The sequence below is a fragment of the Phyllostomus discolor genome, chromosome 6 (assembly GCF_004126475.2).
Source record: "Phyllostomus discolor isolate MPI-MPIP mPhyDis1 chromosome 6, mPhyDis1.pri.v3, whole genome shotgun sequence".
NCBI lineage: Eukaryota > Metazoa > Chordata > Mammalia > Chiroptera > Phyllostomidae > Phyllostomus > Phyllostomus discolor.
The window spans coordinates 154,193,916-154,475,505 of NC_040908.2; the positions used below are offsets into that span (position 1 = coordinate 154,193,916).

Consider the following 281,590-nt stretch of genomic DNA (forward strand, 5'->3'; position numbering starts at 1 on the left):
AGCCAGTCACATAGTCATGTTTGATCATTAGCATTCTTGAATATTATGCGCATAACTTCATGTGCTTTACTTTTACACGACTGGCTGTGTGGCAGATTTGTTTACAACGGCGGTGCCATGAACGCGTGTGTAATGCACTGTGACACCATGACCATGACAATGACATTGTCTCAGCTCCATTAAAATCTTATGGGACCACTGTCACATACGCGGTCCCTCATTGAATAAACTGTCATGAGGCAGCTTGTGAATATACAAGTTTTTGTGTAGGTATCTGTCTTCTAGGACCAGAACTGCTGAGTAATATGGTAAAGTCTATGTCTAATCTTTTGAGGAACTGACAGATTTTTCCGAAGTGGCTGCTCCCTTTTCTATGCCTGTCAGCAACAGGGGAGGGATCTAACTGCTCTGCACCTTCTCCAGCACCTGCTATTGTGTGACTTTTTTATTATAGCCGTTAAATTGATCACGTATCACGACCAAGTAGGGTTTTATTACAGACCATAAGTTTAGCTTAACATTCAAAAATCCATCCGTATAATTGATCATTTTAAAAGACTAAAATATAAAAGCCAGTTGATCACCTGAATGGAAGCAGTAAAAGCATTTGTCAAATCCAACGTCCATTCCTAACAAAAACTCTCAGCAGTAGAAGAGAAGAGAAGGGAACTTCCTCGATGTGGTAAAAGGTAACTATAAAAACCTACAGCTAACATCATACTTAATGATGAAAGACTGAATGTTCCCCCTAAAATTGGGAACAAGTCAAGGGTGTCCCCTGCCACCCCTTCAATTCAACATTGTACTGGAGGTTTCTGGCCAGTGCATTTAGGCAAGAAAGAGAAAAAAAAAAACCCTCATAAGAAAGGGAGAAGTAAAACTGTCTTTATTTTGCAGATGACATAAGATCTATGAACAAACACTCTGGAATCTACAAAAATCCTGTTATAACTAATAAGCGAGTTGAGAAAGGTGACAGGATGCAAGATCCATTTACAAAAACCGAGGGTATTTCTATAGACTCATCACAATAGGAGGCTGAAACAAAAATTAGCATCTACAACCGTATCTAAAAATATGCAATACTTAAGGATAAATGGGAGAAAAGCTGTGAAGAACCTGCGTGCTGAAACTCTAAGACAGGGCTGAGAGGAATTAAAAAGACCTGTGTAAACGGAGAGACACACTGCGCTCGGGGATTGGAAGGCTCAGCATTGCGAAAATGTCAGCTCTCCCCAGATGGAGCTACAGATTCCACTCAATCCCCGTAGAAATCCTGGCAAGCTATTCTTTGTAGAAATTGACAAGTTAATTCCAAAATGTAATTGGACATGCAAAGAACCTAGAACAGCTAAAACCATTTTGAAAAAAGAAGAACAAAGTTGGAGGACTTACACTACCTCATTTAGCATAAAGCTAGAGTAATCGAAAGGGCGTGATCCTAGCAACAGAAGAGACAAATAGATCGATGGAAAAAATGAAGATACTGTCACTAGACCCACATACATCTGGTTAATTGATTCTGAGCAAAGGCAATTCAGTGGAGAAAGAATAGTTACTGAGAACTTAAGGTCCTCCATGATATTAGCACACTGGCATCCATTTGGTTTAGCCAAGTGGCCTTCCAGGGGCCTTCAATGGACACAAGTCCCCTCACGCAAGAGCATGCCCCAGGGTCACAGGCAGGTGCAAGTTCCTCATGTGACTTCCTCAACAGCGCTGGTGATGGACAGACAGTCTTCCCCACTTCCCAGGGCCTTTCCTGGCGCGCCCCCTTAGAGAAGGTCCACATAGCATTTGTCAAAATCCTGCTCTTTTGACGTTTGAATTGGCGATCCAGCCCTAGCCCAGGAACCCCAAAGCACACCCGTGGACCCTATCTTTTTTAAATTTTTTAAAAGATTTTATTTATTTATTTTTAGAGAGGGAAGGGAAGGAGATAGAGAGAGAGAGAAACATCAATGTGCGGTTGCTGGGGGCCATGGCCTGCAACCCAGGAATGTGCCCTGGCTGGGAATCGAACCTGGGACACTTTGGTTCCCAGCCCGCACTCAGTCCACTGAGCTATGCCAGCCAGGGCTTCCGTGGACCCTATTAAATGCATGTGCTCCAGTTCCTGCCCTCTTCTCTGCACTCTGCATGGACCTCGCACGGGGCCCCTCGAGGCTTGGGCGAACTTCCTCCACGACCCGTACATAATAGACTCCTCTATTTCAACTTCCCTCGCGGTGTGCTGTTGAACCCTGACTTACCCTGCAAGCCAGTTAGCAAATGTTAATTTAATGAAGCTAGAACAATAGTCTCATTGACACCTGGTGCCAAAACAATTGGATGTCCCTATTTTAAAAATAGCTTTGATCCACACCTCACACCGTGCACAAAAATGAACTCACAATGGATAAGAGACCTAAATGTAAAACACAAAATTATAAAACTGTGGAAGAAAACATAACAGAAGATATGTGTGACCTCGGGCCATTAAAGAAAAAACTGGAAATCTGGACTTCGTCAAAGTTAAGAACTTTCGCTGTTTGAAAGACTTCATAAGAGAACAAAGAGATGAGTCGCAAGCAGGGAGACAATGTTTGCCGATCACATGTCTGATCAGGAACTTCGACCCAGAATACACAAAGAACACTTAAAACTCAGCACCTAAAAATTAGAAAAGGGCAAAAAATTTGTGCAGGCACTCCACCAAGAATGACACGCAGAGGTCAAATAGCCCAGGATAAGTTGCTCACTATCGTTAGCCAGACAGGGAAGAGCTGATTAAAACCACCACAAGGCACCATTCCACACCGTTAAGAGCGTCCACTGTGGAAAAGACAGGTCGGACTGAGCGCTGCGAGAGCATGTCGGGACCCTCAGACACTGCCGGTGCGAATGCAGAACGGTGCACCCCCTCTGGAGAAGTTTGGCAGGCTCTTGAAAAGTTAATTGCACACCAATGATACCACCTAGCCATTCCAGCTCTATTTACCCAGAAGTAAAAGCATGTGTCTCATTTGAAGATTTGCCCACTGGTATTCACGGCAGCTTTATTTACAGCAGCCCGAACTGGAAACAACCCGAATGGCCCCCAAAAGAGGAAACGATAGAGATGGGGTGGTATATTACTCGGGAATATTACTCAGCAGGAGAAGGAGTGAACTACTCCTCCTACACATGGCAACTGAAATGAACTTCAGGATAATTATACTGAGTGTAAGAAGCCAGACAAAACAGCGTGTGTATTGCACAGGTCCATTTTATAAAACTCTAAAAAAATGCAATCAAGTGCTGGGGGGAAGGCGAAGGAAGGGGCAGGAGGAAACTTTTGAAGGGTGATAGGTCTGTTCTGTCGTTAAAGCAGCTGTGGTTTCACAAGTGTATACGGAACTCTAAACGCCGGCGTCGCACTGCCCGTCACCACCAGGACCAATAAGGGGAGACAAGGGTTAAATCTTTACGGGCACTTTATTCAGACAGCCGGCAATCTGAGAAGGTGATGGGTTAGGAACCCTCACAGACCACCTTACCTTCCGTTTCAAACCAGCCCTTTTTTAGAAGGAGAAGGAACGTGTAGGTAAGGGGTTTGGAATTCAAGGAAAAGGTTAATCAGATAAAAAGCAGCAGCATTCTTTCATCTGTGGACCAGTGGTTATCTGTGCAGGAGTCTCGCCCTGGAGCACGACGGCTCAGACTGTCCTCATCGCTTGCCTCCTGCTGGGGCACACAGGTGGAGCTGCTCGTGGTCTCCTGGAGTCAGGGTGGGTCGTACCTCCCGCTCCTGAAGCAATAGCTTTTTACATGCATTGACCACAAAGCGTATTGACTATGACCCCAAACTGAAATTGTCCAACTCTTGGGTCCCCCATCATCTACACACGTCAAAGTCACTAAATTGTACGCTCTGTATATGCAAAGTTAATTTGTCAATTATACGTCGACTCAGCCGCTAAAACACTCAGAAGACTTTATGAGCTTTCTCCAGATACCTATTAAAAATGATGGGGCATAAATAAATTCTTAGGGAGATCAAACTTAAAAACCGGCACAAGAAGACTACGCTGCAATTTGCCGCCCTCTAAAGCTGGGCATGCGGGCGGGTCCCGCAAGGGGCACTGAGTCCAGAGTCTCAGAGTTCCTGCAGCCGAAACATCAGGCTCAGGCGGCTTGACCGACCCAGTGCTGCCGAGCAGTCTGGTCTCGGATCGTCCCAGTCTCACGCAAGATGCTCCAGAGACCAGAACAAAGAAGATAATCCCCAGCTCATTTTTATGAGACGCGTGAAACCCTCGCAGCCAAAGCCACACACACAGCACGGTGGAGCAGGAAACGAACTCACTCGTGAACACAGAGGCTGAGCGCTGCACAACGTGGTAGCACACGGGACCTCCCCATGCGTGAAAACGACCACGCATCAGGACACGTTCGGCTTGCCCCAGGAAGGCACCGTCCCTCTGACTTTGGAGAGCGGGGTGGTGTGATTCCCCACGTCAGACGAGTCATAGGACAGGAGGTGTGCGACAGTCTCATCAGACGCAGAGAAGGAGTGCAACACCTTCCAACATCCACTCATGACAAAGCCTTAGAAACCCAGGGAGAGGAGACATTTGTTTTTTAGCCTCATAAGTAGTATTTTTTCAGAGCACACGTTACAAAGCCTGAGGAATGCTTGAAAACTTTAAAATCAGGCATAAGGCAAAGATACCACTTCTAGTCGGTATTGTATTCGAAGATCCAGCCAACAGAGTACGAGGGAAATAAAAATAAATTAAAAATGTTAAAGCTTAAAGGATATACATATTGGAAAGAAAGAAAAATAAGGATAACTATTTGTCCATGGTGAGGGACCCCCCAAAGGAATTCACAGCCACAATAACAGGGCTAACAACGAATTTAGAAAGGGTGCTGGGCACAAAGCTGACACAGAAAAACCCACTATGTCTCTATGTCCCAGTGTAAATAACTAGCAAATGGGAAGAGTAAAAACGACCGTGTGCACAGCAGTGGCCCCATCTGTGAAGTGTGCGGGGCAGTGCCTGCCTCCCTGCACGTGTGTGAGGATTAATGAGGCGGGTACGAACCGGCAGGGACGAAGCTACTCAGTACAGGTCAGCTCCTCTTGCTCCTCCCCAAGGCGCTGGCTCAGGCACCTTCTGGGGACCACACCGTGGGACTCAAGTCACACCTAGGCCTCAAGAGCTGCAGGAAGGCGGCCGTGACCCTCACCCAAATATCTGTCGCACAAGGCAGAGAATGACCAGCGGTGCAGGAGACGAGGCACCGCGGTGTCCAAGGGTAGAGGGAGAGGTGCTCCATCTGGAAACATTTTGCTGGGGGCCTCGGAGGCAGGCAGAAGTCAGATACTCAGAGAGAAGCGACAGAAGCAGAGGCCAGCGTGGACAGCGGCTGGAGGTGGGAATGGGGGAGAGGGAGAGGGCTTGTGCCGGCCGCAGCCAGCACCTGGGGTCGTCTCCTCCTCCCCTGCTCTTCCCTGTGCACGCCTCTGAGCTCCGCCCAGCCCCAGTGGCGCCCCCAGAGCTGGCGGCCCTCTGGCCTCCGAGGTTTGCAGAGAGGTCTCCTGTCTGCGGGAAGGAGATCTCTGCAAGGTGTTTACTGCAGGGACCCAGGTGGCCTCGTGCCAGGCCTGAGTGCTGACGGGGGACTTGGGAAGGAAGAGGGAAGACGGCCTGGATGTTTGAACAGCTGGGCTGGATTGGGGGCTGCCATCCCCACCCCTGCTTCCGGTTTGGAAACCCCTTCCCACCTGGGGGTCGGCCTGTGGATCAGGCAGGTCCTGGAGCTCTGTGATGGAGCTCTGAGGGCAGAAAATGCCCTCAGACAGACAGATTGTTGGGAGGCAGTGTGTGTGTGTGCTCCCCTGAGTGGGTTCGTGGGTAGAACGTGCAGGCGCACCAGTAGAATTCTGCCCATAGGCTCCACCGATGCCTGGGCTGGAGACCCAGCCCCCACCAAACACAGAGGCACAGAAACTGTCACAAGTTATAGCTAACTTGGATTCGTTCAAAGGATAGCTTCTGGGCGAAGGACACAGGAGATACTGTGTTTTCTCTAGGAGACTGGCCAGGGGGGTGGCGCTTGGGCCTGGAGGTTGTGGGGATCCCTCAGTCCCGAACTCCAATCATCTCGCCCGGAGACACCAGCCTGAATCCTTCGTATGGCTGAACGGCCTTTTACCAGCCGCATCTCCTGGACCCAGGCCTGAAACGCTTCTTTGAACAGTGCCACTGTCACCTTGCTCGTCCTCCAAGAAGTGAGTGTATCCTGAGGACCAGGCGTCTTCGTGGACGGCCACTCGGCAGCCACCTGCCACAGAAATGTGCCCTGAGCTCTCTCCCGTGTGACCAGGGCTGGGAGGTGCTGACCCCTGCCGAGGTCCAGCCGCAGCTGGGTCCAGGGGTTCCTGAAAGGTGGGTAAGGCGTTGGCGATGGGAGACAGACAACAACACGCCTCAGAGGACAGTGATGCTCTCTTCCATTTATTGCAAGTACAAGCAGGCTTTTATACTTTCATTTTTAGCAGTGATTGACATTTGCGATTAGGTAAAGCAGAAAAAAATTAATACAAAGGTAACCAGGAAAAATACAAAAATTCCCATAGATTCAGTTATATTAAATAAAGATTATTTTAATCAGGAGAGCCATAAATCAGACAATTAGAAATAGCTGTATGTACAGAATTTGAATGTCTTATTGTTTATTAAAGTTCTCAGAATTTGTCATGAGGCAAAAGGATATGCTAGATTGAATAGAGGCTATAGGAAATTTATTATAAGGCCTTTGTGATGTCTAACTTACCTATTTACCTTTTCTGTCTAAAATATTTCTCTATGTACCATGGACTCTAACTCCCTGGTAACTGTTTCTATGTGCTTAATTTATAATAGTTAACCAGCTTTTCTTATTTCTTTGCCTGTCTAATTCTATTTGATATACACTCCTATTCAGGGTAAAGGCGGGGCTGTTACTCCAACAACTTTTAGACATTCAGGGGCTATTTCATTAGAGGGGATTTTATTCTTTGGTCAAGAAATTATTTTATACAACTTCATTGGAATTATGTGAATCAATAAACCTGAGATACAGGTATCTAACAATCCCGCCACCTTTTAATCACTGAAACAAACATGTAAGGAGAGATAAACAGGAAATTCAGCTACAAAAAACCCTTTTTATTCCTTAGTTAATAAACACCAGGGAGGTCTGCTTTGAGCTAGCCTTTCCATGAAATTTAGACTATTATGAGGCACTTGGACTTCATCCTTATTGACCATTCTAATGCCACCCTCATTATATGCTCCTGTATAAGGCAATGGGAGATCTGGAACCCTCTGGGACTATTAGCTCCTTTTGGGGGATACCATAATTTGTCAATAATCTAATATGCTACCCAGGGGTATCCCTGGGCTGTGGGTAAGGGTCGATATAATTTTTTTCTTGTTTTCTAGAAAGACTCTTTGTATCTATGGGTAAGGAACAGGCATGGGAAAGTCCGCCAATAATTCAACCTATTGTAACTGATTTATGAATTCTTTTATGGGAACAATCGGGGATAGCTTCTTACTCAGGTTTATAAACACCTTATTTAAAACAATCTGGGCATGATTCAATAGTCCAGGGAGAACTAGTTGTCCCTTCAGAATTTCCCTCAAAATCAATCATTGACTCTTTTCGAGCCTCTTTCTTCTCATGGCCTGTTCTTATGGGAATTAGGGTACAAAGTAAGACCATGATTAATATTAGCAAGGAAATTATTAAATGCAATCCCCAGGAAAATTACCGCCCCCCTTTGAAGCCATGCTCTCTTCCAGGAAGATGGATTCCTTGAATGCCCTCTTTCCATGTTCAGACCTTGTCAAAAAACATGGTTGGAAGAGGGCGTGGCAGGCCCTGAGTTTTGTTCCGGACATCCGCGTTGCCCACACAAACCCCCCAGTCGGAGCATCTCCTGCAGTGACCAGAGTGGCTTCTGGTGAGAAACTTCAGAGGACATGAGTCGAAACTCCTCAGGAAACTTCAGAGATGGTCCAGCAGATCCACGCAGACCCCCTGGGCCCAGGACAAGCCTCAGGGTCTTAAGAAGTTTGTGACGGAGAGTGACTCACACCCACCCCCACTGGGGGGGGCAGGGTCTGAAGAAACACACATGAAAGCTCAGGTCCCAACCACCCCACTCCCCTGCTGTGTCATCTCGCTGAGCCTCAGTTTCTCCATCTGTAAAAGGGACATAGTGACTCCTCCCCTCAGGGCTTTTGTGAAGATCAGTGAGACAGAAAGGGCTTATTACGTGAGAGGTTTGCTGAACATTCTTTCCTTTGGGTGCCTCCACCTTGCCCCAGCTCAGTGGTGGGCGAGGGGCAGCTTTGGAAATCCCCATGGTAGGCCCTGGTCTGAGAGCCGGGTTTCCCAGCCTCGGGCAGGTGGCATTCCTGACACTAGTTTTCCAGGGCTCTCCAGTTCCATAGCTGCATGCAGCCCCTGGGCTGGGGGAGGAGTGGCTGCAGGGCTGGGGGCAGAGTCTGCTGACCTTGCCTTTCTCCTCCCCCAGACAAAGTGGGAGACGCTCCCCAGGAAGGAAGCCAGCCGGGCTCTGGCTGTGCACCTGCCGGAGGGACAAGAGCCCTGGGTGGAAAACTGCGTGGAGTGAAGGCTGTGGAAGAGGAGAGGCACATGGGCATTTCCTGCTCCAGTCAGGTTTGGTCAAGTTTCTGGATCCCCCCACCCCGTGCCCCCCTCCCCGCCTGCAAAGAAACTTAAACACCGGGCTCTCCTCACTCTTCTCCTCCTCCTCGCCCTCCCTCCTGCAGACAGGCACAGCGCCACACTCTCCTCTGCCCACTCTGGGCAGGCCCTGGGCCCCCGACTTGGCTAAGCTGGGGGTGTCTGACTCCTTCCTGCCCTCCCTGGGAGGAAGGCCACAGAAGCGTGTCACTCTCATCGAGGGCCCTGGAGCCTAAAGCCTCTGAGATGAAGCTTCCTGCCTGGGGCGCTGGGTGAGCAGTGACGGGCAGGGGCTTCTGGCTAGGCTGGGGCCTCCCCCAGGGGCCTTTAAGGAGCGGGAGTGGGCCATCCTCTCTCCTCCGGAAGCTCTCATTTCTCTTCCTTCCTGCTGACCCAGGAGGGCCCTCCTGGCCAGACCCTGCTGCTCACACCTCCCTCTGTCGCTGCCAGCCTGTGCTTGCGTGGCGCTGGGCACAGTCATTCATGCATCAGCATCGGGCAGCACGGGGTAAAGGCGAGAGCCACACCGCTGGAGTTGGGTCTCAGCTTGGCCTGCGTCCCAGGCTGTGCAACTCGGGACCTGTGAGTTAGCCTCTCTGAGACTCTGTTGTCTCATCTGCCACGCAGCCCTGGAAGTATTCAGCTTGTAAACTGAGAGCTAAGGGGTAGAGGGATCCTGGCCCAGAAGAGCACTGAGAAAACCGGCCCCATTGTCATTGTCATCTTCTCAGCTGTCATCCTGGGTGTCACAGTCCCTGGGACCCGAGGAGCACTGCATTGCGATTGCCAAGGGCAAGTGTCCTGGGCTGGCAGTGACTGTCCTGGGCTGGCCGTGCTGTGGTCCAGGGGACGTCGGGCAGACTGCGGTTCCCTTGGCCCACCTCCTGGCCAGCGAGGGACCTTGCAGATTCCCCCGCCCTTGGCCGAGGTTCCTGTCCTGCTGGGCCAGCTGGGTGGAAAAGGGGACCTCAGAAACCCACCCACTCTCCCACCCCCCCATGCCCAGCCTGGTTGCCCAGGTATAGTGCAGGGGACAGAGGGACAAAGGGTCTAATGTCACTGCAAGCCTTCCATAGACCAGACAGGTGCTTTATGACATGTCCCCCCATGAAGCCGGTGATGTGACTATTATCACACCTGTTTCACAGATAAAAACTAAGGCTCAGGTTGTTCGGCGACCCTCCTCAGCCTCACAGACAGCCCTGCCCTGTCAGTGGCAGAGCCAGGCTCTCGGCAGAGCTGGCACAGCAGACCCCGCAGGCACTCAGGGCCTTTCTCCCATCCTCAGAGGGCCGAACCACCGCCGCTTCCCTCTCAGTACCTCCAAAGCCGGGGCAGGGGCGTGGGCTGTCTCCGCAGCTCTGGGTCCCGGGGGTCCCACGGCTTGTCCAGCCCTGACCATGGGCTCATTAGTTGGGAAGTTTTGGGAAATTGTCTCATCTTCCTGAGCTTCATTCTTCTACCTGCAGATAGGGACAACAACAGCACTCACCCCTGAGGGGGTGTGGGTTCAATGAGACGGAGCCTGTCAAGTCTCAGCCCCCAGGGCAGGAGCAGCAACTTGCTCTTACTATGTGACTCCCAGATTCCCTTCCTCCCTTCCCAGGCTCCTCTGTGGCCTGGGCAGGGCTAGTCCAGGACAGGGAAGGCAAGAGAAGGAGGTGTTGGGTGCAGTCTGACCAAACCTGGGCTCCCCAAGTTCGGTCAGTACCCACCCCACCCCCAACCTCCACAGAGACTAGACCCCTTCTCGCCTGCCTCTTTCCCATGTGGAGGGAGAGGTCGGGTCAGCAGGGCCTGGGCGAAAGCGGAAGCTCTTAGGCAATTACAGAGGTGATGCCCGGTGGGTCCTCAGCTTTCCAACAATAGGTGTCCCTCCTCTGCTGATGATGAATAATTTCGATAGTATCGTGGTTATGAAGCTGGTTTAACATTTATTGCTTGCCCATTGTGCATGTGCTGGTGTTGGGTTTTGTGTGGGGGTGGGGCGCTGAGGGAGGGACCGAGGGGACTCCGACTGTACGTCCCTGCTTAAGGGGCTCAGAGGAAGGACACAAGCAACTCCTTCACTCAGCATATCTTCAAGTAAGGCAGAGAATGCGGTATGTGTAAAGGGGGTGTAAATACAGCATTGTGGGAAATGATTAACTCTTGCCGAAGTTGGCAAAGGTGAGGGCAATCTTGGAAGACCTCCGGAGGGAGGCGTTTTTGGAAATGCAGGTTGGCAAGTGGATAGGATTTCTTCTGGTGGAGAAGACTGGGGGACTCTGGGTGGGGGGCAGAAGTGACAGCAAACAAATCAGCTTAGAAGTGTGGACTGCGTGTGGTGGAATACAGGACCCACTGGAGGAGGGGCACACAGTGAAACCAGAGAAGACACAGCAGAGCTGATCCCCGAAGTGGAGCTGATGGGAGGGCCAAGGGGCATTCAGATCTCCTTCCTGTGCCAGGGCCTCTGAGCCCAGTTCCTTGGTCATCCCACAGGGGTAAGTCACTTCTTCCTGAGAGCACCGCTAGGAGGAAAAAAGAGAGTGGCCCCCAGCTCCTCATTAGTAATCATGAGAGTGGGGTCCTTCTCATTTTTCCTTTCTGTCCACCTGCTTCCCAAGCACAGGCTCAGTTTCCACTGCAGACCCAGCAGAACTGGAGTTTGTTGTTGGCTTACCCCTGGCTATGGTGAAAGCTCTGGAAGGCAGAGTGCCATTAGGTCTGGTCAGCAAACATTTATCGAGATATCACGGCGTGCAGCACATGGGCCCCCTGAGGAGATACACTGGTAGCGCCTGGGTCATCGAGAGTTCTCAGTAAGTGGATGGAAGGATGGAGGGGGAAGATGTAGGGACGGAAGGAGGGATGAAGGGGGATGGAGACAGATGGAGGGGGGATGTAGGGACAGCTGGTTGACTGGATGAAGGATAAAAGGGTGGCGGAATGTAGAGGGAGAGGGAGGGAGGGGTGGAGGGAGGGAGAGATGGGCAGAGGAATGGAGAGATCAATGGACAGATGAAGGGATGGAAGGGTAGGAAGTGGATGGAGGAATGGAAGGGTGAAGAGACTGAAAGAAGAATAGAGATGGGTGGACAGATGGATGGACGGATGGATGGATGGATGGGGCGATGGGACAGAAGGAGAAAGAGAAAGATGAATGATTGGCTGGATGAAGGGATAAAGGGTGGAGGGTAGGGTGGAGGGAAGAAGGGAAAGATGGAGGGATAAAGAAATGGATGGATCAAAGATGGAAATGTAGAGAGGGAATGGAGGAGTGAGGAGGTCGAAAGACAGAGGAAGGAATGGAGGGATAGGAAGAGAGATGAGTGGGGGAAGGATAGAAGGAGAGGGAGGAAGAGAGGAATAAATGGAAAGATGTATGGGTGGATAGGTGGATGGACGGATGGGTGGACAGATGGATGGATGGATGGACAATGGAGTGGAGAAATGGGTGAAAAGACAGAGGTCTGGTCATCCTCTAAGGAGCCCACCTTTACCTGTCCCCACGGCTCCTGGCAGGGTGTATGTGTGTGATACCTGGCAGCAATGCATATGGACATTCCTTGGAAAGTTTGGGGGCCCTGCAAATGCTAAACCGTCCTGTTTTAATTCCTCCTGGGTCAGGAGGGGAGGTCCTTTGAGGAAGACAAATAGAAGAGAGGCAGGGGACTCTGCAGGGGGAAGAGGAGGAGGAGAGGCCAGTTCCACGGTTCAGTGTAAACTTCCCACCCTGGTGGCATATGGGGAACATGTGGCGCCCCCTCCTGGCAGCAGAGCATCACGGTGCCAAGAATGCTGGCAGCCACGGGCACAGAGCGTTTGCAGAGTGAACTGCTAGCAGTGGGCAGGAGGGCTTTGGGGTGGGCCCCGAGGGCCAGTGGAAAGCTGAGAGTATGTGGGTTCTGTGCTTCGGTCCCCCTGGGCTCAAGGGGCAGTCCTGCCACCAAGTCTCCAGCAGGGGCCCAAGGGACCAGGCCCCCACTTGTCCAGGCCCCCGAGCCCACCTAGCTCTGAGAAATCCGTGTTGTGGAAAGAGCCCCTGGGCTTGGAGATCACTCTGCCATTCACTTACCATGGCCTTGGAACACATGACGCCTTTCTGGGCCTCAGTTTCCACATTGTTCCAAAAACCATCCTGCCCACTACAGCGAGTCAGTGATGAGGAGCTGTTACCACCAAGTAGGAAAAACCAGCCCCCGCACCTGGTGCCAGTCCTCCCAGCCTGGAAACTTGCAAAAGAGACATCAGGACCAGCTGAGACCTGCCTGCCAGCTCAGCAGTTTCTCTCTGCCCCGCTCCCCAGCCCTGCGAGGTCTCTCCCTCCCAGCGGCTTGGGAGACGGGGAAGCTGCAGACAGGCAGGGCCCAGCCGGGCTCCCTGGTTTCCTGGATCTGAGAGTCTGCACTCATTTATTATTTAGCAAATATGTCTTACTTGCGGACTAAGGGATGTATGTGTAAAGGACCCCAGAGGGTGCAGTGGGGAGGGTGTCTGTGTGCGTGTCTGCGTGGGTGGGGAGGGGGTTCTGAGAGGAATCAAGCAGGGCCCCTGTGCTCCAAGGGGCCTGGCTCCAGCAGGTGTGTATGAGGGGGAGGCCGGTGCATTCACGGTCACGGTCACAGGACCGGATGTCGAGGGTGTTGGTGGAAGCTCCTGCTATGTACCAGGCCGAGATATTGCCACCTGGCCTTGTTTTTCTCCACAGTACTTGTCAATATCTGACACTCTATATATTTTTCTTATTTTTTTATTATCTTTATCTATCAGATCCTCCATGAGGATGGGGATTCTTCTTTTTTTATTATTTATTTTATTTTATTTTAATCATTGTTCAAGTACAGTTTTCTGCCTTTTACTCCCATTCCAGCCCGCCCACCCATCCCTCCCCACTTCCCTCCCATTACCACCTGCTCCTAGTTTTTGTCCATGTGTCCTTTAAATTTGTTCCTGTAAACCCTTCCCGTTCTCCCCTGAAATTCCCTCTTCTCTCCCCTCTGGTCACTGTCAGCCTGTCCTCTATTTCAGTGTCTTTGACTATATTTTGCTTGTTTGTTTGCTTTGTTGTTTAGGTTCCTGTTAAAGGTGAAGGACAGGGATTTTTCATTGTTTTCATTTGCTACAAATCCCCGGTACCCAGGACGGTGCCTGGCACACAGGAGATGCTCCATGAAGATTTGTTGAATGAATAGATGAATGAGCAAATAAATGTAGCATTTCAGCTTTGAACTTGAATACCCCATAGTGTGTCTGGAAAGAGCTGCGTCCTGAATGAGGGAGTGAGGGGAAGGCTTGGGAGGGAGCCTGGCCCTGAAGAATGTCATCAGGAAGGCCCGCAGCTCCATCAGGGATGACAGGGGCCCACACGGGCAGCACAGCTGGGGGTGAGACTCCCAGGCTCTGGCTAGGTTTCCAGACACTCAGGATGTGGCTACCCTCTAGCCTATTGCCTGGGGGTGAGAACAGGCCTCAGAGTACCCCTTGCCTGGGATTGTGGGTCCCAAAAGGTGGGACAACCTGGGAAGGCTATCTGCCCTGTGCCCTTGACCTCCCTGTGCTTCCATAGCCCCTGTGCTTCTGGCTGTCCAGCGCTTGCCCCACCCCCTTTCCCACAGACTGCCTAGCTGTGGGTCTCTTCATTTTGTGAGGGCAGGGACCAGGGCTGACTGCTCGTCTCTTGCCCAGGCCCTAGCATATGGTCCTGTCATAGGGACCCAGGGGATGCTGGAGGTGTACGTGCAGGAAGAAAAGTGTTCCCCCCATCCCCGCCCCCCACTAGAATGGCAGCCTCGCACCAGCCACCTCGTCTGGTCTCGCTGTCTGCCTCCTGCATCTTGGCCACTTACCCACTCGATGGGCAGCCTCCAGGAAGCTCACAAAGGCCCATCTGTGAGCGCAGACCCTGCATCTCCTCCCCTCGCTGTCGCCTCCCCATCCCCAGGCTTGCTCTCAGGCCCTGGCCCTTTTCCTCCCATTAAACTAAACATTCACTTACCGGGATTTCCTCACGGAGCCTCCCCCTCCCAGGGCAGCCTCAACCCTGGCTTCCTGCCTCTGGGTTTCCTCTTAATTGTCCTTTTCCTTTTCCTTACTCAGGAGGGGGTTGGGGCGAGGGGGGAAAATACAGCTGGGCTAGTCCAGCTGTTTCCCCAGCGGCCTGGAGCTGCTTCAGAAACTAGGTGACAGCTAGTACCCCGCCCTCCCCCCTCAGCTCCCCGCAGCTGGGTGAGGATTAAGTTAACAGGCTGCCAAATGTTCCTGGGCCCTGGGCCGCCTTCCTCCCTGCAGCCGGTAGATGGTGAGAACAGGAGAACAGGGGCCTCCGCCCAGCCCAGCGAGGGCCTGACACATTGCAGAGCAGGGTTCCCTGGGATGCCTTCCAGCTGTGCCCATATGGCCATCCTGTCCTGCCCTTGACCTTGTTTCTGCTGCAGCCTCAGTCTCCATCGCGGCTCTGCTCTGTGACCTGAGCAGACCTTCTAACCTCTCTGGTCTCCCGTTACACCTTCTGGAAGTGGGGGAGATAGTGAGGCTGAGAGCGTGTGGGATCTCCACCACTAGTAACGTCCCTTTGGACTCTGGTCCATCCATCAGCCCCTGCGTTCCGCATTGGTTCATTTAGCAAATGTTTTCTGGCCTCAGACTGGGCCAGACCAGGTGTTGGGGACCCAGGGGTGCACTGAGCACAGAAATACACACAGGGATGAAGAGACAAAGAGAGATCAGTGTGATCGGGGCTCCTGGCAGAGGGGATGCAATGGGCTGCAGGCACAGAGGGGGGCGTCTGCTCCTGGTGTCGGGAGATCGGGGAGAGACAGTCAGCAGCGGCCAGGAGGAGAAAGTCCTCCCCAGACCTAAAACCGCCCTGTCCTGTGGGCAGAGTTGCTCACCGCGCTCACTCACGCAGCTTTTCCCTGGAGGCCCGGGCTTTCTGGTCTGCATCTGGCCTGATGAGCTGCCCCTGTCAACAACCGTCCATCAGCTTCATGGGGGTCCTGATCCCTTGTATTAGGGTTCCCTTCAGAAACAGAACCAATAGGAGATAACTTTGTAAAAATAACGTACATGCTTATTATAAATATTAATTACACAATATGGGCCTGTAAATATGTAAAAAAACACATTACCCAGAAACACTGCTATTACCATTTGATTGATGCACTTCCCAGTGCTGCTTCATGTGTATACATGTATGGATAAAAGGGTGGATAGAGGGGTAATAGAAAAAACAGAGCAGCATGCTGTAATCATGTGGGATAGCAAATATCCTATTTTAAAATAAAAAGCACTGCATTTAATTCTGCCTGACTTTCACAATGAAAGAAGAACAATTCAGTGGGGGAAAAGGAGCCAACCTAAGTAACTTTAAAAAGCTGTTTTGACTGGATACCTTAAGCTGAGGCAGGGGCACGGCACGCAGACCCCGTGGACTCAGGGGGCCAGCTCAGCCACCCTAAAAGTGCTTCACAGGAACGCTGGGGCGGAACAAATAAGTAGATCTATTCTAGACTGTTAGAGCCACATTTTTCCCTGACTGAGAAAGAAGTTACAGAGACATAAGGGGGGAGGCTAGAATGAATGCAGTAACAAAGGATCGCAGCCAGAATGCCAGTATGAAATCATTTATTAGAATATATACACAGGTAGATGCAGAAATAAATAGAGTTATGTGCATACGCATGCATTTCCTGGTTCTGTCTGCTGAGGAGACCTAGGGACAGTGACACCCCAGGAACAGCAAGCACCCCCAGCAGCCAGATTTTGATCTCTACACACCATTCTCCGATAAGAAACAAACAACCAGAACCAGGACTCCCTGGAGAAATGGCTGGTTCAAGGGCTGAGGACTGGAAACAGAGAAACTGTGAGTCTGGAGCCTGCGGTGCCAGAAAGGAAGGAGGTGCTGACAAAAGCAAAGGGTGTCAAAGGAAACAGAAGTTCCGCAGCATCACAAGTTATCAGGGAATCACAGATGAAAACAACACTGTGCTATCACGGCACACCAATTGGAGAGGCTAAAGTCTAGAACACTTACAACACCAGACTGAGAGGGTGTGGCGCAGGGGAACTCTCATGCATTGCTGGTGGGGATACAACCCATGGCCACCACTCTGGAAGGCAATCTGGCAGTTTCTTACCAAGCTCAGCATTGTCTTACCACGGGACCCAGCAACTGTATTCTTCGGCATTCGCCCAGTTTATCTGAAAACTACATCCGCACCATAACCTGCGCACACATGTTGAGGGCAGCCTTATTCACCATTGCCAAAATGTGGAAACCACTGAGATGTTCTGATAGGTACACAGGTGAGTGGATGGGTAAACCAACAGGGGCATATCATTCGGCAGCTAAAGGAAATGAGCGATCCAGCCTGGGGGAGACATTCAGAAACTTTAAATGCACGTTGCTTCGTCAAAGAAGCCAATCTGAAAAGGCTACATACTATACGATTCCAATTACATGTCATTCAGGGAGAGGCAAATGATGGAGACGGTAAAAATATCAGTGGCTGCGGGAGCTCCGTGGGAGAAAGGGGTGAATAGCTGGGGCCCAGGGGCGTTTCGGGGCAGGGAAACTATTCCGTATGAAACAGTAATGATGGACACGTGCCATTGTACACTTGTCAGAGCCCATAGAATACACAACGCCAAGAGTGAACTCTAATGTCAACTATTGTCTTCAGCTAATGATAAATAATGTGTCAATATTGTCTCATCAGCTGTGATGAATGTACCACACTAATGCAAATATTAATAATAAAAGAAACTCTGTGTGTGGGGGGGGGTGACAGAGTATATGGGAACTCTCTGTACTTTCTGCTCAGTTTTTCTGTCAACCTAAAACTGCTCTAAAATATGAAGTTTATTAAGTTAAAGAGAGAGAGAGACACTCTCTCTGGACCAACCTGATACAGCTCCCAATGGCCAAGGCTAGAATAATTTGAGCAATAAAATAGATGATAGAGTTGGTTATAACCCAAAGAATAAATATTCATGAGTCCATATTGAAATAAACAAATAATCGACTAAACAAATACATGGAGGAGAAGGGAAGAATCTTCCTTATGGAAAATTCCAATAAAAAATGTAGAAGGAATGAGGCCAATAGAAAAATCACCATGAGAACATGAGAGTAATAAGCACGGCAGGCAAGATCTCCTGATGAATGTCCCCAGAGGGTCTCTCCTAAAATATTTATTAATTAATTACTGTGGTGGTTTTAATATATGTCCACAAATTCTTTCATTCTCCTCCCACTGGGAGGGGGCAATGAATTCCTCCCCCATCGAGTAAGGGCTGGACTAAGTGACTCAGTTTTGTCAAACAGAGGACGGAAGGGGAAACACAATTTGTCCTCACAGAGAAACCTGGCAGACCCCTCTCAACCAAGCGGTCAAGGTCAATATCATCAGCAATACATCATGGTGATAGCATATATGCCCTGACATGATCTGAGGAGGGCATTTTTACTTCTTTGTCATTCTGCCCCAAAATCTATGTGTAGTGTCAGTCTAGTCGCGAGGAAACACCAGGGAAACTGAAATTGAAGGGCATTCCACAAACCACCTGACCACCTGACCAGCGCTCCTCAAAACTGTCAAGGCCATGGAAGACAAGGCAAGACTGAGAAACTGTCACAGACCGGAGGACACCAAGGGGAACTGGCAACTAACTGTAATGTGCCGTCCTGGGTTAGATCATGAAACAGAAAAGGAGAAGAGTGGGGAGACCAGTGAAATCCTAATGTCGTTAATAGAACTGTCCCAATGTTAGTGTTTTAGTTGAGACAACTGTGAGATGTTGGTTATGTGAGATGGTAACCTTGGGAAACATTAGGGACAGGGTACATGGGGGACGTTTTGCCACTATTTTTGTAAATCTAAAATTATTTCAAAATAAATAGCTTAAAAATAAGTTGGCAAGTTGATGCCCTGGCCGGTGTGGCTCGGTTGGTTGGGCGCCATCCTGCAAGGCAGAGGGTCACCAGTTTGGTCCCCAGTGGGGGTGCACCCCTGGGTTGGGGGTTCAGTCCCCACTCGGACCACATTTGAGGGGCAACATATCAGTGTTTCTGTCTTGCATTGACATCTCTCCCTCTCTCTCTCCCTCTCTTCTCTCTCTAAAATAAAATCTTAAAATAAATAAATAGGAAAATTTAAGCAGAAAAAAATGTCTAAATTTTAGATAAAATGCTTTTTTTTACCACAATTGATATTAGTTCCCATCAGCCCCTTTAAAGTTAAGAAACATAATTGTGTAAAATATTAATTAGGAGATTGGAATCATTGTTATTTTTAAAATGATGTATTCCAAATATGACCCAAATGTCTAATATTTGCTCTGAAAAATGAAAATATTAACATATTTACATTTCTTGCCACCTCCTTGCCTACATCTTCTAATTCTTGTTAGACAATATAACCAATATTATTGCATTAATAATATTATTCACTAATTATATTATATAATATGTCAATCAGTATATATTAATTAACATATAATTGCAATGTATGTTATTAATATATCACTACAATGTATTATTGTTAATTAATGTGCAATTGATGATATACAAATATATTGATAATCAGTCTGTTATAATTAATATTATTATTTTATTGTTGATGTTTACAACATTTACACTGTGTTGTACCCTTTAGAGGGATTTTTACTTCTTTATTTAAATGGATTTGTTATTACCAATATGCTTACCCTGGATTCTCCATTCTGAGCTATGCATTTTGATAAATCCCTTTGTTGACTAGAGTTCATTGCCCAGTAGTTTACATGTTTCAAAGAAAGACTAAGAGGTACTCATTCCCTAAATTCTTGGATGCTTGGAGATGTCTGTGGCCTTTCTATCTGAAGGAAACGTACTGGGTTTAAACTCCTGGGGCCACAATTTCCATCCTTCAGGGCCTCATAGAGTTGCCCGAGGACCCTGGCACAGCACAGTCTGGAGGGAGGTGTGCAGCCAGCCCGGTTCCCCCGCTCACGTGACTCTACATTTTTGCCTGGAAGCACATGCGATTCTGTCTTTATCCTCAGAGCTCACTAGCTTCATCAGCACATCACACTTGATGCTCATGGCCCTGAATCAGTTTTGTATCCCCACATTCAAATCTTTATTTGGGGGAAGTTTTCCCCCATTGTGTCTAAATATTTTTCATCATCGTTCCATTCATTTTATTTTTCTCCTCAGGAACACTAATTGTGAAGCTGTTGTAGCTCTTTGTTCTGTCTCCCATACCATGTAGCCTTCCCTATAGCTGTTCGCTGTGGGCTGAGTTGTGACTCCCCAAAAGCTATATGGAAGTCCATACCTCACAGTGTGACTTTACTGGGAAATAGGGTTGTTGCAGATGTAATTAGTTAAGATGAGGTTATGCTGGATTAAAATGAACACTTTATCCTATAAGAAGAAGAGAGACCCAGAAACACAGAGGGGAGAATGGCCTGCGACAATGAAGGCAGACGTCAGAGGGTTACAGCTGCAAGCCAAGGACCGCAGCCCTCGCCAGGAGCTAGGAGTGAGCACGGGACAGGTTCTCGCTTGCAGCCCTCAGGAGGAGCTCGCACGGCTAACACCTGGATTTCAGACTCCCGGTCTCCAGAACTTTAGGAGAATAAAATTCTGTTGTGTTCAGCCGCCTGGCCCATGGTACTGTGTGACAGCAGCCCTAGGAAACTAATACACGATTTTTATACGTTTGTTTTATGAAAATTGATAGAGAAGTCTCAACTACAGTTGGAGTTGGGAAGGCCTGTACAGGAAGCTCCCATGCCCCACCAGTCCATGTCAATGACACTAAAGGAAGACATTAACACTGACCCCAAAAGGAAGAGGCTCGATAAAAGACCCCAGCAGGAAGAGGTGCACTTTGTACCCCCAAAAGCAAGGTGCAGCTACTTACTACTGCAGTGGGAGAAAGATTTTTCTTTTGCCCAGCAACAAGCCCAGCCAGTCAAAACTCCACAGCTCAGCCAATGAGAAGCTACCGTCACCTGATCTCTTACTTTCCTCCAATGAGCTTTCATTTCCTCTGGCTAATTACTTGCTTGTCTCCTGCTTCTTTCTAGAAAAGCCTTCCTTTGTGTATAACCCCTCAGAGTACCCCTCTGAGTGCTAGGTGAGATGCAGACCAATTATGAATTGTTTAATAAAGCCAATTAGATCTTCAAATTCACTCAGTTAAATTTTATTAACAGTTTCTTCCTTTCCATTTATTTGTGTGTGTCTTTCTCCAGGTGTTTGCTATGCACCCTTCTCTGTTTTGTGTCTCTGTTTATGGAGGTTTTCTTCTCTTCAATGTGTCTTTTAATTTCTAAAAGTCTTTATCTGTTGCTTTCATTTCTTTCCTGAGTGCTGCCAATTCTCTCCCGGCTGTTACTGTACAGCCTCTTTAAGGAACACTTGATGTCTCTTAGCTCATCCAGAGAGGTCAGACTGCCTGCAATTTCTGAGTCCACAGAGAGCTGTGCTCTTGAACTCGCCTTCCGTTTTTGTTTCTTAATAATTCCTCTTGTGATGGAAGCTCTTTTGCCTTTTACCTATGTCTCTCACCTTCATTTCCTCTTGTTTTCCTTTTTGTATTTTCAGTTCCGTGATGTTCCTTGGTGATTATCAATCACCTTGGAAAAGGCCAGCCATTTCTCGAAAGCTGACGTTGAAAGGAGCAGCATAGGTAATCTGCAGGAGTGCTTAGGGTTTGTGCCTCTGAGCTCTCCAGCAGTCTTGCTGAATCCCTCCTTTGCTTCCCTTATCTCCCCCGCTCCTTCTAGTCTCAGCCCTAAGGCCTGAGGCTTCTGAGACTCTCCAAAGACCTCTAGGCTGTAGGGCTCCAGTGTTGCAATTTGCAACTTCTCCACCTCATCTATCTCCACCCCATCTACCAGGGTCCCCCAGTGCTGGGAGGTGCTGGGTGCTGGGCAGAGAGAGAGCTTGTCCAGCGAGCTCCCTCCCCACCCCCATACTGCCCTGTGGCATTGGACTGGGTCATGGTCTACACTCAGCCCAGACTCTGGAGTTCCCTGGGCAGGGCTCTCAGATGTGCTTTCTGGAGGGACACCCACTTCCTCTTCAGGGCTCTGTCTTGTCTCTTGTTTGAGATCATATATTATAGCATTTAGCAGGTATATTTTCTGGTTTAATAGAAGATGGAAATCTTGCTCTTTTTTTTCCTCTCTCCTCCAAATTCATTGTTGTTTTCAGTGGGCTTTGGGTTCAAGGAGCAGAGTAAATAGAACTTTAATCTGCCATTTTAAACTCCTGCCTTCCTGGAAAACCGTTGGCTTCTAGGACCTGAAATATACGCCTAATTTTTCTTTTCTTGCAGGTGACCCCCTGGCCTCCCTTGCTGTGTCTCTCTCTATGAGGCCATGCATTGTACACAGAGCGGGGGTGACTTTCAGAAGCCACACAGATGATAAGAGGAGGAGCCGGGATTACAACCTCAGGTGCTGTGGCTCCACCCCTAAGAGTGGGCGTGTTTGGGGCACAAGCAAAGGTGTGCACTACCTCACCTACAGCTCCCAAGGAACCTATGCCATCCTTGCTCACCTCTCAGGACAGAGCCCCAGGGGTAGTAACCAGGGGCTTGCCTGATAGAAAGGGACTCATCCCACTTCCTTCTGTTAGCTTCAGGGCCTGGGGGAGGTGGTCTGTCAGCCTCCAGGAATCCTAGATATTAACTCCCCTGGAGAATTACAGGGTTCGCTGTGAAAGGAACAGCCCTTTCCCAAAATGTCTAGGACAGGTTTCCCACACTGTCCCTAGCCAGGATCCCTCTAAGAGGTGTCAGAGTGTCCTGACCTTCCTATCTGGGGCCAGTACTCAGCCAAGGAATCGAAAACAGGGCCCAGGGGCAGGGAGGATGGGGACAAACCCCGGAGCCTGGGCCCTGCATCTAAAGCCCATCTCTGCCACTGATGGTCATGGGGCATCTTGGAAACCACTGCCTTCTCTGGCCTCTGTTTCCCCATCTGTCCAATGGGTGGTGTGGCCTGAAGGATCCCCGAGTTTCTGCCAAGGTAGATGCTCCAGGATTCTGGGCCCTCCTCAAAGGGCTCTCCTGGGGGCTCATTCCTCCTGTATCTAGCTTGAGCAGCTGGGTGGGGATTATTCCCAGACTTCTCTAGGGTGTTTCTGAGAACAGCTTTCAGGACCTGAGGGTGGGGCCACCTGGGCATTTGTTTCTGACACCCCCGGGTCACCATGGCCAGTCACTCTTCCTTGCCAGTGGAGGAGACATTCAGGGCTTTTTTTCCTCCCGAAGAGTAACTTTAGGGCCAGGAAACAGGGAGGTCCAAACACTCTGAGAGAGACTCTTTGGGTGCCATCTCTTTTCTGGCCCAGCAGTTGGCCCTCAGATGGTCCAAAGGAAGTCTCTACTTACTCCAGGGATGTAACCTCAACATGGCCTGGGGCAGCCAGGGGGAGGCCAAGTTGAGGCTTGTGCTGCGGTCAAAGGCTTGGGTGCCAAGCAGACCTTGAGTTTTATCTCCAGCCGCTAAAGCTTTTTGAACTTGTTGTCATTCTCTTGCCTCCCTTCTTCTGTCCTTACTTATGAAAGGAGAGGATAGCTTTCCATCCATCTATCCATCCACCCATCATCTGTTTACTCAGTCATCCCTCCCTTACTCTGTACATCCCTCATTCAAAGAGCCATAGGCTTAACGATAACAACAGTACTACTATGAACAATAGTGGCCACTATTTACTGAGGCTGACTATGTGTCGGGGCTGTGCTAATTGTTTTATTTGCATTATCCCATTTACTCTGCCTCTTTCTATCATGGACCCTTCTCATGGAGCATTTGGGTTTTTATTTTTTAGTAATACAGGCAAATAATAATAATAATAATAATCTACCTCTATCCAGTGGGTCCAATGTTGTAGTTGGGGAAACTGAGATAAACAGTCACCGAAGCACTTCCCTGGCTGTGCAAATCTGAAGAAGACACAATTGCTCTAGCTTCCTGTGCTCACTGTGGAGCGAAGGAGGCTGGTCTTTGAAAATAGAGGGTATCCTGCCCTGGCTGGTATAGCTCAGTGGATTGAGCACGGGCTGCGAACCAAAGTGTCGCAGTTTCGATTCCCAGTCAGGGCCCATGCCTGGGTTGCAGGCCATGGCCCCTAGCAACCGCACATTGATGTTTCTCTCTCTCTCTCTCTCTTTCTCTCTCTCTCTCTCTTTCGCCCTCCCTTCCCTCTCTAAAAATAAATAAATAAAATCTTTTAAAAAAAGAAAATAGAGGGTATCCTCAAAGTCTAGAAGCATAGTTTACACTCATTTATCTATTTCACAGGTTGAAGATGTCCTTGACAGCATTGTATGTCTATATATGTACGTTAGAAATGCAAAGTTGTAGCTGTTCCACCGGGATTTAAGTGAGAGTCTGCACAGGCATTACAGGAAGAGAAGGGTGTGGGGAGCGGAGGGGGAGATCAGGGGAGGCTTCACGGCAGAGGCAATGTCTGACTCAAGTATGGTGTTGCTAGGCAGAGGGTGGCTGCACAAGTAGAAGGCACATCGAGTGTCAGGACATGGAGGCATGAATTGAGAAGACCTGGCGGTTTTCGGTGTTTGGAGCTGAGGAACCGTGTGAGAGCCTGGACAGGGCGAGGCCCTCAGGAGAGGCCACCCTACGCTGTGGCGTCATTAGAACGGCAGGGTCTCAGCAGTAAAGGCCACAGTGCTGCCTGGCTGACGTGCTGCATTTACGGAAGTCTGTTCATTAGCATCCTGTTTTATGCTATTAAGTGCATATATGTTTATAGAAAAAAAACTAGAGAGATATTTTAGAATCTTAGCCATGGAGACTGCTGGGTGGTGGAATCTGGGATGGTTTTTCTTTTCCTCTGCACTTTCTTTCCAATGAGCATGGTGGAAGGGATCTGGGCTGCGGGTCAGGACACCTGGGTTCCGGTCACCTCTTGGCCCCTGAGGTGCTAGGAGACCTTGGGCAAGCCCCTCCCCCCTCTGGCTCTCTGCTTCCCCGCGTGCAGAAGGAAAATTACCCCAGTGCACTTCCAGACCCCACCTGGACTGGCTACTCTCAGACTGGGGACAGGAAATGTGTTCCTGGAGATCCCTGCATCCTTTGGAATTTTTCAAAAAACATTTGCCTGCTTTCATTAAAATGGAAAACTCTCTCAAGAAATGAGCTTATACCCCTGCAATACTAAGAACTGTGTCTGGTACACAGGAGCCCCTCCTTGTCCGTGAGCTGTTCTCACGAAGGCAAACGCTGTTGCCGTTTCCCGAGACGCCGCCTCTCTTCCGCAGTGACCGTTTACCACCAAGAGGCATGTTCCTAGACTAACACCTTGGGTCTCAGGCCAGCGTTTCCCAAATCAGGGCCTGTGGGCCTCCGAATTCCCCCCGACACGTTTTCTCTCCGAACAAGGGGTTACCCGTGAGTCAAGGCTGAACAAGAAACACAGGTTCCGAGGCCCCTGAGGAACAGCAGATGTGGGCTCTGGACACCCCTCACCTCTGCTTTCACAGCTTCCCCTCGGCCGGGTGACTTGCTTTTTCCCCGAGGCTGGCAGAGCCCGTGGAAACACACGTACCTTTCCCGGGAAAACGAGGCCCTGGGGAGGTCTCCCGGCCCACAGGCTCACTCCAGCACCTGTGTTCTGTAACGTAGCCCTAATTGAAATCACATTAACATTATGATTCCATTACGGGGAACAAGAGGCTGGCTGCAGGAACGCGCCCCATGGGGCCTAATCAGCTGGACTGGATCATTTATAAAGGACTGTGCATCTGCTTGGAGCTCAGTGTTAAGTAAGGCAGACAGGGGCCTATTCATTATTAACAAGGCTTTATGCGTTTGGCCAGGCGAGAGCACAAAGCTGGCCGCAAGGGGCGTCTGACAAAGAAGCATTAAGGTGGAACTGCAACCCACCCCAAACCCCGCCTGCCTTGCCCACTGGTGGGGCCTCCCATGCCTCCACCCAGGTGGCGGTTTCTCTGATCCCAAAAGTCTTGCCCGTGGCAACCCTTTCTACTGATGGGAGAGGCTAAGTCACTAGCCTGAGGTCCCTAACTAATGGTGGAGTCGGAATTTGAACCCAGGCACAGTCCACCCCTCAGCAGTTCGCTCCTCTCCTGGGCTGTGTGCCCTTGACCACTCACGGTTCCAGCAGCTTCAGACGCTTGAGGCCGTGACGTCAAGGACATAGCTCTGGAAGTCAGGAGGGGGATCAGAAAATGTGGTTGGGGGGTCAGCTTTTCCATTCATTGACTTCATTCACTGCTCTAAGTACCAGTCCTGTCTGTGCTGGGCACTGCGCTCGGTGCCACAACTGGTAAGTAAAGGGGAGCCGGTCCCTGCTCCAGAGGAGCTTGGAACTACGTGGGTGCTTCCTGGTCTCCGTGGGAACCCTGCGCGTGCTGACTGTGTGTACGTGATCTTACTGAATCCTTAACTAGAACAAACGGACCCTTAATTACAATGTAATGCATGAGAACCACCAACGGGAAATTAGTAAACTGTAAACTGTATAGTGTTCCACTATAATACATAAATACATAGGATTAAATACTAAATACTAAATTAATTAAATACTGTGAGAGGCAATATTACATGTTATTTAGGATCACAGGCTCTGGCATCTGACAAAACTCATTCTAATCCTGGCTCTGTGGCTTAAGTGTTGTGTTGACCCTGCTTATGGATTTCCCCTCTCTGCATCCCCCGCTGCTATTCCTTCTGCCTTGACTCGTCCTGGGCATGCAGGGCGAGGGGAAGGGACAAGCGATATTGACAACTCATAGGTCGTATAGTCAGTGAACATGGCTTTGGGGCTGGGAAAGGAAGTGTGGTCAGTAGAGGGTGGTGGTTCTGAAGAGAGTATGAGTTCTGAAGGTTCTGGAAGGTGCTGAAGAATGGACCTGGTCCCAAGTTGTGGCTCTGTTCTAATGACTGTGTAACTAACCCTGGGCAAGTAATTCCATATTAGGAACCTCAGTTTCCACATCTGTAAAATGGGACAATAGCAACACTCACCTTACAAAGATGTTATGAGGATTAAATGAGATGATGGGGGGTTAAAGCACACAGCACATGATCTGAGACACAGTAAAAGTTAAAAACAAACCCACTCCAGCTGTCATTCACTTCAGGGAATACCCAAGGGTGGCAGGAGTGCACTTGGATCCCTACCAGCTGTGTGACCTTAGACGAGTCCTCTGGTCCGCTGGAGGTGGTAAAACGGAAGAGGTAAGGCCAGTCCTGTCGAACTGAGAGGCAATAGCGGATGTGGACATGTTTTGTACATGGTGCCACCTTACACAAATGTGTGGTTCTCCTTATTAGCACGGAGTAAATACCAGGCCAGGACTTAGACATGGGAGACGGGGAGAGACGGGGTCTCCTGTTCTCCAGGGGTACCCAGTCGACTGTCCCGTGTATGTGTGTGTGTGTGTGTGTGTGTGAGAGAGAGAGAGAGAGAGAGATAACTAGGAAGTGCAGGCCCTCGGAGGGGAGAGAGTGAGCCTACCCCTCCTGCCCACAGCATGTGGGCGGCAGTCTATTTACTGGGCATGAGCACAACCTGTTGTGTGTCTTTTTATTCAGCCTGCACTTTACCATGTGTGTGTGTGTGTGTGTGTGTGTGTGTGAACATCTAAGCTCTACTCTCTTAGCAAATGTCAGTTATACAACACGGTATTATCAACTGTGGTCTCCAAGTTTTACATTAGCTCCTCTGACCTGGCTCATCGTATAACGGAGAATGAATGAATACCCTTTACCCACCTCTCTCCATACCTCGCTCCCGACCCCTGGCAACCACGTTTCTACTCTGTTTCTGTGAGTTTCCAATTCCAAATGTAAGTGACGCCGTGCAGCATTTATCCACTTAGCGAACTGCCCTCCAGGTTTATCCACATTGTCACCCACGACAGGATTTCCTCCTCTGTTAAGGCTGAATAACATTCCATTGTGATAGGACATTTTTTGATCCATTCACCCACCAGTGAACACTTGGGTTATTTCAGCATCCGGGCCGTTGTGAACGCCGCCGCAGTGAACGTGAGAGTGCAGGCATCCCTTTGGGATGATGGTTTTGTGTCCTTTGGTTGCACACCCGGAAGGGAAATTGCCAGGTCTACTCCTAATTTTTTGAGAAACCTCCACACCGTCTCCCATTGTGGCTGCACCAATTTAGAGCCCCACCAACAGTGTTTAATGGGTCTCTTTTCTTCACATTCTCCCCAGAATTTGTTATGTCTTGTCTTTTTGATAAAGGGCATCGGAACAGCTGTGCGGTGATACCTCATTATGGTTGTGATTTGCATTTCCCTGATGAGTAGTGATGTTGATCACGTGCCTCCTCTCCACATTCAAGAAGGACAATTTGTTTGCCTTCCCTGCAAGGTGCTGAGGACCCTGATCTTGTCCAAGGAATAATTTTCCTTTTTAAGCAAAACCACCCTTTGTTATGAGCCCTTTCTACTATAAGATGACAAATCCTCTTTTAAAAGATTTTATTTATTTATTTTTAAAGAGAGGGGAAGGGAGGGAGAAATAGAGGAAAGAAACATCAATGTGTGGTTGCCTCTTGTACACCCCCTACCAGGGACCTGGCCCGTAACTCAGGAATGTGCCCTAGACTGGGAATCAAACCTGTGACCCTTTGGTTCACAGGCCCACACTCAATCCACTGAGCTACACCAGCCGGGGCAGGTCCTAAACCCTTTACACACAACCATAACAGCTACACTGGCAGGAATCTTACAGATGGAGAAACTGAGGCTCAGAGAGGTGGAATGACTCGCCCCACGGCCCGTGGGTGGAGGTTGTCCGATTCCCAGGCCCCAGCTCACATTCACCAGGCTCAACCACCAGGGCCCCCCTGAACCCCGAGGAAACATTCATGGCCATGAGAGGCATCTTCCCCTGGCATGTCTCACTCTGATAATAAGACACCAAGGACTGGTATCAGTAGGGGTCCAGCTTACAACACCCCGCCTCCCCAGTTCAGACCCCGCCCTGGAGTAGTGACTTTGGGCTATGTAATCTTTCATCCCAATCTTCTCATCAAACAACAACAACAACAGCTGCCATCCATCTGGTGCCTCCCGCAGGTCTGACACCACGCTTGTGTGTCTCTCCCAGTTTTCATGGAAGTGACCACCTGGGAGGTGCACAGTGGACGTGCATTAGCTTACAGGTGAGGATCGAGCTGGGAGGGGCCGAGTGGAGCGAGACCGTGAGTCCAGGCAGCCCTCCCCTAGAATTTCAGCTCAGTGCCCCTTAACGTTCGCTGAGCACTTCCTCTGCAGGCACTCAGTCTGCCAAACTGCACACGCTCGGTCCCGCTGAATCCTCAAAATATCCCTGCAAGGTAGGTGCTACCAGAAAGGTTCTGCAAGATTAAATGATTTGCCCAGAAATACATGGTTTAAGTGGCAGAGCTGGAGCTTGAACACACCTCTTTCTGAGACCCAAACCGTGCTCTCCACCTCTCTCGCCTGCACAGGATGGGCTCCTGGTGACCTTTCTCATGCTGGGCCGGAGAGGAGGGGCTCCTGGGGTGGGGGTGGGGGGCAAGGCAAAAGCAGCTTCCCAGGGAGGACAGAGGCAGGACCTCCTTTCAAAGCAACCCAAGGAGACCAGTGGTCTCTACCACACTGCCCCTGATTAAAAGTAGAGCCCATGAGCCTGCCTGGCTGCCCAGCAGCGGATCTGAGATCAGAAACCGTTTCCAGCAAGCCTGGGTCTTTTAAGTTATTTATCCATCTGCATTTTTCATCATTTGCCATTGATTGGCAAGGGCCCTTCCTGAGAGCCCTTCTGGTGCCCGCCTGGCAGGGAGCTGGCTCTTTGCCTCCCTCACCCCTGGGGTTCTCCCCTCTTCCTGTAAGGCAGCCCAGCACCAATCGCCGGCTCAGTGGCTCCCCAGCCCGGAGCCTCCATTACCAGAACTGCCCGGGCAGAGGGGCTTTTGTCCCCCTCCCCCACCATCTCCACCCCTCCCACAACGGGAGGGCTGCGGAAGTTCTGTGACCAGGGGATCTGAACGTGAATGCAATGCCTGCCCTCCTCTCTCACACACACCTCCTGCCCGGGGAGGCTCCCTCCAGGGACTGCTCCTCCCAGGCTGCCTCACTCTCGATCACGGTTGGCCTTAGGTAACGGGAGACCTGGCAGGAGACCAGATGTCCACGGAGGTTTGGGCTGCATCCCTCTCCGGTGGCAGCCCCTGCAGGTGGCCCCTGTCCCACCCCCTAGTCCTTGCCGGGCCCTCTCCTCTGATGCCCAGGGCAGCAGTGGCTTCCTGCTGTTGCTGTTGCTGGACCGTGGGCACCTCAGCATCCATTGCTAGTTCCCTTAGCCCTGCCCACACCTGTATAAAGTCCCTTCATTAAGATAACCTCAAAATCTTAGCCAATACGACTCTCCTTCCAGGACCCTGAGTGATCCACAGGAACTCCTGGTTTCTGGAAATGCAAATCATGGACAGAAGTGGAAGCTCTCAGGGTGAGGCTGCCAGGAACCCAGGAGAGACTCACGTTTATTCCTGGCTAGAGGAATAAACCCTACACCTTAGGTGGGATGCCTTTTTTCTTCTCTTTCTCTGGTGGATGAACAGCGAGCCTCTGTTTTATCAAAACTCTTTCAACAGCTGCTTTGTCTTAAGAGGTCTGAGGCGGCATTTGCGCCTCCTGGATCTGAGGGGCAGAACCCCTAAGGGGAGAGTGGGTTGGGATCTCAGAGCTCCTCCCTGGAGTTATAGGCTTTCTCTGTCCCTGGCCAGGGTATGATATTAGGCAACTCCACCACAGACCTCACGGAGTAGCTCATTTGGCATGCTTTGTCTGTAAGTGATAGAAAAGCCAATGAAAACAGCTCCCGTAGTGAGAAATGTATCTCCCCTAGCAAGGTGTCTAGAATGAGTATTGCTGACTTGGCAAATTCAGCAGCTCAAAGGAAGTAGGATTCTCAGTTGGCTTTTCAATTATCTTCTTGGCTTCCCCCTCATGGTCACAGGATGGCTGCCACAGCTCTAGACATCACAGCAAGATGTAAAGCAGGAAGTTAAGAGACCCTGTATTAGATAAGATAGCTACTGTAACAAGACCCAAAATAGCAATGGATTAAACAAGGTAGAAATTTATTTTTCTGTCCCTTTATAGTCCAAGGCCGGTTCAGGGTTACCATGGCAATCCAGAGGTATTGAGGACTAAGCTTGTCTATCGTGTTGCTCTTATCTGCAAGGATGGAGATGGTTCATCATTTTGTAACTAGCCTAGTCATCAGGAAGGAAGAATGGAGGGAGGAGAGGACATGCCCCTCCTCTTATACACACAGCCACAGAAGTTGTTCATGTCATTTATATCATTTATTATAGCTTAGCTACATGGCCATACCTAGCTGCAAGGGAGGCTGGCAAGTGAAGTCTTTGGCTGAATAGCCATCTACATGGATAAAATCTTCTCCTATGTGGAAAAAGGGTAAAACAAATACCTGGGACCCTAAGGTATCTCTTCACAGACCCTGTCTCATGTCCCCTTTCCATAATAAAGACAGCCTTCCCCAGCACCACCTATTACCACCACCAGACTCTCCCTTACATCTCTCTGGCCAAGGTTCATGCCAGGCCAGCCCTCTGTCTGCACGGACGCCTGGCCGGGATGCAGGAAGAGCCAGAATGTCTGCTGAGTAATCAGCTCAAATTGTCGACCAAATGACCCAGCTGAAACCTGGAAAGCAGGTTTATTCTTGTATTATTTTTCCTCCTCGTCCTCCTCTCTCAACTCTTGTTCTTCTTGCAGCCAGCAGCAGAAACCGGCTCTGCTTCACCAGACCAACATGAAGGAAGCCTGACACACAGGACGTGCTCAAACCTTGTTATTATTTTACATTTCATTTGAAGTGTGGGTTCTATGGCTAACGGGATTCGAAATGACTGGCCTATTAGAACAGAGAGGGTCCAGGAGTCTGAAGCCTGTGTCCTCATGCCAAATGGAAAACAGGCCCCTTTAACCTCACGCCTGGGGACAGAGCCCCATGCCAGGGCGCGCGACTGGGTGGTTGGTCAGCCCGGGTTCCAGGCCCTTCCCGCCCCTTGAGTTGGATGCCCTGTGCACGCATCCCCTGCTCATCTTTCCGGGCTTCGGTTTCCTGTGTGGCTGAGGGGTAGTCACACAGTATCTCACTTGTCTGTCGGGGTGGTTGTGACTGTTGACACATCAACGATCACATCGGGGTTCTGAGCCTGCTGTGTCCTTGTGAAGAGGAATCGTGGTGATGGCGAGGTGAACAGCTGGGCGTCGTGGGCGATGAGAGAGCAGGGCCTGGGGAAGGGACGAGCAAGAGCCCCGGGAAGATCAGCTGGGAAGAGCTCTTCCTGACCCCAGGGAGGGGGTGGGTGCGGGGTTCATCTGCCGCCCTTCACCAGCCCTCACCCCAGGGCTGGCAGACCCCCATCGATGGACTGGGCCCCAAGAGACCCACCTGCTGGGGGCTTTCAGATGCAGCCTTTGACCTCTCATCCTGTCCAGGCTCCCAGATGGAAGGGGTGCAGGGAAGGGAAGCGGGGATGGGACGGCTTCCCACCTCCACCAGCTCCAGGGTAGCCTCCGTCCACCCTCTCTTGGATGTTACGGAGAGCACTTCCTCCCTCCTTTACAAGCTGCAGCTTCAGCAGCTGGATGGTGCCATCCGGGTACTTTGTGGCTCTCTCTGGGTAGGTGCCTTCGACAGCCTAGTGAAGGATTTTTCAAACATGCCTGACCCCAAGAATCACCTGGGGCACTTGTCAAAAATACAGCTTCCATGGATTGGGCTCGGGCTGCAAACCAAAGTTTTGCATGTTTGATTCCCAGTCAGGGTACATGCCTGGATTGCAGGCCATGACCCCCAGCAACCGCACATTGATGTTTCTCTCTCTCTCTCTGTCTCCCTCCCTTCCCTCGCTGAAAATAAATAAATAAAATCTTTAAAAAAATACAGCTTCCAGAGCCTTACTTTCCTTGCATGCTGATTTAGTGAATCAAAGCGGGAATTTGCATTTATCAGCACCTCAAATTATTTGATGGGCACGGAAGTTGGAGGGTCACATAGCCATTGAGATGAAGGGGGGTGGGTCATGGATCCCTTCTGACTTAGGTAGACGCTGTGAGTCCTTGGACAAATGACTTGGCCTCTCTGTTCCATCTGAGACACAACGGAGGTGACATAGTATCTACTGAAGAGGGTCATTGAGAAACATGAGACTAAGCAAAGAAAGTGGGTGAGCCTGGTGAGCTGCAGCGGATGTACGTATGTATTATTTTTGTTACTATTATTGGTATCATAGCTAACCCCTGCCTACACTAGGACACTGTGTTGCTTAAGTGAAGGGGGCAGGGGGACACCTGTACCAGCTCCTAGTCTCACATTTTGTCCACTCCCATGGCCTCAGATGAAAGCTCAGCCCTGTCAGGCCTTAGGGTCTGTTATCGTCATTAGCTCTCCGGCCACAACCCCCTCCTGCCACACTCAACACCTCCCCTCCCCAGGGCCCCATTAGGCAGCCTGTCTGTTTCTCCCATCAGTGCTGCCCCACATGCTGCCCCCTGTGGGCTGGGGCGTAGTCAGTGCCGCGTCAGGTGATGAGTGGGGAGCTGCTGCAGGCCCCCGGCTCCAGGCTGGGGAGGGGGCCATGGGTAGGGGCAGGGAGTAGGTGGGCAGGTGGGGGCTTCTGCTTTCGGTGCAGGGCCAGCCACAGAGTCCCAAACTCTCACTCAGCTGTGTCAGGATTGGGAGGAGGTCACCTGAATGGGGAACAAGGTCGGGGGGGATGTGACAAGTCCCCAATCAGCCTCCTCCTTCTTTACCTCTGCCTGAGGGTGTGGGGTCCCCAATCCAGAAGGCAGATGTCTTTGGGGCTGCACAGCGCGCGTGGGGCCTGCAGAGGGGCCGCTGGCCAGCCTCTCATCTCTGATAGGGGTTTCTACGGGGAGAAGGGCAGCTGAGGGGGTCCTGATCCTGCTGCTGGGGGCTGTGCAGCCTCCCTGGACCTCGGCTTCCTCATCTGTAAAACGGGCTCGCAGAGCCCCCTGGCCAGACTCCTGTGAAGATGAATTGCAACATTTGTGTGCTCCACTTTCGTGGTGCCTCCTCTTCATGCTGCGCTGTGCAAACCACGTGAGTGGGAAACAAACACGAAATGGGTTCACACCCCCATCTAACGTCCTCGTTTCCCCTGAACCTCCGGTCCTTGTCCCCACTCAGACACGATGCCCACAGAGCGCCATCACGTCTGAGCCAGCACTGCAGCCCGGACTCCTTTTTCCTACTTAACCTCATAAAATGATAAAATGTTTTCTATTCAACCGCAGCATTTCATGTATTTCACTCAATCCAATAAAAACTAAACACCCCTGTGCATGAGGCCCTGGGTTGCCATCTTTAAGAACCTCGACTCGTTACACTTGATAACTTCTTAGGAGGTGGGTACCTTTATTGTTCCCATTTTACCATGAGAATTCCTTTACCGGAGCAAAGGAATGAAAGAGATTGCCCAAGACTCCTGTAGTGGGTGGTGGGGGTAGAACTTGAACCCAGAACCTGGGACTGACTGAGGCCAAAGCCTTGCCCTCAGCCTCCCATTTTGCCCTCATCAGAGCAGATGTGGTCCCCTCCCCCACCTCAGTGCTTTAAACAGCTGGAAGACTTGGGTTTTTGAAAGCTACCTGCAATGCCTTTGGACCTCACCGTGGCTCCAAGATAGGTCATAGCCAGCTGACTTTTGTTATTGCTGTCACTGTTATGATTTTAGTGCTTCTGAACTGCCCCCACCCCAAGGTCTGGATCTCTGCCCTATATTGGGGACAGGCCCTTGGGTTCTGAATTTCCACGGCAGGAGAAAGATCAGTGTGAGGGGTCCTCTCTGCTCCCACCCTGTCCCAGGCCTGTGGAGGTTACAAGCCCTCGCCTGGGAGAGCAGGAGAGAGGGGAGTCAGAGCTCTCACGAGCCCACCAACCACTGCTCCTGCCATGCTGCTGGATGAAGACAAGGCGGAGGGCTCGTGCCCATCTGCGTCCTCAGCCTCCCGGTCTGCCCCAGGACAGGGACTAAGAATGTGGGCAGAGCCCGACGGCTGGGGTTCAGATCCTAGCTTTGCCACTCGCTAGCTGTGTGACCTCAGGCGAGTCATTTGGCCTTGCCAGGCTTAGTCTTCCCACCTGCAAAATAAAGATAACAGCAGGACTTCTCCCATAAAATAATTGTGCGGACTGAGTTCACGGTCAGTAAGGCCTAGGTGCTTTGTAAGTGTTTGCCGTGATCCGTGGCCTGGTTCAAGGACATCACCCGCTAAAGCCAAACAGCCTTTGGGATAGCTGTCTCTGATCTGGGAACGGAGGCCCTGCAGGTCTAGCCCAGAAGAGCTGGTGTGTGTCCGCATGTTTTGCAGAAGTCCCCAAGCCATCTGGAGGAGGCTGCTCTGGCTTCGACAACATCTCACCATCCAGCACTGTTTCTGATTCTGAATCAGACCTTGACCGAAGCCCATGGAGCAGGGCCACCCACTCTGCTAAGGCAGGGCTCCGATTCTCTTTCCTGCTTCCTGTCATCACCAGCACATGGTGAAAAGACGCCTGATTCGGATGCAAGTTGTGGCCTCAGAGCAGGCTTCCCGACACCCCTGTTGGTTCTCTTTCCTCTCCACATGTGGGGTCTAAGCATCCACGACAGAAAGCTTCTCCCAATTCTGACCCCCCATGGGCTTCACTCTCACCCCCACTCACAACCTTTCTCCCACGGTGCTCGCTGCAAAGACCAGACGTCCACATCTTGCCTTTCTTGCCTCTATACCTCTCCTCACTCTTGGAACTCCCTTGTACTTTTGTGTGTTTGACCCAGTGCCTGCTCATCCTTCCAAACTTGCTCGGCTCAGGTATCACCTCCTTCTGCAAAGCTTTCCTCAAGTGCACTGAGAAGAGCTAGGCTCCAGATAGGCTCGGGATTCTGTTGATTGCCAGTGACAGAAATGCAGACCCAGCTGGGTGAAGCAATAAAGAGAATCTTTGCTCATGGAGTGTTGGTATGGCCCGGCATGTAGGAAGTGTCCATAAGTAGGGCTTCAGGCACAGTTGGATCCAGGTGTCATAATTATGTTCTCTCTATGTCTCGCTTCTGTTTTCCTCTGGGTCAGGAGGTCTTACCCTGAGGCCAGAGAGCCCCTGGCAGTTCTAAGCTGACCCCTTTTGCAGCTTCCCTTTTCTGAGTTAAGTTACTGAGTTTTCGGTTTGTTTGCTTGTTTCCTTGTGTTAGACCTTGGATCACAGAATTAGATTAATCATAGTTCTTCCTGCATGACACCCTCTTGTTCATAACTGGTTTTCCTTAAATAAACACTCAGGACCTAATCATCCAACAGAAGAATCAGAACATTTACCAAAACTTGTATCTGCCTGCTGCCTTCTCCCCTGTTCTCACCATCAGCCCCCTCCTCTGAGGAAGCCACACTCCTGCAGCCTTGCTCAGGTCACATGATCACCCCTAAACCAATCACCGTGGCCTACGGGACATAATGTGCTGATAGGCCAGATCTGGATCATGTGACCACATCTGGGCTTTGGGGACTGGGGGCAAAGCTAGCCCCACTCAATGCATGAACTGACTGGGGATGATGGGTGGTTTCCCAAAGGTGAACCAAGGGGACCAATGCCACCAGATGCCACAGACCCGGACACCATTGGGGTTCCAGTCCCCACTCTGCCAGGCATTAGCTGGGTCCTCCTGGGCAGCGTCTGCAGCTCTTCTCTGCCTCAGTTTCCTCACCCGTAAAATGGGGGTAATATTACTCGCTGTTTTCTAGAGCTGTTATGAGGACTGAACAGGTTCTCCGTGAAGTACTTTGCAGAATACCAGGGTGCGATTAAGGGCTCCATGGGTGTAGCTGGGACTATAACTTCTTGGCTATTAGCTTTTACCTTTTACAGTCGATTCGAGCCGCAGTACCAAACTAGGCTGCGAGTGCTGTTAAACCTTCCCAACGCACAAATAAATCCACGCGGCACACACTAGGGAACGGTCACTGATTTCCTCACTTTTTCAAAGAGGGTCATCGGTAGATACCGCCTAAAACAGATACATGAAGAAAAACAAAACCAAAAGGCAAACTTGGAATGTTTGGGAAAATAGAGAATTCTCTTTTTTTTAACATCATTGTAACCATGGTATGCATTTCTTCCATGAGAAAAAAAAAGTTTAACAACAAAATTTAAAGCCAAAGAAATAAAGGTGTATCCACAAAATGAACAGCCGTTGCTCTGCATGTGCCACCTTGGAAAGCGGTCTCAAATGTATGCTAAATGTGTTATTTAGTGTAGAACGAACCACAGAATAATAGGTTCAGTGTGATCGGGGTTTGTGAAGGAAGACAGTGAGTGGGCTGGGCCTTCGCCTGTGGAGAAGGGCACGTGCTATGTTGTCGACAGTGCTAGCCTGCCGCTGCTCAGAAAGAACAGGTGGGCGGGAAAGAGAATCCACGTTCTCTTGCCATTCGGGGTCCTTTTGACAGCATAAAGGGAAAAGGTGTAAACAAAATGCAGTTGAAGCGGTGCGGTGGCTTTCATTCCCGGCAGGAAGTGGGGCCTTGCCCAGAGCCACAGCCCACACCTCTCCCTCGCTTCTGACCGGGGGCTGGGTGGCCATCCCCGCCCATAGCCCGGAACTGTGGCAAAGGCCGCAGAAGGTGGAACAGTGGCCCTGATCCAGCTCCATCTGGGCCCTCAATTCCAGGTGGCCTCTGCTCAGGGGCTCCAAAGGAAGGGCTAACGTTATACTGAGCGATTTCCTGACCCAGCAAGGAGCTGGCTGCCGGGACCAAGGAAGCCTTGTGCTTCACTGGCCCACAGAAGGTTCTGGAACTGAAAGCAGACAGGCCCAGGCCGGCGCAAACAAGAGGTCACCTGCCGGGGGTTATATGAGGTTGCATATGAGGATGGTAGTGTGAGGGTAACGGGAGAGTCTCCTTTAACAGCGTGTCTCCGAGTCACCCATCGGGTGTGTATTAAGCCCCAAACAATAATGCCGGAATTCTTCCACGTTCATCAGGGCTCTGCAACACCGGTTCTCCACCCTCTCACGCCTTCTTTTTTATTAAACATACGGAATATCCTCTTTAATGCTCTGGAATGAACCCCATGGACACTGTAACTTGCCCACACACATAATTTTTAAAAATGACCATACATAATGCCCCAACTGTGGTATAAGGGAGCCATAAAAAGAACCTCGGGTAAAATAAAATCTGTCAGAACAGGTAAGTGCTCAGGTCCAGCCGCTCCAGGAGACAGAACGAGGTTGTTGGGAGCGCGGGGCCCCGCAGAGCCGCGGTGAAGGTGACTGCGGCCACAGATGTGCAGACACACGGGGCGCTGAGCGAGACCGACAGCGTCACCGCTCAGCAAATGGCACGCAGCTCTTGGCATGTTCCGCATAAAACTAAATATAGACTTCTCTGGCTTTCGTCTTCAGTTCCGCCCCTGGAAAGTTCTGTGTATATTCAAACTGTGCAAACACGCTTTCTATTTATACGGAGCGCTGAGTTATGACATAAACATGTCTTCTTCCCCACATGACGTCCAGCAGCACACGGGAGAGTCACGTGGATCATGGTCTGGATGGTCCCACTCTTCACTCCTCACTTGCCTTCCCTAGTCCACTGCCTCTTAAACAGCGTGGTACTCCCCACCCGCCCCTGGCTTGTGACAATCCAAAATGTCCCTGTCTGTTTCCAAAACATGCCTGGATGCAGGGCCACCCCACTAAACACATCCTTCAATCGTCTCATCAAGCTGATGTAATAGGTACTAAGATTATCCCCATTGTGCAGATGAGGAAACTGAGCACCTAGGCCAGAGCGGCTGAGCCGGGACTCTCACCGGAGGTTATTTCGAGTCCACCCAGGGGCTACACTGCTTTGTCTCCTATCCGTTAGTCCTGGGCTGGCATCGGGGACCCAAATATGAAAAAGGCCTCCCTCTTGGGGACCCCTAGACCCCTCCCTACACAGCATGATGAGAACATGGACAGAGGAACGTGTGACGTGCGTGCTGTGGACGTGCAGCTGCGGAGATATCACAGGTGATGAATGCGGAGGAGCAATGGGGAAGCGGCATTCTGGGAGGGGGGACGACATGAGTAAAGGCACAGAGGACACGGGAGCATAATATGCTCTTTGCAAGAAGCGAAGCATGGTGACAGGGACACAGCCCAGGGCAAGCCGACTGTGATGTCATCGGGAAACATCCAGGAGGCCCAGGGAGGTGGAGCGGTTTTAGTTGAGTAGGCAGTGGGGAGCGGCGCAAGGTTTTGCAGCAGGGCAGCTCCCTTAGGGTGATGGCTGCAGACCGATCCCTGGGAGCAGGGAGGCGGATGGACTGGAGGGCGGGGCCAGTGAGGAGGCTCTCTGTAGTCCGGCCTGGGGTGGGAGTGGGGGTAGGGTTGGGAACTTGATGACAACCATTTCGGAAGCAGAGTTCTCATCCCAGCGGCAGAGGGGCTGGGAGCCGCAGGTGACTAGGGAAACAGGTAGAAGCTGGAGGAGAAACAAGTTCGAGCGGACTCACAGTCTGAGACGGGACACTTTGATTTCAGACTCTCACCCCACAGAGCCTCCCCACCTGCCTTCCCCTCCGCCTGGAGCAGTCTCCCCAGTTTCCACGTGGCCGTGGCTGGGGCTAAGACATGTCTCCTCTTGAGAGCGGCTGTCCGACCACCCTGTCTGGAGCAGCCACCCCTGCTACCACTTCCTGTTCTCGCGCTCTGCTGGTCCCCTGGTAACACGTGTCCCAATCGGCAATTGTTTCTGTTGTTGACCTGCTTGTCTTCTGTCCCCCAGAAGACAGCGAGGGCCTTCCCTATTTTGGGGCCACTTCTGTATCTCCAGGGTCTAGCAGTGTGCCTGGCACATAGTAGGCGCTTGAAAATGTTTGTTGAATGAATACATGTCATACCAGAGGGCCATCATGGGAGAAGTGCCCAGGAACAGTCAGACAGGCCCCTGCTGCCAGAGAGCCACCATTTGGACCCTTTTCTTTGATGTCATCCCTGCCCTCTTGTCACCTCAGGATCCTTGGCTAGGCAGGGGTGTATCAGGCTCTGAGGGGAAGTCTGGGGTGGGAGTCTCTGTGGGCCTGTCCCTCACTTGCTGCAGAAGGACACTGGGAGGAGCTCCCTCCATCCCTGCTGTGTGTGGGGGGTGGGGAGGGGGAGCCTGGCGTCAGGAGCCTGGGTCTTTCCGGGAAGCCAGAGGCAGGATGCCAGAGGCCCGCTTTCCCAAGCCATTCCCAGGCCCAGGGGAGTGAGCATCATTAGACCTGAGCCCGGCAGGTCTGAGATGCACCTGCTCCCTAGCCCCTGCCCCGCTCAGGACCCTGCCGGCCCAGCGGACACCCCTTTTCTGCCCCACAGAGCTCATGAAGGAACCGTCTGCCTTAGTGACAAAAGTGAACCACCTTCGGTCATGCTGTGACTTCCATGGTCCCCTTTAATTCTCACACCAACCCTGGGAGGCGGGCACCATCCCCAGTGCTCTTTTGCAGAGGGGGAAACTGAGGCTGAGGGAGGCTGTGACTCACCCAAGCCTGCAGACGACGCAGAGGTAAAGCACACGTTCTTAGGCAGCTACACGCATCGTCACCACCATCCTGGCCCCAGGTTCGGGCATCCCACGCCTGGGTGCCCTGGACATCTGGACACTTCACTCTGGCAGAGGGAGCTGGCCAGGTGGGGGCCTCGGGCCCTGAGCAGTGCCCCCTACCCTGGGGCCTCTGAGAGCCTCGCCCTGGCTCTCACGAGGGGGATTTGCCTTTCTCTCGGTATCTCTTCGGGCAGGAAGCTCAGCCTTGAGGGAGATAAGGAGAAAAGAAAGGAGGGGGCAGCGTCTGTGGAGCCAGGGCCACTGCCTTCCACATGTAAAGCAGAAGAATAGAAGGAAGTGGCCAGAGAGAGGCAAGTGTGTTGGGGGGGGGTGGAGAGGGGCAGGGGATAACTGGCTATAAATAACCCTGTCTCCAGGACTCCCAGGAGAGGGACAGAAAGCTGGGAGTGGGGGCAGCTGTCATTAGTGTGGCCTGGGTTTCAGATCAAAGGGCCAACAGGAGATAATAGCCCGACCCAGGGCCCTCCCCGCTGCCTCCTGCTCGAGGTGGCTGCTCTGACGTGACAGTCAGCAGAGCAGGTTGTACATCTACCCACCTGTTCACTCGGTCACCTCTCCAGGCATGCGTTCACCCCCTCCCATCCACCCAGCGGCCTCCCTCCCTGCCTCGGAGCCTTCCCATTGCTGTTCCTGCTCTCCCTTCCCACTTCACCTTGCTAACTTGTCCTTCTGAAGCTGATGGCCTCTTTGGTTCTCTTGACCTTTTCCTTATGGTGGCAAGATGGCTGTCACACCTGCAGCCTCAGGTGGTTGAAGACGGCCAGAAGGTGGGGGTTGGGCATGATGGGGGGAGCCAACCCACAGTGTCTGCCACAGACACTGACTAGCCAGAAAGTGATTCGAAAACTCTGGAATGCCTGCTAGTTTTATTCTATCCCACTTTTAAAAATCATCTAAGAGCCACCAAATCATGACTATTTTAACTCCATGATGTCCTGTCCGTCTATCCCTTGCTCATCATCCCTTTTGTGTGGCCTTTGTCAGGACTAGGCCGCACAATAGCCCCCTGAATGGTCTGTCAGGTTCCCATCTGTCCCCCTTCATCCCGCAAAGGTCACCGAGCCACTGTGCTGCGGCGGGACCTGACCTGGGCCCCCGGGATATTCCGGTGAACAAAACGAACAAGGCCCACCCTCACGGCTCTCACAGTCTCCCAGGAGGGGAGACACAGTGAACAATAAGCATGACAGGGAAGGACGTTCCCCAGAGCTGGGTCAGTGATTACACTACCTACAAACAGAGACCAGGATTAGGGAGAGCAGAGGGGATGGACGATTTCCAATGGGGTGGCTGTTACGGGTGGAATCGTGTCCCCTTTATGTTCGTTTGTGACACCTGAGGGTGTGGCCTCGTTGTAATCGGTCTCGTCAAAGGGAAAATGTGGGCACGGACGTGTGCATAGGGAGAACGCCATGTGAAGGAGAAGGCAGAAATGTCACCAAAGATTGCCCGCCAACTCCCAGAAGCTAGAAGGGAGCATGGAACAGGCTCTCCCCGCGGCCCTCGGAAGGAACTGGCCCTGGACGTCCAGCCTCTCAGACTGAGAGCGGGGAGGTTTGTGGTCTAAGCCACCCTGTTGGCAGCACCCTGTTACGGCAGCCTGGAAAACTAGTGCAGGAAGCAGGCGGGCCGCACCGAGGAGATGGCTTTGCATTCAGGAAGATGGGAAAGCAGTGAGGGCGTCTGGGGAAGGAGCACGCCAGGCAGAGGGGACAGCCAAGGCAAAGGCCTTGAGGCAAGCACTTGCTGGCAGCATTTGAATCAGAGCACGGAGGCCAGCGTGCAGGAAGTGTGGGGTGCAGGGCTGCAGGAGAGGAAGTGGAAGAGGTGACAGGCTAAGGGGCAGGTCATGTAGGCACTCACGCCATTGCATGCAGGCCTTGGCCTTTCCTCAGCTTGCCATGGAGCCATCACAGGGTTTGGGGCTAGAAAATGGCATGACCTGACTTACATTTTAAGGGGATCACTCTGGCTGCTGTCACAGGAAGGGACTTGGGGTTTGGGGGCGGGTAACGGGAGAGGAAAACAGAAAGTTAGGGACTGTTACAATAGCCTGGGCTGGTGGCAGTGACGGTGGGGGTGGGGAGAAGGGGCTGGATTCCAGGCACATTCTGCAAGTTCAGCTCAGGGGGCCTCCTGACATGTCGGATGTAGGCAGTGAAGGAGATGAGTCAAGGATGACGTCAGGGTTTTCAGCTGACACCTGGGAGGGTGATGTTGCCGTCGATGGGGGAGGGAAGGTCGTGGTTCTTCCTGCTTCTTACAGGTGTTAGGAGAAGGTGGGGAAGATCAAGAGTTCCATTCTCCACATGCTAACTTTACAAGTTCACACTCCTGTTCATCCTCAAAGCAGCTGCCAAAGTGATATTTCTTTAAAAAGGAAACAAAGGAACGAAAAACAGGCAAAATCCTCAGCGGCTAAGGCACGAAGTCCCAGCTCTTGGGCCTGGGTGGGAGGGCCTTTCATAAAACCTGCCGAGGGCAGGGGCGGAGGAGGACACAGGGGAAACAACTGGGACAACTGTAATATAATAACAATAAGAAGATGTTTAAAAACCCTGCCCAAACACATCTTCCCATGTCTTTTTCCCCAGCCCCTCCATGCTCCTTTGTGTCTCCGGCCTCCAGTGAATCTCTCGTAACCAGTCCGTCCCTCCATCCCCTCCTTTGCTCAGCATTTGCTCTGCTGGACACTGAACCAGGCGTCAAGGCCACCGCCCCCCAGGAGCTCGTCATTGCTGCCTTCGTGCGCCGTCACGTCCTCCCACACCCCAGGACCTCGGCACAAGCTGTGTCACTGGCCTCACATCACAGCCACTCTCCCCCCGCCTTTCACCATCTAAGGCCCAGTGATCAGCTTCTCCTCTGGAGCTCCTTTTGGATGCTTGAGACCCAGGGAGGTGGGCAGTGCACCCTCTGTCCTCACCATCTGTGGGGGCCTCTCAAAGGCAGGGACCTGCCTTTACTCAGCCCTCTGCCTCCAATGCTTGAGTGAGTAAGTCCTTGAATGATTGGATGGATGTTGGTAAGGACTCAGCAGCTTTGGCCTTGGTCTGACCTGTCCTCAGCTAGTGGTATCCTGGTTAGGAACCCAGCTGAGAGGAGTTGGCCGGTGGCTTTAACTTCTCTTTTCAGAGGAACTACCACAATGTCCGTTTGATTCCTGCATGGCCCCTTAGAGAGCGGCAGTGGGCTCTCCAGGCTGCAGTCCCTGGGGGAGGAGGAGAGAGAACTGTGGCGGAGAAGCACAGGAGCCAGACAGGTGTGTCTGGTCCCAGGTAGCCCAAGCCACTAGTGCTGGCCATCCCCTGTGGCCTCCAAGGAGAGCCAAGGTAACCATAGCAACCAGGCCCCGGAGCCAGAAGTGGGAGGGAGCCAGGCCCACGCAGAGGCCTGCAGGTCAGGCTGGGCTCCAGGGGCTCCCTCTGTGTGTTAGGGTGGAGGGGCAGGGGGAGAGAGATGAGGGGCCGCCGCAGGGACTGGAGGGACACGCGTAAGGCACAGCTCGGGGGCCTGGGCCGACTAAGTGTCCTCGAGCTTCAAGCAGCACGGGATGCCCTGGACCCCGGCCTCCGTCTCTGAGAACCAGGAACGGAGGGCGGAGTGAGGACAAGGAGAAAGACACGGGAGAAAGGGAGGCAGCGCCGCGGCGGGGCGGGGTGGAGAGGGTCAGGTGTCTACGCAAGGTGCTGACAGAAGACACAGAGAACACAGGGACACCGGGTCTGGGAGACGCTCCGAGAGACGGATGGGGAGACAAAGGGGAGCGCTAATTCGAGATGCAGAATGAAAAAAAAAAAGGGGAGAGAGATAATGGGAGAAATAGATACAATAAGCACGGAGGTAGGAGATGGACGGGCAGAGTCAGAATTGATGAGAGGGGAACAGGAGAGAACGGAGGTGAGAGAGAGACCAGAGAGGGAAAAGGAGAGAGACAGGAAAAACCAGGAGGGCCCAAAGCGACATAAAGAAAGAGGAGGGTCAGAAATAGAGAGATCAGCAGGAAAGGGGGAGGGAGGAGGGGGGACGGAGAGAGGAAACAGGATCAGCTCCAAAGCGGAGGGGCGGGCTAAGGCCCAGGGGAGGCCGCAGCCCTGCCCCACGCAGCCCTGGAGACCCCTGCCAGGTCACAGATGCAGAGACAACCTCATCTGCTCCAGGAAAGGTCACCAAGACTCCCGTCCCTTGCCTTCCCAGGAGAGCAGCCAGGCAGGGTGTCCCCAGGCCCAGGTGTCGCCGAGCTGTTCGAAGGGACCGCAGGGAGCAGCTGCAGCGGCCACAGGAGCAGCAGCAGCAGGCTGGCTGCTGAGAGGTTTCCTGGTGGCGGCTGCACCCCCAGGGTCTCCCATATGTCCTGCGCACATGTTTAGCAACCTGCCTCCAAACCCGGAGCTGTGTTTACACCCAGGGCGGATGGCAGTCTATTGTTGCCGAAAGGAAGCTGGCAACGTTTCACATTTCAAGACAGTGTGTGGCCACTTGTGCAGGTTGAGATTCCCAGGCAACCTGCAGTCCCTGCTTAATGGGAAAATAAAAGCTACTGTTTTGCCTCCAAGACATAAATTCTTCACAGATGATGGTGGGACTTAATATACTTATATTCCCCCTGAAGACACATGAGAACTATAGAACCTGGTATCTACCTTTGCTTTGACTGCCAGAAAGCTCAGAGCTAAATTGCAATGATTAAAGCATTTATAACCAGAGTCTAAACAGAGGATTCTGAACCTGAAGCGCATGGATGCCAAAGGCTTTCTAGAGCTCCTGGAATTGTATGCAAAACTATTGTCTTAGTCAGCCTGGGCTGCTGTAACACAATACCATAGACTGGTTGGCTTCAACCACAGACATCCATTCCTCACGGGCTGCAAAGTACAAGGACAAGGTGCCAGCAGACTCAGTGCCTGGGGAGGGTCCTCTTTCTGGTCTGCAAAAGGCTGCTTTCTTGCTGTATCCTCACGTGATGAAGACAGAAAGATCCGGCGTCTCTTTCTCTTCTTAGAAGGGCACTAATCCCATCATGGGGGTTTCACCCTCGTGACCTCACCTGACCCTACCCACCTCCCGAAGGCCCGCCTCCTACTAGCGCCACACGGGTGTTGGGTGTCCTCAGAGCTGTGTGCAGCCCTCTTAAGGGCTCAACCGTTGTTCCCTTGAGTTCTCGTTATTTTATTTTGGGGGCAGTGGTTCTAGGGAACAGATCAGTCAGTGGGTTTTCGTCTCTAATAAAGTGCTATTGCTCTCCTTGGTTGGGCCCCTGGGGAGGGGTGAAAGGTCACCCACGACCCCTGTCGGTAGGCCTTGGGGTTCTTTCCTTGTCGTAGAAAGTGTGGACGGACTGGGGCCGCTTCTGCACCCACGGGGTCGCCTCACGTTCAGTAAGTCCCAAAGGAGATGGACTCCCCCGTGACCTGTGAATGCCATAAACACGGGGGCCGCATCCGTTGGGTTTACCGTGCTGTGCCCAGCGTTTGCCTGGCACACAGGCGCTCCTCTAAAATATTGGCTAGATGAACACAACCTCTGACCTGAGGGACTGCATCCCAGAATGCACACCATGTCTCCCACAACAGGTGCTCCACCTGCAACACAGGTAATCAGAATAAGATCTTTGCAGCCGGGGAAGATGTGCTATGCTATCTGATATTTTTTCCCTTTAGAGGACTTAATATCCTAATCCTGTTTGGCCGGAGCTAATATTTATTATTCGATTCGTTTCTGTAGCCACTAGACATGTACCGAGCCCCTGCCAGTTGCTGGGTGCTGGGAGTGCGATACCGGACGAGGCCGTCCCCAGGAGCATGGTGCGTGTGCACTCCGTCGTGGGCCACTGAGGTTTCTTATGTCGCAGTCCTCTGGGTGGACCCGAGGTCTTGTGGCAAAGGTCAGCTTCTTAAAAGGTGGAGCCACTAAGCTAACATTCTCGGGGAGCTTTGTGGAGTTAAGCCGTTTGTGCTGGGGAAGCATTTCTAAGAACAGCACGTGGGGCCTTTTATCCGCCTTCTAATTGGCTCCTGCGCTTGGGTAACTGGGGAATAAACAAGGCACACGCCTGCCTCTAGGTTTATTAGAGGTTTACATATTTGGACTAAAAAGCAAGGAACCAGGCGGGCAGTCGTAGAGAAGAAAAACCTGGGAAGGAGGGAGGCCAGAAGGAGAGAAGGGGGCGGCTGGACGAAGGGGCCCAGGCCCCGGCTCTGCTGCCGGTCGGAGGACGAACTTAGCGGCCCCTGACCGGCTGTGATCTGTTCGGCTCCTCCTCGGCGAGGAAATTCGCTTGGGAAAATGGCTTTTGATGAGTGAACTACTCCCCTCTCCCTCTCTGCTGGGAGGCCTCACTCCCCGTCTACCTTCGCGAGCTCCCGCACACCCTCTGGTCGGAGGGCTGGACGGAGGTCAGCGGGCATGGCTGCGGGGAACAAGAAGTCGCAGGAGAGCGGATCGCTGTCCAGTGCTTGTTAACGGAAGACTAAGATACAGCCCGCGTTTTTTTGGTGGAAGGGTCCTGAGGGTCAGTTCACAGATTGGCACACGGACTAGCTGTTCCCATTAAATGAGTCAGTCAAAGCGTGAACATTAATTTGAGTAAGTGCATCAGCCTCACTCTGAAAAATAAAAAGATGCCATTAGGCAGCGTGGATGTGTACCGGCGTACACATAGACACACACACACACACACACTCAGGCAGAGGGCCAGCCAGTCGTCACCGTTCCTTCCGTCTCCGAGGCCCCGTGAGCTCCACGATGGGAACCAGAACCCAAGAGCACGTGACAGGGCGTGCAGTTGTCAGTTGTCCCCACTTAGCAGACGGGGAGGCTGACACAACGGGATGACGCCCCCAGAGGCAGCGAGGTAAAGTGGTCAGGAGCTCAGGTCCAGGGCCCGGTGGCCAGAGCTTGAACCCCAGCTCTGCCGCTTAGCTGTGCAACGTCTGTCAGGTTCCTCAGCCCTCTGCGCTGCACCGTCCCCGTCCGTGAGACGAGGGTGATGGCAGCAGTCGGCGCTCAGAGGGTTCTTACAAGAGCACCTGGGACGTAGTGAGTGCTCTGCAAAGTGCTTAAGCAAGGATCCCCGTTTCCGAGGGGCAGCAGGAGCCGCCAGAGCCCTCCCGTTCGGGCTCAGAGCACATCCGTCAGTGAGACCTGGGCAGGGCTGCCCAGGTCTGTGTGTCTGGGATCAGGAGGCAAAGCGAGGGAGCAGAGAGAGAAAAGGTGTCCTAGATTCCTGGGGCCACCACAACAAAGGACCTCAGACCCGATGGCTTAAAAGGACAGAAATGTCTGGTCCCACGGTTCCGAAGGCTGGCAGCCTGTGAGCAAGTGGCAGTGGGGTGGCACTCCTTCTGAGATTCCGGATAGAGTCTCTCCTTGCCTCTTGCCAGCTGCTGGCAGCGGCCAGAACCCTTGGCCTTCTGGGCCTTCTGGGCCCTGCGGCTGCATGAGGCCATCCTCTGCCCCCGTCGTCACAGGGCTTTCTCTCCCTGTGTCTTCACAGTCTTCCCTCTGGTCTGTCTCTGTGTCTGAACTTCTTTTATTTCCTTTTTTTTAAAATGAGGATACCGGCCATATTGGATTCGGGCCCATTGTAATGATCTCATCTTCAGTTGATCATCTACAGAGACACTATTTCCAAATAAGGTCCCATTCCCATTTACTGGGGGTGAGGACCTCAGCATCTTTGGGGGAACACAATTCTGCCTATAACAGAGGGGGAGGGAAGGAAGGTGGCAGGAGGGAGGAAGGAAAGGTTGAACAGAGCCAGGAAGTGGAAGCCAGCCTGTGCTGCCTAGGTAACGGGAGCGGGGCCTGTGACCACACGGAACCCTGTCAGTCATGCGACAGCAGGTGCAGATGTCCTGGAGCCTGGAGCCGGCCCAGTGTGCATCCAGGTCCCTTGGTCCCACCCTCTGCAGCCAACGGGCACCCCAGACCAAGAAACTGACATCAAACTCAATGATCAGGGGGAAGAGTAGCATTCTGGTCACCACCCCCAGCACACCGCAGTGGCCTGCAAGCTCCCCATGACTCCTTGAGGGTCCCTGAGTTTCCAAGCAGGCGCCCCTTCCTGGCTAGAGGGGACCTGTAGGCCGGTCACTTTTTCAATGTCTCCGAAGTCATGGCATTGCAGTCACAGTGTCTGGAGTTCTTTCTAGCCCCCTTGTCCTGCCCAGTGAGCCATTCCACCTCTGACCCTCCCTTTACTCATCTGTAAAATGGGGACAATGTTAACAACCATGGGCTTGTAGGGAAGAACTTACCGAGCACTGAGAGTCGAGGTAGAGAACTTGGGCTCTGGAACTCGACTGCCTGGGTTCGATTCCAGCTCCGCCACTCACCAGCCGAGTGATCAAAGATAGGTAACTTAAACTCTCTGAGCCTCGGTTTTCCCCTCCGGATAATGGGACAATAATAGACCTTTACTCACAGGACTGTTGGGAGGAATAAACAGAGGCACAGTGTTTAGTGAAGTGCTGGGATTTGGTAAAAGCTCAATACAGTTCTTGGCTGTGGCCTTTGCAGCCTCACCTCTCCCTAAGCACACAGTAGGCTGTCAAGGTTTTGTGTGGCAATGAGACTTTGTCTGCAGGAAATGTAGCCCCCGCTGTCTCGAACACGCACCGTGTGCTTTCCATAGGCACGTTACATGGGTTCCTGCAGCTCACCATCCCGGACCCCGAGAGGTGGTTACTGTCTCCATTTTGCCAAGGAGGAAACTGAGCTTCAGGGAGGTCGAGAGACTCGCTCAGGGTCACAGTGGGCTGAGGTTTCCACCCAAGTCTAATCTGCTCCAGACAAAAGCCTTGACATTCTGATGTCTGGAAGTTGATCTTAATCACCATCACTCCCATAGCTTGACTGTTAGCGACTCAGATGACAGGTGTCCTCTGCTCAGGGTCAGAAGAGCCACTGGCTGTGAACCCACCTCCTGGACTTTCTAGGGCAAGTCCTGGGTGTTTCCTGAGGCCCCAATTCTGTGTTTTCGCCTTTCCAGTTCTTTCCCTTTGCGAGCTGTTTGCGTCAGAACGCAGAAAGCCAGAGACACAGGAGGCTCCGGGGCTGAGAGCAGAGGTGTGGGGACTGATAGTTAACACGGGAGAGATGTTTTCTGAGAGCAACTAGGATCCCAGAGCAGCAATGGAGGCAGGAGGCTCGGTCAAAAGAACACCGACTCGGGAAGCAGGACCCAAGCTCCCTAAACTCTGAAGTCAGCGTGCTGGCAGATCTTGGGTAAGGTGTCCCTGCCCACCCCCAGCTTAACCTCAGTGTTTTCCTCTGTAAAATGGGAGAGCTGTCATATAAGATGAGTCTTAAATTTACAATCAGCTGATGGCATTCATCGTTCCCCATCGATGATTCGAGTGAGGGCCAGGACCATGCACATTCTTCCCTTACCCAGGTGCGGGGCCAGCTCCTGGCCCGCCGCGGTGCCTGCACACACATTTGTTGCGTGACCGAGTTGTGCTGGGGGACCTCTAGGTTTCAAACTTGTGATCTCGGCAGCCCTCTACAGATGACAAAGGTGATTTAAACAAAGACTTGCCTTTGTTATGCCTGTTCTAATAGGGCAAAAGCCCCTTTCTCAGGCCCCCTTTCCCAGAGCTTGGCTGGACCCCAAAGCATGACTGACCCCAATTGTTTTATGAGCCTTTATCCTCAGGAGCAGAAAATCACCGGAAGTGCCCTGAATGCGCAGAGGCTCCAGGAACCCACGAAACAGGACACACCAGGCCGCCACGACCAGACCAGACAACGGGACCCGGGGCCCAAAGGGAACATCCTGCTGTACGGCCGCCCCGTCACCCGGTGCAGCCCACAGCCCCGGCCGCTCAGGGCTGGTGCCAGGCATTTCCTCACACCCTGCCTGGTCCCTCCCTCGGGAAAGTGAAATAAAACCTTCACTCTCTGCACTTTCTTCTCTTTGTGATTCTCTCACGAACCGCGTCACCAACCACCCTAACTCGTGTCTGGTTCTCAAAGCCCCTCTGCAGACATCAGCTCCTTCAGTGCTCACAGCCGCCCTGTAGTGCCGTGTTTACCACCTTTTCCAGAAGGGGAGGGAGGCTCAGAGAAGTTAGGTCACTTGGCCAAGGTCACAGAGCCGGAGTGTTCAATGCCTGAACGGTCCAGGACTCCCGACCTCTTCCCTGCCCGCCCCTGTCCCCCTCTCTCCTGGTCCTGATGAGGGTGAAAACGGAAATGTTTGGACCTCAGTTCTTTATCTGCTGCGTGACTCCAGGCAGGTCTGTCCAGGTTTCTCTCTCTGTGGACCGAGCTGGCTAGCCATCTCCACCTGATGGAGTTGTTTGGAGGTTTAAGGGAGCTGCTGCTCTAAAGAGCTTATCCCAATGCCTGGCAAGTACAGTACCCATATCTCCTGTTGGAGATTGGGAGTCTAAAGCACAGAGAGGTGAAGTAACTTGCCCAAAGCCACACAGCTGGTGAACAAAGGAGCCAGGCTTAGGCCTAGAACTGGGGTCTATCCAACCTCACAAGCTGAGTTGCTTCTACCCCTGTAAGCACTCTATGAATGGAAGTTTTTAGTATTGTATTATTCACTGTCAGTTAACGCAGAAAACAAAGGAGGATGATGGAAGTTCAGCAGTCACTCTACCCGGCAGCCTCTATTCCCCAGGGCTCTGCTTGCTGGAAAGCCAGGCTACAGGCACCCAGCGGAAGCAAGGCCCTGGGCGCCTCCCAGCACAGCCACCCAGAACCTACCTCTCTTCCCGCAGAGGGTCGGGGAGGAAACGAGCACCATCCCTTTCTTCCAACTGCCAGCCAGCAGCATTCCTGGGGGCGGAGGAGGACCTTGGCAGGCAGGCCCTTGGCTTTTCCCTGAGAGCATGCAGAGAGGCTGGCCATGGCTGTCCTATCTCCGTGGAGGGAGGAGAGAGAGAGAGAGAGAGAGAGAGAGAGAGAGAGAGAGAGAGGTGAGTGGGGAGATGCTTGCAGCTTGCAACTGGCCCAGGCCTTGGAGGGTCAAGACCATATCCTTCAAACCCCCCCCCCCCAAGGATGGTCTTAGGATTTGCAAATTTATTTCTATGAAAATCATTGCAAAGATAAAGAAATTCAATCACACTCAGCAGTACTTTTAATGAACTGTCATTTGGAGGGTGGGGTGGGAAATGATTGCAAATTACATATAAAAAGAGATAATTCAGGAAAAAATCAGGGAGGCAATGATTACATATTTAAAATGCAGGCTGCCTTCGAGAAGCTGGGTTATGAGGTCAAGATGCCTCTTGGGGGGAAGGTCTGGCCCGTCTGGTGTCATCCAGCCAACCGCTCCCGCACCAGGTTCGCCTTTATTGAGCACTTATTATGTGCCAGGACTGTGCTGAAAGCTTTCTGCGAGACCCTCCCAGCCACCCAGTGCCAGAGGTGTAGTTTCGGTCCCCATTTCAGAAATGCATCAGCCGAGGCTCAGAGGGTTTGAGTGGCTGGATCAAGGCAGGGCATTTAGGAAGCGGCCCCCAACATCGCCCTTCTGGGCCAGGTTCTGGAGACTCAGAGGTGAACGAGGCATAGCTCACGGTCTAATCAGCTGCAAATTTATAAGTGTTAAGAGCAAGAGGTCATCCCTTTCAGTGATTTTAAATTCTTTTTAGGTGAAGGGCACTTTCTCCTTGAAAGCACTGGTGAGGCACCGTCATACACAACAGACACAGAAGTAACCCGAGTCTGGCTGGAGCTGGGAGGGAGCTCTCCCTCCCTCTCCTCCATCCTTGGGTGCCTGTGAGCAGGAGCGGCCAGCCCAGGTTGAGACCAAATGTCTCATTCTACAGGTGGGGCCACTGAGGCCCAGAGAGGGGAGGGCATTGTGAAGATCGCCGGGCCTGGGATGCGGGCCTGTGGACCCCTGGTTTGCAGCTCACTGCTCTGCATTGGTGCCCCCAGGGCGTCAGGGTGTGGGTGCTCACCCCAGGGGTCCTGTGCCCCATGACTGGGGCATAGCACCCGGGCTGCTCAGCCCTGGCCACACCCTGACAAGTTTGGGGCTTCTAGACCAGTGTGAGGTTTCCTCCAGGTGCCTGAGAAAACAGAGCCTAAGAGCCCCTTGGGGGAAAGGGGAGAATTTCTAAAAGAACGGTTTCTACTAGACCCCCAAACACCAGGGGAGTGGACTGGCCCATGGCCTGGGAGCCACGAACCCTCAGGTCAGTGTCCAGTTCTCTGTCCATGACGAGGATCCAGTCTGAGCTCCTCCTTCAGTGTCTCCATGTGCAAAATGAGGTGGCTGGATTCCAGTGTGTTGTCCACAAGGCTCATTCCAGAATGGGCACATGGGGTGTCTAGAACCTTGTGGGCCAGCCCACTCCTGGAGTTATGACAGCCTGGACTCCAGTCAGTGAACGGCGTGGCCTCGACACCACCGTCACTCCCTCCTGAGGCCTGCGGACCCTGTTCCTGTCCCTCCCCTCCTCATCCCCCTCCTCAGTCTCCCAACAAGTCACAGCCTTGGTTCCTTTCTTGCTTTCATCAGTGAATAGCAGCAGGGGGGGGGGGGGGGGGCCTAGAGGCCCTTTGTCCATGCTCCTCCCTATACATACAGCTGGAGACACAGGCCAGAGAAGGGAGTGCGGCTCCCCCAAGGCCACTCTGCAGGAGGCAGGACTGCTCCCTGAAATGGGGGTCACCTTCTCATGTCTCAAGTCTAAACTCTTGGAGTTTCTAACTTTTAACCAACAGGACTTTTTGCCGAACACACTGAGAATCGTGTTTCCCAGGTGTAGGCTATCAGAGGTCTTCAGGGAGATTTCAGGTCATGCGTCCGTGGTCCTTCAGAGCCCTGACAGACCCCCCCCCCCCAGGACCTGGGGGTGGGGAGCCCCTTTCCATCTCTCTTTCAATCCTTTTGATCACAGTGGGGGTGTCTCCGTCCATTGCTGTCTCTTTAACACCCTTCTAGCCCTCACTGGTCTTCCTTTTCAGCAGAGAGTGGGCCCCAGCTCAGCGCCTTCCTTGGGCAGTCATCCCTTGTTGGAATTTTTAAAAAATTGTGGCTAAATACACGTTGTTAGAATTTAATAACATTTTTACTTCCATCGTATTTATTTTTATGGTTACCTTCTATTTATAGTAACGTGATGCTGGTTTTCCATTTATGGCAATGATATAACATTTCTTTGTAAAAACAAGTACATCTAAGCACAACGGTAACAATACAAGAGGTGAGTTCAAGAAAGCTGTGAAGCGAATGTTTCTGTCTGGTGTGCAGACACGGCCAGCATCTCGCTGGTGGCAGGGCGATGGCTGAGGCCTCGGGAACCGGGACTTGGAACTGGAGCTGTGCTCCCAGCTGGGTGTCCGAGCTGTGCGATTGGCCTGGCAGGTCCTCCTCTCCCCCCACTTCCTCCTGCAGCTTCCACCAATCCCCCCTCTCCCCCCCTCAGAAACTCCTCCCTCCCTCCTGCTGTCTCTGGCCTCCACCTCCCAGGCCCCAGCACCCTCCTGGAGACTCACGCTTTTTTCCTCTTTAAATTTATGTGGCGCCTCGAGTCCAAGGAGGCCCACACAGATAGCCTCTTCCAGCAGCGCTCCATCCACGCGGGGCCTGTGGGGTTTCTCAGCTCAGAGGGTCAGCCTCTCCCCCAGCCCTGTTTTGGCAGCTGAAGGCGGGAGTGTGGAGCCTGAGGCCCCGTCAGCGTTTTCCCCCGTCCTGGAGTTCCAGAACTTGCTCTATGAGAGATTTCCTTCCCTTGTGTGAAGCAGTGCTCTCTCTGGGTCCCTTTAAAAACTGTGGATCCCATTTTTTTTTTCCTCCCAGCCACATCTCTGTTCGCCCCTCCTCAATTTACCCAGTGACTCAGTGAAATGGCTGAAAGGACCAGACATCCTTGAAGTCCTTAGAGGGATGTATTCTTTTTCCTGGAATGTGGGCAAGGAGCGGCAGCAACTTCCTGCCCCTGGAAACTCTGCCCTGTGGCCTGACATCACCCATATTCACACCCAAGACTGGTGCAGATTTCAGTCCTATCAGTCACTCACTTCTTAGTGCGAAACAGTTGGCCAAGGGCCCTCCTGCAGAGCTGGTGTGTGCTGGAATGTCCAGGGCCACCGAACACTGGGTGAGAAAGCTTCAGAAACCAGCCTCAGAAAACAAAAACAAAAACAAAAAACAGCTGCCTAGGGAAGAGGAGTGGACACAGGAGCCCTTCTCATCCGGGTCTAGTAAACACTTTCACTTGGGCTGTCGCGCTTTGATCTGTCTGCTTACCCATTTTGTCTGAGGCAAGCCGAGTGGGTCGCTGCCTCACAGAGGAGGTTCAGAGGTTAAATGTCTCAGTGAAGTCATGTGTCAGGGGCCAAGGCGGGGCGGGGGCGGAGGGGGGGTGTGAGGCTGTGAGGCTGTGGCAGAAGTACAAAGATGAAAAGATAGTCCTGAGATTGGAGACTCAGATCCGGCCTCGGCCTCTCGCAATCCGGTTATTTGCATCTGGTCTCGGGTCAGGCCCCTCCCTACTGCACCCCCTCCAGTGGCCCTATATCTGCCACACTCTAACAGCAGCGCAGAGAGGGTGAGCCCTCCTGGCTTTCGGCAGGTACTCCCAGGGCATCGGGGAGCCAAGGAGCAAGGCCCGGATGGAGGGGTCACCCCCTCCAATCCTGCAGCCGGGTCCGGGAGACTGCGTCAAGTTTCCCTGGAATAAATACTCCCGAGGTCCAGCGTGCCACTCTGCCCACTTCCCCAGCGGAAGTGGGCCTATAAGCAGAAGGGGGAGGCAGGCAGGGGGCGAAGGAAGAGGAGAAGGACAGAAGTTGGCCCCAGTGCGCCCCAGAGCAAGGCCTGGATGTTGGACTGAAGGCGGAGACCAAGGCAGGGAGGAAAGCGAGGGGCAGCCAGCGGGAGCAGACGTGCCTTCAAGGCGGCCGCCAAGGCAGCAGCGGCGGCGGCGGCGGCGGCGGCGACTGGAGACTGAAGGGGAGGAGGTTTGGGGAGGGGAGGGAGCAAGGGAGAGAGGGAGGGACGGAGCGGTGGTTGGGAGGTGGGGCCGGCGGGCGGGCGGGCTGGCTGGCGGACCGCTGCAGCTGCCGCCGGCATCTCCGGGGCTCCAGGCTACGGGGCGGACGCAGCGTGGAGCGATCCACAGCGGAGCCGCGCGAGGCCGCCCGAGCCCCGGCCTCCAGCCCCGAGCCCCGAGCGAGCGCAGCCACCGCCTAGCGCCAGCGGGTCCCCGGACGCGCCGCCGCCAGGAAGGCAGCAGGCGCCCAGCAAGTTGGGAGCGCGCCGATCTGCCCGGGGAAAGTTTCCCCCGCGACTGGGAGTTGGCGCGGGGTCCGGCCGCTGCAGCTGAAAGGTAGGGGGTTCGGCACCTTCTTTTCACTCAGTGCGTCTCGCCGCTGCGCCCGGGGACTTGGAGACTCCACGCGCGCTCCCTTCGGGAAACTGTTGGGCTCGGTGGGTGGGGTGGGGGTGGAATTAGGGGGGTCCCAAGACGGTCCCGGGGAAGCTCAGGAACCAAGTTTTACTTAAACTGACATGGGGAGGGGGCAGGGAAGACGTGCTCGCCTCTAATCCTGCTCCGAATCCACCGAGGGCTGGGGCTTCCCCGCGGACAGGTGCGGCGCCGATCCGCTCTCAGAGCTCTGGGTAGGTGCGTGGGGGGCGCCAGGAGAATGGCGGAGGGTGGCAGGTGTGGTTCCAAGGTTGGGGTCTCGAGGAGGACTGCGCCCGGAGGGAGGGTGTGCGCGCCCCGCCACTCCGTAGGAGGGCAGGTGGGGACTAGGGATTAGGAGCGAAAATCGGGGCCGGGCGGATTTCTGGGCCCAGCAGGGGCACTGAGGACTTGCTGCTTTTGGGGTCCCTGGCCACAGGGCGGGGCGGGGCTCCACCCTTTTCTTCGGGGACCCCTTGATCCCCTACATGGTGTGTGCGGTTTGGGAAAGCAGAGATTCCATGGGGTGCTCGGTGGATCCGAACGAAGCTCGGTTATTACCAGACTAGGGGGTGTAGCGGGAGTCCGCTTGGAGGGCTGGCGGGCTGGCGGGCTCGGGTGGGTTCACGCCGGCTTTGGGACCCGGCTGGATGGAGGTGAGTTGGCTCCCGCCAGGGGGCGCCCTTCCCCTGGCCCTTTCACCCAAAGGAAGGCGAGTCCTGGTTCCTTCTAACTGTACCGACATCCAGGACAGACAACACAGACCCTCTCAGCACACGCGGGGCCCCGCCCAGAGCAGCACCCCGCCGCGCAGCCGGGCTGTGGAAGAGGGTCGAGTGTGAGGCTGGGGTGCCTCAGTTGTAACTGCACCGTGTGCTGGGGAGCTTGGCTGTGAGGGGGTGGTTTTTCCTGGGGAAGGGGGTGGTTGGCAGGGTGTCTGGATGATTACAAAGTCACCGCCGGAAAAATAGAAACGAGAGAAACTGTACACTAACAGCAAATCGTTTGGAGAAAATGAATGGGAGAATGAACTTTTTGAGGTTTCTTTGGAGAGAGAAACCCAAACCTCTGAATGCGCCCTCTGTGTAGAAGTCGTACCTTTGTTCCCCGGGTCTGGCCAGGTCCCTACCTGCTTGCGGGTGAGGGTCCTTTGGCATATCACGTTCCCTCCTATCCACATTCCTCTGGGCATAAATCAATGGGGAGGCACAGGGTGGGGGGTGATGGGGGGGGCCTTAACAACTTGAGCAGCCTCAGCTCAAGTGGTAATTTTCTCAGCAGCCAACAAGAGCCCCCTGTGCCCCCATCTGTGGTCTACAGGCCACATTCGTCTGGTCGTTTCGCCGTCATTGGTGGAAATCTGTTACGTGTGTCCTTGTCTGATCTCAGGGCCCCTGTGTGTTGTCTGTGTGTCCATCCCTGCTGAGGCCTTGGGAGGCAAGGAGGCCGCTGGCATCTGCGAAGAGCAACTACTTTGTCACGTGTGGGGCTGTTCGGCATTGAAGGGGCACCCGAGGGACTGTTGCTTCCCATTTCTAATTCCCTCGCTCCACCCTGCACCCCAAGTTAGTGTAAGTGAGCCAGTTAGAGATGGCGGGAGTTTTTGTCTTTCTCTTGGCTAGAAACTGTGGGCGCATTGAGCAGTGCCCCTCCCGTGTCCCCGAGTCCCCTGCGGAGGCGATGGGAATGGGGCGGGACGTGAAAGAGGGGTGAGGTCCTTGCTTTCCTTGTAGCCCACCCAGTGTTTTTGTTGGATGCTGGCAACGCGCTCTAGGACAGACTGGCCCTGAAAGATCAGCATGATCTTTATTTTGAGTAGAAGACAAGGAGAAGCGGAGAGACAGAGGAAAGGGTGGGGGAGCCGCTGTCTCTGGACGCATTCTTGGGGCCAGAAAACAAAGGGTTTTTTTTTCATTTTGTTTTGTTTTTAGTGACTCTGGTTTCTCCGAGGAGGGAGGCCTGCCTGGAACAGCCCGCCCTGCCCTGGGAACCTGGGCGTGAGTACAGGGCCCAGAGGGGTGGCAGCTCCTGCGGCCCACCCCTGCTCTCTGCACCGCGCCCCCCCGCCCCGCCCCCGCGTGCCCTGAAGGAGAGAGGGAGCTGAGACCCCGGGGCTGCTGGCACCCCGTGTTTGGACTTAGCATTATCGTGTGTGGGCCAACTCACGCTGTTCCCAGGCAAACTCCGAGAACTCGGGTTCAGCAAAATTTCAAGCCATGGTCGCTCTGTGTCCTTGTTGCCTTGTCCCCAAATACATTCAAATGCCTGACCCTTGGTGGTATCTTTACACACCCTGTGGTGAGAATGGCAGTGTCTGATTGGATGTTCCAAGGTGCTTTCTAGGAGCAGAAGTTCATCTGGAGTTGGAGTTTGGACACCTGGGTTGGCCCCAAAAGTGGCCCCCGCCCTGCTGCCAATAGAAAATTCCACATGAGCCTGGAAATAGCTCCATGAGTTCCTGAATGAGGTTTTGGTGGTCTGAGGGCTGGGCTGGAGGACACCTGCTGGGCAGGGACCGGCGTGCCAGAGGTATCCGAGCAAGGGCTTCTGGCAGGGATTTGGGAGAGGGGGTCAGGGAGAGAGGAAACCGGCATATCCGGAAGTTGCCTCTTCTGGATCATCAGCGTGGCCCTGGATCAGTCACTTCCCCACTCATCCTGGCACCTGCTTTCCCAGCCTGTGCAGTGGGGGTGCTGGCCTTGGAGATCCGGGAGGCTTTGCAACTCGAAAGTCAGACGCGTCCCACCTTTTAGAGTGCTAGGCAGCCCGGCTCTGCCTTCCGTCTGGTGGAGGGTGCCTCTCAGTCTGCTTGCCCCGCCCGGCCCCACCCTACGCAGCAAAGTGAACCAGGCTCCTGGCCTCCGTCAGGGTTCGGTGGGCAGGGGAATGTGGGTGCCTGCTGGGAGCCCCCTGTCTGAGGGCGCACAAGCTGCTTGTTCTCCTGGTGCCCGTCAGGCGCTCACTCTGTTCCCTTCCCTGGGAGGAGCAACTGTTGGTGGCCGGCCTGTCCCTTTTAGGGACCCCTCTTTCCAGAGAGCTGTTCTTCTGGCCCGTTTCATCAGCCATTGGGAAGAAAATCAGGAACATTTGTTCACGCTCAGCTGGGACACAGCACAGGGAGGGGCCTTGGAAACCAGCACTCAGGCAACCCCCCCCCGCCCCGCCCCCCAGGAGCAGATGATGGGTTGAATGGGCATTTCTGCAACCTGATGCCATCGAGCAAAACTGCCAGCTCGGGCTCCTCCTGCCACACAGCCTGGCACCTTGGACCCGCCTCAGTGTGCGGATGGCGGGAGGGGGAGCAGATCGTGAAAACTCCTATTAACATGGGAGAGAGTGAGATGATGAGCCCCCAGTGCTGGCAATGGGCAAAGCAGCTCTTTCATCGTCTCACTTCTCTTACCGTCCAGCCCTGACCCCTTGTCCGCACCCCAGACGGCTGCTTTCACGAGTGACTCGAACAACTCGCAGCTGAGCAGAAGCGTGCTCCCTGGTGCGTGCGTGTGTGTGAGCGCTGAGAGGCGGTGGCGGGACGGGGCGGAAAGACTGCGGCCCCGGGAGTCAGGAAGACCTGGGTTCTGGCCCTGGTTCTGTTACACGTGGGGCTGTGTGGCCTCGAGTGAATCACCGCCCCTCTCTGAGCTTCAGCTTCCCTACTTATGTAGAGGAGGCAGCCTCGTGTGGTGGTCAGGCCACCTGGGGTCGGATGTTGGCTTTCTCCTCGTTATTACCTTGGCAGCCCTGGGCTCTTCAACCTCTGGTGCCTCAGTTTCCCGATAAAATGGGACCAATAATACCCCAACAGTGAGGTATGATTGGGATAACAAAATGAACCATATAGAACACTTAGCACAGGGTCTAGCACGCGGTCAGGGCTCGGCTGATACTCATGGTCATTGTCATTGTCATCAGTATTATTGTTACTGTGAAATGAGGGGTCACCTTTGACCCTTTCCCGCTCTGATCTCCTGGGGCACGGTGTGTGTGTGTATCTGCTGTGGGACGGAAGGCAGGGCTACATAAAATAACTTGGGTTTTTTTTTCTTGTTTCCTTCCTGCCTTCTCCCACTTCACCGAGGACTTCTGAGTTAAAATCTTGTGCGTCTTCTCACGATAGCCCGGTCCTCGTGGCAGGCAGCCCAGTGTGACGTCACTGACAATATCCCGGTTTCTGGCGCTTGAGGGATGATATTTCATCAGCTCGTATTTGCCCGTCCTTTCTCTCCCACCCTTTGTTTCCCATCCCGAACCAGAGGACGAAGCCCATATGTGCAGATAATGAGTTGAAGCTGATACGCGGCCCCCAGATGCACTCGAGATAAAAGGCCGTCCTCCTGGAAGACGCTTCGGACTTGGAAGCACCCCGGCTCCCCTGCTGGGTTGCACTGTGTCTGGTCGGACGCTTCTCTCTGCGTTCCTTCCGCCCCTGGGTCTGTCTCGGGGATGTGGACTGGGCCAGGTCTGCAGTCTGAGATTCCGGGCTCTGTGTCCAGGCTGTCCCGCTGCCTGGTCCCCCTCCAGCAGGGCTGGTGCTCTGAGCCACCTCAGTGAGTGATGGTCCTCAGGGTGGCAGACACTGAGAGCGCTCGCCGTCGGCCAGCAGCTAGATAACGCTTTCTCCCACCTGCACCCTCCAGGCTGGCGCAGAGACGGCTCCCATGCTACAGACGGGGAAGTGCGGCTCAGACAGCGCAGGAGAGTGCGTGAGGCTGGGGTGTGCTCCCTGGCTGATCGGATTCCCCGTCCCGTGCTCTAAACCTCTACGTAGTCTTTCCTCTTGCATCAAAACCTCCTGTGAGCCCCAAAGCCCCAGGGGAGAGATCCCTGAGATTCAACCGGGCCCCCTTCTTCCTGCCTTTGATCCTCTTCCAGGCTCAGAATGCTTTACAAAATTCCCCTTTTTCATCCGGCATTGATTGCGGAGCCATCCCGGGGACAACGAGGGTAGGAGGATTTTTGTTTTGTGTGCGTGTGCGTGTGTTTGGGCAAGACTGCTTCTAGGAAGGGAATGATCTTATTAAGCAACAAGAGGCTGTCATTTAAAGAGACCGTGTGTTGGAGTCACAGATCTGTGTTGAATCTTATTTCTGCCACTTTCTGGGCATATGGCTTTGGTTTCCTTATCTGTGAAAATCAGGATAACACCAGCAACGATACTGTGAGGCTAAGTAACACAAGCTGCCATGGCCCATGACCCCAAACTCTCAGCGGATTGACACCACAGGTTTAATTCTCACTCCTGTCGTTCATCTGACGTGGCTCTCTGCTCCACGTGGTTACTCAGGGATCCAGGCGGATGGCCACTCCACCGTCTTTGGAGCTAGCTGCACCCCTGGATCGTGCGGCATCCAGTTACTGCAGAAGGGGAAGAGAGACGTGGCACAGGCACACTTAACATGCAGCTGCCTCAGCCAGGAGGCGACGTACCTCACGCCAGCTCCAGCACACTGGTCAGAACCGTCACCGGGCCCCCAACCAGCTGCAAGGGAGGCTGAGGATGTAAGGGAACTAGCGGATGTTTGCTGAGCACTGACTCCCCGCGTTTACGTTTCCTGAATAGAGGATTCACTGAGATGACACGTGTAAATCTTCTGGCCCAGACCTGGTACACAGTCCTTAAAACATGGGAGCTTCCGCCCTGACCAGCGTGGCACAGCTGGTTGGGTGTTGTCCTGCAAGGTGAAAGGTCACTGGTGCGATTCTGGTCAGGGCACGTGCCTGGGTTGCGGGTACGAGAAGCAACTGATGAACGTTTTTCTCACATCTGTGTCTCCCTCCCTCTCCTCCCTCCCTTCCTCCCTCTCTGAAAATAAATAGATAAATAAAAGCACAGAAGCCTCCTTTCCCTGATAGTCCCTGATGTACTTTGCTCTTTATAGACTAAAGACTGCTACGTGGCGATGACCTTTGTGTACGCTGGCAGATGATATAGGACCCGTAATACGCGGGAGGGGGATGCTCAGAGAGGTCGGGGGCCTGGCAAGTGAATGAATGCACAGCAAAGGCACTAAGCCGTGCCCTTGACCTTCAGCCCTTTGCTTCTGTGGCCTTCTTTGGCTTAGTGAAATTTACTGTTCAGAGAATGTCTTCCAGAACCCTCTATAACCTTCTTTTGCTCCTGTCTTCACCTCCCCTACCAGAATGGTGTAGAGCTTCTGTATTCATCTTATGTGTGAGCAAGCATGAGCGAGCATGGGGCAGGAGGAGAAGGGGCTGGGGAGTGAGGGCTGCAGGGACCCACTGGAAGTTGGGGAGAAGCACGTGTCCTGAGGTGAGAGGAATCGTTGTTTTAGATGTTCATAGTAACAGCCGTAGGAATGTGGGCCCCACCTGCACTGCTTCGGGAACGGCTGTGCATTCAAGCTTTGGGGTCCCTCCCAAATGACACACCAGGTTACCTGTGTACCTGTCCCATCTGCGCAGCCCCGTGCTGGCCCCTGTGGGGCTGGCCAGGGAGGGAGCGGGGGCCTGAGGAGGTTCTCCAGCCTCGTGTTTCTGCAGGCAGTGAGATGGCCAGACCTGGGTTGGAGCCCTGACTCTTCCTGCTTAGCACTTGTTCATCTCTCTGAGCCTCAGTGTTCTCCTCTGCAAAATGGGAAGAATATGGGAAAGCTAAACAAGTGCCTGGCACATAGTAGGTGTCAGCATGTTTGCACAGCTTTCCTCTCCCTCTTGAGCAAGAGAGAAGACACACTTTTGGCAAGGGCCCAGTGCTGAGGGGGAGGCCGGGAGCAGCCCAGCACACCCACCATATAATGTTGGACGGAGAGGCACTGGGCTCCCATCCCCCGCGGCTCCGGGCTGAGCTCTCATGTTGAACTAATAAGCCTTCTATTTGAAATGGGAGAAGAATTTGGAGTTCTGGCCCTTGGATTTAGGCCCATCTTTTCATGTCTAATTACCGCTGTGGGCTCCGGGCCTCGGGGTGCTGCAGAGAGAGGGCCCCTCCCGAGCTGCTGCCTCTCTGGCTGGCCAAGCGCTCCTCAGCCTCCCCGGGGGAGCGGCCCCAGCGCCACGTGGTGTCTCACGCTTAGCGCTCCCTCCAGCAGGGCAGGCCCAGGGTGCTCATTGGTTGTGGGTTCTTGACGCCCAGAGGAATGAGGTGCTCCTCCAGCCAAAGCATAAACACCTCCGGAATAACGGAGATTAGCTGTCCCCCTGGAAGGACCCTGCAGGGATCGCTGGTGGGCAGGAAACCAGAGTGGATAGGTCTTCAGGAGAGGATGGGTCCTGGGTGACCCATTGCCCCCCTGGGTATGGCAGATACTTGTTCCCGGGGACACTGCAGAGGGTGACCTTCTGTTGCAGCTGCCACCAAGATGCCAGGGAGGCACTATTCACACCTGGCTTCTTCGAGAATCCCCGGAAGGTGTACAAGTCAATTGAGCCTGTCTGTTGGCCACCACAGGCTCCCTGAAACACACCTCATTCAGTCCAGCCCGCAGACCTCAGCTTCTTCAGCCCTCGCACCTGCAACATGGCGGCGGAGGGGGCGGGGGGGGCAGGGCTGTGGACCAGCCCAGTAGCCCCAGGAGGGGGAGTATTGGTTTCCCAGAGGGGCTGCAGCAAAGTGCCACAAACCGGGGACTTGACACCACACACATTTATTCTGTCACGGTTCTGGAGGCTAGAAGTCCAAAACGAGGTGTCAGCCAGGCTTGAAGGGAGGGTCCTTCCTCAATTCCGGTGGCTCTCGGCAGTTCTTGGTGGTCCCTGACCTCTGCACACAGCAGTCTCTCCCTCTGTCATCACCTGGTATTCCCCCCGAGTTTGTCTTTCCTCCGAGGAGGACATCAGCCAACTGGATGAGGGCCCAACGGTCTCGTCTGTGGTTGGGCACCTCCGCAAAGACCCTATTTCCATGAGGTCATATTCCCAGGTGCCAGGGGTTAGAACCTCAGCATACCTTCATGGGGTTCACAATTCAACTCCTAACAGGTGGGTACTGTTATTGCCCCGTTTTACAACCAAGGAAATCAACCCAAAGAGGTTAAGAGATTTGCCCAAGTTCATAGACCTACACAACTAATAAATGACTGGTCAGTTAATCTCTGTTCATTTCAGTTTCCTTACCTGCAGAGTAGGGATCTAGACCCTCCTCGTGGCCTAGCGATAAGCACGAAAGGAGGGACACATCGGCATCGAACTCGCTTTGCCCACAGCCGAACATTTGCGGGCTGCTGTGGCCTGTGGTCTGAAAAGGTGCTGGGTGGTCAGTCTGGGCTCAGGAAACAGCAGTGCGGATGAACGGTGACCCATGGAAGGTACAATGTGCTCTGGAATTAGCGATTTGTAACGACTGCATGAAAAGCACCGTTTACATTCTTTTAACATGTCTTTCTGGAGTTGCCTGGTATTTCCATCTCTTTTCAAGTCGAGAATCGCTGGTTGAAATGCCTTGTTCTCGCTTGCTATTTATCCTGGGTTCCCCTTGAGCACTGCAAATCACTGTGATTTTTGCACGTTGGACTTCCCTCTCCAGGGGCAGCATCTGGGCATCTCTGCACAAGGAGGGGCCCAGGAGGGCTTGCGGGCTCCGAGGTGGAGGCTGAGGGTTCAGGCACGCAGCCTCACCTCCACGCAGCGAACGTGGAAGAGGCACCATGCCCCTGAGGATTAGGAGTACGACTTCTGAGCATAGCAGCCTGGGTTCAAATCCCAGTTCAGCCACATTTCTTGACCTTTGATGAATGTCTCCTCTGTGCCACCGTTTTACCTCACAAGGTTTTATGAAGATGAAATAAACTTAAAATGCATAAAGGTTTCCCTTAGGATGGAATGTGGCCCTTCGAAACTAAGCAACGAATGTTAGAATTATTCTTCTTATTTTATTTATTATCTGTTTCCTTCAACAGGATGAGGGCAGAGACATGTCTGTTTTGCTCTCCACGGAAGCTGCAAGGCAGAGCTCAGTGCCTGGGGTGGGTAGATGCTCCGTCAGTGCATGCCGAATAAATGAGTGAGTGAATGATTGAATTCTTATTAATAGCTTCTTTGAAATCACATCCTGCCTGCTATGCAACAAAGTCCCTTCCTCTTATCTGGAGACACCGCTGGGAACCAACCCAATGGAGAGCCCTGGGGCGCCACGTGAATTCAGGGAAGGCAGTTGCATGTTGGGGCGGAGGCAGCGCGGGGCTCCCCGTGAAGTGAAGCACACGTGGAAGCTGAGAGGATGAGGAGGAGCTGGGGCAGGGGAGCCTGGCAGGTTGGGGTCACCGCAGGAAATGGGCTGTGCGGAGGCCCGGTGGGGAGCGCCCCGTTCACAGTGTAGGGGTTTTCCCACGACTTACATAGGAACGGACGGACACGGCCCGCGGAGACTCTGCCCTGCGCTCCGACCCACGGAAGGGAGGCCGGTCCTTCTCCAGGGTTATTACCCCACAGGCGTGCCCCACTGGAGGCAGCCCAGATCCATACAATGCCAGCTGGATCAGAGGGTCTTCATTCAATCTACAGACAAGTGAATTCTCAGATTCCTGTTGACCCCTACGGCCTTAAAAGTAAAATTCAATTTACTGAAGTTCCACTCACACAGTGAGGGAAAACATCTGTTGTGGGCTGTGGTCATGTTGGCCTCCTGGCAGGAAATCCTTCAGCAGGTCCTCTCTTTTGTTCAGAAGACTTTCCCGAAGACTCTGTCCCCTCCCCACGCAAGCCTGCTCCGGCCCACCTGCCACTTTGCTTCCTTCTCTTGCCCCCACCCGCAGACGGCTACTCTAGATGCTCTCCCCAACATTCCTGCAATGCTTTTCCCTCCCTCTGTAGCCACCTGACTCTTCATCCTTTGGATGCCAGTTCCTGTATCACCTCCTCCAGGAAGTCCTCCTTGACTCCTGAATGGGCCAAATGCACACCTGTTGGCTCCAATTGCTCTATCATCCCCTCCTTAATGGGTGATTGTTGACTTGTCTGTTTGATTATTTAATGTCCATCTCCTCCCCTCTAGTGTAAGTGCCAGAGGTCACGGACCCTGGCTTTGCTCACCCCTGGATCCCAGGCACCTGGCAGGTGTGTAGGAGGTACCTCCCTTCATTTTCTTCTCTGCAGCCCAACCTTTTCCTTTCCAGGTTGTTTTGGGTAATGAGCGTGGCTCACATGGATGGGTCCCTTGCAGTGTGCCAGGTGCTTACACGTCCCAGCTTAACCAACAGACCAGCTTCCAGGCCCAGCTCCACCACCCATCAGCTCCACAGCCCCGGGCCAACCTCAGCCTCTCTGCGCCTCCTCCTCTCATCCATAAAAGGGGACTAGAAGTAATCCCTAATTTACTGAGCTGTGAGGATTAAATAAATAACTCCATGTGAAATGTATTTTCTCACAGTTTTGGAGGCTTGAAGTTCATGATCACGGTGCTAGCCGGTTTGGCTTCTTCTGAGGCCTCTCTCCTCGGCCTGCAGGTGGCTGTCTTCTTGTGTCCTCACATGTCTGTTCTTCTGCGCTGCTCATCCCCAGTGTCTCCTGGGCGCCTAGATCGTCTCTTCTTATGAGACCATCGGCTAGATTAGATTTGGGCCCTCCCTAAAGCCTTATTTTAACTTATTACCCCTTTAAAGGCCCTGTCTCCAAATACTGTTACACTTCAGAGGTTAGGGCTTTAACATGAATTTTGGGGGAAACACAATTCAGCCTATAGTGGCTTCTAATTTGGTACGACGGTTATCCCCATTTTGTGGTTGAGGAAACTGGGGCACAGAGAAGTTAAGTCACTTGCCTAAGGTCACACAGCAGGTAAGCAGATACAAATGCAGGGGGCCTGAATCCCTGGAGCCACTCAAGCATTAGAGATCTGCTTCCCGGCTTGCTCCTCTGTGGGACACCAGGGTCTTCCCCCCGGAGCCTGTTTGCGTCTTCACAGCCAGCATCGGGAGGAAATCAAGGCCCAGAGGTCTCAGGGGCCACTCGCCTGGCCCCTCTTCTCCCTTCCAGCCCTTACGCAACCCATTTCCCATTTGTCTTGAGACAACAGGCAAAGCAGCGCTTGTGGCTGCAATGTTCACCTCGAGATAACTCACGGATGACCACCCTAACCTTATCCACGAAATAACTCACTCTTATTATTATTTTCTCATCGCTCTAGTGCTGATAGTCTTTGGAAACAAATGATATCATGCCGCTTATAGCATTGTTTTCGGCAGTGGCAGCGAGCTGCACTTTTTTTTTCCTAAGCGGGAAATGGGTTAATCCCTTGTTCAGCGGCGGCTACCAAACCTTTGTGGGAGCTGGGACCTACCTTCCTGCCCCTACGCTGTGGGGGAGGCCACGATGGGGTGGGAAGGAAGTGAGGGAGAGGGTCGCAGGAAGTGGGGGGAGACTACCGACCCCAGAGTTTTCTCCCTCTGTGGTGGGCATTTATTTATTTATTTATTTTCCAGTTCTCAGAAACTCTTTGAAAAGAATCATGTTTTTTTCTGGTGAAAGGCTTAGGAAGAAAAGAATCAGAAAACATGGAAGTGGAACGAAAGCATATGCAGAGGAGGCTGTCCATGCTCACCCAGTGCCCTGGCCCCAGACGGCCATAGTGCCAGCTCCCCGTGTCTCTGGAGGTGCTCTCTCGGCGGGTGGGCACGTCTGAGTGGACGGCGCCCTTCGTTTCTTACACCCGGTGATGTCCCATCCCTTCTCCTCTGCATCTTGCAACTTCCCACTCGTTCTGCATTAGCACATGCATTTCTGTCTTGTTTCGGGTGGTTGTCTCCCAGAGCAGACACGAGCAAGGATTTGGGTGCAAATAGTTTATATATGAGGTTGGTCCCAGAGAGGTGGGTGGGCTGGGAGGGGAGGAAAGCCAAGTAAAGGTGCACTAACGAGTTGGCCCCCTCTGTGGGCAACTGGGGTTCCTCCCCTCCCACTGGGGACCCTCCCGGTGATGTGCGGAGTTCGCCTCAGAGTCATCCCAGCGAGTGGTCACCAACTTCGGTCTCTCATGAGCCAAGGGTTGCTCCTGGGGACACGGGCATCTGAATGCTTCCAGCCTGCCTTCAGGCCAAGAGGTAGAGGGGGGACTTGAACAGGGACTGCCAGAACAGAACTCGTTCCTGCGGCTGCAGGCGGCCTCCAGGGTGGACCGTGGGGTATGGGAAAAGCACAGCTCATGCATCTCTTACTTAGCACATCCTTTCGTGATGGACACCTCGTATTCCTGCGTAGATAGCTATGATGCTTTGTCCGATTCCCCAGTGGTGGACTGGAATGCCTTTCTCGCACACACCTCTTTCCTGATGCCCCACAATCTGTGGTGACTACCTGTGTGCAGTGGCTAGCTGGGTCAGTGGCCATCTCCTCTCTCCCACAGTTGCTTGGCCCTCTCCGGCCTCTTTCTGCCCCTGCCCACCCCCGTTTGGTCCTCACAGATGTCACTTTGACCCTGTCATCTCATGGGGTCCAGGTGCCCAGGCCAGGTGGGGTCTGTGAATGAACCCCACCCTTGGGACCCTTTGCCGAGAACTTAGGAGTGGGAGGCCAGCAGGTCACGACAGAGGGTGATTTCCACCTTCCCCGCGGGTTGCCTGTTGGCAGATCAAAGGGCTTTCTGTTGTTGTTTTATTTTCCTTTCCAGTGGCTTCTTGCTGAGGCGGCAGGCAGTGGAGCCAAGGCAAACAGAGCAACTTCTGGGGCCGCTGCCTGCGTGTTGTGCAAGCGGTCTGATGGTGGTGCTGCAGAGGGGCCCCAGCTGGGGCCGCAGGTGGGAGTTCCCTGCCCTCCCCTCCTCTGAGCCCAGAGGCCAGATGGGAACCCTGGGTGCCGACCTCAGAGCCTGATGGGCCCCACGAGGCCCGGGAATGCGGTAAAACCACAGAATTGGAGGAGTGAGGGTGGAGGTGCCGAGAGAGCTGGATTGCAGCCTAGACCCATCCTGTCATTACTGTCCCCATTGTCCCCAACGGGAGAGATGGGCAGCGCACCAGACTAGGAGTCCAGAAAGTCAGAGTTTGGAGCCTGGTTCTGCTTCGGCTCTGAGTTCCCGTTTCTCCGGTGGACTTCTGACATCTCAGCTACACACTGGGGAGCGAGGCTGCTGGTTCCCTGGGTCTCCTGGCTCTAGAAGTGCCCCTTCGAGCCTTGACCAGGGACTCTGAGCAAATGGCTTTGAATCCCCCAGAGCAGAGTGCTTAGGAACGCTCAGGAAGCCAGGGCGCGGTTGTTGATGGAAATGGGGGATGCTGTTTAAATAAATTAAGAGCAAAGGAGGAAAACCCATCAGCATTATTTTCAATAGCTGGGATGATATGCATAACATTTCCTCCCTTTCATTTGATAATTTTTTCCTTCTTGAAGTAGTTTCGAAGAAAGAAAGTGTCTGATGATTTGCTGCACAATGAGCTCAAATAAAAATATTCTTTTTAAAAGGTGGTTGGTTGCTATGTAATTGAATTTAAATAATGGGCAATTTTTGTTTCTAAGTAGCCCCACCAGTATTCAAACACTATTCTAACTAGTTGAGAGGTACGCGGATGTTTGCGGGAGAGGGTAAAGAAGAAAAGATCTCACTGATGGAGTCTTTTTGGCAAAACAATAATAATTATAACATATTAAAGTCGAGTGCATACACTCGGGTGTATCTGCCAGTGAGAAATGTATGGGATTGAAATTAAATGCTCTTCTAGAAGGAAGAGATCCAAAGGCATCTGGAGAATCCGAACGGCCTTTGAATGGGGCTAAGTGAGAGTTCCGGTTTCTGAGTGTCGCAGGTCTGAGTTCAGATTCTGAGCACGCCCCTCTCCTGCTGCATGGCATGTGGCAGACTTTTTATCCTGAGCCTCAGGCTCCCCATTTGGAAAGAAGGGGCAGCCAAGGCCGGGTCAAGCGTCCAGCCTTGGGCTGGGCATGGCGTGCCCTTCCATGTGGGCCCTCCTCCTCCCCCTTTCTCCCCAGAAGCACAGCAGAACTTTTCCATGTGTGTGCTGGGCCCACAGGCACTAGCTCATTTGGTGCCCAGCAATCCAACTGTGGTGAGATTTTTCAGTCCCCATTTTATGGAAGGGAAACCCGCTTTGCTGAGATTATCGAACGCCATGCATCACCCGGTGGGTGGAGGGGCACGCGTGAAACCGAAAGGGTTTGTCTGAACCACGGAAAGGCCTGGCTTTTTCCATCCTAAGGGGCTTTTTGCTTCTGAGCTCTGTTGGGTGCAGAAAGGGGTTCCTGGTGTTGCTCGGTGTAGGCATTCATTCATTCTTTCCTTCTTCTGTGAGTGCTAGACTCTTCCTGAAGACTTCAGGCTGGGGGTGGTACACCCAGAGGTGGCGTAACCCTGCAGCCCAACACCGCATAATGGAGACTTTCTCGGTCTTCAAGCCCCCTGAGCATATACAGGCCAGGCCCCCTTGTCTGCTCCTCTCACCTCCCAAGCTTCTCCCCAGCCTCAGGCCCCCTCTGGGGACACGGAGAGTTTCTCTCTGTCTGTCTTCCCTAGAGGTACCCCTTGCGTGGGTGGCTCACAGAGTGATGGAGGACAGGGCCTGTCCAGCACCCAGCTAGCCCTGCTTTCCTGCCACGCAGAGTCTCCCTCTGCGGGAGGCCCTTTCTTACTGGTCTTGGCTGGGCTCCCGCTGCTGCCTGATGCCCCAAGACTAAAGTACGCCTTGGTGCGTGGCGAGTCATTAGAAGACATTGTTCTTGAGAGCCCTCCCGTGGAGCGTGGCAGGCGATCTTAGCTCTCCTGTCTCTTCTGTCAGTTAACAAGAGGCTGTGAACAGGGTTAGCACTCCCCGCCCCCCCCCCCCCCGAAAAGAACTCAGGAGCTGACGATGCGCGTATGTGTACACAGATGCTCTTGCAGGGGTTCTGCCTGCCTTAGGGTGTCGCGGAGGGCTGTGTCTGAAATAAGTGCCATGTCGAAGGCCACGGATGACTGTATCTATGGGGTGAGGAGCAACGGCCCCTCGGGGCCGGTTCAGTGGGTGATGCGAAGACAGTGAGGTGATGCGGTGGCTGGAGCTGGGCCTGGGGTCGGGCCTCGCGGGCGAGTGCTGGCCCTGCCCCTGTCTGCTGCGTGTCTCCTCGGACTGGTTAAGTCTTCATGCCTCCTTTTCCCTCTGTGTGGAGCCACAGAGCAGCCGTGCACGTTGGCGGGAGCCCGAAGTTACCCAGTGCGCATGCGGTGCTGCGCGCAGCGCCGGAGAGGCCTCTCTGGGCGGCAGCCTGCGAGCCTCGCTGTGAACGAGCGGTGCATCCCCGAGGTTGGGGGAGAAGGGTGAATGAGACCTCGTGGGAATGCCTGCGCCAGAGCTAGGGAGTCCCCACGTTGAGTTGCACTTGGGTCCTTTTACTGTTACACCAGTTCTGCCACCTGTGGGAGTAACCACAAGTCCTCCGAGGACAGCGGCCATTTCTGGAGCCCCGCCTCCCCCGCCCGAAGCGGAGGGGCGCGCTGGCGGCCTTCCTCCGTCCACGCCTGCGCCCCGCAGCTCCACAGGATAAGGAGACTTCGGAGGTGAGGGTAAAGTGGTCTGGGGGGGGGGGCGATATGCCCTGTAACAGTCCGAGAACCCAATTTTGGGCACATTTTGCTCAAAATGGCCTCAAAAAGCAGACTTGCAGATGTGAGGGAGCTTTTAGTTTGTTTTTTTGAATTTCAAGCATCACGGAGGGTCAAAGAATGAGGAGCCATCTGGCCGGGTTGAAGGGAGCATGTGAGATTGCTTGGTTTTCATTTGCAGCAAAATGTACTGTGAGTTTTTCTGCAAAGGTAGATAAAGAGGGGAAGCGGTAAGACCCAGAGGCCTCCGGGGCGGCTGCTGGAAACACCGTCACGGTGGAGCCCTGCCCTGGGCCCTGGGCTCGTGTGTGTGTGTGTGTGTGTGTGTGTGTGTGTGTGGGCGCGCACCATCACTTCGTAAAAGGGCAATTTGCAGGGATGTCAGATCACCAGTCTCAGCTGCAGGAGGGATAAACCTCTGACTTGGAGCCAGGGATCAGCGTGAGAACGCCGGCTTGCCTGCTCTTGGCTCCGGCCGAGAGCCGCAGTCGGCAGCCAGCCTGGGCACTGTCTGCACTCTGTACTTCTTCGTGGGGGGCAAGTGAGACAAATGGGATAGATGGGAGATGAGAAGGGTTACCGTCATATTTCTGGCTGTTCCACCGGTTCCTAATTGGTTGTGAGAGTTCCCATGGAGTGGGGAGAGAGAGATCTGGATTAGAAGCGGGAGGCAGGTTCAAGTGCCAGCTTTGCCATAGCTTTGCTGTGTGACCTTAGGTAAGGCACTGTCCCTCTCTGGGCTTGTTCACTCTCTGTAAAACCCCCCATGTGGCGAGAATGGCCGGGGGACGGGCAGCAGCTGCCCCCTTTCAGTGGGGTACGCCTCCCTCCCGTTCTGCTTCAGGATCTCTGTTGGGATTTGCATCTGGAACTCACAACAGGCTGCTGTCTGGGACTCCCAACCTGCACCAGAGGAAAGGGCTTTGAAGGTGAGTTAGGAGGAACGAAGGCCCCCTGGTCATGCTGGTGTTGAATCCTGACTCTGCCTAAACTTACTGTCTTGGTAACTTTGGATGAGTTATTTAGTCTCCCCGAGCCTCAGTTTACCCATGTGTAAAGTGAGAACAGTAGCACCTACCTCAAAGAATTGTTTGGGATGAGGACAAGACTATGATTCGAAAGTGCTGGGCATGTCTGATGGCTGTGGATGCGGGACAGAGCGCAGGTGGCCTGGTGGTGCCCCCTCATGCCCATTGGGAGGGGAGACTCAGTGGTTACTGAGGTATAGCCACCTGGACCCAGTGTTTCTTCTGCTGATGTTGCGGTGGGAGACGGAAGTTCTCTGGGGCTCTGGCAGTGCCCTCCTCCCCGGCCCACCCTGTGTGCCAGAGCGTGGCTTGCATGGAAAAGCATGGCGTTCCTCTGGCCAGCCAGGGCTGGGTGCCAGGCAGAGGGTGGGGACTGCAGCTCCCAGCAGTTACCCCTGCTGGTCAGGGCACCAGGCACTCCTGCGCAGGGGGCTTCTGCTTTGCCTTGTGGGGCAGCTGGCACTTGGGGACATGCCGTGTTTGCTCCTGGCTCCTTGAGACCATCCTTCTCCATTCTGTTCCCAGCCAGGAGCAGCCCTGTCTCAGGGGATGGCTCTCAGGCACATGGTGTTCCCACTAGAAGCTTGTCAGTTGGATCTTTGCTGCCTTCCAGGCGTCCTTATCCCAGAACCACTGGGGTGGGGAGGCGTGGAGACCTAGCGACTTCCTCTCTCCACACCGCAGCAGCCCTGCCTGGGAAAAGGGCGTCAGTCATACCTGGCTCATCGCCACTGCTGGAGAACCCTAAGTATGGTTGAGTACTGTTGTTGCTGGTTATGAGAAAGCAACTGGTGGGCTATTTGGGGTTGACTTCGGTGTAAAGGATGTGGTTTGAAATGGCCTCTTTGTCTTAACACAGTCTGTTTTGATTTATTCGACTGTGGGAACTTGAAAACGGACCAAATGTTTTTCCTCCCCTCGTTCCCTCGTTCCCACTCCCTCCAGCTCTCGATTTCCTCCCACTCACTCATTTACTCACCCCACTCACATACCTCTTGCTCACTCGTCCGCCCCCTTGTTTGTTCACACTCACCTTCTCACTCTCGTGTAAGGGCAGGTAGGACTACAGATGGCCCAGATGCTTGTCCTTCTGCCTCCGAGGCCCCCAGTCTCTCTTAACCACACACACTCAGATGTGTGTGCAAATTCACACCCAAACTCCCCCTCTCTTCCCATCTCCTCCACCCTGCGCCCACCCCAGCAGGGCCTGAGGTCAGGAGACCTGGTGCTCACACTGGGTCTCTGTTACGGGCCTGCTCCCTGGCTGTGCGGCACGGGCTGGATCACTCGACCTCTCTGGGCCTCAGTGTCCTCCCTCCCCACGGAGGCCAGGCTATCAGTTCACGTTCAGGGAGGCGATCCCTGTCTTATGCAGGCCCTCAGATGCTCAGGGTAAGGTCCTTTCTGCGCCGTAAATTCCCTGACTCGGCAAATGAACGGATCTGATCTCATTAGGCAGACCGTGTGCCAACCTGAAATTACTTTTTAGCCTTTTCCTGGTACTGAAGAGGCATCATTTTATTTTGAGCTAGAAATTAACATGAGGTCAGGACGAAACAGAAAGTTCAAGGGGATGATTCACTCTTGACTTTAGAGAGACACGACATCCGTCTCAGTCGGTCTCATCCCTCTTCCTCCCGAGGTCCCCGGCAGAGGTGACTAGGGACACTGTGGCACTGCCCCTGCCTGTGGGGGAGGGGCGGCGGAACTTGGGACAGAGGCCCTAGGTTTCCTGTCCCAAATCCACCAAAAGGATTCGTGTCGTGTTGTGTCCCCCTCTCACCCTGCCCCGGGACGGACAAGCTGGATTTATTCAGAACACACCGTGGGGGCCACCCTGTCCTTGCAACAGCCCCGCGGGCGAGGTGCTGCTGTCTTTCTCGTTTTAAGGGTGGTGCGGCTGGGACCTGACGAGGCTGAGTGTGGCACACGCTGCGTCAGTGGCAGGGCTGGGTCTGCAGCTGAGCGGCGGCGTGGACTGGAGCTAAGCGTGTCTGTCCCGAGTGGCCCAGGGATGCCAAGGTGGAGGGCAGAGAAACAGGATATCCAGGTGTGAGCCCGAGCTTTAACCCCGCTCTGCTGCAAACCCATCACGGACCTGGGGTGAGGCCCCTCCCCTCACCGGGCCTCCGTCACCCGTTGTAAAACGGAGGAGAGGAACCGGTGATCCCCCAGTGCCCTTCTAGCACGGTGTCCTGTGGTTTTCTGGGGGGTTAGATTTGAGGCAGTCATTAAGAATCAGGCCGCTGGGGTTAAATCCTAACTTAGGAGCTCGGGGCCTTGGGCAGGCTACCCAAGCCCTCGGGTGCTGAGTTTCTCCATCTGCAAGATGGAGAGAAGATGGACACCTACTAGGTCAGGTTGCTGTGTGGACTGAGAGGCACAGCACGTTACCTGTTACCCAGGACAACATCGGGGCTCCCGTGCACGCTTGCTCTTACCATAGCTTTGTGGTCTGCCCTGGAAGACCCTTTCGCTAGGGATAGGAGCCTGCCCCCCGGCATGGGAAACCTCGCCCCGGAATTAGAGTGACATTGTACAAGAGTTGCCACGATGCCTTTGGATAAAAACCACTGGGCCACTGGAATGCCTTGGGGTTTCTTAACCAAGGCACTGCCTTGGGCATTCCAAATACAGACGTGAGACGGTCCGGGATAATTTAGTCCAGTGACATTCCACTTACCTGCGGCCATAGAAGTCAAAGCAAGTTCCACGTGGAATAGCCAGTACGAAATATAATGGAGCTTCCACATTGAAGCAGGATAGGGGGCTGCCCTGCCCATCTCCCCTCCACGTTGGTGTCTCCCGAGGAACCCACGGGGAACCCATGCTCAGCATCACAGGCCAAGAGGTGGTCGGTGAGGAGACCGAGGTCCCCAAAGGGGCAGAAGCTCACCTAGGACTCCGAAGCAGGCACGTTTGCTAGAATCGTTTTCATTAGCAGCAGCATTCTCCATTTTTGTAGGAGGGCTCCCCTGTATTTCTTTTGCCCATTGATCCTAATCACCTAGAGACGTGCCTTTCAATATTGACACTTACTTAGGGGCTGACAGTTCTGAATTATTCTCTCTCCTGCCTCCTCCCAGCCATAGGTAAAGGCAGGGTGGATATTTATTGTTCAATCAAGGAAAATGGAGCTCTTTATTTGGAAGCTTTTGAAACACAGTATTTACCCAAGTAATCCTGCCTGAATCTGCAGGTGTTTGACCAAAATAAATAAATAAACTGTGACCAGAATGAACCCGCAGATGGGCGGTTTGTAGGGACTCTCAAGCGCCTGATTTACATGAGGCATCTCTCCCCACTTCCCACGTTCCCCATCTTGCAGCAAAATCCATTTGGATTTTGAGATCACATGGTTTTCCTCCCTCAAAACCCAATTTCTGCACAGATTTAGCCCACGGTAACCTGCCACCAGAAGTGCTTTAGTGATAATCAGTCGGCGTGGGTCGCTGGTGAAGGCTCCACGCCTGCCGCATGTAAAACACCCCGGCGGCCCAAGCGAGATGGACGCCAGCAAAACATCCAGGTATCACAACGCAGTGGGCTCCCCTGCCTGTTCTAAAGGCCAGGTGTCGTGCCCCTGAGAGGCTTGCGGACTCGCCCAAGGTCACACAGGGATTTCGAGGCAGGGCCCTTGGCCTCTGGTGTTCCTAGGCCAGGGCCCTTGCAGACACACCAAACCCTGTCTTTGCTGAAGCCAGTCTGCCCTTTGCTTTATGATCTGGGTAATAAACCAGTTCTGTAGTGCCTGTGCGGGCACAGAGGGGGATGGAGCGAACTATTAATTCAGTGCAAGGCTGGCTTCTGGAGCGCATAAGCAGGTTGAGCCAGCAGCAGGTGGGGCGGTGCTCGGAGACGTTTGCCCAGCACCCTTGCGCCCACATCCCAATGCGATGAGAGGGTCAAGAATGGAGAAGACCCAGTCCCCATCTGCAAGCGTGGAAGAGACACATGTGAATCCAATTCAAGGCTGGCGAGGCCTGCGCTTGGCTTCCCGGCACACCGTGAGCTTTGGGAGTGGGTGGGAACACGACCTTCTCCAGGCCTGACCCTGGCAGCCTGGCTGATGTGTTTATTTCTGCCTGCTTCTCGTGGGAGGCCGGCCTCTGGCCGGGTGGTTGAGCAGGCACCCTCCGGGCAGGGCTGCCTGGGGTGTGCAACCCGTCTTACCGCTCAGACCCTTGACGTGAGGCTAGCTCCTCTTGCTTCCATTTCCTCAGCGGAACAGTGGGGCTGGGAACAGTGCTTTCCCGTGGGGGGTGGGGTGAGACCTGAGAAAGACAACCCACAGAGAGGGCTCAGCGCCCCGCCTCCCAGCTAGGATTAGCAAGTACTTTGCATTCGCTATTAATTTGAGGAATTTTAGATGGAGGGGTTTAGATGGGAGGGGATGTTTCTCTACTTAAAAGATACTATTTATTGCCCTGGCTGGTGTAGCTCAGTGGATTGAGCTCGGGCTGTGAACCAAAGTATCGCAGGTTCGATTCCCAGTCAGGGCACATGCCTGGGTTGCAGGCCATGGCCCCCAGCAACCGCACACTGATGTTTCTCTCTCTCTCTCTTTCACCCTCCCTTCCCTCTCTAAAAATAAATAAATAAAATCTTTAAAAAATACTATTTATCACATTTTTCCTGGTTATAAAAGGCCCATGCATACATATGCCTGCCACCGGAAGACGCCCATCGTGACATTCTGCTGCATTCCTTCCCAGCTCCCCCTGCGCGTTGTGTGTGTGGTGTAATTGGGCATGTACTGTCGGAGTATCGCTTTCAAAAAATTGTAAATCCTGTGAAGTCTCATAAATGTAAAATGAATGCGGGTCAAAGATCGATCTGGCTCATTAGTGTGGGAGCCAGCAGGATGTCAGAGCTGGTTCTCGGGAGAATTGGCGGGACGGTGGCTATCGGGCAGCGGAGAAAGAACGCTGGGGTGATGGCCGTGCTGGATGCAAAGCAGGCTAACGCCCTGGGGGCAATAAAGTCTCAGCCTTTGCGGCCATCTTTTCTCCAAGACCTACAGATGCGCGTGCATCTGCTCAGGAGTTCAAGTCCGCATTCTTCTGGAACCCCGTAGATGGTTCAGGGTGGGCCTGCGAAACAAAGGTCCACCGTGGTGGAGAAAAGACGGGCCTCTCCTTGCCTGGTTTCCGGGGTTTGGATCATTTTTCTCGACACTGTCTACACACCCTTCCTGCTCATACTCGAGAAAACGTGGCGCCCCTCCCTTCCACACTTCACAGTGCATCACAGTCGTCTTCACAGGAAAGTTTTAGAGGAGGACCCGGAATTCCCTAAAGGGTGTGACCTGCTCATAAACCCACCTTGACAGAGGTGCCCCCACCCCTCCTTGGGGTCCCAGGGCAGCCATACTGGCTTCTGTCCCCCACCACGTTTTATCGGGACCATCAGATTCCCTGTCGCTCTGTCTAGACTGAGTTTCTTGAAAGCCGCACTCTCTCCCAAGCACCTAGCAGGCGATTCACTGCGGAGGTGCTCGCTGAGTGTGTGACCACGGGTGTTAAGAGGAATGGCTTTTGTTGGCTACAAAGGGGGAACCTTGCGGGCAGGAACTCGCAGGCCCCTCTCCCGGGTCCCCGTGTGGAGTCAGAGACACTCCCAGCCCCCACACGGCGTCACGCCCTGTCCACCACTCCCACCCCAATCCCGCCGTTTCGCTGTGTTCGGAGGGCTCTCCCCGCACACTCAGTCTAGAAACCCCATCTCGCCTCTTCTCTGTGGGTCTCCTAACACTGAGCTCCTGACTTTTTTTCCTAGTCAATGTCTTAAAGGGGTAAAACTCCTTGGCCACCGCCAGCTGGGGAGGGAGAAGTGTGGCTGGAAGGATTAATCGCTTCACTATGAATTTTACAGCCCTCTTGTTCCACGTGTTGGGAAAACCCATCAAAATGCTAATGCCTCCGCTGTCCTACCCCCTGCAGAACCTTTTCTGCATTAGAATATATTTACATGAACTTGCGGCAGGGGAGAATTACAAAGAATTGGGGTGCAGTTTTCCCCATCCCACCACAACCCTGTGGGTTGTAAAGTCTGGATTAATAGCCCCAGGCTGAGGAGGAAAACTGGCGGGCCGACCGGTTCGCTCAGCTCTGGGTAGGAGTTCTCAGCTTTCAGCTTCCTCGCTAGCTACAGGGTGGCCAGTGTGGAAACATCTCCATTGCTATCACGTGGCTTTTTAATACGGCCATGTGTCCCTTAACGACAGGGATATGTTCTGAGAAACGCGTTGTTCACGGATTCTGTCGCCGTGTGAACGTCAGGAAGTGCGCTTGCACACGCTTCCGTGGCACAGCCCACCGCGCGCCCAGGCTGCGAGGCGTCGCCTGCTGCTCCTGGGTTGCAAGCCTGTTCACCGTGTTCCGGTGCTGAATATTGCAGCCAGTGATAACACAGTGTTGGGTATTTGTGTGTCTAAGTAGAGAAGAGGCACAGTCAAAATGTGGTCTAAAAGATAGCAGATGGTATTGTATTACCTGTACGCTTAGGACACTTACTACAAATGAACCCTGTAGGACTGGAAGCTGCTCTGGGCCAGTTGGCGAGTGGCCGTGAAAGCTGAGGGCATTCCTGCACGCTCCTGCAGACTTCATGAACACGGGACACTTGGGCTACAGTGAGTTTATAAAACAACACAAAATTGTATCGAGCACAAGAGGAAATGATGCAATCAAGAGATGCAGTGAACACGAGATGTGTGAGGCTGCTGCCGGTGGAACACGGCACACTGTTTTACAGCGGACTTCTCATGTTTAATGAGAAGGACCCCCCACCCCACCCAAAATACCAGAATTATCTTCTAGAGGCCAGGCCCCTTGTAGTACAGGCTTCCCCTGCTAGGTGAGTGTCCTAGGAACCCATCTGTATCAGTGGACCAGCTGGCGTTGTTGTGAGAGGCTGCGTTTGGCTTCAGTGAGTTGTTTTCGAAGACTCTTTCAACACGTTTGCCCATTTCATGATGGCTGATTTACAGCGCAGCTGCCCACACTGGGCTGAATAGTCGGTTTTTGGCCAAACATGCCACAAGCCCTATGCCCCACCCTCCCTGTGAAACCGGAAAAGTAGCATTTGTGCTGCCCGTCACCACCAGGACCAATAAGCAGACACAGGGATTGAATCTTTACCGGCGTTTTATTCTGAGGGCAGGCGAGCTGAGAAGACAGCAGGTTCTGTACCCTCACAGACCTTCCTACCTTCCTTTCAAACCAGCCTTTCTGCGAGGGGGCAAACTGTAGGGGAGGGGTTTGGCATTCAGGGAGGAGGTTCGTCAGACACAGGCTGCAGTCAGGTGGTTTCCCTGACTTCCTTTCATCTGCTGATCCGTGGTTTTCTGTCTGGGTCCTGGGTCCTGGGTCCTGATGTCCTGGGTGGTGGCGGGATTCTCTCCCTACAACACAATGGCTCAGACACCACCTTCATTGCTTCTGGTCTCTTCCAGAGCACAAAGGGTGCATTGCTTGTGGCCTCCTGGAGTCAGGGTGGGCTGTACCTTCAGTTCCTGATACAATAGCTTTTTACATGCATTAGCTACTAAGCTTGTTAACTATCACCGAAAACTAAAATATTCCAACACTTGAGTTCCCCCATCATCTAGTCACCTATCTTGCCCAAGGCAACTTACTTTGGTTTCCCTGATGAGAAAAGTCCTCAGAGGGAACCGTCTTGCTGCTGTGGAAGAGGTAGGACAGAATATAGAAGCACTAAAAGGCATCAAAATGGATGAGTCCGACAACTTGTTTGAGTGGTGGGGAAAAAAGCCTTAATAGGTGTATTGCATCCAGTGGAGAGTACTTTGAAGGTGACTGACGTTTAAACACGTAAGAATAAATCACAATTTTTTATGAATAAACACCATTTGGTGGGATTCTCCCCTCATGGTACAGTAAATACATATCATCATCAGCATTATGCACTGTGCATCCTTGTACGTGCTGTGCTCTCTCATGCCTGGCAGCGCGGCAGGTTTGTTGCAGCAGCAGCACCGCGCACACATGGGGGACGAGAGCCACTGTGACCTGAGGACAAATCTGGCCGCTGTGACCTACACAGGAGAACGTCACGATGGCTATGCCCTCACTAGGCGACAGGAGTTGTGTGGCTCCTTTAGGATCTTGTGGGACCAACATCGTGTATGCGTGGTGCATCGCTGACCACGAAACATCGTCAGGCAGCCCGTGACTGTCCTGCCTCTCTCAGAGGTGAAGGATCCTCGGAAGTGCATCCCCATGTATGTGAGACTGCACAGTGGGTCCGTGTTGAGGTCCAGATCTGGTGCGTGTGGAGGCAGAATTAGTCTCAAAGCCGACGTCAGCACTAAGACAGGCTCTGCCTTTGCAACCGGGTACCGGAAGCACTGGTTCTTCTTGTAGCCTTTGAACCCCAGGCATCTTTGCACATTAGCCCAGTGGCCTGGGAACCTCTCGGATTCACCCTTGGGAGGGTGAGCCTGTGGGTTGGCCCGGTGCAGGCTGGCCGCAGGTGAAGCAGCTCTGAGGGCTTTGGCTGAGAGCAAGACCATGGGCTCTGGTCCTCAGCCTGATTCAGCCCTGTGCCTGGGGGTGAGCCGCTCGACCTCTGTGGGCCTCAGGTCCCTCCTTCGCTAGAGAGAAGGAGGACGTTGGCCATGTGCTAGAAGAGTTATGTCTTTATGCCTTTTGTTTGTTCACTCGGATGACACTGTGCAGCAGGGGCCGGCAGGTCAGGCTCCACCTTTAGGGGCGGGTCCCTCCAACCATCAGGCCCTAGGTCTGCTGGGCAGCCCTGCCTTGCGGGAGGGAGCGAGCCTTACCCAGCAGACGCTGTGAATGGCATCACCTGTGTTTTCTGTTTCCCTTGCTCCACGAATGATGCACCAGCGTTTAGTTACAGAAAAATGCTGCTGCTCTCTCTCTCCTCTTCTGCAAAGTGGGAAGAGTGGTAATGCTCCCCTCGCAGGGCAGGAGGGAAGGAGAGTGAAGATCAAGTGTAAAGTGACTTCATCATGATCAAGTGTAAGTGCAGCAGATGCACAGGATGGAGAGCCCGTGTCTTTGCCTCCTTCAGGTAACAAGAAAGCTCTTCCAGACAGGACAGAACAGGAGCAAATGCAGGGCAGTGCCCACTGGTGACAGGCTCCCAGAGGCTGCCCGCTGTCCTTCCTGCTCTGCTGAGCACCTTGGTGGTGTCTGCCTCACACGGGTGCTATTGAGGAGGGCACGAGAGACCCTGGCTAGCCTGTGCTGCCTGCAGGAAAGCCCCAGACCCGATGGGAGGTGGGGAGGTGATTCCTAGTGACAGTTACATTGAGAATAAACAGCTTCATATGCTAACTTACCGGGTCGGTACATCCCCTCCACTCTGGCCCTTTCTCCCTCCCCAGGCCACCAAGAGCTCATGGGCCCTGCTTGGACTTCCTTGTTCACTGGGACCCTTACTAGCTGTGCCAACACCCACTGGGTTCTGCCCAGTGAAATGCGGGGAGCGGCTCTCCCTTTAGGCAGGAAAAATAAATCCCAGTCTTTCCCAGGATGTCACGGCTTCCACCTCAGCCCCACAGTGACCCTGAGGCACAATTAGCAGACTCAGTATGGGAACTGGGTGATGGGGGCTGAGTGACAGTGGGGGGTGGCGCTGGGGAGACCCTCCCTCCCAGCGAGATAAGTGCAGGTGGAGAGAAGATGCAGAGAAGGGACGTGGCTTCATTAGGAGCTGCTCCAGGGACAGTGGGGAGGCAGGGCACAGCAGGAACTTCTCCTGAATGCGCCTTGGCTCCTCTCCCTCTCCCCCACCCCCATGCCAACCCCCTGCGTTGCTAATTTAAAACAAAGCAAAACAAAGCCCTGGCTTTGCTTCGGAGCCATAAACTGCAGAGCTCTTATCTGTCAATGAGCCCTGCATCAGCTGGCGGTGCCTCCGCCTGGATCCTGTGGCTTGGCGCTGGTGTGGGGGCAGGGGGCCCAGGGCCGTGCTGCCTCCGGGGTCTCACTGAGGATGCTGCCCCTTTGGGGGCACAAGACCAAGAGTCCTTGTGATCACAGGGCTCCGAAGGACGGCAGTTCCACCTGGGAGCCAGGAAGAGCTGTAGAGTGGCTGGAGCGGAGAGGGAGGGAGGGGCCTGGGGGTTGGTTGTAGAGGAGCTAGCCAGGAAAAGGCTCATCATTGGGCTGATCACCTCCCTTTCTTCTTTGCTGGATGCTTCTTGCAGGAAGCCTTCCCAGCTCTCCTCCTCCTCTGAAACCCTACTGACTTGGGATCTAGGATATCAAGAGACTCTAAATTAGTGGTCTTCAGTGTTATGTGGAAACTTAATATATAAAATAATCAGAAAGTCCAGCTGTTGCGAATTAAGTGTTAGCATATGTCTGGGGTGTAGATCCCATCTGTTCTTCGTGGAGATTCCTGAGGGAGGGAAGACTCTGAGAACTGTAACTTGGAACCGCTAATCATGGCCACCACCTTTGTTACAGAAAGTAGCAAGCAGATCCTACTCTATATAATTGCTCTTTCCTCTGTTTATTGTCTGCTTATTTTTTGCCTGGTACCGTGGGAACCACTTACAATCTGTCAGCTCCTCTAACCCCCAGCTCAGGCCAGCAAGGTAGAATAGAATTGTCCACACCGTGCCGGTGAGTTCAGCTGGACTGTGGGGGCTGCGTACGTTGGGAGGGCCTGGAAAAATGGGCAGCTGGGGATAAGTTAATGAAAGTCCACACGTGTGGGCAAAGGGAGACCGGGAACCCGCTGGGGCAGGAGAGAGACGTGGCCCCCCACATTTACGGGCTCAGTGGTACAGCAAAGGCGAGGGTAGGTGGGCGGTTGGGGGGGACAGAGGCGACCGGCTGGCTGATCAGCCAGGAGGCTGTTTACAACGAGCAGACGGGCGATGGGGAGGCTGCTCTCAGGCAGGAGGGGCAGGGGTGGCGGGCTTGGACAGTCAGGGCTGATTGCAGACGCGTGGGAGGGAAGAGCCACGGCGACGGGGAGAGTTGGGAAGTGTGGGTGTCAGTCACGTCGCAGCACTCGGCTCGTGGAAACTCACCGGGCTGCGTGCTCACGGTGTTGGCGCTGCTGTGTGTGAGTGTCCTGTTCTAACTTAAAAATAGAGTGGGAAACGGGGAGGGGGGACGACATTTCAGTCTCTCACCTGGGCCTCCTCCAGGACCCTGAAGTGGCTCTTGGAATGTTTCTGACGACTCGAGAGCTGGCTTTCCTTGCACAGCGCGGATTCGCTTTGTTTGGAAGGAGAGGAGGAGAAGGATCCGAGTTTTGAGCTGGGCTTCACGGAGCGGGAGGACCTGGCCGGTCGTCTCCCTGTTCACCGCTGTTGATTGAGTTCTCACTGTATTTCCCAGAGCGCAAGGCACACTTTATGTTTTAATATCTGAATGTCTCTGAAACCAGGACGCTCCATGCAAACAGTGACCTGTCATAATTATTTAACTGGCAGTGTTTTCTTCCTTAGGAGTTCATACAATATAGTCCAGGGTCTTAGATTCAAGACCTAGGGTACCGTATGGCAGGCTCTCTGCTGGGCCCTGTGCGTCACTGCTCATGTGACCCTCACAGCAGCTTGGAAGTCACCAGCCGCTGTCAGCCCTGCTTCCCAGACAAGCGGAGGGATGCAGTAGGTGGGGCACCTGTTCGGAGTCACAGAAGTAGTTAGGGGTGGGCTGGGGATTTCCACCTGGGCCCCTTCAACCTGGGGGATCTTAGTCCAAAGCAAGACCACGTCTGGGACCTGGAGGGCGGTGGTCTTACCTTTCCAGAGCCCGGGACAGCGAGGTCAACAATGAACACCATCTCCGGGCTCACCATCTTTCATCTCGACCTCTTGTCACCCAGCAGCAGTCCCCACTCTTGGCCCTGAACCCTGGGATTCCTCCCTCCCTCCCTCCCTCCGAGGAGGGCTCTGGGGCCAACATCTGCAGGGACCCCCCTCCTCTTCACAGAGGAGGGGGCTGGAATGAGATCGCAGGGAAAGGGGGGAAGAAATTCCAAGCCCAGCTGGTTTCTCTCACACAAAGCAGATTTGCTTAAATGGGAATTAGGATTAGTGCTGGGTTTTGCCCCTCCTGGCAGACTGGTAATAAACTAATCTCCTCTCAGGCTGCGAGGAGGCAGAATTCCTCTGAAGACGGCAGACAGCTCCAGGCCCGGCAGTGCAGCGCCTGGAAAGTGATTTTGTTATTGACGGGCCTACCTGCGCCGCCTGACACGCAGCCCCCAGCTCCTTCCCGTGCGGCTGCGGCCTTTCATTTCGTTAATGTGTGACATTCACCCAGGCTGCATGGCTGACAGGCATGTTTGACATTAATACGTGTTCCTCAAGGTCCCCAGAGCTCATAAAAGCTCATTATCAGTTCTGAGCCGATAAATGCAGTGGCTGGCCCAGGTGGGCCCGAGTTCCTCAGAGATGCCTCTGGGGCAGGGAAGCCGTGGCCATCTGCAGGAGCCCAGAAATCAGCTCCCCCATTTGTCCAGGGGACTCGTCCTCCCAGGCCGCTGGGAGGTGACCAGAAGAGTCCTTTGTACACAGAACCCTGGATTCCAATTTGCATCCAAGAAAAGGGGCTCCTTCCCCCTGCTGCTGTGTGAGGGGAGGTGACGCGGCATTTTGGGAAGGCGGTCTGTCTGCGTCTGTTCTGAGGTGGAGTGTGCAAGAGTCTCACCTAGCCGTCCACTCCCAGGCTTTGGAACAGCATGGACATCCCACACGGAGCTGTGGGGGCCATTGCAAGGGTGGGGTGGCCAGAGGCAGAAACACCCCACGTACCCACGGTGAAGAGGAAAATGTACCACGGTCCACACCTACTGTGGGGCACTGTGCTGCTGAGAAAAAGACTCGGGAGGTCTGTGTGGTCTCTCAGTTGTGGGTAGATGTGATGTCTCTGATGAGTGGCGTCCTAGGACATCTGGGGTGAGGTCCCGCTTGTGTAAAGTCACACTGTCTGCACGTGAGCTTATGTAGGCATGTGTTCACATGCATGTGGTTACACGGAATGAGTTCTAGAAGGTCATGGTACATGGGTAAGGAAGAACTTTCAATTTGTAGTTAATGCAAATTGTATGATACATATATAGACATGTAATGTATCCAATCATGTAATGTGAACAATAGAGACATTTACTGAAGAAGATACAAGATACAAGAAACACTGTACGTAGGATAAAGACGCCTCAGTCCCCTTCAAAGTAGGCGCCTGGGACCTCACACAGCTCTCCCAGTCACCATCAGCTGCCCCATCATGTTTTTTCTGAATCTCATCGATGGTCTTAGATCTCTTCCCTTGCAAAGGTGACTTTAGTTTTTAGAAAAGACACAAGTCGTAGGGCACCAAACCGGGGTGTAGGGGGGCCAAGTTGAACATTCTCAGGTGTTCTGCGTGTTGCAGAAAGTGGGTCACTTGCAACAGACCCTCGACCATCTTTGAAGCATTTGTGCCACACTTTCACTTGTGCTGCACTCATTACATCGTCCCCGAAAGCCTTCTGAATCATCCACGGAAGAATGTTCAAGCTTAGTTCAAAATCTGATGCAGATTTGTTGCTCTACTCACTCACTCATTTTTAATGCGATGGCCACACAGTGCACGTGCTCACTCAGTGGCATCTACTGCCCCCACTGACTGGTACAGTGAAGTCATCATTGTTCACACATGTGAATTCCAGTCCACTCTCCTTAGCTGCCAGGTTACATCAATGCCATGCAAACCATTCTCGTTATATTGACAATGGCTGGTCTTTTTCTGGACAGACCTCGTACACACACAGGATATATATAGGGTATATGCACACGCACATGTGTTTACATGTATCACGAATCCCTCCCATTGCCGCCTGAGTGGTGAGGTCCCCCTGCTGACCCTGACTGAGTAACTGAGGTGGAGAGAGAGGCCCGATCCTTGGGCCAGGCCCTGCTCCCCATCAGTTAGCGGGGTGTTCTGAGAACGCCCCCTGTGAGTGTGGCGCACTGACGCTGGGCTCCGCGCAGCAGACCTTGAACTCACTGCCCCCCGCTTGCCCTCTCTCACTGTGGAGATGGCACTTGCACCAGGCGCGACTTCCCAGGGACCTGAGTTCTGGTCCCCGCTCTGTCCTGTTTCAGCAGCAGGATCCTGGGCAAGTCATTTAATTCCTCCTCAGTTCATGGTCCTCATCCGTGAGGTGGTAATACTTTCTCACAGCAGTGGAGAGGGTGTTGGGATTATCGTGGTACTCATTTGAGGTGACCTGAAACGTGATCAGGGCCCCCTCTGTGCGGCCTGCTTGCTGAGGACAGAAGGAGTTGGGGTGGGGGGGTGTCGGTGAATGTGGCTCTCCTGTCCGCTGTAAGTGTTGCTTTTGTTTCTCAGCTGTGCTTGTGAGTGACCTGGTCCCCTGGGACCGGCCTAAGCCGTGGCAGGCAGGTCTGTGGCCTGGACATGGCGAATTCAATCCTCCCATGACCTGCGGACTCAGACGGACAGAGGGGAGGCGGGGAGAGGTCGGGCCTTGGCCTTTGCACTCTAGGGCTGAGTCGTTTCTTTCACCCCCAAAGACCCCTCCTCTTCTTTCTTATCTCTTCATGGACACCAGATCTGGAAAGTTTTGTTCTGCCGAAGAGCCTGCTTTCATTAGACAGTGATTAATTCTCTTTCGCATTTTCAAAATTACTCAGAAAGCCTTTTCTCGGCCTAAGGAAAAGGGAGTTCCCACAGCAAGTCAATAATGTAGCTAGAAGCGAAGAAGCTGATGCAACGTTGTGATTAGTGTGCTGGGTGTCATCTCGCGGATGTGGCCCAGGGTCCGGGCTGGTTTCGGAGGACTGAAAATGGGTCTCAGTCCGCAGGCTCTGGGGACGCCATCCCAAGGGCCTGCGTGGGGCCGGGCGCTTCGCTCCGTCTTCCTGGCTGTGGGGGACCTGTGTGGCCGCCCTGCCTGCAGAGGTGGAGGAACGGAGCAGGCCCCTCAGGGGGTGGGTGCCCGTCCAGACGGAGCTGGCCCCCGGAAGCCCCACGCCCCACTAACCCATGCCTTCTTAAAATGTATTTCTCTCTCTTCCCCCTCTAGAGTTTCTCCTGAAGCCACTCTCAGAGAGAGACCTCAAGAGAATCTTAACATCCCCGGAAGGAAAAGATACCTGTTGAAAGAGGTATGATTTTGGCAACGTGGTGGAGTAGCATCTCAGCGTATTCACATGAGAAGGTTGTCTGGTCTCCTCTCCACTCCCTGCCCTCCTGGGCCTTCCTCTCCGAGTGAGAGAGCTCCCAGCTCCAGCTGGGGAGTGCAGGGCAGGGGAAGGGCGGCTCTCCTCTTGCCCTGCCCCCCAGGGTGTCTGTTCAGGGATGCGGAGCGAACGTTCAGGAGAGAGGGGCCGATGCTCAGGTGGGGCCTTAGGAGGCTGGTCGCCGCCCCCTGGAGGGGCTGCAGGTTGTGGCTGCTCCCGAGCCCACCCAGGAAGTGAGGGTCGAGGGGTCGGAGGGAGCGAGCCCTCCGAGAGAAAGCGGAGGTCCTGCGTGCTCGTGGGGGGCCTGGCCTCTGTGAGGACCCCTCTTAGGCCTCCCCTCCCCCACACCCACCATGGTTCTTGGGATTGGGAGATGGAAATACCTTCCAAAAGTGATGCATCCACCTCCTCCTCCAAAGGCTCTTCTGGAAAGAGTTCACATTCCATGATGGAACTGAGAATGGAGAGGCCCTGGTGGACTTCTGGGGCTCGGGAGCCTCTTGGGCCACCCTGACCGCAGGACGAGTGCGGGTCTGGAGGCCCCAAGGAAGGCCGTGGGGAGGAACCAGGATGCCGCACTCTAGCAAGGCCCTCGCCACCCTGGTGCCTCACGAGTCCTCAAGAGCCATTCTTCCCAACGGTTCTCGTTTTCTTATCTGCGAAGTGGGGCTGCGGTGCTTTGAATCTGTGTCAGCCCTCGTGTCTTCAGTTTCCGAGGTCCCAGGGCCAGGGCGAAACCAGCAGTGGCAGGCTCGGTGGGACAGCAGGGAGGCAGAGGTGGGGCAGGGGCTCGGGAAGGCCCTGGGCGGGGGCATTGGAAAGCTCCGAGGCGATCTGATTGCCAGTCTGGGGCAAAGGATGACGTGACTCCCAGTGGGTTGGCCATAGGGTCTGAGGTGCACGTGGAGATGGGTTCGAATCCCCGCTAATCAGGAAAGTCAGAATAACCACGGCTGAGGGCTTTTCCATGCCAGACTCGGTGCTAAGCACAGACCCTGCGTCATCTGGTCCCCTCAGCAGCCGAGGGATCTGGGCGCTGTGACCAGCACCATCTCACAAAGGAGCAAACCGGGCCTTGGAGGCGCTGAGTGACTTGCCCGAGGCCTCGCAGCTGTGAGTGACACGACTGGGGTTTGAAGCCCGTGCCTGAACTACCCTACAATTCTAATGTCTTCTGTTTACCGGCTCTGTGGCTTGAGGCTTAAGTTTCAAAAACAAAATGTTTGTTTTCTGGATTGAGAATTTCTGTAAAACTTGAGGCTCTTCATCAAACCTCTGTGAGTCTTGGTTGTCTGGTCTCTGAAATGGGCGCATAACACCTACCCATGGGGTTGTTTGGGGGAGAAGATGAGATGAGACTCGGAAAGCTCCCCACACCGTTCCTCCCCCCGCACCCCTCCCCCGCGCCTGCCTCCCTACCCCTAGGGCTGCTGTTGGTGGGGGGCAGGGGGTGAACACACTGTAAAGCTGCCTGATGGCACTTGCAATGCTGGCCCCTCTGGTGCCCGTGGCTGGGAGGCACTGGGCCATTGCACTCATCACTGCCCCGAATCCCCTGGTCTCCAGGCTCACCCTCTCACTTCAGGCTGTGCTGCTGGCCGGCCAGGGGTTTTCCAGCTGGAATCCAGCGCAGCCTGGTTGGCTCCCAGAGGCAGACAAGGCAGGGCCGGGCCCACTGGATGGTGGCAGAGGAGTGACGAGGCCTGGGACCTGCGTGGGCCTTCTCTCCCCCTGGATAGCGCCTGTGCCCTGTAGTTCCCCCACTCGGCCACCGGCCAGCCTGGGCCATAATCTTCATGGTAATCCCCCTGGCAGCAGCCGCGCCGATCCCTACAGGAAACCGCTGCCTTATCACAGAGCCTGGATCTTGCGTGGTTTTCTCAATCAGGGAAGGCTCTGAAGCGAGTCGGAAAAAGCTTAACTTCCCCAGGACCTTTCAGCTACGGATGTTTCTCTAATCGGGAAGCCGTGGGCCTGCGTGAACAAAGGGAAAGAATCTCGTTAAGTACAGGAAAAAGAAGCAAGCGAGCTGTTGTTCTGGGGTTACTTTTAGGGGGGTGGCTGAGGGAGAAGAGTGATTTAGCCTTGTTCCTCCTGTGAGCCCGGAAACAGATCGGTGTCACGGGGTCACGGGGAAAATGCGAAGAGGACCATGTGGCCATGGGCAGACGGGCCTGTGCCGTTGCGGGAACCGTTGCGTGGGGTTTGGTGAGGTCGAGTCCCTGCTCTGCCTGTGCGGTGGCTGCTTGACTCCTGGTGTGTGATTTGGTCACCTGGAGCCTCAGTTTCTGGCAAATGGCGTGCACCTCCCCGGGTGGCTGGGAGGGCAAGGAAACTGCCAGCAGGCATACCTGTTTGCTTGGAATGATGGCAGTGCCCTAGAATGGTGTGGCCTCCCAAGGTGACCTCCTAGAGGAGGCTCAGGCTCTTGAGATGTGAGAGCGGGGCGTTGGTGATCAAACAGTGGGGTTACCCTGGAGACGCATACCTCTTTCCACGCCTGGTCTAAAAACGGCCTGAGCTCAGGGCCTGGGTTGTGTCAGCTCTCTGTTCTGACACCCCTGGGGTGTGGGGCCACCTCGGGTATGAACGGTTCTTCCTTTATCCCATGGTTTACACTTGACCCTGATGATCTCTACTGGACCCGTCCTGTAGGTAATAGCCGATCTTCCCCACAACTCAAGAAGCAGGTATTAATACAATTTTTGTGGGTAAGGATGACTGGGGTTCAGAGAAGTTGTAAATTACTCTAGGTTTCGACTCTAAAAAGTAGCAAGGTTAGGACACAAGCATAGTGCTCCTGCCCCAACGGCTGTGTTTGCATAGCACCTCACGGTGCCCACAGTGCTATGAAGGCACCTTGCCTTCACCCACAGCACCTGCGCCTGGTGGCTTCTTCCTATGGCACCAATGACAGCACCCATACTGTGGCCCCCTACAGGGCCCTTACAGGCACCCATGGTGTCCCTGAGCACCCACAGCTCAGCGTCGCCCCATGGCACTCTTCCCAGGTTCTCCAGCCAGCCTCACACAGACTTTGGAGCTCAGGCAGAAAGGGAAGTCCCTGGTGTCCTTATGTCCCAGCCAGGCCCCTGCCACAGGCTGAGCTAGGAAGCATAGGCAGTCTCTAGGGAGCACCAGCATTTCCTCCTGCTGAGATCTGACAGCGGATCTTATTTAGGTCACTGATCCAGTTCCAATTAGTTTTTGTAGTATAGGGTGTGAGGTAGGGGTCCAGCTTTTTTCTTGGGCACATGGTTATCCAGTTGTCTCAACAACACTTGTTAGAGACTGTTCTCTCCCCATGGGATAGTCTTGGCACTCTTGTTGCAAATCAGTTGGCCACAGATGCATAGGTTTGTTTCTGGATTCTCAATTCCATTCCGTTGGCCTACATGTCCATCTTGATGCCAGCCAGCGCCATGCTGTGTTGATTTATGTGTAGCTTTGGGAGGAGGGTTAGTATATTTTAAAGCTCCCCAGGTTGAGCACTACTGGTTTTTAGAGGAGGATGGGGCACTGTTGGCTGGCCGGTTAAGAGCCTGCTGGAACGACCCAGGGCAGTGCAGAGGGAGAAGATGCAGCCCTGAAGCAGAGTGGCAGCCGTGGAGGGGAAGGAAGCCACTGCGGAGATGAGAGAGGTGAGTGCGGGAGATGTCTTGACCCTCCCTGATTCTGGGAGGGCCTTGGGGATGACAAAGGTAAGAACAGAGACCGGTGGTCCAGGTCAGCTTGGTTCAACTCCTATCCACACCCAGTATGGTCTGGAGGAAGACCCGGGTCCCAGTCACAGCTCTACTTCACCGTGTGTCCTTGGCCAAGTTGTTCCACCTCTCTGAGCACCCTCATTGTCTCTGTAAGGTGGGCCAGTGTTCTCTGCTGCCAGCGCAGAAGGTTGGGTGAGGGTCAGACGGGTCAGCTCCACAAAGGCTGAAGGGCTTCATGGCAACTGAACGCTTGGTAGACTCCCCGGCCCACAGTTCTTGCCAGGTGGTTGTCAGTATCAGCCTAACCGCCTCCGGGGACTTGGGGCTCACCCTGGGCCGGCTCGGGCCGGCTCTGCTAGGCCACAGTGTTTCCTTGAGTTGAACCGACATCTATTTTCTTGTACCCTCCCTATTCTCCCCCCAACTCTGCCATGTGGGGCTGCTTTTCCTCCAGGCTGACCTCCCGCATCGCCACCCTGTACCTTCTCATCTGCTCGCTGAAAGGTCGTGGTCACTTCTGCCTCCCTCTGAGGACGCAGAAGGGGGAGCATAGCTTTGGCATTAGATGGATTTCAGGGCTGTTTCGTAGCTGGTTATCAGCTTCAGCAATAAGTCGGTTCCCTGTCCTGTTGCGGGAGGAGAGTCACGGCAAGTGCAGGCTTGCAGTCAGGACTGAGGCGGCGGGCGTCGGGCACGATGTCCACTCCCTGGGAAGGGGTCAGCGTTCCAGAAAGTGGTAGGTGTAGCTGCCCTTGCCCTGTGCACACCACTCGGCACTAGTTCTCTCTAGTCCTGACTGGTGGGGCACAGGCATCGCTGCCCCGGGAAGGGGCAGCAGCCCAGGCCTCCTCATGCGTCCTGCCTCCCCCTTGCCCTCTGGCCGGGACACGACGCTGGAGGACAGGATGGCGGGTTCTCACCGCCCCAGTTTCCTGCTCGTCCAGCCTGACTTCTGCCAGAACACTCTCACGTCCACGTGTGACTCATGACAGCGTCCTGGTCCTTTTCTCTCTTCTCGGATATTTTCTACCTCACAATCTTTTCCTTCTTTTCTTTATCATGTTGTTTTAAATTTACCCAGGAAGCTCCATCCCAGTTCCACGCACCCATCGGCCCTTTTAGGAAGCTACGTCAGTGGAGTGTCCCCTCGGAGAGGCCCCATCTCCCGGGCATGGTTGGCTGTGAGAGCAAGGCCAGGGGCCCGTGTGCTGTGTGTGGTGACTGCTCCTTGACATCGTGGAGAGATGTTATGTTTTCATTTTCCTCCTCTAGACGATGAGCAGATTCTTGCTTTTCTGTCTATGCAGCCAACATGAGCTGAACATTCCCTTAAGAAGCTTTATTATTGTTTTTAATGATGGCATATACCCGCACTGTGACTCACAGCTGGACTTCCAAACAGCGGGGGAGGGCGGGGGCGGAGGGATAGGAGCCCCAGCTGCAGAGGCGGTCCGCTCCGGAGAGGGGAAGTGACTGGCTCAAGGTCACACAGCTGTGCGGTGGGAGAGGCCGGCCTCGTCTGCAAGTCTTCTGGACTGGTGGTCCGTCTGCCCACCCGGCTGCTGCTTTTATTGGTTAAACGTGTAACACGATATACTTGAATGAATAGCCCTGAAGTGAAGGACAGAGTCCAAATCCGCTGGCAGGGCTGCTTTGTCAGCTGCGGCGGCTTGTGACCTGTCTGCCCAGAGCTGCGGACGCGGGAAGAAATGACCAGAGCCGCTCCCTGTGCCGGGGGCCGTGCCAGGGGGTCTCCCTTTCTGGGGCCGTGGTATGAGAGACAGGCGCGGTGGGAGTGAAGAGGGTGACTGAGCCCTGGGCTCTGAAGACCTCTGTTTTAATCGACTTACTTTGTAGAGCAGTTTTAGGGTCACAGCACCATGGAGGGGGAGTGCAGGGAGTCCTCATATTCTCCCCGCGCCCCCCCACTGGGTGCCCCCGCCGCTGACCTCCGAGCCACAGTGGCACACAGACACAGTCAGCGAACTCACAGTGACACAGCATCACCACCCAAAGCCCGTGGGTTACACCAGGGTCACTGCTGGTGGCGTGCCTTCTGTGGGCTTTGACAAATGCAGGATGACATGTGTCCACCATTAGACGATCGTGCAGCATAGTTTCGCTGCCCTAAAACTCCTCTGTGCACTGCCAATTCATCCTTCCCCCCCTCCCAGCCCTGGCAGCCGCTGATCTTTTCGCTGCCTTCATGGCTTTGCTATTTCCAGAGTGTCATAGAGTTGGAATCACACCACGTGGAGCCCTTGGGGATCGGCTGCCTTCACTTCGTGGTGCACATTTCAGTTTCCTCCGTGTCTTTTCCTGCCTCTGTGGCTCTCTTCTTTTTCCAGTGCTCTTTCTGGTGGCAAAATGCACATAACGGAATTTGCCGTCCTAACCAGTTTTGAGCATACAGTTCAGTGGGGTAAAGGATAGTCACATTGTTCTGCCACCGTCACCGCCGTGCACCCCTAGGACTCTCTTTATGTTGTGAAACTGAAACTCTCCAGCCGTGAAGCAGTGACCCCAGGTCCCCTCGTTTCCCAGCCCCTGGCAACCGTCAGTGGGCTTTCTGTCTCCACGATTTCTATTACTCTGAGTACCTTATAGAAGTGGAATCTTACACTGTTTTTGGCAGGGGGCTGATTTATTTCACTTAGCCTAAAACTCTCGAGGCTCATCCACGTTGTAGCATATGTCAGAATTTCCTTCTTTGTCAGGCTGCATAGCATTCATTCAATGTCATATGTGTCATACTGTAACACGTATACACCACATGTTGCTCTTCCATTCAGTGTCAGTGAGCACTCGGGTTGCTTCATGATCTAGCCATTGTGCAGAGTGCCGCGAAGCTCCTTTCTTCTAAATGCTGAATAATAGTCCATCGTCTGCGTGGACTGGACCATGTGTGGCTTATTTATCCCTTCACCTCCTGAAGGGCAGCTGGGCAGCTTCCAAGTTCTGGCAGTTATGAATAAAGTTGCTATAAATATCTGTGTGCTGAAGCTTCTTGTGTGGACATAAGTTTTCAACACATTTGGGTAAATAACTGAGAAGCGCGATTGCCGGGTCATGTGGTAAAATTACGCTTAATTTCTCGAGAAGCTGCCCGTCTGTCTCCCGAAGCGGCTGGACCCTCCTGCCCTCCCGCCAGCGGTGGGGGAGCGCCCCTGCTGCTCTGCGAGCTACGGTGCCCGTTGTCTCGTCTGCGTTCGGGGCTCGGCCGCCCTGGCGGCTGTGCCGTGCTGGCATCGCTGTTCTAATTTGAAATTTCCTAACAACACCCGGTGTCGAGCACCTTCTTATGTGCTCCTTCTGTCTCTCTGTGTGTCTTTGGTCCGTTGTCTGTTTAGGTCTTCTGTCCTTTTTTCATCAGTTCATTTACTTACGAGTTTCATGAGTTCTTTGTATATTTTCCACAATAATTCTTTACCTATATGTCTTTTGCAAGTATTTCCCCTCTCAACAGTGTCTCTCACACAGCAGAATTAAAAAAAAAATTCTAGTGAAGATCAGCTTCTCAATTATTTTTTTTCATGGATTGTGCCCTCAGTGTTGTATCTAGAAAGTTATCGCCATGCCAAAAGTCATCTAGATTTTTCTTCTGCGTTGTCTTTTAGGAGTTTGAGAGTTCCGCATTTTACGTTTAAGTTTGCGCTCCATTTTGAGTTCGTTTTTGTGAGTTTGTTTTTGTAAGATCTCTGTCTAAATTCACTCTCTTGTGTGTGAAAGTCTAGTTGTTCTGGCACAGTTTGTTAAAAAGACCACCTCTTCTCCTTCGTGTTACCTTAGCTCCTCTGTGACAGGCCGGGTGACTGTATCTACGAGGGTCTGTCTCAGGGCTCTCTGTCCCGCTTCTTCCATCTGTCTCTCTGTTCTTTCGCTAGCCCCGCGCTGTCCTGATCGCTGCAGCTTCATAGTGAGTCTCCACATCAGGCAGTAACCACCCTGCAGCTCTGCTCTTCTTCCATGTTGCGTCGGCTGTTCTGGGTCCTTTGCCTCTCTGCATACATTTTAGAATGAGTTGGTTGGTATCCACAAAACAACCTGCTGGGGTTCTGACTGAGATCGCATTGAATCTGCAGAACTTATGAGGAGAAACTGACCTCTTGACAATATTGAGTCTTCCTATCTCCGTGAACGTGGAATATCTCCAATTATTTAGCTTCTCCCTGATGTCTTTCATCATACTTTTGTAGCTTTCCTCATATAGATCTTGTGCATAGATTGTTACAATTGTACCTAAGCATTTTATTTCCCTTGGTGCTCATGGAAATGGCATTGCGTTTTAAATTCAGATGCCACGTGTTCGTTGCTAGTATGCAGGGAGGGAAACGATTGGTTTTTGTGTATTAGCATTGTATTCTACAACTTTGCTTTGCTGTAAATGTTTATTCGTTCCGTGAGTGGGATTTTTTTTTTCCCATTTTTTCCAGATTTTCTACACAGACAATCAGGTCATCTGTGAACAAAGAAATTTTTATTTCTTCCTTCCCCATTTGTAAAAATAAAACCCTGTTTAAAAAAAACTTCCTCCTCAGCCTGTAATACTAATAAAAAACATGGTCTTATTGCTGCGGCTGGGACGCCCAGTACAGTGTCGGAGAGTGGCGGGGAGAGGGACGTGCCTCTGATCTGAACGGGAGAGCCGTGTTTCTCGCCACAAGCACCATGTCAGCTGTGTGCTCTCCGCAGATGTTCTTCATCACATGGAGGAAATCCCCCTCTCGTCCGGGTCTTGCCAAGTTTTTACAGTCGTGAGTGGATGTTGGACTTCGCCAAATGCTTTTTCTGCATCTATTCAGATGATCATGTGATTTTTCTTCTTTAGCCTGTTGATAGGACGGATCACCGTAACTGATTTTTAAATGTTAAACCCATCCTGGATACCTAGGATTCATTCCTTACCTCTGGTGTATAATTCTTTTTCTATATTGTTGGATTTGATGTGCTATTATTTTGTTGAGGATTTGTGTATCTCTGTTAATGAGAGATACTGGTCTATAGTTTTCTTGGCCTGTTTGGTACGAGGGTAATGCTGACCTCATAGAATGAGTTACTAAGTGTTCTTTCTTCTCATATCTTCTGGAAGAGATTGTAGAAAGCTGGTGTAATTTCTTACCTAGGTGTTTGGGAGAATTCACCAGTAAACCTAAATGGGCCTGATGCTTTCTGTTTTGAAAGGTGATTAATTATTGATTCAATTTGTTTAATAGATACAGGCCTATTCAGATTGTTTCTTCTTGTGTGAGTTTGGGAAGATTGTGTCTTTCAAGGAATTGATCCATTTTATTAAAGTTAATGATTTATGGACATAGAATAATTCATAGTATTCTTTTATTATCCTTTTAATGTTCATGGGAACTATAGTCATGTCCCCTCTTTCATTTCTGATGTTTAGTAATGTATGTCTTCTCTCTTTAGTTAGCCTGGTTAGAGACCTTTTGGTTTCATCCATGTTTTCAGAGAACTAGCTTTAAGTTTTATTAATTTCCTCTATTGCTTTCCTATCCTCTGAAGCCTGTGTTTTAACCATGGATCGATCACTAGTTATGTGAGCGATCCTAAGGGTAAACCCCGTTCATTCCCCGAGCAGTCTCAGTCTCCACGTCTGCAGAGTGGGTGGCGGTAACGATGCCTCTTCCAAAGTGAGTTAGAGAGCAGATGTCAAGTGTGAGTCCACATTCATTGATTTAACGTATATTTGTTGAGCCCCACTGTGTATCAGGTACCGCTGTGCATGCTGGGAATATCATGGTGACCAAAATAGCCAAGTCCTTCATGGAGCTTGTCTTCTAGTCAGGGAGACAGAGACCAAGCAAACCAAAGGCCAGGTAGTCCCGGGTGCAGGGAAGGGCAGGGCACGTGTGAGCAGGGGAGTTACTACGTCGGTGGGGCACTCGGAAGGCCTTCCTGACCAGGTGCCCTCTGAGCAGAGCGCGGTAGGCAGTGGGGAGCGAGCCTTGCCTTCACCTGAGGAAAGGTCCCTCCTGGTGCAGGGAACGGCAGGAGGCAGGACCGTCGGGTGGGCAGGTAGCTGGCATGTCGAAGTACCAGCCAGGAGGCCAGGGTGCCAGAGAGCACGTGGTGTGAGAGGAGAGGGGGCCGGGAGGGGGCTGGCAGCCAGGCTGAGGACTTCGGGGTTTGACTCTAACTGTAACGGCAAGCCAGTGAGCAAGGAGGAAACAGGACCAAATTTACATTTCACCGAGATCACGCCGGCTGCTGTGTGGACAGGGGGACCACGGGGAGACAGACGTTAGGATCCAGGCAAGAGGCAAGGTGCCTTGGAAGGACAGGAAAGTGGCGGAGGTGCTGAGAGGCCAAAACGTTTGGCGTTTACTTTGGAAGTGTTGCTCGTGGACTGGCTGATGGGTTGGATGTGGTGGGAGAGGAAGAGAGGAGTCCAGGATGACCATGAATTTGTGTCTGAAAGGGAGGAGCCTGGGTGGGCCAGGCCTTGGTGCAGGGTAAGGGGAACATACTGAGTTCTGTTTGGGGCATTTTATTTATTTTTTTAAAGATTTTATGTACTTATTTTTAGAGAGGGGAAGGGAGGGAGAAAGAGAGAGAGACAATCAATGTGTGGTTGCCTCTCACATGGCCCCCACTGGGGACCTGGCCTGCAACCCAGGCATGTACCCTGACTGGGAATCGAACCCGCGATGCTTTGGTTCGCAGCCCGCGCTCAATCCACTGAGCTACACCAGCCAGGGCCTGTTTGGGGCATTTTAAGTTGAGACATTTATTAACCATCCCCATGGAGATGGTGAGAACGAGGATGGAGACACAAACCTGGAGTTCCCGTGTGAGGTCGGGGCTGGACAGAGAAACTTGGGAGCCATCAGCTTACAGAGCATTCACATTGCAGACCTGAGGCCTGAGTGAGATCCCCTGGGAGGGAGTGTCGATGGAGAAGATGGTGGGGGACCGTGGGATCTTGGAGTCCTGTGGAAGGCGCCCCCTAGAGGCTGCCTGGAGCTACCCAGAGGGCAGCCCACTCAGCACACCGGCGCAAACAGGTATTATTTTCACAGCTCTCTGGGAGCTGTTGAGTGGCATGGAATGAGGAAGAGAAACCAGCTGCAGAAGCAAGCCCTAGGCTTAGTGCCCCTGTGAAGGAGGGCACTGTTCAGCTGCCGGTGCCCGACGTAAAATAGGACAGGTGCAGCAGGGCACACCTCGGCGTCAGCAGCCGGGGAAGACGGTTTCTTCGCACCTCCTCATACAACAACATTCTTTTCAGTAATACCCACGAAATACAGAAAAGAAACACAGACAGTAAACTTTTCTTCTAGTGAACTTCTTAATATAACCCTGCCCGTTGACAAGCAAACACTACAATACAAGGGGAAAAAAGTAATGGGTTCATACTTTTCAGTTATAGTAATGGATATTTTGAGCAAAGAACATATATGTGAAGAAAGTTCCAAGAGAGTGGACCCCACGCGGTTCAGGAGCGACTGGTGCAGAGGTGGCTGCAGAGGCAGAGATCTGGTCTCTGTTTCTGGTCCATACAACCACTGAGCTGTCGCGGCTGGGGTCAGATCTGCTGCTCCAGTGCAGGGATCTCAGGCGGCATCAGGGCTGGAGATGTGACCCGAGTGCAGGGGGAACTCCAGCGACCCTGGATCCTTGTTCCCGAGACGGAGACGAACGCGTGCAGCAGAAGGAGCTCGTGCCGGGGTCTGGCTGCGTAAGTGGGTGGCGTTCTTGGAACTAACCGCGTGTTTATTAAAGGTTAAATAATAACAATGTGTTCATTTGAAGCTTGCATACATTTTATTAAAACTCACCGGTGACTACTGCAATTATTAAGAACTTAAGAGCAACAAAAGGTTTTTTAAAGGCAGAGTGTTTTATCATTGACATTGTTTAGAACTGTCAGCTTTTTGTGGGCTTTTTGTTTGTTTTTTTTAGTTCTCCACAGACAATCCTTTCCCTGCCACCTGCACATTGTTCCCCACCCCCAGCCCGCCGTGGCACACCAGTGAGGAGGTGTTTCCAAGAGGGCTGTTGCTGGGGGTGGGGGAAGGCGGTGGAAGGTGTGCCAAAGACCCTGAGGAGGAGACCCCGTGGCTGGTCCTGCAGTGTGAGTAGGTGGCTTCCAGGGGGACAGGTGCAGCGGGGCTCCTAAGGGTCCAGCATGTGCTCCGGCGGGAGGCAGCACAGAGTCCGGTTTCCCGGGAGACCCCGAGTCGGTGGGCATCTGGCTCCGGTTCCTGACAGCTCCAGTTATGAGTGCCATCTGTGTACAGTGTCTGCCGTGATGGAGAGCCAGGCGCTGAGAGCTGCATCCTCGGGGTGACAGTTTGCCCTGGTGGATGCGATGCTGCGCCCCCCGCCCCCCGGGACACAGGGAGCCCTGCTCAGTGGGGTGCCAGCCCTCCCTCCTCTCTCCTTCCCTTTTGGATGTGCGGTCCTTGGAGGCAGCTGTTCTAATGAAAAAATATCTCATAAATATCAGGAGATAAGGATCCAAGGGTTTTGGTTTTTATCCCTGCCCGGACTCCCCGGAGAGCCTTTCTGGTAGGAAATGTCCCTTTGGAGCCGAGGTTTTCTCCCAGACTTCAAAGACAGGGCTCTTCGGAACACAACATCTGTTTCACTGAACGCGAACCAAGAGGCACGTCCCCCAGGGGCAGGAGGGTGCAGAATCTGCTTTCCGTCTCAGGGGGAGCTCCCAGGCCTGCTCCGCGTCCTGCAGGGCATCCCCTTGCTGGGCCGTGTCTCTCTGTGAATGCAGAGGACCGGGAAGCAGGGGACCTCAGGCCAGAGGCTGGCTTTGTGCCGCCTGCTGTCCCCTTAGCAACCAGGCCCGTGAGCGCAGAGGCCTCCCCAGCCACGAGAGGCAGCCTGGAGACCCAGGGTAACTGGAGCTCTGGCCTGGGAGGGCCCGTGACCCTCAGAGGTCACCTTCCAGTTGGAATTCCCCAACTCCTGGCATTTGTGCTGGGTGGTCCCTCATTACTCTCTCTCCATCTCTTCCTCCCTCTCTCTCTCTCCATCCCTCCCTCCCTCCCTTATTTCCCGAGTATCCATTGGGATACCAAGATTAAGATTTCCCAGCCCTCGACTTCAGTGAGCTCAGCGTCTGATAGGACAACCTGATTCTCTCAGCGATAAGAACAGCCGAGAGCTCTGTGTACGTGTGGACGCCGCGATTGTTCAGACAATGAAGCGACATTACAGAGCTCGGAAAACAGAGGAAAAAGAAATCATCAGTCCCCTCTCGGGACCAGAGGCCCACTTGTTTCCTGCTTTTGTTCCCGCTCAGGCGCACGCTCAGCAGAGTTGCCTCTGGAAAGCCCTGGCGGGTGGGCTTCCTGCCTTTCTTTGCTCACCGTCCCTGCTGCCCCACAGCCGTGGGGTGCCCCTTCCTGGGCAGCCCTGGGCCAGGGGCCTGCAGCTCGTTTCCGCGGCCGGGTGCGTGCCTCCTGGAAGTCAGTGAGCTACAGGACACCTGGTTGAATCGGAACTTCATAAAGACAATGAGACACTTTTTGTCCGTGTCCCACGCAACACCGGTCCCACGTACTATTTGGGGCACACACTAAAACATCGGTTGTTGTTTACCTGAAACCTCAGCTTCGCTGAGCATCCTGTGTTACATCCGGCGCTTCGGTGTCTGGAGCATCTTTCTGCACATGTATAGTCGATGCTGCTGTGTTTTCAATGACAGGGAAAAGTGTTTGATGGGTATGTTTTCTTTCCCGTTTTGTGGGAAACATGCTCCCCAACTTCAGCTTCTCCCTTCTCTTGATCATGCCTCCCTGGCCACTCTGATCTCCACTGCTCTGGGGCTCAGCACACTTAGGGGTCACGGGCTCCAGCCCCCACAGTCCCCTCCGAACACATCCCTTCCCCAGTGTCTTTCGGGGAGCTTCCCATGACTGCAGATACTGGGTTCGCTCCCTGTGCAGGGAGAAGAGGATGCTGGGAGGTGTGAATCAGCCCTCCTTCTTGGGCCCCTCAAGCTGCTTTCTCCAAAGCCCGTGAGCATCCGTGGATGTGATGGACCTGAGCAGTGTGTCCTTGGACCAGAGGGAGCGAAGGTGTGAGGGCGTGGGTTTGGGCTGCACACCCACAGAGGCTTTCTTCCCCCCTCCTCGCATCTCTCTCTCCATCAATGAACTTACTTTTCATTCTAAGGCAGCTCGGGGTAATAAAAACGTAAATCTAAGTGGCAGACAGCAGAAAAGAAAAAGGGATTGACTGGGGACTGGGAAGACAGCGTTGCCTTGTGGTTAAGTGGATTTTCTGTTTAACTGAGGGTTAAGTCGAAGACTCGTTTTGATTCAACCTCTGTTGCTGCAAATCTTTCTAAAATGTATTAGCCTGTTCCCTGGTTTTCCTAAGTGCACCATAATGACAATAATTGAATCTCTTTGCTGGCGGAGCGTCCTGTGGTGCGGCGGGTGTGCTGTTGGAAATGTCAGCCCTCTGGGTGCAGCCCGTTCTCAGGCGTGAGCACCTGCGGTGCAGGCTGTGTGCTTTGCAGTGGCCCTTGGTGTTCACCGCCATCTCCTCATATCTGCCCGGTTCCCCGGGGCTCACAAAGAGACTGTTTTATAGGTGTGGACACTGAGGTCCGGCCGGTGAAGGACTTGCCCCAAGTCCCTCTCTGGCTGGTGCAGGAACTGGAGCCCAAGCCAGCAGAGGTGGCGGTGGTGAGCTGGCCCAGATTCCAATCCCGGCTCTCACTTGCTGGCTGGAAGAAGACCATTAAGCTTTGCAAGGCTTGGTTCCTGCATCTGTGAGTTGGGCATCCTCCTCTCTCCCCCGACAAAATCAGACATACCTTGGTCCTGGGGTCCCGCTCCTTTCCACTTTGCACCTTCCCTCCTCCATACACTAGTGGTGTTGGATACAGACCCTGGAGCCAGAATGTCAGGGTTTGAATCCTGACTCTATCCCCGACTCCCTGTGCAACTGCATCTCTGGGGTCTCGGTTTTCCCCTCTACATGATGGGGATGCTGTGCCTCCTAGGGATGCCATGAGGAATTAAGGCAAGAGAGCTCATCACGAGGTGAGCATTTTGCACAGGTTTGCCATCATCGCCCAAGAACTTGGTTAACCAAGGTTTCCTGCATGTGGCTCATGTCCTGAGCATGTCACAGGGCTGGGCTCGGAGCCTGAGCCCCTGCTGGTGACCCCAGAGTTTGCATGGTCAGTCTGGAGAGGAAGAAAGACACCCCCTCTCTTGAGCCTGCTTTCTGCCACTGTCTGGCTGGTGTTGACCCATCCTGGGGGGCTCAAGGAAGGACACCGAGAGGACCCGTGGGCCCTGGTCACTGAATGGATCCCTTCTACCCCAGCAGAGCCCCTTGCCCAGGGGACACTGGCCTCAGATAGCCTCTCTGCCTGGGGCTGCCTGTGCTCCCTCTCCGTGTGGCATGCATTTGTAGTGTTTTAAGAAGGCATTGGTTTTTCTTCTTATCAAGGGACTCCTGTGGAGCACCGAGGCCTGTCTGCGTGCGACCTCTGGACCTGCCAGCAGGCAGCTGAGGTGGAGGTGGGAGCACAGTTCACCAAGCTTGGTCCTGGGCAGTGAGGCCACCTGTTCTGGTGTCTGGGCTGCTGGGCCAGCTACCCCTGGGGCCTCGCAGGCAAATCTGTTTCAGCTCCCAAGTGACCTGCACTGACTTCCACCAAGCCACCTCCTTGCTCTCCAGGTGACCCGCTTCAGGACACTCTCTGGGACTCTGTGGGGAGAGGGTAGTTGCCACAAAACAGTCACCCGCGTATTTTAGGGCAGAAATGGCAGTCTGTGCGCAAAGCCCCAGGGTAGGCTGGTCTATTTGTGCATTTCTTTTTAATGGGAAGGCTGAGAGAATATTTGTGAATATTTACAGGCAAATTACTTGAGGGAGGAAATGAATTCATTCTCTCTCGCTGTTAACAGATCACGCTGTGGTTCTTGCTGCCTGCCTCCCCCGTCCCTCCCTTTTCTTTCTTGTGACTCCCTGAAGTCTACACCAGCTGCAGAAGGAGTGGGTGGGTAGGTGTGTCAGTGTAATGCACTGTGCATTTATTGAGCACCTACTAGATCCCCAGGCCCGGTGCAGGCACTGGGGATACCAGACCACATCTGCCGGCTCAGGTCTCCTGTTGAAGGGACGTGTGGACGAAGAGCATCGCTCTGCTGGAGGAGCCCATTGCTCTGTCTGAGGCCCCAGGCCCTGCCGCGCCCAGGGAGGAACTGGTCTGGCCCCTGTGGACTATGTGGGGGCTTCAGGCAGAGGGGGTCTGTCCTAGCAGCCTGCCCCCAGAACTCTTCTCAGTAGGAGAAGCTTCCATTGTGCCCTCTTTCCCTCCAGCTTTGCGTGTGCCTCCTCCCTTCTCCTCCCCAGCCCCAGGCTTCCTCTTGGCTGTGTCCTCAGTTTACCCCAGGTCATGTGAAGTGAGACCAGCCCTTTGCCCTCTGGATGTTTGAAATGCAGCTAGGGAGAGAGTAGGCATTCCAGAGCTGTCCAGAGCCTAACAAGAAGCCCTGGGCCCTTTTCAGCTCCACGAGGGCCCCTCCTGGACGTGCCACAGGAAGGAAGGAGTGGGTCAGAGCAGCTGGGTCAGATCCCGGGGGAGCTTAATCTAGGGGAGCAACCTTCCTAGGCTGAGGACCTGCGGGAGCAGGACTGTGGCTGACACTCATCACCCTGCGAGCAGATGGAGCACACTGCCGTGGTCTTTTCAGACACAGACTACCTTCAACTCTTCCTAATACACACTGCACCTGTTGCACACCATGCCTTCATGCTGCCCTTGCGCACACCTATACCCACATTCTGTGCACGCCTGTGCACATACCTGTACGTACCTACTTGTACTCCCGCACACTCAGCCCTGCTCCCACTTGACCCACACATCCTTCCCTGTGCAGATCCCTCCACTCCCCAGACACACATCAGGCCTCCTCCTCCTCCTCAGTTCTCCTCTCTCCCTCTCTCCCCCTCTCCCTCTCCCCCTCTCATGCTGTAGCCTCACTGTGGACGATCTTGCTTGTTTCTCAGCTCATGAGCCACAGACCTCTGGACTGTCAGAGGCTGAGCCTGTTAGGGGTTCTGGGGAGACTGAGAAGATTGAATCAGAGAGTAATCCTGGACCCAGTGCAAATGCCCTCTGAGGCTGTGCGCATTCCCTGACGCCTCCTGCGTCACACACCCATGCGTCCCTTCGTCTGCTCGGTCATTCATTCATTCTAGCACACGTCGATAGTGGTGGCCCGGACACAACACGGCCCGCGCCCTGATGAGGCTCAGCTTCTTGCCACAGTCCACACACTTCGTCCTTTTCTTCAGGGTTTGTGGTTTGTTAAGGGGAAAATGACATTGGACCTTATGCTTCTTTGAAACCAGAAGCTCTGGGATCCAGTTTCTGCCCCTTGCTAGCTGTGTGACCTTGGACATGTCATATCATTCCCCGAGCCTCGGTTTTCTCATCTGTAAAATGGGGGGCCTGGCGCCTCTCTCCCAGGAAGAGCCCTGGGCCCTGTGGACAGCAGCCATGACCACGAACGTGAAGACTTCTGTCGATCACTTCAGCCTTCCTCAGAGCACAGGCAAGACGGGGTGAAATAAACTGCCTATGACCGGCCAGCTTTTGGGGGCTGGAATGAGAGGTGGGGGCATTGGCAAAGAATGCGTTTCTGTGTCCTGGTGGGTCTTCGAACCCGTCTGTGGAATACCCACTTTTCAGCCATGGTTTCCTTGTTCTGTCCCTTTAAGAGAAAGCAATTGAGAAAGAACTTGCTTGTCCTGCACATTGAGGAAATATGGTGCTCTAGAGGTTTCTGCAAAGGGCAAGAGGAGTAGCCAGAAACTGGTGGCTTAGTTACGGAGTGGCTGCGCTGGAGGGCACCGGGCCAGCCCCGTCGTCTGCAGAGCAGAGATAGCAGAGCCTGTTGAAGGCTTGGCAGACCTCCCCAGCGTCTGCGCCGGGCCCTGCCGGAGGGCGTCCCCCAGCCGTCAGATTCCGCGGAGTGGCCCTTCCGCTTCTCACCTGGTCCCCCTCTCCCGGAGGAGAGGGAGCGCTTCTTGAGGCAGAGCCAGATGTCGGAGCTGCCAAGAGCCTGGGGGACTAAGAGAGGACTGAGTGGCTTTTTTTTTCTTTAATTGGTCATTGGAAAATGTAATGACTAACTTCTAGAGACCTCTCTCTCTCTCTCTCTCTCTCTCTCTCTCTCTCACACACACACATACACACACACACACACACACACGACTGTTTGTTAGCTGCTTGATGGATGGGACACTATCTTATCTGCGTTTGTTGCTCCAGAGGCTGTAATAGCAGCACACAGTAGGGCCAACAGATCTTCGCTGGATGATGAATGAATGGAACCTGGCAGCAGTGTGCTTGAGCCTCTGTCTGTCCACCACTTCTCTGGGCATGTCTGGTATGAAGGGCTGAAGGGCCTTATAAAACGCTGAGGCACTATTTATAAACAGAGCTCAAGTGCTCTGCACATTTTGACCTGTGTGCACCCATGTCATCCACACTCCCAGAGGGACAGAGAGCTTTTCCATTGACCCAGAAAGTTCCCGCGTGCCCCTCCCAGTCGGTCCCCCTTCACTCCCCAGGGGCAGCCACGGATCTGCCTTTCGTCACGGTACGTGAGCTTCGCCTCTTCTGGCACTTCCCGCAAACGGACTCCTCCAGTCGCACTCCTGTATCTGGCTTCCTGCACTCGGTCTAATGTCTCCGAGACTCACCCACGTTGTTGCCTATATGGGTAGCTCGTTGCTCTTTTTTCCTTGCTACATAGTATTCCATTGTATTTATAAAAATAATTTGACCACCCATTCACCCCTCGATGGACGTGTGGTTGTTTCTAGTTTGGGGCTACCATGTCACCGAGCTACCATGAACATTGCGTGCAAGCCCTTGTGTGGACACGTGCTTTCTCTTCTCCTGGGGAAATACCTCAGAGTGAAATGAGTGCACCATAGGTTAGGTGTCTGTTTAACTTGTGAGTCACTGCCAGGCTGTTTTTTGAGATGGTTGCACCATTTCACACCTCCACCGGCTGTGTGTGAGAATTCCGCCTCTTCCACAACCTGGTCGATACTTGGTGTGGTCAGCTTTTTAGCCTTCCAGACGCTGTCACTGTGTAATATTAGCTCATCGGGGTTTTACTACACACTTTCCTGTTTGGCTGGCGAAGTCAAGCGTGTTTTCATCTGCTTATTATCATTTTGAATGTCTTCATTTGTGAAATATCCTCTCGAGTCTTTTGCCTATTTTTAAAATGGGATTATCTGTCCTTTTACTATTGAGTTAAAGGGTTCTTTAATTTTTGGAAGAAAACATAGGAAAATATCCTCACAACATTGTAGTAGGCAAAGATTTTTGTAGATGGACCATTAAAAATAGTAACCATAAAAGTAAAATGTGATGAACTGGGCTTCATCAAAACTTAAAACTTCTGCTCATTAAAGACGCTATTAAGAACGTGAACTGGAAGCCGCAGACTGGAATAAGGAAGTCACGACACGTGCACCCAGACTGCACCACAACAGTTTCTGAGGGCTTGCCAACGCCAGGCAGCGGCCCGACCCTAGGGGGGCCCACGGCAGCCGGAGTGGTCTCCATGGAATGCCCACCTGGTCACGGCCAGCCCCCACTAACTCCCAGCACTCACAGGATAAATCCCCTCATGCTCCACGTGGCCTCAAGGCTCTGCCCGTCACCTTGCTGCCCACCAGTGTGTGTGGCCACCTTCTCTCCGTCCCCAAGACTCTAAGCTCTTTCCCCTGGAGTGTCCTTTGCTGTCCCCTATGCCATCCTTGGATGGCACAGGCTGGTCCTGTAGGCCCCTTTTCCTGGCCCGTTGCTCAGCCATCACACCTGGCCCTTCCATGTGCCCACATGAGGCACGTGCACACAGGAGACTTCCTTGGATCCCAGAAGCACAGCTGGGCTCTCTGGTTGGGGCTTTGGGGGGCAGGAAAGGGCCCAGGCCCAGCCTGCAATGTTGGCTTAGGGAGAGAGATTGAGGTACAATTTAGAACCCCCTCCTTTGCCTCAGTGCTGTCGCTGACCAGCTGGAGTGGACAGTGGTCATGGTGCTGCTGGGTCCCAGCGGCCCCTCCAGGGCTGGATGTCCCCCCTTTTAGCCTCTGGGTGTGGGGAGGGGTTGAGGAGGTGGCCGGAAGGCTCTGGAGCTCAGAGCAGCACTAATTACCAACCGGCACCAACTGGCCCCGGGCAGGGTCTGTCCTGGTGGGTGTGGTCGGCTCTTGGCCCCATCCACGTCAGCTTCCGTTTCTGGCTCCCGGCCCTGTTGTCACCCCACTTTCTCTGAAGGCCTTTTGTTGTTGTCCTTACAACCGTTGTGTCTACCCACGGCCTTCCCAGCGAGACCACACACTGTGAGAATGAGTTCGGGCGTTGACCGCCCAGCTCTGCCCCTCGGACCCGCTGAACCCCTCGCTGTAAACGTGCTGGGGACCCTGGGCTGTCCCCTCTCATGTATGTCCCGGTGTAACCAGCTGCTCTCACAGTGTCCTTTGTCCTCGCTCTGTCCCTGTCCCCGGGTGGCAGACTCCGTGCAGGCAGCCGCCACTGCTGCCAGACACCCACCATCTCGGCCCCAACACCCAGGGCTGAGTCTGATGAAGACGGGACCAATCAGGGAGGGTTAAGGAACAATGTCCCAGCAAGACAGACAGCTCCAGGACGCGCTCCCATCATCCCAGTCGGGAAGCGGAGGCTTCCTGGCACCCGGTGGCGAGCTCGGGGTCTCACAGCTGGGAAGAGGCAGCTTTGTGAAGGAACAGCGGGTCTGGTTTCTAGCGTTTTCTGCCCCAGGACAGCTGCCGTCCTTACTTTCAAGTGTAAAGCCAATAATGTGAGTAGTGAATGCTATAAAAATGTGGAGTGCTTATAGAAATAAAAGGTATCATTAAAAATGTCTATGGTGAGTTTAATCATCCCTAACCACGGTAATGAGACAAAGCATTATTCGTAACATGGGCAAGGCTGGTGCTAAAATCCAGATGTTTCCTAGGGCGTGATAAATTTCCTGTGTGAGTGCTTCTGTTAAACGTGGATGATTGCAAAATATATTTATGAAATAAATGTGGGGAATGGATCCTAACAACACGTTGAGCACACGGGGTATCGGCCACCCAAATCCAGAAGCACCGCAGGCCCCGTGTGCCCTGCCCGAGCCTGCCTTTGCCCGTCGTAGGTTCTCCATTCCTCTTCCTCCTGCTTCTTCTTTTATGGTTTTTCCACATCCGCTCTTTAATATTTCCTCCGCACATGTATATCCACCCAGCAGATGCGCGCAGAGCCTTGCCACCGTGGGTAGAGCGGCGGAGCTCCCAACCCAACCCTGCGGCCCTGCAGCCCTGCAGTTGTCACAAGGGGAGGAAGATGGAGATTCTGTTTTCCTCCACCCTCCACCCCCCACCTCCGGCCAATTCTCCTGGTGGGATGTGCACCGCCCCCCACCGGCTCCTGGAGCCAGTTTTCCCCCTCGAATGCCTCATTTGTGTTTTGGCCCCCACCACAGCCCACTGTGAGTTTTTCCACAAAATATTTGTGGCTTTGGCAAGGTGGCTGATACCGTTAATAGTGTTCCCTTTGTCTGGAGGCTTTTTCCCCCTCGTTTCACTCCGTGTGCCTCGGGGCGTTGACTGGGCCTGGCAAAGCAGACCCTTGCCCCAGGGGCCTCTGACTCTTGCCGCCTGCTCAACAGGGGTGCCCGGGCAGCTGTGGCACTTGGATGGCTGAGGTCAGAGGGCACGGGTGGCAGGCAGAGGACTGGTGGCAGACGGTTGTGAACGCTGGCTGTTTCATATCTGCACGACCCTGGGCAAGCCACTTCACTCTTGACAGTCCCTGTCTGCAGGGTGTGTTCATGACGCCTGGGGCGCACCTGGGCATGCAAAGCCCGTGAAGCGAGTGGCACTGGGAGGCCCTGTCTTGTCAGCTGCTCTGACCGGGTGAGATGTGGGCTGGTCACACTGTGGACCTCCTAGGAGGCTGGCCATGGCCAGGGTTCGTTTCACCTACTCTCTTGGGTAGTTGCCTTCAATGAGTCTCATTTGCCAATGAAGAAAAGGCTGGGAAGCCGGAGGGTGTAAACAGGAGCTGGCGGGGTGTGCCTTTTCACACCTTTTCTGCTCTGTGACCAGCTGGCAGGCAGACGCTCCCAGAGAACTGGGAGCCAGGGGGAAGCCTGCACCCCGGGACCCCTGCTCCCCAGACAGCAGTGACTGTTTGTAGGCGGGCGCAACCTCAGCAGCTCCCGTAACAGCGCTGTTCCGTGGCACCGTCTCTGAGGACTGGATTGTTTCATTTTTATCGACTTAAATAGCCATGTGTGACTAGTGGCTGCTCTGTTAGAAAGTGTAGGTTGGAGGAGGGATTTCCTCCTGCCAGAGGGTGTGTTTTACAGAAGCTGGTGGCACCTGGCTGGTGGGTGTGTTTCTCTGGTACCTAGAGAAGCTGGCCGGGATGAAGGAGGTCACGTGTCCGAGTTGCTTTCACACAAATTCACTGCCCACGGCTCCAGGAAGAGGAGAGAGCCACGGGAGAGGAGACATCCACGCATCTGGCCACCGCCGCCTTTCTGCAGACAAGGCTGTGCGGGTACGTGGGCACACACACACGGAGCCAACTGCAGGGGCACTGCAGCCACACCCGGGGGAGGGCTCCCCCCGCCACCGGTTTCCTGTCAAAGCCACGCGCAGCCCCCCGAGAGGGATGAGAACAGCAAAGGAAGAAAGACGACGTGCCGGCGTTCCCTGTGCTGCCCCTCACAGTGACACGTCACATCAGTCACCGGATTCCATTCACCCAGGGAGAAGAGCATCGCGTGGATTCGTCAGTGACTCTGTTCACAGTTTACGAATGTTGACACGAGCCGGAGCTGGGATCACCAGAGAAGCCGAGGCTCTCGTTTCCCAACAGGAATCAGTCGCAGGCGGCAGGGGGTGGGGAGGGGATTAAACAACCCACCCACGTCAGATCTCCTAGGGCTCTTCCTCCCTTTAGCCAACAGCAAGATTAAGTTGTCCAATTTGGAGCCTTTTGGAAGGAAAATACTTCTCTATTCGAGTTTATTTCTGCTAAGAAAAAAGCTTTTTCTTAGGAACACATTTTGTCTGTTCCTTTGTGAAGTTGCTACGTGGCCTAAGTTACGTAACCTCTGTGAGCCTCAGCCTCTGCCCCTGACAAAGGTGGGCAATGACACCTTGCAGGGGGCTCGTAGGCATCTGGCAAGACAAACCACAGGACTGGCCCTGGCAGGCAGCACAGGCCCGTGGGTCCCGGAGACAAGCTGTGATACAGCCGAGGGCGGCATCTCTGGAGGGGGTTTCAGGCTTAGTGCTGCCGACCCAGGAGCAAGCCGGGGGCTGACTGAGCGCCGTCAACCCGGCGTTGTGGTGTTTGTGGGGTGGGAAGAGCAGAACACCCCAGATCGATAGGAAACGAGTCTTTACTTTTCCTAGTCTGTCAGCAAGACACCACAAGCACTGGCAAAGGAAAAAGAGTATTAGTTCACGTTCAAAATGCAGTCCTGCCCGCCACTTCCCAGTTCTCGTCTGTGTGGGACTATACACGGTGTGTGGAGCTGAGAGACCCCTCCAGGGCCCTCATTCCCCCCTAGTGCTCCTTTACGAGTGCTCGGGAGTCCAGGGGGGTGCTGGCTAGTACAGTGGGGAGCAGCATCTCAGGGTTTCTGGGCTGTCACAAGGATACTCATCATGTGGGTGTCCTCGTCCTGCCCCTAAACCCAGGCCGCAGACCTCATGGACTCGCATCCCTGGCCTGGTCGAGCAGGCAGCAGCTTCCCTGCTGGGCTCCCCGAGGCCAGAAAGGGGTCTGGCTCGTACCGCTGTTCACATGTGCACTTGCTTGGGGGCTTCGGGGGAACAGAAGGGGGGATGGGACGGCTGACGTCTGGGGGAACCGAGAACCTGGTCAAGCAGAGCTCGATCCCCCCACAAAAGGACACTGTGTGGTTTAGGATCCTGTATTCCCACTCTGAGCCTCCGTTTCCCCATCCTTAAAGTGGGGCTGCTAACAGCCATCACGGGGTAGGGAACAGGGCCGAGGAGGCCCAGGGGACCGTGGGTGCCAAAGAACAGGAGCCAGAACAGGATGACATCCTGATGGTCCCCAAGCCAGCTCCCTGTTGCGGTCCCTGTAGGAAGTGGCCTTTTTGTGCCCGAGCCCAGAGTTTTCCTTCTGTCAGGGTCCTCCCACCCCGTTTCTGAGTGGCGCCTCCAGGCCCTCAGAAAGTAGAGGCTACTCGGAAATTTGCAGCAGGTTGCCCAGCCCCTGGAGTCCCGAGCCTGGTGTGAGCAGCGGTCTTGTGAGCGACGACATTCCCCGTGGGCTTCTGAAAAGTGGGCCTGAGGTGGCTTTCTGCCTTCCCCGTCCCTCTCACCATGGAAGCATTCGACAAGGATGGCAGTCGGCGCCAGTGGTGAAGAACCCCCGGGCTTGGCCCTCTGCTGTGGCCGCCTCCAGCCCGGGTCTGGGGTGTGCACAGTAGGACCGACCTCGTTTGTCCCCTGCTCTTCCCACCTTTACAGGGAAAGAGGAGGTCTGCCTGACATGCGTCTGCAAGAATTTTTACTCAAACTTTGAACAAATTGGCTTATATGTTTTATTAATAATGGACTCGTTGGGACCCCCGACAAGGGTGGAGTGCTTCCATCCGGACCCCCGGTGCGGGGAGACCGGAAGCCTCGGCAGTAATTAAGGAGCGGGCAGGGGCATCCTTCTGGTCTGAATAATCACTGCCCGCGCTGCCACCCGCCCCACTTCCTTGTGGGCGCTGAGCGGGGCTCCAAGGCAACCCAGTCCCCTCTTCCGTGGACCATCTTCCCCTCCTGGTCCCCCCTGCATCCCCAGACACAGGAGAGCCAGCCACCAAGGTCCGGGAGTCTGCTCGGGAGAGAGGACAGGCTCCTGGAGCAATGTGCAGGGTGTGGCGCTGCTGGAGGGGGTTCATTGTCATGGCCGTGAGTCAGGTGCATGGCACAGCGCACCCTTGGTCCTCAGCTGTGCAGCCTCGGGCAGGTCCTGTGACCCAGGGAGCTTCATTCAGTCTGTAACGGCACCTGTGTCAATGGACTGTGTGTCTCCGCTGTCAATGGGGGCAGGCGTTTTGTTCATTCATTCAGAAATACTTATTGAGCACAAAGGTTTTTCCTTATGGATCGTACACTCTAGTGGGAGAGACAGACTAACTATATTTAGTGCAATTTGCACTAAATATAGTTAGTGCAAATTGATTTATATCTTATGTAAATACTATGTATTTAATTGTATGCATGTAATTAAACATACATTTATTATTGGCTCCTGTGTAATATATGCATAACTACATATTTAAGGTAGTGAGCAATTCAGTGAGCAATGAGGGGAAAGCTGGCAGAGAGGTTGGGGTGACATTTCAGCAGGGACTTGAGGCAGTGAGGGAACAAGCCCAGAGCGTCTGTGACAAAGAGCTTCAGGCAGGGGAACAGCAGGCATGAAGGGCTTGGACCGTGGCCGGCTGGTGAGCCCCAGGCCTGGAGTCGAGTGATGGGGGGCGAGTGGAAGGAGGTGGGGCAGCAGTGAGGGGCCCTCACAGAGGGGTTGCAGGCCTCTCGAGGACTGTGGGGTTTGTCTGGCCGACTGCTTGGCCCAGAGTAGGGGCTCCCCAAGTGCTTTCATTCGCTCACTCAGTGCTCATTGTCCCTTCCTCAGTGACAGGGGTGTGGGGATGTGGAGATGGAGATGCAGTGCCTGTCCTGGGCGGGTCACAGTGGCTCGGAGCCACCAAGCACAGCTTCTCTGTGCTGGGGCTTTGGTGGGGCTGTGTGGGTGACGTAGAGACACTGAGGTCACCGTGCCCCTCTGAGCCCTTTCGGTGGTGGCTGAGGACAAAGGAGCCCTGGACAGATGAGTGGACCTCTGCCTGGGAAGCGGCCTGGGAAGGAGGGGCCAGGCAGGGTGCACGGGGAAATGGAAGGCACCAAGGCCTGGAGGTCTGAGAGAGCGTGGCTCTGGGGACGGGAGGTCTCTCTGTGGGGTCGGAAGTGCAGGGTTTGCAGGGGGATCAGGAAGGCACAAGAGCAGGACCGGGTATGGGAACAGTTCTGGCAGGTCCTACTGTGTGCCCCTCGGCCAGGCTGTCCTGGGAGCAGAGCCTCAGAGGAGATTTCTGAGTGAGCAGTTTGTCAGGGATATGCTCCTGAAGGACGGGTGAGGGAGTAGGGAAGACAGATAGGGAAGGGGACCCCCCAGGCATCGTCCTGCAGAAGGCAGATTCAGTTCGACCCCATGAGGGAGCCCAGAGCTTGTCCTTAACCTGGATTCCCTGTGCCCATACCTGTCAGTCACTGGCTCAGGGCCCCTGGCAGGGAGGTGGTGGCTCCCAGCACCTGCAGCTCTGCTGGGACGCAGGGCAGTTCCAGGGGTTCAGCCGTCTGCTGGAGAGTCACAGGTGCCGGTGTTAGAAGCAAACACACAGGGGGCAGATGCATGCCTGGTCTGTGGGTGAAGCTGAGGTGGCTCACCATCCCAGTTTGCCAGAGACCAAGGAGCTCCTGGGATGTGGGACTTAGAGTACTGAGCCCGGGACGATAGGCCACCCAGAGCACCAGCCGTGCTCACCACAGTGACCTTACCTCCCCGAGTCTCAGTTTCCTTTCTGTAAACTGGAGGTTGAAATAGGGCCAGCTACATGGGGACATAGGTGGATTCATCACAAATACGCCAAGCAGAGCCATTGCCCAGCCTGGAAGCCACTGGAAGGATGCTCTCTAAGACTCCCCATCACTTGCTGGGCACAAAAGATGAGAGTCAACATTTCCAAAGCTGGGGGTCTTCCCGGTTCTTCACCTCCCACCACATCGCCCCCTCTCACCCTTCCTCAACCATTTGACAACGGCCCATGGACCGAGGCCCCTAAGAGGAGGAAGCTGTGTCTTTAAGTGTTCCGAACAGCACTGAAATGTTATGACAGTGCATCTCACAAGGGATGCGGTTTCCACGGCAACCCCACACTAAGATAAGCAAGCCGCCTGTATTTTTTCTGAAAGGTTCAGGAACAGTGGGGGGAATTAGGCGATCTGTCAGCGGGTGGGACTTGAAAGCCAGAGCCACGTCCATTAATCCATGAGCTCTGATTGCATTATCCGGGAACGAACGTGCACCATTAGAGCAGGGAGAAGCCGGGCCCCTTCCCCCTGCACCCCGTCTTCTGGACTCACAGCAAGAGGAAGGAAGAGAAAGAGCCATGGCCAACTTTTGAGAAATGACCACCCTCTAGTCTTTACCAGTTCTCCCCCATTCAGTGTTTCCTAGTACCAGGGGAGTTAAAGCCCAAGCAGCAGGGGGCTGTGTGTGTGTGTGTGTGTGTGTGTGTGTGTGTGTGACGTGTAACTCAGGGCGGTGCTCTCTGCTGAGCGCTCTCCTTTACTCCTTTCAGCTTGTACTTTCGGAGCATCGGCTACGGGACGGAGAGACTAGAATGATACACAAGAAAACACCCTGCCCAGAAGCAAACGAAATATAAGACTTTCCAGTGGAGGTGGTGCTGTGAAGGAGACAGGCAGGGAGAGTGGTAGTGACCGGCTGGGGTGGGAGGAGCGGCTCGAAGGACACGGGCAGGGAAGGCCTCGCTGAGGAGGTGGACGGCAGGCGGGCTCCTGATGTCAGTGTGGCGCTCCACAGGAAGAGCGTTGCAGGTGGAGGGACCAGCACGTGCAAAGGCCCGGGGGCGAGGTCTGCAAGGTATCCAGCCTGTGGAGGGTGGTCAGTGGCAAGGTGAACTGTGTGTGAGAGGTGTGTTGGGGTAGGATTGTGGGGGCTTTGCAAGACAGAGCAAAGGGTTTGCTTTTAGTTTAGTGAGAGAGGAAGTGGCCGGACAGCTTTACAAAAGGGAGCAGTGTGATCTCATCGTACTTACCTCTGCGGAGAAGACTGGTGGGGCCAGGGTGGGGGCAGGAGACCAAGGAGGAGGGAAGAGCCGCAGCACCCAGGCCGGAGGTGGTGGGGACTGACCCAGGGCAGCAGGAGTGAGAAACGCTGAGCGGTGCTTGGATTTGGGACGTGTTTTAGGGTAGACCTGGTATAACTTACTGATGGATGTGAGGGATAAAGAGCGACTAACAGATTTTGAGCCTTCACATCTGGGAGAAGACTCCTCCCGTGAACAGAAGTGTGGGAGGGGTAGACGCACCTGCAGTGTCTCCCTAAGGAGACCGGGAGACTCTCCTGGACGTCTCTGTGCCAGGGCCGTGGTTTCTCCGCCCTTGCGCATGGGGCAGGGCCCCACATGGTGAGGCTCTCAGGGACGGTGTGCGGAGAGCATGGGTTCCCGAGAGCGAGGAGAGGCCTCAGGGAGAGGTGGTGTGTACGTGAATACGGCTCAGGTGTGAATATGTGAGAGGAAGAATTAATAATGCTTCATGCATCCAGCCTTTCCCTCAGTGGGTGACACAGAGCACGAGCCTTGGCTCTAAGTAACTGTGCTTCGGAGAGTTTGGGAGCCAGAGTGTATTCTGCCTCCCTCTCTGGAGCTCTGAGATGCATGTGGGGTCCCCGAAAGGCCCTGGTAAGTCCTGCACAGGAGATCCTGTCGAACTTGGGTTGAGCCAGTATTTCCCAGACTCCGGTGATTGATTTATCTATTTACTTTGTTAAGTTTTACATTCTTTTTTTGCTGGTCCTCTTACTGAGAGCTGAACACACTTCCAGAAAGGCTCTTCAAGCCGCCAGCCCCCCTCCTGTCTGCTCAGTTGCTGCCTGTCACGGAGGAGGGTCAGGGGGGCAGAGTGCCCTCCCACACAGTAGCTCTTGGGAAATCTCTGTCTGTGGTCGAGGATTGTTCTGAAGACGGTGCCATTATTAGCATCATAATGACGGCTAGGGCTAGCCCTCACTCAACTCCTCCTTCTGGGCCGGCCTCTGTTGTAAGCGGGGTCCACTGACAGCTCTCAGCAGCCCCGGGATGTGGGTACTGTCACCGCCACCCTCACTGTACCGATGAGGAAAGCAGGACTGGGAAGCGTTAGGTGGCTTGCCCTAGGCACACGGCTGGGAAGGAGCAGAACCAGGACATAGTCACATGAAGGTTCCAGAGGACCCGCCCCTGTCCCCAGCCTAACCACTACTCTATCCTGCCAGGGGCCGGAGACCCTCCCCCATCATTCTGGGACCCTGGCTCAGGCAAACCAGGGCCTGAAATTTGGCATCTGCATAGCTAACTTGAGTCTGAACTCCCCTGAGCAGCACCCCCCCCCCACCACGCCTGCCCTGCCCCAGCCATCCTGGAGCCAACGCTGAGCATCTCAGAAGTGCGTGGAATTGGAGAGTTTTAAACAGGAAACTGGTATAATTTTGGTCGGGAGCTCAGGCAAGAGGGAGCAGCTCTGCCAGGCACAGGCACATCCAAGAGAAATAGAAGGGGGGGGTTTAGGGTTTCAAGTGTGTGCATTTAAGGGATATTAAGGCAAATAAAGGACTTTTATTTGGCCCTGTCCAGGCTTGGCCATCTCCTGCTTTTCCAGGCTGCCACGCCCCTCCTCAGTGAACCGAATGGGACTGGTCGACCAGGGGAGCCCAGCCCAGTGCAGCGAAGCTCAGCCCCCCAGCTCCGCCCTGGCCTTTATGACTTGGCATTTGAGTCCCCCCCCCCCCCCCCCCCCCAGGCTCTGACCCAGCCAGCGTGTCCCCCGCCTCACCCTTCCCTTCCCTCCGTTTTTGTTCTTGTGGGAGCTCCCCAGAGACTGGGCCACTGTCGGGGGCAGCCGGTGCGGAGGAGACACAATGGAACCCTTGTGAAGCTGCCGGCCCCGCCTGCCCCCTCCCTAGGGTCCCTGTGGAACATTCCTCAGCCTTGCCCAAGACCTCCCTGAACCCTGTCCCCTGGAAAACCAGACTAAACTGGTCTGGTGGGGAGAGGGATTTTCTCGGTCCCAGGAGCCGGTCCCCTGCCCCCACTCCGCTGCCCCTGCACGTCCACACCCACGATCCATCCAAACGACCGTGGCAGCCTCAGACTCAGAAGTGTTGTTAGATATCGGTGCATCCTTCCCTCAGGTCTCCCCGACCCACATTCAGTTCGCTTTAATTCCGCAAACATCTGCTAGCCCCTCGCGTGCGAGAGAACAGCAGCGACGAGCGACGGCTTCGGCGTTGGCATTGTGGCCTGGGAAGCGGCGAGTGGCCGCCACCACCAGGCACGTGGTCGGGAGCAGCACTTAGAGTGTTTGTAAGCGCTGGCTGTGCTCTCTGCGGTCACAACAGCCCCCTGAGGTAGCCGCTGGTCTTCTTGCGGGAGGAGAAACTGAGTTTGGGAGAGGGACCCTCCTTGCCCATGGTGACGGTCAGCAAGGGGCAGAGCCAGGGCTCGACCCCAGGCAGGCTGCTTTCAGGGCTGCCCTTGGCCCTCCACCGCCTGTCTCAGGATGCTTAATTCCCCACCTCCCCCACCAGAACAGCCTCTCCCCCAGGCACAGGCTTTAAGATGCAGGAAGCACTTTTCATCCCGGTCTTCAGTGGGACGGCAAAGGTGTTAGAGCTCGTGGAGCCCAGAGATCTGGGATTGGAGCCTCTTCCGGCTCAACAGAATGTCACATCAGCCCACAGTTCAGCATCGATGCAACATGCACGTCGATGTGAATGAAAGTCCAGTTATTGCGAGACCAGGGCATGGTCCAGACAAGCCGGCCCCTGGTCCAGGGCTCTTCCTGTCTGACCAGTGGGTTTGTATTTGTACAGTGTTGGGACCCTTTGCTCAGAGTACGTCTGAGACATCTCCTCGGGACACCTCTTCCTGGGCTGACCTGCAGGGCTTCGGGTGACCCCTGTCTGCGGAAGTCCCTAGTTGCCCCACCTGGGCCAGATACCTCCCAGGACCCTCATGGCCCCCCTTCTCTGAGATGGGGCTGCCCAGGATTGGGTGGGGTGGGCGGTGACTTCTCAGGCTGTTTGTCAGATCATAAATCAAGGCTAATTGCAGAGTTTCCCCCGACAGAGGCGCAGTGTCTGCCCGGAAGGCTGTCTCCTGGGAACGAGACTTCGGGAAGGCCAGGATGGCGGTCTGCCACGCAGGGACCCCTCCCTGGCTGCGGGCTGCAGGGGCCTGACCCACGGTCCCAGGCCACACAGCCAGTCTAGGGCGGTGCCAGGACCAAACCTCAGATCTCTGACCGTGCTCGGGTCTGCTGCTTTTTAAATTGCACGTGCTTGCTTACTTGTTTTAAAATAGCATCAGAACAAGAATGGCAGCATCCCCACAGCTGAGGGGCTGGTATCTGGGGTTCACTGGGGTATCCTGTCTGTGCAGATTTAGAACACTCCCAAAATCACCCATTGAAGCCATGAACTAAATGTTACCTTCTCTGAATGAAAATATTAGATTCTTTCTCCACTATGGCCCCTTTTTGCTTCTTCCACCGAACTGAGGAAAACTGGCAATTTTTTAATGATTCGTCTGTTTACGTCTGTCTCGGTGGAGCAAGCTCCTGCGTCGGTTGTATTGGCTGAGCTCTGTCGCCTGGCGTACCTGGGCCTGCTAGCACAGAGCCGGGCGTGTAGAAGGCCCCCAGGAAAAGACTGTGCAATAACGCAGTGTGCACGTGGCATCTGGAGAAACCTCGTCAGCTCCGGGGAGCTCGCCAGCAGGGCACAAGGCAGAAAATGAGCCACACCTGCAGGAGTCGGGCACCCCAGGGCAGCGGTGAAGGGTACGGGAGATAGAGGAAACCATCTAGCTGGAAACCCGCTCCAGTCTCCCCCTGCTCCAAGCTCCTGTTCCTTCAGCTGTGGAGTGGTGATCATACCGGTTCTGGTACCAGAGCCCGTGTGGTCCACGCAGGTGTGCCTGGCTTCCACATGAGTGGGTGGTCTTCTTGCTCCTTCCAGGTCCCCCAGCTACCCACCCAGGGGCCTGGGAGTGTCGGTTAATCTCCCTGGGCCTTTTCAGCTGCCTTCGAGCAGCAGGGTTATCAGTGCCTTGTTTATCTAAAGGAAGGAGCAGACTACCTCTCTGGGTCTTGGGCTTTGGAGAAGCCCGGCTTTCCTCTGCACAGGTTGTATTTCTGGCTTGGATCTGGCTGCAGAGGGTCCCACTATGTTTCCCAAAGTCCCAAGTCCCAGGGCCACCCCTCATCTCCACGAATAAAGGAGGCATTCGGCTGAAGTAGTCCCTGGCCAGGGCAGGAAGACGTGCAGGGTGTCGAGTGATCCTGGCTTCTGAGCAGGGAACACCTCTCGGAGATGCGTTCCGGGGCCACCAGTGCCTGGGACATCTGCCTTGTCCACCACCCCAGGACCAGGAGTCCGGAGTGGAGGCTGGCCAGGTGTCTCCCTGCCACACCCTGAGGGCTGCTTGGCCCCCTGCAGACCTGATGGGACGTTTCATGGGGGGAAGGGCCCCTCTGCGCCCAGGGCGAGGTGTGGGGGCGCCTGTCAGGCCCGCGCTCTCCCTTGACGCACCAGGGTGCAGTGGGCCGCAGAGAGCCTGATCGGGCGGGCCCTCTCCGGTGCAGCAGGACCTGCTGAGGGTGCACGGAGCCCTTTATGGGCAGTGTCTTGTGAATGGGGTCATCTCAGTGCTTCGGAGATGAGCTCCCACCTGCATTCCTGTTTTATACACGAGGAAACCGAGGCACACAAAGCTGGAGCCCCTGCCCAGGTTACAATACCACAAAGAGGTAAAATGCGATTCGAACCCAGGCCAGGTGGCCCTCTCTATACTTGAGAAACGTAATTCATCCTTAGCACCTAGTCAAGTGTTGGATAAATCCCCAACCTTCCTTTTCTACTAAAACTCCCTCATAAGGGAGGGGGAGAGTCCGGCCCCAGGCGCTGAAGGCAGTAGAGGGTATTTGGGAGTGCTGGTGTCGTGGGCAGGCACGCGGGTGTCTTTCCCTGAGTGGGAGCAGCAAACCCAGAGTCTCCGAGGGGTGCTCAGGGACCCAGAGAAGCAGAACCGAGTGTGGCTGGGTGGCTGGGGCAGCCCTGGGAGACAGAGGGAGAGGGTGGGTAGGGGCCGCAGGCCTTTGAAGAGTTGGGACTTTCTTCTAAGTGCCTTCCAAGGGTTTTAAGCAGACAAGCTCAGGGTTCTGATTTGCATTTTAAGTAAATCTCCGGCTGCTGCCTGGAGAATGGATTACAGGAGCCAAAGCAGCAGCGGAGGGGCCAGTGGCGAAGAGATGGGGGCCAGGACTGCCCCCCAGGCAGGGCGATGGGGTGTGAGCATTGCACACAGGCACATACCCCCTTCTGGACTCAAGGACCCGGCGGGGAGGTGGTTGGGGTCTGCGGGTGGGAAGACCCCGGCATGTAACGGGGAGATAGAGAACCTCAGTGTGTCCAGACTGGTCCCCAAAACAGCGAAAGAGAAGAGGAAACAGTGAAAGAAGGTTACACTGAGGGCCTCGCTGGGGGAACCCTCCCCCGAATCTGCTGAAGCCCAGGCAGTTCATCACTGCTGTTATTTATATTATTTTAATGTTATTATTTAAACATTACTCAAGAATAAATAAACATTATTTTAAATGTTAACATGCTTCCTGGTGAACTGGGACACTCCCCACCCCCGCTCGATGGCAGGGGACAGTGGCGGATGGAGACAGTGTGTGGGGAGAGGACCGTGGAGGTAATTCTATTTGCCTCCCGTCAATCCAACACTCGATGTTTTCCAGGCCTCGCCGGGCACGAAGAGGTGTTCACCAGCCTGTATGACTGTGTGTCCGCCTGCTGGGAATTAGGCCTCACGAGAAAATACAGGAGTAAGTGCAGACTGAACACAAAGTGGGGCCCAAATAGTGCCAGAAGCAGCATCCACAAAGACGGTTAAGGCTTCTTAGAGGGCAGAAGGGCAAGGGGGTGGAGAAGGCCTTCACCGAGGGGGCCTCCAAGGCCTGGGGTTGAGCGGGAGGCCGTCCGGGTGGCGAGGCAGCGTTTGCCGATGCTGACGTGGGAATAGGCATGAGGTGTACTTCCCTCGAAGGAGGAGTGATCCCTTTGGGTGGTAGATCCGGGCACGTGTGGAGGAGGAGTAGAATATTGAGTTTGAAAGAAGTGGGTTGGAGCCACATTAGAGAAGTCCTTGAATGCTGAGTATGGACTTCATCATTCAGCCTCGAGGAGTCAGTCTTTAAAGGTTTTGGACCAGGCCAGTGGTCTAGGACGTTGCTCTGATGGATGTGTGGAGGACGGGCCGAGGAGGTGAGAGACCAGAGCACCTTGTCTGCTGGCGCGGTCCGGGCGGTAAGAGACGCAGGCCCGGTGCGGAGATGAGGGGGCCGGTGCAGGAGGCCATGCCCGGGAGGACTCTGTGGGGCTGCGGAGCACATCGGGTGGGGCAAGAGCGGCAATGACGACATCTCTGAGTTTTTGCGCTGAGGTGCCTAAGAGATTATTGGGGCTGCTAAGGAGAAGGGTGTAACTCAGAGGGTTTGGAAAGAGCTGCTGGAGGGGTCAGAAAGATGATGAGTTTCACTTTGGGCAAAGAACTTACGATTCTGAGCGTGCAATGCTTCGTGCATCAAGCGTCCCGCCCCGGCGGTGCTCTCTCAGCTCTGGAGGGACGTTTGGCCAGCATTTGTTCAACCTGGACAATAAGAAGCAAAGGTTGTCAGCCCAGAGCCTGTCTGCCTGGTCTTTATCAGATTACATTATTATTTGTCTTTATTCTGCTTCGTTGACTCTTTCTGCCTCTAGATATTGAATTCACTTAGGGCCACAAGCCGGGGCCCTACCAGTTCTTTCCCACTTCTGTGGACCCGGAGTTCGGTCTGGTGCCTGGCAGTAGAAAACTCTGATATGTTTTCGTGGATGGAAGAGAGAGAGGAAGGGAGGAAAAGAGGGAGGGAGAAAGGCAAGGAGGGAGGGAGGAGGGCGGGGAGGCCTTGTTCGTCCCAGTGCAGCACGGAGCCTAGCCCTCCGACGGCCCTTAGCCAACATTCGTGGAGCAGTGTGCAGTGGAAGGGTGATTCTTTGCAGGCTAGGCTTTCCAAGCTCCCCTCTGCTGGCTGTCACGCTTGCAGTGGTATGTTTATCTTTAAGGTTTGGATCTAAATTTTTCTTTTAAGTCCAAAGGCATTCACAATCCCCAGCCTAAAACAACAAGTGGGCTGCATTTCTGAGGAGGTCTGAGGGCCAGGGAGAAGATAGAGGAGAAAGCGTGAGTACCCTTCCACCCCTCCCCCGCCTTACGGTTTCTGGGGTGGAGGTTAGAGCTACAGAAACAGTATGGGGTGTGTAGGGGGGGTGAGCCATGAGCTACAAGCCACGAGCCGGCCCCCAGGGGCACCTGGGAAAGACGCAGGGAGACAGTGTATCGAGAAATAATGGAGCTTCTCCCGGTCAGCTGCGCTTAGCAGCGAAGCTGAGGCCGGCCATCCTTGGGGGCCCTGGGAGCGCTTGTCTGACTGATGGCTTGGAAGTGTGAGCACTTCCTCCTGACCGCAGCAGACCGAAGCAGCCGGGGATGTCCACCCAGAAGAAACCGTGCTGGTCACCGCTTCTCTTAATGGTCGGTCTGACCGATGCCTGGGCGGGGCTTCTTGGCAGACTAGAAGCCAGCTCTGATGGGGGCCACGGATGTGCGCCTCTGCCTGGAAAGCCCATGAGAACATGCAGAGACCTTGCTAATGACAGGTGGCATTTCTGGCCACTGTCACAGCGCTTCGTGTGGCAGAAGTTGGCGGGGCGGAGGTGGGGCGGGGGGGCGGGTCCAGGGGTTGCGGAAAGCTGCTCCCGCTGAGGCAAATATCATTTCAGGATTTTCTTCATTGTTCACGGGAAATGAGGGAAGGTTGGCGGGTAGGGCCCAGAGGCCGACCTGTGCTCTGGCTGCTGGTTGCTAGAAAGTGACGTTTTCTCAGGGCGAGATCAGGACCTGAGCGGCAGGCCCGAGTCCAGTGCTAGTTATGGGACGAACTGGTTTCGGGCCCTCACCTTGGTTGCCAGGTCTCTCCGGGGCCCCTGTACTTGTCTTTCGTACTATTCCCCAGGGCTGCTGTGACAAATGACCACAAACCGAGTGCCTTAAAACAAAAGAAATGTGATCTTGCGTGTCTGGAAGCTAGGAGTACGAAATCAGGTGCCGGCAAGGGCCATGTGCACTCCCGCCTGCTCCTCCCGCCGGTGGCCGGCAGCCCCTGGGGCTCCTCGGTCACTGTGGCCTCCACCTCTGTCTTCGCCCAGCCGTCCTCCTTCCGCGAGTCTGTCTTTCTGTGGGTCCTCTCCTCGAACAAGGACGCGATCATGGGATCTAATGCCATCTCTAAACCAGTACAACCTCGTCCTCACTACATCTGCAGAGACCCTTTTTCCAAATAAGGCCATGTTCTGAGGTTCTGAGGGACCTGGAATTTGGGGTGCGGGAATCATACAATCCAGTCTACCCTGTGCCTTGTAGATGTTGCTGTGCTTTGTGAAGTTCAATGTGCATAGTTCTTGACCATTGTTCAGTGCCTGTGGGGTGCGGCACGTTGGGTGCAGCCTCCTGCATCACAGCCCACGTCCCTGAGCTTGTGCGAGGCCTGTCCAGGGGGTTGGGGGCCCAGGAAACCAGGGCTGTTCCCTAGAAACTTGAGTGCAGTGCCTGTGGTGTCTGCATTGACAGCCTCGGACTTGACTGGCCACCTAAAGGAAATCGTCCAAGATTTCCTCTCTGTGCCACTCGTGCCGCTATAAAACTGTGTCTGACTCGCCTTGGGACTGGAAGATTCCACTCTGATTCCGCAAACTCTCCATCCAACACTTTTCAGAACGTTGGCCGGATAATCGAGAAAGCCCTCGGCAGACCGAGATCTCACGGAACTTTGGGAGGCCGGTTCCTGGGGCTCTTCCAGAGCGGGGAGGAAGCGCGACGGCAGTCAGTGTCACATGGCACGGCCGAGGAGTTTAGCTGGGACTCGCGGGAACTAGACCGCTTCTCATTTAAATGGTTGTACACTTACCCGAGTGAGTGTTCGGTAAAGTATATTTAACACATCAATCCCATGGTTTCCTAGATGACATAACGTAAGACAAGGCTAACTTTAAAAACTGAGTAGTTTTTAAGTCCCCCGAGTGAAGAATAGCACAGGGGGAGAAGGATCCTGAGTGACGGAGGCATGCGGTGGCGGTGGATATCACAGATGGGGTGAGGGGTATGGTTTGGGGACACTGGCTGAGTGGATTCGAGAGTTCGGCCGTTTATCCCTGCGTTTGAACCTCAGCTGCATTGCCTACTGGCCGGGGAACCTCAGTTCAGGCAGCCCCTTGGAGCAGCAGCTTCCCCTTCTGTAGAGTGGGGGTGCTGGGAGCCCCGGCGGCCCAGAGGGGTCACTCCTGTGGAGTGTGGAGCTCTGGGCACAGAAGGAGAGGCAATGGAGGCTCAGGGTGGCTGTCAGGATGGACATGGCTCCCGTGGGACCCAGCCTGCAAGACAGACCCAGACTGCTGTCGCCGCACAGACGGGGGGGGGGGGGGGCGCTGTGGGGCAGGCTGGGTGTTAGGGCTCTGAGCTGGAGGAGTCCCCTGCGATGCTTGACCCTGGGCAGTGACCTGGGAAGCGTTCTCCTGCAAGTTGGAGGCTGGAGTGGGGCTAGGAGAAGATACTGTTTTAGTAATTGGGGGGCTTTGGTGTTTTGTTGCTATCATTAGTATTTGTTTTTAAGGTCTTACTACATGCCAGGTGCTTCACTAAATTTTTACTGCCCCTGCAAAAACCCCACGAGAAAAGTACTGTTATTCCCATTTTACAGATAAGGTCATTGAGGCTCAGAGAAGCGAAGTAACGCAACCAAGGTCTTGTAGCAAGAGGATGTGGAGGGAGGATTAGAAACCGCCACTCTTGCTCCATCCAGCACCTTGCTGTACTGCCCTGGGGACTGGTGTCTCTGAACCTCGGTCCAGCGGACAGCTGTAACGATGACCAGACCTCATGCAGACAAGGAGGCAGGACACTGACCAGAGAGTCCCACATCTCTGTATACATAAGGGAGGCCCCCTAGGTAAAGGCATCCCACAGGCTTGTGCTCTTCACCTGTCTTTCTAGGGAGGAGACAGTGGGGTTTATCACCTGACCTTTGACTCTAGCGTTTTCCTGGCAGCCTGGGAGCCAGCGATACTGTCCAGAGGCAGCCCCTGGAGACCACAGGGGTGGAGGGTGAGGGATGCAGTCTCACGGGATTAAAAAGCAATTTGAACATAAAATGATTCCCCGGGGTCTGGCAGCAACACAGAGAGAGGGATATAATTTGACGTTTCTTGGAAATTGATATTTGCATTTCCCAGCGGACCTGGGTTTGTGGACAGCCTTCTGGGTTATGTCTCCCTCACCGTGGTTAGTGGTGACTACTGATGGTGTGCGTGCAGGGCTCGTATTTCCACACGGACTTTCGCTTGACCCCAGGCCTGAGTTAGTTTGGCGTTTGGATCTGTTGTGGTTCACTACATGTCTTTCTTGAATTTTGAGCCTTAATGTCTTCCCAAGGCTGAACCCTACACAGGCAGAGACCATGGTGATAATAAGAGCTAGCGCTCGTCATGTATCAGTGGTCCCGTGTCAGCTCTGCTAAGCCCTTCCCATGTCCTCAGTTGTTGGACCCTCAGCACAGCCCCTTGAGGCAGGTACAGTTAGCCTCGATTTACAAATGAGGACCAGAGAATGAGGGGACTTGCCCAAGGTCACACAGCGCAGCTAGGGCAGAAGCAGGATTAGAACCAGAGTCTGCCTTCTTACCCCTGGGCCACCCTGAGCTGCCTGGGAGCCCCTTGGACACACGGCCCAGCATACCCCGAGCAGACGCCTGTCCCTGAGTTTACAGTACTGGAGAGTACTCGTTTGTTTCCCTGTTGACCTCCACTGTGGGTTCTTTGAAGCTGGGGCGTGGGCTCATTCAGTTCTTCTTCCCCAGGACCCAGCATGGCACTTGGCACACGGGGAAAGTTCAGTAATGTTGTTTTTGTAACCAAAGGATTTGAATTTGGAGTTCACATTCAGGGAAATTTACATCAGTGGTGCCAAGAAATCAGGAAGAAGCCATTTGAGAAGCGAAGGGCGCTGGTTCGTGAGACGTGAAGCAGAAAGACCCAGCTCCTTGCTCGGTGCTGAGCTGAGGGAAAGGTGGGTTTGCGAACCTGGAGAGGGCTGATGCTGGGTATTTATCTTCAGGTGGGCTGGGCACAGTTTAGCCAGCTCTCCTGAGTGATGTAACTAGCATGGCAGTGTGACATCATAGAGCAGCCTGGGCTTGAACCCTGGCTCTACCCCTGCTTTTCTGAAAACCTCAGCTTCCGGTTCTGTAAAATGGGTTTGTTATGAGGATTAAATGAGATAGACCATGAAAAGTGCTCAGAACAGGGACTCGACCCTCAGTAAGTGTTAGCTTAATACATCACACATTTTTAGAATCATGTTTCCAAACGGCACCTGCTGGACCCCACACAGCTGGGCGAGGCCCCCTTCTGCATGGGAGGAGACCGAGGCAGGGAGAGCACACACGTGACTGCTCAGGTGCCAGGGTCAGAAATGGAGAGAGCGGGTGGAGGGCCAGGGCTGACTCGGTCACGGGCACCCTACCCGTACCACCCTGCTGCCTTCATACAGCGGAAAACTCGGCCTTTCCTTAACCTAGAATTATCCATGAAATTCATATGACCTGGAATCAACCATTTCAAGTGAACAATTCAGTCCATTCACAATGTTGTGTACCTGCTTCTCTGGTTCTAAACCTTCTCGTCCTTCCGCAGTGACGCCCTCGCCTGGGAAGTGTGTCTCCCCAGGCTCCTCCCCCTCCAGTGCGTCTGCTTGCTTTCTGGATGGATTTACCTGTCCTGGATATCGCACATAAATGGCATCCTACAATACGTAGCCTCTTACTCCTGGCTTCTTTTATTTAGCATAAGGTTTTGGGGGTTCATTCATGCTGTGGGATGGATCAGTACTGCTTTCCTTTTTATGGCTGAATAATATGCCATCGTATGGATATATCATGATTTGGTTCTCCATCCATCTGTTGATGGACATTTGGGTTGTTTCCACCTTTGGCTATTGTGGAGAGTGCTGCTGGGAGCACGCGTGTGCATTTACTTGTTTGTGTACATGTTTTCCAATTTGGGGGTATATATCACTTTTAAAAAAATTTAAAGCGATAGACAAATGAGCCATTTTTTTAAAAAAAGATGTTATTTATTTATTTTTAGAGAGGAGAAAAAGAGGGAGAGAAACATCAATGTGTAGTTGCCTCTTGAGCATCCCCTGCTAGGGACCTGGCCCGCAACCCAGACATGGACCCTGACTGGGAATCGAACCAGTGACTCCTTGGTTCACAGGCTGGTGCTCATTCCACTGAGCCACACCAGCCAGGGCCGATGCATCACATTTTAAATGTTACTAAGCCAGCAGGTATTCATAATGGAAGAATTTATTTAGTATCTGTCTCATGCCCTGAAATAGCAAACTTGGTTCTACAAATGTAGCTTAAATCCCTCCACTTCCCCTGCGCGCGCACACACAGGCTCACATGCACGCCCCTTCCTTCTCACACTGTGGCCACCGCTTTTCCACGGGTTGCTGTCCAAGCGAGAGATTGTGTCTCTGTTGATGGGTATTGACATAATCTGGTGTTCAGGGACTTCACTGCCTCCATTAGGCACTCAGCAGCACTCGGGGGATGTGAGAAGAGGGAGAGGGAGAGGAAGGCACACTCTAGAATTAGCCTTGGGAACGGAATCAGAACTGCAAGCGCAGTGAGTCTCCTAGTGATAAACTCCTTGATGTCCTGTGCCATGTTTTATGTCTTTTTGAGAACATGTTCTGTAGCTCCAAGTGTAAAGTTGGGGGCTCTGCAAATATTTGTTCAGTGAGTTCATCACAGCACTATGTTGAGGTGCTGACAAGCTCCTCAATGAAGACAGCCGCTGTGGGTGAAATGAGGAGTCCCCAGAAGGAGAATAAAGGGATAGCTCACTTCCCAGGATGACAACTGTCACAGTTAGCCCCATGAAGGAGCAAAGCCAGCAACACCATGGATGGCCATTGGCCTGTGTCTCCATGCTGCACCTGGGGGAACTCTGCACTCAGTGATTAATCAAAAGAAGCCTCCCTGGGTGTTGCTGGGAGGGTCTTCAGGCTGGGGCAGGCTTACCCAGAGCTAAGAGCATGGACTTTGCAAATCTACAAGCCTGGGTTCAAATTCCAACATCGCTACTTCTTGGCTGTGTGACTTAGGACAAATCACTTAACCTCTCTGGGCCCCAGCTCCCTTATGAGGTTTCAGGAATCGTGAAATGAGCTCGAGCTTGTGCCTTAGCAAGGTGCCTGGTGTACATTAGGGGCTTAGTTCTGTGATTGTTGTTGCTGTGTCCTTCCTTCCTTCCTTCCTTCCTTCCTTCCTTCCTTCCTTCCTTCTTTCCTTCCTTCCTTCCTCCAGGAGATGGGCCTTTTCTGCTTCTGATGTACACACCCACACATACCCACACACGGAGCATGCAAAAGGGCACAAATTGCTTATTTTGCTCCATGACAGAGACAAATCCTCTGTGCGTGTGTGAGTTAATTACTAAGTGACAGAGCACAGCCGTGACTCTCTATGTAGCTCCCCCGCACGAGGCCTGCCCTTCAGACGCCCCACGTGTCCCTCACCTCTCAGGAGCTGTTGGCCCCCCCTGCTCAGCTCCCTAACTCCCACAGGCAGCCCTGAGGGTTCTCCCCCTCCAAGCCCCAGATTTCCTCCAGCCCTGCCAAGTCTGCTCCTGACCTCAGCAGCCTGGAGCTTCCTTTTTCTGCAAGGCAGGAGCTCAGCCAAGCTGCTTTTAGCGACATGACCCCAAGCAGGCAAAGGCCAACTGAATGCCTGTGGGCGGGCACCCGGGCTTTGTGTCTGGCCACGACTTGGGGACAGACACAAAGGAAGAGGCTGCACTTCGAGCAGATGCAGCCCCGATCCCTGTGGCCACTCTGACTCCTGTGGGGTCATGGGTGACTGACAGAACCTCTCTGAGCCTCGGTTTCCACAGGGCAAAGTGGGCACCGTAGCACAAGCTTGCATTTGCGGGTGGAGATAATGGGCTGAAGCGCCTGGCACAGCCCCAGTGCGCAGCAGCCGGCATTTGTGGGCAGTGCGAGTAAGTTGGAGACAGGCTTACATTTCCCAGGTTCCGGACAGGTTGCCAAGGGGCTCTCGAAATCGCCACATAGCAGGTGCTACTGGGAGAGAGACCTAAGAACTGGCTTGGCACCTTTCTTTGCTGTGTGACCTTGAATAAGACACGGGGTCTTTCTGAACGAGGCTCTAACGGGGGTGGTACAACCACTCCCAGCAGCAGAGCCCCAGATGCATGCCTGGCAAATGCGCCTCAAGGGCTATTATTTTATTTTATTAGTTGCATAAAACCTGGCTCTGAGAGGCCTCGGAAGGAGTGTGTGGCCAGAGGACAGGGGCTACTGGAAGATCACTGTGCAGGGTCGCAGTGGGCTGAGTGGAGCCTTCCTGGGGCCTGCGGACCCATCAGCCCAGCTCTGAGGGCCTGGGAGGCGAGCACACCCAGACCTGGGGAGGAGCCGGAGCAACTCCCCCGAGACAAGGAAGGAGGAGTCCGGGGCACCACTGAGACCCTGGGAAAGCGGGCCGCTGGAGATCGAGCCTTCAGAGGACGTCAAACTTTATAGAGCTGCAAAAGCACTTTTTCAAAGGAAGCCCCAAATGGAAAACAGACAAAAGCAAAGAAGGAGGCCTCGGGCGGTTTAATTCTTCAGTGTGCGGTGGGAAGTGCCTCATTGTTTGTGGCGTGTCAGCGCAGCTCGGGTGGAGGGTCCCCGACTTCATTTCCTTTACTAATAAAATGTTTTTCTAAAAAGAATCAGGACTGACATCTGCATCTGGTTGACAACCTCTTCCTGTTGCAGAATAAGGACATTAAAAAAAGACAGCTACCATCTCCCTGCACCATTATGGCAACAAAGGAAATTTGTCCCCTCCTCACGCGAAATAGGGAGGACAGAGCTTTACACCAGCGGTGCTCAGCCTCGTGAAAACTCTGCCTAATCTTGAGTTTGCTCATTTGCTTATTTAAAACCCACAGCAGCCAAGCAGCAGGTGGGAACCCCTTCCAGAGGGTTTCCAGCCACACTTACCCAGGGCCCTGTTTTACAGATATAAGAACTGAGTCCCTGAAAACGGGAAGCTCGTTCATTGAATGACACTTGGGAAGCGTCTGTCCAACGCCACGCTCCATGCCTGTGTCCGTCCCGGGTCGTCAGAGAAAAACTCTCTCCGGGAGGCCTGGACCCCCCCGGCACCCCCTCATCAGCAGCCCACTGAGCCACTATAGTAGACCGGCTAGATGGAAAAACAGCTCTGATCGGGGCCTACAGGATGCAGCCTAATGGGCTTTAAAATCTGAGGGGCAGACGGATAAAAAAAATTTAAGAAAGCAAATAAGTAAGGTGATTTTACAGAGTGAAAGTGACGCAAAGATATAGGACAGGGCAACACGAGAGAGTGACAGTGAGGTGTGGCCCGCTGTCCCTCAAGGGAAGCCATACTTGTGTGAGGACCTGAATCATCAGAAGCACCTGGCCGTGCGGAGGACTGGCAGAAGAACATTGCAGACAGAGGAAGTGGCAAGAGCCAAGGTTTTGAAGTGGAAATGGGTGTCGTGTGAAGGAACAGCACCAGGAAGGTTCTGGAGTGGCAGCTGGTGGCAGTGAGCAAGGGGAGGAGAGGGGAGGGGAGGGGCGAGAGCAAGCACAGGGGCTTGAGCTGCTGACCCTCAGGGAGAAAGTCCGGGCCTGGAGCGCTGCGCAGGTGCTCCGCAGGAGTGCAGCTGGGGCGCCCGGAGGCTCCCCCCAGAGGTCTGCCCTCCTGTACCCCGGCCTGTGATGTGGAGTGGGCGCTCCTGCAGGGCTGCTGGCCCGACCCCTGATCCAGCACAGGGTCGGGCGAACTGGGCCCTGAGAACATCTTCCCTGTCATCTCCGTGTCTTCTCAACCCGTCCCTGACCTGAGACCAAGGGACCAAATAAACCTGTCCCCATCCCCAGAAGATGCCTGAGGCCGAAGAGGCCGGAGGTCTCATTCCACAGCACTGCTGCTGGCCGGCAGCAGGGGCTGCTGGCCTCGAGGGGTGCCCTCTGAGTTCGGGCAGGGGCCTGGGGGCCTGCTCGGCTGGGGTGGCACCTCCTGCTCTTGCCAGGTGTGTGTTGTCAAGGGGGGTCTGGGCGTTTGTGGACTGACAAAATGCACTGCATAAATATTTCTTGAGCACCTACTCGATGCTGGGTGTTGTTCCAGGCCCTGCGGATGCTGTGGTGATAAGTAAATGCCTTCGATAAACCCAGGTTGTGGGGAGTGCACTGAAGGCAAGTAAAGGAGACGGTGGAGCAGGATGGTGGGGCTGAGGGGTGGAGCCACTTCCTATCACGTGATCAAGGAAGACTCCTTTGAATAGAGGCTGTTGAGAGTCAGCTTGAGAGCCCACCAGCCCTGGGGCGTTAGGAGGCAGAGGGGCCAGCAAAGGCACCGAGGTAGGAACGGCACGCAGGCTCCAGGGACATAAGGAAGGCTGGAGGGCTGGAGCAGAGAAAACTGGGGAGGGGGGACACAGCAGGAAAGGGAGGGTCTTGCCAAACGCACAAGTCAGGGCCTAAGGGGACAGGAAACACCGGTCCCTTTCCCTCCCCTAGGATGTTCAGAAAACAACATCCACATCAGTGTGACAAAAGCTGGCCAGGTAGAGAAAGCACCAGAATCTAGAGACCTGAGTTATGGTTGTGCCTTCCTGTGTGACCGGGGGCAAGTCTGCTGCCCACTCTGGGCTTCTCCTCTGTCAGACAAGACCGTCAGTCTAGACTAGGAAGATACATGGGTTTTCCCATCAGTGCCGACTCAGACCGGTGACAGCGACTGCCAGTGCACTTGGCTGAAAGGATGCTGAGGTCCCTTGCGGGTTGGTCATCAAAGATGCTGAAACCGATTAGCAATGTCTGCCACAGGCGAGAATTGAAGGCAGTGGCATATATGCCACCTGCTTGCCATTCCTGGGTCACGTGACTGAAGACCACATGGGACATGCCTGTGCTCCTACCTGTCTTTCACATCTGTGTTTCCCCCCTGGTTCACCAGAATGGAGTGCTGTGTGCGCCCCTGGCACAGACTGACATCAGTGCATACTCGTAGCTGACACGTTACACTGCCCTAGAGTTTACGCCAGCCCCAGTGCTCACAACCCAGGAGATCCTCCTAGCAGCCATGGGGATGGGGCTTTAAGTCTTTTCTGCACTCAGGGTGTTGAGGCCCAGAGAGCTTCTGACCATGCAGCCAGCGAGGAGCAGAGCCAGACCTGGAGCCCATCTCGCTGCACACCCCACATTCCTCCTGCTGGGACAGCTGCCTGCTCCTGGGAGGCATGGGCGCTGCCCTAGCAGAGAATCATGGCGGGGCTGCGGCTGAACGCTGACTTCTCCTGTTCCTTCCCGCTCCCCTGGAGCCTGCCCTCCCCGGCAAATTCTGCCTCCTGCTGCAAGTGCGTGTAGGATTATTGCAAGGATGGGAATCCCAGGCTGCCCGCTGTCCAGGTGCAGGAGGTGGGCTGGCCCAGCAGGAACCTGGCAGCTCTCCCTTCCCACTGCTGTTTGCTTTCCCTCTTCCTCCACTTCACCTCAGTCTGTCCCCACAACGAAGCACGAGAGGGAGATAAAGCAGAGTGCGCAGGCCCAGGCCAGGGTGACCTTTAGGGCAGGGGACCCTGTGACTGGCTGGCTGGGCTCTGGTGCAGCACTGTGGTTCGTGGCCCAGGCAGTCCGACCAGGCTACCCAAGTGACAGCCTGCTCTCTGGGAAGTGTGACACCTGAGGGGCAGGTACTGGGGCCTGCTTGCTTAGCCCCCCAGCAAGCACGCTAAGCCAGCGCACTGGAGCAGTTGCTGAGGGCGTGCCCTGGAGGCTGCCTTGGGTGTCAGCCCTGATGAGCTTGAGCAGGTCACGTAGCCTCTTTCTCATAGTAAAATGGGAGTTATACTGTCACCAAAATAATGCCACATAGCAACGCCCCCCCCAATCTCTGTGGCTTGGAGCAACATTTATCTTCGTGTTCAAGGGTTATGGGGTGGACTGCCATGGGGCTGGGCTGGGCTGGCCTGGACTCCAGGCTCCAGATGCAGATTGGGTTGGAGTCGGCTCCCTGGGCCTCTTGTCCTTCTTGAACCAGCAGCTGCTGGGGCCTCGGTTCAGCTCCATGCATTTATCCGGGACAGTGGTTATTCGGACATGTTCTTCTCGCAGCAGCTGACCAGAGCACAAGAGGGCCTTCCTAGGGACATGTGGGGACATCCATGCCTCTGCTCTGATGTCTTATTGATCAAAGCCACGGTCAGACCCAAGGTCAAGGGGTGGGTGGTCATTGCCCACAGGAGGTCGTGGCAAGGGTGTGGATGAGTAATTCTACTAGAGGAAGGGAAGACTTGGGATCTCACTCAGGCTACCCCTGAGGTGCAGAAGGGCTTGTATAGCAACCACTGCTCATACTCACAGAGCAATAATACCGTGTGCCAGGTACAGAGCAAAGTGTGCCAGGGGCAGCCCCCATGAGGGGCTGTTCCCCACCCCGTCTACTCCACAGATGGGGCAGTGAGGCCCTGGGAGCTCAAGTCCAGGCCCCTTGACCGTGGGTCCAAACCCTCAGCCACTGTGGCCCAGGCACTTCCCCGAGGTGTGGTGTCGCTTACATACAGCCTGACGATGGTCCCCAGAGGTGCCTGCACTTATTCCTACTTTGTAGCTGGGGTGCCTGAGGCCAGAGAGCAGAGCCCCGTAGCCGAGTCCACCCCATCCGGAAAGCTGGCAGGTCAGGTCTGTCTGCAGACCTCCAATCCTCTCCCTGCCGAGTGCTAAGATCTATTCCTTTTGGCCGTAAACATTGTGAGGCCAGGGGGGCGGGCAGCATCAGTCTGCGAGTCAGGATATCCACACTCTGCCTCTGCTGGGGGGTGGTGCGGGCGAGTCCTCGTTGTTTGACTTGGCCCCTGCAGGACTGGTGGTGAATGGCAGGAAAGCCCGTTTCCTCCGGAGCCAGAGCCGTGCCAATGCCGCCCGCCCGTGCCGGAGACGCTATTTCCATATATCCTTCCCTCCTGGGCCCTGACCCTGACCTTCCGCTGCCCCCAGCGTGGAAGCTGGGGAGAGTCTGGGCCCCCCCCCTCCCCCCCGCACCCCGCACCTCCCAGGCCAGAGGATTTCCTGGCTCTGCCCCCCACAGGGAGCGCTCATCGTGGGGGGGGGGGCACTCCAGCTCCTCGCCTGGGTTCTCTGTTCCCAGCGGATCCAGGGGACAGGCAGGGAGAGCAGCACAGGCTTTGGTGAGGAGCGGCTGGCCCAGTGTCCCGTGTTTGTCCTTCTGCGTCTCTCCTGAAAAGCTAGAGGGGAGGCCAGTGCTGGCTTCACTCCTGGCAGAGCTGGAGCGCCTGATCCCTTGTGTCCCCCCCTCGCCCCCACTGCCTTACCTGCCTCCTGCGGACCCCCCAGGGCTCAAGAACACAGCAGCCAGCGTCTGCCTCTTATCGTCGTGGGGCGGGGGGGAGGAGAAATGAATTGTTATTTATTGACCTTCTTTCGTGTGCCAGACCCTATATAGCAATAGTTGTTATATTGGTATTATAATCGGTAAAATCATATCTATAAAACCATATATTTTATAAGTGTCCTAGAATGGCCTATAATGTAACTGGAAGAACCCCCAGCTGGGGCTCAAGAGGCCTTGGCGTGAATCTTGGCCCTGTCGCTAAAAGCACACGTGGCCTGACTTCCCTGAGCCTCCATCTCCCCATTTGCTGGGTGACCTTGTGCCCCACTCCCAAACCAGGCGTTGCAGAGTCCGGCCTGATAGGTCCCTCTTGAACAAACACCGTGGGCCTTTGCCTGTCTGGACAAGGAAAATCGTCTTCTTAGACTGAGGTTTCATGGATTATGTAGCATAGCCTCTGGTATCTAAGTCATTGATGTTTCTAGACATGAATCTGGTTCTGAGGGTGGAATCAGCTTGTTCCGAACCTCCTTCCTTCCATGTGGCCTTGGGACAGGCCCTTGAGTGGGTTGGGCCCGTCTTGCCAGTGGCGGGGGGCCTGGACGAGATACCCTCCTGCTTCCTTCAGGCCCCTGTGCTGTGCTTTTGTGTAGGAATTTGCAACCCGACGAGCCTCTCAGTGCTAATTGGAGACCGGAGGGGAGCAGGTAATTATAAGGATGGGGTTGGGGTATCTCGACTTCTGTGGGGTGGGGGTAGGGTTGGGGACTGCAGAGACTGTTGCATTTAATGCCAATCCCTGGGGCCACGGAATCTGACTCTGTGTGTGTGTTTCTTTAAAACTGCTAATTGTCAGGGTGAAAATATTTTCACAGTTCGCTCTCCAGGAGAGCGCTATTACTGAGCACACTGGCAGCCTCCTTGAAGTCAACCGGCCACAGTCAACATGGAAATCCTAATTAATAGACGTTCATGCTGCTCTTGGGCATGGCAGCGGAAGTAATTATCATGATTTAATTGACTTTTCTCCCCTCTGTTATGCACTCTGCTTTTTCCATTTTCTTGATTTGGGAAGGGCTTTTTTTTTTTTTTTTGGAAACCTCTTTTTTCTCTTTTTCCCCCACTTTAATACAGACTGGCTCTCACACCAGTGTGCTATTTAGCAAATCCCATTACAGCAAATATTGTGACAGCACGAATCTCTATATTACAGGAGCGTCCAGAGCCCGAGCCAAGGGCTGGCTGGTGGGGCGCATGTTGGTTCTGTAAGGTGCCCTCAGACCCCGTGAGGTGCCTGGCAAGGAGGCAGGGAATCAATTTGCCCAGAGGTTCCGGTTTCCACAGGCTCCTCCGGACTACAGGGGACAGAGGGCCACCTGCACTAGTGCCACTCAAGGCCTTTTGCTGTCAAGATACACTCAGGGCTCAAGGAAATCCAAGGGACAACAATGGGGGCATCTCCGAGCTTCTGTGCTCCAGGCACGCCGTCTGGAGAAATCTCTCTCTGTGGCCAGGCTCTCTCAGGATGGCTCCTTGCTCTCTCTGCTTTGACTACCGTGTTCTGCTCCTTTATCTCGACTTGAACCATTTGGTGAGTGGACGCCGAGTCCTCACAGATTTCAGTTCGGTTCCCCACACCAGCTGGCCGTGCCCTCTGAGCCTCCCTGTGCAAGACTGAACGCCTTCCACCCCAGGCCATGCCTTACACTCTAAAGGTCAAGGGGCTGGCTGCCCTGAACGAACACAGATGTCCTCCCTGGATCAATCAGCTGTGGCCAGTAGGCGGGGGATCATATGGTCCAGTGTCCATGTCTCAGAAGCTGTGGACAAAGCCTTTTGTAGGTAGATGAGACTGTGGGTGGTAGCAGCACAGCACTGGGGAACTAGACTGCTCGGGTTCAAATCCTGGTGCAGTCACTTGCTCTGCACCTTTGGGCAAATTACTGAAAACTTCTGCCCCTTGATATTCTCATCTGTAAAACGATAGCACCTGCTTCATGGGGTTGTTATGAAAGAGAAATGACTTCAGTCTTGTCACACACCACATAAGCACTCAACAAAATGGGAGCTTATCACCAGGGCCAGGTGGACACGTGAGGCCACTTCCGATGTCTGATAAGCAAGTAAGAATCTCCTAGGTTACAGACACTGAGGACGCAAGGAGCCCGAGCAGTCACCTAACGTAACCCTCTCGTGGTACACACAAGGGGAGACTGGAGCACAGACGGGGGATGGGACCTTTTTGAAAGTCAAGTGGTTTTGACTGATATGATATTGAGCTATTTTGCATGCAGCTAAACCTAAGGCCAAGGCATTCCTTAGGTCCCACTGGGAATTATTGAGAGCAGTTGGCTTTGAATTAGACATTACAGATAATAAAATAAGGTAGAAGAGAAGATGAACTTGGGATTCTTACTTCTTTTCTTTGTCCCCATATGGGAATTCTGAGTTAGGCTCATAATGAGGTTCTAACCTTTTAAAGGACATCATTCTCATCGATCATCGTTTCCAGATGGTTCCTGTCTGTCGAGTCAGGGAGCAACATGTCACCAATCAGCTGTGATTTATTTTATTTTTTTCCTCTTTTTTTAAATTGTATTTCCCCCCATTACTTGTCAGCTGTTATTTTACATTCTTAGCTTCTCCAAGCCTCAGTTTCCTTCTCAGGGGTAGGGATTGTTTCTTCTTTGCCTCCTCTTCCTCTCCTTGAACGTCGTCTGGCACCCAGTAGAGGTCCACAGAAATTTCTAGAAATGAGGCGAATGATCCCTCGAGAGAGTAGTGAGGGTCGGAAGGAGGCAGCGGCACTGACAGGCTGCGTGGACAGCTGCGCCCCTGACCCGTGAGGCCATTAGATACGGGAGCTGAAGCTCTGAGGAGTTCCAATGCTCCGAGCCGTGACTGTGCTGGAGAAAGGACGACCCTTGCTGGGTCTGTTCCTTTTAGGATGTTTGCGGAGGGAGGCCGGACTGGAGTGGGTGCGAAGTGCGTGGGAGCTACAGAAATGGAACGAGGGAGGCAGACAACTCCTTTGAGAAGTCTGGCCAAGGAGGGCGGGGAACAGCCGGCCTCCTTGGCCGTCACCGCTGTGCACGCGGCAGCAGCGAAGTGATGACGATACCAGAGAACGTTTACGTGTTGATGAGATGGGGCAGGTAGAGCAGGTGCTCAGTAATGCACCTGAATGCACGGACTTCTGTTGGAGCTCTCAGCGTTGCCAGGGTCTTTCCTAGCATTCCCAAGAGTGGTTGTGGGTAAGGTGGTTGGTAATAACTGAGAGCCCAAGACTAGTGTGTGGGTCAGGGCAGTGCCGTGTGCTGTGGGAGCTAAATTCTGGATCTCAGCGGCTTAACACGGTGCAAATTTATTTCTCACTCAGCAACAGTCCAGTGAAAGTGGGGGCAGCTTTCCACACCCCTAGTTCCTTCCCTCTTCAATATGTGGCTTCTAAGGTTACCAGGGAAGGAGAAACATAAGGTAGAGAGGGCTCATCCGCTACCTCATCACATTAGCCTGGAAGAACCCACATCACTCTCACTCCCATTGGTGGAAACATATCACATGGTCACATATGTGCACAGGAGGCTGGGAAATGTAGTCCCTGGGAAGGGGAAGGAGTATGAGTGTTGGGTGGCAGCTACCCTCCTCTGCACTGGAATTCCAACCCCTTTCAGTGTCGGAGGAGCACTGCCCAGCAGCCTGAGGAGACATAGTCTAACTCTGGAAACATGTCACACCCCAAATGAAGACGAAGACCCTACTTCTGAGGGCTAAGGAGAGAGAAGTCATCCACCTGAGCCTCCGTTTTCCCAGTTGCATAACATTAAGTCTCGCCCGACCAGCTTAGGAGATTAAAAGAGCAGGGCTGGCACGAGCAGTGGAGCTAAGTTGAGCACTCGCTCTTGCGCCCACTAGTTGTGTGACACTGGGCAGCTTTCTGATCTTTCTGAGTCTTTGTAAGAACCCTCCCTGAGCGGCAGTGAGGATTAGCTGAGTGCATGGGAGCGGTTGCCGTGAGCATCCCTGTCGACTCTCCCTTGATCACATCCTTGGAAATGAAAGGTCTTGACTTAGGTTTAAGGCCAAAATGATCAGAGTTGATACTGCCGCCAGGTATTTTCGTCTTCAGCACTTTACGTCCCTCTCTGAGACAGACGGACAAGCTCATTGGAGTTGCGTAGCTGGAGGAGGGAGAGGAAGCCAAGGAGAAAGAAGCCGTCCGCTTGGAGCTGGGTTTTCCCGTCCCGCTCACGTGGGGAGGCCAGGATCCATGGGGCTTATTCTTTGTGAGGACAGACACTGGAGTTCTGCTCTGTGGCCAGCTGCCGGAAAATCAGCTAAAGCACATGGCTTGGTCCTGGCCGCCCCACCCCCAGCTCCTGCACTCACAGGCCCATGCTGTTTTTTTTTTTTATTGTACTGTTAAAGTTGAGATAATTATTCCATTTCAGGAGAGCCTTCCCTCATTGTTAAGACCTGCCTCGCAGGTGCGTTGGGTGTTTGGAGCGAAGGCCTTTGAGTTTGAGCTCCTCTGAGTTCTGAGAAATCTCTAGGCTCCCCGTGCTTTTGCATGTCCCCTCCAAGGTTCCCCCCGTGCCAGGGAGGGGTGGGCTGATGCCTCTCACTCCAGGCCCCTCCCAACTGACGTGGGTTACCATTCCACGCTGCTGGTCCTGGGCACGCACTTAGCGTGGTCATTTGTTGCCTTCCCTCTCTTTGGGGACCTCTGATTGCCCATCGTCTGGGCGGGGGGCAGGGAGAGGGGATGTGGTGGCCCCAACGCCTCTCAGGAAACTGAGCTATGAGGGGGAGGGAACCTGGGAACGATTGGAAAGGAATGTTTCCCCAGGAGGGGAATGGCTCTTCTGCTCTACCTTGCATCTTGGGGCAGCCAGGGCCACTCTGTGACCTGCAAACAAAGCTGGGCCCTTGGCCTGGGGCTGTGGGAAGCCAGGCAAGACAATGGGAGGAAGGAGAAAGTGTGGAGATAAAGCCCCGGGCCCAAGGATCTGTGCCTGGGATTCTTGAGGCTCCACAAGCCCCAGCCAAGGGGAGGCTGCAGCATAAACATGGGCTGGGTTTCCTGCGCTCGCAGGGCCTGGGCCTGTTTTTCTATTGCACTGTGATGGGTGGGATAATTATTCCGTTTCAGGAGAGGCTTGTGCAAGGACAGACATGCCTGGTGCTTCCACAGGGACACTGCTGTCATCCATTCGTTCAGGCCACCAGCATTGATCGGCTTGGCTTGGCTTGGTGCTGGGAATATAAAGAAAATCTGCCCACCCCGCTTGTCAACAAACTCTTCTCTTGTCCTGGACACAGACTCCAAACAGAGGCTCCCAGTTCAGTGGGACCAGAACGGCAGTGTTGCGTGGGCACGGTTTAGAAGCGGGGCTAAGGATGGAGATGTTGACAACCTGTGGGGGATTGGTCAGGGCCCCGGGCTGGGAGGCCAGGTGTGTTGTAGGTGCCCCTTGAATATGAAACGTGGACAAAGAGTTTCCTGTATTTTTCATTTTTAAAAAATCTTTACTGACTCAGAGGACTCAGAAGGCCATCAGGTAGGGGGGCTGACGTTTATCCAGCACCTTCCATGTGCTGGGAACTGTTGTTTGTAGGTTTTTTGGATTTCCCTGGTGATCCTTTCATCCTCAGGACCCCTGTGAGGAAGGGCTGACTTTTATCCCCACTTTACAGATGAGGGGACTGAGGCCCATCCCGGTTAAGCAACTGGCCCAGTTCCATCCCTGGGAAGTGAGCGGCTGGGTGGGAGCCCAGGTCTGCGTGACCGCAGTGCCCTGGCGCTTCTCACTGGGCCCTGCCGCCTTCTGTAGCCCTTGCCCTACTCGGGGTGCTCTGCTGCAAGTTCAGGCCCCAGGCTGACCCTGTGCTGGGACGAGTCGGGTGTTGACTGACTTGATGTGCTCAGGTGGAATGCCCTGCTGCGGGGGGCCTGCTGACGGACTGAGCGGGAAGAGGACTCGGGGTCTGGCTGTCCTGTTCAAGGTCTCTGGATCCGCACTTGAGCCTGAGAGAAATGTGTCAGTGGTGGGGGGCAGTCTGGGTTCCCACATCAGCCAGGGCCTGTGTGCTCTGAGAAAGCCGTTGTTTCACGGAGTCTCCACCTTCCCCAGTTTACATGACACAGAGCCTGCGGGGCTTCTTTCTGTGTGGCACATGTCATGTCAGGCAAGGGGGCCTCGGAAGCCCCGGGGTGTGCCCTTGCTCCGCCTGCCTGGCTCTGGGGTCTTGCGTCACGGGCCTCTCTCCTCTCTGCCTCCATGTCCACCTTTTACTGAACAAGGATAAACTCTACTTAACAGGCTGGAGGAAATACAGTGTGGGATGGGGGCTATAAAACCCTTTTTACACCACAGAGTTAGGAAGATAAAGTAGAAAAAAAAGGCTTTCCTGGGGCAGGAAAAGCTAAGAAGCAGTTTGCACCCCCCAGTCCATGAGCTGGCATCTTCAGATGGTCTGTACATCTGCTGCCTGGCGTATCACATGTACGAGCCTCCAAGTGTGCCCCGTGCCAGCCCCGTGCCCAGGGCTTTACACGTCTCGTCTGCTCTCACTGTCTAGAGATGAAGAAGCAGGCACAGGGTGGTGAAGCAACTTGCCCAAGGGCACACAGCTAGTAGGTGGTAGAGCCAGGATTTGAACCCCCAAAGCCAGGGTTCTTCATGCCACAGGTCTGCCTCTTCCTGTCTGTGTGGCCTGTGGCCAGACGCATGCAGGGGCTTGTGTCCTGAGCAGAGCCTGGATTGGCCATGGTGCAGGGAGTTGCTCTGGGAGTTTAGGGAAAGGGCATGGTTTCTTTCTCTGGACAATGTCATTTCTCCTGCATGCCTGCCCCCCGCCCCCAACCTTTAGGCCCTTGTGCCCAGCTGGCCACAGCCTTACCTGGTTGGGAGGCTCTTTCCGCCACATATGAGGAGGCTTGGATTCTTGGGTGCCTCCCGCTGCGGCTGGACCAGGAGTCTTCAGTTCTCCAGGGCCCTGCCTTGGGTGACCAGTCCCTCTGGGCTGAGCGGGAGCGGTGAGTGGAGCCAGCCAGCTCTGCCACTATAGTCCTGTCCCAGGTCACCGCTTCCACTTAGCCTTTCCGGTGGGCTTGATGGTTTCCCAGACTGGATCTATATATTGACCTTGGGTCCATCCTGTGACCCCCAGGCTCAGGCTGCTTTTTCAGGTTTCTGATAGTCCATAACACAGGACAGGCATCCCAGTGTGGGAAGCCCAGAGATAGACCAAGACCATTGCCAAAAGATCTGAGGGCTCGGGAGGGGCCTCACCCTTGGCGGGCTCCTGTCTTGGAGGGCTCCTGATGACAACTCGTGTTGAGGGCCAGGGGTGGGACAGAGCTGCAGAGAGGAGGAAGCAGTGACGTGGCATCCGAGAACCAGCTGTGGGCTCTGCTCTGAGACTGAAGCCACGTGACTCTGCAAGTCCCTTACCTCCCCCCCCGCCCCGAGCCTCAGCCTCCTCATCTGTGAAATGGAGAGATGGGGTGGGACAACTGAATTCGATAAAAATGTCTCTGCCTTCTCTGCTCTGAATCCCCAGAAGTCAGGGAGTGGGACTCCTTGAAGAAAAGTAAGGGGGGAAGGAACTGAGGCAAAAACTAGGCCTGTACCTTGGGGATGTGGGAAAAACAGCCAGGAAACAGTAAGGACAGAGAATTTGTGATGTGTTCGTTTCCTCTGCTGTCTGTCACCGCCCCTGTCACCTGGCCAGGACGCCAACAACTAGAAAGAATGGGCTCCTGACATCCTGGCTGTTTCCGTCCCCATCCTGGAGCCCTCCCCCCTCAGCTTGTGTCCTGCACCGGTCTGTCCCAATTTCTGCCCCCCTTCCTCGGTCATAGCTTCCCCCCCTTCCTCGCCACCCCTGCCGCCCTGGAGTCTTCACTCTCCCTGTCTGCTGGAGCACAGGAGGAGGTTCAGCTTTGTCGTCCTTCTGCATCTCTATCCCTGTCTCAGCCTGGACTCAGGCTAGAATTATCCACCTTTCACAACATGGCCTGTCTGACCACATGTGTTTTAGAATATCGCCCAAGGGCCCCTGTCCCACGAGTCGAAGCCCTGCAGGAGGTGTCCTGCCAGTTAGAAGACCCGCGTGTGTGCTTGAGAGAAGGTACGTGAGGTGCGCCGGAGGCTGGTGCTCGAGGAAAGGACGGAGCTCAATCCTGGCAAAGCGGATGGCAAAGAAGGGGGAGCCTCGTGACCTCCCGCCGTGGGCTGGCCGGGGAGTCTTTGGCAATGCTGATTTCTTGGGGACCCAGGTTCCATAGCTGTTGAGAGACCTCAAAGCCTTCCCAGGCCGATGTCCTCCTGGCACATCCGCAGTGCCACACTGAGGCGGGGCCCCGGAAAGCCCGGCTGCATTCATTTGACGAACATGAGTTCGCTTCCATGGGGGAAGATTGCTGAATTTCTGGAAAACCTCCTGACCCGCACGCCCAGGGTCTGGTTTCCCACCGTCTCCTTACTGAGTTCACAGCTTTCTACCCCCTCCCATCCAGTTCCCTTTTTTTGCAGCCTGACTGCAGGGAATGGGGCCTCAGTTTACCCCGGGTCCAAAGCCATTACCAGGGAATCCTCAATCTCTCCTTCATCCCCCCACATCCAGCCCATCCCAGGTCCTGTTCAGTCTGCCTCTTAGGTAACCCAGGGACCCACCCCCTTCTCTCCGTCGCTGCCCTCATGGAAGCCTGCGTGATCTCCTACCTGGACAGCTGGTCTCCCCATCCCCTCAGGCTCCTCCTGCTAACCCAGTCTCTCTACGACATTTTAAAAGATAGGTTTATGTTTTAACTTATAGGCTTTATTTTTAGAGCAGTTTTATGTTTACAAAAATTTGATCAAAAAGCACAGAGTTCCCAAATACTTCCCCGCCAACATATAATTTCCCCTATTCTTTTTTTAAATATTGTATGTATGTTTGTATTTATTTATTTTTAGAGAGGGAAGGGAGGGAGAAAGAGAGAGAGAGAAACATCAATGTGCGATTGCTGGGGCCGTGGCCTGCAACCCAGGCATGTGCCCTGACTGGGAATCGAACCTGTGATGCTTTGTTTCGCAGCCCGTGCTCAATCCACTGAGCTACGCCAGCCAGGGCTAATTTCCCCTATTCTTTACTTCATGGATTATTATGGAGCATTTATTATAGTTGGTGAGCCAGCATTGCTACATTATTGCTAATTAAAGCCCATAGTCTACATTAGGTTTCACTCTTTGTGTCCTACACTCTGTGGGTTTTGACGAACGGGAATGGACTGCATCCATTATTACTGTTTAGTCCTGAATAGCTTCGCTGGCCTAAAAATACCCCGGGAGCTGCCTGTTCATCCCTCCTTCACCCCCAACCCTTGGTGACCGTGGCTCTTTTTATTGTCTCCATCGTTTTGCCTTTTCTATGATGTTGTACAGCTGGAGTCAGGCAGTATGTATGCAGCCTTTTCCGACCGGTTTCTTTGACTAAGCAACGTGCCCTTCAGGTCTGTGCCTGTCTCTTTGTGGCTTGGTAACTCATTTCTGTTTATTGCTGAATGGTATTCCGTTGTATGAATGACCACTGTCTGTTTATTCTGTCTGTGGGCCCTGTTGAAGGACGTCATGGTCGATCCCAGCTTTTTGGTAAAACAATCCTGAATCAGCTGCTGTTGACGCTCACGTGCAGGTTTTCGTGTAGACGCGTGTGTTCGGCTCATTTAGGTCAACACCGAGGATCACGAGGGCTGGACCTCACCCTAAGAGAATACTCAGTTTTGTAAGAACTGACAAACTGTCTTCCACGGTGACCACATTTCTCCCGGCAATGAACGAGAGGCCCCATTGCCCCACATCCTTGCCAGCATTTGGTATTACTGGTTTTTTGGATTTTGATAAGCTTGAATTTTTTGGAGCTTCATAGGTTTGCAGCAGCATCTTATGGCTGTTTTACAGCCCAGACAGTTTGCAAAAGGCAGTTTGGATGAACCACACCTCTCCCAGCATTCTGTGTTCCTGCTGCTCTTAGAAAAATGGCCCGACTCCTCTGATGGCCTGCTTCCGTCCCCCTGGCCAGGTCACATCAGCTCCTCCCCCTGCCCACCCCGCCCCCATCCCCACGAGCCTCACCTCGGTTCCTAGATCAGCGCCAGTTCCTAGATTTTGCCCTGTGGCCAGGTGCAGCCTGTGCCCTCTGGTTAGAGCACTTGCTTGCCTAGCCGCCTCTGCACCCGGCTGGTCCCTCTCATTCTTCAGTGTCCAGCTCAAACACACCTCCTTGGGGAGTCCTTTTTCTTCTCTCTCATCCTACAGCATGTATTGCTTTCATGGCACATATTTCAAACTGGATTCATAGGTGTATCTGCCGGATTATTTATTTAAAATAGCCTGAGAGGCCCTGGGGGCCGGGACCACGTCGGTTTGCTCGCCGTCACATCCCTGTGTATTTATGGCACTGCACTCGGCATCTGCCGGTTAGGGAACGAGTGGTTGGGTCAGTGTAGCTGGACAGGAAAGGGAACGGAAGTGCTTACTGCGCGTCCATTGGGTGCCAGCTATAGCCTGGCCACATTCATGTTCATCGCCTCCTTCGATTTTAGGAGGGAAGATCGTCTGTACAGGTGAGAAAACTAAGGAAGAGGGGGCTTAGACTAGAGACCACTCAGATTCCTATGGGGCCAGGGAGCCAACGTAAGTAGTGAGCAGGCCGAGTGACAAACTAACAAACCCGCAGCCCAGGCTTGATGATAATAAGCATTTACCCATGACTTTATTGTCTGGGAGACATCAGGGAGCAGTGGGGACTTTGGTAAACTTAAACATATATCCGTATCTCATCTAAAGAGACAAGCCACTGTTCGGCTCCAGTATTTTCGTATCTTCTGAAATGTAAAGAAAAAAAAAGTTGAAAACTCGGGTTTTTAAAAGAGATATTTCGTAATTGTTAAATATTGCCAACTTTCTCACAATTTTAAAAAATTTAAATGCCACTGTGCTGTGTCTATATTAGGCCGGTGGAGGTATGGTCCACCAGCCACTGGCTCCCACTCTGACTTAGCGGCCTGGAAGCAGAAAAGCCCCATCAGACCCGCTGGAAGGCTGCCTCCCACGCTAGGCACTGACGAAACATAACGTGTCTCGGACATAACGAGCTCTGGACTCACACTACAGACACGGTCCAAAGGAAAGACCTCAGGACTTCCTGGTACACTAGAGTTGACAGGCATTTGTTACATTTCTTTATCCCTTGTTTTCAAGGTCCTTGACCCAAGGGCTTGGCTCTGAAACAAGCAGGCCCGCAGATTCGGACCTGGACATCACTGTGCTTGTGTACGTTCCCCGTCGACCACCTCTCGGTCCTGTTGGGAACGTGCGGGCAGTCAGAGTGCCTGGGCCATTTATTTACTCACCTACTCGTTCACAAATGTGCACCGACGTTGGGCAGTGCTCTCCGTGCTGGGGGAATAGGGAGTAAAGTCTCCGTCCTCAGGGAGCCTAACTTCAGGGAGTGACTGGAGGGGTGGGGAGCTGCTCAGGACAGTCTGGTCCGGGAAGTCTTCTTGGAGGAGGTGATGTCTGAGCAGAGACCTGAATGAACCGAGGGAGCGAGCTGAACGAAGATCCAGGACAAGAGATTGTAAGCAGAGAGGAGCCAGCCTCCCTGCAGTGGAGCAGCTTGAGGTGTTCAAGGCCGTTGATCCGAGAGGGTCGGGGGAGGAAAGTGGAAAGAAACAGTCACTCTCCTTCCTGAGTTGGGTGGATGCCAGCCGCCCAGCACGGAGGCAGGACCGGGAGTGGACAGGACTGTGGGGCAGAGAAGGTGCTCACACCTCTGGCCTAAGTGCAGGCACCGGGTTTGATGCACACCTCACCTGGGCCTTGATTTCTTCCTCTTAAAATTGACGCTCTGGGTCTCTGCAGTCTGGGGACCTGCAGGGGAGTAGACACGCCCACCATTCCTGATCGTCGGCAATTAAGTGCTCACTCCCATCTGGAAGAGGCTGCTTTGCCCGTCACCCACCCAGGGAGAGCCTGCTGGTAAATAGCAGGCAGGTGGGCACTGCTGTTACAAATTCCCTTTGAAACGGGATTTGTAACAGCAGCCAGGAGACGATTAATTACTGCTGCCCCCTCTACCCGGCCACGTGCGGCTCGGGGACCAGCTATGTTTCCAAGGCTCAGCCCAGGCAGGAGCCCTGAGGTTACCAGGAGCAAAGAGGGGGTTTTTTATAATTCTTTTCTCTCCCTTTTGAAAGGGCCTGGGGGGGGGGGGGAATAGGGTATTGGGACACTGAACATTAGCTCCTTTGCTGCCTGGACCTCGGGCTCCGTGGGTTTCTTCTCCAGGAAGGGCAGCAGCAGCCCCAGGGAGAGGCCCAGCAGTTGGGGTTCAGATCACACTGTGTGTGTGTCTGAATTGGCAAATGATGAATCTTTAATTTTTCCACTTTGATGAAACCCAAGGACCCACAAGGAGTTTTCACCCATCGCCCTTCACTATAAATGCATCTCCCCAGCACTCCTTCCTCCCTTTTCTCGTGTCTCCAAGGAGACGTGAGTCATACAGAGAGGCCAGGCATGCAGGCTTGGTGTCAGGCTGGTGCGGGTTCAAATCCCATGCAGCTGCTTACTCATTCTGTAACTGGAGCATATTGTCGAACTTCTGGCCTCGGTTTCCTCATCTGACAAATGGGAATAATCGTAGCGCTCACCTCCATCTCTTTCCCTCCCACGGTGTCTCCTTGGGTGGCCTTGTGTTTTTCTCTGTCTCCCCTGCCCACCTCGTCTCAAATCCAAACCCCTCTGCTGCCTGCTCCTCTCCTCTGACCTGCCTCCCTCTCTCTGTCCTCCTCTCTCCCCGTTCCCTGGAGTTTCAGCCCCAGGGGTCTCTCTCTGCCAACTCTTCATCACCACCACCACCTACCTGCCTGCTCTCTGCCCCCTTCATCTTGTCTAATTGCTTGCTGGAGCCAAGAAAGGCGCTACCAGGACTAAGCATGCAACAGGAAGTTGGGGGGGGGGCAGCAACAGAGTGATGGGCATGGGAGAGGTGTTCAGGGGCCATGTAGGGCTCAGGGGCACGATGGCCAGCAGGGAGCAGCCAAAGGGCAGGGCGAACCAGTGACTATCTGTGTAGGGAGGCTGAAGTGAGCAGGATTTGTCGGTTTCTGGGGCCCAGAGCTGACTCCGTCCTGTGCACATGCTCGCTCCCAGGTGCCAGCTCAGTGGTGGCCACCCTCAGCCCCCGCAGAGCAGTGACTGGAGCACAGCCAGGACCTCTGCAGGGTGCGCAGCTACCTTGGACGAACCTGGGCTTTCTTTGCTCTACAAGACTCGCAGGCACTACCTCCTCCAGGTCCTTCACAGGGAGAAAACCTGGAGCAATGTTACCTAAGGCTCAGTTTACCCACCTTAAAACTGGGCTGGTAATGATGCAGAGGTTATTTCTGGGAGCTTAAGGAGGCTGCTTGCAGAGGGCGTCCCGCAGCCCCTGGCACACAGGAGGGCTCCGTGGGACCTGCCAGTGCTGTCACCTGGGAGTTGGGGGATGGGGAGGCAGACTTGGGTGTCCTAGCCCGTTTCACCTGGGCAGGTGTCTGCCCCTCGCTTTAGGGAGAGTGGGCATTGTAATAAGCTGGATGTCGTAAGACATCAAAAGGTGAAGCAACACTTGCACGGTGCTTTGGCAGGAATAAAACCCTTTTCACAGGTGATCTCCCTGAATGCTCCCAACAGCCCTGGGGTGAGTGAATTATTCATCCGGTTGTGCAGAGGAGAAAACTGAAGTTCAAAGGAGTGAAACAGCACATGCACCTGAGGGCACCCAGCTCCGAGCTGGGAGGGAGCGGGACGCCAGGGCAGGCTGGCTCCACACGGCGCTCTTCCCACTCCTCGGCCGCCTCCGGAGGGGCAGGCACAGACCCCGATGGGCAAAGCAACCTCGGGCTCAGTTTCAGTGTCAACATCAGTGCAGCTGCGTGCTGCTTGCCGGTGTGCAAAGTGTGCCTCATTAGTGATCCTGCATGACCATGACACAGCGCAGTTGGGGCGGGAGGCCGGAGCCCCACTTCCCAGATGAGGAAAGCAGAGCCCGGGGAAGGGGGTCCAGGCAGCACGACCATCTTTCTGCGGATGTGAGGCCAGGAACGGAGGCTGATTTTCACAAAGTCACAGAGGGAGAGCGAGCGAGCAAGACCAGGGGGCTGCCAAGGCAAGCCAGGTGACGAGAAAGTGAAGAGAACAGCTAAACTGAGCACAATCCCCTGAATTCCAATGTTAGAACCCGAGAGCCATTCTCCAGGGCGGGTAGACCTTAGAGATGGTTCGAACCAAACAGTTCTCTACTCTGGTAACTTTAAAATCCTATTTAGGAACAACGTATATGTAATAAAGAGCACCCGTCTCCAGCGCGAGGCTCAATGATTGTTTTGCGCCCCGAGTAACCACCATCCAGCTCAAACCAGAGAACACCCGCATCCATCGGCCAGAAGGCTCCCCCCCGGTGCCCGTCCCGGTCGGTGCTCTCCTTCCATCCCCGCCACCACCCCCGCCACCACCCCTGCCACCCCCACGCACTGTCCTGGCTTCTGTCACCGTCAGGCTGTTCTTGTGTCTTGAGCTTCACATACATGGAGTTCAACAGCACGCAGTCCTCCAGGCCTGGCTTCTGTAGCTCAGCGGAACGGTTGTACCGCCCATCCCTGTGGGTGGGGACAGCAGCAGTTTGCTCTTTGCTGTTGCCGGGTGACGACATGCCGTTGTGCGGACACACGGGACAGTTCGTCCACTCTTCCGTGGCTGGACACTGGGTTGCTTCCCTTTTCGGGCGCTTGTGCCTAAAGCTGCAGCACACATTCCGTCCGGCCCATGTCTTCGCGTGGACACACGCGGGCGTTGCCCTTGGGTGTGTGTCTCTGGGAGCAGAAAGGCCGAGTTGCCGTTGCGTAGGCAAAGGCTCAGCTCCAGCAGACGCTGCCCGATGGAATGCTCGTGCCGTGGGTCAGTCCTGACGGCCGTGTATGGAAGTTCTGGTCACTCCCCCTGCTCACTCACACTGGCACCATTCGTCTGCTCGGTGTCAGCCAACCGTAGTGATGCTTCGCTGTGGGTTTTATTTGCGTTTCCCCTGGTGAGTGATGACGCGGGACACCTTATCATGGGTTTGTGGGCTGTTTAGATTATCTTCTCTTGGGGAGTGTACCCTTTTGGCCCAGTTTTAAACACAATTGATTTTTTTGTTTTTTTTTGTTTTCTTACTGGTTTGTAGGAGTTCTTTATATATACCGGATTTGAGCCGTTTGTCATTCACAGATATTGCAAATCCTTGTCCCAGCCTGTGGTTTGCTTTTTCAGTGTCTTCATTGTGTCCAAGGATAGATAGTTTGAGAGGAAAGAGAATGAACATTTATTGATGCTTAACACTCGTCACCCCTCAGCGTGGTGGGCACCGTCACCCTCCGTCTCTCCACACCCCCCACCACCTGACAGCGAGGGGTTTAAGGAACGCACCCAAGATCTCCAAGTTGGCAAGCAGCTGGGCTGGTTTTCTAGTCCCAAAGCTCCCCCTTCGTGCTTTGAGTGTCGGTGGGAGAGGAGGTTCCCAGGCCCCACTCCTTGCCCTCTTAGCCCCCATCAACAGCTGCAGAGGTGTGTGTGATCGGGGAAGTTTCTGCCTCTTTGCCTCCCCTGGAGTGAGAGCTTCCTAATTATCTGCCTTGTTTTGTTTGAAGTGAATTTCTTGGCATCATCAACTACATTCCATTGCTGATTCAAAAGCGCTTCCAAAAACGTATTGAAAAGGTTGGCACTGGCTGGTGTTTGGGATTATTTTTAATGCCAATACCTTACACATATGTGCTTCCTTTGATTTATAAAGTGCATTCCTGATTGTCGTCTTACTGCATAGTCATTAGCTCCAGCCAATGAAGTCATTAAGCAGGGCAACCATTGTTAGAGAGATCATGTTCTGGAGATTTTTACTAAGATTCTGACCCAGGACTTTGCAGGGAGACACAGTTGCATGAGTCCTGTGCTCAGATGTTTGAAGTCCAGTGAGTAAAATGTGTCTCAGGCCAGCTTCCAATGCAAGGGTGCAGTAATAGAGACTCATTTGTCATTCAGTGAGTGTTTGCTACGTGGCAGGCACTGTGTTCAGCAGACATTGCAGAGAACAAACCAGAACCCAGACACAGTCCTCATGGAGCAGGCAGAGGTGGGGACATCGCGGGGGGAGCAGGGCACCTTGCTCTGGGAGAGATGGGAAGCTCCACGTAGGAGGCACCATGTGAATTGGGTCTTGAAGGATGAATAGGAGTTCATTAGGTGCGGGGAGAGGGGTGTGGCATTCCAAGCCAGAGAACCAGATGGACAAAACCCCGGATCTGTGACACACCCGAGGTCACATGGCCAGGAAACGGGTGTGTCTTCTGCTTCTCAGCCCCATGTTCTTCCACCCTCCACGCTGTCTCCCTGGACACTCCCGGGGCACAGAGACCACGGAGAAGTGAGTGAGTTAGCGCAGCCTGTGGCGTTTCCACCCGGTGGCTAAGCCATCGCCGGTGCCAGGCCCAGGGGCAGTTTGCCCAGGCAGCACTGGCTATTCTGGGCGTGTCCCGTCTAACTACGGGAATACATTATCAGCTCAGGGATCCTGTGACTTTCCCAGACTCCTACTGGCCTTCCTGGGCCTTAGTCATTGCATCTGTGAAGTGGGAATAATAGTAACAGTAACCGCTGCATTGCTGGAGACTTCTCTCTGTGCCGGGCACTGAGCTGAGCGCTTTGCACACAGTATCCCCTTCCATCCCCACAGCAGCCCTGCGAGGTGTGGGTCTTCCTGTTACCCTGCTTTACAGACAGTAATACCGAGGCTCAGAGGGGTCACACGACTTCTCCAGCATTTCACAGAACCCGAATCACTTCCAGCTCTGAAGCTAACAGGGCTTCCTGCTCACACCTCTGTCCCCACCCGCAACAAGACATCTCTGGTGTTCAGTGGGTGTCTGCTTTCTGAATGTCCGTGTCCCTGGCGGCTGGGATCTGGGGGTGGGTCTGTGATTTGATGGAGGGGGGAAGCATGTGTCAAGGCCCCATCTCCTGAGAGGCCAGAGCTTCCCATGCTTCCTGACCTGCGGACTCTGGCAGTGGAGGTGTGTCGTACAGCAAAACTCCACGACTCCGCTGGGGCCGGACTGGTCCAAGGAGCCCCAGACATTCCACAGAAACAGCCAGCCCAGAAACATGCGTGGGGCCGACTCCGCTGAGAGGAAATGAAGTTGCATTTGTTATAAACTGTGAACCACGTCAGGCTTCCTGCCCAGCGGGAAAACAGGTAGGAAAGTGTCCCCTTGTTGGGGGATTTTGTCTCTGCTTCCATCCTGCAAGCAAGCATTTGGGCAATTCTGCTGGGAGCAGGCCAGTGCTGAGAGGCAGAGCGGAGTCAGCAGGTTCCAGCCCCAGCCTATTAACAGCCACCGTTAATTGAGTGCTTACTGCATGCCGAGCCCAGAGCTGAGGACTCCGCAGACACTCATATTATTTAACCCTTAGAAGGACCCTGCGAGTGTGATGACTCCCTCGGGCTGGCGGGGGCGGAGGGAAGCCCCGTGCAGAGCTGAGTCTGGCCGGAGGCAGAAGGGGGAGCCTCCTGTGTGTGTGTAGGGAGCTGGGCACAGGGTTGTGGGCTCCAGGGCGGAGAGAACACCAAGGAGATCGGGGACAGGGTGCCTCCTAACTGAGGCCCTTGAAGAGGGGTAGGGTTATAACAGAAGAAATGAGAGGGCGGGCTTCCCAGCGGAGGCAGAGGCTCAGAGGCAGGAAGGCGGGAAGGCGCAGAGCAGGCACCAGAGGACGAAGGCCGAGGGCACGCCCCTCAGTCAGCCGGCCCCGTGTGAATCTGGGCTCCCTCCCTCACCAGGTCTTCGCCCCTCGGCGCCCCTCGCCCCTGCTAGCGCCTCCATGCTTCTTATAAAAGTCAAGGTGAAAGTCACACAGTGCATTACATTAGCTGTTTTAAAGTGAACACTTCAATGGCATTTATAGTGTTGTGCAACCACCACTTCTATCTCATTCCAGAACATTCGTGTCACCCTAAAGAACACCCCATACCCTTTGAGACCCCTCAGCCCTGGCTTCTGGCCACTGCTTTTTTGCCTTCCGTCTGTATCGGTTTTCCTGCTCCAGAGATTCTGTACGAGCAGCGTCGTATAATAGGTGGCCTTTCGCGCCTGGCTCACGGTGCACAGAGTCCCCCACATCGCAGTACATATCAGTGTTGTGCATCCCTTACTCTGGCTGAATAATATTCCGTGTATGGGCCCATCCTATTCATCTGCTTCTCCATTCAAAGGCTGATGGGCATTCGGGCTGTTCCCACCTCTCGGCTCCTGTGAGTGCTGCTATCAGCGTGCGTGTGCAGGCGTCCCTTCAGTCCCAGTCTCCAGTTTCTTGGGGTCTATACCCAGGAGTGGAACTGCAGGGGTCATAGGGCAGTGCTGTGTGGAACTTGTTGAGGGTACATCACTTCTTTGAACCTCAGTTTCTACATCTGTAGGGTGGGTAACAACAAGAGCTACCTCATGCGGGGTGCACAGGAAAGGATTCAAGGATTAAATGAAGTACAATGCCCAGGGTAGCGAAGGCTCCAGGTGCATTAGGGAGAGGCTGGGTTGAAGAGGGCTGATGGCTGTGGGAAGGAAACATGAGGGGACAGGGCTCCCCTGTGCCTGGTGGGACTCAGCTCTACCCCTGAGCAGCAGGCTCTGTGTGTAAGACGTGGGCCAGAGTGAGCAGGTGGCTGGTGCCCTGAGAACCAGGCCCCTTTCCTGCACTTGGATCCAGGGGGACTGGCTCCCCAGCCCCTTGGGGTGGCCCTCACCCTCAGGGAAGCCCCCAGTGACTGGCAATGTAGGTGGCCCCCATTTGCAGCTTGCCCCTCTCCCTCCCGCCCTCCAGAGCCTGCTAGGAAGCCCTCCAGGCTGGGCAAGCAGCAGGGGTTCCGAAACCAAATTAACAGGTAAAACTCCGCATTCTCTGCCTGTTACTCACCTGGCTGAGCTGCGAAGTCTGTGACATGATAGGAATGGGGAGGTGGGGAGGAGCCTGCACCCTCTGAGAGGGAGACAGCCTCAGGCTTTTGAGGTGGGGAGAAGCCAGAATGGCACCAGGTGAATCCCTCCTCCATTCTTCTTTCAAATTTGTCTCCCCCAGTCTGTGGTCTAAGCCACTGTGCCCAGGAGTCACAGGAGGTGGCAGAGAGGGACAGCGAGCTTTGTGCAGGGATGACCCTGACAACTGAGCTTCCCCCACCCTGTCTCTGCGTCTGTGTTCGGGGCCCCTTTGATAGTGGGAGGCAGGCGCTGCGGCCCCATGGTCAGGCAGGGCGGAGTTCCCACCCAGCTGCGACCATGTAGGAGTCGCAAGTGACCTTGGGCAGATTCTAATCTCTCTGAGCCTCAGCTTCTTCGTCTATAAACAGGGAGATCACAATCCCTCTTGGCTAGGTTTTGGTATTCAGTGAGATCAGGAGGGAAAGCAAGTTGTCATAAGCCCGTAATATTAGATGGGGGATGGTCACGGTCATGGCCATGGTCAGTCCAAGTCTCAGGTTTGACGCCTGCCTCGCACTGAGGCCCGTGATGGCAGGACCCGTGCCTGTCTCCTTTCCGAGCCCCCTGTGTCTTTGGTCAGCTTCCCTAACAGCGGAACCTGAGCGGGGATGGCTGTGCAAGGGAATTACCGAGGGAGGGTTCTTGGGAGAGGAAGCGAAGCAACCACGGAGTCCAAGGACAGCCTCGCCACAGCCGCATCCCACCGGGAGCTCTGAAGTGTGAAGGGCATCGTGGAGTGTGTGTCCTTCATATTCTTTCTATCAGCGCTGCGGCCATGCTTGGAGTGGGGTTAGGGGCCCCCGAGGCATCTCTGGATGACAAGGCTCCAGGGAGCCAGGAGCCAGTGGTCCCCCCAGAGAAGGCGCAGGTGGAGCCTTTAGCTGCCAGCACTGCTGAGGTCAGGGGAGGGGTGCTCCATCCAGGAAAGGGGTGATGGTGCAGCACCCCCAATCCCTTACTTTGGAACCAGGAAGAAAACAGCGGCTGTGGCATCTGATAGACCTAGGTGTGAAGCCCCTTTCTGCCACTTACTGGAATCGTTGACCTCCTAGGGTCTCCATTTAACAACCCCTCCCGCATCCTGTCCATGCGAAGATGCATCAGATGCCACGTGGACAGCAGCTTCATTGGGCCCGCCACGCAGTAGGCCCTCAGCACCTGCTGGATGGGGGTGGAGTCAGGCTTCCTGCTTTCACCATCTGAGTCTGCATGGAGACCATGGCGGGGGTGGGGGGTCTCCCCTGCCTGGCCTGGCCCTGGTGAGCTCCATCCCTCGTCCCTCGCACAGGCAGGGGGCAGACTGTGTGGTCCCAACCAGCCCGTCCCCAGGGCTGGGGCTGAGGAGCACCCATTGTTCCTGGCTTCCTTCTTCCAGGAATGAGACACGCAGCCAGAGCTTTAGCACTGGGGTCAGCCAAGGCCGATGTTTCCCCACAGCTGTTTGTCCCATGGTTAGTTTGTAAGGGGCGGGCACTCTCTCCTTGTAAAAAGTGACACATTTCAGGTGAGATTTTAACTCCTAATGCCAGGCTCCTTTCCCCACTGTTTGTCCAGAGGACCGATGTCATTAAGAAACAAAACGGAGTAAATCTGAAGGTCTAATTCATGAATTGGGGGGCGTCCTGTCTCTCGGATAGACAGGAGCTCCCAGGAGTCGTACAAAACGGAAGGCTTTTATAGGCAGAAGGGGGTGGGGAAACGAACTTTCTAGCAAAGAGCGCGTAGTTCCAGGCTTAGATCACCCTCCTTTGTGGGTGCTGACCAGGAAATTCCAGACTGACCCGTTAAGATTACATTCCTGGGAGAGCCTGAAACTGTAATTAGGTTAGATATTAAGTCTTGGTTTGCTGACATGGGCTTAGCACAAGTGACTCCATTTTGGGCCCGTCATCTCTTTTTTTTAACGATGTCAACACTTCAGAGCAGTGTCTAAGTGTGGCTGGGCTGCGGTTGGGAAAGGCCCCCTTCAGGGCTGGGGCTGCAGGGGCGGAGGGGACCCCATAAGGACCAGGATGAAGGTAAGCCACTTCCCCAGGGCCCCTGCCCAGCTGAGGTTAGCACTGACAGTTGAGTGAGCTGCCTGGCAGGGTTTCCCCAGGATGTGAATGGAGCTCTCCTTGTAATGCTAATAATAGCTTCCACTTACAGAGGCTTCCTCAGAGCAGACACCCTGCTGGGCAAGCTCCTGTGTCTTCTCATTTTACTCCGCAAATGAGAAGCGTCATTATCTTCATTCTACAGATGAGGGACATTCTACAGATGAGGAAACTGAGGCTCAGAGAGGTTCCCAGAAGATGTCCCAGGTCACATAATGGTGGATGTTTAAATTCAGCCGCACCCACCACTGAGGCAAGGTGCCAGAGACCCCCGGCCTTGGCCCAGTCGGCGTCCGGCTGGTTTTCTCCAAAGCGCAGGTTGTTTCATCGCTGGGACTCGGGCTCTTTGGACTCCTTCTCATCTCCCCTCTACCCATCTGTGGGGACTGAGCCCCTTCCTGTCACCCGAGGGTTTGTAACCAGAAAAGACACCAGCATTCGGGCTGCCTGTCACTACCAAATCAAGCAATGACAGTGATTGAATCTTTTATGGGCGCTTTATTCAGATGGCCTGCCATCCAAGAAGATGGCATGTTCATACACTAACAAACCATCTTCCCTTCTTTCCTGGCCAGATCTTTTACAAGGGGGTGGGGGAGGACAAACAAGGTGCAGTGAGGGCTTTGAGATTCAGAAGCTGCAACATTCCTGTCCTGGGCAGTTAGCGGTTCCCAAGGGGGAGGGGTGGTCATCTGCTCTCCCTGGAACAAAGGTTCGGATGTCCCCAGGCGGTAATCTTCTATCAGTGCCCCAGGAGGTCGGCTGTTTTTCCCAGGAGCCAGGATGAACTTTATCTGCAGTTTCTGAAACGAAAGCTTAACATAGACATTACTTGCTAGACTTATAACTTTTTACCTCAAGCTAAAATTTTCCAAGTCTCAAGTCCCCTATCAGGTTGAAGGTTATTGAACACCTTGGTTACATTTTAAAGAAGAGAAAGGAGGAGCCCAGAGAGGGCACGTGACCTGCCCAGGGCACACAGCAAAGCAGTCCCAGAGCAAAGGTTTCCTGCCATTCGGCCAGCACTCTCAACCATTTGACCTTATGGCTTTAATCCAACCCGGACTTTGCCGTGTGTGCATGCACACGTGCACGTGTGTAAGGGGGGAGGGAGTATGTGCCTGTGTGCGAGTGAAAAGCCAAAACTGGGGGGAGGCGGGGGCACAGAGGCCCATGGGGAGAGAAAGAAGCTTCTGTCCTCCATTGCCTTCATCATGGACAGTCCAGGTGCAGGCCAACAGAGGTGTGGCCTCAGCCTGGCCACCCCTGGTGAAAACCACCGCATCCAGGCAGTGAGCACCCCTCCCGATTTTACCTGGAGGGGGCCTGCTTGCTCTTTCCCACCTGGGCTGGTCTGAATCCACTGCCACCCAGGGATTGGTGGCCTGAGCACTTGCCCTGTTGCTGAGTGGAAGCTTTATGTAGGTATCAGGCAAGAGAAACAGAACCTACGCTCCCTGGAAAGCTTTTCATCAGCGTCCCCAGAGAGGGCTTCAGAATTCCAAGGATCAGGGCTTGAACTCCAGACAAAGAAGGAAAATCCAGGACCTGGATGTCCCCATTACCCCTCCGTGAATTTCCTCTGGCTCCCTATCAGCCCAGGCTTCCGTCTCGGCACCGATGGCCCGCCGCCTCCCCCTCCTCTCACGCCTCTGCCAGAGCACAGCTGTGTGCTGCATCCCACACCAGTCATGCACGTTGAGGCTCCTGTGCTGTGCACTCTGCTCGGAATGCCTTTCCTCCTCTTCCCCACCACCCTCCAACTGAGCCACTCATCCAGGTGCTACCTCCTTATCTTCAACAGCGCTGTTTCCCATTCATCTAGCACCTAAGTGTGACAGGCAATTGGTGACACTGGAGATACAGCAGTGAGTGGTTTAGAACATTCCCCAGTCTCTGCCCTCTCCCAGCTGTTTGTAAACTGCATCTCTCACTTGGCCTCACTGCACTGCAGACAGTGTCACAGTCCTTCTGCCCTCTCCTGGCCACTTATACAGTGGGCTCCCAATGAGTGCTAGAATGAATGAATGAATTCACGGACGAATGCATAACAAACAAATAAATATTACTGTACTGCCTTCTATTGTAATGCTTCTGCAGGGACATCTCTACCCTTGAGTCTAGGGCTGTATGCCATGTTCTTTTTTAGACATCAAGTTTCTATGTCCCCGTGGTTTATTATTTTCATTAATAATAACAGAATTGATACCATTGATCTGGCCCTTCCCATATGCCAGGCATTGACCAAAGTGTGTGCTGTGCACTGTCACAATAATACTTTCAGTAGGAGCAAGATTAGCCCCATTTGACAGGTAAGAACTAAGGCTCAGAGAAGTTAAGGCATTTGCCAAAGTCACAGCTAGTCAGAGGTAGAGGCGGGCCCCTAATACCAGTGGTCCAACCACAGAGCTGCACATCTTATAGAGGGATTAAATGAATGGCTCGAGCTATCTGAAATCTTGGTAACTGAAGGAGTTGATTCATACTCAGAAGCAGCCACCTTGGCCCTGCTTGTGCAAATGTGTGTGCACCATGCACACATGCACACGCCCTTCACTCTCCCTCAGTGTGTGCTCTCTGCACTGGAGTCTATCACCATGACCCTCACATGTGCCTCTCGAGCAGACCGCACATCTGAGTGCCCTTATTATACGGTCTTTGCTTAGCCAGACATGTGATCACTGTGTCCTAAAAGACTGACTGTAAATGCAGTTGGGATTAGGTGAGGCAGTTGTCAGGGGAAGTGGGAGGAAACCAGGAGATGATCTGGAATGAACGATGAAGGATAAATCCTGAGTTCCAGGATGAACGCCAAGTCCATGGAGATATGCAGGCTTATGAAATGCTCCAGGACATCTGAGCTTGGTGGGCCTGGATGCCTCTAAAATCTAGCAAGATGCTCAGTCATTCACTCATCCGTCCATCAAAAACTTGAGTGCCGAAGCTTTAGCAATGAATGTGGAATCTGGGGCAGTAGTGATCTTCCAGGGCCTAAAACACCAGACTGGGAGGTCCCTGCTGCATAGGCAGTGGGGAGCTGCCGAAGGCTGGGGAGCTGCAGAGTGGTGTGGGCCACACCCCACTCCTACAGATCTGTCTGCCCACCTGGTGGGAGATGAAGTGGGGGCAGGGGTTGGGCTGCAGGGAAGAGTGTGTGGAGGCTGCAGCTGTGGAGAAGAGCATGAAGGCTTGGGTTGGGGAAGGTGGTGAAAGTGGCAGGTGGAGGGGAGGGCCCATGCGAGGGGAGGGTTCCAGGTATATGTGACTGAGCTGTTGGGGTAGGGAGGAAGAGAAAGTGGAACCCAAAAGCCTGAACATTTGGGAGACTCTGTGATTGAAAGGATTCCTGGAGGGGCCATTTCTGGTTAAATAGTAATAATAATAATAGTTCAGGTATTACTGAAGCCTTACTCTGAGCCAGGCACTGTGCTAAGGACTTTATGCATTCTCTCACATTAAATACTTACGAGAAACCCCTCAGGTAATTACTGTCATCTGCATTCTATACATGGGGAAACTGAGGCACGCTTAACTTGACATAGAGCACACAGCCAGTAACTGGTAGAGTTGGGCTTCAACTCCAGGCAGTGGCTGGAGCTTCCCGGCATAACCCCTGCCTCTCCGTGACTGGCCTGGAGGACACCGGCTTTATTTCCGGAAAGGACCTGCTTTTCCAAGCTGGAGAGCTGAGAATAGAGAGCAGGACGATTTAGGGTTCACATTAAAACCAAGGTGAGTGCAGAAGCAGCACCTCCGGGAAGAGGCCTGCCCAGACTCCCCATTCTAGGTGGTGGGGCTATCCACCCAGAAGATTAATGAGAGGGCTGGGGAGAGAGGAAAGGAAGGAAGAAAAATTGCTGCCCATTTATACCTGTCCTTTGGCAAGGCTTGGTAATTAGCAAACCCTCAGCAGTAAAATATTTCGTTTTGGTGTAATTGCAAAGTAATTATGTGGTATGGGTTGTGTATTAATCGTGTTGATTAATAACACTCAGGTAGTAATTAAACATCTGCTTGGTAATCGTGTGCAGGCTGAAGCTTAACATGCATGCACTCACACACACGTGCCTGCACCCCATGCGAGGCTCCTTGGTCCCTGTGGTGCTCGTCCGTGTGTGCTTGCATGCGAGAGAGAGAGAGAGAGAGAGAGAGAGAGGGAAAAGGGGGGGGAGAGAGAAAGCAAGAGCTAGCCTGGCTGAGTTGAGACCCTCCCTTCCCCACCATACACTGAGGCCTTTCTGCCCCCACCCTCTCCTGGGACCCAGGGAGGAAATGACCTGGCCCTGGGGCTGTGCCACCCTGAAGCCTCTCTCAGAACAAACTCTGCCCCTGAGTGTGTCTCCTTCCCGGCTGAGCTGCCTGGCTCCGTGGGTTGGCTAGGGGTTCACGGGCTCCTCCACGCGGGACAGTATGCTGGAGTGTCTTAGAACTCGCTGTGCTGTCAGCGTTAGACCTTTGGCTTCTAGGGTCCTTCCCTGGGCAGGTTACCTTCCCCTCGCAGGTGGGGAGAAAGCCATTGTAGGAGCCGCCTGCGCTGAGGCCCCCGTAGTACACCCCTGAGCCTGGACTTAATGATCTGATCCCAGAGGCTGTAGGGACCAGAGCCGGATGCAGCCGTGGCGGCCAGGGGCCCCGTTCCAGCTTCGGTTCTGCCCCACGCGCTCGTGTCGGTCCGGTGGCCCTCCTCCTCTGTCCCTCCGGTTCCAGGTCCATCAAACAAAGAAAACCCAGCGTGTGGAGAGGCCTCCGAGGGCCTTTCCAGATCCGCCGTACTCGCATTCTAATTTGGTTTGTACTAATTAGGAATCGGAGACAATTTAAATTCAATACATCCGATCCTCGGTGAGTAAACAATCAGAAATAATTCCTTCCTTTATGACTTCTCAAAGACTCACTCATGAGCAATGAGAACCCAAGCTAAAATCAATAGCTTTTATTTCACAGGCAGAGAAATGGCAGAATCCCCGAGCTGCCGGGCATTGCAATTCATTCTTGTATTTTAAATTTTTATGTTTATGTTTATGGACTGCCATTAGACAATATGGATATATCCTGAAGGTTGATTTTTCTGCATTAACTTAACTCATTTTACTTATTAGTTCGCATTTATAGCTCGGGTTTAATAAGCGCACAGTGCAAAAGTCATAAAACTGTCCTTTTTTTAACCATATTTTAACATCGAGACTCTTCTCTGAGTCATCCCAGGTTTATTTGCTCATAACTTGTTTCTCCTGTGGTTTGAGGCCCAGCGTTGCCAGTGCCGGCCAGTCCTTTGACCGTGAGCTTCAGTGTGCCTCGTGTGTAACAGGGAAGGGCGCCACTAATTAATAAAAGCGGTAGAGGCTTAGATTTTAGAAAGCAAGCATGCAGCAACCTCTTCCTGTGTTCGGGGTGCTCCTCATACAGGCTCTGGTTGAATCCTGCAGCCCTATGAAGTGGCCCTATTTACTTACCTTTCACTTTATAGGGAAGGAAACTGAGGCCCAGAGAGGTCGAACGACCCGCCTGAGACCACACAGTTGGTGGCAGTGGCAGAGCTAGGATGCAAACGCGACATGTCTCAGTCCCGTCCCCCCCTTTCCTTCTCCGTCCGCCTCTTCCCCCACCCTCCCGGCACCCCTCCGTCACGTCTCTACTCCCCACCAGGCCACGAGGCCCTCCCCGTCTCCCTCTCACCCTCTCAGCATCTGTTTCCACTTGCCCGGGCCGTTCCTTCTTGTCTACCTGGAGAACTGCTCTGCTCTCCGGCCTTCCGTGGCTCCCCATGGCCTGTGGATGAAGTTTGTCATCCTTAGCTTGGCATTCAGGGACCTTAACCATCCAGCCCTTCCTTCCCTTCCTGTCTCCTTTCCTACTCAGCCCCCACAGGCAGCCTCGGCTCCTGCTTCTGAATACCCACCCCACACTTGGGTACCCCCATGCCTTTGCTCACCCTGGTCCCTTTGCCCACAGGGCCCTGCTCTCCTTTCTATACATTCAAATCTGCCCCCTCCTCCAGGAAGCCTTCCCCGGGACTCAAGAAGGAAGGGACGCTTCTGTCCCCTGAACTCAGAACCAGGTGTTGAACCCTCCTTCACCTCCTTGAACGATGAAAACAAGGTCTTTGCCTTCTCTTCTCTATAACAGCGAGCTCCTTTGAAGGTGCACTCTGTGCCTCCCTCATCCCCGGCACCTTCCGAGTCCCAGGAGCACAGCAGATGTTCAGTTAATGCTCACCAAAACGAGCGAATGCTCTTGGTGCTCGCGATCTGCAGGACACAGAACTCCTGAGTCCTGTCTGTGGCCCTTGGGGCCAGCCCCATGCCAGCCCCGGGAGAGACTTGGTCCGGGTTTTCTCAGCGTTCAGGGCAAAGCACTGACTACGGGACCTTTCCATCTCCTTTCCCACTCTGCCCGAGGCCCCACTCGGGTGTCTCTGCACCTTTGCTCGCTCTGGCCCCCTGCCCCCAGTGCCCTCCACTCATCTCCCCATACCCTCGTCTGCCCTCCACTCCAGGAAGCCTTAATGTGCCTGCTGGGTCCCCAGTGCTGTTGCCATAAGGAAATCAGAGGAGGGGGAGCCTCACGTGCGCATCTCTGCCTGCAAGCTACCAGAGCCCTGGGTTTCAGTCCCGACCCTGAGAGCTGGGCGGTGGGTCCAACGCCCCTTTCACAGAGGGAGAACCAAGGCCCCACGAAGAAGAGGATGTGCCCAAGTGCTCACAATAAGTTAGTTTGGCTTGGGTGGGACTGGAACCCAGGACTTCTGTCTGTGGGCCCTTCGGGGTGTAATGCTGTCACCTCCTAGGAATGCAGGTCCCCCACCCCCGGCTGTGGGTCTGTTCATAGGGTGGGTGGTCTGCTTCTCTTAGTGGGTTTGAGGGAGCATGGTCCGGGGTGTGGATGAAAGATGGAAGATGGGGGGCCCAGAGAGGCGGACCCACACGTCATCCAGATGGGGCTGGAGCAGGACCACAGGCGGCCACTGTTAGCGTGCTGCTGAAACAGTGTTTGTGGTCACCTCTTTCCTGCAGCCATTTATTTATTTCTTTATCGTACCCTTTTGGAAAACGTGGAGACTTGCCACCCCTACTAGGAATTCGTCCCGTCCAACCCTCCCAGCCCCCCCCCCCCCCCCCCCCCCGCCAGTTCTCAAGCGCTGGCTGTGCTGGCTGCTGTCTGGCATGACATTAGCGCTCGCCAGCTTGCAGAGTGCTAATGACATTTGCCTTTTGCCGGCTGGTGAGATGTGGGCTGGGGTGTGGGCTCCCGTGGGCAGGTGGGGAGTTTGCAGCCCAGAGGGAGAAGCAGCTGTGCTGGGTGGGGGCCCTCACTGGTCTGTGAGAGGCAGAGAAGCGGGGTACAGCTAGGATCGGAGGGAACAAATAATGGTGGAATGGAGAGATTTTTGTCTAACGATGTGCCAAGGACAAAAAGCGACCCCCAGACCAGTGCCCCACCCCACCTCAGGCCCTCACCTGCATGTCCTCTCCCAAGTTTCCTCCCTGACATTTAGTGAGTGCTTGCCATGTGCCACATGCTCTGTGTGGCTTCAGACTTAGAAAGTCATTTTAACTCCCTGCAGTTCTTAAAGAGAGATGCCATCGTTGTCCCTGTTTCACAGACCAGGAGGCTGACGCCCTGGGAGGACACCTGAGTTGTTACCTAGGCCCTCACTTCTGGAAAGGGGCTTCCCCAGCAACTGCCTGTCCGCCTGCCTCTGGAGCCTGTGTTCTGGCCCCTGTGGGCATTCCCTCCCACACCTTGCCGGCGTGAACACAGTCAGGACACCATTCTCGCTCGGGCCCGCCCAGCGTCACCTGACAGGCATGACGCGGAGCCTGGCTGTGTGTCCTTGGCTGCCCCCCGGGGCTGCAAGGCTGACAGCTACAAAAAAAGGGAGCAACCATAGAGCACCCAGCCATGAAGCAGGAGAGACCCCGGGTTTAGTCCTCACTTGGCCACCAAATTGCTGTGTGGCTTCGGACAAGTGTCTGCCCCTCTCTGGGTGTCATTCTCCTCATTGGTAAAGTGAAGCCATTGGTCTGGCTGGATGGAACATTCCGAGATGCTTTGGTACATGAGAAAGGAGCTTTCCTCCAGTGTACTTGAACCCTCCCGGAGTTCCCACCCACTCGCTCAGACACGTGAAGTTGTTGTGTTTCAGAGCAAACCCGTGAACACTCGCCGAGCGTCTCCACTCCGCAAAGTGCACTGTGCTAGACACAGTGGGCGTGATGCTTCCGTGTTTTTTTGGGACCTACACACAGGCATATGCATACCTTTGCATCTTAGAATTGTCTGGCTTCCCAGTGCTGATACATAATCCCAGGCTTCTGCATCTTTGCCTCATCCCACTGCCTCCTCCTGGCCCGGAGAGCATTTCAAGCAGAAACAAGAGACCTCGGGTAGCATGAGCAGCGAGATCTCCGCCAACCAGGCAGTCACGGCTGGCTCTGTTGATCTCTGACAGGTGGGCATCTCCTGGGCAGCCCTGAGCTTGCAGCGGTAAGAGCTTCTACATTGTCGTCAGAGCTACTTGAACCCTTGGAATTTGGCTTCTCGAAACGTGGGCACAGTCCTTTTCCAGACACCAGGCACCCAGGTAAGGTTGTTCAGGCTTGTTCAGCATGGGGGTTCTGCTGCTTTTGTTGTTGTGGTGGCTAATAGTAGCCGTCGGTGGGGTACCCTGTCATTCTGTATCTCAGGGCCCTGTTTCGGTCCCTTCGTTAGCAGGAGGGCCCAGTGGCTAAGGCTCTGAAGTCCAACAGACTGGGGTTCGAATCCTGGAATCACCGATTACTAGGAGCATGGCCTGGAGCCCTTTCTGTGTCTCTACTTCCTCATCGGTCAGCCAAGGAAGCAACAGCACCCACCTTTTGGGTTTGGGGCAAAGATAAAATGAGGTACTACATGCAAAAGGCTTCGAACAGGATGGACACATAGTAAGCTCAGAACCCAATCAAGGTTAGCTGTTACTAAGAGTACGCCTGCACCCATGACAATTCAGAATTAGTTTATTCTCGCATTGATGGACCGGAGCCCACATTTGCACTAGAACGTGGACTTCGAGAGGGCGGGGGTTTGTCTGTCTGAGCTGAATCACCAGATCCCAGCAGAGCAAACTAGCCATTATTTGTTGAATGAACATGGGTGTGGGAAGATGCATTACTCACCTATATTATGCAAAATCCTCAGAACAGAGCTTAGGGGTCCCTGCGTTAGTTGGACTATGGGTTCAGGTGTGTGTGACAAAAATCCAAAATAATGGTTCCTCAAACAAAAGGTTGCTTTTTCTAAGTAAAATTCTGAGCTAAGGGGATTCTTCTGCATGAAGAGGCCAAGTTTCCTTATGTCCTGGGATGCCACCCTCTCTTGTCTAGATGACCCACGATGGCCCATGGCAGTCTCTCCTTGCCACTCGGCCAGGAGGGGAAGTCGGAAAGGGAGAGGCACCCCGTGCTCTGAGAGAATCGCACACCACTTCCGCCACGTCCCCTTGGCTGGAGTGCAGATAGAGGGCGCGCCTGGTTGCCGGGGAGGGTGGAAATCAGTCTTTATTCTGGGTGGCCATCTGCCACAATTGTATTTCAGTGGAAGAAGAGGAAAATGGGTTGGGAGGACCCTCCACCTTGCCAGATCAGATCGTTTACCCCCCTTTTTCTCTCCATCCTCCCTTCCCTTTTCCACTCCCTGCCCACCACTGACCCTTTCACTGCTTCCATAGTTTTGCCTTTCCCGGAATGTCATATAATTGAAATCATACGACATGTGGCCTTCGCATGTTGGCCTCTTTCACTTAACAGCGCGCATGGAAAGCTCCTCCATGTCTTGTCATGGTGTGGCAGCTCCTTCCGTTTCATTGCTGAATAATACTCCGCTGGGTGTACCGTGGTTTGTTTTTTCATTCACTCACTGAAGGACATCTTGGTTCCCATTTTGGGTGACTACGAATCAAGCTTCTATAAACATTCATGTACAAGTTTGGTGTGGCCATAAGTTTTTGAGCAGTTGGGTAAATAGCTAGGAGCATGATTGATAAGTTGTATGGCGAGAGTATATTTAGCTTCTTAAGCAGCTGCCAAGCTGTTCTCCAAAGTGGTGGCACCATCTTGCATTCCTACCAGCGATGAGTAAGGACTCCTATGGCTCCCCACCCTCGTCAGTGATCGGCGCTGTCAGTGTCGTGGCTTTTTGTGCTTCTGCTCGGTGTGTGGCGGCAGGATCCTCCTTCTGCAGCTGAAGATTATGAAACTCAGAGAGGGCACCTTGCCTAAGGTGGTAGAGCAGGTGAGACATCCAGGGACTTCTCTGGGCCTGCTCGACCCCTGAGCTCAATACCCTCCTGCTGCACTGCAGCCTCTGCCCACGGCAGGTCTTTCTGAGGCCTCAGACCAGCGCCCTGGGGTGACTCTCTCTCCCCAGGCTGAGCAGTGGCTGGATTCCACGGCCTTGTTCATTGTTTAGTGCCTGTCTTTCCCAGCAGGACCGAAGGTCAATGAGGCAGGACAGTGGGGGTTGGGGGGCAGAGTGAGTGGATCTGAGCGAAGTTGGGAGGGGTTAGGGTTAGCAGACAGCTGGGAAGGTTGGGGCACAGGAGTGCCCAGCAGGCTGCTGGCCTGTGCCCAGTGCTTGGGTCTGAGGGGCAGACTGAGCTGCTGCCCAGGTCAGCAAGAACCAAGGACAGTCCAGACGTGAAGGCTGGTGGCAGGGGGGACCCGGTGATAAGAGGCAGTCAAGGCAGAGCTGAGATCAGGTGCTGAATGAGCTGGGAGTCAATACTCAACTGAGATTTGATTAAGCAAGACAGGCAGTTTGTTAGCTTTCTACATATTGGCAGTTTGAAGTCTGTTTATTGGTATCCAAGGCAGGGCTGAATCCAAGGCTCAAATGATGCTCCTATGCGTGCCCTCTGTTTCCCTTCTGGTGGGCTTTAGTCCCTGGCCGGCACTCCCTATGTGGCCATGGGGCAGTGACCCACAGCTCCAGACCGACATCCTGCTGACTTCAAAACTGAGTGGAGGCAGAGCTTCTCCTCCTCAGGAGTTATAATGAAAGTCCCAGAGTTGAAGCTTATTGACTGGTCCTGGGTCACATGACCACCTATGAGCAATCACTGAAACCAGGAGAGAATATGCTGATTGGTCACATGCTGGTTGGTCTGACTAGGTCATTGTTGGGAGATGGGTGGTGAGGGGGGGTGTGTTGTGGGTCAGGGGGGTTGGCCTGAAGGTACCAGAGGGCTGGTAGCCCAAAGGGAAAGACCAGGGGTTATTTTCGGAAGAAGGAGGAAGCAATGCCAGGCAGACAGAACAACAGAGGCTCCCTCTCAGTCCCGGAGCAGGAGGTGGGGAACGGGGAGCTAGCAGGAGGGCTGACTGGTCCCAAACAGGTTTTTCCCATGGCTTACGGCATGAAGGGTGGCCTCTGACTGGTACACCTCGGTTTCTGTGGACCTGGTATCTGAAAGCCTGATGTACACACACACACACACACACACACACGATGGATCTGCAGGTGGCACTTCCCTTTTCCAAAGGATTGTCCCCTGAAGTCTTGCTCTCCAGCAGCCACCCCAATATCTCAACCACATCGTATCTGGCTGCCCTGGGCTCCCCTCTACATGCTTAAAGGACCTTTTCCTTCTCTTCATCCCCATTCCCACCCCACCCTCTCTCCCTCGTGGCTAGGGAAAGTTTCTTGAGCTCCTTGAGCATTTATTTGCCCTCAACAGCCTTCTAGAAGACCCAGCCTATGACAGTCCCCTTCTTGGAGGAGCAACCACAGCCCTCCCCTCAGCCACCACCTTCCTGAGGCCTCTGAGAGGGAGGAGGAGAGGGAAGAGGCAGTCACTGACCGAGCAGCAGTCCTTTCTCCAAGGGGCCGTAGGGGTCTGCGCGGGGCTGCAGGGCATGGGCAGGCGGGCCAGCCTGGCAGCCCTGGCTGGCGTCCACCGTGGCAGTGCTGTTATGCATTTAGGGTGTGGGGTGTGATTTCATTTGAAAAAAGATCTCTGCAGAAAAAAAGACGGAAAACCACAGTGTATGCTTCTGCCTCCCAGGCAACTGTGGCCGAGCGCTTTTTTAGATACATCCTTTGCTTGATTTTGGTCAACCACAAACCTCCTGGCTCTTCATCGGTCTCTCTCTCTCTCTCTTTCTCTCGGCCTCCCTTGCCTGTGGATTCTGCAGCTCTGACTCACCAGGCAGACAACTCAGTGTTCAGCATCACCCTGCCTTATATGGTATGCTCAGTGCTCCAGGGGCAACGGGCGTTCATTCATTTGTTTCTTCAGCCAGTGGCTGTTCAGTTGTTATTACGTGCCAGGCAGTGTTTCACTCGCTGGGGACTGAGAGGGAGCAAAGCTGAAAGGTCCCCACCCTCAGGGGTCCCTGCCTTCTCTGGAAGACCCCAGAGGGCAGACCCTTCCTCTGCATGTCTTGTCCCCCCAGTCCAGGGTCTTCGGTGCGGAACCACAGCCAGGCTTGGTGGGTGCTTTTAAAGCCCCCACTATGACTGGTGTTGCAGAGATCACCACTAGACCATGGTGGTCCCTTCTAGACCACTAGAATGACTCGGTCCTCACTGTCTAGGACTTAAAGTTTAAGATGCAGCTTGTGATGGGTCCTGGGGCGGAGGGAAGGCCAGGGTTGCAGATCTGGATGCAAATTGGTCAGGGCATGTGGCTAAGACTCGGGCAACCTCTGCTCCCAACCTCTGCTCCCATTCTCCATTCACTCAACAGCCCCTCGGACATCAGCGCTGGGAGACCCCTAAGAGGGCTCCTGACTTGTTTTGGGGGCACAGACATGAGAGTACATCCCTGTCATCTGAGGCAGGGAATGAGAGGGCCCAGAGCAGACATGTAAAGGAAGGCTTGGGGATTCCGGGACCAGATCGAGAAGCCGTTTCTGGTGGTGACGGTGGTGATGGTGGTAGGAGACCAGGGAATGTAGAGTCCTGGAGCTGGGCTTTGCAACTGGGTGGGACGTGGGACAGGTGAGGGTGCAGGGAAGGGTGACATGGGGGAAGAAACAGAGCAAAGGCCTGGAGCTGGGACCACGGGGCTTGGAAGCCTGCCCGGCAGGAAGTGAAATAAACCCAGTCAGCTTCTTCCCTGCAGGCCTCCAGGCTTGGCTGTGCAGGCCGGTGGCCATCTTCGCAGTTGCCTTAAAGTACAGCCTGGGTTTGGAGTTGAGTAGCTCTTCCATTTTCCTTTTCCCCCTTTATTCCCAGGAAAGGGAATCTTGGAGGGACCCTTAAGAAATGGTGCTGCCCAGCGACAGGGAGCAGTCAGTCCTCCCGTATCGGAGTTTCTTTACAGAACTTAGAAACCGCACGCACTCACAGCTTCACAAGCGGCGTGCCTTGAGGCCCCCCTGCGCTGGGAGTCGGAGGCTCAGACTCTTGCCCCCACCCTGCTGCCGGCGTCCTCAGCCTCCCTGCCCAGTAGTTTGTCACTTGTAAAAGAAGGGGCGAGACCCCCTCCAGCTCTAAACCTTTTATTCCAAGTCAGCCCTGGGCTCGGATCCCAGCTCTGCAAGGAGCACGACCTGGGCTCTCTGGGCCCCCGTGTTCTCCTCTATAAATTGGGGGTGGCAATACTGCACGCCTCTCAGGCCGGGTGTGAATAGTGAGATTAAATGAAATACGCCAAATAGCGTGTCCGCCAGAAGGTGGGTACCTAGTGACGGCGCTCATGCTAACGGCGTCATATGTACATTTTCAACTCTGTAACTCTGTGGGAGGCGTCCTCATCGAGTCATAGGTACCGGTACCTGCAGGGCAGTGCACGTCCATGTCCCAGAAAGTGTGGTGGTGGGGCTAGAGCAGGGGCGTCAAACTCATTTTCACCAGGGGCCCCATCAGCCTCGGGGTTGCCTTCAAAGGACCAAAATAACTTTAGGGCTGTATAAATGTAACTACTCCTTAACTGTTGAGGAGTTGAAATCACATTCCGCCTTTTAAAGGCATCTACAAGGCTGATGCCCCCGCCCCCCCACCCGCCCCAGAATGAGTTTGACACCCCTGGGCTAGAGAGTCATGCCCCGCCCATCTCCAAATGTGGGCAGAGCTGCCTGCCTCAACGTCACATTGATTCCTCACGCATCAGGTGTGAATTCAGCGCTCACTTTGTGCCTGGTCCTCCTGGAGGCACGTGGGAGCCTGTCTGGGCTGGAGGGCCCCCAAGCCGCCTGCTCTCAGCAGCTCGGGCTGCACTTTGAGGCACCTTCCGCCCTCCGGCTGGCCGGCCGCCACCACTGGCCACAGCTCCTCAAGCCAAGCACTGGCGTGCTCGGGTCTGCAGGCCGGAGCCCTGGGGAGAAGTCCCTCCCCTGCCTCTAGTGGCTCCTGGAGCTTGGTATAACACCTCTCTTCCCACCTTGGGGCTAAGACTCCTGTGAAATGCCAGAGAATCCACCATGATGAACTGGTCTGGCCTTGTACCTGGACAGACTGAAGAGACGGGTGGGATTTCCTGGTTCGGCATTATGCAAACTAAGCCATTCTGGAGAGGAAAGATGGCTTGCCATCGGGCATGGATTAGAGGGCTGTGTTTCATTCTTGCCTCCTTTAATGCCTGTTTGGGTCCCGAATTGCAAGGAGTTTTGCATATTTCTGGAGGATGCAAACCCTGCAGATTAGAAGGTGCTGAGGGGTCCAGTCTGCCTTGGGCTCACCTGGTACTTTCCTGGTGGCTGTGAACATTTCACCCTCTGTATTCGCCAGCATCCAGCACAGAGCTGGGCACTCAGCGGGTGGGGGGCTTCCATCAGTGGTTGGTGAATGGATGGACAGATGGCCGGATTACAGTGGATTCACTGTAACACACGCTTTCCCAGCCTTGGGTCCAAGCTTCCAAGGCGCTCGGAGACACTGGGCTCTGGGTTTGTTTTCCAGTGACAGTTTGATTCTGGCTCCTGTGCAGCATCAGTAGCTTTCAAGTCATGGGGCGGACGCCGAGCAAATGGCTTCGAGCTTGTGCATTTCTCACTTCCGTTGCAGGAGGCAGTGCGGCGTGGGCCCTGGCCTAAGGGTGAGATTCTGCCGCCCCAGCTCCACGTCCGGTTGACCTTGGCCACATGATTTCATCTCTCTTAAATTCTATTTACTCATCTAGAAAATGATAGCACTAATAGCAGCCAACTCATAAGGGCTCTGATGAGTGTTAGATTAAATAATGGGCGTTAAAATAAGCAGCACGTGGTAGATACTCAGGAAAGGATGATGATGGTGTATTTAATGACCCCCTTAAGCTATTTGTTGAATAAACTTCTCTCTTCCAGACATATTTTTTGCAGACTGCTTTGCATTTTTAAGACAAAAATCATTTTTTAAAGTTGTTATTACAGAAGTAAAACGTGCTCCTTAAAAATTCAAATGACCCAGAAGGACTTAAATTAAAAAGCAAATGCAGCCATCCTGCCCCCTACCCCCACCCCCACGGCCAGCTCTCTCCTTCCCTTTCCCCAGCCACATTCCCAGGTTGGGAACTTCTTTCCTTTTTTTTTTCTTCCTAAGGGAAGGGGACAGGTACGCATTTAGGAGGGAACAGTGACCAGGTAGCCATGCAGGCCCCAAGTCCCAAGGCTGGTGCCTCGGCGGTCCCGTTGGCTCCAGGGGTAGCCTGTGTCCCCGAGTCCTGGGGAGTGGTGTGAGGTGTGCCACCTCAGAGCCAGGCCTGGAGGGACAGGCTGGTAGGCACTGTGCCTGGCCGCATGCCTGGGCCCTTCTTCTGTCAGAGCTCCAGGGCTCAGTCCGGCACAAGCTGCCATGTCTCCGGCAGAGCCATCACTCACTCCCACACCTGTGCCCTGTGCCGCCACACCCCTCCCCTGTCAGGAAGAGGCTGGGGCCTACCCAGCGCATGGCCCGGGCCCAGTGCTAATGGGCTTGGGGCGGGTTTGAGTTTTACCAACACGAAGATGCAGGATGTGCCATCCGCCTATGTTCCTCGAGGCCTGACTTGCTCTGTGGCTGAGCCCTCTCTGCCCGTTTCAAGGACATTCCATCCCAGTCACATAGGGGCGGAGGTGCTGGGGGACTTGCCCCTAGGATTGTGAAGAGGTCCAACAGTGTGGGCTTTGCCAAGCTCCCCAGGGCGCTCTGATGCCAGCTCAAGTTCAGCATCCCTGAGGGCGACAGGCAGGTGGCAGGAGGTCTACTGGACTGTGATGCTGTGGCACATGGGAGGGGTGCCGGGGCCCTGCTGGGGGAGGGGGAGGTGCTGGGGACTATGAATGACATAGAGGGACTAGGGGGAGGGGAGTGAATTCCTAGTAGTGGGATCAGCATGTGCAAGTCCCTGGGGCACGATAGAGCAGAGGCGTCCCAGGAGCTACGCGGGTACTGCTGGGGGGCGGGAGAAGAGGCTGGGAGAAGAGGGCGTGAGGAAGGGAAGGGATAGGCAATAGCCTCCTGTGCTCTGAGTTCAGGTTGCTCCCCAGAAGTGCTGGGGAGCCTTGAAAGGGTCTGTGTAGACGGATGAGTTGGGAAGATCCGTGCCCTGGGCAGATGGTGGGGAGGATAGAGTCTGAGGTTCCTGGATTGCGGCAGGTGACAGCTATCTTCTGGAGGGCAGGGCTGAACCTGCAATGGATGGGGAGAAGAAGGCAGGGGGGGACTGGGATACCTCAGGTCCTGGAACGAGCATTCCCTCAGGGGAGCCGAGCCAACTGAGTGCTGGAGCCCAGGGGGCCATCTCTGTCCCTCTCTGTCTCGGTGCCTCGGAAGCGTTCTGTGACTGTCCTGCACTGCAACTGCCATCTGCATGCACGCCTTCCACCCCGAATCTCTGTGTACTGTCTCCGGGGTGGAGGAGACCTGGATGCCGTCTGCACAGCTGGGTGCTTGACCTGGAGTGGAGGCCCCAAGAAAGGCGAGAGCGAATCTGGACCCCTCTGAGGGTGCGGTTAGGTGCAATTTGGGAGGGAGTGGGAGGGACCCAGGTGGATGATGGTGCGAGTCAGGAGGGGAGACCCGTGGAGAGGAGGTAGCTGGGGAAGCCCCTAGCCCAGACCAGTCCAGCCCCCTCGTCAGAGGCCCAGCTTTCCTCACTGTCTTCCCAGGGCCAGGCAGGCACATGAAATACAGCTGTGGCCTCTCGGGCCTGGGGTTCTCGTTTGGGAAGGGGCCTCCTGTGAGCTCAGCCTGTGGTAAGTCCAGGGCTGAGAGGAGGGAGCTTGCAAACCACAGCCAGGATGCTGAGCCCTCGGGGAGGCCAGCATCGGGGAGAAGGGAGGGTAGGTACCCCCTCAGGGTGGAGGGTGGGGCAGGTATGAAACAGGCCTCTGGCTAGAGGGCCAGGCTGGTCCCCATTTGACTGGCTGGGCCGCTGCTTTGGGTTGGCAGCTCCTGTTTCTTCTGCACCCGCTCCTGGGGCTAGTGTGGGCTAAAATGGAGTTGCTTGGAGCCCTGCGATGCCAGCCCTAGCCTAGCCCACGTGCATTCCAGTATCACGTTAACCCCAAGCAGCAGTCGGTGTTGATTTGCGGTGAGCACTCAGAGCAGCTGTGGTTCTGGCTGAGGAGGTGCCAGCTAGACCCTGCCCACTGAGTCCCCTCCCTCAGGAGGGCTCAGGCCTTTCTGCTTTACTCTGAGTGTAGACTTAACTCCCACGGACAGTCATCAGCAAGGATTTGTGGCCTCATAGACTAACTGGACTGGGAGGGGTCTCACTCCTTGAGAAGTCATCATTGAGTCTTTGCTTACATACCTCTCGTGACAAGAAGCTCACTACCAACTGAGAGCAATGTTCAGATTGCTCTGAAAGTTTTTCTCCTGCTTTATACAGGCTCTGGGTGCATTTCCTGTCCCTGCCACCTACTGTGTGGCCTCAGGCAAGTGACTTACCTTCCAGAGCTCTGGTCTCCTTTTGGTCTAAAACGGGTTTGATAAGTACCTACCTTTCACTGTGGAGAGGTTTAAATCAGACATCTTTAGAACCGTGAGCAGTTTAAACCTCCCTAGCGCATCACTCTGGGGCCCAGGCCGGTCTTCTCTGCTGACCTCCAGGTCCCACGCCAGTCACAGCTCCAGGATCCCTGCCCATCCCTTCCCGGCGCACAGTAGCCCCTCAGTATGAGACCGGTTTCCGTGTCTCACGCCTCAAGCAGACCCACCCACGGTGCCGTGGAGACAAAGCCAGACCAGGTCCATGCCTTTTGTCCTCAGCCCCGGGCCCTCATACCACAAGATGCCCTGAGCCGCCCCCCAGCCCTGCTGTCTGGAGGCTTCTGGGAGACCCGGCTTCCTGAGGGCCTCTTCGTGGTTCTGCGCCGTCCCGGGTTCTTCCCGCTGCTGCAGAGCCCCGCCTCCTCGCACTGCCCAGGCTCTGCCTCGGGTGTTTAAAGAAGTCAGCTGGGGGTTTGTTCCCTTTCCTCACATCTTAAGCGGCAAGCAATAACAAGAAAGTGCCTGTGCGAGACCCCAGGTGGAGAAGGCGTCGCGGAGACGGGGGTGACCACAGGGCGGCCAGCCACTGCCGCCACGGGGTGTGGCCGTCACCCTCAACCACAGGCTTGGCCCCTCTGGACCCCTTTGTTGGCGATTGTGCTTTCCTGGTGGTGATGTTTTTTTTAACTGCTTTAAGGAGGTAGAATTTACGTACTGTAAAATTTGCTTGTTTTAAGGGTATGCCTCAGTGATTTATAGTAAATTTACAGTCGTGCAGCCGTCCCTGCAACCCACTTTTAGAATATTTCCATGGCCCCCGAAAGAAATCTGGTACCTATTTGTCATCCGTTCCTGTTCCCACCCCCAGCCTTAGGCAACCACCAATCTACTCTCTGTCTCTATAGATTTTGCCTTTTCTGGATATTTTGTATGAATGGATCGACATGGGTGGACTCCTGTCTTTTCTGCCCTGGTGGAGGCGGGGAAACTCTTCACTCAGGGGTATGCCCGCCCTCCCGCCGCCAGCTGAGGCCGCCACGTGCTTTCTCGGAGCCGGAAAAACCCGTGGAGACACTGAGTGCAGTCTTTACCTCAGTGCAAGAAGCGAAGTGCAGGATTGTGCTCCCTGCCCCTCACACTAGGACCCCCTGACATCCGCTTTAATACATGCAGTGCCGGTAGCTCCCCGTCCCCAGGAGACTAAGGGGATTCCCAGGTCCTGACCACATGCAACGTGCCAGGATTGCTGATGTCATTAGATCTCTTGTTCCATCCTCTGAGATGGGATTGTTTCACAGCTAAGGAAGCATCAGCTCTGAGGGGGTGCAGCGTTCACCCAAGTCACACAGCAGGATTTACCAGCCGGAAAGTTGCACTCTGAGGCATTCCGCGGGTCTCCGGCATCACGACAGGGGTTCTCCGTCACTTAGAGACCCCAGGGCAGCCTGGCACCCATGGCAACCGGTGGTTCTGGGTTGGTTCAGGGTATTTCATGATGGCCTAGAATTTTTTCCAGTCCCCAAGGGTCCCATGCCTCGTCCACTACAACAGCGCAGGGACTTGGATACCCCCAGGAGGACTGCCGCAGCTCCTGAGGGTTCGGACCTTGTGCACCCCAGGGGTTCTGTGACAGCCCCAGGGACTGCACGGCAGCTCCAGAGCTCCAGGGTCCTACTTTTTATGGCTGCAGAGAGAGGACTGTGCGAATTCCTAGTAGACAAACCCCTTGATGGGGAAAAGGAGGCAGCGTGGACGAGGGACTGTGCCCAGGGGTATGCGTGCAAGGCTTGTGCAGTAGGAAAGTCCAAGGAGATACGGCTGGAAGCCTCCTTCCTCTAGGGTCGGGGGAACCAAGGCCTCTGGACTCGTGAGGGTTTATTTCCTTCTGGAAAGCAGAGAATTAGCCACTTCAGGGAGGTCTGCGGGAACGCTGTCCTGACTTGCAGGCCTGTGACTTGAAGAGGCCTGAAGCTGCGCCTGTTGCCTAGATACGAAGCGCCATTCCTCAGAGCCCTGGGAGCCGGTGCAGCACACGGGCTGGGGGCTGCCGCTGTCCACGAGGGGGCGAGCATGCCTCCCTCACAGACCTTCGGGGGCTCACAGGAGCGGGGCCCTCCCGGTGGCACAGCTGGGCTCATGCCAGTCCCACTGCTCCAGGCCAGCTGGGTGACTCGTCTGGACCTCGGGTCTGAACTTGCAGAACGGGGATGGCACCACCGTCTGTTTCACGGCGGGGTTGGGGGGCGGGGTTGAGGTGCTCAGTGGGATGGGGGAGAGCCCTGTGTGAAAGCAAGAGAACTCATTCCCACTCTACATGGGAGCTGTGCGTTGCTGGGCAAACCCTGCACCATGGAGCCTCAGTCTCCTCATCCGTACAGAGCGGGTGGGCCTAGCACCGTGGAGGGCACATGGCAGTTTCTAAGCAAATGTTAGTTCTACCCCCAACTCCCACACCCCTCACCAGGGATGGCAGCCAGGCACCCCGGGCATGAGGAAGAGGGTGGTTCTCAAGAGACGGGGACCATCAGGCCCCACAAACATCAGTGACCTTTTGCCTTTACCTCCGAGCGAAACCTCCCTTCCTACCCTGGGAAGAACCAGCGTGACAGCTTGGCTGTCTCCGTCAGGCGCGGTGCTGAGAGTTTTACTTTTGGGATCTCAGCCGTCCCTGCCACGCTACGAGAGAGGACTCTGGCGATCCTATTTTACAGACAAGCGAACTGAGGGATGGAGAAGTCAGTTAAGTTGTCCCAGGTCACAGGACTGGAACAGAGCTAGTCTGTCTTGACTGCAATGCTTGGGCGCTAATCGCTTCTCTTCACAAGTATCCTTCTAGAAATTTCCAGGGGAGAAAGGAAAATGGTGAGGCAGGAACCAGCCAGCCAGAGAACTAGTTGGATGCTTGGCCCCTGGCTGGGGGTACATTGCGTGCCCTTCCAGTGCCAGCCCGGCCCACCTGGCACTTCCCAGCTGGCAGCGGGGTGGACAGGACATGAGACGGAGGGGGCGGGCAGGGGCTGGGTCTGACCCAGGGTGGCCCCTTGGACCACTGGAGGGTCCCCACCCCTCAACAGCATACAGAACCTGCTGGGACCGGACCCCTCCCCTCAGGTGGGCCTTTTTTGAGAGAACCTGGGGAGTGGGAGGTGGGGAGTACTGGGGCCTCTGGCCTGAACAAGAACCATTCTGCCCATACGTCAAAGGAAGAGGCCGGAGGGAAGCCGACCTGGGAACTGGGAAAGGAGGAGGGCCCAGCGGCCACCGACCCATTCTGCTTTTCCGGCCAAGTGGGGCTCAGCGTGAAACGGGGGACAGGACTCATTTTGCCACCCCCACTGCAGCGGGCAGGGGTGGCAGGCCCCGGGCAGAGCTGGGACCCGTGGGACCAGCCCCTGTGCCCCAGCCTTCCTGTGCCCTCATGGGGCTCCCAGCGCAGTGTGGACCTGGACAGCCGGACCGCCAGCCCAGAGCCAGCCAGCCAGCCTCCCTGATGCTTCTGCCAAATACCAGACCACTTATCGGGCTTTTCCAGAGAGCTCATGTCCCCAAACAGGGCTCCGGGCCTGCAATTAGGAAAGTAAGTGAAGGGCTTAACTTTCTCTGGCTGTGGGTTTTTTGGTGGGAAAAATAATCTTGGTCTGGAGGGTAAAATAATATTTACTCTCCAGCAATACTCTCTGGCTAGGAGCAGGTCTGGGCCGTGGAGCTGCGGGGTAGGAGCAGCCAGGGGGTCTGCCAGCTCCTGCATGGTCCCCTCAGAGTCTCCCCTCCCCTCCGCAGCCCCCGGCCCTCAGCCAGGTGGGTTCCCCAGCTCATTCACTACAGCACTGATTCCCATTATGAAAATGAGAGCGAGAAGCTATAACAGTCAGTGTGTTATTACCGGTGGAGCGCTTGGCCTGGGCCATGAGCTCATCCGATCTGTATAGTTGTCTTGGGAGTCAGGTTTATAACCTCAAATAGATACAGCCTCAAGTCCCCAGCTCAGTAGCTTCTAGCTCTTGACCTTGGGGGGGTTTCATTTCCTGTGAGCCTCGATTTTTCACCTGTGAAATGGGAGCGAGGATAGCTTTCCTGAGTGTGTCTCGAAGGCGAGCCATGGCGCATATAAAGCACCCAATCAGTGCCTCAGCCCCCAGTAGTGCCTCATATGTGGGAGGTTGTTTCATGAAAGATAAGGCTCAGATACGTGAAACAACAGCTCTTCAGTGGCAAGGCTGAGATTCAGACCCGGGGCAACGTGGCCCTGTGTGACCCGGGCCTCCAACTGACCAGCCAGGGAGGGGCCCAGGGCAGGAGCTGGGTGGGCAGGGAGGCCCTGCCTGGCCCTCATAGGCACGGCCATTCAGACACAGCCTTGGGCACCAGAAGGCTGGGGGGCGGGGGGCAGTGCCTCTGTCCCCATGTCCCTTTGTGGAAAAACAACCCAGCCATTCTCTGCTGCTTGTCTCCATGCCACAGTGATGTGTACCCCTGGAGGCTGGGAGAGGAGCCCCCGGCTCACTCCTGGGGAAAACAAAGACAGAGGTCAAAGCTGTCGGCAGCAGGGCAGGCTCCAGCTAGAGAGAAGGGAAGGGGGCATTTGAGTCAAGTGGGGGGGCGTCTGCACCAAATGCCCCTCCCCCCTCCCCCCACGTGCACAGTGTAAAAGGAGCCCTTCTGGGTCCTAGTGCTGACATCACCACTGGGGACCCTGCTGTGCGGCCCGGGGAGGCCCTGCCCCTCTCTGGGCCCTGTCTGCCCACCTCCAGAGTGAGGGCATTAGAACCAAAGAGAAGGGGCCACTGCCCAGGCTGGAGAACTCAGGGAAGGCATCACGGCCGAGGAGGCGTCGGGCCAGGCTGTGAAGGGTGTCAAGAGGTTCTCTGGGTGGACAAAGGGGGAAGAGGGATTGCAGGCCCGGGGTGTGGCCCCCGAAAAGACCTGGCAGCTTCCGAGTGTGGGGCTTAAACGGCCCTTTCACGGTGATGTGTTTCAGCCACCTCAGTCATACATGCTCTTTGTAAGGAAAATGCAGCAGAAACCACCGGAGTATAGAGAATAAAAGAACGTCACCCACAGTCAGTTAATAGTTGGTACAGTGTCAGTCCTTTTTAATATGGTTAAGAAAGTGTGGTGCAAGTCCCTGATATACAGAGCATCTCAGATCCGGGGCAGACAGGAGAGAACAAAGAACTGTCTCCTGGAAGTGGAGCCAGGCCCCAGCCCCAGATGGACGGACAGCATTGCCTGGGGGTGGGGCAGGCACTGGGGGAAGGGGACAGCGGTGGGACTGCCAGGGCTGACCGAGGGAGGGAGGCCGAGGGGGAGGGTCTGCGTGAATGGGGCTTCTGGGAAGTCCCTGCGCCTGTCATCTGGCAGAAGTGGCCACCCTGCCGCCAAGGGGTCCCTGTAGTGGCATAGCTGTGGTTTCCTAAGACGTCTGGCCGCAGTGAGCGGCAGGCTGGGGAAGGGGCCCGAGGGCACTGTGAAGTCACTGCCGTGATCTCGGCTGCTCCTCAGAGCCGCCTTTAAAGTGTGGTTCATCTTCATGGGCAGGGCCTCAGAGAGAGCGAGGGTGGGCAGGGGCAGGGTGGGAGGCCTGGGGCTGCTGGCCTGAGCCAGGGCAGTGGGCCAGCATCAGCATCAGAGGGGACTGTCCACTCCTTGAGCTACAGGCCCTAGACGCCGTTGGGGGTCTCCTTCTGAGGTCAGTCCACATCCTCCTTTGACTCCCGCCTTGAACCAGCTCTTCTCACCCTGATGGGGGGGAGCCCCAGCCTCCCACCCCCATCTCCACTGGACTGTCATCCTGGTCACCTGGGGTTGCCCCCACCCCCCAGCCAGTGCCCTGGAGGGCTAGAGGAGTGTGAAGGTCACAGTGACCACCTGAACCATTATCACCTTAGCAATGAAAACAGGATGGGGTGTCCCATTTCCTTCATGGCCCTGCAAGTCTGTTAACAGTAATTACGAAGTTATGGGGAATTCCCAGTCCTCCTAATTAGTGTTAATAGGGGCTGGGTGAGTTGGTCATGGGAAAATAGATGCCTTTGTTTCCTACAAAGCGGGCCACTGCGCCCTGCCTTTACGTGTGATACAGCTGTGTTCCCGTCTCGCCGCCCTCCTCACGGCCTGCACCCCTGGGCCGTGCACACGCCCCCTGACCCCAGACCACATTCCCTGGGTGCACACACAGCCACAAATACACATGCACACACACCCCCAGCAGCACAACAGACTTCAAGTCTTCGGATCCTGGATTAAGACATCGTTTTGCAAAGCAAGCCCCAAAACCAAACGGCATCTCAGCTGCATTCCCAGGTCCCCTGGGCAGTGTCATTAGCGGCCCTCCGCCCCCGTGCTGCACCCCTCCCCAGAGACCCCCGTGCACCCGCCTCCCCAGATTAGGTTGTATTAACAAACCATCACGTGTTCCAATTAGTGTGGTGAATGAACCTGGCTGGGTGAGCAGGGTAATAACACCCTCCTCTCCCCGCTGACGGGCGGGGGCTCACTCCCCCAGGAGGGAATGAGCCAAGCCCCCTCCCCCTCTATCTGATGGAATAATGAGCTCTGAGTCTCCATCAAGCCTGTGGAAGCTCCCCGCCATCTGGGTCCGTGGCCATCCTGGAGGAGGCTTCCTCCGGAGCAGGCAGGAGGGAGGGAGTGCCACTCACATTTATTGGGCCATGTTGGCTGTTGGGCCGGTGCTAGGGTCTTCTGCCTGGGGGAGGGATGCTTTTTCAACTGACTTGTGAGTACCCACAGGGCCTGGGGCTCCTTGCTAAACCAGGGGGTACACACAGTCTCAGGAGTGCCCTAGTAGATCATCAGTTCTTGATGATTTGGAAGACAATACCTTATTTTTATATTTGAACAACTACGGACATATTTTGAAGTAAAATGCAAACACAAAAGAAAGAAGAGACATAGGATATGGGAGAGTCAGCGGCAGGTTTGCTCCTTTCTTCTCTGGGCTGGCTCCCCCGATACGCAGGGGCTGATGGGATTCCTTCCGCAGCCACTGCGGGACCTGAGGAGGGGGAGTTTGTGTGAGGTTCTAAGCCGTAGCATAACGCTGTGTGATGTTGGGCGAGCCACTACATCTCTCTGATCTTCTGATTCCCTGAATGGCACGAGGGCAATGGCGGTAACACCTCCCCAGGGCCAGCTTCACAGGTGGGCAGCCTGGGCTGTCACACGGGGCCCTGGGCATGGAAGGGCCCCACACTTGGTTTAATTCTCTGCTGTTGCTGGCTTGAAACTCTTAACAACTGTCAATAAGAGAATCCCTCATTTTTACTGGGCCCTGCAAATTATGTAGATGGCCTTGCATCTTTCAATAAAGTTGTAGCAAGTTTTCAACCGGAAATGTGTGAAAGAGACCCACTCAGGTATTCCTTCCTCCCCTCTTCCCTCTTCCCTTCCTTCCCAAGCACCCACTGAGCGCTGTGGCAAGCACTGTGTTACATGCTGGGATTCATCAGTGAGGCAGCCAGACAAAGCTGCTGCTCCCCTGCGTTCAAGGGGAGAGGAGAGAAGAGCAGTCAGAGGAAGAAAGATAAGTTGGAGATGCGGCGATGACCAGGGGATGGGACAGTAGCTGGGGAGACAGAGGGGCTGCTTCCGGCTGGTGGGGGTGGAGGTAGGGTGGTTGGGGACCATCTCCCTGAAGAATCTGACCAGAGGCCTGAATGAAGGAGGGAATATGCCATGTGGAATCTCTAAAGGAAAGAGAGTCCCAGGCAGAAGGACCGGCATGTGCAAAGGGCCTGGGGTAGGAATGTGCTTACCATGCAGTAGACAGCAGTGTGGCTCCAGCTGGCTAGAGTGGTGGGGTGGGGAGAGGAGGCGTGGGCAGGGATGAGCTCAGCGGGGTGGGGGGACGGGGCTTGTACGCTGTTGTGAGGGTGTGGCAGGAGTAAGTGACAGGGGGGAGAAAGCTTCTTCAACCAGAGCTGGATGTTAGTGGTCCCTTGTGGATAGTTGCCTGGAGGCTGGAATGTCAGGGGAAGAAGGAGGGCAGGGGTGTCCCATTGTCTTCTGCAAACTGAAGGGCATGTGGCAGCCCCAGGGTCGGGCCCTTTGCCTGCCTTTCTGGAGCCGCCAGACTGCTGGCCCATCGTCTAGTCCTGGGCCTCTGAGGCTCCATCTCAGACGAGCTGCGCGAGCAAAGGCACTCTGACCCTGCCGGCGCCAGAAGAGCCCCGGGCAGCCGCTGTGAGGCAGCTTCCTTCGCAAGCCTCGTCCCTCATCCCCCCCTTCCAAACACACTCTGAGGTGTAGGGTGTGGATGCCAGGAGGCAGGACAGCTGGGGCAGTGGGGCTGGAAGCTGCCCTGTGCTGTGGACAAATAGAGAGCCTCACTCCCTGCTGGCGGCCCAGGTGCCCAGAACCACAGCTTCTCTTCTTCTACACCACACAGCCTGGGGGAGGGGCGTCACCACCCTGAGACCCCACCTCCTCATCTGTAAATGGAGAGATTGTTCGTGATGCTGCAAGGGTTAAATGAGCGTGCAGATGAAGCACCTAGAACATCTCCCGAGCGTGGGAAATACTTCTTGAGACCTCTCGGGTGCAGGCGCCCAGCCTGAGGGTCAGCTCTGAGCCGCAGGACCTGGCCCCAGAGCACCTGAGGAGTGAGATGCAGAGTGGGCACAAAAGAATCTTAAGATTGAGCCAGCCCACCATGCTGACGACCTCAGAATCTGTGGCGTGACTGGGGGCGGGTCCTTGGAGCTGCCGTCTCTATAATGAAGGGGGTGGACCTAAGGACCATGGGGCCCCCGAGCCTTGACACTCTCTGAGATGGGAAAGCGGTGGGTTCCTCCCCGAGAGCCCACTCACCAGGACAGCGCCACTCCTCTGTGGGCGGGGGCAGCCCCGGCTTCACCTTGCCTTCCCAGGGGGCTGCCCAGGAAAAGGACTGGTCTGCAGGCCCGGGGCTCCCGCTGTGGCAGATGGGAGAGGCACTTGTTAGGAGCCCAGCCTGCCTGGGTTCAAGCCCCAGCCCTGCCCCTGTCTGGCTGACAGTGAGTTGACTTCCGTGAGCCTCAGTTTTCAGTTAAAAATGGACGTACTAATAGCTTCCAGCACACAGAGTCTGGGAAGCAGTGAGACCCGTGTCAGGCACACGCAGCTCTGTAGAGCACACTGCGTTCTGGTGAGCCCCTTCCACAGCTCCTTCTCAGGCCCTGGCCTCTGGCCCCGGCTGCTCCCTGAACCTCCCCTGCTGCCCCTGAAGGCCAGGCCACCCAGTCCCCTCCGGGAGCCGCTGGGCAGTGGTGACCTGGTGATAAGAACAAGGCATTCTGGGAAGAAAGGATTTCTTTGAGCCTCAGTGGCAAAGCCAAGCAAAGGCCCTTTACATTCATATTTCAGGGGGAAGTGTGCCTTTACACTGGTGCGCGGTGACTGAGAAGTAGCAGAGATCCAGGAGAAAGCCTAGGGTTTTAGCATTCCCACAGGTCAGCTCTAGTCCTGTCTCTGCTGCTCCCACGTCCTTCAGGGGCTTAATCCTAGTCTCATCGTCTGTGAACCAAGGATGCCCGTACCTCTCAAGGCTGTAGGAAAGCTCCAGTGAGACATATGTGAAAATGTGTATCCCGCAACCACCACCGTCCCCCGGCCCAGCCCAGCAAGGCAAGCCGATGTTCCCCGAGCCCGCGCTGTTCTGAGCGCACCGGGATTCCATCCCCCCCACCCACTGACCAGGGAGTGTCTCCTGCCCGAGGGCGCACAGCTCGGAGGGGGCTGCCATCTTCAGTCACTTAGGGAGTGGGATCCGGGGTCTCTCTCTGGTTTCTCTCTTACTGGAACACTTTCCTTGGAAAGTCCAATCTGGTGTCCCTACCCGTCGACTCTCTTCTCCGGCAGCATTGGCTATTCAGAATCACACCCAGGAAGAGGCTGTCATTCACCTGAGCCCTGCTGTGCAGGTTTGCCTGGACGTGGCCCAGATCTGCACAAGAGGTCAGGGCCCTGGCGGCTGAGAAGTCACCTTACAGGGGCACAGAGGTGCTTGCTCGAGGTCACACAGCACCTCGGGATGGAGTCTGACCGGAGCCCGGAACAGCCAGGTTCTAAAGCCTGCTCCATACCCCCGCCCCTCCCCACCGCACGTCCCTGGAAAGCCCGACCTTGCCCCATGAACTTGCTGAGCCTTTCACTTGCTTAATTAATTACTGGGCAGCCAGGGGGAAATGAAACACCTGCCAGCCTCTTCCTTTTCCCAGCAAGGAGGCTCCCCAGGACCCCTGTTCTCAGCAGGGCCCCCACAGTCCTGAAGTTGCCTTGGGCAGGCCGGCTTTATATAGCGGTTCTCACATGCAGAGCTTCTAAATTAAATGTGACCACTGCCTGCTGGGGGTCATGGTCCCAGGGCAGGGATTTATGTCCAGGCCTCTGAATGAGGTGTGCCTTAAGTGAAGTGTTCCAGCTGACGTAAGCAGGTAGCTTTCCACCTCTCCGGGAAACGCTCAGTGTGTGTGTGTGTGTGTGTGTGTGCGCGCGCACGCTCACACATGCGTGCACGCATGCATGTGTAGGCATGCACATGTGGGCATTTGGAAAAGGGAAGGGGAGCAGACAGAGGCAGAGAGATGAGACTATGAAACGGAGAGGCAGAGGGACAGCCGGGCACACAGACCCGAGGCAGAGAGAGGGGGGCTTGGCTCAGCCCCAAAGCTACCTGGCTGACTGCGTATCCGACACTGGAACCCCCAGATCGCCAGATCCAAGGGCGTTACATTTTGTCTTCCTCGGGAACTGAGGAAAGGTGCCAGCAGGACTGATGTGGGTCTGACCTGAAGCCTCCTTCCACAGCCCTCAGCACCCCCGACCTGCCACGCAGGGGTCACTGGGTCACTGGGTCACTGGCACCACTGCTCTCTGTACTCTGCGGGGCCACTTAGGTGTGAGGGAGAAGCCCTTGGGGTTCCCTGCTGCGCTGAGGCGTAGCCCGAGCACCCAGAGGTCTGGTGTGCGGAGGGAGCTGCCTTCCCTCCGCCACTGGAGTGCTCGGAGTTTCCATGGGGCCTTCTTAAGTCCCGACCTGTGTACTTCACGGACATTTCTTAGCTCTAGATGCTGCAGATTGAGCTGTATTTGCGTTTTTAAGCGATGAGGTCTGCTCATCAAATATTCAGACAGCCATTCTCATTACTAACGGGACAATACCTGAATTCTTTCCACCCACGAACAGAGCCAGGGACACCCCAACGTTGGCTCAGCTCTGGCACTGGGAGCCATGGAGCCGTGGCTCAGGGTAGAGGGCGGACGAGCAGAAGGTGCAGCTGGCCGCCAGATGACCCTGTGGTGAGACTCAGAGGCCGAGGCCACACAGGTAGCAGGTGGGGAAGACAGTCGCACCTGGTTGCTCTGACGCCTTCGGTCAGTCTGCTTGCCGCCTCCCCACAGAAGCTCAGGGAGGGTGAGGAGCTTGCTCAGCATCACACGATTGGTTAGTGGCTGAGCAAGGCCAAGACTGAGTCCTCCGTCCCCCATTCCCACCCCAACACTCTTTTCTAGCGGTTCTCCTGATTCTGGAGATGTCCGTGGTTTAGCCCACAAACACTAGGACATCTTCAATGTCCTCTGAGCCCAGATGTTGCAACTAACCACCTAGGTTCAAATACCAGCTTCATAGCTGCATGTCTGTGGGCAAGTTGCTTTACTTCTCTGTGCCTTGTTTTCCTTGTCTGTAAAATGGGTGTCATAATTGTACCCACGTGATGGATTGTTGTGAAAGTTGAGTTAATGGACGCAAAGTGTCTAGAACTGCTTGGCACGTTGTAAGCCCTCTAAGTGTTAACACTTGTCACTGCAAACGTCACCATCCTCCTCCCCTCCCAGATCCGGCCACACAGCCCACCAGCCTCCTCGCCCCTTGTCGTTGCTATTGGACCTCCGCAGTGTGGACAAGAGGCCTTCCCAGGCACAACCGGCTGGTTGAAGGGCACATCCTTGGCTCGTAATGTGCTCTGCAGCAGTCGTTGGTCATCTCTCATCCATGAGAGCCTCAGAGAGGGGACCAAGGCCTGCAGTGGTCAGGCTGAAAGGGCTGCCCAGGCACGTTGCTATGTGCCAGACATGGCAGTGGCCATGGCCGAAGGGTCAGCCTTCTCCGGCCCCCCAGCAACCCTTGTGCAGCAGAGCCCTGCTCCCAAAAGTTCTTGGCAAAGGATGCAATCCATGGGGGCTTCCTCCTGGGACCTGCCAGGGCAGTGGGGTCAGGCCCCGGCCCCGGGGGGGTGACCAGCTCCAACTCCCCTGGTTCGTTCAGCCCCCTGTTGGACAGCTCCGACCCATGCCAGTCAGACCCTCGCATGCCTGGCTTGGACCTCTTAGCCGGACCTCACCAGCGCCCGAGAGGCACGGCAAGGGCTCCTCTTCCTACGGTTTGAGTTAGCCTGTCACCCAGGACATTTTGATTGCCAAGGGCACTGTCCAGCATACACGAGGGCCGGCTTTGACCCCCACGGCAACCCTATTCTGTCTGTGTTCCTGTGTTTGCAGAGAAGCTGGTGGGGCGCAGAGAGGTGCTGGGACTTGGCGGAAGCCCCACAGCCCAAACACAGGGCTGGAACCCGGCCGTCTGCATTCCCAGCCTCGTAGCCTCTCTCATTCTCCGCCCCCGCATGACCAGGGGAAACGCATTCACTTCTCAGCCTCTGCGTTAGCCCTCAGCGGGTCCCTAAATACTCCTTAAGGCCAGGGATTTGCAAGCTTTTTGGTAAATGAAGTTGTATTGGCCCCCAGCCACAGCCATTCATTTAGGTGCAGTCGGTGGCTGCCTTCCCGGACAAAGCAGAGTTGAGTCGCTGTGACAGAAACCATACAGCTACAAAGCCTGCAATATTTACTGTCTAGCCCGTCGTGGAAAAAGAGCTCCCAACCCTGCATAGATGAGTGCTTGGCACGTCCTCTCATGTCCCCTTCAAGTTCATGTCCCTTCTCTTGGCCCCTCCACCGCTGCCCATCATCACCAGCCCCATGGACGAGCAGGGGCAGGGTGGGGAGAGGGGAGACTTCTGTTCCACTGTGCAGATGCAGAAAACCAAGACCTGGAGGAGCTTTACTTCTTCATATTATTATTTATTATTATTTTGTCAAAAGGCAGTAGAAGTCTTCTTGAGCTCAGTTAAGACCAATACCCGCTCATCCCTGAGACTGCTGGTGGGATTGCCTGCATCCTTCCCGCTGGAATAATGCCGCTTGGTGGGGTTGGTGAGCGGCTCCTTGTTCCCCTGTGTCCGGGACCAGGCCTGTCTCCATCCGAGCCCAGCCTCTTCCCCGCCCCCACCCTGACCTGCATCTTTCTTTAGTGCTCCTAGAAGCAGCTGGGATGGTGTTTCGTGGGGAGGGAAGAAAGTGGGGCTCTCTGACCCCTCCCTGTCCATCTACTCAAGCCCCAGCCCCCGCTTCTCCCTTTGATTAATTTTCTTGTGGACTTTTCTTAAGCCAGGCGGAGCACTCTGTCACAGCCTCTCTGCTTCTCGGTTGTTTGCCCTCCATAACTTGAGCTGTAAATACCTGTAGTCATCCCTCCCTAATTCGGACCAGGTGACCAGAATCAATTGCGGTTGCCCTGGGAAGACCTGGTGTCTCTGATTATTAATTGCCAAGCAAATGTAACCATGAACATGAGGCTGCAGGGTTGGTGGGGGTGGGGGTGGGGAGTGGGGGGCTTGATTTCTGCTCCAGTGACAGTTCCTAGACCCTGGGAGTTTCAGGGGGAAGCCTTGCCATTCTGCCCCCCACATAGGAAACCTGCTATCTCTGGCGGGGAAGCTTCAGGATAGCCCAGGGTCACCCCACTCTGAGAGGCCACCCCTTCCCCGCCGCACGCAAGCGTCACTCAGGCAGGAGGAAAGTGAGTCAGGACGGGTGAGGTGCCCTCACTAAACACAGGCTGAGGTCCAAGCAAGGTCACTGGGGAGAGGAGCAGACAACGTGAAATTGATAGGACATTGACAGCAACCTGGTGTCACTGAAGGAATGAAATCTGCAGGGGAAACAGGGCACAACTGGGTTGAAGCCCACCTCAAACACCTCGCAGTAGCTGTGCCATCTCGGGCAAGTGCCTTGACTTCTCTGGGCCTTGCTCCCCATAAATGTACCCATCTCCGCCCTGCTTGCCTTGCTGGCTCGCCGTGAGGATCAAGTAAGAGCATACAAAGTAAAAGGGCTCTGGGAGCTATAAAGCCTGAGAGTACTGATGGAAAGAGTTGCGTCGTGAGTAATGTAACGCAGAGGGAGTTGGACTAGACGCCAGGAGGAGCTTCCCTGCTTTAGGAGGAGACGTCAGAATGGGGTTTCACCTGTGTGCGTGGCTGTGTCCGTCTGTCTGGGTCTGTCCTCATGCATCTCTGTATGTCTGTACATTGTTGATGAGCGTGTATCTGTCTGTCTGTCCGCACTGCTGTCAGCATGGGTTTCTGTGTATGGGCCTTGTGTGGAGAGCGAGTCACTGAAGCCAGACCTTGAGGTGACTCATCTTTATTGCCTCTTGTTGGAAGAATTTCCTCGTGCTGTCCTATCCAGCTTGGGAGGACAAAGCACCAGGGTAAAAATGGACTTTCAATTTGACTGGTTGATGGATTTGTTATTGTTAACACCTTTCTAAATTTGGGCTAAGAAGAGCAGAGGGAGAGCGCCAGCTCCTCAGAGTGGACAGTTCTGGAGTGGACTGCTGAGGCCTGACCCCGGGGGGCCCCTGCTTACCTCGGTGTGCTGCTTTCCCTCTCGGGGCCTCGGTTTCCACATCTGCAGTATGGGGGTAACACAGCCTCCCTCCCAAGGTTGTTGTGAGGGTTCAGCAGATGAGCCCTTAGCCCAGTGTCGGGCCTGTGGAGAGGAATCCCTACCTGCTGGCCATTGTGGTTATCAGCTACGAGCACTGTTTCTGGCCGTGACTGCTGATACATGTAGCAGAAAGAGCACTGATGTTGGAGTGAAGGCACTCACTCAGTGCCTTCCCTTGAGTTCAAGTTTGCCAGTCAGTGGCTGCATGGCCTTGGGCAGGTCACTTCATCCCTCTGATCCCAGTTTTCTCAGCTGTAAGTTGGCAATAGTAATAGGCCTGCCTTCCTGTATGATCCGATCTTACAGGGTAAGTACAGCAACAGAAGCCAGGAGCCCCAGGCACCCTTTTCTGCGTGGGGGGCACATGGGGTGGGGTCTGCGCTGGCGGGAGTTTCCAGGCTCCCCCTCCTCCTCGCCCCAGCTCAGACCTGTGACCTCTCCCACCCAGTTCCCAGGCCCCGTAATACCCGTGAAGCCATTAAATATTTAAATCCAGGCTGTGTAGCAGCCAAATTGCCCCAGCAACAACCCTGAATATTTTGGGATGGATCACCAAGTTTTTCAAAGGGCCTCTTGCAGCTCCAGGCCCCAAGAGCTAGCTCGCTTGCTTGCCGGGAGGGCGGGCTGGGCTCTTTCCACTCCACACTGAGGCCTGGAGACGTAGTTGTCTGTGGGAGACAGGAGACAGGCACGGGGCTTGAGGCGCAGGGCAGGGCAGGCTTCCCCGAGTTTTCAGAATCTGGACTCGACCCTGGGACTCATGCCTGCCAGGCCCTTCTCTTCGCCACTTGCTTGTGCCTGGCGGGCGCATTGTCTGACAGGCTGCTGTCAGCCAGCAGGTTCCCTGGCGCGTAGCAGCCGTGCGCCTTCTGGGGTCTGACCCCCCGGGGCTGCCCATTCCCAGCTGGGCCTCCATGGGTCGCTTACTCACGGTCTCTGAGCCTCAGTAACTTGGGATCATTCGCTCTTTGCAGATGACCCTGGAGCCGTGTTCAGCGTGGCTCCTGGCCTACGTGGAGCAGGAGCAGGTACTATATTGATAATGATCTGCCCAGTACCCCCTTGTGCCCTGAGGGGACTCAGAGGACGTGGGAGGCACAGCCCTGGCCACCGAAGGCTTATACCTGGTGGGGAGGGTCTGGCAGCACTGACACATTCAGAGGACACATCGCTCCCCACCCCGACCCTGGGAGGCTGAGTTGGCCTCCTTTCCCGTAGCCCTGGTGGCCATGCCATCTCCCAGAACCCGAGCGTCCCCGCCACAGTCCAGGGGGATTTCCCAGGCCGGCCCCCGCACCTGTCCTCCCTGGGCCCCGGGAGCCCCGCTGTGGTATTTGGAGTGTCTGCTCGAGTCCTTCTTAATGCCTGCCTTTCCCCAGACCCTCGTAGTAATGAAAGGCTCTGCAAGAGGGTGTGGAACATTGGTGCCCAGTGGCCCTGGCAATAGGGTCACCTCAGTTCAAAGGCAGGAGCACAGACTCATGGCCGGTGTCTGGGAGGAGCACTTTCTGTGGTTCGAGTCCAGCCCAGGTCCATGTGGGCGTGGGGGCCATGGACTGTGGTCACTTTGGGCATCCAAAGGCCCAAGGCCACACCTCTGAAGGACAGCCAGGCTGAAGGATGAGGGATCTGCTTTGTCCCAGCGATTCCTCCAACCACAGTGTTACATCAGGCCCGAGATTTCATGTCTCTGAGCCTCAGTGTCCTCACTTGTGAAGCAGCAGCGCCTGCCCGGGGAGGTTGGGCAGATTTGGTGAGGCAATGTGTGTAAATTGTTTCGGAAGTCACCGTAAATGAAGGTAGCAGTCTTAAGTGCTTGTCTCGCGTGGTGAGAAGAGCAGCAAGCTTAAGATCAGGAGCTCCTGGCTTCAGCCCTGCTGTGTGACTTTGGGCAAAACCCGCCCCTCTCTGGGCCCCGGCATCCCCAGTGTGGAAAGCGGGCACTAGCGTGACCCCTCACGAAGGCACTTTCTTCTTGGACGATTCTCTGAGAGAGGCAGCCCAAAGGGGTTCTGGATGGGGCAGAGGAAAGGGCCTGTGGCAGGGGGCTGGGTGCCTAGGTACCGGCTCAAGCCACGGACCAGACACGTCCTTCCCAGATGCTGCGGCGCTGTCCACCTGCCGCCCCTGCCTGATTCAGCGCCTCTGGGGACCAGAGGGGGCTGTCGTTTAGGGTCCCCCTGCACCCAGTGCAGATTGCCTCCTCATACCATTACCCTCCAGGTGCTGCTCCCGGGAGCCTAATTAGATCTATCCCCTCACTCAGCCGTGTCCACGGCCCCCTTGTTCACGCCATTGCCGGGCAAGCCAGGGTGTAGGGCCAACTGCTTGTTTACCAGACCGTCTGTCTCCGGGATGAGGCCCAGCGCAGGAGGGAGGGGAGACAAGACAGCCAGAGATCAACTAAGTCCTCCCCACTTGGCTTTGAACCTGAGGGCAAGGACCACTGCTGTTCTGGCCAGCCTCCCCCCACCATCCCGATGAAGGAGAACAAGGGTCTCGGGGTCAGGCTCCCCTGGGAGTCGGTTCTGGCCCCGAGACCTTTCTAGCCTGTTGGGGACTTACCCCGTATTTGCCGTGTATAATGCGCACTTTTTTGCCCAAACTTTTGAGGGAAAAATAAGGATGCACGTTATACATGGGAATTAGCACTGAAACGTGGGTGCGCATTATACCCAGCAAAATACGGTAGTTTCCTCACCTGTAAGAGGGAACAATGCTAATATCTGTTTTGCATAGCTTTTTGGGAGATCAAGGAAGATAGTTACAGGGAAGCATCCTTGGCAAAATGCATTCCCGTCGGGGCCCAGTGAATGGATGTTGGTCCCGTCCTACCCTCCCCGCACGCAGGCCTCCCCAGCGTCCAGTCTGCCCCTCTGGCGCTGGTTTCTCTCTCGCTGGACACGCCCAGAGCCCTTGGTTGGTGTGGCTGTTAACACTGCTCTCCAAGTACCAGGTCATTGATTCTCACCAGGCCCGAGTGAGTCCTTGGTCTCCACGCCTTGGACCAAGCCCAGGGCTGGCGCTGGTAGGCGTCTGACACACACAGGAAGGAAGGAACTGGATGTGCAGCCGCCACAGTGCTTTCACCTTCATCATCTTCACGTCTCTCGGTGACCCTGGGAGTTGGACCGAGAATCCCCATGGCGGAGATGAGGAAACTTAAGCTCGTGCTCTGGGAAGGGTGGCCCAGGTCTCCCAGCTTGTCAGGGCAGAGCCCCTGCTGGTTGGAGCCCAGGTTTTCGGAGGTCCAGCGGGTCCTGCACCACAGCGACCTCACCTGGCAGGGACGAGTACAGCACATTTCTCACTGCAGCAGATCAGACATACGTACATTTACTTCCTCTGAGGGGGGCTTCTCCCATCGCTCGTGCCCACCTGCCTTCTTTTCTCTCCCTCCAGAAAGCATGGCCAGGGGCTGGGGGCAGCGAAAGTAAAAGGGGTGATTTATGAACTGAGCTGTTCTCCTTAATCAGAGAACCCCCCCCGGGGCTCTCTCTGTGCAGATGGGATGGAGGCGCCATCTGGGGCAGTGGGCGGGGCAAGATTAATAAAGCTGTCTGGCCCTTGCAGGGGCCTGGAGAGGAGAACCCTGAGGCGCTGCGTGACCTCGCCCGTCTCTGCCCCTCTCTGGGCCTCCGGGCTCCCATCTGTCGAGGGATGGCAGGATCAGGTCACCCCCCACCCCACCCCAGGGCCTCTAGCTGGCACCAGGGACGATGCGAGCTCACTCCCTAGGACTCTGCCTTTTCTGCCCCATTCAGGACGGAGCGGCACTGAGTCGGAGACTTTAGGGACCAACGTATAACACTCGCCCCTTCTGGTGTCCTGTCCCTGGTACTATGTCCACGGACTGGTGTTTTACCCGGAGCTCTGCCTGGGATACCAGCGAACTCAGGCCTGAACCGTGGCCATGTCTCACTAGCCGCGGGAATAAAGTCAGGCCCGCTCCTCACAGTCTCGGAGCCTCAGTTTCCTCATCTGTGAAATGAGGTCGTGCACCCACCCCTGGGTGAGGATTACATAAGAGAACACAGGAGACATCCTTAGCACAGTCTGGTACATGGTCAACGTTATTATTAGCTTCTTATCCCAAAGCCATAAGAATGAACTTGAATGTGGGGCCATTGCATGGAAAGACATTTCTCTCCATCCCAAGTCAGCCGTCTGTCCATGCCTCTCTCCCATGCTCACCTCCGTCGATCACTGGTGGGTGTGGTTTGAGCATCCACTTATTTTCAGTATGTGATGATGCTGGTGGTAATGGCCGTCCGTGGCAACTGTGCTCTGCAGGCTTCCAAGTGTTTTCATATCGTATCACTTCATTCTATGTGTTTTGCCTCATGAATTGCTATAACTACCTTTGGCTTCAAAACTGAGCTTCACAGTTTTCAAAGGAGAACCTACGTCTCAGGGAGGATAGCGACTTGCCGAGGGTCTCAAGGGGCGGGGCCAAGGCAGGTGCCGCCCAGGCCCCCCGCGCAGGTGCGGTGATGGAGTGAGCGCGGGATGACGGGAATGAGAAACGGAATCCGACCCGGCGCCTGAGCCCCAGCAGCCCTCCCCTTCCTCCACACCGCAGCCCAAGCTCCCCCCGGCCTCCCAGTTTTTCTGGAGCTTGTCCTCCAGCCTAGTGTGTGAGCGGGACCCAGCTGGGGATTCCCCGGAAGTGTGGAGGAACAGGACTCTCCACCTGGGCCCATTCGGCTGCTGAAACCAAACCTTCATTCCCACTGCTGGGAGCTGACGCTCCAAAGGGCCCTCCTGGCACATCCTTACACAAAGCTAAGGAGCTGTTGCCAACACCAGATTTCTCCCTCCTTATGTGGAGGCAGGGTTCCTGGGGAGGGGATCCGATGTGAGGGCCCTGCTGGTGTCAGGTGACATCCAGGTGTGTGGGCCACCTACACCCATTGTCCTCTCCCAGTGCATCAGCCACACGCAGCAAGGGAGCCGTGCCAGAGGCTGCAAGTCCTTTGAGGGTGCGGTTCCCAGCAAGGGCACCCAGAGCTGCCATCTGGGCAGCAGCAGGCGCCCCACACAGGCCTCCCCCATGGTGGGCGGCTAGGTGCAGAGGGCTGTTCCTTCACCCTGATGGACCCAGATTAGCAGGGCACTTGCCCCAAGTTTGTGTCCGCAGGGAGGGTTTTCATAAACAGATTCATGAACGTGGCTGTTCCTTAATGACTTCCTACAGTCATTGAATATTTTCTCTTATAGGACAAGCTGGGCCAATAAAAGAAATACGCGGCAGCCCCTCTGACCGGGAGACTCCGTCCTGCTTACGCCCAGAGGACCGCCCAGGTGACGAGTCAGCAGTTGCCTCCCCCACTCACTGTGCGCCCTCTGGCCACCCCGACACAGCCGCCTCTCCCCACCCCGACCCTGTGCTGTCTGTCCGTCTGTCTGTTCTTGTGTCACTGCGTGCTGTCTGTCTCTCTTTCCCTGTCTTTTCCCATCTGCCTCTCTCTCTGACCGGCCTTTGTCTGTGTCTCTGATTTGCTGGCCCTCTTTTGTCTTCTATTTGCTCTCTTCCCACCATTCATTCATTCACTCATTCGTTCGTTCAGATGTATTAACTGAGGCCCCACCCTGCCCCGGGCCCTGCTCTAGACACTGGGAACACGGCAGTAAACAGACAGGCCCACGCCTTCGCGAGGCGTGCGTCCTCACGGAGGAAGACGTGTGCTACCTGCCGGGTTAAGTAAGGAAAAACCTCGAGTCTGTAGCGTTCCCGCGGGCACTGGCCTGGCTTCCAGAAACGAGGCTCCAGTTTTATTCAGACCCCTCGCTGGCTGGTTCTGTAACTTGGCCAAACCCCCTTGCCCATCCTCAGCCTCAGTCTCCTCGTCTCCAAAGTGAGGGTGTGAGGCCAGATCGGTGCTGCCCTGACTTTCACCGACCAAGGACTTCTTCGGTCGCTGGAGTGCAGATGACACAGGCTACATGAGGATTGGGGTCTGAATCGGCACCCACTCTAGTGGGTGTCAAACCAGGTTCCCCCGTGAACCCCCCTGAAGCTCTTAAACACCGGTTTTTTGATACAAGACACAGTCGGTTGCGTCTCAGGGGGAAAACATCCATTTGCAAGCCCGGAAGCCTCGCGTGCCCAGGTGCGGGGACACCGTGACAGGCACGGAGCCTTGAGACCATAGATCCACAGCGCAGGTGCAGGGCTCCCTCCCCTGCCCACCCTGGGCCGATGCCCGCGTGGAAGGGCAGCCGGGACACAGCACTAAACTGCCCTCCTGCACGCGCTCCAGTTGCTCGTGGGGAGTTGAATTCACACAAAGTCAAGTTCGCCTATGCAGCTGACTCCTGTATTTCATCGCTCTGAACCCCAAGATTTAGAGGGTTTTATTACACAACAGCCCTGCCTTTACTAAGTCACTTATTAAGTATGAGTTAAAGTTTCTCCTTATAGTTTTTGTGCTGCAAAGTGATACATACCTGGTGGCCAGAGCTTCTGAATAACTCAAGAATCAGGGCCCCCACCCTGGGGTGGCTTAGTTGCTCTAAAACCCAAGACACTTGCCTGGCCAGTGGTTCAGGGGTAGTGTCTGAGATATTCGCTATCCTGAAAACAGCTTTAGGATATGCTCCGTCTCCGGGAACCTGGTTTGAGAACCACTGTGCTCACATTGTCCCTGCTCAGAATTCCTCGGCCCCAGAGTCCTCACCTCTCCTGACAGGGAACTACAGCTAAGGCATCTGGTCGGCATCTGGAAGGGCAGGCGGAAGAGCCGCTCTGGACTAGGCAACAGGGAAGAAAGAGGGAACAGACCCAGCACCCGCCAGGCCTGGCGTGAGGACCTCTATGTGTACCATTGTGTAATCCCCAGTCCACACAATCTGCCGCGGAGGCTGGCATTCCTGGCCCCACTCCTCAGACACGAAAGCAGAGGCCCAGAGAGGTCACGTGGTTTGTCCTGGGAGGTGGGGGCACCAGGTCCGGTCTGACTCTGCAGCCCCTTCCCACACTGATACTCTCCCTTCGAGGTCCCTGTGGGCTGCCTGGAATGGGAGGACCTCAGTGGGCCTTCCGCCCCTGGTCCCAGGGAGGGTGTGCCATCCCGGGTAGCAGAGAGGCCCCCTAGTCTCCTTCGTAAGTGCCTTTTGGACATCTTTTTTGAGAAAAAACTAAGCCCTTGAACTTCGTGGTCTCAGATGCCTTCTCAGCCCGCCTTTCAGAGGCTGCCCATGTCCCGACTCTCTCAAGAGGTAAATGAGGGAACTGTGTGGCGATGCTAACTTCCAAAAGGCTCTGTGGGTGGGTGGGGCTAAGAGCCAGATACAACTAGGGATTGGAGAGTCCATGTGTCTGTCACTCTTATTTGGCCATTTGGCTGGAGAGGTGTCCCCATGACCAGACGCCCGTTGTGGGGCGTGCAGCAGGCAGGCATTGGTCTTTTGACCATCCCGGCTGTAGATAGTGGCCCAGGAGGCCCTTTCCCCTGGGCAGTGGGAAATAAATTGGTACAGGAGGTGGGAAGACAGGCCTGAATTTTGGACAGCGGGTGAATGGGGCAAGGAATTGGCATTCACTGAAAATGGGGAGTTAGAATCGTGGCTCCGGGATAAGACAGACCTGGGTTCAATTGCCGCCTTAGGCATTTCCCTGCTATGTGGCCCCAGACAAGTGATTCCACCCCTCTGAGCCTCGTTTCTCTCACCCAAAAAATGATATCACCTATATCTTGGAGCTCAATGACAAAGGAGATAGTGAACGTTTCTTGGCCCATAGTAGGAACTCGGGGCATGCCAGCTGTCACTGCCTGTTGCTCTTACTGGCTACCATGTGCCAAGCCCTGCACTCAATATTTTCCATGCATTGTCTGGAAGGTGTTATTTTTACACTAAATTTTTAAAAGATTTTATTTATTTATTTTTTAGAGAGGGAAGGGAGGGAGAAAGAAAGAGAGAGAGAAACATCAATGTGCGGTTGCTGGGGGTCATAGCCTACAACCCAGGCATGTGCCCTGACTGGGAATCGAACCTGCGACACTTTGGTTCCCAGCCCACACTCAATCCACTGAGCTACACCGGCCAGGATTTTTACACTTATTTTAAAGGCAAGAAAACTCAGGTGCATGAAGCTGCCCCAGGCTGGCCGCCGAGCCTGCCAGATCTGGGATGTGATCCGCAGTCAGGCACAAAGCCTGCTTTCTGTCGCCTCCCCCCGGCCCTGGAGCTGGGACCCAGGTCCCTGTCTGCACCCACCCTCCAGCTCACACCCTCTGTTTTCCCGCCTGCCTCACTTCTGCAGTTGTCGGAGGCTCCTCCCAGGAGACATGTCTCCTTTGATTGCGCTTGCCTGGGAGTCCAGCACTCCACAGGCCTCCCCTTCGATGTGGTCTCCGATGAACGTGGGACATGCTAAATAGAGGGAGCCCATCTGTGAGCCGGCACATTCATTATGTCCCTCAACTGCTAAACTGCTAGAGCCGACTGAACACTGGACCCTACTTTGGAGAGGAGGTTTGCCTGCATGGGCAGAGTGGTGGGGGGACTCCAGAGCCTGGCCCCTGCAGACTGCTCAGCGTCTCACCAGGGCCAAGGCTGCCCCCAGAGGCCTGCCCACGGCTGAGCCCGACGGAGGAAGAGCCTGGGCTTGGGGACGGGGGTCAAGTTGTTTAACTCCTGGTGGGCGCTAGCGTGGGCCACGCAGAAGGGACGCCCGCCAGACAGCAGGCCAGCCGTCCCCCTGGGTCCCTGCTGGACCTCCGCCCTCCCGTTGGCTGCCAGGAGGACAGGGCCTGGAACAAGGGCCAGGGCAGGTGCTCCTGGCCCCAGCCGTCTCCTCCCCAGGGCTGTCACAAAGGAAGTGTGAAAACATCCAATACTGAATATGAACGTGTCTTGCGCACCTTGAGGTCTGACTCATCATAGCAGATGCTTCTCCCGGGGCTGGGGAGGGGCTGCATCTCGTCGGCTCCACGCCCCAGCGCCCAGCTTCCAGTGGATGCACAATAAATGCCAGCTGAATGGAGTCGTGCTCAGTGACGCGCCGGGCTCCGGAGGGGGGCAGCATGCTGGTGCTGGAGGCAGTCAGGGCGGGGCGGGACTGGCCCCAGAGCAGGACTTGGGCCCCCAGCCGGGAGCCCTCGCCTCTTTTCCCTGCAACACCCCTCCTCGCCAGGCATCCCCGCGGGCTGGAGGCAGTGCATGGCACTGAGAAGGGTGTCAGGCCCGGGTCCCATCCTGATTCGTGACCTTGGCGAGTCTCCCCAGGCTCCGAGTCTCAGCCGCCCGTCTGCCAAACGGAAGGCTGGCCTCAGCCGTCAAGTCCTATCCCCAAGTAGCACCGTTGAGGCCTGGCCACCCGCCGGGTGTCGTGCCGCGCATCTTACTGCCTCATTTCCATCGTCCTCACAACGCTGCTTGGGAGGAAGGGTCTGGTTTTAATTTCCGTGTTCAAGTTAGAACAAGATTCAGAGAGGTAGAGTGATTTGCCCAAGGCCACACAGCAAATGAATGGTGGACAGGAGCTTAAACTCAGGCATGCTGGTTCCTGAGTTCTCACTCCTAACTCGGGCTCCACAGGGCAAAGTGCCTTCCCTGGGAGAGGACGTTGTTATCAGCTTCCCTCTCCCCCCTCCCACCACGAGGGCAAGCTGGGACCCTGCCCCCCACACCGTGGAGGGGATAGGGCCGTGGGGTTCTTTCTGGGCGGGGTCCCCAGTGCGAGGACTGAGGAGCCTTGCTGTGTTGCAGGTGGAGCATCATGGAAGGCGACTGTCTGAGCTGCATGAAGTATCTGATGTTTGTTTTCAATTTCTTCATATTTGTGAGTATTCCTGGAACCCCCCCTCCGGGGGCTCCCCGGGCCTCTGTCGAGTGGGCAGAGCTGGCAGCTGCTTGGAAATAGTCAGGCTGTGAAGGGCTGCGTCCCCAGGGTGGGAACAGGGACCAGTGAAAGAAGCAGATCTACCTGCCCAGCCAGGGTTTTGTGGGGGGGTAGCCCCCAGCAGTGCCCACTCCGCTCCAAGGAGCCACCGTCCTAGGGGAGACATTTCGTACGGATCTGGGACGGTCCAGCTCCTCTGACAAAGGGTGGGGGCCTCAGTCCCGGCCACTGACTTAGGGTCTGACCCCCGGCAGGGACTGGGGGAAGGAGGAGACAGGGTCTCCAGAGGGCAGCAGCGGCCACCCCGAGTAGCCCGACCCCCAGAGCGTCACAGACGGCAGAGCTCTGGGGGAACCCGAGGCAATGAGAAACCTCTGTGGGACCAGGAGACCTGGGTTCAAAGCCAGGCTTTGCGTCTTACCAGCTGTGTGATCTGAGACACACTTCACCTCTCCGAACCTCGGTGTCTTCCTTCCTGCATCGCATACCTCAACAGGTGTTTTTGGTCTGTTTTTTTAAATGGAGCACAATTAGGAAGTGCCTGCAACCTGCCAGCACTCGGTAGTGGAGCTCCACCCCCACCCCCAACCTATGGGTTCCCTCCATAAGGGACAGAGCCCGAGTGCTCAGGTGGCCAGCCTGGCGTGCCGCCGTGCAGCCCACCTGCTGGCAGCCCACCGAGGGCCAGAGCAGCGGCCTTTCATAGGAGAAAGCCGCACTCCTGGCGTCTTGAGTCCCTAAAGGCTTTCCTGACCTGGACTTTTGACCTCAGTGCAGCCAAGACCTGGATGAGTAAACGTCCACTAGGGTCCTCCAGGGTAGGGTCACTGTGAAGAAGAGGCCCCTCTCTGGTCGGAACTGACTCTGTCTCCCTGTGTTCTATGTGTCTCAGCAGCTGTCCTGAATCCCCTCCTTGGGCCCATAATTCTGAAGAGCAGGGAGCCCGCCCGACAGACTTGAACTCTAGACCCAACTTCCAAGCTGGTGACCTCAGGCAAACCCCAGTGTGCCCGCCTGAAACGGGGCAGGGCTGCCCGGGCAGCTCAGTCCATGTGCAAGCCCTCTCTGCAGCACCCTCAGAGCCCAGTGGTGAACCCCAAAACCTCCAGCGGGTGCGGGGCGCAGGCTCCACGGGAGGTTGTGAAGGACACCAGTGACAGCGGGCAAAACTGTAGCCCCTGTCACTGACCGTCTCTGTTGGTTTTCTTTTTTTCCCCCACGGCTGGGTCCCTCGGCCTCTCTGCCCCACCCCTGCCCCAGCTGTACCTAAAACACGATCTTTTGCCCCCAAACCGCACAGCTCGTCCCCGCAGCTTCCAGTCCCCTCTCAGCCAAGCCAGAGCTCAGCAGTTTGCTCTCAGCCGCCATCTGCCGCTCCTCCCGCCGCCCTGGGATCCCACACACTTTACAGCTGTCAAACCCCAGCAATGCCAAGCTGGCTCGCCCGCAGCGGGTCCGCATCCAGCACTGGTCTGTGCCCGGGCCACATGGGAGAGCTATTTATTGAAACCTGCTCAGTCAGTCACACCCATCCTGTCCTTTCTTCCTCAGGGCCACCTCGGGAGGTGGGGATTTGGATCTTTTTTTTTTTTTAACCACAAGGAAGCTAAAAGGTTCAGAGAGGTTAAGCCACTTACCCAAGGTCACACAGCTGATAGGAACCACAGCCCTTCCTCTGGCCTGTGCTGCCGCTCTCCAGGATGAGTATGGCACGGGAGGTGGGCCATGCAGGTGGGGACAGAAACACGGAGACTTTCGAGGTGCAGATCTGAGAGTGGGGCGCCCAACCTGACTGAGAGCTCCTGCTGGGGACCGAGGGGTTGGCTTGTCTGCCGTCCTGCCCCTGACAGGGTGCCAGCACAGTGTCGAGGTCGGTGCCTGTCACGGAGCTCTGGGCGTGTCCTTGGAGCTGGAGTCCGGGGGGGCCAGGGATTCAGCCCAGGCGGCTTCTGCCCCGAAATTGCTGTGTGGCCTTCAGCAGGTCGTTGACCCCCTCTGGGGCTCAGGGAGGCATCCGAGGGTTGGACTAGGCGACCTCATGGTCCTGCAGCTCTGACATGTAAGGAGAATCTAAATGTGGCCAATACACTCCACGTGATACAGTTCCCCGTGGGCTGAGGGGGGCCTGGGTCAGAGGCTGGGTTCGGAGGATGCTGCGAGCTACTCTTAAGGTCAGTGCGTAGGAGGACTCGCAGCAATGACCGGTGGTGCGGGGACACGGGCTCCTGCAGCACACGGAGTCCCCGCCCGGCTCGCCAGGCTCCCCGCCTCTGCCCGGGCCTCGTGCAGGGGTGTGCGTGTGTGGAGGGTCTAACGTCTCCCCTCCGTGTCTGCCTGTTTCTCCTCCTCCCTGCTGCCTGGGCCGGCGAGCAGCTCGGGGGGGCCTGTCTGCTGGGCCTCGGCATCTGGGTCATGGTGGACCCCACGGGCTTCCGAGAGATCGTGGCTGCCAACCCCTTGCTCATCACGGGCGCCTACATCCTCCTGGCCATGGGGGGCCTGCTCTTTCTGCTCGGCTTCCTGGGCTGCTGCGGGGCCATCCGGGAGAACAAGTGTCTGCTGCTGTTTGTGAGTACTGCCTTCCCCCACCCCACCCGTGGGTGCCCCGAGGTGGGATGGAGGGGCCCAGGGCCCACACTGCGGGGGCGTCACACCGAGGTCTGAGCCCAGGCGGGGGGGCCGCCTACCTTTCCCATGTGTACTCGCAGTCCCAGCCTCCGGAGCATTCTCTCTGGGCTGGGCCCACGCCTGCCGCCTGGGCAAGCTGCCGCCAGGTGGGGAATGGCCTGGCCTCTGGGTCTGAACCGCCGGGCTTCTCCAGGGCACAGTCAGCCGAGAACGGTGACCCTGATGCCGTTCTACTTGCTTGCTTTTAAGAACTCAGATCTATAATTCCTGGTGAAAGAGCTAAGATAGCTATCGGATAAATCATTCACCTTTTGCGTTCCCAGTTCTAAAACAGAACTGACACGACTCTGAAGGCCCTTTATCCATTAAACGAGTGGTCCTTGAACAGCTACTGCGGGCCCCATAGTTCACTGGGTGCTGAAGATGCATCAGGGGCCGGGAGTGGCTGTCCCCTCCTGGGCAGGGGACAGGCAGGGCCTGGTGTGAGCGTGAGCCCCATTCTGTCCCCTAAGGATATGACTCCCATCTAGTGTCTTAACTTCTCTGAGCCTCCGTGTCTTTGATCGTTAAGCAGGGAACCAGCTCAGTGGGAGGTGGGAGCAAGCGGGACAAGGGGTAGATGTCCCGTTTCTCTGGTCTGTTGTATTTCCCGTGAGTGGTGGTCATTTGGGCCTCTGCTGACCCTCCTGGCCTGAGTGGATGGGTCTTCTTCCCCTGCGGCGTCCTGTGGGCCCCCAGGGCCAGGAGAACTTGTGCGCTGAGCCCAGACCTGCTGTGGATTAAGTTAAAAACAGCCCTGCGGGGAGAACTGTGCATGTGGACGGGTGGGCAGGGAGTTAAGCAACAGGAAGGGCTGGCTGGTCACCGGCAGGACTTGCCTGCAAGGCTTCAGTCTGCTTAGGCAGAGGGCGGCACAGTGCCTCCTCCCGAGATTAGAGCACACAGGATGGCCCCGGTTCGTGTCACAGTGAGGTGCCCCACACCACAGAGAGAAACGAAGTCAGCCAAGAAACCTGCAACGCCCAGCCTTGGGTCTTGTGGGCCCTCCGCAGCATGTAGGCTGCAAACTTTTCACTGGGAAACAAAGAAACGTGTGGGCGCCCCCTGGTGGAAAGCTCTCTGCCGTGTCAGATGGTGCAGGGGAAGAAGTCTGGGCTTGGGGAGCCCCAGGGGACTTGAAAAGCGGAGGGGTATGGGTTCTCAGGACACACTGAACCTCTCTCCCCACCCTTAGCCCCCCACCCGGAGCTCCCCACACCTCAGCCCCCAGGGCTCATCCATTGTTAATGGGCTCATCTCTGAAGCCAAGACAGGAAGCCAGGCTGGAGTCTGGGCTGCGGAGGCTGCGAGCTAAGTGGCTCCCTCCGAGCCTGCCAGCTGGACGGGGACATCACTCTCCTCGGTGCTTAGGAGGACACCGAGGCCCAGGAGGAGGCACGCTCCGAGTCCCCAGAGAGTCAAGTCCTTCAAGTAGCCTCTTCCCACCCTTTGCTGCCTCCCCCCCCCCCCCTTTTTTCTCTGTGCAGGCTCAGCTCTCCATTGCTCCCTTCCTTTGCTGGCTCCTTCTCTGCCCCTGTCTCTCTGCCTCCCTGTCTCCGCCCTTCTCCCGGCCTCTGGGTGTCTGTTCCTGCTGAAGGCTCCTTGCCTCTCTGTGCTATCTTCCTGCCTCTTTCTCTTCACTTCCTTCGTATTTCCTTCCTTCCCCTCCTCACTCCCTCTCTTCCCTCCTCCCCCGCCCCTCCCCTTCCCTTTCTCATACCCAGCACAGACAAGCTTGAGGTCATAGTGCAGGTCAAAGGCAGGCAACCTGCACTGTGACCCTGCCCTCCCTCAGACCAGGGCTGGGCCAGGGGCTCCTGCCTTGGCATGGGCTCAAGTGGTCCAAAATTCACATGAAATCATGTGTGAGATACTATGTCAGGGCCTGCGTGTGTGTGGCTACATGTGTGGGCTGTGCAGGTATGTGTGTATATTGTGTGCACATGCATGTTTCTGGGGAGAGACACCACAGCTTCCAGAAGGTTTTCAAAAAGACTCGTGACCTAAAAAATAAGAACCACTTCCTCTTCTAACCTGGACCTGGCCGTGTGGGGGTTCCAGTGGCAGAGGGGCGCCATGTCTCCCCCCCAATAGATGCTGGGGTCCTCAGGGAAGCCTGAGACCCCTTCCCCGGCCTGCCGGGAGGGAGGGAGGGAAGACTTGTCCTAGAGGGGCCAAGAGGGAGCACCCCAGCCTCCTCAGGAAGCCCGGCTCGAAGGCCTGCAGGAGAAGGGGGCCCTGGGGTGGAGGTTAACTGAGCCACCCTCCTACTGCTCTGAGGCTGACACCCACAGGGTCCCAGCAGCACTTAGTCCAGGGACAGTGAGCCGAATGACCACATCACCTAAGAATCCACTTTTATGAAGACACATTTTTCAAACACTCCTGTCAATCAATGTTACAGCATTTTCACATAGAGTGAGACAATTCCAGCCTATGGCCAACACTTTGTGGCAACCCTCATTTCTGGTTGCTCACCTCTGAGTGGTTCAGGGGATTCTTTTGGCTCAGTTATTTGACTCAAGTTTTTAGAAAACATAAAAAGGCACGCAAAATTGGAAATGAGAACCGCAAACAGAGAGGAGTATATTTAAAAGACATCAGCGAGCTGGATGGCACATGGAATATGTAAATTTGGTAAATATTTATTAGCAATGAGGGCTGGAAGCAGATGTGCCTGCAGGCAGATGGGTTCGAAGAGTCTGCACATGCTCCCCGGTAGGCAAAATAGCAGTTGCCGCCCCTTCGTTCCTTCTCCCACCCTGTGCAAAGCGTTGTGAGTCTGATGCTCAGGAATTACTGGCAAATGTGCCCACGGGCAGATGGGCTGAGGTTAGGTGAACCCAGGGCACACAAACCCTGGGAAAGGCCCAGACTAGGCGAAGTCCCAGGGAGTCTCCGGACGAGCCCTGTGCTGGGCCGGGACAGCCCGTCTGAATGACCAGGGGTCACCCTGTGAAGCAGGAGGAAGTCATTCCAGGCTGGAGAAGGCGAGCGGGCAGAGGCTGTGTTGCTGTGATGTGGGAACCGCACAGCCTGGCACTGCCTTCGGTGACTCACACTCACGCACACTCGAGTCCCCCACCTGGTCCCCGTCCTCGGGGAAACCCTGCTCCAGGTGGGAGCAATGGTGAGGCGGTTTGCAGACCCCCTTTGTCTGGGGAGCCCCACTTTCCCTGCCGACCAGTTACCAGGTTCATTGTTTAATTTCATCTCATGAGTTTCACTTCTTGAATCCCGGCACCAGGCTCAGTGTACACTTCGCACGGAGGGGGACTAGATCTGCCCCGTGTGTGTGTGTGTGTGTGTGAGTGTGTGTGTGTGTGTGTGCGCCAGTGCCAGGCACACCATAGGGGCTCTATGACTGGCCCTAGGATGAAGGGACGGAGAGAAGGCTGTGTCGGAGATGTGGGTAGCAGCGTGGTCTCTGGAGTAGGGAAGCCTGGCTCCGATCCGTGCGCTGCCACTTCCTGGCTGTGTGACCTGGGGCTGGTTCCTCAACCTCTCTGAGTCTCAGATTCCTTCTACATAAAAGAAGGTAATGACACCTCCTTCCCATACCTTGCTTTGCCCTGTTCCTGACACATGCGAACACTTGATAAAAGGGAAGCTAGAGGGACGGGGGTTGATCCAGGAGAGACCCTCCAGGCCACTGGAAAGGCGTCAGACCAGAGGCTCTCACGGGTATCAGGACAACTTGGTGTTAAAAGGCTGTGTTGTGGGATCTGAGTTCCCATGTTTCTCCCAGGTGCACCGCCTACCTGCTGTGTCCTGCTACCTCTCTCAGGGTCCCAATTTTTGCATCAGTAAAACAGGGGGCGGGGGGTGGTTGATGATAGCCGCCACAGCATCTCCGGGCGGCCAAGACGGTTCGATGAAGCAGCCCATGTGAGAGCCACGGTGCTGCTGGGTGGTAAGCACCCAGCGGACGGCAGCACTTGGCTTCAGGAAAGCCGCGCTTCCTCCTGGTTCGGAGCCACCCCCCAGGGGCTCCCGCCTAGCACCACCCTGTGCCCGCCCGGGGTTCCGCCTACATCGGCTCCCTGCGGCTGTGCTGAGTCATCCTGCGTGGCACGCACGCCCGCCTGGCGATGAGCGCGCAGAGTGCACAGGGCTGGAGCTCGGTCTCATCCATAGTTTATAACCGTCTAAGCCACGTCGATCGATAGTGAGAGCCAGCTGAATCACGTCACCGAGGATGGAGACCATTTCTGAGGCCGCTCTCTGCCAGCCCGAGGACGGCCAGCAACTCCACCAAGAGGGCACAGGGCAGGGTGGGGCGGGCTCCCACAGAAACAACCCAATGACCATCCATCACTGGCCAAATGGAAGTGCCAGGAGCCCTGCCAGGGGCCTCCATCACTGTCGGGACAGAGAGGCCACAGCAGCCGAGAACACTCGCTCAGCCCCAGGGCCAGCCCATGCATGGGGGAGGGGCCGCAGGGTCGGGGAATGGACTGCAGGCGTACGGCCAGAGGCCCAGGAGGCACTCTGTCACAGTCCCCTCTGGCTGGGGAGCTCTGCCCAGCCCCGGGCTCAGCCCAAGGTCACCCTGCACAGCTGAGCCCAGCAAGGCTGACCTGCCGGAAGCAGACCCCTCGTGAAAGTTCAGCAGAGCTGAAGCACGCTCCTCAGAGAGAGACCAGGCCGCAGGGCACTCTGCACGGGGCTGGGGGAAGATGGAAGGCCCGCCTTCGGAGCAGTCCTTTCCTCCCCTGGGCTGGGGACCAGGGCCGGGCTCCAGGGCTGAAGAGGCCTCTTGGAGGCCAGAGCCCGTGCTGCAGCAGCTTAAACCTGGCGGGACCCCTGTGGCCAAAGACGACAGTCTGGGACCGGGAGTGACAGATCCACACCTCGTGCTGGCTGACCTGTTTAAGCCAGGGGTGGTTCTTGAGTTTGGACGTTTAAAAGAAACAAAACCAAACCCTTTGGCAGGTCTAGGAGATGTGTTCACGTCCACGTCCACGGTGGGTCATGTTGAAACCCATTCCGATGGTCTCCCCAAAGGTGGTCTGTAGCCTGAGCAATTTGGGGGGACCTCAGGACGGACCTCTGCGGGGGCAGTGCTGTTCATGCTGAAAAGTCGGGGAGGGAACATGACAGGGGGCTTTCTGAGGTGAGGAAAAAGTGACAGCAGCTTTCTTCTGACCAGGAGGAACAGGGTGCAAGAGAGACACTGAGGGTGTCATCAGCCGAGTGTCACTGGAGCGGGCGCTGGGGGCACCTGAGCCGGCTTCTGAGCTCCATCTAGTCTTGTTAGAGCTTCGGCAACCAGTGTAGCTCAGCTTCCCTTGTGACACGCAGGACACTGTCACACCCATTAATTACTTCATTATTCCCCACGGGGCCCCAGAAGCGGCTGTTACATCCCCATTTTACTGACAAGGAAACCGAGACGAGACAGGGTTTTAGCGATTGTCCCAAGTCACACAAAGCAAGGCAAGGGGGCAGGGGTGTCCTGGCACTGAGCCCAGGGCCCTTTGCTCCCTTCTGGGCTGGGCACATCCAGTGTGGCCTGGTGTCTCTGGGGACCGTGACCCAAGGGAGCAGGTCTCGGGCAGCTGGCCAAGGCGGCTGGGAGGGCGGGTGTGTGAGAACCCATCTGCGTGCACTGGGGGTTCGGTCCTCTGCTGGCGGTCTCGGGTGGGGCGACAGCTCTGAGGCTGTCTCAGACTGTCCGTGCCAAAGGCACCAGCCGTGCTAAGTAACGAAGGCATAGCCATGTCCTCTGTCCTCTGCCACCGGCTCTCATGCCAATCAATGCCCGTGACAAAGCGGGCCTGAGGTGCAGCGGACAGGGAGGCCGTGACAGCGAGTCGGTCACCGCCGGCTCCATTCCCTCGTCTGATAGCCGCCAGCCGATCGATGTCGGTGCCGTGCGTGGGTGGGGAGAGGCTGGCTGAATTACGGCCTCGTGCTTACGTTAGGGACCCTGCGGGGACCCGGCTGCCGAGATGAGGACATCTCTGTGGGGCACCGTGATGGGGCGTGGGGGCGGGGAGCTGGGAAAGGCTTCTCCACGGAAGAGCATCTGGGACTAAACCTGCGGGTGGGAGAGGAAGAGAGTGGCCTTCCCGGCAGAGGAGGCCCGGAGACCAGGGTCATCGTGGGGGACTCGGGGAGCATCCGGAAATGCAGTTGTGGGGGCAGAGGGGCTGTGTTCGATGTCAAACTCCCGGTCCCTGGGTTTCCACATGTTGATGGGCACGCCACCTTCCCTCCGATCTTGCTCCATTACTGTGGCTGAGGATCAATATCACCCTCCCACCTCCCTCGGGGAGCAGAGGCTGCAGCAGGGACGGGGGCAGAGCCAGGACTCCCGCAGCTCCCACCAGCCACCCCCTCCAGGCCTGCCAGGCCGGGTTGTCCAGATGAGGCCTCGGCCGAGGGCCGCCGTGTGCACCAAAGGCTTGTTTTGTCTGTTTACCGTTTCCATGTTTGTGTTACAACCTCGTTGGCCCCCAAGACAGATGCCTGGTTTGTGGCAGCGGAGTCCCTTGGTTTTACAGAATCGGCAGGTTGCACCAACTGGGTAACAGACAGAAGGGGGCTCCCGTGAGCGGTGCCTCCCTGCCACCCGCCCCCAGGACTCAGAGCCCGCCCCCTCTCTTTGCAGTTCTTCCTGTTCATCCTGATCATCTTCTTGGCGGAGCTCTCGGCGGCCATCCTGGCCTTCCTCTTCAGGGAGAACGTAGGTACCGAGCCCCGTGCACACTGGTTCCCTGCCCCCTGCGAGGGGTCAGCGGCCACCGTGCCGGCCAGTCCCACCCTCGACGGGTCTCATCCAGCACTTTCGGCCCAAATCGTGACCCGGCGAGCCTCTCTTCCTCACAAGGGCTTTTCCAGAAGGTTAGCGTCAGGGTCTCGATCCTCCAACATCTAGTGCCGTCACACACCTGTTCTGGAACCTTCTGTTCCACGTCCCGCCAGGCGAGGGCATGGCACTAGTCACTGGACAGTCCGAGGGCAGTCAGGGAGGCTGTCCCTTGGGCCCTGGAATGTGTGACGAGCAGCTGAGGCCCCGGCCCGTACCCAGCATGGGCCACTTGTCCCCACAAGCCCTCTTATTTCAGGGGCTCTAGCCCCCTGGCCTGCCGAGCTCCCTCCTGAGACTGGGAGAGCCAGGTACCAGCCAAAGGGGGCCTGGGAACGAGGAGGGGCGGGGGGAGGGGGCCGAAGACACAAGCTGGCCCTGGCTGGTGAGCAGGTGAAAACTAGACGTGCACCTGCCCCATACTGAGGCTTCTCTGGGGCCCGGGGCAGCCGCCTCGCTCTGTCTGAGGCACAGCTCGGGGTGGAGGGGGCGGCAGGAGGCCAAGCCCCTGCCTGTGTCAGCCCTCTGCCTGAGAAGAGCTGCCCGTGGGAGGTTCCCAGCATGCCCTGGCCTTAGGGTTGCCCGTGGGTGTGTGTGGACTTTTCATATCAATGATTACAGGATGGGGGCAGGCCACAGCCTCTGGGGTGGGGTCAAGGGAGCCGCCCCAAGCTTAGGAGAATGCCCGGAGCCTGGAACCGGGGCCCTGAGGCCTCCCCTCCCTTCCCCCAAAGCTGACAGGTGGAGAGGCCAGGGAGGGGCGGGGGCAGCACCAGGCTGCCGGGTGGGGGTCTCAGCCCCCTTCTCCCTCTGCCCCCAGCTCACCCGTGAATTCTTCACCAAGGAGCTCACCAAGCATTATCAGGGCAACAATGACACAGACGTCTTCTCCGCCACCTGGAACTCGGTCATGATCACAGTGAGTGACGGCCCCCTGTACACCCAGGGTGCTGTGGGCTTTCAGAGCCATGATGCCCTGGGTCGCAGATGTCTGGTCCCCAGAGCCCCCTCGGCTCACGTGCCCGGGATCGACCAGGGCACTGGCCCCCAAGCCCAGACCCGCCTGGGAGTCACACACACACTGCCCCTCAGTCACAGTCCACGCTCCTGATGAAACCTGTGTGCCACCCCCAGCTTGAATCCTCAGGCAGCTGTCATCAACGATAGTAATCAGGGCGACTGTTGAGTGAGCACCAAGTGCCTGGAAAGGCAGGAATCGTTACCACCCACCCTCCTTTGACAGATGAGGGTGCTGGAAGCTCAGAGAAGCTGAGTGACTTGCCCTGAGGGTCACACAGGTGGAGCGGGGTGGGAGGGGGAGCCAGCCCACACCTGGGTCTGAGCTCCGTCCCACCGTGCTTCCTCCCTGTGGCCTCGAGAGAGGCTGTGTGCCCACCTCTGTCCCTCAGGGCCAGCTCGTGCCCACTGGACTCTCCCCTTTGCTCTCCTCCTAGTTTGGTTGCTGCGGGGTCAACGGCCCCGAGGACTTCAAGTTTGCGTCCGTGTTCCGACTCCTGACCCTGGACGGTGACGAGGTGCCCGAGGCCTGCTGCCGGAGGGAGCCCCAGACGCGGGCCGGGGTCCTGCTGAGCAGGGAGGACTGTATCCTGGGCAGGGACCTGTTCCTGAACAAGCAGGTACGGGCCCCGCTGCCCCAGGCAGGGGCACGTGGGTGGCTGGAGCGGGGCGGGGGTGGTAGCCTTGTCCCGGAGGGACTGGTGGCCCTCTGGGACCCCATGGGACTGTTGGCCCTGATGTGGGACTGAGTAGAGGCCAATGAAGCTCCAGCCAGGCCCCTGAGAGCCGACCCAAGGGGGAAAGGGCGAAGGTGGCAGATGACTCGGAGATGGCCCAGGCCCGAGGAGTGGGCGTCTCGCTGGGGTTGAAGGGTGAGCAGGAGTTTTCCAGCAATCCAGGCAGAACATAGGTTGGGAGCCAGCACTGGAACCACACAGTGGGGGCCCCTCCTCTGTTTTGGGGGGGCAGCTCACATGTGCCATGTGGAGGCACCTCCTGGCCCCAAGGGTACAAGGTCAGGGAAGCTCCTAGACTTCTTCTGCTCCTCTTGCAACCCTAGGGCTTCACCTCAGTTCCAGAAGAATCCCTTTCCCTTCCTGTGAGACATGAGGCCCCCAGTGACCAGCCCCCCACCCCTCAGCGAGTGGGGAGACCCGGGGGGAGTGGGCTGAGCCCGTTTCCCATGACTCGCGCTGGATTACACCTTCAATGGGAGTCTCATGGGAGAGTCCCAGATGCAGGGGACCCCGCCGTGGGCAGGAGAGAGGCCCGGTCCCCGCGGGGCTCCTGGTGTAGTTAGAGGACGCAGGCAGTAAGCGGCAAACGAGCCAAAAGCAACCATTTCTCACAGCAACGATTACCCTGAAGGACATAAAACCAGACGCCGGCCCAGGAGGGACAGGGGCCAAGGGCTGGAGGCAGGCCTCCTGGAGCCCCAGGGGAGGGCACAGTGGAGCTGCAGCCTGGTGCCGCCGGGAAGCCTCTTTGCAGCCTCAGCTTTGTCTCACAGACTCAGCCCTGCCATCCCCTGCACCTGCCTGTATTGAGGGCACAAGGCCCCCAGAGCCAGGTTCAGTTTCTCTGCCCCACGCAGACCTGCCCCCTGCACAGAGGGGGAGAGACAGCAAGAAAGAGACCAAGGCCCAGGGATCAGGTCATTGAAGGATTGGGGAGGGTAGGCCACCCGCCTCGGGGCTGGGTGTCTGCTGTGAGGAGAGGCTGCAGGACATGGAGGCGAATCCAGGCCGTGAGGTCAGCCTGGCCTGGGCTGTGAACTGCTGTGTGGCCCTGGCCAGGACACACTCTCTGGACCACACATCCCCTGTACAGTGGCAGGGACTGCTGGTTGTCCCCATATTCCACTCACCCCTTTTTCCTTGGAAAGAGGGGCCTTAAAGGGCCCATGACCACCAGGCAAAGGCTGCCCTTTCCCGCCTCCCTTGCAGCTAGGCCACGTGACCAACTCTTGGCCAAAGGGAAGTAAGCAGATGTAATTTGGGCAACTGAGTCACATCTTTACGAGAAAGCACTGTGCCCACCTCTCCCCCTTTCCCCCTGGCTGGAATACAGCTTTGGTGACAGCCACCTCTGACCTTGTAGAGGAGGGTGGCCCCCTAGGTTGTCAGAGTATCAAGAGAGGAGACAAGGCCACTGACAACTCCCCAGACCAGAGCTGCCACCACAGCTCAGGACTCGATGTGAATGATGAACGAATTTCTGAGTTGTTCAGGGAGCTGCTCTTGGGGATGTCCGGTGTGCACGGCCACACCTGTGTCCTCAGGCCCCTTGTGGGTTGTTCTGGGAGGCTTTTCCTGGGCCCTGGTCCTTCGGGGCTTCAACCCAACATGCTTCCCGTTTCTGATTCAGACTCTGTAACGATGCCTCCTTCTGTCTCCCGGGCATGGCTGTTGTGGTGGAAGCTCACCAGAAAGGCCCCTGCACAGCCATTTAGTTCTTCGGGATGACTCTTCCTCTGTTCCTTGGGAGGTTTCCCGAGACTAACTTCTGGGGCTCCGTTTCTGAGACGCTCACATCCCTCTGAGCATTCTCCCCTTTTAAAAGCCTCTGCCAAGGGATTAGCTGTTTGTTTTTTCTCCAAAACCCACTTCCCTAAAGCCCAGGACGCATTTCTGACTTGGCCTGATATCCCAGCATAGTCTTATTATAGTCCCATCATGGGCCAACAACATGTTTGATTGGAAGTCACTGAAATCCCAACTAAAGGGGCTTAAGCAAATACCTTTGGGCTTTACACACGGCAAGGATTCTAGAAGACGGTGGCTTCTCACATTGTATCAGTGGCTCTGTCATGTCAGTCCAGGCCTAGTGTCTGTGATCTTTGTGGTCTTTCCTTGTGTTACCACCTCTTGGTGGTAAAATAGCTGCCATGGCTCCGGACATCTCACCCACGTTCAAAGTGGGAACAGGGGAAAGGGTGATACCAGCTTCTTTCCCAGAAACCTCCAGGGGACTTCTGCCTAGATTTTGCTAGCTAGGACTTGGTCACATGGCCACCAGGAGCCAAGGCAAAGGACACTTATCTGTGGGTGCTGAGTTAATCCACCAGCCCTGTTTGCCACTGAACTTCAATGAAGGGAATCTCAAAAAAAAGATAATCCATGCCGAACACTTGGACTTTCCCATAGAGATGTTTCGAACCCATGTGGCAGCTCCTCCAGCACATTCCTCAGCCTTCCTTGGGTCAAGGTGGTCACCCAAGAGTCGGGATGTATTCTTCTTCTGGAAACACATCAGGGGGCTCTCCTGATAGATGTGACCTTGTTAGACCTTGACTCCGGGCCACTGGGGTGACCCCCAATAGGACACTGTCCGTGTTCTCCATTCGTGCAGGTGGGCTTGAGTTGTTTCTCTGCTTTACCCCCACGGCTCCCCATCTGCTTCACAGCGGGGTTGTGAGTGTGGGTGCTGCTGTGACTCTTCGTGAAACAAAAGGCTGCACCCTCATCCTCCTAGGAAGGTGGGGAGCAATGTGGCCAGAGGAAGAGCAGCGTGTGCAAAGGCCCTGGGGTGGGAGGGAGCCTGGTGTGTCCCAGGAACCCAGAGAAGGCCAGTAGGGGTGGAGCACGGTGAGGAGGGCAAGGCGAGCTCAAAGTGAGGGCATTGGCAGGCCCCCACCATGCAGGGCCACAGGCTCACGGTGAGGGTGCTGGAGGAGCGGTGGAAACCCATACCCAGTTCTGCCTGGGGGGCGGGGGGACCTGGCCATGATGGCATTCTGGCTGCTCAGTGGCCAGGGATCAGAGGTGGGCCTGAGTGGACAGCAGGGAGCTTCACATCAGGCTCTGGCAAAGCTCCTGACAGGCTGGGCACCCCACGGCATTGGTGGCATCGTCCCGCCCATCCCCCCTGCCCTCCCTGCTCCCCTGAGGGTTCTCTGTATCTCAGGCCTCCACTGGCCAGCCCAGTCAGCTTGGTCCAGTGTGGGGACACAAAGGGTCTTGGGTGCCAGATCCAGATAGAGGGAAGGCCAGTAGTTGAGGCCCCCGGCACACCGCCCTCAGCAGAGGGGGGCACAGGCATGTCTTCTCTCTACTGGACAAGGTGCCCTGGGGGAGGCGCATCAAAGTCAGCTTCTCGCTCAGGAAGAATTTGCAGCTCCTGTCCCTTGTGGGGGGTGGGGGGTGGAGAGAGAGACCCAGAAACACAGGGGCCAAACCCCCACAGGAGACTGTGCTCAGACACTGCCCAGCAGCAAGGAGGGGTTGGGGGGGGGTGTGGCCAGTCCTCCAGGGCCGGGCCCTGCTCCGTGCCAGTCATGCTGCCTGCGCTCGGGGCCTCGTGCCCGCTCCCTGGCCTCACACCCCAGCCCCCTGACCCCAGACTTCCCCTTGGTCTGTGGTTCACCTCATCCTTCCCCCCAGGGCTGTTACACGGTGATCCTCAACGCCTTCGAAACCTACGTCTACCTTGCCGGAGCCCTCGCCATAGGGGTGCTGGCCATCGAGGTGAGTTAAGGCCCCACTTCTGGGGCTCCCCAGAATCGGGGCACACACGGGGTCTGGGGCGGCCTCCCCCACGGCCTGCGACCCCTGGCCCGCCTCGGTGTGTCCACATCCTTAACTCAGGACCCGTGGGTCCCCCACTGTGGACACTCTGGGACGGCAAGCCCGGCCGGGTCTGTCTGCTCAGGTCACTGGGCCCTGGACTTGTGTGAGCAAGTCTCACACCGGTGGGGACAGGTGGGCCCTGACAGCCACTCCCCTGTCTTCCTCCCACCGCCACCTCCACTCCTGTCCCACCCCACCCCCCATTTCCCCTGTACCCCACACCCCCCGAGGTCTACGGCGCGCTCTTGCATGAAGGGCCAGAACGGCTGCCTCGAGGGAGAGTGGCCGCCTGTGCCTTTTCCCTCAGGGTGTGTTCGAGGGCCTGGGCAGCCTCGAGTGGGCTTTCTGAGCCCCTTTTAACTGGAGGTCCCTGTGGCTCACAAGGCAGGCAGCTGCAGGCCCTTGCAGACACCAACAGGGGGCGCTTCAGCCACAGGGTGGAGCTGCCCCTCCTTTTCTCTCTCTCACCCCATCTCAACCCTGTTGCCCAGGGGGGTCAGCCAGGCAGCACTGCCCACACCCAGTCACCTCTGGCCCTCGGGGTAATGACCCTGGGCAGCCTCCCCTCCCACCTTGCAGGGCTGCCCCCCACCTGGCACCATCGCCGTCACCGGTGTGGCCTTGCTCAGCTTCTTACCCAGCCCTGCAGCCCCACTCAGGGCCACCTGTGGAGACTGTTGGGGATGGGGCAGGAGGGAGGGTCATTTATTCATCCACTCCTTCAGCTACTCCACAAGCACAGATGGAGCCCCTACTAGGTGCTGGCACTGTTCAAGGTGGCCTCGTCCTCTCGGGGAGGGGACAGTGAACAAGAAACGGATAGACCTGCACCGGGCTCAGGGAGGCTGCAGGCACCTGTCCAGTGCAGGGAGAATGCGAGCTTTTAGAGCCAGCTCCCTGGGCCCTGACGGGCACCTCTACCATGGTCCCCAGCCACTGTCCCTCCTAGAGATTGGTCCATGAGCCTCTGGTCCGGGGACTGCTCCTTGGGCTGCCTGCAAGAAGAGCTCTGGCCATGGGGATGTCAGCCAGTCTGGGCAGAGGGGCGTGGCCGAGTCCTCTCTGCCCCACCCCCAGCCCTCAGAGTCTTTGTTCCTGTTCTGGGAAGGGCTGTGTCTTCCCTGCCCATCAGTAACAGTCCTGGTGACTGTCACTGAGCATCTGCTACAGAACAGGCACATGGCTAGGTGATTGCCTTACACCTCAGTCTCACGACTTTCCCAAAGGGGGAGAGTGTGGGTTAGGAGCGTGGGCTCTGGGGTACGCACTCCAACCCTAGCTCCCCCACTTGCAGCTGTGTGACCTGAGGCACGTTACACGACCTCTCCGTGCCTCAACCCCTGGTCTGTGAGGTTTCTGAGCAAGCCCTTGGAACTGTGCTTGGCCCACAGTGAGCTCTGGAGACATACTCTGGCCCAGAGAAGGGAAGCGTTGGCTACAAGGTTGCCACTGGCAAGTAAGGAAGCGGGATTTAACCTCTTGTCCCTGGGTTTCCAAAGCCCCCTTCACTCCCTGGCTGCAAGGCATGAAGGAGACCCGTGGCTGGGGAGGGAGAATCAGGAATCCCTACAGCAGGAGTGTGCTGCGAGTGATGGGCCAGCCCCTTCCTGCTGCAGGGCGGGCAGCCCTAAGGGGGCTGCGGGCCCAGCCTAACCAGCCGACTCCTCCTTTCTGTGCAGCTCTTCGCCATGATCTTCGCCATGTGCCTCTTCCGAGGCATCCATTAGAGGGCGTGGCCTGGAGCCTGAAGACTCACCCTGCCCACCCACTGCACCCGATGCCCTCCCCTCCCCCACACCCCTCCCCGGTAGGTCCCCGGGGAGGAGGTGAGGCCACAGTGAGCGGCCAGGAGAAGGGGCAGGGAGAAATAGCTATTTTTTTAACAAAACAAAATGACAAAAATATGAACTGATGTACCTCGCCTGAATTCGGGGGTGGGGGCCGTGGGGGCCGTGGGCTCGCTGCACCCAGGATGCAGTCTGCCCCAGAGACCAAAGCAACACCAGTGCCAGGTCTCCGAGGCCCAGCGGGACTCCGGCAGCCCTGGGCCTGGGATGTCTCCCCGCAGCTTCTGAGCCTGGTGCCAAGAAAGTGAGGGTTTAGGCAACAAGGAGGTAAAAGCAGATCTCAGAGAAAGGTTCTCATCACCCAGAGGCCCCAAGGAGCCTCCGTCACCACATCCTGGAGAACTCAGAACCCACTGGCAACCCCCAGTCCTCTGGCCGATGGAGCTGTCCCTGCTCCTGCTCAGGCCCAGGCCGGGCTGCGGACACTGGACCCAAGAATGGCCCAGCCGCCGGGGTCTTTGCTTCCCCTGCCGTCGGACCAAATAACCGGGACGGCCCAGAGTCTCAGCCACACTCACACCGCACATGCATGATGTTCCGAACCAGCACCCGGTGGTCTCCAGGCGGCCTGCCCCTCCCCCCCTGGGGCTGTCACCGACCCGGCAGGCCTGCTGCTCACACCATTCCCTGGCTCCAGGGTCTCCCCAGGGCAGACGGGCTGGGGCCGGTCTCGTCCCAGCTCTACAGCTAAGAAAACCCTGGACTGTCCACCACCACCCCGCCCTCCCTCCCCCTCCCCCACACTTCTCAGCCGCCACACTTCTAACCACACACATGTACACACACCAGAGCCCTTTTTCCGAGCTGCTCATCTCTCCTTGTAAGCCCCTCCCCTCCCGTGTTCTCCACCAGCCCCCTGGCACCTAGGGCTGGAAGGAGCTCCCTGAGATCACCCGGTTCTGTCCTCACCCAGAACTGAGGCCTGGGTATCTTCTGTAAGATCTCCGCCAAGACATCTCCATCCTCATGCACCCCTCCAGGGACAGGGAGTTCACTACCTCCCAGGACAGCGTTCTGCCTTGGGGCTGCTGGCCTGAGCATCAGCTCCAGGCACGGAAGAGACTCTGTTTTCCCGCAGTGCCATCCAAGGCAGAGCCCTTGCTCCCTACGTGTGTTAGGGGCGCACGCTGTGTCCCCGGTCCCCGTTGTCTCCAGGCTAAAGAACTCCAGGGCATCTCGTCCTTCCTGCTGCCACACGGCTTCCTGTGCCGTCACTGTCCGCCGCATGCTTCTGAGGCTCCCGCCGGCTCGGGCAGGAGGAGGCTCCCCTGCAGACTCCCTGACACCCACAAGCGCGGCGCCCGCAAGTCAGCCCTCGCCCGTCACACAGGCCTCAGACTCTAGACCAGTGTCAGCTCCTGGGCGGCACGAGGCCTCCACCCCGATCAGTGGGGAGCGGCTGTGGGGGGCTGTGCAGAGGGTCCGAGGTTTGTGTAGGGTGGAGAGGGAGAGGCCGTGTAATTCCGGCTCGTGGCGTCTGCCAGGCACTGGAAGCTTGGTTAGTACCGTCTGCCACGGGCGTGGGCGGGGCAGCGCAGTGCCTGTCCTCCTCCCCACTGTCTCTCCTCAGGGTCTGGGGCCAGGCCCTGTGCCGGCTTCCGGCCACTGGGGGAGACAGCTGTGGCCTGGAGCCCGGCACCCCCCTCCTCTGCCACCTGCCCGCTTCTGAGATGCAGCCGGAGTTCTGGGCCTGCTGTAAAGGTTGGGTTAGACCTCCCACCTCTCTCCCCCCACCCCCGTTCCCACCAACTGGGTCTTTCCAAATTGTCCCTGGAACAGCCTGCCCTGGTGATTCCGTGATGCCACAAGCTCCCTAGAAACTAAGCTCCCCAGGGTCAAGGGGGCCCACAGCGGGTACCCCAGCCTAACCTGAGAAGGGCCTGGGGCCTGCCCTTCCAGATCCACCAGTTTCCTGGAAAAGCCAAGTGGCTGGTCTGAGGTTGACCAAAACAAGAGCTCAAACCAGGCAGTGATGTGGCTCCAGTCCAGGGGCGGCCTGGGCGGATGGGGGACCGTGGGGGCGAGAAGTGCTGGTGTGGCACCCCTCCCTCCAGCCTCTCCCCTCCACCTGCCTGGGCCCCAGAGGAGCTCGAGGAGGTCGTGGGGAATCATTCGGCTGAAGGCCTCACAGGGTGGACGTGAGACTCTCCTTTCAGGGCTTTCCAGAAAGGTGCCAGGGAAGGCAGGGGCTGGCTGTGGCCCCTGGCCGCTCTCTCAGGCTGGAACGGGGAAGCAGGGCACCTGCCCAGCGGGCAGCATTCGTAACGCCACCGCCAGTGGGCGGCCAATCTGAGGTGCAGGGGCGTGGAAGGAGAAAGCCCTGCCCCGATATAAGGAATCTGTCAGGCTCCAGCCCAGCTGCTGCGCTGGTCCAGGTGGAGCCCATGCAGGACAGGTGCTGGGGGCAGCCACCTGCCAAGGGGGGGGCCAGGCAGGTAGGAACACCTCTGCAGGCTTCTTATGACCCGACAGCAGGGCAAGGGCCAGGCGGGACCTCACACTGAGCCGGGTGCCCACCCTGTTCCTCCCTGCTCCAAAAGCCAGTGCCTCTGGGAGGAGGGGGATGTCTTGGGGGCTGGGAGCCATCCCCAGGCCCCCTTGCCCCTCTCCTACCCATGCCTAAGGGGCCCAGGCAGGGCCCCCCAAGCTAGCTGAGGCCCCAGCACCCCAAGGAGCCCTCTTCATCCTACCCCATGGGCCCTATGTCGAAAGTATATTTTGAAAACTGTAAATGTTCCTTGTAGTAGATAGCAGAGGTAATTTATCATGTTTATTTCCCGTGAGCCCCCCTTTTTATATTATATATCGAGAGTTTTTGTAATATAAAACAGGACACCCACACTGATGGTTTTGCACTGGTTTTTGTGACCGTTTCTTACAAAAAGAAAAAGGAACAAAGAATAAATAGTGGCCGTGAAGAAAAGTGGTCTCGATTTGGGGCCTGGGTGGGCGGGGGCAGGAGCAGGAGCTTGGCCAAGAGGGTCCTGGGCTCGGGTGGCAAAGGGGGCCTGGGGGAGCGGGGAAGGGGCATTCTGGGTCTCCCCAGACCTTTAGGATTGCAAGCTGGGCCTACTCCGGGCCTTCGTCACCGTCTCCCATGCAACAAGGACTCCTCCTCAACACACACCCACCCCCCGCCCCGCCCCACCCCTCCCTGGGATGTTTGACCAGGTACCAGGGACTCCATGAACACCGCCCGGTGCCACAGCCCGGGCAGCGCCATCCCCACGGGCCCTCCCTGCGCCCCAGCTGAGTGGAGCGGCTTGGCCAGCTCGGCCCAGCAGGTGCCCAACACGGCCGCACCTGCCCTGCCCTGCCCTGCCTGCCTGCCTGCCTGCGGAGGGGTCCCCCTGCCACGCCCAGCTGCTATCTGGACAGACCACCCACCACCCGTGGGTCAGACGGAGGACGTGGCCTTGGCCGTGGAGGCACTGCCCAACAGCCACCAGCGCCACTCCCCCGAGTCGGCGGTGGGCTCCCCGCCGGCCCAGCACCCTTCCTGGGGACCGGCACAAACTGCAGTGGCAAGAGAGGGCTGCCAGAGAAGAGCAGGCCTGTCCTCAGTGTCAAGGTCCCCCTCTGCTCGGCCATGGCCACCCGCAGCAGAGCCTTAGGCCCCTGACCCACTGGGCCCCTCTCCTCAGCTGTGCTGGACACTGGGCATGCGGCTGCGGGGACAGCCGGGCACCGGGAGGGCAATGAGAGGTTCCAGGCCCAGCTGGCAGTGGCCAGAGCTGGGCTGCACCGAAAGACCACCGCCTCGCCCCCAGACGCTCTCTGTTCCAAGAGGGAACCTGGGGCCTGGGCTGCTTCTCCCCACGCCTGTCCCCAGGACCCGGGGCTGCCGTCCGCGCTGACCTCCTGGAGGGGGTCCTGGGGGCACCCAGGCCGCTGGGTCTATGGGGGTCTTCAGCTCAGAGGGAGCCAGCTGTCGGCCTTCTCCAGGGTGTCAGGGTTGGGGGGAGGGGGCCTCCTGAAATATTTATTTCCCCTGCTGAGTATGAAGGGCACCCAGTCCTATCCCGCCAGACCCTGGGAGCAGCACCCTGGGGAGGAGGCAGGGCAGGTGAGGGGCTAAGCCGGGTGAGCATCAGACCCTGGAGGGCGTGGCCAAGGGACAGAGAAATGCCACTGATGTCCTTTCTTCCTCGTCTCCGAACCCCAACCCTCACAGGCAGCCCCCATCGGGGGTTCCCTGTGTCCACAGCAGGGCCCGCTTGTGGGGGAGGCCACTGGCAGCCTCTGAACCCAGGCTAGTTGCGGGGAGGGGGCTCCCAGGGGCCTCCAGGAGCCGGGGCGAAGGCAGAGCAGCCCCGGGTGGAGCCCCAGCAGAGCCCGTGGTGACCGGGACGGGCTCTGCTGCACGTGGCCCACCTCGCAGGGAGGCTGCAGGGCAAGTGCCAGCTTCGAGACCGCCGCCTCTGCCCGTCGGCCCGAGGCTGGGCTGTGGGGAGGGCGGGTGTGTGAGTCTGGAGGTGGAGAGGGGCCCCCGCGTGTGCAGAGGGCCCACGACAAGGATAGAGACGCAAGGTCAAGTTCTTGGGTTTTCCAGGCATAGATAGAAGCCGAGTTCAGCTGCTTGGGCACTAGATCTGCTGGGGGTGACAGGGAAGGACCAGGAGGCGGCCCACAGCCTCTGTCCTTCCGGAGGGCCTCCGGGCAGAAGGGGCAGGGGCCTCGCCTCAGCCCTGACGCGGGCTCTTTCCATCGGCGTCTGTCCAGGGGACCCACAGGCTGAGAGGCCCCAGAAAAGAAGGCGTCACTGTGTGGGGCAAAGAGCAGGGGTGCAGTGGCCCCGTGACTCCCCAAACCTGAAGGCCCAGATCACGGCTCTCGGGGAGGGCCCAGGCAGAAGGGACAGCGGCCACTCCTGTCTGCCTGGGCAGGGCGGGGTCCGTCCTGCCTTCCACGAACCGAAGGGAAGCCAAGGCCCAGGGCTGCCCTGCCCCAGGGCCTGGCCCAGCGGTCAGCTAGACTTTCTTGGGTTTTCGGCCAACTTGGTAATAGTAGTAAACGCTGATGGCAACGAAAAGGAGGCGGCTGGCCAGGAGCAGCAGAATCCCCAGGGACACGAGGCCCGTCTCGGCCAGCGTGGCAGTGACCACTGTGGGGGAAAGGCCAGGAAGGGACAGGGGTCAGCGCAGGGAGGCGCCCTCGCCCTGCCCCAGGACGGCCTGCAGTCCTGCCAGCCGTCTGACCCCACAGATGCCTCTGGGCTGACGTCCCCGCACAGGCTCAGCAGGTGGGCAACACCTGTGCTGGGATGTGGGAGGCTGTGGAAATGCCCCTGTGTGTGTTCAGAAGACACAGGTGTCAGGTGTGTGAGCACAGGTGTGCAGACACAGGTTAACACAGCCACGTGGGCCCCTCCCCCTCAGACAGGTTCCCGTTATGTCCTAGAAACCCAAGTGGCAGGAGCTGGGAGGCGAGGCCGAAGCTGCCCTGTCCGCAGCCCGCCTTTAGCCACCCCCCCCACTGTCCACCGCAGGACTCACCCAAGAACTGGACCCCGAAGTAACAGGCTTCGGTGAGCAGAGTCCACCGGATGATAACCTTCTCGGCCGTGTAGAGGGCATTCCACATGATCAGGGAGATGCCTGGGTGGGGACGAAGAGGGAATTAGGGGCAGGACAGCCTGACCCACCCGCCCCTTTGGGGCAGAGGCCAGAGACCTGGTCCTTGTGCCCATGGCCCTACATGGCAAGGCAGCCAGGACCCCATACATTGACATCTGCCCCCACGCATTTCCTCAACCTAATCCGCCCCCCGCCCCGTCCCTCCCCATCCCGTTCCCTCCAGGCCCAACTCTGCCATGTCGGCCAGGAAGTTCGTTTCCGTTCCTGCACTGTCCCCACACCGTGGGACATTGGGCAAGTCACATTCCCTCACTGGGACTCTGTCTTTTCACCTGTAAAATGGGAGACCTGAGCCCCAGGTGCCCTGCCCCCACCAGGCTCTGTTCTGATTCCGGGCTGATGGGAGTGAATGAGTTAGTGGCTCACCGGGTCCTCCGACCACACTCTCTGTCCCAGTGGACACCGGAGCCTGCTGAGGAGTCTTGCTAAGGAGCTCCCCAGGGAGGGGAGGGCAGACCACATCTCTGGTGCAGGCACCACCGACCGAGCCTCTACCAGGCCACACTTACCCAGGCTCTGCTGGCTCTGACACCAGATACGTACTCACCCTATTTAAACAAACCTAAGCCCATAACCCTAGCTCCCAGCTGTGTGGGTAAAGTGCTTGAACCCGGGCCAACCTCCACCCCCCTTCCCCAGAGGTGCTGGAGCTGGCCCGTGAGGGTTGAGTGGACGTGCACGCAGCACGAGACTGGGGAAACTGCATGTGTGAGGGCACGGAGACCTTCTGAGATGAGGATGGGACACCGTGAGGTGTGGCTGGATGTGGGGGAGGGAGGTTTGGGAAGGCCAACTGGATCCACCCCCACAATGACCCTGAATGCCAGGTGGTAGAGCTGGGACTTTCATCTGAAGGCAATAGGGAGCCACAGCATGTTTTGGAGAAGGAGAGGAACGCCATCTATACTAGGTTTTTACAGCTGTTGTTCAGCTTCCTAACAGGCACATTGTATGGGACTCAGATGGAAGAGGAAACAGATGTGGTTCAAATGAGAGGCCCAAGGGTGAGAGGGGTTTTGCAGGCACAGCGTTGATTCTGCCTGCTGCTCTAGTCCGTGAGGCTCTGGGAGCAGGGCCTTGGCCTCATTCGTCCCTGCACCCCAGTGCCCATGTGGTACACTTTGCCCAGCAAGCGCTCAGTTAAGTGCTTGCCCCAGAGGATGGCCCAGATAGAGCCCCAGTCTACTGGGTGCATTCTACTAGTGGCCACAAGATGGCAGCATGCACCAAGCAGAGACAGACAGCTGAAAGAGGGTTATCTATCTGGGGCCGGGAGCCCCATGTTCCCCTCAACCCCACTCGATCCCCCAGAGTGCTCCCCAGCAATACTCACTGAGGAGGGCACCCCCGTAGAGACGGATGGGGGTCTTGCTGGTCACCTGGGCTCCATCAAAGACCGCGTCATAGAGCTGGTCAGGGAAGGCAAGGGCCTGGGGATAGCAGGTGGGAGGCTTAGGGTGGGGGGGGGGGGTCACTGTGAAAACCCCTGGACATCTTCCTTCCCCCAGGAGCAGGGCCAGGATCCCTTGACTGCCCCCCACCCTCCACAGCAGGACAGAAGGGGCTGGGGTTGCCAGGGACAAGGAATCAGGACCATGGCCGGGGTGGGCCAGGGCACAGGCAGGACAAGTGTCAGGAGCTGGGACAAGTGTCAGGAGCCAGGACGAGAAGACGGCCGGCGAGCCTTGACAGACAGGACCTCAGCATAATGGCCATGCCCGTTGGGAGAGGCAGCGGGGACCCCAGGGCGGGAGAGGAGCCTCTAGTAGAGGCAGGCCCGAGGTCCCCGGGGGAGGGGCAGGGCAGGGGCTCACCACAACGGCAATGCCGGAGAAGAGCACAGCTGAAACGAACTGCCAGACCCTGGGGGGGCAGCAGCGGGAAGGTCACCGCCGGGCCCCTCGCTGCCGCCCCCAGACCCCAGGGGGCCCTTCCCCCTCCAGCCACGATGCCCAGGGAGAGGTGGTTTTGGGGGGGGCGGGGCATGGGGAATGAGATGGGTTGGAATGAAGGGCAAGACCAGAGGCAGGCCTGACACACCTCCTCCCCAGACCCCCACTCCCCACCAGCACCCACATGTAATGCTCACCTCAGTCCCAAAGGCTCCCGCACGGCAAACTTGATTTCGTTGCCCAAGACCTGGCTGATCTGTAGACACAAAAGGGCCACAGACAGACAACCAAGGTGTGGCAGCGGTCAGCACGCCCAGCCAGCTTAACCCCTAGACCCCCGACCTTTGGTTGGTGTGCTCCAGCACCCACCCAGGTACCTCTGCTTAGCCAAACGGCGACCCAGGCTGGAGGGGTCACACAGAGGCCACCCCTCACTGCCTCCCTGACACCAGGGCCTGAGGGAAGCTGACAGTACGACGGTGGCCGAGGACAGAAGCCCAGGGATCTGCCAGACAAGGCGGCAGCCTGGCCCTGCCTCTTCCTGGGGTGGCCTTCGGCAAGTCACCGAACCTCTCTGAGCCTCGTCTAGTCTCAGACGAGTCCCCTCATCTGTAAAATGGGTTCATAACTGTCTGCATCTTCCAGGGCTAACAAAATTAAATAATGCTTGTAAGACAGAGTTACAATAACAGGCACATCATAAGCGCTCAGTTCCTTCTAATGATCTGTTTTCACTGTTGTTTTTATTCCCCTGACATCTCCTGTAAGCTTCTAGAAAACTGAGCTCAGTCCTAGAGCCCCTGCAGCTACATGTGTCTCTGCTATTCTTCCCCCAAACGGGGGGCCAGACCTGCTCCCCCACCCGGCACTCAGCAGTGGACCCGGGCGTGGCCCACCTTGGAGCGGTGCACCTCCCCGTCGTCGTCCTCCCCGCCCACGCCAAGGATCTTCCGGGTCTTCAGGCGGCTCACGAGGTCCGTCTGGCTGTGCTTCTTCATGAGAGGCGGGGGCTGCTTGGCCGCCATCCTGTCCTGGGGCCCGGCTGCCTCCTCCTCGGAAGGGCTGTAGGGAGACATGGCATCAGGCCATGGGTCATCCTCGGCTTCCAGACCCCCGAGGGTGGCCAGCCCCTCCGCCTGGGGCAGCAGGTGGGTCAAAGGACAAGGAATCGGAGGCCCAGGCTCAGTACCCAGCTCCCTGACCGTCCGGCAGCGATGAAATCAAGATCAAGCGAGTTTTTGCCCTTCTGCTCCAAGGGAGGTTTCTGTCCTCCCTGAGCTCGCCTTAGGACACCTGCGTTACCGTTTGACAGGTGTACTGCCCCAGTCAAACTCCCCACCTAGCACTGTCCCCGGAGCATGTCCCTGGAGAGGCACGTCATTGCCCTTTTCTGACCTCAGCTTCTTCATGTGTAACGTACTCAGGTGCGGGCACTCCTAAGGCCCCTCCGGCTCGGCCAGCCCGCCTGGCCTAAGTGGACATGGTGCACCCCAGGTGACCAGGCTGGACCGGTGGAGCCTTACAGACAGCCTGGAGGACAGCACCTGGGAAGCATTGGGCTGAGACCACACCCAGAGGCTCCCAGGGAGTGGGGTAAGCGACGGCTTGAGCTCAGCAGGCAAATGAGGTTTTGAAGAAGGAAGGGTGAGTCCAAGCCAGGGTTCTGGAGCCCGGACGCCAGGCTCTCCCCTCAACTTCTGCCCAGACGATCCCTAAGGCCCAGCAAGCCCTACTCCCATCCCCGCTCGTATGTCCAGACAGTCGCCTTCAAACCCACCAGGACAGAAGGACGGGGAAGGGGCTGGCCATGGGAGCCAGCTGACCCGGAGGAAGGATGGCCAGGGGTGTGGGCAGGGCTTTAGACAGTCCAGATCTGTCCCTTCCCTGCCCTTGGCACCCACCACCAGCCTCTCCCCCTACCCTATGTCTGCCCATGACTCTCCACAGCCCTCAGCCCTAGCCACCCCCAAGCTCCACCTCGGGCTGGGTCTCAAGCACCTACTGTGTGTCCGGCAGGGTGGTGGGCAGTGGGGATGCAGAGAGGAGTTGAATGTCAGGTCTCGCCTTCAGTCAGCACAAAACCTGGGCAGAAGAGACAGGAGCGTAAACCACGGTGAAGCAGAAACTTCCAGAAGCTGGCCCTGGGGTGGCAGTAGGCTCCGCTAACTAGGGCCGCTCTGCCCTGCAAGATGGGTGCTGTTCACACCCATTTCTCGGATGAGGAAGCCACGTTCAATGAGGCTCAACAGACACGGGTCGATAACAGCAGCGGGTGCCCCCTGTTCCACGGCCTAGTTCCCACCATGGCCGCCCTCCGGGAAGGCCGGAAAGCCACGCCCATTTGCAGACAAGGCTCAGAGGTCACCTCCCCTTCGGCAGGAACCTAAGCAGGACCTGCCAGACCTCCCTCACCGGCCTCCAGCCCAGGTCTCAGTGCCCTGTGGCCGCAGTGGGTCTCCCTCTCCAGGGCCGCCGAAGTCAACGCACAGAAATACATGTCCCCAGGTGACCTCCGGTCTTCCAGCCCCCCAGTGCCATAAAGCAAAAGGAAGCACCCAGCAAATAAACATCAGATCAGAGAGTCACACTGTGGGGTGTGAGGCTTCAGACTGACAGACACTGGGCAGGAAGCACACACCAGCTCAAGTTTGGAAAAAATGCAAAATCGGTACAGGAGGTCTTCAGTGCGTTCAAGGCCAGGCCACCGGCCGGCCGGCCGTCCTAAGCTCCCGAGCCTGGTCACTTGACTGTCAAAGGAACACCGCTATGCTTTCCCCTCCCCCACACACCTGGGGGCGTGGGAGGTGGCTGGTGGTGACCAGAAGGCAGATCAGTGCCCAACACCAGTGGGCAGGGAGGCGGCCAGCCCCACTGTGACAGCCAGAGTCTAACCTGACTGCTCTGCTCCCCAGGGACCTAGGGGCTGTCACGACACCTCAGCCACTGGCCGCCACCTTCCTATGCATCCAGCTAGAGCTATAATCAGACCAGCATCCCCCCAGCGGCCAGGTGGGCCCGAGAGCCACTGCACGGCAGTATTGCCGGGGGCAGACACACCGGTGTCACTATGCAGTCGCCAGCGGAGGAACACTGGTTTGACTCCAGACTTGCACGGCTGTGAACGTCCACACACGGGGTTTTGTGCAGCCCCAAGTTTTCCTTCCTCTGAGGAAAACACCCAGGCAGGGGGTGATACCGAGTTACACGGAAACTCCACGCTGGGCTCGAGGAGAAAGCGCCGACTACCCCACAGCGGCGGCCCACGTGCGTGCGTCCCGCCGCAGTGCGCGTGCACGCCGCAGCTCCGCATCCTCTCCAGCTCCAGGCGCGGTCGGTCTTCCAACAGCACCCCGGCTTTTTAGCCCGCCCTCCCAGAGCCTCCGTTTTCCCCACCTGTGAGATGGAGCCGCACTTCCCACCTCCTAGGGATTCAGGGGCGAAGAGACGCTTGGTCAGGGCGCACAGTGCAGCGCCTGCCCGCTTAAATGGAGAAACTGCATGTTCGTGAGGATGCGCTGTGAGCCGGGCACAGGGGATGGGAGGGGCCCTGCCCTGACGTAGCTATCGGCCTAAGTGGGGGGAGGGGGCAGGGCTGCTCAGCGGTCAGCCATCCAGCAGAGCAGGCCGCTTCCCCTCTGAGCCCCAGAGTTTTCATCTGTGAAATGGAAACCCAACACTTTTCCCCTAAGGCTGGGTGAAGGAGAAGCACATTAACAGACAGGAAGCCGCTGTGAAGTGCCCGCTGACTGCTACCGCGGACTGCGGGACACCTGCTGGTTAAGAGCTCCACTGCTGAAGTCACACCCCGCGGGGTTTAGACTCTGGACCCACCACTTCTCAGCTGCGTGCCCGAGGGCAAGCCACTCAGTCTCCCCGTCTGTAGCGGGGAAAATAAAAGGTCCTACCTTAAGGGGGTGCTGTGAGAATACAAGATGCAGCTGAGAAGCACATGGGCCAGGGTGCCTGGCCCCTGGAAACCGCTCCACAGAGACGGGTACCTAGACACTCCGCGCCGCCCCCCTCCCCCAGTGTCCCCCCATGCAGCAGTGGCTCCGGGAAGGAAGCCGGGGCAAACCAGGAGAAGGACCTACCTAGCATTTCCTAATATCTCTGTTCCATTGGCAAAGGCCCCCTCACCCCCCCAGCCCTCAGTCCCACGGCAGAAGGCTGCCTCTCACGCCAGAGCCCACAAGGCCTGGGCTGTGTCCGTGGCCCCCGCTCAGGGGGTCAGCTGCCTTCCTCTGCCCAGTGACGACCTCTCCACACCCTGCTCCCCTCTGCAGCATGGGCCCCGAACCGTAAATCGATGGCTGTGCAGTGTGGCAGTGCTGGCCTGCTGGGGCTGGGGACAGAAAGGGGCTCCACCTGGCGTTGGCATCATTCGCAGGAGGGACCCGCTTTACCCACAGGCACTGCCACCAGGCCCTGGGCTGGTGGGACCCATGGCAACACCCCCCTAGCCCAGCCCCAGCACCAAGCTCCCCACCAACAAAGAGAGGAGGGCCCTGAGGCCTCCTAGGGAGAATGAAATCTTGAACTTGATCTCCAGGAAGTGGATCCCTTGCACCTGCCTCTGCAGTTAACTGCCAGAGCACCGAGTTCTGCCGCTGCCTCGCCCGCAGGCCTGGGCCCTGCCCCGGAGTGCAGGTGAGTGGCTGCAAACACTCCTTCAGCCTGTAAACACGCCCCGCTCCGAAGGCAAACCAAACCCTCCACGCTCGCCTCAGATCTGCCCTTGAACTTGCCTCCCCTTCAAGACCACTCTGCGTGCTTCGTTCAGGCTTGGCCCCGTTTTAACGTAAGAGGACAGAGCGCACCTCCCTCCATTCCTCTCCCCGCACTCTGGCTGGACACTGGCCTGGGGGCAGCCAGACCTGGGTTCGAATCTGGTTCTGCTCTTTGACCAGCAGCAGGGCTCGGGGCGAGTCCCCCAGCCTCAGTTTCTGCTCCTGAGACTCGAGGGCACCGAGAACACCCACCCTGCAGAGGTGCCCTGCCCGCGGCAGGCCCGGCCCTCGCTCCCTCCACCCCCTTCCTTCCCTCACTCAGCTGTGCAGCGTGGAAAAAGCCTGCCCCGCAGGGCTGCCACGCTTCCTTTCCCAGACCCAGAGGCTGCCTGAAGGGCTCCAGGGCTTCCCCAGCTGCCTCTTCCCCAGCCCGGCTAGGAGAAGAGGTGAGGAGGGGGGCTGCCCTCCACCTGCACGCCCCCCTGGGGGACCTGCTAAGCAAGAGGGGGGATGCGGCACACAGCTGCCCCCTGGACTTGGGTTCACACCCTCTGCATTCCTCCCTGACCAGCTTCTCTGACCTCGATTCTCGATAGAGCTGGCAAGTCACTGTCCTTTTACTAGTTGTTTCCACTTCCAAACCACCGCCCAGCCAGGCAACCCTCCCTGCCCTCCCACCCCTACCCTGCCCCCATGTCTCTTGCTCCTCAAGTCTCTGCATGGCCCTCGGCCAGGGATCTTCCCAGGGCATCGCCTCCTCCCGTGACTCGTGGGTTTCAGGCAGGTGACCGCTGCCACTTCCTGCCCACACTCCCAGTCCTGTCGCAGGCAGCTGGCCTCCTGGAGACTGAGTGACCTGAAGGTAGGGCTGGGACCGTGCCCATCTGAGGGTCTCCCTGCTGCGCCCTGGCACACAGTAGGCACTTTGTCAGCACAGATGGATGAGATGGGCTAAGGGAAGCAGGTCTCACTACCCATCCAGAACGCTCAGGAACACACTCGGTTCCATGTGGCAGGGCCCGAGGGCGGGCTCTGCTCCAAACAACAGGGCAGAAAGCTGAGGCCAGAGCGACAGGAACTGCCCCAGGCCACACACGAGCTGGTGGCAGAGGAGGGCAGGAAAGGGGCTTTGCAGTCAGCAGGGCTGGGCTTGAATGTGGGCTCTGGCTCCTGGGCTGATGGCAGGGGGCCTTGGGCAAGGGGTTCACAGGGTGCTGAAGACTCCAGGAGAGGGTACGGACACTCTCGGCAGAGGGCCTGCTATGTGGGGTGCCGGGACACGGTGGGGTTGGAGGACTTCGGGAGCATTTGGGGTGAAACCTCCCCCCCCCACTGCCTCAGAAAGCCCCAGCAACACTAGAGGGGATTGCCGGGGGTGGGGTGTCAACAGGGCCCGGACAGTTCCTGGTACACGAGCTCAACAAACATCTGTGACACCTTAATGAGTAAGGGGAGGGGCCGAGAGGCCCCCGCTGCCTAAGGCCTCACTCCTTGCAGCCCATGCCCGCCGCCCCCCCCAGCCCCGGCCTACCCTTTCCTTGTGTTGTGTGGCATCTGAGACCAGGAAAGAATGTCCCCAAAGAGCTTTCGGTGGCAGCGAGACAGAGGGGCCAGAACAGGGTGGAGGCCAAGAAAAGCCCTCCCCCCACCAGACTGAACCAGGCAGGAAGAGGGCTCAGCGGATGACAGAGTGGGGGGGGGGGGGGGCAGGGGGTGCCTGTACTTAACGATTGGTAAACGTGGGCTCGGAACCTCGGTGCTTTATCTCAATTATGCTGTGACCTCAGGAAAGTTTCTTAACCTTGCCAAGCCTCTATTTCCTCCCCTACGAAACCACACACGACTTAGCTTCCTGGGTTGGGACGAGACACACAGAAAAGACAGCGAGGGCCCGGTGCCCGACCTGAACCGGGTGAAGAGCAGCCATCTGTGAGATTGGGGGGTGGCCGCCCAGGCCCTGCCCCTGCAGCAGAGCAGCCTGGCTGGTGAATCCTTCTGCTGGTCCTGGAGGACCTCTCTCAACCCCTGGAGCCTCTCCAGGAAGCCTGGTTTCCATAGAAACAGAGGGAGGCAGAGCTGTCCCTATCATGGAACCTGGCAGGGGGAGGGGGAAGGGGCCTGGGGCCCAGAACACCCACCACCTTCTGAGTCTCCCCATGATTCAAGGGGGAGTCACTGCTGCGGAGTGTCATAGCCAGGAACCACTTCCTTTCCAAACAAGACCCTCCACTGGAGGAGCAGCACACCTGTCCCTCCCATCTGGCAAGGACAGCCACCCCCAGGGGCATCCGCCCTGGGGCTGGAGGCAGGGGACAAGCACATCCAGACCAGGAATTCCCTGAAACCCCCACCACAATCCTATGAGGTGCTCCCCATTTTACAGATGAGGAAACTAAGGCCAAAATGTCACCTAAGGCAAGTGGCAGGGCTGAAATCTAAGCCACATTAACTGTGCTGTAACTGGACATCCTGAGCGGAGCTGGGGTGCGCCTGTGCGTGGGTGGGGGGCCGGTTGGGGAGCCTGACCTCCAAAAAGAGCTAAGCTCTGAGTTCTCTTCCCCACCTCCCCTGAAAGTCCCTGGCGAGCAGCCAGAGCAGCCAGCCTCCACACCCCTCCCTGGGACCGGCCTCCCTCAGGCTGGAGCCCCGTGGCAACAGCGGGGCCTGGGAAGGACCGCAGGGAGCCCCATTGTTCTGTTATCACATTCGTGCAAAATAGCTGGAAACGGGTCTGGGACAGGGCAGTGCCAGGGGGTGGAGGGCAGTGAGAGCAACTCGGGGCCCTGGCCAGAGAGCAGGGTGGCAGGGGCCAGAGCCCACACCATCCGCCCTGGGGTCCCTTCCTGGGGCAGCCCACCACCCACTACCTAGGCCCTCAGGCAGTGAATCTTGGGGGGAGGGAGGAGGACCTGTGTTTCACATCTTGGCTGTGCGTTACTAGCTCTGTGCTTTGGGCAGATGACCCTCCCCATGCCTGTACTATAAAGGGAGGTGACCAGGTCTGGCTTACCAGGTTCTGAGTGCGTCAGAGCTAAACCAGAAGTTCCAGGACACAAGGGAGACTGGATGGACACAGCCACATGACCGATATCATCACAGTGGCCTCTGGGTGCAGGTTCTGGCGGGGGGGCCTCATGGCCACTGCCTAAGGGTGGCAGCCGAGGCCAGGCTGCCGTGTGGCAGGGCTTCCTTGCGGCGTGTCCCTGGAGAGTGCAATAGTTCTGCAGGCTGGGCCGGCCTTAGTCAGCCTGGTCTCTCAAGGCGCCGGTGAGCCAGCGTCGGGCAGGGCTGCACCGCCCATCTCCGTCGCTCCCACCCTCACCACCAGCCCGGTGTCCACGCTGCTTTCTGCAAAGGTAGTGGATGGCCACGTGGAACTGTCAGGGAGAGGAGGGGGCATGATGCGGGTCCTGCAGCAGCCACAAGCCCGGTTCCCACAACAAAGCTCTGCAGTCAGGAAAGGGACTCCACGAACCACCCGCACGGACCTCCAGGAACACGGGAGCTGGCAGCTGACGTGTGCTCCAACCGCAGCTGGAAGGCCGGTGGGGGAGCCCTGAGTCACCAGGCGGAGAGACATGTCAGCTGAGGCCACCGGCAGGTTCTGCCACAGGGCCGGACTCTGGGACTCAGTTTCCTCATCCAGAAAAGCAGGAGTGCGGTCCCTCCTGCCTGTCACATTCATGATGTGGCTTCCAAACCCTGCTGTCCACTAGCCACACTCCAGCTGCCTGGCCCCCAGGTCCCACCACCTCTCCCGTCGTCTCCACCTCTCTATTAGTTCTCTTTCTGTTGAAGGTGCCTAACTTCCAGAAAAGCAGAGGAAAGCCCAAACTTCCATCACAAACAAATATCTCCAAAGCCTCAGAGACAAAAAGTAAACACCGCCTGCTGTGCTGGAGAGGGGGGAGGGCAGGGCAGAGGGCCAGAGGGCCAGAGGGGACCTCCCTAGGGGCCCCGACCAGGGGTCTGAAGCTGCTGCTGTGTACACAGGGGCGTCCAGCTATCTGCCCCCACACAGAAGTCATCGAGAGGGTTTTCCCTGGCCCTGCTGGCATTCGCAAAGGGCAGACCGAATGGAGAATTCCTGTCCTTTTCAGGCCAGGAATGGGCCAGTCCCCCGCCTGGCCCAGTGACCACGTCAAGGCCCTCGGAGGCAGCTGGTGCTTCCGGGTCCCCTGGGACCACGGTCATCGGGACAGTCTGGGTTCCGGATCCCATGCCGCCTGAGCTCCTGGGAGAAGGCAGTGGACACATCCTTCTCTCCTCCCCCTCCCCTGACCCCTGTAGCTACTCAGGAACTCAGGAGGGGAGGAGGGGAGTTTCCTTGAAGGGATGCCGCACCATTTAGAGTCAACTTTTCCAGAGGCAAACACCTTCTGGTGGGTTGGGGGAGGCAGGCAGGACGGTTCCTGTACTTTTCCCAGGACGCTGATGGGCCGGGACCACAGTCCAGGACCGACCATCGCCCCTGGGGTTTGGGGCTGTGGCCCAGCCGTTAAAGGAAGAGGTCACGACTATAAGGCCTGTGCTTACCATGTATGAGCTGCGTGGCCTTGGGCCAGTGACATCACGTCTCTGAGCCTCAGTTTTTTCATCTGTCAAATGGGCGTAATAATGACACCTACCTCCCCCCAATGGAAAGATGCCCCAAAACCACCTAGAAAAGTACCTGTTTCATGGTGAATGCTCAGTAACAATGTCTCTGTTGTTATTTTCAGACTAGGAGGCTCAGTGCTCCGCTCCAGCTTCCCCCATGACCGTACCAGCTTCAGAACAGGTACTTCCCCGGGGCGGGGGGAGGGGATTTAAAAGAGGGTGACCATGAGAAAGAAATGGCGAAGAGAGAACCATCGTCTCTCTAGGTCAGCAGGAGGATGCTGCCCTGGGTGCACTGACCTCAGGTGGGCAGGGACTGGCCACAGGCCGCAGAGATACGGAGACCCCTGGGGCGCTAAGCCTGGCTGGCTCCCTAAGCCTGGCTGGCTCCCCTCTGTGTCTTTGGCCCGTGGGCAGGCCTGCCCTGGGAGGGGCACAGCCAATGCTGTGAATGAACGGTTGAGAGGCAGGGTGAAAGGAAAGTACTGTGGGCCCAGAGTTGGAACATCGGGCGCCCGGCCCCCCGACTGCATGTCCTGGAGTGACTTGTACGTGGTTTCCGGACGTCACTCCCCTCCTCTGTGAAATAGGGAGGTTCCAGCCTTCCCTCGCATCTCCTCCCCGCTGCCCCGCTGCCCCACTGCCCCCAGCCAGGCCTCCCATCTCCTCCCCACTGCCCCGCTGCCCCGCTGCCCACCAGCCGCCCTGGCTCCAAACCAACCTTCCAGCACATCAGACACATGCCAGCCTCTCGGGGGCTTGGCACAGGCTGTTCTCGGCAGGGCCTTCACTTCCCAAAGATATCCCCACAGCTCACTCCCTCAAAGCCTTATCTCAAAAGTCACCTCCTCAGGAAGGCCTCCTTGACCACCCTATTTAAAACGGCGATCCCACTCCTGGCCTTAACACTCACCTCTGCCCCCTCACCTCCCAATACACTATATATAATGCGCTTATTGATTTCATTAGGTATTTGCCCCTCCCCCTTAAGTGTCAGCGCCATGGGGACAAGAATCTTTATACTGCTCCCAGCTGTCTCCCAGTGTGGGGCACTGTGCTCATTAAACCATGTTTGGTGCACAACTCCCATTCTGTGCAATGAGTGAACGCAGATATCTGTGTGGAATATAACCGCATTCCCTCTCCTGCATCCACACCGCACCCCCCACCCCGCCCCCGGGGGGGGGGGGGCAGACCGGTTCTCCTGCTGAGGATGTGGGGGGAGCTATCTAAGATCTTGGGGGAGGGGAGGCAGCAGAGCACAGGCCCAGGGAAGCTGGAGGGGGCCTGAGAGCAGAGCCCAGCAGAGAACACCCTTGAGCAATGGCCCCCAGCAGGTGTTGACAGCCAGATATGGGCGAAGGGCCTCGGGCCTCAGCTCTCGACTCCAAATTTGGAAGGACTGATTAGCTGACAGCATGTGGTCTGAAAAGAAGCCAGGGAAGCCAGGTTCCAGGATATTGGGGGGCGGAGGGTACCTCAGGGACCAGGCCGCCCAACTTTCAGATGGGATTGCAGAGGCCTGGAGAATAAGCAGTACCTTATTTCCTAACAACTACACAAGAAAAAGCTTTCCTCCTCCTGGTCTGAGCGTAGAGCTTCGACTAAGGTGCCAACAGTGCTCCCTCCTGTCTCTCCAACAGGGGCTCCACCCCCAGAGTCCTTGGGATTGAAGGCTGCCGGATGAGAGGGTTTCTGCCTTCCCCACAGGCCCCCAGGGGCGGAAGTCCGAGGGGCTGCATGGTTGGGGTGCGCACCCCTGCAGCCCTGGGGCCTTCATCTCGCTGGACAGCCCCACCAGGAAAAGTTAGAAGGAAATCAACCAGGAAGTGCGGAGCGGCGAGACGGCCTTGGCTTTGGAGAAACCTCGGGATTTTCGGCCTCCGCCCCGCTCCTGCTCCCGCCCCCAAGCCTCCCGCTGAGAAATCCACTCGCTAGGAGCCGCGAGGAGGCAGCGGGAGTCCGGCTCTGGTTGGGGGCGTGGATAGTGGAGTGAGGGGACGCCAAGCGAGCTCCAGACCCTGCTGGGAGCGCCGGAGATGGGCGCGGTGTTCTGGCGGTTCCTCTACAGAACCCCAGCGTGGGTGCGAGTATTTTGCCAACGGCCGGAGACCCAGTCCGCCCTACGCCAAGTCAATAGCCCCACACTGCCCCCTTCCTGCAGTGTGCGCGACTTAGGGAGAGTGGGGGCGTCCGTCTCCACCTGTGTTCTACCCCGCCCCCAATAACTGGGGCTTAACTCGGGTTCCGTTTCTGCCAGCTCACCCCTACCCCCAGCCTGGAGACTAGGGTCTTTCCAGGCTTGCTCCTCCTCCCCTCCAACGTATCCTTTATCTCCCAGCTCCAGTCACTCACCCACTTTCTAAGACTCCAAGCGGGGAGCTCCTCGCTGTTAGGCGCCCCTAGGTCCTCTGGCCCAGTGCTCTCGCCCCCAGGACCCCTGAACCAGAAGGTTGCGCCAGACTTGTGGGCAGCGGGAACTCTGCCACCTCCTTCTGCGGCCCTGCGGGGGTGAAGAGGAAAGGACAAGGACTCGCAAGTTTTTGCCGCGCACTCCCAGGACTCGGGAACAATGGCGGGGGTAGGGATCGGGGGCGCGGATGGAGGGGGAGGGGACCGAGAACTGAGCGCCGGGTCAGAGTCAGACCCCAGAGAGAGAAAAACTGCTTTTCATTCCCTTTCTCTCTTGTTCGGAAGCAGAGAGCGCGAGTCCAGGAAGGGGAGGCCGAGGGCGAAATAAACAGCCCAAGAGGGAGAAGACGGCGGAGGGACAAAGCCAGGGAGAGGGAAACCAAGTCAGAGGGGAAAGCAGCGAGCCGGGAGCGCAAAGGAAAAGAGGAACAGAAGGGCTGCGGAATGGCGCCTCGGAGAGCCCAGGAGGGGATCCCTGGGGCCCGCGCTGAATCCGCTGGTGCCAAAAGGTCCTGGGATCCCCGGTTCGCGAGCAAGGGATCCTCACTACCCCCAGCGCTCCCTGCGGCCGCAAGAGCACGGCTGGGCTGCGCCGCGCTGCGCAGGCACCGGCCGGCTGGCGGCAGGAGGGGAAAGTGCGAGGCTCCGAAGCGGTGGTGGGGACCAGAACTTACGTTCCTAGCGCATGCTGGCGCCGGCTGCGCGGAGCTGGCATACACGGGGACCTCGGGACCTCGGGCGCTCACATCACGCCTACCGCGCCAGGCAGGGCAGGGCAGGGCCGGGCTGGACTGCGCGCGGCACCCTGCGCGGCCAGGGTTTGCCCGAGTCCGGCGGCCCGCGCTGGTCCCTCCTCTCGGTGCCGCGCTGAAGCCAATGGCGCGCCGTCCCCTCCCACGCACCGGGCTGCCTCGCCCCCAGGGTGGCCGCCGGGGCGGGCGGGAGAGAGGGGTTGTTGGGGACTGGGCTCCGGGCTCCCTAGCTGAGGCTTTCCTGAAAACCGCCGGTGGAGGGCGCGCTCACGCCCTGAGAGGAGGCGTTTGGGGATCAAAATCGAGGGTTCCTACCGCCCAGGATGACTTAGTTGGCAAATTTTGAAGACTGTGCCTCTTTTGTGAGACTATCAACACCCCCGTAAGTTGGCAAACCACACGCTCTTAAATACCCTTGGGGTGTTCCCTGGAGCCTAGGCCAGCATCTAAAATAGAAGGGACTGCTTGGCTGGTAGATACCCAAGTGTGTAGTAACACAGTTACAGCGGCCACTGTCTGCTGAGCTCCGATCAGTGCCAGGCACCGGCGCTCCAGGAGTTACAAGTATTATTAACTCATTCGATTCCCGCGACCACCTATGAGGTCAGGATGATCAATCCCATTGTATAGATGGCTGTCATTAATGTTTGATTTCATTTAACCTTCTGGCTTCCTGCCTAGGCCCACCCTCCTCTCCCCCTGCTTGATGTGACTTTCCCAAATAACACGACACCACACGTGCACCTTCATCCCCCACCTGGCGTCAGAGATGCCGCCTTAAATTGCATTGTTGTGGACTAAGATCTTATCTGGGGCTCCTCCTCTGTGGGGTGGGGGTGCACCGTTGTCAAACTGTGGGGGTAGGGAGGGGGTAAGAATGGGGTCTGAGGGTCCTCAAGGCTCTTGGGAACCTTTGAGCCTGAAGAACCAGGTTCCTATAAACAACACCCCTCCTCCCAGATCCTGGACTCGTTTCAACCCCCTGTGACCAGGGTAACGGGCTCAGCCCAACTCCCAGCACCCCGCACCCTCCTTAGAGAACACCTGCATCTATCTCTTCCTCTGGTCTCATCACTGATGGGGTGGGAGGTGGAGAGAAGAGGAAGGCAGAGTTGACAAGCCGCTCCCCATCACAAGGCGAGTAAATGGGGGGGGGGGCAGAGAGAGGTGAGTGGTGCCCCCGGGCATCTGGCCGGGTGAACATTTTGACTCCAGATCTGGGTTCTCTCTGCACTCATTCCTTAGAGATGAATCAGGCAGGCTCTGGAACTAGACTGCCAGGTTCAAATTCAGGCCCGGCCTTGTGGTGATCGTGTGGCCTTAAGCACACAGAGATAGCACCAGGCGACACACACAGCTCACGATGACCGACAGAGGGCTTGGGGGGCCGGAGTAGAAGGAAGAGAAATCCGTGGCCACCCCCACCCTTATCCCAGCATCTACGTTCCCTAAAAGCGCCCATTAGAAACTCTTGTTCTCTTCCTTCCTACACTTCTCTAACGAGATGCGCATCCAGTTCAGGAACATACTTCAGACTGCCAGCCATTCTGCCCTTATCTCTTCTGCGTTATTTCATCTTTACACTGAGTGTTAAAAAGTACACCTCGCTGGGCTATTGTGTGGATTAAAACTGACAGTCATAAAGTACACCCCAAATCTAAGTAAGGACAGGATCTCGGTGCATGGTGACAATGAGCTGTCATCATTATTTATGACGCCGGAGAAGGAGCATGAATGGAGAGGGTGTGAGGAGCGGGTTAGGACCCTGGCTCTGCTCCTAACTAGCTATGTGACCCTCCCCTGCACCTGCAACGTAAAATACAAAAACACCTGCCTCTCAGAGCTTGGGAGAGCCAGGTGAGGCGCATTAGATGAAAAAGGTGTGTACACCGGAAAGGCCGATTCCTGTTAGGATCATTATTACTGTGATTCTCCCGACTGGGAAATGTTTCCCTCAAAGGGCGCAGGGAAGGGGGATGGAGCAGAAAGGCCAGCTGGGGGAGGGGCGCTTCCCTCCAGTCCCCACAGGAGCAGGGAGCAGCTGGGCGTCCATCTGCCCTGCGGGGGCGGCCACACCTTTGTGCCTGTCCTTTGTGAGTGTGCCTGAGTGTCTGTGTATGCAGGTGCAGGTGGCTGCTGGAACATGGCACAGGCACAAGGAATGCCAGTGTCCGTGGCCAGAAATTACTTGTGGATTGTGAGTCCCCCCACAAGAAGAATACAAATGCCATTGGACTTCTAAGATGCTGGCAGCGGGCCTAGTTTGGGCCCATGGGAGATGGAGGAAGAGGCTGGGGCAGGGAGCTGGGGCTGGTCTTTGGGCTAGGGCCTGGGCATAGGTCTCAGCAGTGGCCCCCTCCGTGGGGATGGGGGGCACTACAGGAAGAGGCTGATGCCAGAGGCCCTTGTAGTCAGAGCTGATGGACCTGGGTTCACATCCTAGTTGTAGGACCACGGGCCAGTGCTTTTGTTCCTCAGAGCCTCGGTTCCCTGGCATGTAAAATGGGGGTATTAGGAGAGCCTACCTCCTAGAGCTCTTCGGGAGTTTAATGGAATGGATGCATACACAGCAAGCAACAGGCACAGAGTGAATTATTGTTGTTGATATTAACAAGCAGCCCAGAAGGAGGGAGGGAGAGGGCCTCAGGAGGCACTCGTGCTTTGTAAGCTGTAAAAGGTAACTGTGGGTTGTCACGCAGGGGTGGCTGAAGAGGCCACAAGGAACAGCATTTCGGTCCAAGACAAAAGGGCCACTGTCCCAGGGAGTGAGGCCGAGGGGCTGGGCTTCCATCACTCCTGCCAGTTCCCCTTCCTGCTTCTCCGCACTTCCTCTAGAACTTCCTTCCCCTTCCCCGGGAGCCTGTGTGGTCAGACCCCTTCCCTCTCCGCCTGGTGGTCCCGGGCTGAGCAAAGCTTTGGGGACAGGGAGAAGCAGCAGGGAGTTCAGGAGCTCTGAGGCAGGCCTCCTTCCCTCTACCCCACCCCCCCAGGCTACTCTCCCTCCCGGGAACAGTATCTGCTGCTGCTATTGCAGGACCAGGGGGTGTCGGGCAGCTCCTCGCCCAGGGCAGAGACGCCAGGATGAGCAGGGGTGTGGTGGGGGGAGAACGGTGAGGTTCAGACTTTCTGGCAGGAAGGATGTGACAGCTGTGACAGCTCTCAAGCCAAAGGACCACAGTGAGCCTTGTTCTGCATCCAGCGGGGCCAAGGTCAAGGGAGCAGGTAAGAGCAGGACTTGGGAGTTAGACCACCCAGGGTTCAGGGTCAAAGCGCTAGTCCTCCCCAACTAGCTCTCTGCCCTTAGTTTCTGATCAAGTTTCTCAGCCTCTCGGAGCCTCAGTTTCTGCATCTGTCAAATGGAAAGAAGGAAATGGGTACCGTGAAGGTAAAGTGAGACTCTGCACGGAAGTCCTGAGCTCAGGGCCTGGCTCACAGAGAGGGCTCAGTAAATGTTCATGGACTGTGAATGAACGTGGGGAAACCGTAGTGGGTGGGGGTGGGGTCGAGGGAGTGCATGTGGCTATCTTCGGGAAAGCCATCCCCCACCAGGTGGGGGTGGGGGGCATGTCTGAGGACCTTGTCACCTCGGCCCAGGACACCCATGGTTCTGCTGGTGTGAAGGGAGCCGCTTCCAAAACCGGGACAGGCTGGAGTATGGATCGTTCCCTGTGGGCACAGCCGACGCTTCTGCGAGCCAAACAATGGGCCTCAGGCTGGGTCTAGATTCAAAGTGCCCAGCGTCACCTGTGCCAGCAGATTCTAATTCATAAAAACACTTCCGAGCAGTGGTTCTCAAAGTGTGCTTACTGGACGTGTGTTAGAAACGCAAAGTGTCAGTCCCACTTCAGACCACGGGATCGGAAACTCTGGAGGGAGGGAGGGAGGGAGGGAGGAGCTGGAGCTGCGTTTGCATTTCCCCAAGCCCTCGGGGAGATTCTGGTGGGAGCTAGACTCTGAGAACCCTTGCTTTACAGTTTGCAAAGCCAACTCCTAGTTGCAAACGAACACGTAGGTGTTATCCAGCCCATCCTACAGTTAAGAGTAATGAGGGTCGCTTTGCCCGACAGCATCACAGAAGTGGAAGCAGTGGGTCCAGGACCTACAGGTCCTGGTTCTGGAGTAATTTTGTTTGCGGCCTCAAGATCAGACTGCTGACTCAGGTGGGGAAGGGGAGGGCTCTGAGCTGAGAGGCCGCGGGCGGGGCGGGGAGGGGCTGCCTCCCATCCCGGAGAGGGGGCTGGCCTGTTTGTTTATTATTCCCTCAGTTGCGCCCCAACCCTAATCTACATAAGTAAAGCCCAGCCTGGCACCTTTGAGTGATCGGTTTATTAATACTCGCCGGCCGCTGCCGAGGCGGATTGCAATAACAAAGGCGGCTCCGCTGCCGCGCGCGGAGGCACCATTATGTAATTGCTCCGAGGAGGAGAGGAGGGCCCGAGCACCAGAGGTCCTGAGCGCACTTAGCCGCGTGCTCCCGCTCCCGGCGGGCTCGGGGGGCGGGGAGGCTGCCTTTCTGAGCGCTGGGGCTCCGGGCGCCGCGGCGGCGGCGGGTGGGAGGAGCCCCTGCCCAGGAATCCTCACCTTCAGAACCCCGCGCTCTCCTCCCACACCCAGAAGCAAAGAGGCCCCCAGAGGCCCAGCGAGGGCTTCCGCTCCCCCACTCACCACCTCCCCTCCTTGCCCCACCCTCACTCTGATTTGGGGGAGAGTGAGAGAATAAAAACAACACTTTGGGCAACTTCCGGGGTGGGGGGGGGGGCGGGCAAGAAAAGTGGCTTGTGAACCTGAGGCCCAGAAAGGGCTGGGGTCAGACACTAGGAAATCCAGTCCCTCCACGGCCCATGTTGTTTACATCATACTCCCTAAGGGTCTTCATAACCACCTTGGATCAGTCGTTTCCCCAATGGGGCTCCGGGTGACGGGATGGAAAGTACTGTGTGCATCTCGGTAGTAGGGGCACAGGCAGATGGCAGCCGGGACACTGGTGTCCACTGAGCAGATGGGGTCCAAGACGAGGCCCTGACAGTTTGTGTTGGAGTGGGAGGGGGTGTCAGCACACCAGGCCCCGCCCCCACACTCCGCACCACGCCCAGCCTCTGAGGCTGCAGTGCCTCAGGTTCCTGGCCTTTGCCCAGGTGGGCCCTGGGTCGGGAATGCCCTTCTCCCAGCCACCAGGCAATCTCATCTCCGAGAAGTCTTCCCAGCATTCCTTCCTCCCACCCCCTCACACACACCAGGAAGCCTTCACGTCTGTCTCCTCCAGCTCTGGGAGCACCGGGTGACAGCACCTGACACACTGCATTAGGGGGGCTGTTGTCCTTTGTCTGCCTCCGTGAGGCCATGTGCTCTGCATCTGACTCCTCTCCTGGAGCTGCCCTGCCCCTTAGCGCGGGGTCTGGCACACAGGAGGCCTCTCCCAGCACTGGGAAACATTGAGGTGAAGGCTGGCACCCTCGGATGGATTTAAGGCTCCGTGACAGCCTTCAGACCATGGCTTCGGAGCGCCGCAGACCTGCCAGTGGCCTGCCAACTCCTAGCTCTGTGGCCATGGGTGTTTTTTTGCAGCCTCCCAGGGCTCTGTTTCCCCGTCCTGAGCAGGGGTGAAGGCAAACCCAGTCTCGTGATGCTCGTTAGTGTTTACTGAGCACTGACTGGACGCCACACTCTCCAAGGGGCCCCCCTGGGGAGGTAGCTGCTGTGACTCTCTCCATTTTGTAGATAAGTCACTCTCCTGAATCACCACCAGCTGATAAGGGACAGAGCCTGGATTCCAGCCCTGATCTCTCTGTCGCCTGTGTTTCCAATCTCCGTTTCCCAGGATTATTCTGACAACCAGATAAGAAGCAGTTCAGGACTACCATACCGCGCGTGCTCAGTACTGCCTGTGCCCCACCCCCACCCCACTGAAAGGCTCCCAGGGCAGCTCTCCTTTGGCCATTCAGCCTTTCCCCCACCCCCATGGCCCCGGGGCGTTCTGGGAGCCCATCTGTGGAGGTGGGGGGGGGGGCAGAAGGAGGGGGTTTCAGGAAGTGTTCTGGTTCCTGAGTATAAATAATTGTTTCACATCCTTATACCAAGGGAAGGGCAGAGCGTGCACTTGCCAATCCAAGCATGTGGAGCTGCAGCTCCCTGCATGCTGCCAACTGTTCAAGGGTGTTTTCAGCCCAAAGCAACACTCTGCCTGGCTGCTCCACTGAACTCTTTCCCACCTCGGGCCCTTGGCACATGCCGTTCCCTCTCCCTGGAATGCTGTTCCCCTCGGGCCTTCACTGCCTCTTGCTCTCAGCACTGGTGTCAGCTGAAAGGTCACCTCAGAGAGCCTTCCCAGACCACACAAAGTCACATTGGACCCTGTCACTCACCTGCTTTACCCTGCCTCATTGCCTTTATAGCATGTCAGCATCTAAGATTTCCTTTAAATTAAAACAATTTTTTTTCATTTCCTGATTTTAGGGAGAAAGGAAGGGAGGGGGAAAGGGAGAGAGAGAAAGAAACATCGCTTTGTTGTTCCACTTATTTATGCATTTGTTGTTTCTTCTATGCGCACTGACCAGGGTTCGAACCCACAGCTTTGGTATATCGGGACAATGCTCCAAGCAACTGAGCTAGCCAGCCAGGTCCTCTTTTCAATTTTTAAATTTAGCTTGTTTATTTTATCTGCTTCTTCTGGAATATGCCTTTCTTGAGGATACAAAGTTCATTTTGCTCACTCACCTTCTTTTGTATCCCCAGCACCTTGCTCTGTTCAGATTACATACACTGTGTGTGAGAGAGAGAGAGCAATTACTGCTACCAAGTGGCAGTGGAGAGCAGAGCCCAGGCCTGTCTGTGTCACAGAAGGGCCTGGCCTGCGCAGCAGTGGCAGCAGCCCAGGGGGAAAGGCCAGCACAGCTCCCCTCATCATTCGGCAAGATTTTTACACTGTTCCAGCTACAACAAGTGAAGGAAGAGATGCCTGCGCACATACACACGTGTGTACACACAAGAAGTGAGTGGCAAGCAGAACCCACTGCTGCATCAGAGAAGCTCGAGATCCAGTAAAGGAGAAGACCTCTGAGCAGACACCACTGCCAGCCGCCTTGTGCACCCCTCTGTCCTGCATGTGGCCCTGTCCTGCGTGCCGTGCCCTCTGCTGGGACGTTCTTCCCCCACCATGCCAGTGTCTTCAGCCACCAGCGCTCGCTCAGGCTTCTCTGATCTCAGCTCATTTGCTCTGGGAACCTTTCTGAACCCCCCACCTGCACCCCTCACACCCTAAACCAGGGTTGGACCCCACGGACCCCCGAGCGACCCCAGCAGCTCAGTAGTGGATTTGACAGCTGGGTTCTGAGTGCTCAGGGCCGGCTGAGAACCACTTCCAGGCAGAACTGGGCCAGTTCCCTGCTGTATCTTTGTGCCCAGCACAGTGCTGGCACCTGGTAGGTGTCTGAAAAGTGCGGGAAAAGTGTGGGGGTGGGAGGAGACTCAGAGCAGAAGTGGCCTCAGCTGCCCCCTCCTACATGCACGCAGCTCCCCAGCCTAGGCCTTAATCCCCAAGGCCCAAGAAGCCTGGTAACAGCCTCCTGTGGGAACATCTACCCTCTGAACTACCCCCCATTCACCTTGCTGTTGCCCCTGTCCTCACTTCTACTTTCCCAGCCCCCAGCCGCCACCAAGCTCCAGGGCAGCCTGGGAGACGGTGAGAAACCCCAGCCACCCTGGCCTTTCTCCTTGCCCAGGCCTCCCACCGCTCTGTCTTTCTTTTCCTTCTGTTTTGTTTCATACTCCGTCCCTTCCCCCAGCCTGGTGAATGCGAACTGAAAAGAAAAGGAAAAAAAAAAGGCCCACCCAGCAGAGTCAACAGTGAAAACTAATCAATTTAAGGAGTAATCACTGCTGTAAGGGTTGTCGAAGTCCTGAGTCACTGCGGAAAACCAGGCTGAGGATCTGGGGCTCCCGGGCCTCCCCCCCCCCCCTCCCCCCCGAGCTGTGTTGCAGGGGTTGTTTCAAGCCCAGGACCTCAGCATCTCCATCTCTAAAGTGAGGGGATAATACCAGCCCAAGGGAGCCCACAAAGTGCCACCTGACCCACATGATTCCCCCTGGGGCTACAATCGGAGGTTTTGGTAGCACGCACAGCCTGGAACCTGCTTTTTCAGCCAGGGGGCTGGTGGGAGAAATGGAGGGGAGTGGGGTGTGGGCTTTCCCAGAGAGGCTCACAGCTTGGGGGGCTTGGGAAAGGCTCCCTGGAAGCCTTAACTCAGCAGGGAAGGATGCATGGGAGCCGTGCAAAGTGGTGGAGTGGTGGGAGGTCAGCCGGGGCAGGAGCTGGAAATGTCCTCTGGTCCCACGCTCTTGTCCCACAGGTGGGGAAGCCGAGGCCGGAGAGGGCTGGGGCGCACTGCCCAAAGCCACCCACCCAGTAGTGGCAGAGCCCAGATGAGGATACAGGTGTCTTGACTTCTGTTCCAGTGCCCTTTCTGTTGATGTCACACTAGTTCATAATGGCAATGAGGACAGTGTGTTGAAAGCTCACCAGCAGCCAGGCCCCTGAGTTAAATGTGTGTTTGTGTGTGTGTGCGTGCTATTTCCTTTCATCTTTACACAGTCCTGTGAGGCAGCACTAAAATATTGGCCCTGTTTTACCTAAGTAAGGGTCAGAGAGGTTAGAGCACTCGTTCAAGGGCACACAGCACAGCTTTCTTAGCCCCTGAAGTCCCTCCTGGCTTCACGCTCCAGCACCACCTAACACCAGTAGTCCCAAGAGGAGAGAGAGTAGCTCTGGGCTTCACTGCCCCTCTCTGCCATCTATCTCCTCTCTAAAGAGTTTGGGGAGGGTTGGGAAGGCAGCCTGGGCTTTCTTTCCCTCCAAGCCTCGCAGGAGGGGAAGCAGGGGGTCAAGGAGACGAGAAGCATGCGCTTCAAGTCCCCACCAACAAGAAGTCAGCTTCACCAGGGCCCGCTGAGATGCTGGCGCCCCGGTGAGTGTATCCCAGCTTCTGGGGGAGAAAACCGGGTGGAAATGAGGGAGACAGGGAGGGAGCAGGCCCAGAGAGGAGGGGGCAGCTCCTGGGGCCAGCCAGCCCCTCACCCAGAACCCACACTTGCTGGGGCGCCTGAGCTCTGAGAAGTGGGGATATTGCTCAGGCACCACATAAGAAGGGCCACCAAAAAATATGAGGGAAGGTGGTTTTAAAGAGTTTAGTGCAAAAAAAACCTCATCAAAGCACTATTGTCATCCTGGGATTTCCTTACAGTTACTCTAGTGTTGTTTTGATGCAGGATCGCCCTGGGGTGAGTGGAGAAACCATCTTCTTTCCAGGGCATGGGGCCTTGGAGTGTAATAACTGGGAGGGTGGCAGAGTGGTGGCCTTATTTGGGCCACCCCACTCCTCCCTGGGGGCCTGGGAGGGGGCTGTTGCCCAAAAGCCATTAACTACGAAGCCAGAAGTATTCAGTACCAGGCCCGGCTTTGGCCAGACTTCACTGTGTGAAATTTACCTGGTGAAACTGTACACCTTTCAGGGCTTCAGTGCCTTCACGATGGGGAGAGTGGGTCCTGCCCTGCCTGTGTCACAGGCGTCCAACTGCCATTTGGGCTACAAATACACAGAGACTGCAAGCAGATGGCAATGCCTATGAGGCCTTCTGGAAACCACCTGCAAAGTTTACCAAGAGTGCAGATTAATAGGGCCCTCTCCGGACCTCCTGGGTCAGAATCTGTGAGGGGGGGCCTGGGGATCTGCATTCCTAACCCCTCCCACCCCAACCTGCCAGTCCTGTGCCATCTGGGATCACAGCTGGGAGGCAGTGAACTCTCCTCAGAAGCCAGGGACTCAGGGTCCAGTCTGGCTGATCCTCTGAGGTGCTGCGTGGACCCAGGGGCCTGGCCTGGTGGCATCTGAGGTTGTAGCCCTCAAGGTGCCTCTCTGAATGGTCAGGGGCAGGGCTGGCTGGGCAGTGGGAGGCAGAGAGGGCCTTAGGCCTGGCGGCAGAGGCCCCATGAAGTAGGGACCCAGGGCCTGGAATCGGTGCTGACTACTCCTATAAAAGAAGGGCAGACCCTATCGCCCCCAAACTCAGCGGGGCCTCAAGGCTCCTGAGCTCTGTGGAGGGCTAGCGGGTGGGCCATCTGCTCAGGCCTGGGCCTGGGAAGGGGGGTGGACGCAGGCCCGGTGCTGAATAGCCTCTCTGTTGGAGGCTGGGCGGAAGAACAGATGGCCTGGGGGCCGCTGGCAGGGGCTGCGGCAGACAGAGGCCAGGCCTGCCTCCTCCCCTGCCAAGGCACAGAGTCCTCTCTTCCCGGGAGAGGAGGCCCCCAGGTCGGGAAGAAGCAGGTTTAAGGGGTGTTAGCAGGCCCGACAGCAAGCTGCCGGTGGCCCGAGAAGTGGCCTGAGAAGTGGCCCGACAGCTTCCGCCTCAGCTGGAGCAGGAAGGAGGTGGCCCAGCGGGGCAGGGAGGGGCTCCCAGGCCCCAAGAGACCCAGGGGAGCTCAGAGTTCACTTGGTTCACCTGTCCCACCAGTTTTACCGACGGGGACACTGTGGCCTGGGAAGGGGCAGAGGTCTCACTGCATGTCACCGACAGAGCTGGGACTGGAGCCCTGGTGTCCCTATCGCTGGTTTGAGGCTCTTTCAGCTACACCTGCTTCCCTCTAACAGCCTCCTCCCTCCCCTGCCAGGAGGCCCAGGCTGCCTGGGACTCGGCCCTGCCTACCCCGCTGTGACTTTGCTGCTGCCCACCTCCTGCAAGTCCTTCAAGGCCCAAAGCAAGTCCCCACCTTTTAACAACCTTTAGCTCCTCCTTGGAACCCGCTGCCCAGAATGGGAGGTCCGCCCACCGTTAGCTTTGGGTTGTCACGGCCAACCCTTTTGTTATAACTGAGACCCAAACAGGGAAGGACGTTTAGAAATGGTCCCCAGCACCTCCTTACCCCACCTTTCTCCTGTGCTTCAGTTTTCTTCAAAATGATATTTTACAGAGCTTCATGAAAAAGAGACTATCAAGGAATCTGGTAAAACGAGAGTCCCTCTGTCTCCCTCTGGGTCCCTTTCTTGAAAGGAGGGATTTTCTCCTGCTTTCTCTCAAAGGTGTCCTAGAGGGTCCGATTTCATTTTTTTTTTTTTCAGAGGCAGGCAGTGAGCAGAAGGCCAGGGGTGGGGGAAAGGAGGAGGGGTGGTGCCAGGGAAGGAGCCGCACCTGTTGACAATGGGGTGATGCCAGTTGTAGGAGGCCGCTCTGCGTGATGTGGGCCCAGCTCCCACTGGGAGATGCACAGGACCCACACCCAGGGATAGGTGGGGAATCAGGCCTGCAATGTACCTAGGCCGCTATGAGTCTTGCTTTTTGCTAAAACTCCCTCATCCTGCATTGAGGACATTTACTGCAAAGTAACTTCCTAAAATCCATGCTAAACCTTCCAAGGAGGAGTGTAACCAGTTCAACCACTTTTCTCTTTTCATTTGCAAATATCCCTCTTCTGTGATGTGATTAGCAGCATTGGCTCCTCGGTTTTCTGGAAAAGGTAACCACCTAAAGTGAACCTGTGCATAGTAAATGAGGACCATCATGTAATGGGTGGAGAAACCCAATAAAGGCCTGTCATGGTGGAGGCAGCAGCTTTTGCCCCCCTTGAGAGAAAAGCCATGCTGTCCCTTTTCCTCCACCGGACTCAGTAGTCCATGTGAATGTCTCATTTCATCCATAATGACACGGACACTGGGGGCCAGTGTCTGCATCGCCGGTGTCCTCCGCTGTGTGCCAGCTCTCCACAGGGCGAGCCAGGTCTGCAGATTGCCTCACCACTGCTGTTGGGCCTGACCAGAAGAGGCGTGAGGGGCCAGGTGTGGCGAACGGGAGGTGTCCCCTTAGCGATCAGGTACGAATCCAGGCTCCAAGTGTGAACTCAGAGCAATCTCTGAGCCTCATCTGGGTGTCCTTGGCCAGCCCATGGGGACATCCCAGGAGGGTCCCCAAGAAGGTTGGATGAGCACAAACTCCAGTACCCAGAGAGGGCAAAGTCGGGCCTCAGCCCTTGGCCCTCACAAAGGCCCAGCCCAGGCAACAACACCCCTGCCTCCAATGACCTCACACTTCCCGGGGCACCTCAGCTCACTCAGCCAAGAGAACCCCGCTTCACCCCTTCACCTGTGACCCTGGCTGGCCTCTCCAGCCTGGCTTGGCTGTGGGTCTTTAGGGACAGCCCTACACCTCTCCAATGCTCCAGGTCCCCAGACCTCAAAGGACACCTCATTCTCGTTACCCCCTTCCACCCCTGGGACCCCACTCCAGGCTTCCTCTGAGCACACGGGCTGGGGCCTGCCTCATGAAAGGAGGGCAGGAGAGGTCCAGGGCCAGGGAGCGAGGAGACCAGGTCCCAATGCCCAGGAGCTCCCAGCGGTGACCAAGAGACAAGCCCCGTCCAGGAGAACATGTATAGGTGCTCTAGACCCGATTCATCCCTTCCGTTGTTCATTTACGTATTGAGAACCTGCACGAAACCAGGAACACCCTGGGTTCTGGGCACACAGCTGTGACAGAAGCAGACGTGCCTGCTCTCTGGTGGTCCCCAAGCTGATCTAGTAGCGGAGACAGTGGCAGATTTACATAGCGACCAAATGTGATTGATGCCTTAAGGGCCATACAAGCATTGGAAGTGGGGCCTGAAGGATGAGAGGGGGCCACCACAGGTCGTATTGGGTGGGGGTGTGAGATGGGGGCCAAGGGGCTCCAAGAGACCTTCACGGCTGATGCAGGGTGGGGCAGGTGTGGGGGTGGGGGTGGGTGGCGGCTCAGAGGAGGTTCCAGAAGCAGCCAGACCCTGGGGACACCAGGGTGGGGCCCTGAGCCGATGGAATCCACAGTTTCCACATTTCCACCCGCATCTCTGGCCACTGTTTACAAAAATGGTTGGATAGGAAGTGAGGGGACAGTGAGGAGCCTGACCCAGGGGTCTCCTAAGGGGGCTTACTTCTGTGTCTGTTCTGTCCTCCTCCATAAAGAAAGAGTTAAGTTGTACGAGCATTTCTGGATGGGCACGTTATGTCTGCTGTCGCTCCAGGAAGCGTGGGACTCGGAGCACATGGGGAAGCTGGGGCAGGGTCCTTCTCCTTCCTTTAAGCATTTTGAAGAATCTTTTTGTATGAGAATGGTTCAGCAGATTTATAGATAAACCCTTCAACTGATTTTTCACCTAGTAGACAAAGAACTTGAAAAGAAATGAGAAAAAAAAAAGTGAAAAACTGAACATAACACAAACCCTGGAATCCAGAGCCAGGGGCCTTCCTCCTCCCGGCATCGCCGAGACAGCCACAGGCCAGGAGGAGACAGTGACCCCGGAACTGGCCGAATGAGAGCGTGGCCCCCGAACTGCAAACACAAGGGTGAAAGCAATTTGCAATAAGAGTTTAAAGCAATTTGCAGTAAGAGTTTATATCCACGATTAATGCTAATGAGCTTAACCATAAGTATGGATTTTTGCTTTGAGATTTTAGCTAATGATAGCATAAAACCATTCACAATTATTAAAACATTTAAAAATACTTTTATTTTAATCTAATTTAATTTTTTCATTTATTTCTCTGCATGTTCAATAGCATTCATAATATATTAGTGCAGTAGTGCATGATTATTGTTTTTTTTGAAGATTTTACTTATTTATCTCTAGAGAGAAGGGAAAGGAGGGAGGAAGAGAGGGAAAGAAACACTAATATGCGAGACACGAACCGGTTGCCTCTTGCACGCCCCCTACTGGGGACCTGGCCCACAACCCAGGCATGTGCCCTGACTGGGAATCAAACCCATGACCCTTTGGTTCACAGGCCAGCACTCAATCCACTGAGCCACACCAGCCAGGGCTGATATTGTTTATAAATGAGTAAATACATTGAATATGTGTGATCACATATATTTTTGTGGGTTAGAGGGCACGAGCAAACTCAGTGGAGCGCCCTGGGCTGTGATGCGAGGGTCCCAGGGTTGGGCTGCTGGGCTGGGCTGGGCTGGCTTCCTGCAGGAGGCGACTGTCCCGGTGGTGCCCAGGCCCCCCAGACATCCCGCCAGGCCTACTTGGCGGGGGGCAGGGACCCTCTCCTGGGAATCCTCAGGTTCCATCGGCTCCACACCACCCACCTCGCTCCCTCCACGACAATGACTGGCAGGAACACTTCCCCCAGTCCAGGCTCTGGTCTGGGAGGCTTTTTTTTTTAACTCCCTAAGTGAACCAGAAGTTCATTCCCTTAAAGGGTAAGCGGCAGATCCTGGCAAGCCTTCCCGATTATTTATTCACTGGCCAGTAATAGAAGAGAACACGCGTCCTGGCTGGAGAGGGGCATTTCTGTGCCTGCCCACGGAGCCCTGGGGCCTGGGGCCTGGGGCCCACCCCGGGCCGGGTTTCCCACCAGCTGCTTCTGCACACAGGCCCACTTTTCTGGCCTGTGCTTATGGGGCATGTCGTTTCTGGGTGTCTATCTGTACAGCATTCTGGAAAGGTGCGGCAATGCTAGCTGTGCTCGCTGAGGATCTGCTGTGTGCCACGCTCCGGCCCTCTACCTCACACGCGTGATGGAGGCTCCCCACCACGGAGCCCAGCATCAGGCCAAGATGCACCCCTCCCCCCACCACCTCTCTCATTGCTCTGGGGTTTAAGATTCTCTGCAGGTGCTGTAGTGTTGCCACCTCCCCCCACCCCCACTCCATGCCACACACATACACCCAGGGTCCAGCTGCCCCTGGGGGAAGATGTGTGGGTGCTGCCGCCGAGCCGGGCCAGGCCTTCAACCCCAAGCCGCTCAAATCCCCCGGCTGGAGGCGCGGAGCTACAGGCTATGCTCATCCAGTCCTTCCCACTCTCCTTTTCCCAAAAAGGTCTTTACAAACCCAGCTTCCTCGGATGCCCCAAACTGGACCCTCTGGCTACCTGCCTCCCTTCTCCCCCTGGACCCCTGTCTCCAAGATCCCGCCGGAAACTCCCCAGAGCACGTTCCCGCCCCTGTTCCCAGACAGCAGTTTCCATGAGTTCACATCCCTGCACGTTTATTAATAAAATGAGCAAAGTGACCATAGGCTTTGGCAGCTCCTGACGTTTGCCAGAGGCTCTCTGTACGCACCCGAGTGCCCTGGAGAGGAAGTCTGTGGGAATATGTCCCTGACCATGGCAGGGACCACCCAGAATCCACAAGGGCTGCCGTCTTAGCTCAGAGTGGCTTTTGGGAAGGGAAGCTGTGACGGAGGTGGAGTAGCTCGCACACACAGCTGCTGGGAGCACCTTGCTCGGGACAGCCCCGCAGGGCTCCACCCTGGATGGAGGGCGGGGCCAGAACCCCAGGCCCTCAGGAGCGGTGGAGAGCGGGTCAACGCCCACCCACCAGCGGACGTGACTTTTGTGCTAATATCGCTGGTTTAGGGCCCACGTCAACATTCATATCCTGCCTCTGCCCCTTCCTGGCTGTGGGGCCTCTGCCAGATCCCCTGACCCAGCTCCCTGGTCCTAAATAACCCGGGCTGCCTCGCCCACTGGGAACGCCCCCTTGGGCCCATCCTGGAGGAGCACAACGGTGCCTTCCGTTCAGGGTCATTGTGAAGATTAAAATGATGAATGTATATAAATAATACCAAAGTCATTAAGATGGCTGCTGTTTTAACTCATTTCATCCTCCCAAAACCCTGTGAGATGGGCATGTGATTAAACCCATTTCACAGATGAGGAGACTGAAGCTCAGAGTGTTGAAAAGTTTTCCCTGAGGCTGTATACATGGTAGCAGCTGGGGTCCGTGGAACTAACCTGCTCAGCACGGTGCTGGAACATAACCGTGCATTAACTGATGGTTTGTTTAGAAGAAAAAAAAAGGTGGGGGTGGAGCTCAGGTCTGTGGCTCAGTCTTTGGGCAAGGAATATTGTCTCCAACCTGTCACCCAGAACATTCCGTCCTGTCCCTGGCCCACCCAACCCAAGGATTTCCCTGCCGAACTGCCCCACTGTCCCAGGGCTGTAGCCAGAGCTGGCAGCCTCTGCTCCATGGCCTGCTCCAGGCCCCGAGGAGAGCCTCAGAAGCGGAATCCGGCGCAGTCCCCCCAGGTACACCCACTCAGCCCCTGACCGCTTTACCCTGCAGCCTGGGGAGCTCTCTCACAAGTGGGAGGGGGAGAATGCTTCATGCTCTCCCAGCTCATGCCTGTGCATTCACGTTCACAAGTGGTGCTTTTCTTAGACCAGTGCGTCATTTATGTCAGAAGCGAACATTTGACACAAGGGAGGATTTCAGGGGGGAAGGAAGGCACGTGTGTGTTAAGCCAGGCACTAGGGTGGGACTGGGGCCTGTTGTCTTGTATCTTTCCAGCTGACCCATTCAGGGTACCCCCTTCTCTGGGGACCCCTTGTAGCTGAGCCTTGTGCTCAGCCAGTCCTAGCCCTGAGTTTGTTGCATGGGATGTGGTGGGGGGGCCTCCTTCCCCAACCAGAGCCCCAGAGCGGCCTCCAGCACAGAGTGGAGCACCCCATCACCAGCTCTGCCGCTCCGGGCTGGCGTCCACAGGGGGCTGCACCCCTGCTGACATCTGAGGCATCCGTGCCTCAGTTTCTCATTCTGTGCAGGAAGGATAATAATGCCATCTGCTTCCTAGTGTTTTCGTGAAGATTAAATGAAAGAAAAAAAAGTTGTAAAGGGCTACACCCAGTGCCTAGACTATGGGAGGCTCTCAATAAGAGACAGATAAAGAGAATGATAAGGATGAGAATATTATTAACTCCACCGATGGGAGAAAGCTTTAGCTGATGATTTGCAGATTGTTTGAGACCTCTAGAGCCAGTTGCACATTTTAAAAAAATGTTCCCTGTGGGCCTTTGGCTACAGCGGGGGTGAGAAGAGAAGGTGGGAGGTGGACCCAGTGGTAGGTCCCCGGCTATGGCCACTGTTGGGGAGGTTGGCACAGCCTAGGAGCCGAAGACCCTCGGTCTGCAGCAACCCCTCCCTCCCCATCCCCACGGGAGGGCGGGGCAGGACAGCGCTGCACACCACACCCTAACTACGGATGATCAGACTCAGGCTGGACCTGTGGCCCAGTCTGGGCCAATCAGTTCTCTCTCCCGAACATTTGGATTTGAAGGAAAGGCGAGGGAAGGACACAGCCAGTTGGTCTCTCCGCATGGCTGGGCTGCAGCCAGCAGAGTGGACACAGCCGCTCGGGGCAGCCATGGCCTCCGAGGCATGGAAGGCTGTGTTTGGCAACGAGACAGAGGAACGAAGCCAGCTGGCAGAGAGGAGCCGAGATGAGGAGGGAGAGATGGACCTGACGGCTCTCTGTCCAGCCCCAGTCTCCCCGGGCCTGGCTCTTCCTGCCAGCTCAGGGTGAACAATCTGGAAGGCACCACCCGCGCCTCTTAACGAAGTCCTCCCTTTTTGCTGACCCCAGCTTGAGTGGGCGTCTGTGACTCAAAACCCGGGAGCTCAGCCAATACAGCCTTACTTCCCACCAGGCCAGAAACACCTGTGTCGCCACCTCCCCCCATGCCCTGTCCCCACCCCCCACAGGCCTCCTGCCTCAGAGAGGAGGAGCTGACACGGCTGTGTTTGCATTCTGTAGTCCGGGAGCTGCTGAAGGCAGGGGCTGCCCTCTGTCCGAGCCGGGGGCCATGCCCAGAGCTCACGCTTGCTCTGATCTGTGTGTCCTGAGCCATTTCTGAAAACCAGATTCCAAGAAAGAGCCCTCACTACAGATGCTTAATAATAACCTAACCACGCTTCACGTTTATGCAGCTCTTTTGACACGGTGTAGATTCCCTGGTCACCGCTCTGGGAAGCTTCCCTGGATCTTCCCACCAGGCCAGATTGGTCTCCTCTGAACATGGGACATCTCCTGCTGAGGCTGTCGCACTCTCAGAACAAGCAGGCCACAGACGAGGGCAGAGCAGGTACTTTGGAGGGCGGGAAGGTAGGTTCGAATCCCAGCCCTACCACCTGTCTCCACGTGTACCCTTGTGTGGACCTAAACAGCTCAGTATGAAGCCCGGCATTTAGTGAGATCCCAATGAGCAGCTCTGTTACTAGTACCGTGATTAGAACCGGATCCAGCTAAGCCCAAGCCCAGGCCGAGTCCCTGCTTGGCCAGGTTGTGTTTCTGCTCAAGACTCTAGTCACCCCATGTTCCTCTGACACAAGACCAGCTGAGGGACCTGGGGCTCCGCTCGAGGGTGTACATCAGCCTGAGCCTGAGCAGGGGACAGGTGGGGGCCGAGAGCCCAGCCTTAGCCTCTGCACTAACCGGTCAGTGAGTCTCTGGCTGAATTACAGGGGTTCAACGCTCAAAATATCAGATTCTCAGAATCGTCTACCAAAGTGTCGCCGACTCAGGGTTCCAGTCTGTCCCCAGCAGGGCTCTGACTTTGCTCAGGGGATCGTACCCTCAGGCTCCTTAGCAGCCCTGCTGCCCCTCCAGTTCTGTCCTGAGTCTGATTTTCAGCATAGGGTACTCAGTGGCTGCAGGAGGACCAGGCAGGATTTGGGGCTTCTCGGCATGTCCAGAATTGCTGTTTAATTGACCTGAGCCTGAAACTTTCTTTGTTTGAAGCTTCCACACCAGTTAACGGAGGCCAGCCAACCCCACGGCCCTTATAGTGATCATTGCCCTGTGCCCTTCACGTGCCAGAGCCGCCATATAACCTCAGGCTCCGCCTTTCACCCGCATCTCATCCCAGCGCCCCACAGGTGACAGTCTAATAACTGATGCTCAGTGTGCCAGAGGTCACCACACGCCCGCCCCCACTCCCACTACAACACAGTCCCCACTGCATCTCACCAAGTGATCCAGCCCCACCGGCCACCCTGCAAGGTTGCTCTCACGGCCATTCCAGTGCCAACCCTCTTAGCCCAGGGTCCCCTCAAAGCAGAACCCATTGCAAGAACGTGTGTGCAGGCTGTCTATTTTGGAGGTGATTCTAGTGAACAGAAACGAGGGACAAACATGAATGGAAAAAAAAAAAAGCCGAAAACCCAACAGAGCATCGTCAGGTCACTGCTGTGGGTGACTGAGTCCCAGAGCTGCCGGGACCTTCTGAGCCGCATCTAGAAGGGCCCTCGGGCTGGTTGGCCAGATGGCAGGCTGGTGGGAGCATTCCGCATCAGTTCCCAGGCCCCATGGGTTGAGGCTGGCCCGGTGGAAGTCAGCTTCCTCCCACATGTCTTCATGCCGAGCGCGAGCCCCAGGGCAGAAAAGGAAACACGCCCCGTGCTCCCATGAAGCGAGAGGCTGTCTGTGCAGAGTGAGATGGGGCCCACGTGGAACTGTTCGTCGCGGCAAGGCTGGAGACCTCGGAGCTGCTGAGCGCCCGGGAGGCTGTGAACACGGACTCTCGAGTCAGGCAGTGCGGGCTCCAATCCTTGGCCATGCTTCATTTTCCTCCACTTATCATAGGGAGAGTAGCAAGAGGAAAATCCTTGATTGGGTTGTTAGGAGCTAAATGAGAAAATCCACATTGCCTGGCACTGTATAAACCTTTCATAAGAGTGACTCCTCATACCCCCATTTTATGGTTGAGGAAATTGAGATGTAATTTCTGAGGGATGGAGAGAGAGGGGAGGGAGAGGGCGGGAGAGGCTTCATTTAGAATCAGCTCAGACCTCCAGGGAAACGCCGGTTTGCGACTCCCAGAAAGACCTGGTATTTCCAGGCGCAGTCCCTCACCCTCTCCACGTTTCTACGCCCACTTTCCCCCTCACATGAGGGGCCCCAGGAAGAGAAGCAGAAGCTCTTTCTTCCCCTAAACATGCGTCCATGTTTTCTTGCTCCTGCTGAAGGGTCCGGAGCTTCCTCATGATGTCACAACTAGTTGCTATGGAGACCAGGTTGCTGTGAATGTCAGCCTGGGTCCGTGAGGAGCGCAGTGATTAGCATCCCAGCTGGGCCCAGGGCGAGAGGAAATGAGGCACCCCGGGAGGCCTCATAAACACCTCTCCCTGCGCCCCAAACACAGACCCACACAACGGAGCCGCCAGCCACACACGCACATCCCACACAGTCCCCTGGCCCAGCCTGCCGGGCTGAGATCCGGCCACACATGTTTGGAGACGAACAACCCGACAGCCAGGAGCAGGGCGGCCATAGTCAACGTCAGCCTTGCTGCCCTTCCACTCCCTCTGGGAGAGAGGTGCTGCTCACAGGTGGTGGTGGCACCCTGAGCGTCTCCATAGCAACACTGAGGTCAGGCCTCACTGGGGTGACCTCAGTCTGGGGCCACTCGCTTCAGGCTGGGCTGTCATCACCAACAGGAGGAATGGAAAAGCTATGAGACATCTCTCCAGGAAAAAAACAGATCTGCCCTCCTAGAGTGAGGGCCCTGGTTGCGTCCCTCCCAGGCCTCCTCTGGCTGAAAGAAGGAGAAGGCTGTGGCCTGAGGCTTGGTTTTCCACTGGACACAGCGGGAGCCACAGGACGTAGCTTTCTGGCCTCCGAAAACAGCAGGCTGGCTCTGTCACCCGCTGCTGGGCATAGGTCCCTAGCAGGGAGTTCTGACCCTCTGACCCTGGGCTTGGGGAATGTCTTCTGAAGAGATGGGCAGAAGCAGGGGAGCCCCTCTGGCCTTCTCTGGACCCCAGGGGGACCCTCCCTTGAGCCCCGGCTGGGCCCTGCACCCTCCCAGGACAGCCTCTGGCTGCCCCTGCTGCTGGTCCGCCGGCTGCCTGCCCGCCTCCTCCTGGACCAGGCCCTTCTCCCGTTCAGGTGCTGGCTGGACATCGGCTTGTTTGGGAAGGCTCTTTGGTGGGACTCACACCTTTCTCTGCTAGACCGTCTAAGGAAATAGTTACTCTTCACCTTGACCCCAGAGCCGGGGCCCTTCGTTGGGCTGATGGGCAGTCTGGGAGGGGGGAGAGAAGCCACGAGCAGTGGTGGAGGCAAAGCCTGGCGCCACCCCTTCCCCGGAGAACAGTGCTGGCACATCCTCTCCCTGTGACTCTTGTTTGCTCAGAGCTGCTGTGAGGATCAAATGGCACCATCGCTGTTCACACCCTTCTTCCCCTGCCTGGGCCCCGATGCCACCTCCTGTCCCAGAGGCCCTGTACCTGTGCTCTGCACACCTGTTGTGTCCCCTGTTGCTTCACCTGGGCCCCCAAGGCGGCGGTTTTCCTACACTTGGCTTTTGCCAGCTCAGTGAATGTGCCTCTCTCGCCAGTCCTGATCCCTTTCCTCCCGGCCCTTCCGGCGAGGGGGGCCCCCAAAGCCCATGCCTGGCCTGCTCTGTGGGAGGGTCTGTGATGGATGCTTTGCAGCCATTGTTCTTTTAAAGATTTTATTCATTTACTTTTTAAAAGATTTTTAAAAATTATTTTACTGTTCAATTACAGTTGTCTGCATTTATCTCCCACCACTCCCCCCCAAATATGGAACACTGCACGAATTTGCGTGTCGTCCTTGTGCAGGGGCTGTGCTAATCTTCTGTGTATCGTTCCAGTGTTAGTGTAGGTGCTGCCAAAGCAAGCACTACAGATTTTATTTATTCTTAGAGAGAGGGGAAGGCAAGGAGAGAAACCTCAGCCAGCTGCCTCCTGCACGCGCCCCCGGCCAGGGACCAGGTCTGCAGCCCAGGCGTGTACCCTGACCAGGAATCAAACTGGCGGACTTTTGCTTTATGGGGCAACGTCCAACCAACTGAGCCCACCGGTCAGGGCACACAGCCGTTATTTATGGAATTCTCACCACAAACCTGTCGGAGAAGTAGCACTAGTCCCATTTCAAGGATTTTTTTTTAAATAGAGACTTACAGGAGTAAAATGATGTACCCAAGGTCACCCAGTAACCACAGCAGCCCTTTAGGAAGCATTTCCCTGTGTTGAAATGCACACTACAATATCCTGCCCACATTGTCTCAGTGTGGAGTATGGAAGTTAGTTAAAAGCATGAACTCTAGGGCCAGCCTTCCTGGGTTTGATTCCTGCCTTTTAAAAGCTGTGTGTAATGTTATATGTTCATTTTATTTCCATTGTTTAAAAAGCTGTGTTACCTTGGGTAAGTTACTTAACCTCTCTGTGCCTCAGCGTCTTCATCTGTAGAATAAGATAGTCACAGTGCTTCCCTCATCAGGTTCTTATTAGGATTAAATCAAGAATAAATAGTTTACAAAACTACCAGGAATGAAGTAAGTGCTATATAAGTAATATTCGCTGAAGATAAAAAGAAAGACAGGGGAGGTAGGGCTGGGAGTGAATGAAGAAAGCCTCGAATCATTTTTGGGTAGAGTACTACTGTTGGTTGCACCGTAGGGGGTAAACAGACTCAGAGAGGTCAGTGAACATACCTGAGGTCACACAGCTGTGTGTGGCAGGGCTGGGACTAGCCCAGGGTCCTGGGACCCAAAGCTGTGCTGGTTCTGCCCTGCAGTCCCCCTGCTGGAGGGGACAGCAGAGATCCTGCTGGGGGTCTAGACAAAATAAGGTCCACGGGGACTCAGAACCAGGAGGGAGGGCTGCCCGCTGATCCAGGAGTGACCCAGGAACTTGGCTGGGGCAGGAAGACTCGGCGGCGGCTAGTGGGGGAGGGCGGGACAGGGGACCTGGCAGAGGCCGACCAGGACGCTGGCATCCCAGGTTCCCGCTCCAGCTGAGTCCAAGGCAGGGGCCTGTTATGAGTCGACGGGGCTGCTGACAGAGCTGGGCTCCGCGCCACCTCCCAAAGCCCCGCACTTCTCGCCTAGATTAAGCTTGAGCCCTTGTAAATCTGTGAATTGACTGCAGTTACTGTGGCGAAGCACTCAGAGTTAAGAGCTGCTGTGTTTGCTCATTTCCTCCTCAAGACAGCCTGGCAGGACAGAGGGACGAGGCTGCTCTTGGCCGCTCCCTGACCTGCGTCCCAGCTCGGCCTCCTGCCAGTTGGGCGATCTTGGACAAATCACTGTCCCTCTCTGAGCTTCAGCTTCCTCCTCTGTGAAACGGGGCGACAACAGCATCTGAGCCTTTCCTGCTGTTTTAGGAGGGCCCTGGGCTATCGCATTATATAATATGGATTTGCTTCCCACCTGCCACAGAGAACGTTCCATCAAAGGAGATATTATTTCCAACTCTGTGACCTCAGACAAGGAACTTGACATACCTGGGCCCATGCCACGGGTTAATGACGTGAAGCTGAGAGCACACTGCCTGTGCAGGGGAGAAGTGGCCGTACGTGGAAGCCCCATCCCACCTGCTCGATGCCCAGGAATGGCAGCAGACCCTCAGTCAGCAGGGAGCATGTAGACCCTCAGTCAGCAGAGAGCATGCAGAAGAGCTCACCTGCCCAGGACGGGCAGGCGTCTTTGTGGTTATCTCCGGGTGAAGAACCAGGGGCCCAAAAATGTCTCTGCTGCTCCTTCAGAGTCTCTTGGAACCAGAAACCAGGTCTTAAGCGATAATTATGGGGCAGACAGCCGGCAGGAGTACAGGGGCCAGCAGATGTAAGGCCTGCTGGAGTGCGGTTGGTTGGGTAATAATATGGGTGTAATAATCTATCATTTTAATGTGAACATTTCACCTAAAATGTCATATGGTGTGCTTGAGTGTGGTACTGTTATGTTACCGAATTGCACGCTTATGATTTTGTGATAAAATATTTTGTAATCAAAAAGGGGCATTATTTGTGCTGGCGCCTGTATAATCTGGTTTTTGCCTTGTTCTTCCTGCAAAATTGCTCTAGAAATGACAGCCAGTCTCTGTGCAGTTGAAGGGAACTAAGGGAAAGGGACTCAGGCCAAGCCAGAAGGGACTGTGTTGACCGCAGCGACCTCCTGAGGCCAGCATGGTGGTGGCAGCAAGACAGAGCAGCTAAGTGTGACCCCAAGGGAGCGATGAGACCTGGCAGGATGTTCCCACAGCACACCTCCCCATTCTCACCTCTCAGCCGTGTGCCCACACACGAACCTGCACCCCTCACACGTGCGCCTGAAGATCGTCACGTGACTCCGTCCCGGTGCCCCCTCCATTCCCCAGCGTCACCCACACTGCAAGGCCTCACGAGTTCCCTCTCAGAAGCGCCCTGACAGCTGAGGAGAGCTAAGGTCTCCCTAGGGTGGTCTGAGGCCTCAGCACAAAGCAGCCCCCCGGGAGCGCAGCCTCCATGGGTGACAATGTGGGCGGAGCTTCACCTGCATCATCTCATTTAAATCGCGAGGCCGGGAAATGCCTTTGCAGCCTTGGGTTTGAACGTAAAACTTCAGGACCATGTTAGCCCTTGATAAAGCTGAGCTGCTTTTAATTTGACACAAGATCAAGGCCTCTGTAGTCATCTGAGTTCCCTTCAGGGACCGGGCCCATCGAGGTGTCCTGGTTGGGGGGAGGAGGGCAATGGGGGTGGTGGCAGCAGTAGGGGGGTGACAGAGGGGACATTCAGGCAGCAGAAGGCAATACAAGGGGAATGTGGAGTGTGTGAGAGCGGGGGGCCAGGGAGTACGTGGAGGGCAGGATCTAGGACAGAAGAGATTGAAGCCAGTGAGGCTGGGGGGGGGCTTCCAGAAGGAGGAGGTGGGGAGGACAAGAGAGAAGGAACCCCCAAGAGCAGCAATGTCAGCGGGGTCGTGGAGGGAAAGGAGATACACACACTGTGTGATGCGCCACTCCCTGCGGAAGCCTCGGACATCTGCAGAGAGCTTCACGGTGAGCCTGAGTACCCGGGCGCTGCTCCCCTGGGCACAGTGCCTTGAGCCTCCGTGGGGCTGGAGCCCTCCGGCCTCTCTGTCCCACTAGATGGCCACAGTCCCGGCGGAGGGAGGGATGTGTGCCTTCATCCCTGGGCCCGGCCACAGCCCAGAGTCGTACCGTCAGCATCACCAACAGGCTGGGACCCCGACAGCAGCCTGCGCTTGGCTGAGCTCCATGTATGTGGGTTTGGGGGTTTTTACTCTTTGTTTTCTAGGTTGGTTTTATTTAACAAGGAGGTGGCTCAGGTGCAAACCCAGCCCTCACCTGTCCCGTGAAAATGCATTGGCCCCAGCCCCCTTTGGCTGGCCCAACTGAGGTCCTGGTGTCCCTGGAGGTGATGGGGGGCTTCTGGCCTGGCCACTGGATTTTGCCTGCTGGGAGGCAGGCCAGGCTGTTGAGAAGAGGAGGGGGCCGAATGGAGCCCCCTTCTCTCCGCTGTCTGTCCCACTCTGGGCTGCCCCGTGAGTCTGGGGCACTTGAGCCCAGGAAGGGAGGAGAATCAACACTGTGGCCCGGGTCTGTCCAGTCCGGGAAAAGATAGTAAAAGCCGCCACAGCTGATGCTTCCAGGACCAAAGGTGCCAGGTTGAGATTCTGGCAGCTCCTTTTCTCCATTTGGGCAGGAATGCACCCACGCAAACACAGAGTCAAGGGCGAGGGAGAGGTGTTCGCAGGTCATCGCCAGAGGCCTCCCCGCCTGGTCTGGCCTGCCGCGTCAGACTGTTCTTGGGGCAGAAGAGGCAGGTGGCAGCCCCGAAGGCCCCAGAGGTTGGCAGACTTTCAGAGATGGCAGACAATGTGCCCCCACCCCCAACCAGGAGCTTCGGGAAGGCACCTGGGAAGCACAGCACCCTGACAGCACCCTTGGCCCAGCTCTGTTGTAAGTCCGGGGATTAGCTGATGGAGGGCACGAGCAAGGCGGGTGAGGGGAAGGCGGGGGCAGGGAAGACTGGCCTTGGGTAGGGAGAGAAGAGAACATGAGGGGTGTGTCTGAGGCCAGAGCCGGAGGCCTCACAAGTCCCCCAGAAGGTGGAGAGAGAGGGTTTTCAGGGTCCACGCTCCCCACAAAATCGACTCCATCCCACCGGCCCGAGCCTGATCACCGACACACTGGGGCTCTGGGAGATTGGGCATGGGAGCCATAGGGCCGTGGAGGTGTGTGGGGTGACCTTCCTCACTATAGGGGCCAGGAAACTCCAACAATAAAGCAGGTATTGTTTACCGAGCACTTGCAAGGTGTGAAGTACTGGCCACGCCCTTAGCATAGGCAATAATATGGCACTTACTGTGTGCTGGGTGCTCTTCTGAGCAATTCGCTTGTATTCACTCATGCGGGCCTCACACACCCGGGGAGGAAATGGAGGCACAGAGAGGGTAAGTGACTAGTCCAGGGTCACCCAGGATTGGGACCCCAGAGGCCATACTCCTGACCCCCAGTGCAGCCTCTCAGGACACCGAGTCATTCTTCGTTATGGCAGTGTGGCAGATAAAATAGTCCCCCTTATTTGGGGGGATACATTCTTCCAAGATCCTCTGCGGATGCCTGAAATCCTGGATGATATAGAACCCTGTATATACTATTTTTTCCTATGCATACCTACCTCTGATAGAGTTTCATTTATAAGTTAGGCCATTGAACAGGTAGATTTGTTCTTACTATAGATCTCAGCAACTTCGGTGTACGATTTTTTTCTTTCCTTCTTAAATCGACTTTTACCTTTTCACTTAAAAGAAGCACTTCAGTGCTTCTCTCTCTGGATATCTGAATTGTTGGCCTCACTGCTCTTGCCCTTTGGGTCTACTGTTAAGTAAAGTAACAGTTATTTGGCCAAAAGCACTGCTATACCGGGATGTTAGTCTGATAATGGAAATGGCTTCTAAGTGACTGACAGGCAGGGAGCGGGTACCGCTCGGAGACGCTGGACAGGGGGATGATTCACACCCCCAGCAGGACGTAGTGGGGAGAAAAGAGATCTAATCATGCTTCTCAGGACGCAGCTCACGATTTAAAACTTATTAAGCATTCCTGGAATTTTCCACTTAACAAATTCAGACTGTGGTTGACTGCAGGTAACTTAGACCACAGAGAGAGAGCAAAACCACAGGTAAGTGAGGACTGCTGTATAGTTTACCTCCATTTGGCAGGTAAACTCAGAGGGATGGATGGAGCGGAGAACGATCCCCAATCAGGCCAGGCTCGGTCCTGGCCACCTTCCCACCTGTTACTCCTTCCGTCCTTCCTGCCCATGACCACACGAGGTGGAGGTTACTCACAGAGGAGAGAACGAGGTGGGACAAGGGTAAATCATGAGCCAGGATTTGCCCCGAAGTCAATGCAAAGTCTATGCAGTTTTCAATAGTTTTCATGGCCTCGGGGGGCCACAACTTCAGCACCCACATTTCAGGGCCCAACAGGTTCTTCAGACCTCCCCCCACCCTGCCCCATTTCGGGGACCCAGGCTGGGGCCAGAAGGGAGAGATGGGCAGGCCCTCTCCTGCACCCAGTTCATGGCACCCAACCACCCCTGCCCACAGGAAAGGCAGGTGATTATTCTGCTTCCCAGGGGCTGGAGGGGAGGCTTGCGAAGAGGACTCCGAGACGTGGCGGCATCCATGGACTAAAAGCCCATCTGCAGTGTCCGGATGGAGACGCTGGTTTAACCCCGGGTGGCCCTGGGCTGCTCAGAGTCTGCAAATGAGAACCAGCATCCTCCCCGCCCTGGGATGTGGTAGCGAGGACCGGGTGGGGAAGCTCCTGGCACATCGCTGCTCAGGTCGGCTCCCCTGAGACAAGGATTCGTGTGCAGGCCATGGATGCGTTAAGGACATGCTCCCAGGGGAACTGGCGGGGGAGTGAGGGGAGCAGGGCAGGGCAGGGCAGGGCAAGGCAGGGCAGGATCCGAGCCAGGGCGTCACACCTCAGTGCTTTCCCATACAGGTTTCACCTCGGACTTGGTCAGGCTCAAGGCGAGGCCCTCGGCCACTGGCTGAGGGTCACTCTGGCTTCTGGCTCTCTCCACCTGAAGCCAGAGGCTCCAAGCCTGAAGGCTGTTAGAACCACACAGAAGCTGGGGGTGAGGGGGGACAATCAGAATTGGCAAGAAGCATCCGAGGGGATCGGAGATACCTGCGTGACACATGGAAGGTGCTCATCTGTCAGGAACAGTGACAGCTTGTGCCACAGAGTGGAACCAGGACCCTTGAGCCTGGACAAGTCACGTGGCCACCGAGCCTTGGCAGCCGCGTCAGGTTCCTACTGCTGCCCTGACAAGTTGCCACTCGCTCAGTGGCTTGAGACCACACGAATGTACTCCCTCCCAGTTCTGGGGGTCCGAAGCCAAACACCAAGGTGTCAGCAGTGCTGAGTTCCTTCTGGAGGCTTCTAGAAACCACCCCTGCCTTCCTTGGTTTGTGGCCCCTTCCTTAGATCACTCCTGCCTCTTGGCCCCATTGTCACCTCCCCTGCTGTTCACTCCGATCCTCCTGCTCCCCCTTGTAAGGACCCTTGTGACCACACTGGCCCTTCTCAGCTGACCCAGAGTAATCTCCCTGCCTCAAAACCCTGAACTGCCAAGTCCCCTTTGACCTAGCAGGTAACATACCAGCAGGCTCAGGGGATGAGGATGTGGACATTTTGGGGGGGCCAGTGTTGAGGTGACCATGGCAGGGGAGTGATGAAGACATGCGCCTCCCCCAAGACAGGTCTGAAAGCCCTGCCCTGGCCTCAGGGTGACAACTCCCAGTGCGACCCATGCCCCAGCGCTCCCTGCCGAGGGCAGCCGGACCCACGGCTTTGTCTGCCTTCTTCCAAAGCCCGTCCCATTTCCTTGTCTCCCCCGAGGTTTCTCCCAGGAAGTTGCTTGCACGAGAATACTTGCCTCGGGCTCTGCTTCTCAAGAGTCTGGCCCAAGTCCCTGGGTCCCGCTATCCCCCCATTTCACAGATGAGGAAACTGGGGCGCAGGGAGGACGGCTGTAACGTGCTCAAGGTCACATAGCGTGAGTCGATGGCAGAGCCGGACAGCGCCCCAGCTTCTGGATTTCCAGTTCTGGGCTCCCCGCCCTCGCCGCTGAGCCTCCAGCTTGCTGGAGGGATTTGTCGAAGGGCCTGTGAGGGGCCTGTAGAAGATCAGAGAGCCCGCGGGCTCTAATTGCCTCTCATATAGCTCACCGTTCTCTGGGGACTGCCATAGCAGCTTAGGAGCCAACCCCCTGCCGCTGGCGCCTTTTCTTCCTACCTCCTCACAGCCTTTTGTTGGAGATGGACTTTGAAGAGCCTGCTGGCTGCTTTGCTTTGAATTTCCCCAGCAGCTCTTTTGCCCCAATTTCTGACAGCGGGACTTGGGATGATTGCAGGGATGGTGCACGGAGGCTCTGAGGGAGGGGTGGGAGGGGAGGCAGGGCAGAGGCAGACGGCCCCAGGCCCTGGGCCCTCTTCAGGAGACCCGGCCTCACACCCAGCAGCAGCTGAACAGGGCAAACTGGAGTCCTGTGCTGCTTATTCACTGAATTTGCTTCAGTAAAACTGGTGCCAAACTGTGACTGTCTCTGGAAACCCAGGGGAGGTGAGTGACAGCTGAGCGTGCATCTGTGCAGGTACGGGTGGGTGTGCGCATGCGCTATGGGAAATGCCTACTCTTCCCTCCGCTGAGGGAAGGTGGAGATGGAGGGCGGCGCGAGGTGAGAACAGTTCTACTCCCGTCTCGCTGTCCTGGTCAGCCTCCTCTGCGGCGCACTTCCTCCTGTGGGTCTGCCCCTTCCCGTGCGCTTCGTCCAGTCCCACCGCTTTGCACTCGCTCCCCCACCGCCCTCTTAGCTTCCTTTCTTGCCGCTTCCTTCCACGCTGGTCTCTTCGGCTTTCACTCCCCTCAGACCCCCCACCCCTGCCCCGCTGTGCAGTGACTCTGAGCCTTTGCTTTGCCTTCTCCCTAGCTTGCCTCCATCCAGTCCGCAGCAGCCCCTCCTTTCTCCATCCCCCGTCATCCGTCCCTAGGAAGAATTAATGGTCCCCTTCTCTGCATTTGCACAGCTCTGTACGAGGCTCTGTCACAGAGCTGACCGGGTTGGGGGACAGCCGATTTCATGTCTGTGTCCCCAACCCGCCCTCCAACTGGAGAAGGATCCTCATATCCAGAACAGGCCCCCTCCTGACAGCGTGACCTCACCGCTCACTTAACCTTTCTGAGACTCAGTTTCCTCCCTGGTGGATATGGTTCTGCTGGCCCCATTGTCGCCCCCGGGGGGGGGGGGGGTCTGCACACACTTCCCCTGCCCAAGCCTTCTCCTGCTTGTTCCTTCTCCAGTGCAGACCCAGCCCCCTGCTCCTGGCTGGCTCCTTATCGCCAAGATGTGGGGCGAGTCCTCTTTCTTGAAGCAACTTCAGGGGAAATGCATAGGAGGAAAGTAGAGAGTGATTCCTACTCTCTACCCCCCACCCCCCGCCGTTGCTACCTGCAGCCCCGCCCAGCCAGGACAGGAAGTGCCTGGCACCTGGCCTGCCGTCCTGGCCCCCAACCCTTGGTCACCATTGTTAATCAGCCGCCACACCAGGCTCAGAACCCTTCCCAGCACAGCCCTCTGACGAGCTCCTCCGGTGCAGGGGAACTGGAGTGTACAATGTCACCCTTCACCATTCCTGCTCCTTCCATGAGGCAGCCCCACAGATGAGAGTTCACCCAAGCCCATCTGCCTGCAACCAAACAGAAGTCCTCTCCAGTCCCCTTTGTTGCTCCCCTTTCCCAAACACCATGCTTCGCCCCAATCTCCAAGATTTTGTTTGGCTTCTCCCCAAAGCAGGGAGTTTCCTTCCTGGCCTTTTCTCTGAATCTGAATCTTCTCCATTCTTGGAGGGCCCCTCAATCCCCACCTGGCCCAGGAACCCTGCCCCAGCTGCTGCTGCCGACAATAGGGAACCAGCCTCTCCGTCCCGGATGGACATCGGGGTCATGTGGGAACCTCAACAGCTGCTGTCCCCGGGATGCACCCCCGGATGCCCTGGTTATTGCATCGGTTTGGGGTGCGCACCATGCACCTGGATGATTCTAACATGCCGTCAAGGTAGATCTTCAGCTAGGTGATCCAGTAGAACTTTCCACATGCCCCTTGTGTTACTGCTGTGGCCAGACCTTCCTGCAAAGTGCACTTATGGATCTGTTTATTTGCGGTCCGTGCTTGCTAGGAGCTGAAGTGCTACATCAGAGCATTTACCGGGGGCCGGGCACCATGCTGAGGGGTTCGCTCACTTGGACTCACTACGTTTTTACGACACACCTGTGACGTCGGTGCTGTTATTATTATTCAATAATCCTCATTTTCAGGAAATCAAGGCTCCAAGTGTGAAGGGCTCATCGCATGCACAGTGGTCAGAGATGCCCTCGGACCCGAATCCCCGCCAGACCCCTGAGCCTGCCCCTCAGTTGGTACGGCTTTCTCCCCTCCCACCCTCCTTGTCCTCTGCCAGAGCACCGTGGGCATCGCGTCCCTGCCTCAGAGCACCAGGCACTGCCACCATTTTCATTTATCTGTGTCATTACTCAACTAATATCTGTCTCGTTCTGCCCGCCGCCGCCCCAGACCGTAAGCTCCATGGGGGCCAGACTGTGTCTGCTTTTACTGCATTAGCACAGTGCCTGGCCCGTGTCTGTAGGGTGGATGGATGGATGGGTGGGTAGACAGATGGATGGATGCAAGAAGCCAAATACAAAATGCAAATTCCAGCTTCCTGGCCAGCCAGCCACAACTGTGGAGACATGAGAACTGCTTTCCACTTCCCTGAGGGACAGTGGCTGGCCATCATGGCATCTTCTACTTCCTGGCTGTGTGACTCAGTCAGCAGTGGCCATCTGTCCTTGCTCCACTCACCCTTCTCTCTGGGTGACATTGACCTTGGTGTTGGTGTCAAGGACGTCTCTGCGGATCCAAGGGAGATGAACTCTGGGGACGGGCTCAGGAGCGGACTTGCCCGTGAGCCCATTCTCCTCACGTGGACCTGAGAGGCTGCCAACACTATGGCGAGAAGACAGTAGAGGGACAGTGTGCAACATGGGATTGGGCGTCAGCGACACACCGGGAGGTGCAGAGAGCGGGGGGTCAAAGGCAAAGGGCCTCGGGCCAGCTCTGTCTCTCTCCACCCGAAGCCCAAGCCACAGCCTCACCCAGCCATCTCCCTCCAGGCCCCACTCCTGAGCTGCAGCCAGCTTTAGAGAGCTCTCCACTGGGGCCCACAGATTTGAATGGGGGAAAATTGCATCTTTATTCATTGAAATGTAGCATTTCCTTCAAGTGTATGTAGGCAACAAACCACAGTGATTAGCAGCAGCCGTGACTCTGTCATCAAGAGAACTCCCAGGCATCGTGTCACACTGTACGTGTGGCAGCATCTTCGAATGCCATTTGCGCTTTTCACTACTTGAAATCACGTTAGTTATTAAACCCACCTCTGATTCAATGCATCAGTAACAAAGGACATATATTACTACATTGCAATTTCTGTTTTACTTTGATAATCACATTTTAACATAACTGACTTCCTTTATAATTCTATAAATTTAAATTCAAAATTATAATTTAAATGAAATTATAATTCTATAATTTTATTTTATGATTTAGAAAATTTCTATGAGAAAGGGCCAGTAGACATCACCAAGCAGCCAGTGGGGCCCATGGCATAGACCAGGTCGTGACCTCCTCGTAGAACCTGCTTCTCTTCTTCCTAAGCGGACGTGTCCCTTACTCTTACTGGCCCTCAGCCGGTTGTCAGGAGCCAGGCCTATGTCCCTGGGTAAGTTAAAAGGCAGCTTGGCGACCCTGAGTTTGTTTTGGGGGGTCTCCCTCAGCATGTAGGGGTACATGGGTGAAGGATCGTGACCCTGCAGCAGGGGTCCTGGACCCTCCTTCCTCTTGGTCAGAACCGTCCCTCCTAGGGACAGTGGCTCTGTTCTTGGATCCTCCCAGCAGCTGTCCTGAGCTCCGGTTTCCTTGTCTGTTAAATGCGGACATTAGGCCCGGCTCACAGGCCGACACAGGCTCCAGTGAGGTTGCCTAGGGAGGAACGTGAAGAACAGCAAACTGCCATCCATCTGGGCTAGTGACAGAGCCACCTCTCATCCTCCCCAGAACGCAGACAACCCGCAAGCCAGCATCCCTGAGCAGCAAGATGAGGCGAGCGTCACTGCTGGCCTCCAGGGCCTCTGGGCTCCTGAGCTGCCGGCGCTTCAGCAGATGCTGGGAAGCCAGCTAGCCAGCTGCCGCTCGGAGCAGGTGCAGCTCGGTGCTCAGGCCCACCCTGTGATCTTGCGGAGCCCGAGGCGGTGCGTGCAAACAGGGATCCTCACCGGCCAGGAGACAGCTGCTCAGAAGGTCACAGCTGGCCTGGCTCAGCCTTCGGTTCTGACTCCTGTCACCTCCCGTTGGCAGCTTCTGGCTGACACAGGCCTGATCCCTCATCAGACAGATCACTGGAGTGGGGACAGGCATCTAACTTGTTCGTTCTTCAGACAGTCCTAGAAGGAAGGGACTCTCACCACCCATTGCACAGATGGAACAGGCACAGGGAAGTGAAGTCGCGTCAGGATTGAACCGAGGCAGCCCGGTCCCAGGGCTGGTTCCCCTAACACTGCTCCAGGTCAGAGGATTGCACGCTCAAGTGTGCGTCAGAATCACCGGTTCAAACACCTGCCATTGGTCCCCGCACCCGGAGCTTTCGATTCCGAAGGGCTAAGAACCACAGCACTAGGACCCGGGTGCTCAAAGCGGGGGGTTGGCCATGGCAGCAGCACCCGCACAGGTGCTGCTAATCACTGTGGCTTGTTGCTTGCACACTTGAAAGAAATGCTACATTTCAAAGAATAAAGACACAATTTCCCATCACCCCCCCCCCCCCCCCGCCCTGATTCAAATCTATGGGCCCCAGTGGAGAGCTCTCTAAAGCTGGCTGCAGCTCAGGAGTAGGGCCTGGGGGGAGATGGCTGGGTGGGGCTGCAGCTTGGGCTTTGGGTGGAGAGAGACAGAGCTGGCCCGAGGCCTTTTGCCTTTGACCGCCCCACTCTCTGCACCTCCCAGTGTCACGCTGACGCCCAATCCCATGCTGCACACTGTCCCTCTACTGTCTTCTCGCCACAGTGTCGGCAGCCTCTCAGGTCCACATGAGGAGAATGGGCTCATGGGCAAGTCCAGTCCTGAGCCCATCCCCAGAGTTCATCTCCCTTGGATCTGAAGAGACTGCCTGGCTGCCAGCACCAAGGTCAATGTCACTCAGAGAGAGGGGTAAGCAGGGCAAGGACGGCTGGCCACCGCTGACTGAGTCCCTCCTTGGAAAGCAGTCCTTCACTATTCACAGGACTCCCCTGCTAATGGCCTCATGTCGTCTTCACCACCATCTCGTGAATTAGCACTGCCACCTCCCTTTTATATGCAAGGCTCGGAGAGGTGGTGGAGCGTTTGCCTGAGGTCCAATGCCAGGAAGTAGAAGTTGCCATGATGGCTGGCTGCTGTCCCTCAGAGAAGTAGAAGGCAGTTCTCCTGTCTCTACAGTGGTGACTGGCTGGCAGGCTGGGGAGCTGGAATTGGCATGTTGTATCTGGCTTTTTTCAGCCACCCATCCACCCATCCAACAGACATGGGCCAGGCGATGTGCTGAGTGAGCCCAGTATGCAGGAAACACAGGCACAGTCTGGCCCCCACGCAGCTTCCCAGGCCCCGCCCACTCACTCAGGGTCTGCGTTTCAGCAGGACGGCCAGGTGATCCGCCAGCCGATCCGCCAGCCCACCGCAGTGTACGGAGCCCTGTTCTACCCCACCTCGGGGACAAGAACCCTTCCCTCATGGAGCCGAGATACCAGTGGGAGGGAGACAGAAAAACACAAATAAATACAATGAGACCATCTCAGACAGCAGTGCACTCTTTGAAGGAAATAAGACAGGTGAATGAGAACTGAGACATTTCAGGAAGAGCGGCCAGGGAGGGTCTGTCTGAGCAGGGGACGCTGGAGTTGAGACCTGAATGAGGCGGAGGGGCCGGCCCTTTACCAGTCAGGGGAGGGCGTTCTCAGTAGAGGCCCTCTGGCCGGCAGCCCCAGGGTCACATGCCCCTGCAAGGCCCCCTCTGGCAGGCTGGCAAGATGTGCGCACTTGAGAAAGACATAAAGCCACCACTGAGGCTGGGAGGGTATCGGGGACCCTGGATTAGGTAGTGGGGACTCAGACATGGGGACATCTAGGCCCAGCCTCCAAGAGCTCAAAGAAGGTGGGGAGGTAGTATGAGCACCAGTATTATTTCTGTTAAGATTTTATTTATTTATTTATTTATTTAGGGTTTTTTTAGAAAGAAGGGTATGGAGAAAGAATGAGAAGGAAAGAAACATCAATGTGTGGTTGCTTCTTGTGTGGCCCCTCCTGGGGACATGGCCCACAACCCAGGCATGTGCCCTCACTGGGAATCAAACTGGTGACCCTTTGGTTTGCAGGCTGGTGCTCAGTCCACTGAGCCACACCAGCCAGGGCTGCACCAGGAATTATGAATGAAGTAGAAGGGCCAAGTCAAAGAGTGGCAGAGGTAAGGGGCTATGGCAAGTGAGTGCTCCCTGAACAGTCACCCACTTGGTGCCAGATACTACGCTGTGAACTTTGTCACACACACACACACACACGCATGCACACACTCACACACTATCGCACAGTGACCGAGAGCAGAGAGCTGGAGCCAGGCTGCCTTGCACAGTTCCATCCGGGCTGCCGCTAAGGCCTTGGGCCTGTTCTTTTACTTTCCCGTGGCTCGGTACTATCTTCATAGATTGGGAACAGTAAAAGCACCAACCTTTGCAAAGCACATCAAACCGTGCTGGGCACCTAGCAGATGCTGCCGAGTGGCGGCAGGTGCTGCTGTGTCAGCTCTACCATCATTTTATCCTCTGAGCCCGTGATGCTCTGAGGAAGCTAGACTGGCATCCCATTTTGCAGACAGCAACACTGAGGCTCAGAGAGGTCCACCAACTTGCCCAATCAGGATCCCTGTCTGTCTGACATGGGGTTCAGAGGAAGTAAAGTCACCCTTGTGGGGACAGGTGGGTAAGGCTTGATGGAGAAGACGTCTGAATCGGGGTACATCGGGTGGGGAGATTCCTGTCATGTCGAGAAAGGATTAGGGTGGGGGTTGGGTGAGAGAGAGACAGAGTTTGTGGGGGAGGGAACAGAGTGAGCAGAGACACAGAGGAAGTGAGTTTTGGAAGCAAATGCAGAACAGAGAAGAGCACCATTTGGCCTTGAACATGAAGACTGCTCAGGGAGAAATGTGGCTCAGCCAGATGGAGGAGGGCAGAAGGGTGGGAGCTTCAGGGTTGGTTTTGCAAGTCGGACCATAGAGGGTTCCACCCCAACCACCATATTCTGAGCCACTGGGCACCTGCAGACAAATAGCCACGCTCATTCCCATTTCAGAAGGCCTGGCCTTGGCCTTGGACCTCAGCTGGGCCTGAAGCCCCATGTCCTGGAACCTGGTTACCTCCTGTAGCCAGACCTCACTTTCCAGGACAGAGCCTTCCTTCCAGGAAGGGACTCGGGACGCAGCTGCAGGGCAAACCCAGAGGACTGGCCGTGCTGGCTGGGTAGCCACAGCTGCGGGGCTCAAGGCTGGCAGCCTGGCTGCCGGGGGCAATGTTCTGCTCCCTGGCTGGCTGTCGAGGGAAGCTGGAGGGTGCTCTCTTCAGCCCTCGGCCAGCTGGAATGGGTGCTGCCAAGGACGCTGGCCCTGCCTGGGGGACAGCTGACCCAGCGGGCCCATGAAGAGGCATATGCACAGCTAGAGAAAGTCAGGAGGTTGCCCCCTAGGCTCAACGTGCAAAAAAGGCTGCCTATTTGCTGTGACCTGGTGCAAGTCACTTCCCCATCCTGGGTCTTGACTTCTCATCTGTACACGGCGGGCGACGGTACTTTATGCTTTTTCAGATCTTCTGTTGAGTTGTAAATGTTTAATGAATTGTGCACTCAATTCCTCCCTGGGTTCACACTGGGTTGCGCACTGCGTGGAGACAACCCGGCACTCGGGAGGTGCTCAGCACACGGTTGACTGACTGAGTGACTTTTTGAAAATCAAATGAGACAGTGTATGTAAAGGTGCGTGCAAAATACAAAATGCAAGTGCTGTGTACAGTGGGTGGTATTGACCTTGACCTCGCTGTGACATGGCCCCAGTCTTAGCACATGCAGAGAATTGCCCCAGGTGGTCACAGGACAAGAAAACACAATAGGAATTATAAACACTGAAAATGAAAGGCAAAAATGATAAGAATTTGCTGGCGATGTGATTTTCTACCTTGAAAAATCCAAACAGCTCTGCTGGGGGAGCAGTGAGCAGCCCTGGGAAGAAAGTTTGGTAGAAGAATTGGGTGGAAGAATTGGGTAAAAATGAATTGTTTCCTGATCTAGTCACCAGACTTAATTCTGAAGTATCATTCAAAAAGGGATGTGCTCAAAATAGTTATAAAAAGCTGAAGAACCTCTTAGGAATTTGCTTAACAAGAAGCATTGCAAGTGCTCTAGAGAGAAATCTATTACCATTTTTCTGCAGAAAAAGAGAAAGAAAACCTAAATCAATAGAGACACATTTGTATTTCCAAACGGGAAGCCAGACAGGTGAAGATGGCGATTCTCTCTTATGTAAATCACACACGGGATGCAATTCCAGGGAAAGAGCGGCAGGAAGGTAAAGTTCATTTGCAACAGTAATTGCTTGAGATGAGCCAAGAAACTTTTGGACAAGAATAATAATGACCTAACGACGAGAAGATTTTTACTTGACTTGATACCAAGACGCTCTGTGACGTGACAATAATTGTAACAGTGTGGGTTTGCACGGGCAACGGTGGTTCGGTTCTGACCTTCTGCCTCTCCAGCCGCAGGGCCTCGGCTTACACGCTGATTTTCTCTGAGTTCATTTCAATAACATAATAATGTTCCCGGAGTTCAGGAGGGGGCTAAACGAGCTGAAGCATAAGTGGTGCTTAGCGTGGTGCCTGGAGTAAACGCTCATCAGATGATACTGTTTTACACACGAAGAACAATAATAAATAAGTATATTTTAAATTGACTTAGGAGCCCATGGAAGACAGCCAGGTGCGTTTTTCCATTACTGGTTGCTGGGATCTCGATGCGATTTCCCAGCCCGAGCCAGGGCTGGGCAGGCTCGGAGCAGATGGGAGGAGGAACCATCTGCCCTCAGCTCACCTTCCAAGTGTTCTCTGGTTTCACTGTGGCTGTTTTTCCTGCAGTTCACAAGGCCATCCTCCCTGCCACCTTCTCAGGTCACAGGGAATCGGGCGGCCAAGAGCTGCCGGAACTTCATCCGGTCGGGGCGGGGCCTCTGCCCTTGGTCTCTCTGTGCTCAGGAAGCACCCCCCACTGCCCCCTACACACCCCACAAGGCAGAGCTGAGTCCAGCGCAGAGTGGGAACCCCTTCCACACCCCTCCCTCCCTCCCCCCCCGCCAGCCTTTGGCACTCAATGGCTCCCAGCAGGGAGAGGACAGTATTTTCCTAAATACAACCTGTATGTGATCTGGGTAGAAGCTCCGGGGGTGACCTTGGGGCAGTTTGCAACGAGTGACGCAGACAACATGGTGAGATCGTCAGGGTGCTGTGAGCGTTATCAACATCACGTAGGTCCCCAGGGGCTGTCATCACAACTGTCCCCTCTGATGGGGGAGAGGGCAGCACGTGGGGAAGGGCAGCGCTGGGCAGAAAGGGGACAGTTCTCAGTGGGCCGTGGGAGGAGGAGGAAGAGCACAGCACGGGGAGTCACGAGGCCTGCGTTGGAGCTGCCCAGCCTCTTAAAGGTGAGGTGACTGCATGGGCGGGCTTCTCCCACCGGGCTGTCCCCAGGAAAGGTAAGACCAGTGTCCGGTTTGTCTGTGGTCCCCAGGGCCAGCAGACGAGTCCTAGTGCACTGTGAGTCCTAGGGATCCCCATTGAATTGGGAATGCGGGGGCCACGTAGTCCCGGGCAGAGTAAAGCCCACGTGACAGCTGACCTTCCAGAAGGTTGGAAGTACACTGAAGGGCCCCTAGGGTCCCACGCCCACTAGCTGACACTCGCCTGTGGAACCTTAGACACCAAAGGCATAACCATGGACATCAACAAGACAGGATTTAGAGAATGGCCAGTGGGAGGGGCCATCCAGTCGGGGTCAGTGTCCCTCTGTGACCTGTCAAGGCAGGTGGGGGCTTTCACTCGGTTTGAATTGCTTTGCCCCCTTCTAGGTAACCTGCCCCAACCCCTGCTTTCCCACCTCTGTCAATGGCACCACATCCCCCAGAGTCCCCAGGCTCCAGAGGTAGAAGACATCTGGGTCTCTCTCCTTTCCCTCCCCACCCACAGCCATCCACGAGCAAACCTTGTCAGCTCCACCACCAGTTAAGATCTCAAGTCACGCCCTTCCCTCCGTCTCAGCCTTGAGACTGCAGCCTAGGCCCCCCCAGTGCGGGGCGGGGCACTGAGCTCCTGCCTAACTCCACGAGGCTGCTGTTCCCAGGGAGACAAGCAACGTTTTCCATCAGCAGCTGTATCAGGAATAATAATATTTTTGTCTTATTTCTCACTTGGTTCAGAGCTCAAAGTGGCAAGAACGGAGACATTTATCAGTCCCCTCAAAAACGTCAACATGAATACCTTGAGGGCAGTTTTTAGGTCAAAGAATATTCTTTTTTTTATACAAAGATTTTTAAAAAATTTTATTCATTTATTTTTAGAGAGGGAAGGGAGGGAGAAAGAGAGAGAGAGAGAAACATCAGTGTGCGGTTGCTGGGGGCTGTGGCCTGCAACCCAGGCATGTGCCCTGACTGGGAATAGAACCTGGGATGCTTTGGTTCACAGCCCACACTCAATCTACTGAGCTACGCCAGCCATGACTCGCCCAAGGTCATGTGGAGTCAAGCGCAGAATCCAAGTTTTACAAACTTTCACTAGCAGAGCTTTTGGTTTAAGCTTTGAATTCCTATGAAAACGCATTTCTTTCACTGTACAGCTGCCATATAGTTTGAGTGGCAGTTTTGCGAGTTCTGACGAATGTAAAGGATGAGGATGGAGGAAGAAGGGGTGTTTGTTTGCTGGGGTTCGTCGGGCCCTCCCCATGGAGGGAGCGGAGGGAGCAGGTGCTCTAGGGCTGGTGGGAGGGAGCTGGCCCGTGGGCTGCAGCAGGTGTCGGGCCGAGACCCAGGGCAGTCGTCCCGCCTGGGGCTGCCAGGAACAGGGGAGTGGAAGGGGGAGCGGCCTTCTGCCCAGGCAGGTGGTTCTTCAGCGGCAGAGTTTTCACGGCACTGCCCTGGGAATGCACACTCAGGAATTCTCCAGTCCACCGCCAGCTTTCAGGGAAGGAGAGGCAGCGAGGCATGGGGACGCTTGAGGGCTTGTGTGGGGAACTTTGTCTGCTTGCCTTCCACCCATCCATCCACCCATCCATCCATCCATCCATCCACCCATGCACCCATCCATCCACCCATCCATCCACGCATCCATCCATCCATCCATCCACCCACCTATCCATCCATCCATCCATCCACCCATCCATCCACCCATCCATCCACCCATCCATCCACCCATCCATCCACGCATCCATCCATCCATCCATCCACCCACCTATCCATCCATCCATCCATCCACCCATCCATCCACCCATCCATCCACCCATCCATCCACCCATCCATCCACCCATCCATCCACCCATCCATTCACCCATCCATCCACCCATCCATCCGATCACACATGGTGCCCACTGTGTCCCAGGCATCAGGCTGGCCCCTCAGAGTACACAGGTAAACTCAGAATGTGACCTCAAGGTGCTTACGTTCCGTTTCTAGACATAAACGAAGACACGCTATAATGTGACACAGGGAAGGATAGGGATGCTGGATGAACCCAGAAGGGGCATCTAATCCCCATACCCGGAGACTCAAGGCAGGATTCCAGAAGGAAGCAACATTTAACTTGACGCCTGGAGGGTGAGGTGAAGCAGCCGGGTATAGTAGCGATGGCTGGTTGTCGCTCAGAGTCTACATTCCCCTTCCGTGGCGTAGATTGGTCATTGAAAGGGGCTGCCTCTTCCAGCCTCCCCTCCCCCGCTGGTGTGGGCTTGTGATGAGACCTCACTGGTAGAACGTGAGTGCAGGTTATATGTGCCATTCCTGGGCTAAGGCTTTTAAGAAGCAGGTGTGTCTTCCCCAGTGTCTCCTTCTGCCATCTGGACACGGACTCGGAAGGGGATGGCAGAGCCGCGGGACAGAAGGAGGCGGGATCCCCAAGTCTGGGTGGAGCAGAGCCGCCGCAGGGCAGGAACGCCCACTTTGTGCTGCTATCAGGACAGTAAATAAACCTGTTAGCCTAAGCCCTGGGTGTTTGGAGTTCATCTGTCACAGCACCGAGTGTTCTTTAAAAGGAAATCAGAGAATGCACCCCCTGCAGAGACAGGGAGGCCCGGGAGAAGAGTCCTGCAGAGGAAACCTTGAGAACACGAGTCTAGGGAGGGAGAGAGAGGAGAGTGATGCCCAGTAAGGCCGCGCTGTAGACTGGGGCCAGGTCGGTCATGCTGAGCTGTTGGGACCCCATCCTAAGTACCTGGGGTACAACCTGGACGGACGGCCCCAGGCATTTCCCTCTCTGCCCTCGGGCTCTAACAAGGCAGGTCCCTTGCTAAACGTCATCTGATCAGTGAAGCGCAGAGTCGGACTCAAGCCCAGGCCTTGCAGACTCCATGTACCTGAACATTCAGCGCTACGCTTTCAGCAGAATGTTGTACAACAGAGAAACTAGGGTATGCCTCTCTCGAGAACTCTAGGGGAGTCCTGTCCACGTGGACTCCTCCAGTTTCCCGCAACGGCACTCCCTCCGAGAGGGCGGTCTCCCGGCGCCTGCACCCAGAATGGTCCCCACCTAGCCACAACGGCTCCAGAATTTCTCAACCGGGTGGGCTCTGCATCCCCAGACCAACCAGATGAACGTCCTGCCTGGTCTGGCTAGTCCCACCTTCTCGGGGAGCCCACGGAAGCCCATCACCCAGTGACTGAGGTTGGCCATTGGACCAGCTCTCACCCTGTGGTCTGATCCTCGAACAGGACACGGGAGGTGGCAGAGGTTGAGCAGAGTTACGTGCGTCTCTCTGTGGCACCCTGAGCTGAGTGAGCAACATGGCAGGGTTGCAAGTTAACACCCGATTCTCCCACCCGTACATCCTTGGGGAAGCCGGAAGCAGACAACACCGCGTTCCCCTGGGCTAGTTGTCACCAGGCGGGTCCTCGCTAACCCACTAGGCAGTGATACTTGATGTGGGCGGGAAAAGCTAGGGACTTGGCTAAGATGTCCCATTCCCCTGCTCCCTCTCACCAGTATGTCTGTGCTTGTTTCGGAAACCAGAAGGCTCTGGATCACCAGATCACCTCTGTCCAAGGCCTTCCTCGGTCCCACAGAGGTGTCTCTGGGGCTCCTACAGATCTCAGGGTGGGTCCAGGAGCAGAGCTTCTCATACCCTGCCCACCTCTTTCCCCAGCCCGTCCAGAGCAACTCTTCCATCACTCCTAACTTTCCCATTAGGCAGCTTTGAAGGCAGGATTTCTCTACTAAAACAAAACTTTGCAAACACCTGGTCAAGTTCAGCCCTCTAATTTTTCAGAAGGAGACCCTGAGGCTCCAAAAGGGACCTACGTTTTTTGAAACCATAAGCACGGAAGTTACAGAAAAGGGCAAGCTTGCTGATTTGTGTCTGTCATTGTCCACCCGTTCCTCCAACCTTCCATCCCTCCACCTACCCATCCATTCACCCACGTAGTGGATAGACACTGAGGGCTCAGGGTGGTCTGCCCTTCTCACCTTGCAGTCTGGGTAACTGCTTCTAAAGCTCTAGGCTTTCTTAGCATCATGTAATTGTAAGAACATGGGTTCTGCACAGATCTGGGCTCAAGCTATTTTTCTGCCACCTTCCAGTGACAAGGTTAATTTTAGTTTCCTCAAATGCAAAATGCAATCAGTACTTCCTACCCCCAGGTTGCCAGGCAGTGTGTATAACCCCCTGATAGAATGCCTACAACGTAGCCAGGCCTCCTTTCCGAGTGATGTTGGAAAGGTCCCCCAGGGCTCTGTGCTCGGGGCTGAGCAAGGAGGCCCTGGCCCGCTCCCCTCCAGAAGTGCTCAGGGCCACCAGGAGAGGAAGTCTCTTTGCTTTCCTTGCAGAAAGCTCAGCTGCAACCTAATTTTGGTTTGGCCAGAGCTGGCGTCTTCCTTTTCCCCTCATTGTCTTAGAGACTTCGAGTGAACTTGGTCAGGACGATTTCCACAGGAATGTCATACCCCACCCCCAAGCCCAGCTCGTTATGTGCGCACCCCCACCCTCTCTCACCCACTTCCTTGCCTGTCTCTTCTGAGGTCCCTCCACCCAGACATCCCTGCAGCTCCCTCCCTGGCTTCCTGTAGGTCATCCCATCAATTGTCACCTCCCGAGAGAGGCCACTCCTTATCCCCTCTCTGCTGCTTGCTCTCCCCTTATCCTAACTTATTTTGAATTACATATTTATTATTCCCTTTATAGTTTATCTCATCCCAATAGGATGCAAACTTTGTTATTGAATTCATTGTTGCTTCCTCAGTCCTGTTGTATGGTTGGCACTTCCAAAAATTTGTCGGATGAGTGAACTGGTGAGAAACTGAAAAATCCACCCTAAACTTTCTACCCTAAAATTCACCCTATTTGCTGAAATCACCCACTCCCAGGCCACAGAGTGTCTTGGGCTATCTGGGTCAAGGGGGAGATGATATGGACAAAGTCCTGGGCAAGGCATTCCCAAAGGGGCAGAACTAAAGGTCAAACTCACCTGCCTGTTTGTGAGAACCTGCTTATGGGTCATACCTGCCTCCCAGGAGTGGGCAGGGGAGGGGCTGAACACAGGAAGCCTGAGGAGCGAGTCTTGGAAGTCACACAGATTTGGGTCCACGTCCTGATTCTGCCACTTGCTAGACACAGTCGCCTAGGCTCTCTGAGCCTCAGTCTCTTTCACGCAGTGGGGTGAATGATTCCTGCCTCATAGGATTGGCAATAACAAGAGCTACCCTTCGTTGCCATAGGACGGGACCGTGTGTTGATCATCCCCTGCAGCCAGAGCCTGTGCCCCGCTGTTTAGGATCCAGTGTAGTTGCAAAGAATGCAACAGCAGACCGCTCGATATGAGTCCCAGCTTTGCCTGCCTCCAAGCTGTGCGGTGTTGAGTAACACAACCCCCCAAATCTTTGTTTTCCATCTAAAATGTGTTAAAAATAAAACCAGCCATAGAGTGACGGATTAACTGAGCTAGTGCACGGTCAAGTTGAGCACACTGCTTGGCACGTAACAAACCCTGACTCAGCATTAGTCATTCTCAGTGACATTAGCTATGCGGGTGGCATGTCACCAAGAAGCACGGCCAGGACCTGAATCAGAGTCCATGTCCATTGTGTTTTCCCCACGTCGCTAGTTTTCACCCAGAGAGCTGGTTGGTGAGAGATGTCAGACCCTGCCTCCCAGATGCCGGCTCCGAAGACCTGGGCTGGGGCCCGGGAACCTGCATGCTGACAGGCGTGATCACCTGAGGCTATGCTGACTCCTTGCTGGGAACCAGGCTCTGTGCGGCCACCAAGGCCAGGAGCGGTGGGGACCCCTATGACATCTGGTCACCAGCTCATCTTCTCTCCATACTCTGCAGACCAGACAAAGAACGACTCTCCCCCATCCCTGATCCATTTGGGTGGTTCTGGGAGCCCCGTGGGATGACCAAGTCCCCAGCTGTCAACGCAAGACTTAACACAGTAGGGCTGAAGCCCTCAGCCCAGCGCTGATCTCTGTCTATTCTCCAGAAGTGGCCGCTTGGGTCTGCTGTCGCCCTCAGACTGAAGGCTCTGAGCTTGGGTCACAGAATTGCCGAATCAGGTTGTTAACATACTAGGCTTTGGAACTGTATGAAATGGCCAGCTCTGGTCTCATGCTGGCCAAACAGGTCTCATTTCCGGGGCAACAGGGTGACAGTGGCTGTTGGAACGCTGTGTTGACGAGGATGCTGAGGCTGAGTCTGGGCCAGTGGTTCTCAAGCAGGAGCAAGAATGTCCTGCAGGAGACATTTTCGGATGTCAGGACTTGGGCGGACTGGAATAAGGGCATTCCGGTGGTAGAGGCCAGAGATGCTGCTACCGTCCTAAAGCGCATAGACAGCCCTACTTCCGCGCCCCGCCTTGTCTCCAACCAGAAATGATTGTGTCCAAACAGCAGAAGTGCCAAGGTGAGAAGTTCTTCTCTAGGTTCAGCGGGAAGGAGTGTCATGACTGATTAGCAATGTCTGGTGGAGTGGGGGAGGGGCAGTGAGCGCTCAGGTGAGCTGCATCTACTGTGGAGTGGAAGAGACAGTGTGCACAGAGAAAAATCATAAAGATGTATAAACATAATAAAAACAAAAATCTTGGATCCAAAGAGAGAGAACAGAAGATAATGCATCCACGAAAAAAAGAACATGATGCCATTAAAAAAAGGAACACAGAGGACGAGAAGAGCTCTTGGGAAAAAATGTGAGAGCAGAAATACAAAACTCAGCCAAAGACTTGGGAGATGAAGCTGAGGGCATTTCTCAAGAATATGTAGTGAAATAAATCATTGAAAAGAGGAGATAAATGATAAGAACATTAAAAGACTGGGACAGGAGCTCTAATACTCAAATCATAGGACTTCTAGAAAGAGAAAGAAGCCCTGACCGGCATGGCTCAGTTGCTTGGGCATTGTCCTGCAAAGCAAAAGGTCACTGGTTCAATTCCCAGTCAGAGTACATTCCTGGGTTGTGAGTATGGGCCCCGATGGGGTGTGCATGGTAGGCAACCAATTGATGTTTCTCTCTGTCTTTCTCCCTCCCTTCCTCTCTTTCTAAAAATAAATAAGTGAAATCTTAGCCAGAAAAGAAAAGATGAGAAAGAAAATGGTGGGGAGAAAATATCAATAAAATAGTTGAGGAAAATGACCCCCAAATGAAGGCCATGCATCTCAAGATCAAAGCGATCAGCACCACGCACAGAGCCAGTCTCCGTCAGGACGGGTCAGCGGGAAACTTCAGGGTGTCGGCTGCACAGAGAGAAGTCCACCAGCTTGCAGAGACGTAAACGTGGCAGCAGTACAGCTTTGAACGTCTCCACAGAGACTCAGGAAGTGAGAGACAAAGGAGCAACACCTTTAAAATTCTAAAAAAAAATTTCACGTCCATTTTATTCTACGTCAAGCCGAAAATATGAAGATATCCCAGGCATGCAAGGTCTTGGGTGACTTACCTCCTGCCTCCTCTTTCTCAGGAAACTTCTGAAGCATGAGGGGGCGAACCGAGAAACAGGAAGACTGGGGTCCAGGAAGCAGGAAATCCAAGTCAGAAGAGAGGCGAAGGGCTCCTTCGGCTGATGGGGGAGGGAGACCCCAGGACGCCAGCTGCAGAGGCCAAGCTCAGTTTGGAAATGCCAGAAGGTTCTGGGAGAGAACTCTTTCAAAATGATGAAACTGATGGAAAGTTGAATGTGAATGAAAGTCCCCAGAAAGCTTTGGACATTGGCAAAGAGTTTGAATTAAAAAAAGTAGGGATCAGTGCACAGAAAGCTAAGCAAATGGAGAGCTCGTAACAGTTGTCACACTG

At 55.6% G+C, this 281,590-nt stretch overlaps 2 protein-coding genes and 1 non-coding gene across 7 annotated transcripts; 1 reads left to right on the top strand and 2 right to left on the bottom strand.

The window, feature by feature from the left end:
* The first annotated feature begins 55,415 nt into the window (after positions 1–55,415).
* Positions 55,416–217,228, top strand: TSPAN18 (tetraspanin 18). 3 transcript variants are annotated; one of them, XM_036029275.1, is made up of 12 exons: positions 55,416–55,687; positions 57,697–57,762; positions 87,320–87,401; positions 164,310–164,441; positions 193,739–193,822; positions 198,233–198,305; positions 200,739–200,933; positions 207,649–207,723; positions 208,667–208,765; positions 209,301–209,483; positions 213,246–213,329; positions 215,111–217,228. In XM_036029275.1, exons 6-12 carry the CDS (start codon positions 198,243–198,245, stop codon positions 215,156–215,158), a joined length of 747 nt encoding a protein of 248 aa, XP_035885168.1. In that variant the 5' UTR covers positions 55,416–55,687; positions 57,697–57,762; positions 87,320–87,401; positions 164,310–164,441; positions 193,739–193,822; positions 198,233–198,242; the 3' UTR covers positions 215,159–217,228. The 3 variants fall into 3 exon arrangements, with proteins under 3 accessions (XP_035885168.1, XP_028372580.1, XP_035885169.1); XM_028516779.2 differs by lacking the exon at positions 164,310–164,441; XM_036029276.1 differs by lacking the exon at positions 57,697–57,762.
* Positions 217,229–219,245: 2,017 nt separating this feature from the next.
* Positions 219,246–235,423, bottom strand: TP53I11 (tumor protein p53 inducible protein 11). 3 transcript variants are annotated; one of them, XM_028515744.2, is made up of 9 exons: positions 235,219–235,422; positions 234,488–234,635; positions 224,809–224,888; positions 223,703–223,868; positions 223,004–223,062; positions 222,729–222,777; positions 222,248–222,344; positions 220,774–220,875; positions 219,246–220,382 (listed from the first exon to the last, which is right to left on the bottom strand). In XM_028515744.2, the coding sequence occupies exons 4-9, from the start codon at positions 223,829–223,831 to the stop codon at positions 220,249–220,251; spliced, it is 570 nt and encodes a 189-aa protein (XP_028371545.1). In that variant the 5' UTR covers positions 223,832–223,868; positions 224,809–224,888; positions 234,488–234,635; positions 235,219–235,422; the 3' UTR covers positions 219,246–220,248. The 3 variants fall into 3 exon arrangements, with proteins under 3 accessions (XP_028371545.1, XP_035885170.1, XP_028371546.1); XM_036029277.1 differs by lacking the exon at positions 234,488–234,635 and having other exon boundaries at positions 224,805–224,888; positions 235,219–235,423; XM_028515745.2 differs by lacking the exon at positions 234,488–234,635.
* A 21,217-nt stretch (positions 235,424–256,640) lies between these two features.
* LOC114501086 lies at positions 256,641–256,747 on the bottom strand. The gene has a single exon (XR_003684860.1). It is a non-coding gene; the product is annotated as a U6 spliceosomal RNA (small nuclear RNA).
* Positions 256,748–281,590: the final 24,843 nt, after the last annotated feature.

Bases quoted from the DNA above. Each gene is read 5' to 3' on its own strand.
- TSPAN18 (XM_036029275.1), top strand. From the start codon at position 198,243: ATGGAAGGCGACTGTCTGAGCTGCATGAAGTATCTGATGTTTGTTTTC. The intron at 200,934-207,648 runs GTGAGTACTGCC...CTCTCTTTGCAG, and splicing joins ACAAGTGTCTGCTGCTGTTT to TTCTTCCTGTTCATCCTGAT. The intron at 213,330-215,110 runs GTGAGTTAAGGC...CTTTCTGTGCAG, and splicing joins TAGGGGTGCTGGCCATCGAG to CTCTTCGCCATGATCTTCGC.
- TP53I11 (XM_036029277.1), bottom strand. From the start codon at position 223,831: ATGGCGGCCAAGCAGCCCCCGCCTCTCATGAAGAAGCACAGCCAGACG. The intron at 223,063-223,702 runs GTGGGCCACGCC...TTGTGTCTACAG, and splicing joins GGGAGGTGCACCGCTCCAAG to ATCAGCCAGGTCTTGGGCAA. The intron at 222,778-223,003 runs GTGAGCATTACA...CTGCCCCCCCAG, and splicing joins CGGGAGCCTTTGGGACTGAG to GGTCTGGCAGTTCGTTTCAG.